The sequence below is a fragment of the Oreochromis aureus genome, linkage group 5 (genome assembly GCF_013358895.1).
Source record: "Oreochromis aureus strain Israel breed Guangdong linkage group 5, ZZ_aureus, whole genome shotgun sequence".
In the NCBI taxonomy this organism is placed as follows: domain Eukaryota; kingdom Metazoa; phylum Chordata; class Actinopteri; order Cichliformes; family Cichlidae; genus Oreochromis; species Oreochromis aureus.
Genome location: NC_052946.1, coordinates 40,334,679 through 40,623,036, shown reverse-complemented (window position 1 = coordinate 40,623,036; position 288,358 = coordinate 40,334,679). Strand labels below are relative to the sequence as shown.

General features: G+C 43.4%; 4 protein-coding genes and 4 long non-coding RNA genes across 8 annotated transcripts; 1 reads left to right on the top strand and 7 right to left on the bottom strand.

Moving 5' to 3' along the window:
• Positions 1-56,462: 56,462 nt before the first annotated feature.
• Positions 56,463-58,501, bottom strand: LOC120440166. The gene is made up of 3 exons (XR_005613034.1): positions 58,448-58,501; positions 56,688-56,817; positions 56,463-56,608 (listed from the first exon to the last, which is right to left on the bottom strand). It is a non-coding gene; the product is annotated as an uncharacterized LOC120440166 (long non-coding RNA).
• Positions 58,502-66,969: 8,468 nt separating this feature from the next.
• pcbp4 (poly(rC) binding protein 4) lies at positions 66,970-245,191 on the top strand. Its single transcript, XM_039611948.1, has 16 exons — positions 66,970-67,052; positions 67,283-67,396; positions 137,300-137,341; positions 165,858-166,188; positions 167,770-167,793; positions 168,921-168,953; positions 180,034-180,150; positions 190,716-190,847; positions 193,038-193,166; positions 198,814-198,888; positions 204,283-204,354; positions 216,825-216,866; positions 216,948-217,026; positions 221,023-221,078; positions 232,058-232,227; positions 237,778-245,191. The coding sequence occupies exons 4-16, from the start codon at positions 166,051-166,053 to the stop codon at positions 238,217-238,219; spliced, it is 1,509 nt and encodes a 502-aa protein (XP_039467882.1). The 5' UTR covers positions 66,970-67,052; positions 67,283-67,396; positions 137,300-137,341; positions 165,858-166,050; the 3' UTR covers positions 238,220-245,191.
• LOC120440151 lies at positions 127,918-129,485 on the bottom strand. The gene is made up of 2 exons (XR_005613018.1): positions 129,327-129,485; positions 127,918-129,012 (listed from the first exon to the last, which is right to left on the bottom strand). It is a non-coding gene; the product is annotated as an uncharacterized LOC120440151 (long non-coding RNA).
• Positions 129,832-130,499, bottom strand: LOC120440149. Its single transcript, XR_005613016.1, has 3 exons — positions 130,366-130,499; positions 130,128-130,261; positions 129,832-129,968 (listed from the first exon to the last, which is right to left on the bottom strand). It is a non-coding gene; the product is annotated as an uncharacterized LOC120440149 (long non-coding RNA).
• Positions 130,501-134,365, bottom strand: LOC120440150. The gene is made up of 3 exons (XR_005613017.1): positions 133,727-134,365; positions 130,693-130,835; positions 130,501-130,575 (listed from the first exon to the last, which is right to left on the bottom strand). It is a non-coding gene; the product is annotated as an uncharacterized LOC120440150 (long non-coding RNA).
• Positions 245,192-266,665: 21,474 nt separating the features above from the next.
• On the bottom strand, positions 266,666-273,137 carry rbm15b (RNA binding motif protein 15B). Its single transcript, XM_031735709.2, has one exon. It carries the CDS (start codon positions 272,371-272,373, stop codon positions 269,830-269,832), a length of 2,544 nt encoding a protein of 847 aa, XP_031591569.1. The 5' UTR covers positions 272,374-273,137; the 3' UTR covers positions 266,666-269,829.
• A 109-nt stretch (positions 273,138-273,246) lies between these two features.
• On the bottom strand, positions 273,247-278,650 carry manf (mesencephalic astrocyte-derived neurotrophic factor). The gene is made up of 4 exons (XM_031735711.2): positions 278,438-278,650; positions 276,666-276,793; positions 275,769-275,910; positions 273,247-275,123 (listed from the first exon to the last, which is right to left on the bottom strand). The coding sequence occupies exons 1-4, from the start codon at positions 278,523-278,525 to the stop codon at positions 274,939-274,941; spliced, it is 543 nt and encodes a 180-aa protein (XP_031591571.1). The 5' UTR covers positions 278,526-278,650; the 3' UTR covers positions 273,247-274,938.
• A 1,592-nt stretch (positions 278,651-280,242) lies between these two features.
• Positions 280,243-285,264, bottom strand: oser1 (oxidative stress responsive serine-rich 1). Its single transcript, XM_031735730.2, has 4 exons — positions 284,881-285,264; positions 283,738-283,847; positions 283,444-283,560; positions 280,243-282,494 (listed from the first exon to the last, which is right to left on the bottom strand). The coding sequence occupies exons 2-4, from the start codon at positions 283,812-283,814 to the stop codon at positions 281,606-281,608; spliced, it is 1,083 nt and encodes a 360-aa protein (XP_031591590.1). The 5' UTR covers positions 283,815-283,847; positions 284,881-285,264; the 3' UTR covers positions 280,243-281,605.
• Positions 285,265-288,358: the final 3,094 nt, after the last annotated feature.

Genomic DNA, 288,358 nt, shown 5'->3' with positions numbered 1-288,358 from the left:
GTTTAATTATTACTAATCTTTGATGTGCGCTCCAGAGAGCGTCCCATCTGGGGTCATTTTCAGGGCGCTTTGATGTTAAATGCGCTATAAGGATCTTTGAAATTCAGAGCAAGCAAAATAATGTTTAATTTTCCAGACTCAAAGATCGAATACTCGTTCGCTGTTGTTCAATCATATTCTCAGAGCTGTCGAGAGTGAATCTCAAGTAGCGGTGATTATTTCCAAAGCTGTCCGCGTCTATTTTCTCGAATACGGACTATTAATAAAATCACAAACGTGTTTGAATGACTCATTCCTAATAGTTTGTTTTTGCAGTCTCATTAAATCTTAAATCTTATTTTAGAGTGCTGTTGATGTGAGCTGTGATGGAGCTTCTTCCAGCATCAGTCTCCTTTTTTATGCATTAATAGCACAAATAAAAGCAGCCTCTGTGGCTCAGCTACAAATCTGTGACCTGTGTTTGGAGGCTTGGATGTCTGGCTGCTCTGAGCTTTTGTGTCCATGATGGTGGGTTAGGGTTGCCATCATACATCTGTTGCCATCATGCTCTAATTAATATTTAAAACCTTTAAAAGCCTCCTGCTTTTGAGAAAACTAAGAGTTTCTTTTTTAATGAGCATAATAATTGAAAATGTGCAAATGATCAGCTGCTCTTCCTAGTTTGGATCAGATGGTTTTGTGACTCATACATAATGAGTGGAGAAGGCTTTTCACCTTTAATCTTTACTTTTCAGATTATTTGATTCTCTTAATTTAAATTCATACTTGCAATTCTTATCCCTCCACATCTGTTGCAGCACACCTGTCAACTACTACTATAAACCTTGGTGAAATATGGGTGAAGCATTTTTTAAAATGACACGCGACGCCCATCCGACTGAAAATTTCAGAAGCAGATTTTTAATCACGGCGCTGCTCTGCACCACCACGCTCCACATCTACTTTGGATCACACACAGTGTCCGGCTCTCAGGACGCTCACAAACAAGCAGCAGCACACACAGCACCACTTAAACTTTCACAGCTCCACTTCTTGTTTACCAAAACCAAATGAATTAATGATGCAACTCAGGAAACAACGTGATGCAACCCGACGTACTCCTGCTGCTGTTCTGCAACATGCTGAGCCAGCCGCCACACTGCAAACAAATCCAGATAAACTTCTTCAGCCGTAAGTGGCGTAATCGTATTTTTCTTCAGATTACACCTCAGCAGCCCCAAGTGGCGTCAGGAAAACACACTTTTTCTAAAGTGCACATTCAAACTGTTTTTTCAGCGACAACTGAAGGACGACGGTCAACAAACTTGAGTTTAAGCTGCCGTCAGCGCTTCAGCGTTCATCTTAGCATCTTGTGTCTGAAGTTTGTTCTTCTACTGACGCGTTTTGAATTCCATGTTAGATTTTTGGAGAAAATGAAAATCTTTTCCTGCCTTAATATAGCAATTTAGTTAATAGTTAATAAATATTCATAGTTAGGGACACATAACTATTCATTACTGGGGTGATGTGTTTCTTTCTTGAATATATTAAAAAGTCGACTTTCTTAAATGAGTGTAGCGGCACTGCACTCTCTCTGTTGGGGTTATTTTCTTGCGAAGGGCAATGAGAGCCCTTCTGGTGGAAGTAAGTGCTTTAAACAGCAGTCTCACCTCTTGCCTGGCCCTCTGCACATCAGACCCACCACAAGACAAATTGCATTTAATGACAGGCTGCAGGAGACGGGAGAGAAAGGGGTTATAAAAGGGAAAGGGCAGAGAATCGGAGGGAGGCGGTAGATGGATGAACAGATGTCAGAGGACAGCAGGTAAAGAAAATACAAAGATGGAGACACGCTGCAGTCATAGGTGCAAAGTGCTTTTTTTTTTTGACCTACCATTTATTAGTGGCAACGCTGCTCTGCAGGCAGAAATGATCATAGATGATCTAAAGATTCTTATATTTCCTCATGGCTGAGACAAAGGAGAAAATAATGCAGTAAAATGATCAAAAGGTTGGATAAGCTTACATGAATACACAACTTAACACTTGTGTTGTGATTTGTATTTCTAGAGCAGAAAAGACCCTCAGCTACAGAAAAGTACAGCTTTTCTTCAGCTTTTTCGCACCGTCAAAGATTTTCTTTAACAGGTTGGTCAACACGTCCGCTGTCCTTTTAAGACTATGGCTGCCACCTACCAGGCTGCAACTAGGCTATAAGCTAAGACCTGCTAACATGGTTTGCACACTACGTTCAGAAACTGTACAGGTGCAAAGCACAGATGCAGATACCTGCAAATTAGCACTAAGTAAAAGTAAAAACACAAAGTTTCACTCGCCAAAGCTGCAGCTCCGACTCTGTTAAATACAACAGAACGAGCAGCAGCAGCCATGTCACTAAAAATGCTCCAGAAGGCTCTGGCAGCACAAACATCCAGAGGTCCAATTCAGGCTGGCTGAGGTGAAGCCAGCAGCCACCTGTGTCACCATCCACCTGTCAGTCAAAGCCACGCCCCTAATTCTGCACTTTAAACCGGTTTCTGCTTTAAAGTTGGACATTTTGAAGTTTAGCGGCGACTTTTGGAGTCATCTGTGTTGGATCGAAGGGATGCCACACATTGGATGATGTCACACATGACTTTTTCATGAGTGTGTGTGTGGCTGTGTAATGCTATAAAAGTCACCTGCACACTTTGTGGCCTTGCTTGGTTTCTAAAGCTAACTGCAGGTGTAATTAAAGCGTCGCAGCTTCATCGTCACAAAGCGCAGCTGCAAATCAGTTTCCACCCTGAGCTCTGAGTGACGCGCTGATAACAGAGACGTTCAATAAACTGTATGAAACAGTGTAAGAGGAGAGAGACAGCGAGAGAGCAGGCACGCTCTTCTATTAACGTCTTGTTAAATTTTAGGAGCGACTGTGACTGAGACGACTTCTATCAACCTGTCTCAGCTGTCGTCTTTATCACCTCGTTTACTGAGCGAGCTGGAAGGACAACGAGTGTGTGTGTGTGAGTGTGTGTGTTTCCTCATATATAACCCGCATCTGTTCCCATGCAATACCTGCAGAATATATTTCCCACAGTAGCACAGGCAGGTGTATTTTGTAGGTGTCGTGTGTATTTCAGCGGCGTCTCATGGTGTTTATTGTGTCTGCGCATGATTCAGGTAACAGGCCTTGTGCCGTAGTTTATAAGGTTTATTTGGAGGTTTATGTGGTGGAGCTGTGCCTGCATATATTTCAGCAGGAAATGAGGTCATTATGGTCCCTGCCGACTCCAGACGCACGCACAAACACATCCCAGAGAGGCATGAGGCTGCATACTTAAACACTGACACCTCTAAACAGATGTCTGTAATTTATATGGATAATCACTAATCCGAAAACAAACAGCACCCACACACACGCTGCACTTGCTCTCCATGACACACACACACAGATAAACCTGTTTTTCTCAGTATCAGTGTCTTTCCCATATATTAGCTCTTTAACCCTGCAGGCTCTTTACAGTCGCTTTTGCTAAAATCACGTGAGACGTGACAACCACGCAGGATGTGCTGAAAAATGACAGAAATAACTTCCACAAGCTAACGAGACTCGGCAGGCAGCAATTTATTCAACAAAAAGGTAACAAACTGATTCGAAGCACATGAAATGCACTAAAGCAAGAAATAAAGGACATGTTCAAACAGGCTAAAATATAAAAATGTGATAAGACGGAAAATTATGTCGCAATGGAAGAAACAATGTGTTCCAAATTAAATGTAAGTAAAGGTCTCTGCAAACAAAAGAGTCTTAGCTCCTGTAATCAAAACTGGCAGCGATCTCCACTGTGGATAAGACCCAGCAAGGCTTTAAAAAATATTCAGCCAAAGGAAAGATGAAGCAGAAACACTGAAAACTGCTCTTACTGGCTCGATGTGTCAGTCTTTGTTCACTCACCGACTATTTCTTTGATTATTTTGCTCCTAAACCAACACAGAGATGATTTTTCTTCTTGTCCTTATAGCTGCTCCTTAGCCTAGCTTCAGAAACTCTTTCACACATCTTCAGCTTTTTCTTTAACAGGTTGGTCTAAACATCCACTGCCCGCTCTCCCAGACACCTCCATACCTCCACAGGTAAAACCACCATTCCAGTCTCCATCCTATCATAGCTGCTCTCACTTCCTCCTCACTAACCCTCTGCACTTCCTGGTTCACTGACTGTCTTCCATCCGCCCTCTTCTCTCATTTCTTCATTCAGGATTACTCTTTCCGTCGTCTCACGCTCCCTCCACCCATGGGGCACTTTTCCATCTCTATCCTTAACCGCACTAACCTGCTGCACATCCTTTCCATCTCTACGTCCTTTCCTCCTTCCTCACCTCACATATGACTTACTAACAGCTCTTTGGCTTTCTGTCAGGTAGTCACACTGTCGTGGAGCACGAGGTTCTACCACGTCCTCACGTCTCATTTGACTTCGTGACTTTTATTCACAGCAAACTTTGATGACGCGAACCTTCAGAACCTCTGTTTGCTCTGTTCCCAGCACCCCAACACTCCTGTCTAATGTCTTCACATCTTCCTTTGAATACTTTCCTGATGGATGGTCAGCGAACCTTCAGAAGGCGCCCACAGAGAAGCTACAGCCAACACAGCTCAAATTAGCTCAGCATCATCGACGTGACGCTGGGCACGCGGGTACCTCCCATCAATTAATTCCTCCTATCAGCACAGCTGTCAGACTATGCAGCTTGTGTTTGAAACCAAGGTTGTGAATGTGGTAAATTACACGATAACATGGTAAAAAGAAATCCGATTAACCAAACGCCTGCATCTTTTCCTCCCGGCCTCTTCACCAACACTTCATCACGCATCAGTCACAATGCTGCTTTGCCCACTTGGCTTTTATTGGCGTCTGTATTTTCAGCCGGCTGAAGTGCTAATGGAAACTTCAACAATGCTCGCTCTTGTTGAAGTGGCCTTTCCAACACAAGGCCTTTGTTGCCCCTGCTTCGGCTGGAATGTTCCCCTTTACCGGAATGGTGGGGGAGCGGGATGAGGACAGACGGGGTGACAGGGAGGGGCTGGAAAGAATCTGCAAAAGGCCGAGGGCAGAAAAGACGGATGGAGGCAGGAGGTAGAGTGAGAATTGGCAATCGTGAGCAAGGGAGTGCCAAGAAAATGCAAGTTTTCATCCTGAGCTGAGTCTACAGTGGTGGGTTTTATTGATTAGTTCCTGTTTTCTGGATTAAAGAGAGCCCATGACTGAATACGAAACAGGAAAGCAAAGAGGTGTGGAGGGCAGAAAGAGACATAAAGCTTCAAGGTGAGGACGAGGACAGAGGAAGACAAAGACTAATGCAGCTGAGGAGAAAGAGCAGAGAGGTCAGCTGGTTATTTCTCCGGTGTGCCTTTAAGACATAAAGTCCAGTATGACTTATGAATGACAGAGGTTAAAGAAGGATGGAGAAAGACCGGAGAAAGAAGGACTGAGATCGATCAGCGGGGTTGATGCGCCCGCTGGACCATTAAACTGGGTGTCAGAGACAGGGTTTCTGCCAGCCAAAGTTCCACCGCATGGAAATTTACAGCAGGCCTCACCCTAAGCATTCCCATAAAACACCGGGGCTCCGCTGCTGTACACAGACCTCTGACTGAAGCAGCAGACCAGAGGTGATGGAGGATTACTGCAAAAAATACTGCAGAGAGCAAAGAATCAGAAATCAACAATTATGCAAATGTCTTTAAATATAAACATAAAGCAGGAACAGTAAGACCTGAGGAGGGTTTAATGCACATTGCTGTTTTAACTGATTTTGTTTGGTCCATGTGTTTCATGTCCCTGTTTACATGATATAAGGTAAAAGTCACCGTGCAGTCATAACGCTGGTTTTTGTGAATGGATTATATGAACTATGGTAAGACTTTTGTTACTGGTTAAATCTGAGATACAGACATGTCTGCACGTTCAGGGTCAGGGAAAGCATTTAGCCCGGTTAGTTTTTTTGGAATTCTAACCAAATGTGCAAACCTAAATTATCGATCATGTTTCATTCATTGGGAATAGAAAAGACAGAACAACACTAGTCAGCACAAACTGGAATGAGAAGCATCTGAGTGAGAAGGTGAGGGTTGCTGCATGTGTCAGTGGTGATGCAGGGCCCCGCTCTACTGGCCCCTTTCCAGTCAAAATGCAGTTATAAGTCAAGGAATCAACATCATGGGGGATCTCTCGTTTCCAGCTCCTGAATTTTTATTCTTGTACTCTACAAAGCAGCTTTGCATGAGTTTAAATCTGTGTGAAATAAGCTCTGCTAGATTAGCTTTTAGCGGATGTTTGGGATGGAACCGAACACCGCCATCAGACGCATCAGCTTTTGGTTCACAGGCATTACTTGGACATCAACCGATGTCAGTAAGGAACTTACTGAAGTCACAGATGGAGTGAAGAGCAGAGACGTTTTATTTCTGGATTACAGGACTTGTTTTTAGCACCAGAGGAGTTGCCCCCTGCTGGCCATTTCTAAGAATGCACACTTTTTAGACCCGGGCCCTTCATCCATCTTTATAGACAGGATATGGAAATATGGCAGGTCTGCTGTGTGTGTGGGGTGGGTGCGTGTTTGGACTCAGCATATTTTGGATAGAAAATCCATCCACAGTAATTAATTTTTAAGTTTGTTGGAGTCACGGTGTAGAAACGATGTGAGAGATTGTTCTCTAACTGAAATAAAAAATCAATGATAAAAACTTTCAGAGTGGGCAGATACCTCTGCAGGTGGAGGGAAAAAAGGTGAACAGACCAGCGCGGTCCCTGCACTGATCCACGCTAACACGTGATTTCTGCCATTTTTTCATCAAATAAGCATCAGTATGAAAACTCTCTCATCCTCCGTGATTGGTTCTGTGCCAGGTGTGATGCTACGATGGACACTGATGGATTAATATGGTCAAAGTTAACAAACAAAGCCTCAGTTTGTTTGTTAACATCCACACTAAATGACACAGGTATGTTAATGAAAGCGAACTGAACCGAATCCCGTTAGAGGGGCGTGACGAGAACACACTCTCTCTTGTGCATATGTGGGATTGTCAGTGACCTTGAAGAGTCACAGGAAAAAAAACACAGTGATGTGAGCAGACAGACGGGTGGAGAGGAGACGGGAGGTGCACTGATGGAAGAGAGAGAAGGAACTTATCAGCCATACATTCACTTCCATTATCACCTGTCAAGAAACACCTTGTCCCTCAGATGAGATGCCTTTCTGCTCCAATACAGGAGAAGCATTGGTGACACCCCCCCCCCACACACACACACACACATAACCAAATTCATAAATGGTGACATCTGTTACATCTCAGTTTGTCTGCAGAAGTGTAGGAGGGTTACTTTAAAAAGTATTTCATTACAGATTACAAAAGGCTGAAACGACCATTTATGACCTCATTTATATTTATTTATATCTGCCCTGAAAATAAAAAACAAACAAAAAACCCAATATGGGCATGACTAACACTTTAACTTCATAATTAATTGATTTAGCAAAATAAAAGCGCCTGCCCGTGCTGTAGATACACCTCTGGTATCAATTTCAACATCCTACGTCACTTTGTACTCGAGTTAGTGCATTCACAAGATTTTCAGAAAACTTGACCTCTGACCTTCACGGCGAGGTCACTAGGATTTCAACTCATCCAGATCTTTAGCAGATACACTTGTGGTGTCACTTTCACACCAGCCAGCCGTCACACAGCTAAAGGAGTGATGATGATACTGCGTAAGCCTTGTATGGCTGCAGGGTCGTAAGAATGTCGACAAATTCATGGTGGGAATTATTATCAGGATTAAAACGTATCACAGCGGCACATAAATATACAGCCAGCCAACGAGGAAATGAAGATGACAGACCACACCCGTGTGTTGGGTCACATGGTATCTGTGGGATATTTGCAAGACATTAATCAATTATATGAGAACTTTTTATTTTATGTGACGACTATACATAATAACATTATGTTATTATTATTAATATTATTATTATTATTATAAGTGTTATCATTATTTAGTTTAAAGATGTCTGCCTGGGTTGTTGCATGCAGATTTGCTGATCTGGTTAAACGTGTCCAGGTTGCAGGGGCGGATCTAGAAGGGTGGCATGGGGTGGCAACCGCCACCCTAAAATGATCCCTTGCCACCCCAGTTTTGCATATGACAGTGTTGTTTATTAAAATAAGATAGCATTAACAGTTTGAGCGTAGTTACAGTCAACAGTGAATATAAATGCTCAAACTGAATATATTGCATAGTGTTTCCCCCCTCCACCATTAACAAATGGTTCAGCCCAAAGCAGGGACCGGCTTTTTTCTTGTTTTCAGTAGCAAGCCATGCTTATGATTGTGCCAGAGCACACTTTGAACAACACCATGGGAATTTCGGATTTTACACAGGTGGTTGGATGTTACACTCTGGAAATGGAAGGAAGGTGAGTGTTATTAACCCTCTGTGGTCCAAGGACACGCTGCACCTCCAAATCACATGACTGATGTAAGCTGACACAGCAACAAGCTGCAGCCACGCTGAGTCTCTGTTTCAGCCCATATTGAAAGTTCGGAGTTCAAAGTTTTTAAATTTTAATTACAGGCCAGTAAATCCAGAGTTATGATAATATATATAAGCTACGCTTTTTACTAAATACTGTCGTCACGTTTTTGTGTGTGTGGGTTTTAGCGCTTTCTAAGGACAGCGAAAACAGTAAAGAAAGAAAAAAAAACCACCTCTTTCCTATCGGTGGAAAAATGCACCATGTGGACTAATTAAAAAAAAAAGTCAACACGTGGGATTTGGTTGTTTAGGAAGAGGGGAGAGTTTTGGGAGTGACGGTAACGGCAGCGAGACAGAGCGAGCGAGTGAGTGAGAGAGAGAGAGAGAGAGAGTTTTTAGATGTGGGAGATTTGTGACATTTAGTGTGGAGTGTATACTTAGTGTGTTGTGTTGTCTTGTGTAGTTGTTCTGTTGTGTAGTCGTTTTGTTTTGTGTGTCAGTGAGGGCACTAATGAATGTCACAAAGGCACATTTGCAACGTAAACACTGTCACTAAGTAGAAAACCAGCGGAGTGATACACCTGCTGTTGTCAGGCCTGCAGGTTTCTCCCTGTGCTGCTCTCCTCTGTCTTTTGGTGGACAAACTTTTTTTTTACTGGCACACATCATTTGTGGGGCATCTTATTGCGACACCTGATTGTTTTCTCATTTTAGTTTTAGTAATATTTTTAAATGGTTGTACAAAATGAAAAAAAAACGGCAGGTGTATTGGCTGCATTTTTAGATAAATAGTTGTATATGTTTACAAAATGTACATTTTATATTTGCATTTCAAGTTATAAAAATTTACTCAACATGTCTGTTTTTTTTTTTTACAGTAAAAAAATACTACTAGGATTTTAAGTTCTTTGTGTGATTTCAGATCAGTAATACTAATGCAGTATGTCAGTGAAAAAAACAACTAAATTCAGTTGAGCTGAAAAGATACCAAACAAGGCAAGGAGGAAAAAATCAAATGAAACAATTTGAGGGTGAAATACAAACGTAAACTCAAAAGGAGTCAAAAATGTCCGGTTGTATTTCAGACCTCAGTGGGTTAATCCAACAAATCATGAAAAATTAGGTTTAAATTTTTGTTCATAACAGTGCAGATTTCTGACATTATGTGTAATTTAAGCTGTAACTATGTGATTGTTTTCTAACAAAAAACTGTGAAACTTAAGTTAGACGTGTTTGTAAATGAACCGCCCCATGTTGTGTAGCTTTCTGGATTTCATACTTATTGGGCTCCATATTTATTTATTATACAGGCTGTACAGTACATAAGATCAAAACTCACATGTTTTATGCAACTAAAGTGTGTAATTATGTGGGCTACAGACCATAATTAAGTTATAGACTATATTTATATGAAAAACGTGTGTACTTACTGCGTTTGAATCATTTTAACCATATGTAACCACCTGCATATGTGTTTGGGGGGAAAAAAAGGCTTTGATTTTGCCACCCCATTTCATTTCTTTGCCACCCTCATGCCACCCTAAGAAAATTTCTCTAGATCCGCCCCTGCCAGGTTGTGCTGGAAGCCCTGTGAGGCCCAACGACAAAAGAAATCCCTGCAGGGTTTACCCAAGCTTCAAAGAAATGAAACTTAGCATGAAAAAGGTTAAAGGAGCGGACTTTAAAACATTTTCCCTGCATTCACGTGCAGCAGACTGAACCCCGGAGTGACTCTGAGTGTAAGAATGATCGCAGAGATGTCATTTTTCTCCCTGACCTTTTCTTTTCTGTGGCATCGTGTTCAGGTGAAAGACGAAAACACAGCTCTAGTAGCACAACGTTTGCAGGCCTCGCACTAGAAAAGTCTCCTCGTCCCCAAAGTGTGTGTTACCCGCTGAGCCCAGGGCTCACCGTTCCGGTCTTTTGCTGTTACGACTGAAGTTTGAGTGAATGTTTTTCTGGAGAAAACATCTAGAAAATAGTATTAAAATAGACTAAAGGGGGTCATGAAGAGCGCACCTATAGAAGAAGCTTTAAAGCGTGATCAGTGGAAACAAGAGGCAGAATCAGACTGAGCAGCATGAAAACCAGCTGCTGCTCTTAGAAAAATAAAGCTTCTTGTAAAATATACTTTCATCAGTAGCTGCTGAATACAGTTCATTTCTCCTCCTCACCAACACCGTGTCAGATCCTCCGAGGTTTCCTCAGACACGAAGGCAGCAGTGTGTGCTGGTGTGTGAATGTGTGTGTGCTGCACTTTATTTACATTCACTTTCATCTGAAATGTGTTTTATGTTGCTGTTTGTGCAGAGCTGCACTTCATGTGCTCGCATTTGCTTTTGGAACTTGTATGTTTGTGAATGCTAATGTTTCTCTCCTTGTGTTGAAGTGCACACAGCTGATGACATGTGTCTGCCTCCTTTTGACCTAAAGTGTGTGTGTGTGTGTGTGTGTGTGTGTGTGTGTGTGTGTGTGTGTGTGTGTGTGTGTGTGTGTGTCAGTCAGGGGTAAGTAGGCCACCTGATACCCTGCTGAATAATTGATGTCCAGTTGGAGAAACACTGATAATGGAGGGTTGAAGAATGAAGAATGACAGAAATCAAACCGTAATCTCTCGCGTCCATCTTGCTCTCTGACGCCGCGGCGCGCTGCACTTTTCAGTCGGGATCTATTATGCGCATTGTAAATAACTCGAGCACACACGGACTAATTGAGTGAGGCAAACTGAACACGGGGGAAGGAAGAACAAAAGAAAACCCAACAAAGACCACGAGAACGATCAGTCTTACCTTCGCCCTCAGGTTTCATTCATATAGCATCGGTTCATAACAGCAGTCTTCTTCGTGTGTTTTAAATCTCTGAAATGAGTGCTGTGGATACTGCAAGTGTTGGTATTGATCCGATGCCCAATAAATACAGGGTCAGTGCTGCCGATACACATACGAATACTTTGAACGTGTCGTGATTTATGAGACGAATCGTCGTCTATCTGCAAACTTTGAACACATTTTAACTCACGTTGGTGGACTACAAACTGAACTCGGAGGATAATAACAAAGCACTGATCACAAAGCCATACTTGGATCGATCTGCTCACCTCTACCTAAAATAACAGTGATAGACCCACAGATGCTACACAGCCCCCGTCTTCTCAGCTGACACTCATACAATAAAATGTGAATGTTTTTGAAAAATGAAGTGATGAAGTGGAAGCCAGTAATAAACAGCAGTACTCTCCCTCTGCCTCCTTTTGTCTGTCAGAGGTTTAAGAGCCCTCCCGGTCACAGGAGGGCTTTTGGGCTCAGGCTAATCCCTGGTGAATCTGCTGATTAGGACCTTCTGCTGGACCTGACCACACACCCGTCTGCTGACCTCTCATTTCTTTGTGTCACCTTTGCTCTTTTCCAGTTTGGTGCTCTCTTTAAGTCGTCGTATATGTTTCGTCTCGGCCTCAGTACGGTTTCGGCGCCCTCGGCCGTTCTTCATCTCCTCTCATCCTCTCTTTTTATCCTGCTCCTGCTCCTCGTCTGCCACGTTTCCTCAGATTCTCATTGTTTGTTCCCTTCATCCAGATAAAGGATTCCTCTGACTCATGTCCTCTTCGCTTTGCAGCACCCTCTCTTCGTGTCCTTGTCTCTCTGGTGCACTTTTTGTTATTTCATCATGTCATCGCAGCCTCATGTAATATCTACATCTTCTGTTCTCCCCGTGTTTTTCATCTCTTACCTTCCCACATCTCTCTTCATCCATCTGTTTTTTTGTTTTTCTTCCCTCTCTCACATTATCATCATGCTCCATTCCCTCTTCTCCCTGCTTTCTCTCCTTTACTCCTAACGAAAAATGACTGCTTCTTTTTCACTGATGATTTCCTCTTTGTATGTTTCTTTCAAAACTGGCTCACTTTCAGCTGTACCCTTGCTTTAAGGCCTTATTTGCCTCTCCCCATGCTCCCCCTCTCTCTTATTCATACATGTAGTGTCAAATTTCCTCTCATTTTTTCATCTTTCATTCGCTGCTCTCTTTCCTCTGTCAGCCTCCGTCTCCTCTATCCATTTTCTTTCAGTTCTTTTTGTTCTCTCTCATGACTTTTCCTCCTTTCCATTTACAGCATCCTGTGAGGCTGCCACTCAGCCCCGAAGAAACCGGCGCGCTCAAACCGAGCACATGAATGTTAACTAGTATTTCCACTTAACGACTTCGGCGTGTGGGATGCGGGGAAGATCAAACCCAGGTAAAGTTGCTTTTACACACAGAACTGGAGTCTTTGCTGACTCAGACAGATGGAGAGGTTGCTTCCAGGCCAATGCTCTCTCCCGTGGAATACAAGCAAGCTGGAAATGAGACTTATATAAGAAGAGGCAGGCTGAGACAATCACAGAATAATTGGGGTGAATCTGTAGATGCTGCCTTTGGTGTTGAAGCACTTTCTGGATTCCCTAACGCAGCTAATTGAGCAGACTTTGACACTTGTGATTGTGTTCCTTATGTTCATATTTCATGCCAAAAATACTCTGGTAATAATGTAACCTGGCATTAGCCTGTGGAAGTCTATATATGGCATCATATTTATATTTTGCTCTTTTAAGACTTTGACTGATGTGGAGAAAAGACTGAATTTCTTGAAACTGAAGAGATCACACACCTCCAGGAGTTTAAATTTGACTGCCGTGTGTGATTAATATTTGCCTAAAATTCTCAGACTTTTACTCGACTGAGCTCAGACTTTATTCAATAAAAGAACTTCAGCTGCTTCATGCACTCAGCACTGATCAGCTCGGCGGGACCAGTGAGCACTGGTCCATCAGGAGAACAGAGACGTGTTCTGATGTGTCCGTCCATCCATCCATCCATCCATCTGTTCATCATCCATCCATCCATCCATCCATCCATCCATCCATCCATCCATCCGTTCATCATCCGTCCATCCATCCATCCATCTGTTCATCATCCATCCATCTTCTTCTGCTCAGGTTTCAGGGTCTCGGACTCAGCAGTGTAAGCAGAGACATCCAGACTTACTTGTCCTAAACCCTTGCAGGGGTGAGTGAGGCCTTCCCGAACCATCTGAGAGATGGAATATTCCCAGTCTGTCCTGAGTGTGCCCTGGTGTTTCCTGGACATGTCCACTTTGGGAATTCTTTTCTATTTTTCAAGCAGTATCAATTTGAATAAAACTATCAATTGTTGGTCTTTTGTTTTGTTATTTCAAAAAGAACAAAGCAGAAAAGAATTTCAAATGGCTTAGTAAAACCAGCCGCTCAGTACAACAGGGTAAAGTGTCCCAGTGTGTGTGATGCTTCGTGATGGTGCAGGTTTGCAAACAAAATGGACCCACAGGGAAGAGGTATCTCTCACAGACTGTTTCCCTGTGCACAGTTAGTGCATCACGGGTCTGTAGCTCACTGGGAAATGAAAGTACTCATCATTGATCCGGTCGGCTGGTAATCGTGATAAAAGTGACCGGTCAGGGTTGCTGCAGTAGACAGGTGAGCGTTGGAGAGACTGATCACATGGCAGCGTAGGGGAGAAGGGCGAACCGGTGATACAACTACTTTTCTTTTAATAAAAACAATACATACTTATTACTGTGCTTTTGTAAAGATGTGACTTCAAAAGCTGAAATTTAAGAGACTAAAATTCTGGTAGTTTTTGTTTGAGTGTCAGTTTCTGCATCCATGTCCAGACTCACAGGATAATCTGAGCCAGTCAGCCAATTCATAGGGCTCATGGCTGGGTTAGATTAGGATGTATGACTTCATCTGACTGCTTATAATCCATGCATCAAGTGTGACTCTCACTCTCACCAGCAGTGTCCGTGGTATGACTGTAAGCATCTCAGAAATGTCTATAGTGGTGTGAAGCATCCTTCCTGCAGCACCTACCTGCAGACAACAGACAAGGACTGAAGAGAAGAAAGAGGGAAGGTGTGCACTGTGATTGGTGTAATCTTAGCCTAAGCTGATCGGCAACTTGTTGATCAGTCAGTTTTTATATTTTGTGTTAAATCAACAGGAGGTGTTAGCTCTCAGTACTGGCAGTCTACTGGCCTCTCATACTGAGTCAAATTCCCAGCTTTATGGTGGCCTTAAGTTCTGAGGTTGTATCTTTGGCACAAGTGAAGCTAACGGTGTTAACCTCGTTGGATTAGTGACCATCACACCTTTACAGTTTCAGTTCAGTGTTTGAATAGCGCTCATAACTCCCAGCACTTTGTTCTCCATTGTGTGCCTTCCTCTTGTTCTGTATACATTTACTCCTGTTTTCTAATATTTAGATTTTATTCCTGCACAGCTGGAGCAGAGCACCCATAGTTTCGTTGTATATGTACCATGACAATAAAAGTCTATTCTATTCTATTCTATTCTATTCTATTCTATTCTATGAACTTTCCTCCATCATGGTCTGAGAAATCTAATTCAGTTTTATCTATAAAGCACCAAATCACAGCAAAAGTCACATCAAGGTGTGTTATATTGTAAGATAAAGATCTTAGAGTAACACAGAGAAAACCCCAATAATCATATGACTTCCAGCAAGTTCTTGGTGACAGTGGGAATAAAAAACTCCCTTTTAACAGGAAGCAAGCAGGCTCAGGGAGGGGCGGCCATCTACTACAACCGGGTGGAGGTGACAGGACAAAAACATGCCAGACAAACAGAGATTAACAGTAACTAATAATTAAATGCAGAGAGGTGTAAACACATAGTGAGGAGAAGAAACACCCAGTGCATCATGGGAAGCCCTCGCCAACCTAGACCTAGACCAGCTGACTGTCTATGTAAGCTGGTGTTGTTCCCATGTGTTAAATCCATGTTGCTAATAACACATGTGATCACTCATCTTCTTCTTCTCTATTTTGATGTCAGATGACGATTGCAGCAGCGTCCACTTCTGCAGATATGATTTATTATCTATATCACCGTGATTCACAGAGTTCTCGAAAAGCAGCTCCGGGCCCACAGTTCAGTTCAGCCACACGTCACAAAGTGAAAGCAAAGGGAGTCTGTTAGTTCATGTCCACTTATCAGGTTTAAAAGAGGAAACTCTGCAGCTTTCTTCTCTTTCATTCTCTGTGTTGTAACTATGATAAACTGCATCTTATCAAATAAATGTACATAAAAATTACTATTTGTGGGAAATTTGTGAGTATTTTCACTTCATGAAACATGTCCTTACAAACTACAGTTTCCCTCAGGAATGATTTATTTTTGTGCTCCTGTCTGTTGAAAAGAGCCGTTTCTCTTTTATTATTTCATTTTATTTGATTCTGGTTTCCCCTGTTCTACAGTATCTGTAGCTTTGGCTGCATTTTCTATCATATCATTGTTATTTTGACAAAATACTTCTAAACTATTTTTGTTTAAAGCTGTGGCAAAAGGCAAAATCATTAACACGGCATTCAGAGTCACTTAAATACAACTTACACAGCAAAGAAAAAAAACAACTTAAAATGATGCATTTAAATCTGAGTTATGGTAAAAATCAAAGGGAACATAAAGATGAGTAATAATTACAGATGCTGCAGAGTTGGAGTCGATCTTTAGGACATTTGGTCCACGTGGTGTAAAAAGTCCAGGCGCTGCTTCCTGCAGCACATCAGACGTGTTTGTTTGTTGTCGTCACAGATCTGGGATTTGTGAATCAGCTGCAGCTGATCTGAGACCTGTGAGCTGAATGATTGTGATTCTGGGACTGTCACAGCGGCGATGTTGGTAAAATAAAAGTGTCAGAGCATGAAACATGAATCCAGTTGTTCCGTTTTCTTAAACTTGGGTTTCATCTTGGGCATCACATCGACAACATCCAACAACAATAAAAACACCACATACTGGATTCCTCAGAAAGTTTAGGCTTAGTCTTATGTGTTCTTTGAATCGTGATCACGCTCAGTATGAGACATTTACTGTGTGTCTTGGCTGAGGAACCAAAGCTGTGACCGTCTGTGAGATTACCTGCAAGAACTACCAGGACAGCCTTTTCCCTTCTGGCGGTGAATGTGGAGAATCTGGTGTTGATCTCGCACCAACAGCCTTACGTTTCATTATGTTTAAAGGCTGCCTGCTCAGCAGAAACATCTGGAGCTGAAAAAAATAAAGCCAACATAGAAGTTTCATCCAATGCAGTTCCTCCACCGTCCAGCAGAGACACCATTCAGACCCCATGTTGCACCTTCAATGCAACAACTCTCACTGGTGACTTTAACTCAGCGGTCCCCAACCCCCGGGCCTCGGACCGGTACCGGGCCGCGAGAGTTGAGGCTCAGGTGTGAAATGTATGGTTTTCAGGGTTTTTATCGGTTTTCAGCGTTATTTTGTTATCGTTTTTATTGTTAACTCGGTTTTCCTGGGTCTTTTCACGTGTGTTATGAATAAATCTTCTTTTTTTTGGTACCGGTACTAGTTTTACTTTGTTGTATTTATCCGCAACACCTTAAAGGCCGGTCCGTGAAAATATTGTCGGGCATAAACCGGTCCGTGGCACAAAAAAGGTTGGGGACCGCTGGCTTAACTGACTCATCTCCACCCGAGTCACTGAACTGGACCTCTCCACTGTGTCGGCGCCCTCCTGAGGGTTCGATATACATTACACACACATGTAGAGCACTAAAGGGATGAGCTCCAGACTTTTTATCTCAAGCCCTTAAAAACGTTTTTGTTATTCTGATTATTCCATGTGGGTTTTTTTTCATTTTTTATGTTTGTGACTTATTGTGTGGATGCCTTCAAAGGCATCCACACTATTGTTTTCCTGTTTCTCTTTATTCTTTATCTTTATTATTCCCCTAGTTGCTCCGTTCTTTGCCGATTAACTACTCCCTCAGTTTTCAGCCGATTTTCACCGTTCAAACTCTAATCTGTTCTGCTATTTCTGCTAACGACTGCTATGACTTTTGGTGTTTATTACTGTTATACTTTTTAAAATATTACACTTTTTTCCTTTAATTTGTCCCATTGAAATGAATGGGAAACTTCCACAATTCTGTGCAATTAACTCAGAGTGAGTGCTGGTCCGTTCTGAATTTTCTCTTCATGTCTAAACAACTTCTTGCTACTCACTCAATTTCCACTCAACCCCCACAAATTATACATCAAAACGTAGGTATTTTTGCTGGCTTTCAGACAATGTCACTATCTTTATTGTGAGGTTTACCGTTTTTTCGCAATTTGCCTCGGAGTGACACAAGGTCTGACAAGTCCCCATTCAAAGTCTATGGGGAGGTTTTGAAATTCAGAGCTGAAATTCTGTAACGGGAGGTATTTTCAAATCGCCATATCTCTTTAACAAAGCAAAGTTAGGACATGAGGCTTGTGCCAATATATCTTCAGACACTGCTGACACTCACAGTGGAAGCAATTTTACAATTATCTTACCGTTGAGCAATGAATTACGTTTGTTTGAGGGTGGAAATCTGTCCTTCTCTCAGACTTCAAACTCTGGAAATGAAGCCGTTTCTTCTCTCGTCATATCTCCGCGACGGAGGTAGAACGAGCTATGAAAATCGCAGTCAAAATACACCAAAGTCCGCTGATTCACCCAGTCCAAGAATTATGCTGCTAGCCCTCCTAGTTTTTGAGTTACACGACGTTTTGTAACTCCAAAAAAGCGGCGTTTTTTTCGCCTCTCACGCAAATCTATTTTCTGACTGCCCAAGTATCTGTCTTTCAGACCGCCGCCCCTTTCCAGGTGGCGCAATCAGTAATGACACGGCTCTGCAGCTCAAAGGTCGTGGGTTCAATCCCACCTTGGTCCACGTTTTTTTTTTTTTCTACAAATTTATACACTATCACAGACCTGTAATTTATATTGCTAATTTATTACAATTCTGCAAAGTTTTATGATTTTAGCAGCTTTTCTAATATGGACCTCAGATTCTTGTTAACGCTCCATGGCAGAAACAAGTACACAGCCTGATGAAGCAGACTGAGGCAGTACCTCTGATTGGTGAATTTGAGCAGAACCAGGTTGTTCTTTCATTTCATTTCTTTATTTATTTCACACATGGTTCAACAGTGTTTCTTTTTCTACATACAGAACCTTCTGCCTCTTTTCAGCAGAAATTCTGCTCATTCACCTCATCTCTTGTGTTGGAGTGCCCTCTTGTGGCGCGTTTTGGGTAGTGCCTTAGTAAACGTGAACACTGCAAAGAAGTGGTATCAGACTGCTTTGTAGTGGAGGAATCTGTTGCTGCCAGTTTCTTTCATCTTTAATCCGTATTCATGTTGTAATGTAGTAGTACCACAATATGGCAGAAACACTATGTTTTGGCACAAATACTTTGATTTAGTATACTTTAGCTTCTTCATCTTCTTCACCCCTTTTCAGCAAAATTTTCATTTTTTTCACCCTTTTCAGCACAAATTCCAGCTTTTTGGCTGTATTCAGAAAAAGACAACTCTTTTGAGCAGAAACTCTGCTGATTCATCTCTTTTCAGCGCAAGTTTCTGCTTCTTTGCCTCTTTTCTGCAGAAATTCTGCTGATTCACCTCTTTTCTGCAAAATTTTCAGCCTTTTCACCTCTTATCAGCACAATTGTCAGCAGCTTCTGCTCATTTCAGCAGAATTGTCCGTCTCTCCACCTCTTCTTTGTAAGAATGACTTTGGCTCAGGTAAATGAATAGCCGCCTTTGAGGAGAAATTCTGCTGATTCATCTCTTTTCAGCGCAACTTATTGCTTCTTTACCTCTTTTCTGCAGAAATTCTGCTGATTCACCTCTTTTCTGCAGAATTTTCAGCCTTTTCACTTCTTCTCAGCAGCTTCTGCTCATTTCAGCAAAATTGTCAGTCTCTCCACCTATTATTTGTCAGAATGAATTTTGGCTCAGTGAAGTGAATAGCCGCCTTGAGACCAGGAGGGCCAGGTTCGAATCCTGCTCAGGGCGGCATTTTTTTTTTTCACCACCATACAACTTTTTGCAACTTTTCATCGTTTTCAGCTTTTCAGCAGACAGCTTCAGCGTTAAGGCATCCACACAGCATTTTCGCAGGAAATGCAAATTTTTCTAGTTTATTTAATCGTTCATTTAATTGCTACTAAGTGTAGCCAATGACAGCAGAGTTGCTGTGAAGGGGATGGAGCTTGTTTCAGACAGGAAGAGGTAAAGAAGCATTATTTTGGACTGTGAATCATGCAAAGCTGCTCTGGTTGAGTCCAAGGATGAAAATAAAGAGCTGGGAGTGAGTGGAATACGTCCACTTCAGGTTTAAAAGACAAATTCAGTAAACACATGTTGTTTCCAAAGTCAGCAAAGTAATCTAAGTACTGCCTGAAATAATGCTAATTATGATTTATTTTCATCGGCGTCTCTATAAAACAAACACACGTTTCTATTTTGTCCCATGTGGATAATTCCTGAATCGAGTCAGCTAAGTGCTCAGACTTTGCTCAAAGACCTCATGCAGGCCTCAAATTACTTCACTACTGACTTCAATGCACTGCTGGCCTTTAAATCCCCGATTATTTTAAACGCCATCAGCTACATACGGCCTAAAACAGTAGGACTCCTTCATATGGAGTATTGGGGAATCTTTGTCACTCTGCATGTTATCACCGGATCACTTCCATCTGTTAACTGACGGCGTTTGGCTGAGAGCGAGCTGTACTCTTATCCTCAGCATCTTTAAACACGCTGGAATTTTCATGTTGGCTTTTAGCTGATTTGTTAACCGTCCGCTTCGCAGTCATGGCAGTGCTGTAATATTTGCTGCCACGTGGAGAGGCTTTGAGCTGTCTGCTCTTTACTGTTAATGGTTTCCAATCTAGCTGTTTAAACTGATTAGGCCGCTGCAGTTATTGGAGTCAGGCTGGATTAGAGGCGCTGGATGTAAATGTCCGCTGATGCTGTTCAAATCAGTTATGTGCTTTGAGGAGTAACGTAATACCTACTTCCACTCTGCAGTTCTCATTAAGAACCCATGAACCCTACTATTACTACAGACAGTGAACTAACCGCAGATGCTCAGCTGCCCTGCTTCTATGCATGCACTGAGGGCTCATGACAAATTCTATTTCTGAGCATTTATTTAGATATTAGAAAAGCAACAGAGCTGCCTCAGCTTGAGTTACTTTAACTGGTCTAAGAAATCTGCATCATCATCCGATGATGATGATGGTTTTAGAGAACAGCAGAGACAACGGAACACTTTAGTGAGCGACAACCTTGATGGCTCAAAAGTGGCGTCCTGGTTTGGAAGCGCCAAAAAGCTGCACTTCCTTTAACGTCCACTTACTTTTAAAACGGGAGGGATGGAGTTTGTCCCAGCTGGACCAGAGACGGGGTACGCCCTGGACAGGTCACCGCCCTCACTCGCATTCATGTATATGGCTAATTTAGAATCACCAGTTAACCTAAGCCCACTCGCTGCATGTCTGTGGACTGTGGGTACCAGAGGAGAACCCCACAGAGAAAGGGTCTGTTTGTTGGCTCCGTGTAGTTTAGCTGTCTACTCTCTGTTTTCACCTGTGACTTTAAAAAACCAAAATGTCACTGTTGTGACTTTAAAATGGCAGAAGCCGATGGAAAATGCGACGGTGGCTCCATCCATCTTTTATATACAGTCTGTGTAAGGGCCGTGAGAGGTCGAGCACATTCGGGCTAAACAAGGTGTCGATTTCTCCGTGAATAAGCATCAGACTCACGCTCGGGGCCGCAGCTTTTCTACGACTCGCATTTTACAAGCTGGATTCACCCAAACACTCGAGTTACATCAGGAAACGCACCGCGCACATCTGAATCCATTCTGCTCTTTTGCCAGGTGTTTTTCTCGTTCCTCGGAGCAATTACAATGAAGCCTGATTGCAGAAAATCTTCCAGCCGTCGCAAACATCCACCATAAATGGTTTTGGCATCAGTCAAAGAGCAAGTGCTTCCTTTTAAGCACCACCGTCCTCCATCAGGGCTCTGAAATAATGCGCAGAGAAATCCATCAGTGAAAGGAAGGAAATCATTCCTCCTAACCTCGGCACCACGAGATGTCGAATTTTAAGCGAGGGGCACGAGGGGACTTGAATAATCTTTCTATCACGTTTAATCACCGTCACTAATTGCTTTCTCAACCTACAAGTATATTCTACAGCAGGAACTCAACAGGTTTGCCTTCTCGGGGGGCTGCTGGGAGTCACTCTGAGAAATGAACTGAATTAGAAGTAGCTGAAGCGATCTGGGAGGAACCTGGCGACGCATAAGCTTTGTCAGCGCCGGATGTGGGATTATTATTTCAACAACAGTTTAAATATCAGACTTCTCAGAATTAGGATTTGTCACATCCATTGAAATCCTGTGACGGGAGCATTAAGATGAAATATATCCAAAGAGTGCGATTTCACGGAGCGGCCTTCTTGGAACTTTTAAAGATGAAACCGTTACGTAAAACTACCCAAGTAGCACATTTTCATCCTAATGTCCAGATTAGAGTTGGGACAAGGAGATTACATTATGTGGAGCGCGGCCCGTTCTCGGCTGTTTGGGGAACATGGGCCAAATCTCCTGCTGTATAATTGCCTGTTACACTCAGAGCGAGGCGAAAGGACAGCTCGACACACGGAGACGAGAGCGGCGCAAAAGAGCCCATTCTGTTCCAAAAATAAAAACAAAATATATTTGAATTATCTTCTTACAAAAATTATTGGCCTTGATTTGCAATCCCTCACAATTTCACACTGCAGTTTGTTCTAAGTATGATTGTCACATAATAAGACTGTTTGGGCAATTACTGCAGCTTTCATAAGGGAATTACTTTTGCACTTCATTAAAATGAAGCAGAGAATATAATTGCGTCTTTTTCCCCTCCCATCCTTCTCCTCAATGCTCCCTTGCTTCCATCTTCCATTTCTTTCTCGGAGAATCCGACTCTCACATATTCTACCCAGATGCATCGGCGCGCACACACACACACGCACTTACAGAAATCTATTTGAAATTGCAAATAGCTAAGAAGAGTAAGCCTCTTGCATCTCCAGGGAGATGAGACTTGGATTCAAGGTTTTCACTTTGAAAAACAATACACTTATTATGGCATTTTGCCTGCGAGGGAAATCGCTTCCTCCTCTCCCCTCGCTCTCTCTTCTCTGATCCCTCCGTTTGGCAAAGATGATTTAAGGTCTTGTTTAACACAGTCAGAAGCATCTTTGCTTTGCAGAGCACATGTTGTGTGTGTGTGTGTGTGTGTGTGCACAGGGGTGTGCACGCGCAAGCTTTATGGCATGCGAGTCTGTGAATGAGCACGTGCACACACTTGTGCACCCACGCACGCACGTGTTTTTTGCATCTCGGTGTTGTGCGGTGTGTACGTACGTATGCTTTGAAGACGCGAGCAAAACGCTCGCTGAGGATGTAACCTTTCAGCCTCTGCTGAGGGAAGCTCTTTCACTTTATTTGCATTACAGTGGAGATGAAAAATAGCGCGCAGACAGGCTGCCGACTCGACATGACTAGTAAACACATTTTAGGTGTAACCTCCTGCAAAAAGCCTGCGCATCACACAAAATCAGCTCTTTTGTTTTTAATCTTTCAGGACCTTTTTGTGCTTTTTTAAAAGTGTGAATCTGTGTCTGCAAAAAAGTAAGTGAAGCAAACTTTGAGCGCTGACTTATTTGGATGTTTTTATCCACTTAAAGCAACAAATTCGGCCTGTGTTTGCCTCCTCTGACCTCCTGCTTTGTCTCCACTAGGGAAGACTGAAAGCTACATGTGATTTATTCAGATATTATTTTCCTTTTGAAATACTCCTGTCACAACAAAGTCAAGGTCGGAGTGAGGTTGCGTGTGCTGTTTTTCTAAAATGAATCTTCCCCTGCGCACAACAGGTCAGCACAAACTGCAAGCTCACTGCAAACCTTGTGCTTGTACATTTGCCCAGTGGATTTGTGTTGCTGTGTTAAAGGCAGAGCTGACTGCGCCCGCCTGTCGACGAGGCTGCAACACTCAGGGAAGAACAGAGACGAGTGATGCTTGTTTATTCCATTTTTACTGAGAATAAATCATCACTTAAGAGCAAGACAAACACTCCGTACTCCACCTCTGGTAACTGTCAGACACTTTGACACAGAAATAGACCTAATGCTCCTTTCTAAGCTTTATGGGAAATATATATCCAAAGCTGTTGCCTCTATTTCGAATGAGTGCAGTGATCTATAAGCACATCTCTGCCTTCACTCCTTTAAAAACAGATTTGGATGTTTTTTAGTTCTTACCATGCATCTTGGACATACACTGTTCGTCAGTAAGACCCTAACAGGAAGTCGGCCATCGTCACATTCTTACTTGACTGGCGTTCCCGGCTGATCAAACTGGGTCCACTGACTGCTTTTAAAATGAGATGTGCTCATTTCCAGCTCCATATTTTTATACTTAGACTTTACTAGAGTAGGTTTGTATGATTCACAGCTCAAAGTAATCCTGATTTATCTTAAACCGAGCCTCGGTGCAGTTCCTCAGTTTATCCTCTGCACTTTATCTCCTCTCCATTTAAGCCAAGGTTCTCCTGATTATTCTGCAACCTCCAAACAGAGTTTAAACAGCAGGTGGGAGGGGCCCTCACAGCTGTTTGAAGTCACATTCTCATTGGCTAAGGCATTCTGACAGACAGCCCATTAGCCAATGAGCATCCTGTTTAGTTGTATTCCACAGACAATCGTCCACTCTGAAACAGGATATGACCCATATCCACAAAGGAGACTTCATCCTTTATTCATTGTTACCCCAAAAGTGACGGAGCCCTTAAACTCAGTGTTTACAGATTTCACAAAGCTATTTTTTAACAGACATCTGTAGGATTTTTGCAGCCACAGCTATCGCCTCATTATTAAAATACTTTATCATGTTCATTATGAGCATCCACCGCTGGATCAGGAAATAAGGAAAGGAAGAATATGTCAACTTTAAGTTCATGATCATGAACAGCTAGCTTCAGTTTGACTCTCATATCTGCTTTACAGCCTGAATTTGCATTTAGTTTCAGGGTTTCTTTTTATAATGCATGTTTCATTAATTGTGTCCCTGCTCTGAGAAGCTGCACTCACAGTCCTTCTATCGCTTTTAGACCGTTTATGTGAAGTCGGAGTACGGCTAAAGGTGCTGAAGGTGGCAGGCTCTGCTGATCTCTATGCAGATGTGCAGTGCAGTTGTGAAGGAGCATGAGCGGGACACCTTTTGCATGCACTGCACAATCTGCTCATGGCCAGACAGAACCTCTGCTAGGTTCTTGGTACCCAGGATGATCCTCGGGTTGGTCTGGGCCAACAGCTGGGTGACAGCATCGGTGTTAGCAATGTTAGCCGCAGCCACGGTTGCATTCTGGAGCTGCAGTAGTCTGCAACATCAATGCAAACTGTCACAGAGCCTTTGGTATAAACCTCTTGTGGTGGGATGTCAGAGGTATAGGACAGTGCACACATCCACATTAATAAAACATTTTCCAGGGTTTCTTTTTTATATTTATTATTTAATTGTGTATAAGTTCCTCCAAAAGTTCCTGAATCCAGGATTTAAAAAGTTGGACATTCACTCAAGATGTTTTATTCCCATATCATTTTGAGTAATTCTGCTAACAACAAAGACAGCAAACCGATCAAATATCTTCTTCTTGGAAATAATTAAAAGTGCAAAGCAATCACGTTCCAGGCGGTAGTCTCAAAAACCAGTTTGGAATATGATATCTGATATTAGCTGATGTTTGTCCAGGACTGGTTTTAGTGAAATCCTGAGGACCTGTCAGTCACAGGATTTGTTTGCCTCTCGTCTGGGAGGCCTCGTGGAAGACCTGATGATCAAACACACTTGATATTTTCACAGCAGAATCTGTCTTCCAGCATTCTTCACCATGTTATTTACTCCTCTTTCTGCCGTTTGGACTCTGTGGGGGAGTTGTTAGATGTTAACCTGTGGGCCTTTATCCTCACTCTGACCCTTTCACACTTTCATTTCAAATGTCTTGTATTGGGACTGGAAGCCACATGAGATTTAACACTCTTTTGTTTCTGTTGGCCAGATCGTTGGTCTGATTACAGTCCAATTTTCCCAGCTGCATGTCAGCGACGGTCGGCTCTGCAGGGCGGCTCGTAAAAGTCAGCAGGTTAATAGCAACAATTAAAAGTTAGCAGTAAAATCTGGCTAGCTGTAACATTCCTGCAGATCAATCCTTCTCTTGAGGATGCTTCGTAGAACACATTGATCAGGGATCGGATGAACACAATAACAGTTCGGTGCACAGTGTCATCATATGTGCTTAAATCTCTGGAGCCACTTTTGTCCCAGTCCCTTACATCGGTGATCCTGTGACTGCCGGGATGAGACCATGTCTGAGGTGATTTCCACAGATTATCCGCTGACGTCGTTCCAGGTGAAGCAAAGATTGCAAACACATCTCAAACATCACCAAAGTTACTTTACAGCACCTGTTGTGTAGGTCCATACAATGCTAAATTATTTCCCTGGAGCAGCAGAGAATGCATTTGAAACCCCCATTTTATTCAACATGGACTTCAACTGGAAGCAAGGTGAGCAGCTCAAACATAGTTGGTCAGCAGAACTCGGACTGCAAGCCAGAAACCAGAAGCTTTCCAGTAACCAACCATCAGCATCCTTATCTTTACCTAAAGATTATTTTATTTTTACAGAGGAGATCAGGATCGAAAAGCTCCACCTCGAGCTTCTGACTGACTCTCTGTCAGTTGTTCACTGCGACTTCAGGGGGCATCATTCCCATCATGCTGTTTCCAGTCAGGACCCTACAGAGCAGCAGGGAAGCCCACACTCTACTTCCTGCTCTCTCACAGTTCCCATTGGTCAGTCAGTGACCTCTATCACTTCTTTAATAAACAAACGACACAAACATTTGATTCTGGCTCTAAACGTTTTATGCTATCAGCCAGTCACTTAGTATTTCTAGTACTGTACGTATACTAGTCTTCAGCTGCCTAGATTACTGTAATTCAGTTTTCAGGTGCACCTCTGAGTCTGGAAGTCTCAAACTAGCCTGTCGCTGCATCTCTGGCTTTCGGTGGATTTTAGGATTCACATTATGAGTGGAGCACATCCTGAACAGGTCAGTAGTCCAACACAGGGCCCACACAGACCACACAATCTAACCTACAGCCATTTAACCATTCATGTGTTTGAACCCAGGAACTCTGACTTCAGTGTGGAGTTTGTGTTCTCCTTCCAGACACAAAGAAAAAGCCCGACCAAGAAGTTCAAACCAGGAGCTGCTGTCCTTGGAGGTAAGCACTGCACCACAATATAATCAGTTACACACACAGTTTTACACGAACAGGTCTATGTCCGTGGGAGCAGCTGGGGGGTTTCGTGTTCGTCATCAGGATGGTTCCCTGGGTACTCCTCTGGGCGGGGCCACCTGCGCTGCACCTAAGCTCCATCAGTCATCAATTATAGCAAGACTATCTAAGCCAGCGCTGCCTGTTACTCATCGCCGGTTCGTTCAGTCACCCACTGTGGTAACTAGGCCTCGTCTAGCTCTGCTCTTCCCTCTGTTTCCTTGTGCACAGGTCTTCGCATCATCTCCCTCTGAAGTCACCACCTGTTGTTCTCTACCTCCAGCCCTCGTTCCACCTCCGTCATCAGCTCCCATGAAGGAAATCATCATGCAGTCGCTTCACCTGCCTGTCCTCCTTCCAGCCCCGACACTCTTGGCACCTCTGGGAACCATTACTCCCCTCGCACTGCTCCTCTTCTGGACTGTCCCATGAAAACCCTCCCTGAAACTCTTCAGTCTGGCCTGCGTGTAAGCCAGATTCACCTTACCCTCCTGCTCTCTTACCTGCCAATTACTGCTTCTCCCATGGTCCCGATCGCAGCCTCTCAGGACAGCCCACCTGATAAACTGTCCCCGTTTGCTCCGGCTCCTGTTCCACTCTGGTTTTCCTCGTTTTGCTCCAATTATTTCTGTAAATAAAGTCTTGCACATGGTTTTCAGTAAGTGAACTGAGTCTGCTTTTGGGTCCAGCTGTCGTACCAACCTCAGCTCCTGACAGTGTAATTATACCAGGGCCTCCCAGCTGTTCCTGATGTTTTTCTAAAACATTAAGCGAACACGCTTGTAGCAGCTAAATTTTGCGTCTCTCCTCAGACATGTGCAGCAACTTTGTTTATAATAGTGTCAGATTCTTTAGTTGTAACGATTGCATGTCCTTTAATTTCAAACACGGTTTCAGGTTTTCTATGTGCGTTCTTGTTTGTGAGACATGTAGTCTTATTTATGATACATGGATTTTTCCTAAATGTGATTCATTGCTAAGTAACTAAAAGTACTATAGAAATAAAACAGTCACGATTACGGAGGATGACTCTGTGAACATCAGCTCTCAAACTGCTGCATTCATGGAGCGTGACGTCATCCGTCTGCAGCCCGTCCGAGGCTCCGAGCGCGTTCACCTGCACATTCAGAGGCAGACAGAGAGGACGGGGTAATTGGGGGCACGTGCTCCTCACTGACCCACGCGCTCATCATCATGACCCTCTCCGCTTTCCACACATATTATTAATGCAAAGTGGATTTTAGATCACCATTACTGCTGTATGATTTACTCTGGTATAATAAATGGGGCAAAGTAGTGTCATGAATTCCCGGGAATCTTTTATAGGTCCTTCAGAACATGTCTCAATGTTGCACAGGGGTAATGACCCAGAATAAATTATTGCTTTTAAATATATGGCTGAATAATTCCTGAAAATGATATACAGTGTTTGGCAGTCGGGCCTGTTGTTAAGGAGTCTGTCCTGTGACTGAAGGTCACGGCTCTACAGCGAGAGCCGCCGTGGGAATGAAACTGTTGCAGCTCACAAAGAACGCTACAGGTCTGAGTCTCTGTCCTCCTCCACAGCTCAGCCTTGGTCAGGTGACCTCGGGCCGTCCCTTAGATATCCTGCTACAGGTTCACACTGCAGGCGGACCTCCCATGATGCACTCTTTCATTCCTCGTGTAGATGTATGGTTTCCATCCATTCTGGTTTTTGTCTCTCATACTTTAGCATCTTCACGTTGCTATAAAAAGCTGCAGGAGTTGTGGACTGTTGTGGACTGCTGCTAATATAAATAAGACTAACTTAATGACATCATTAGCATTAGCTAGGCATGTTTTAATATTTTTCTGAACTACATCTGAAGCAGAATATTAAAAACAGCTGCTTCATTTTGCAGAGGAACTCGGGCAAAGTGTTAGACATGTCTTCCTCCTCCATTATTTACATCTTGTTTTTCATGCATATTGATCCTGATGAGATTATGTAATGATGCTGATTAGCTCTCTGAAAAGCCAACTGAAAAGCGCACCCAGGACACACTGAGAACAGATTGAAATATGATTGGCTAAATCAATGCAGGAGTTGCTCCAAGATGCCAACTAGCCACAGATTTGAACCTCCCCAACGTGACGGATAAATTGTCCAGGTGCTTACAGTAACTTCACATGATGTGCTGTCGCTGTCTCGCAACCAAACCAGAGACATCCACAAACCGATGTGATCGGCCGGATCATCGAGGAGTCACAACGAAAGAAGGAAAACAACGTTTAAGTTTACCTCAGTGCAGCTGTGCAGCTGCATCACCTGGTTATTAATCCACTGAGTTAAATAGTGTCAGGCTGCAATGCAGCTACAGAACAACATGCATGATATTCCGCAGATATCAGAAGAAAATGATTCCTCATCACTGATTTAAGCCCACCAGAAGCCCACCACAGCCAAAGCCCTCAGTAATGATTTCTAATCATGGAGGGTCCTTTGTGAAAGGAAAAACTGAAAAGTGTTTAAAACAGAATTTTTCATAAAGTTCTCATTTGGCTTTATTTTTTTTTCTTCTCCTTGTGTGAGCAGCTGTCACTGAATCACAAATTCATTCATCTATCTTCTCTGAGTGCTGCTGTTACCCTGGCAACCTTTATCCTACCAAACATTACAACCGCACGTGAGCGGTTCTGTCACGTGACCGCAGGCGGCAAATTAACCTTCAGCAAATAATTTATGTTGCTGCAAATATGAAGATGAGCTCAGATATTTGTGGAAGTTTGAGGCAGATTTTCGTCTCTCCTGCAGACCTTGAAGGATGAGTTTGAATTCTTGAACTTTGTTGCTTTCAGGATTTTTCTTCTTCGGGTGAAATAAAACTTTAAACTTCGTCTCCGGGTCATCGGCTGAATGAAGCAAGTCAAAGAAATGTATGAAAGAGCCTCGCAGTGTCTCCTGCTCTCCACAAAGTGCATCCATTTGTTTCCATTTTGTGATATCAGTCAGATTTTCTCTTCTTTGAAAGGAAATTCTTTCTCAGGAAAAATATTAGTTTTCTTTTTGTTCCATCAAATCTGGATTCAGACTTAAAGGGTGCCAGCAGTATTGTTCCAAATCCAAGGTTTAGTATTTCTTGGGTCTGAACATTTAATCACACAAACTTTGCACAACTGAAGATCAGTATTGTGTTTAAATCTGTTTAATTTATTCAAAGAAACTAAATTATTGAGATCCCTACACTGATTAATACCTGACACACATAACGAGCCATTATTTGTTTGATAGTTATACATTATGATTATACGTTTGTCTTTCTGTCCTCATAGCATTAAGCCATTTTCTATTAATCTGTATACACTATCATTATCACTGTTTTTTTCTTCTCTTGGGTTTGCATGATGTCATAGTGAGGAGATAACCCCACCCAGCACAGAAGCCACACCCATCTGCTTTTAGTGAGGAGATGGAGGGGGAGGAGCTAAAATAGCTTATTTTAAAATTATTATTTTGATCTATGAATCATGCAAAACTACACTGGCAGAGTCCATGGAAAAGAAAGTAGCTTGAAATGAGCAGAACAGTGCTCACTGTGTGACACTGGTATTACAATAAAATTGGCATTTCAGTGGCTGCCACAGGATCTGATTTAAATCCATGCATATGCCCAGAAAACACATTGAAGGACTCATAAACCTGATTGTGCCTGAACGACACAACGAAGCTTTGTTTCCCTATTTCTTTCTTTTCACTGCAGCCGAGCTTAGATGCTGCGCTGACAGAACTCAATGACACATCCCCACCTACAGGTCATTAAAGTAAGTACAGCTGACTGAAACACAGCACTGTGTGTGTGTGTGTGTGTGTGTGTGTGTGTGTGTGTGCGTGTGCGTGTGTGCGTGTGCGTGTGTGTGTTGGCAGTGATATACTGGTTGAAGTAAAAGCTTCTGTACTCTGCTTTAGTGGAAAATGGTGAGAATGGTGTTTTGTTTTCATTTAATTTGCTCTCACCAAATTAGCAGCACGGCTTAAAAGTGTTTTCTCAGCACCAGTCAGTGCTCTAAAGAGCTGAGCTGCTTTAGTATTAATGCTACAAAGTACGACTTCTGCTCCTAAAAGACACAGAAACATTTATCAGAACCAACGAACGGACACATTTTCTTCTTTGGACAAATATGTTCTCTATAGATGAAAGAAATTAGCAACAAAGTTTTTAGTGTTACAACAGGAGGAACCTTCACCGCCGTGTTGTTACTATCAGAAGACGGTTTCCAGCCTTGGAGCTGAGCAGCTTTGTCCTTTCAAACAATCGTGATTTGATTCAGAGTCCTGTCGAGGCCATTTTAAACATAACTGTCAGTCAGCGGCCGAATGTTACGGGGTTAATGTGATCATAGTACACGCTGAGTTCACGGCTCATTAATCTCACTGAGTGCTGTGTTCCTTCTGTGTATCAGAGGAGAGCTTCAGACTCTTTGGTGTGATTGTTTCACCTGATGAAGCTGCTGTAAGAATCATTTCTAAATCTAAACTCTGACGTTTGGTTCCATGCAAACCTGCAACAGTGACATGTCCATATGTCACATCTCACTGTTACATGTTACTTGTTACCATTCCTAAAAGTAATGCAGTATCTTACTTAATTACTCACCAGAGAAAGTAATTTATTACATTACTTACATTACTTGTCTCATAATTACAGGTTAACAATATAAACCTGAGGCTACACCAAAACAGATGCCTGATGCACGTGGACACACATGCAACCTTTACTTTGTTGTTTACGTACGAACCCAAAGTAAAGATGAAAACCAGCACAAAGAGACTTCTAAGTGATTCTGCCGTAGAAACATGAGCAGGCTGCAGACTGACTGCTACCTGCTGAAGGTGAAATCTGAAATCTGCATGCAGTTTCTGTATCAGACTGTAAACATGTGGACTCTGGGGACTCGCCCACTGCTGGCGCCTCTGCTGGACATTAGAGGAACTCCAGGTTTTGACTTCATTTGTTTTTAGTTCTGGATGTTGTGCTGAAGTCTTTCTCTGGTTAAATCTGTGATTTAAAAACACTTATTAAAATGAACCTACAGCTCAACTGTTAAAGCAGAACTGAACCCAACTGACTAATTACAGAGAGCCTCACAAAGGCAACAAATTGTCTAATTTTGTACATTCGCACAATTTCTAAATCAGCCAACGTCGTCACTGCTTCGCTCAGCAGTGTACGGAGGACGGCTAACTGTGGTGTGACTCACTGACTGTGACCGTCTGAGCTTCATTCATCCTGATTTTTTCAGTGTTGTGTAGTTTTTGTGGTTGTGTACTTATGTGCAAGTATTTCCACAGTTGGCTCCTTCCAGCTCACAGCATCCCAGATTGATTGTTTTGTAGTATTTTTAATTCATTCAAATAAGTATGGATACAGTAAAAAAACAGCCTCAATCATGTTTATTTTACAGCATTAAGTAGAAGAGAGAACTTTCCCCCAGTGTGATGCAGTTTTTGTGACTAAACTCAGAGCACAAAGAGAAAGGCTGCCATGAATAATAAAGGAACTGAGCGAGTATGCGCTCATCACCGAGGTTATTAAACTTGCACTTTATATTAAAGACGCTTCATTCAAGTTCAACTCACCTGAAGCCCAGCATTAAAGAGGATATTTCATTTTCCACTCTCCCGCCCTCCGTCTCTCTTTCACCTCCACGTCTTTCTCCTCATCTTTCTTTATCTCCCGTCTGTCCCCTCTGTGTCAAGCGCACCTTATTATCTGATCTCTCTCCACTCCAGTGTTGATGCAGTAAAGGCAGAAAATAAAACCCATAAAACCTTTATGGATGAGGTGCCCCCCGCCCCCCGGTAGCTACAGCAGGCCCCTGTATTCCACTGTGGGGTTTCCTGAAAGGGACTTTGGTACCAGTGCTGCTGGGCTGTGGTGGGGAAGCCGCCTGTAAAGATGAGATATCCTATTCTGGGAGAAATGATATGCTGAGTGAGGTATTAGCGAGAAGTGACTCAAATTAAATACGGCTTCTTTTGCCACTCATTTATATTAGTTTTTGATCACCTTTCGAATTGTCAGTGTATATTGAGATAATATGAATAAACCCAGTTTCATCATCCAGACCACCAGCTGTGTCTGAGAGTTTCACTTTACGATCTCTTTCAGTTTCATTTTTTGGCTCGCTGGTTCAGTTTCTCAAAAACAAAAGAAAGTACTTAGAGATGGATTCAAATGTTAAGCGTTCAAATATGTCGAGTGCATGTTGAAGAAGGATGCTGAGACTAAGTGATGCTGAGGGCAGCTTTCCAAAGAATAAAGCAGAAAACAACAAAGCAGATTTTTCACATAAATTATTCTGAATGTTAGTTTTCAGGCTGACTGAAGGGAAACTCAGAAGCTGTTTGCTAGAAGCATTTTACTGACCTTATTGTTTTCACCCACATACGAGGTCACATTACAGCAGCCCGACAACAGAGCTCTAAACTCAGAAACCTTACCTGATTTACATTTGTCTTAGCTCACATTCAGAGTCTTGTGCACCTCTGGACCAGACCACCACCCTGAGCCTGGCTCTGCCGGACGTTTCTTCCTGTTGAAAGGGCGTTTTTCCTTCCCATTGTCTTCTCATGCAGTCTCTTCACCCCCGTCTCCATCAGATGTCTTACCCAGGCACACATTCCCAGTTTGCCTCCCATGACCATTTGGAAAAAGATAAACGCTCCTCTGGTTGTGCTTCATATGTGACGTGCTGCCTTCAGGCTTTGTAGGCTAACTGTGGACTCTTCGGTCATAGCCAGCGACCCAGTAGTGATCCTCCACATGAAATCCAGGTCTGTTAGAATCAGACGGTATCTTTGCACTGCACAAGTTTGACATTCATGATCAAATCCCAGTGATCAATGAGATTCCCAGAGAGAGATGTAAAACTATCTCAGTGCTGAAACCAGCTCAGATCTGCCCGGGGAGTTGACCTTGAAGAGGAGATTGGCCACATTCAAATTAGATATTTAGTTTTTGGAGGGTCCAGTTTCAAATATAACCCTCTCAGGCTCAAATTAAGTTTTAGTTACAGGAAAAATCTGATATTTGGGGAAAATTATCAAAAAAAACACACTCATAAAATATGTATGTGGGGTAATCAGGTTGTTAGTGTTTTAACTGTTGCAAATCTGCAACGCCTGCCTTGAGAGGGTTAAATGTGGCTGTTGTTTCTTAATGGCTCATATGAACATTTTTACCTCTGGAGAAACTCGACAGCTCATTTTCAGTTTTCTGTCTGAATGAACGTAATCAGCAAGTAACAAAAAGCCATTTTTGGACAGTACAAAAGTTCACCTGCATATTTGTTCCTGCTTGTCGTCCCAACACAGCCTGCACCATTCTGTGTTTTTAGAATATCTGCAAACTGTTCAATGGAAACTCTCAGTTCAAATAAATCAGAATTAGATTTTACATTAAAAACAATAAACCAGAAAAAAACAAGAGTGGTCGGTTCTCAGTCCCAGCTGAGGAACGAGCGTCGGAGAGGAAAGCATGGATCTATTCAGCCTTAAATAAATCAGCTGTGAGTGTAACGTGGATCCTCTGCAGCTTCTCAGCTAATTTCACACCTTTATGCTCAGTATGCCGACTAGGTTCCTTTTTTCTGTGTTCCTTTAACTCTGTCATGATCCCGCTCTATGGACCAGCCCTGTCTACTAGAAGTGACATTTATATTGTACCATTAAAAAATGCCTGCCTGGATTATATTCAGAGGCTTTTTACTCGCATTATTTTCTGACTCAGACTGTACGTCATGTCTCCAGACCCAGAGACACGATTAGTGTGGATACAAAGTTTTAGATTTCTTACTTTTGTTACCCCGTCTCTGATCAGATTTCAATTCATTACTAATAAATGCAATTTTTCTAAGGTCACAGCAGATTTTTCTGAACTGGAGGAGAAAAACAGTACAAAGTAAACCCACGAGTGCTTCCAGTTATAAATACAACTAACCAAGAGAAAGAGATTGAATTCCTGAACTTCACTGCAGCATTTGACTTAATAAATTATGATTTGTTAATTGCTAAAGTAAACTGTTACTTGGTCTCAACAGCTTTGTTGGTTTGGATAAAAGCTGCGTGACTGAGTTTCACACACTGACAGATGTTCCACAGATGTTGGTGTCTGTCCTCTGCTGACAGTCACTCTGTGTCTTAAACTAGACTTCAGCTGTAATGTAGGGGAGACCGGGGATAGTTGTAACGTGGGTCAGTTGTAACACTTCCAATTTCTCCAATGAGGGCTAAGTTTCAAATGATGTGACTCATCCTGTGCATGCCCAATTCAGTTCTGCTATCACATGTGAAAAATCAGCACATTTTGTCAAACACAGACAATTTAACACGAAAAAAAGTCATTTGTATGCCAAAAAGTAAGTTTTTCTACTTTATTTCAATTTCCAATAGCATTATCTGCTTTGCAGTTAAACTCATCAAACTTAAATTATGTTATTTGTATGTCTATGGGGATATATTCTGTGTAGGTCTTCAGTGCTAATGTTTTAGCCGTTGGCTATAATGTTAGCTAGTTCATGGCTACAGGAGTCTGAGTCAGTTGTAACAGCAACAGTCTGGGTTAGTTGTAACAATAATGCAGATGTTACAACTTACCACACTATTACTTTAACTTATATTAAACAAGTTGGGGCAACGACATCAGCAGAGAGAGGTTCACTGGTCACCTTTGTATATGCGGTTAATGCCATTGGCAACACAATTCCTCCACTGTTTGTGTTCCCACACATACATTATGCAGACCACTGTGTCAGAGATGGACCAGTAGGAAGTACTGGTAGTGGAAATAAATCAGGATGGGTGCAAGAAACAGATTTCCTCATCTTTCTGAAGCACTTTGCAAACCACACCAAGGTAAGCCATGATAAAAAAAGTAATGGAATTGCGATGCTGGTGCACAACTACATTTTTTCAGCTTCATTGTTATGTTCAAAAGTTGGTGCAAGAGTTGTAGGTAGGTTATAATGCCCACTGAGCCAATGAGGTCAAACTCAAGGAAGACCAACCAAAACTAATCAAATATTCAGTTGCAGAAAATTCCATAATTTGTCTTTTTTGGGGGGTTGGAATATGTTCAAAAGCTAGATTTCTGCATTCTGTCACACACACAGCTACATTAATGGCTCTAAGTGCATCCATGTGTTGAATAAAAAAGATTTCATGTTAATGTTTTATCAGTACCCTTATTTCAATGTGTTACATTTCACCCCAGGATATGTTACAGCTAACCCAGACTATGGGGTTAATTGTAACATTTCACTCTTTGTGTTTGAGACCATACCATGCAATGGGTAATTGTGCTGCAGAGAAAATAGCTGCACTATTTAATAGCAGAGACATGTAAATACTTTGCATTAAATTTTGAATCCATTACCTTAAAAGAGCTCCAATTTACAGACAGAAATGTCAAAAATGTCACAACTATCCCCGGTCTCCCCTACCACGTTTTACTCAGCTAATAAAAGCTAACCGAATAATGTCTTGAAACACGAAATGAATGCTGCCCATAATTGGGTCAGTGGCAATAATATGATTTTGAATATATCAGTATCTATGATGAATGGGAGTAGAGCACAGTTAGATAACAACCTCCAAATGCATGTGTAGGAGCTTAAAACTGGACCAAGTCAATCAGATCAAATTACTGAGAATTACAGTGAACATCAATCTGTTATGGTCTGAGCAATTTGGAAGCATCATTATGATAATGGTGAAAGATACAGCTGTTGGTAGAAAAAGATTTTTGTTACTCTTACTAGCATAGAGCCACTCTAAGGGCAGTTTTGCCAGGTCTGTGGCGCTTGTTCACTTTGCTCATGTATGAAAACACTGACATGTATGTTTATCATATCATGTAATTCTTTCTTTATTCTTCATTATGTCACTGTAAATAGTGAGGTGGCAAAAACAGCTGTTCATAAACAAAAAGTAAATGAAAACAAATCCATTACCAGTGAATGGCTGCAGAATTGAAGCACTTTTAAATCTGTTGATGATTCTTTTTCGATACAGCCCCTATTGGTCTGGTTCTGCTGTGAATAGAAAATATCTTAAAAGGCTTAAGTGCAAATCAAGGTTACCACATTAGTTTTAGTGTGCAGCACAGTGTCACGGTCCTGGGTCTTTGACCCAGTTTTTCAGTTTTGTTTTGGACTTGTTTTCTTTGATGTTATTGAAAGTAGAAGTTAATTATGTTCTATTTCCTGAGTATGTTACTTTCCAGTGCCTCTGAGTTTGTATTTCTGGTTCTTGATTCCTTGTCTGTTCATGTCTATATATCCCCAGTCTCAATGTAAAGCCCACGTGTGCTACTTCCTGTTTTATTTTGATAGTCATCTGTCTTGTGTGTATCCCGTCTTTAAATCTGACGTTTCCGTTTCCAAACTCCCTTTCATGTCCCAAAGTCAAACGAACACTGCGGCATCACTGCGAGTTACAAACTATCTAAATTCTTTCATCTTTAATAAAATGATCAGCGTTGCTGCTTTACCAGGTGTAACAATTAAGTTTAACATCCATGAAAACAGAATTTATTTAGTTAAACAGAGTTAGAAGTTAGCAGGAAGTTAGCTCGCTAGCTTCCACCTAAACATGATATAGCATGTTCTGACTGAGAGATTTCTGAAACAGTTCAAACGTACGGCTCTGCTATCACTTCCAACATAAATGAAGACAGAAAACTAAACAGCAGTGACGTTTGTAGGGTTACTGAAGTTGGGCTAGCTGGTATATAATGATGTGCTACGTGATCGCTAGCGACACAGCTATGTTAGCATAGCATAAACACAGTGAAGCTGGAGGATGAACGCTAACTTTTTTCCACTCGATTAAAGTTAACGTGAGGGTTCCCGATGGTTAGGGACAAATGCAATCGCATGGCAGGATGCTGTAAACGGACCAAACTTCAGTCAGGAGAACAACTGAGATAATCCATCCACAATACGAGGTTAGTCATTAATATACTGCTGCATGGGCTGTGCTGTAGTTACATCGTAAGGGTTTAAACACTGAGCTTTAAAATGAACAGTGATGATTAAAACAGAGAAAGGCCGACAGTGATCACTGACTGTTTTTAGGGGTTTGTTCAGATTAAATAGAACAAGATACAAAGTATTAAAACATGTTAAAAACACAACAGCCTTAATAAATACAGAGTAGTTTGGACCCAGCAGCAGGGTTCATATGTCATCACTTAAAGACCCGATTATGTTCAGTTTGCTTCCCCTGTTTCGTCGGTCTGATTCCATTCAGCTGTGTTTCCCCACTGTGTCCACACTGCCCTAATCTCCTCCTGTATATATATTGTCTCCGTCTATCCTCTGTTATCCCATCCACTCGAGCTGTGTGTTCCTGCATTTCTGTGTCACAGCAGGCAAGATCCGTGTCTGCTGTGCTTTCCTAGTTTTTCCTTTTTTTGTATTTTTGAGTTTACATGGTACAGCAGTGACGCTGCCTCTCTGAGTTCACCTCTTTGCCTCTGAGTCCTGCAGCTGGGTCCTGCTCTGCCTGCCACACAGCCATACTTCCCTCTGTTTAGTTTTTCACTGCACTCTATGCAGGCCTGAACATTATCAAATCAGTTTCTTGGTTTATTTTGTACTTTAATGTTTATTAAATGTTTAACTGTGGGGAAAAATGAAGTAGAAGTTAATGAGAATCTGAACAAACCTTTAAAGAAATCTAATAACACTGCAGTCTTAGTGAGTGTATGAGCATGTTCTACTGTATGGTGAGCTTTTTTAAAAAACAAATGAAATGCACTGTCAGTGAAATATGTTAATTAACCTTTCCTCATTATATTAATTGGAAAATCCAGTCAGCATTCATTTCTTTCAAAACATATTTGCTCTAGCAAATTAGTTCTATATAAAGATAATTATTAGAAGACATGGTTGTCAGGAGATGGTGACATACAGACATGTGATGTACAGTACCATGTCTCAAGCATTAGATGTAGAAGGAAAGGAAAGTGGATAAAACAAGAAAGCAGTACGAGGGGTGGAGCGAAAGAGGCAGAGAGGAGGGTGAGATAAAGGACAAGAAGAAGAAAACTCTGGAGGCAACAGAATAAAGAGGCAAATGGAAACAGGGCGACTAAATAAAGAGAGCGAATGATTTAACATGTCCAGAGGAGATAAATATGGAAAAGTGAAATACATTAAGAGACAAAAACGGCAGTAAAGGTAAAATTAAAAAGTATAAAAGGTCAGAGGAACAACAAAAAGTAAGCTGTGGTAGAGGAACATTTACAGCATGACATTATTGTAATTACTCTGATGTGGATATCACCTTTTACATAAAGACGGCTCGAGCCAGTGACCCATCAGTTCCCTCCAAACAATCATGAGGATTTCAGCAGTTTAACAGGACCACACTAAAGCACAGCACTTCCATCATCCTGCTGCACTCCACCTGCACATCTTCACCTGCAAACAGAGCTCGACAGCAAGTGTCTAAAACCAGAACCTCGGTGACCACGGTTCATCCGGCTCACGATCCATCACAGTAACGTACAGTTTTCTTGTCACTGTCTGGCTACATATATAATAAGAAGAACTAAAGTCCTTTACGAAGTGAACAATCGCATGCAGACAGGGCAGTAATTGGACTGCGTGGCCATTAAAGACAACATAAGAAGGCATCAGCATGTCGCAGATTGATCATACTACTAATGTTAGCATCATGGTTAAAGGCCCAGAGAACACCGTTCTAACATGGGAACCAACCAACAGGATGACCAGTAAGATAATGATCACCATCTAACAGGATACAGCTGGTGTGCAACGTGTGGGAATATTTCATGTAAACCTTTCTTCATCATTTGTAGTAAATATATGTCAGAATCTGACGTTAATAACATGTAAAGAATATCAAAGAAGGAACGAGGAGCTCTGCAGTTAGAGCCCCAGTTACTGTACTAACCAAACACCCAGGCACACGATGGGGTGATACGTCCTTGATGCACTTCTGAGCAAGGCCATTTAATGCTTTCAAAGTGATGAGCAAAATTTTAAAATCAATAAGGAATTTAACGGGCAGCCTGTAGCAGAGTAATATGTTCATATTTCTTGGTGCCGGTTAAAATCTGGGCAGCAGCGCTCTGAGTCAGCCGGAGTCGATGAAGTGAGGTCTGACTGATGCAGCTACGAACGACGCTGCAGCAGCCACAGTGCATTTTACTGCTAGATGCAATGATCCACAGTCAAAGGTGTTTCTTAGGTGAAGTTTTAGAGGCATCTGGACTTGGATCCTTGTTAGTTTTCAGGTGTTTGTTTTGAACAAGGTTCCAGACACATTTAAATTTTGACCCAAAAAGAGGACTGCCAATTTATTTCAGTTTGTCCAAAGAAAATGCCAGATATAAATACAGTCAGGAGGATGTATTAGCTGGTGATGTTTCCACAGCATCCGCTAATCCACATGGAAGGTAAACCAATACTTGAAACTTGTCTAGTCTGAATATTTTTAGCAAATATCGTGCTAAACCACCGAACGCCCGCTGAGATGTTTAAAAAATAATGTGATGTTTAAATGTGCCGCACAGTGCGGAATATTTCCCATTGTGTTCATTCATAGATTCCACTGCTGCTCACTATAAGTCAATACTGTTAAAGCAGACAGGCAGACACCCTAAAATGTAAATGTCAAGCTGTCTGGGGGAAATATTGGCTGAGTTGATGGAGAATATCGCTTCTGCACTGTGTCCACTGGTGCCTGTAAAACATATTTGGATTTGAATTTATTAGAGTGAGAAGTGGAGAATGAGGCAAGATTGAAACAAATAGATTTGTAGATGTTGGCAAAATATTGGACAAATGAGCGATTCAGCCCATGCTGACATTCACAAGAGATGCAGAAATAGAGGTGGGAGCCAAAGATGAGCGAGAGCATAAAAACACGATGCAAGCTCAATAATTCTTTGATTGTGTGAACCCAGTCGTGCCCTACAGCTTGTTTTTTTCCTTCTAGCTGGTCATTATATTAGTGCTGTTGTCTTTACATATTTAGCTTCCTGCACCTCTAGCAGGATATGAAAGGATAAGTAGAAACTAGCGATTCATATTCCACAGAGGCTTTGCACAGAGAAGAGTCTTTTTGCACGGGGCTAACATTACCTGGAGGCGTCTGGCGGTGTGTGAAAATTGCAGAGATCTTCAGTGATTTAAATCCTCTGTGGATCTGGCACGGCAGCAACTGGTGAAGGATAAATTCCAGTGCAGATTGCCTGCTGTACTGAAGATTAAGCTCCCTTTACTGTCAGACTCAGTCTGCACAAGGAAAACTCAGTCATTCCAGCTGCAATTTACCTCGGGGAAGTGATTCTTGTCCTCCATCTATTTACTATAAAGGAAAGTAAATGGGGAAGTGCCAGAATCCTGACGCAACTCTTTGCTTTGCTGCACTTTTTTTAATAGTTCGAATGAAATCAAGATGCTTACGATCTGGGCCGATCTACGGGATTTTACTCGCTTTGAACGCCACGCGAGCGGAAACGTGTTCTACTTTTTCTTCCCATAAGTCGCTGATATGTCAGATTTACAAAGGCGTGAAAAGCAAATGTGTTCACGTTACAGAATTTGTGCACCAAACACCAAATATCTGTGCTCTTTGTTACAATATTGTCTTTCTTGTATAGGAACACGTGGAGATTAATATTTGGAATCAAAAATTTCAAAGTAAAACTGTCGATCGTACACTCCATAAACTCTCATCTTTCCTGCTTCCTGTTACCTCAATCCTGCCCTTTGTGTCCTGTAAGGCTCAGTTTTGAGGTTGCGTATTCTACAACAACACTGCAGCTTTTAGGGCTTTTTAACTAGCAGCAGGAAATGACAAGAATGCACCAGAGCTGCTGTAAGAGAGCTATTCCACTTCCTATTAATTCCATTGTACAGAAACTGGCAGCAATTCATGCAGGGCGCAGCAGGGAGATAGTCCTCAATGAATGAGAGTGAGTGGAGCTAAACAGCTAAAATATTCATTTCTCCCTGCCTCCAAAAAAAACACTTTCTGTTACAAAGGACACTCATGTTCTTTAGTTTTTCTCACAGTGAAGCTGATTTTGACCATAAAACACAAGCGTTTTGTTAGTGCGTGCTGATTGGTCGATTAACAGAACGCCTGCCAAGATGGCTCCAGTTTCCAAACGATAACTCCAACAGACCAGCAGAAGTAGAAGAAGCAGCTGGTTGTGGTGGTGATCAGGCTCGCTTCACCTCTCAAATCCAAAAGGTGGATGCTGTAAAGCGACTCGTGATGCTGTGACATCGCTAATGCTCACAGCTGCAAGAGAAACCTGTAAAACATCTCAAATGTCTCTGCCAGCTCTATCAGCAACACGACAAAACACAGAGATTTGTATTCTTGTTCTACGTGAGCTCGTTCTGGATGAGCTCGAGAGCGCCCCCTGTGGAACAGAGAGTGCCATTTCGTGAGTATTTGAAGGCACCTTCATGCAATGAGGAGGATCAAATCGTTTGCCCTCCTGTGGGGCAGGACTCCCTTGTGCTTTGCCTCCATCGTCCAGTCTGAGTGACAGATTGAAGCACCCAGAGCTGCTGAACAGGAGACAGAGTCCACGGAGAGACAGGAAGTCACTGTGCAGGTATGTTCACGCAGAACATCCGTCCTCCCAACAACAAGAATATTCAAAGTGCTTTAGTGTAATTATGTGTGCTGTACTGATGATGTTATAACGGTTACGTCACAATAGAGAAATGAAGCAGGAGGGCTGAAAGGATTCAAGAACAGCTGCATGCAGCAAACAACAGTTTCTTTACAGTGTGCAACAACTGCGCCGTGACCATGATGATCAAACCTAATCAAGCTAATAAATCGTTGCTAACAGATTCATTTCATCGCCATCAACACGACCCAAAAGATGGAAGCTCTTCCCAGCTTTCTTTCTTCTTCTACTCTTTTATTTAAGGGATTCAAATTTCAGGCCTGGAGTTAATTTCTTCTGTGGAGCAATTAACCATGGAAGACAAGTGAAAAAGAAATTCCAAAATGTGCAGAGAAAACATGCAGAAATTGAGAGCGAGGGGGAAGCAGGTGCAGACAGAGAGCCGACATTAAAATGGGAGAGAGAATTACAGAGCCAGAGGATGTGTGGTGCAGCGATGGGCCAAAAGGAGGTGTCACACAGCCCTGCTGCTGATTAACTATTTACAACTTAAGATTAGCGACGGCATGAATTATTAACGTGGCACTTACTGCTGAGGTGGTAACAGAGGAAGGGAGGAAAAAGAGATGGAAAAGGATGCTCACAGGGAAACGAGGAAGAAGAGAGAGTAAAGCGATTCTTGGAGGGAAGGAAGATGATTGTGGTTTAGTAGGAGTGAAAGCTAAAACAATAAATTCATGGGGAATGGGAGAAGAGAGGACGGGTCCAGTGGACCAGAGGAGAAAGAGAGCGATGGGAAAAGACAGAAGAGAGGGATGGAGGGAGTCTGGGGAGGGTTGACAGAAAGGAAATGATACAGGCTTAGAGCAGGAGAGGAGAGAAAAGCAGGGCAGGGATTGAGGCAAAAGACTCGCGGCTCACGGGAGACTTGGAGAGGACAAGACAGGTTTAGACAGGAATGACGACAGGGGAGTCTGGGTGATAGCAGACAGAATGACTCAAGTGCTAGAAATGCAGGCAGAGAAAAGAGAATAAGAGGGAGAAAGAAAGCAGGGGGAGCAGGAAGTCAATGGGGAATAGCAAAAAACAAGACAGTCCCAGCAGGTGTGGTGAACACGACAGACCCACTAACTGCCTCCGAGAGGTGAAATCCTCAGTTAAACCATCACCCCAGCCTCATTTTAAATGAAAAGGTCACGTAACCTTTTCCTTTCAGTAAGGGAGATCTCCTCTCTCATTATATTCACTTCTTAAAGGAAATGTTTTTAAAATCGAGAATCTTCTCCCGATTTCCTCTGTGCAGGTGAGCGTTACCGTTCACCATGCATGAGTGAACATTAAAAAACCAACCTGTGGTTTAAATCAGCACCTGGATGTTTGTCACGTTCCACTTGTTTAGCTTCTTCAACCTGCTCCACTTTGTGTCTTTTTCCTCCTCACAAAATCCCAGACTATCTCAGTTTTGGTCACTTGTCACTGCAGTCCTGTGGATTTATGCAGTTAATGCGCTAATGGCATGTTGGAAATCAAAGACACTCTAAAACTGGTTAATTATTTGAGTTTTGTGCCCTTTTGTATTATGTTCTAGTTTGTGCAGTATAGAGTTTAACCTTCAGTTAGTTCTGTGTTTGTGTTCTCTGTTTGAGTTTAGGTTCCTCGTCTGGGTCTCCTCCATTTGAAACATCTTCAAGCAACCTGACAGAAGTCCAGACGCTTTTCTTTCCAAGCTCCTTAGACTACGATGACCTGGATGACTGAGAACCTTCACAGACATATCCCCACTATGTTGTTTATAGTGTTGCATCATCAGTGTGTGAGTCTGTCGTGTCCTCTGTGTTTAAGTCTCCCTCACCTTTATTGGTCCCAGTTATGTCTTTGTGTCTCATCTTCCTGTTCTCATGTTCTCCTCCCTGCGTTTCAGTCCACGTCTCCCCAACTTGTCACGTGTCTCTCTTGCTCTCGTGTCCCCTTGACCCCTGTGTCGAGCTCGTGTTGTCACAGTCTGCGTCTCACTGTGTTTCCTGTTTTATTTTGACAGTCTTGTGTTCGGTGTGTTTAGTTTTGCGTTCCCTGTGGTGTCATGTTAATTGGTGTCAGCTGTGTTCCCCGTGGGTTTCCACTTCCCTCGTCACCCTTCTGTGTATTTAAGTCCTCAGTCTCTGGTTGTTCATTGTCAGGTCGTTTGCTTTCCAAATTTGAAGTTCCAGGTATCCATGTTCCTCGTGTCCAGGGCTTTTTCATGTTTAATTCTTGTTTACCCAGTTTAGGTTGTTGTGTGGTTTTGCGTTGGTTCGCCTTGCACTTGTTTTGCATTTTTCCATCAGCTATAATAAACAGCTCACTTTTTATTCAAATCAAGTTACGTTCAACATTTTGTTTTGTCTGCGTTTGCGTCCACTATTCTCACTCCACACGCTCCGCAGATCATGACAGTAGCATTTAAAAATGAGTAATGGTACATGATGGTGCGCCTCTACACTGTCCTTTCACTGAACAGCTCCGTAGGCCTCAGACTGACGTGCCTCATACAAACTGATCTACCTCGCCACATCCACCTGGTCACCAGAGACCTATTTCTGTGTAGAATGAATTATAATTCAAATGATTACATTTGCTGGGTGGATTTCTGTGGCTCTGTTTTCACCCACCCACTTTCATAGATAACAAAGTTCGTTTCTGCAGCAATTCACCAAAAAGTGTCCAGCAGCTGCCTCAGCCTCCTGCTTTGTTTAACCTGGAAGTCCGGGAGCTGCGTTGGTGGCATTAAATAATGCGCAGCATCATAAAACATGATGAGAACAAATGAACCAAACAAACACACAGACTGTGTGGTTTGAAGAGATGAAATGAAAGCTGCTGATGGTGTAGGAGAGAGCGAAGCGGTGTCTGTGAGTGTGGAGAGTGATGAATACTGCCAAACGTGTTTCAGCTGGGTGGTCGAGGACGCGACCATCACAGTCAGTAACACCACTGGATATTATCACACCAAGCAGTTTTCAAACATCCCAGGCAGGTTTGTAGAATCTCAGATATGAAATAAAGTGGTTTGAATATTTCAAAAAATCACGTGACATCAGTGCAAGTTCGGAAATTCAGTTTAATATATCTGCCTGGTCAGCTTCCTCTCCACATGTTAAACCTCATTCAGACGTGGATTACGATGGATTCGGCGTCACTGGCTAACCCTCTGCCTTTACGACGGCGTCAGCCAGCCTTCGGCCGGTTTCCCTGCAGTCTCTGCAGTGCAGCTCCCCCGGTGTGTCAGCTTCCTGAGCACAGCATTTACCAAGTCCCACAGCGTCAGCCTGCCACACACTTAGTGAATCAGCTGGAGAGCCACCGCGAGTACCAGCAGGCATCTGAGCTCTCAGCTTGTCACCGAACTCTAAAGCAGATTTATTTGAAGTCAGCCAGTTTAGCCTCCGTTCTGCCATCTCACAGCCCTCCAATCATTAGATCAGAGTGTGTCTGAAACAGCCTGCCTTTTAAATTGCACTAGTTGGTCTTCATCTCTGGAGCCTTTGTTCATTTAAGCCATCTAATGAAGCTCTTCGTGTTATTTCAAGGCATCTTATATTACTCCAGTCCTTCTTATTTCCTGTAAGCGTTTTGCTCATCTCCTGTTTTATTGTGAAGCTTCGTTCCTCTCCTTGGTTTTACTTCCTTCCTTTTCTCTTTCCCCTCCATCACTGATTGACTTCGCCTGTGTCTTATTATCCCTGGTGTGTATATTTAATCTGCGAGCTCTCCCTCACACTTTCAGTCTAATCTTCCTCCTGGTCCAGTTTTGTGTTTGGTGTTTTGGTTACTCTAGTTTCGACCCCTTTGGTGTGCTGATGCTTTCAGTCCTGTGGTGGGTTCTCTCAAGAACTGCAGCCATGTGCAAATAACTGTTTCCATCAGTATCAGACATTTAACATCGAATTTGTGCAGAACATGCGATGCATGCTCATGAGTGTACCTATTTACATGTGCCTGTGTTTTCTTTTTCGTCTTTGATAAATGATTTTAGGGAGCAGTGTGTGCTGATGCCTGCGCCACTCTTTGAACCCTCCTGTTAAAAGACCGATCTGTGTTCCATACCCTGAGATGAGGACAGCTCTTGAGCATCTTAAAGCCCCTTTAGGCTCCACCTTCAGGCCTTTGAGAGTCTGCTGTGTGGGGGTGTTTGGAGTTCATTAAAGTGGACTATGCCGGGTTAGCTGTGTCACTCGGCTGCCCGGACAGGCTTTGACAGCTGATGCGTTCACACCGATAGAATTTTTGCTTTTGTGTCATTCGGCACATTATCCTGATGGATCCGCTGAGCGTTTCCGTAACGATGAGCTCGCTGGTATCTCTTTATTTATTCATAAAGCCTCGTTTTGCTGAGCAGGCATGCTGTGTTGCGGCACAATCAGTCTTCACAATCATATTGTCTCCTACACTCGAGCAGTAAATGAATGGGACCTCGATGGTTATAGTTCGGGGGGAAGTTTTGAGATTTCTCAAGTGTGTCTGAGATTAAAACTGGAGTCTTTGTAGAAGCGTTCGCTCGACAAAGACAAAAGAATAAAATGGGGTCAGATGGTAATTAAGACAATTAAAAAATAAGAAGTAATAAAAGGAGCATTCAGAGCGGCGGGACATACGTGAAATAATAAAAGCAAGTTTCCTCACAACAGAATACAAAATAACAGAACAAAAGCTTTTAAAGCAGCGTCAGTGCGCGCTTAATGAATTTAAGGTATCGCTCTCTGAATTATTTATTCTGAATAAAGATTTGTCCTCGGATGACCTTTTCTGGTTTAATGAAGGCTAAATAATTAAATAAATGTGAGGTTTTTTACCCTCAGGGCTGCTTTTATCTGACCTAGTGAATATTATTCACTAGATTAAAAACAGGCTTTTCTTCCGGAACAATGCATCCCAGGAAAAAAAAGAAAAAGTCAAGACGCGTCTGACTCCCTGACCTGCTAACGTGTGTGTCTGTGCGTTTACCTGTGTGGGTGTTATGAGTGCGATTCTCAGGGCCGTGAACCTGAAAGATGACCCACTCAGTGTGTGTGTGTGTGCGTGTGTGTGTGTGTGTGTGTGTGTGTGTGTGTGTGACTCACTGAGTGCTTTGAACCTGTATTAAGGTCTCATGATTTTTTTATGTGCTGTAATTCCGCTCGTGGAAGAGATTTCTTTGGAGCTGTGACATCAAACATGAACGTTTGCTTTTAAAATCCTAAAAATCATCAACAACATCGACTCCATGCGATCATATGTCAAACCTGATGATGTTAATTCTACCAAATCTGATTTAAACATTTCTCATAGGAGATTTAGTGCAGAGCCCCAAACCTTTTTGATATTGTACAGTAATATGTAAAAGTTTTGAGCCCCTCAGACTGGCTTTAGATCTTTTAAAGTGCTCTTGAGCAACAGCTCTCCAGCTTTCAAAGTCCTTATTTGGGCATCGGCTGCTTTTTCACATTTTTTCAGTCTGATCCTCATGTCTGACCGTTTTCAGACTACTGATCCATGAATCGTTTTAGCATAAAAAACTCCAGGGATGAACCCCAGTTGTGTGTTGTGTTTGCTCTTGGCAGCCTGTCACATCATTTGTTCCCATTTGTTAGGTGAATTAATAAGGGATGCCGATGACATCACAGTTTGACAGACAGGAAAAGGTTCCTTTTGTGTTTTTCTGCATCAACAAAGCGATGTTAGCTGAAAGCTTCAGGTTAGCTTCAGGTGATGCTGGATTACTTGGCTTGTTACTGTTTCAGACGACCATGTGTCTGTCATCTACATGCTAACATGTCTTGATTTACTTTGGTCCATTTGTGCCTCAGTCTGATATTTATCATGCTGATCCATTTCCTGTTTGAGTTTCGATGATCTGCAGGTGAAGTTATTATTTTTCTGTCTAAACTTAATTCATAACTAGTCCCTTACAGAAGGATAATGCAGGCAACTTTAGTCTTTGCAGTCGTTGTATTGGTTGTCTCAGGGTACTTCATAGATAAAAGGTAGAGAACCTACAGTTTTAGTGAGAGACCCCAAATAAGCAGATGAGCCGACATGAGTGACATTTGTGGACACGGGGAGGAAGAACTCCCTTTTAACAGGAAGAGACCAGCAGGACCAGGATCAGGCCAGCAGCCATCTGCTGTGACCTCTGTGAGAGGAGAGGAAAGAGAAAGAAGAGTCGAACAGTAACAGCGAGGCTGACTGAATCACTCGTCTGTGAATACACAGGGTACAATCACAGCAGAGTGTTTGGTCTGCACAAAGACTTTTTTATGTTACATGCCATTCTGCATCTGGGGTGAGATGATGTTCGGGGTTAATCCTGGCACCTCTAGCACAGAATAGAACCCAGGTGGAAATGATAAATCAATCACTTGACATTCATTGTCCTTCTTGAGTTAGCTGATAATGCAAAGCCTGATTTTGAAGTGCCTTCAGCAATGTTTGAATATAAAACAGACTAAAAAGCATTTTAACTGGGATTGAAATGAGTCTCTGGTTTGATCCCCGGATGTCTGTTACTATTTACTGCATGTCGTTTCCCTGGTTTCAGTCTACTTCTCAGTATTATGCTATAGTTTAATACATAAATATGTAATCACAGTCTTATTTGTTATATAAAAATTCGCTGACATTTAACAAGCGAATAGATGACATTTGACAGTTATGAGTCGCCTGAACTCTGACGCTGTATCGTAAAAGATTCACACTGCTCTGTGCAACACTTCATCGTGTTAAGAAATCCAAAGCTCGACAGACCTGCTGCAGGAGGAGGGATCAAGGTCGGGCGAGCATGTTATGTGCATGAACGCACGCACATCTGAGCACATCTGTAAAAATATCTGTCACTGACGATGCCAGCGCTGGGACAGAAACACAAAGCTGCAGAAACAACATGGAAACTGCAGAAACACTAACCTAGAACCAAGATTACACATCTGCTGCAGAGTCGACTGACTGCACGCACACACATGCAGAAACACACACACTCAGAAACACACATCTTTGTGGGGACATCTAATTGATATAACCCTAACCCTCAGCCTAAACCTAACCCTGACACTAAAACCACATTTTGAGTCTGAAAAATGCCTTTAGACTCATAGGGAAATGGATTTTGTCCCCATAAGAGCTGTTGGTCCCCACAAACATAGTAAACTTCCAATGTTTGGTCCCCACAAAGATATGTAAACATGGACACACACACACAGATCCCAGGGGTTAAAGATCCACAGACATATGCCAATAAATTAGGTGTATTTTCAAATTTCATATCCAAGATGCAATTTAAGAAGTTCTGCTGAGACACAAATGGATTTACAGTCGGCAGCTTGACTCTGGTAACTACAGCGAGCATTTCAACGCGCTGATGTCTCTGCAGTGAGCGCTGAGAGACGGTATCACCTCTGAAATATGGAATTAAATGCAGTATAAAATCCCGATCACTGTTACGCGGTGCTGCTTGTTCCTGCTGACAGTTGCCATCGCACTGGCTGGCTTCTCATTGATAGCACTCACAATAGCGATGATGATGGTGACAATGATTATGATGATGAAGAGCGTTTATATTCATGATGTGGCAGCACTTGTAATAATGATCAGGAAGACAACAAAACCAAACAAACTGTTTGTTTTCATGTCGTTTCCAGCAGAGCGACGATGCTCCGAACCTCCCGAGCCGCTGCGATACGATCAGACAAATGTGTGTCATCTGCAGTAAGAGACACACACACGTGTTGAAAAGGACACTTTGGTTTTAAGATTGAATCTACTGCAAATTGTTCCGTGTAATTCATTTCACGATGATGATTGTAGAGGTGGCGTTGATGGCGAGGACGGTAATCATGATGAGCCGACTGTGACAGTGATTATGATGAAGACGGCAATAGTGGGAACGACGGTGGAACGTAAGAACATGAAAGGGGAGAGCTGCAGAACAGAGTAGTGATAGCTGCTGAACGACGATGAACACAGAGGAATAAAGCAGCTCATTTCTCCTCCACAGTGCGCGTACAAACACTTTTTTAGGCCCGTGGTAGTGAAGAACATTACGCCTGAAACTAATCTGGCATGAAGAAGACTTCAAAGACAAAATACCAAATGCATTGTGGAAGGTTTAGTTTGCTCATCAGCACGAGATACGTAGCAGCCATCAGCACTTTGTGACAGCGTGATGTGGAGTGAGTCTGCTGGACTCCAGGTTACTTTAAAAAGGTTTGTAGAGAGGATTAAGATGAGTCCTCGTCAGAGTTTGTTTGAATGTGAAAGAGTACAACAGATGATGATTTGAGTTGGATTTGAAAACTTTGAATACTTATGGGAAAGTCAGCCAGCCCACACTCATGATACCCACGGCTCTGTCCTGAATAACCAGGCCCCATCTTCTCTTAATGACCTTGTAGTACCATATCACCCTAGTAGAGCACTTCGCTCTCACACTGCAGGCTTACTCTCCTGTTTCTCGTCATCCTCAAATCAATTCAATTCAATTTTATTTATACAACACCAAATCACAACAACAGTCGCCTCAAGGCGCTTTATATTGTAAGGTCGACCCTACAATAATACATACAGAGAAAAACCCAACAATCATATGACCCCCTATGAGCGAGCACTTTGGTGACAGTGGGAAGGAAAAACTCCCTTTTAACAGGAAGAAACCTCCGGCAGAACCAGGCTCAGGGAGGGGCGGGGCCATCTGCTGTGATTGGTTGGGGTGAGAGAAGGAAGACGGGATAAAGACATGCTGTGGAAGAGAGACAGAGATTAATAACAGGTACGATTCAGTGCAGAGAGGTGCTGAGGTGCAGTGCTGAGCCTGGTTCTGCTGGAGGGTCCTTCCTGTTATAAAAGTGAGTTCTTCCCCCCTGCTGTCACCAAATGCTGCTCACAGGGACTGTCTGAATGCTCAGGTCTGACAGAAATATAGAGTTATGGTGCTTGTCTTCAGCTTCAATCAAGTACTATATAATCACTGTACCCTTAATGATGAGTTTTGACACGTCGGCACATCTCATTAAAGATGCGGTTTGATGACCATTAGAATCGTTTCCTGCTTTTTTCAAAGGTAGCTGTATAGGCAGAGATCACCAACACTAACTTGTGATGCACACCCAGTTGCAGGCCTGAAATACAAGGGTTACCCCCAGTAGGCTTCCAAGGGGGAAAGAGTTAAATGATAGGAGAGCAGTATTTCCATAACCACCTGTCCAGACGACCATTAATTATTCCTCCAAAGATCCAAGTGCCTGTAGCAGAAGTAATGATGCAAAAAGATGTACTGTATCTGGAAGTTCATCTAAATCACTGTGATTTGTATCTGAAATCTTCAAAAGTTGCAGCCTTTTTAGTGCCAGATTCCCTCTTTGTATTTCAACAAAGGGCGTCCCTGCTGAGCTGCAGAGATACGACTAATCTGAAAGGCTGAATCCTCAAATTATTCAGTGTTATTAGATTGTGACAAAGAAAAAGGATCGTAGACTTTGTCCCCATCTGTCTGTCTGTCTGTCTGCGCCGAGGCTTATTCTGTTTGGGGTTTGAGGGTGGTGGTCATCAAATCAGCTGAGATCGCCTCATCAGCATCAAAAACTGGATGGTTGGAGGCATCAGATGACAATGGGTGGTCAGCTTTGTTTCCTCAGTTTTTCTTCTAAATATAAACATTATTGAATCATTTATAAACAAAAAATATGTTTTATACATTTAAAAGTTGCTGATATCTGCAGGTCAAAGAGACGCAGTGATTCTACGTTGGTCCTTTTTAATCTGAGACTGGTTTAATCTCAGATTAAACTGGTTCCAGTTTGGTCCACTCCTCTAACTTTTAATTCTTACCTTTAAATAAAGTCATGACTACATTTCACAAACAGTTAGTGCTGAGGCGTAATGTATTTGCAGGATTCTCAGAGAGTCGTTTAACACCTGGACTGAAACAATCCCACCTGGCACGCAATAAAAAAAGATTTGTAATCAGTTTCTCGGGTAGTAAAACTTCCAGATAAACAAAGACGACTGCAGGAAGTGACATTTTTAACAATTTATGGCAGACACAACACAAAATGTTATACAAAATTTGTAAACTATGTTCTCGGCCTGGAGAGTAAAGTAAGTGTTCTTATCAGATGCCTCGTGTGTCTTTCCGTTATGTGTCACTTTAGAGTCTGCATCCGGAGGCTGGACGAGCATCGTTTGAAGGAGATGTTGGTTTGCATCTCGTTAAAACCTTCTGTCTCCAGCTTTAAGCGTGCTGCAGACACGGACAGTTTTTCATTCCTTCTTTGCAGTTCGATGCCTCCGTGTGGACATTTGCAGGCACGCGGATGTTTGCTCTGTGATCACCGATGATGAGGAAATTTCTGTTACTCAGACCCAAAAAGTCTCACAGACATGAAATCAAGGCCTCGCTGTCAGCGATGACATCATGGCTCCGACACCGAAGGACAGCTTGTATTTAAATATGTAAACCAGCAGCTTTGACGCCCATGCATTTACATGCATTTGTAAGTTATTTATGAGGGTTATTTTAATGTAATCTACATCATAGAGGCAGAGGTAAGTTGTATTATTTATTACTTATTAAATGAATAATTTCACTTGCAGCCTTTGGAGCAGTGTGAGGTGAAACACCTTCCTTTCACTGTGATTTTCACACGTCGACCTTCAGACTTCAGTTTGTTTCAGCATTTCTGAGTTTCTTTGGTCATTTTTGGTAATTGCTCCTTTTTTAATCTGTGAAAAAAACGTCTAAAACCTTCTTCACACGTTCCGTCGCCATCTTTTCATCTGTTCATCGCCCATCCGTCTGCCTCCCACTCTTCCCCCTCTGACTGGGGATTTGAGTTTGGCCTTGAGCAGTAATTTAGATTCCCATAGGGCCGTGCGGCATTAGGAGCGTCTTTGAAACAACTCCCCAACCAACCCCCACCCCCTTCCACACATCTTTGAAAGCCGTTATCCTCACACCGAGCGCCGCTATGGAGCCACTGTGGCCTTGATGTGGTGACCAACCTTGACTCTTTGATTTAATACGTCGCTGGTTGATCACAGACAGAAGCACGCAGTCTATTAACGCACCCATGCACGCACGCTCGCCCCCATCCACCGTCCTCGTACACACCTATACGCCAAAGTAACAGCGTACACACACACACAATGACATGCATGCACACACTTCAAAGAGAATTAGGTTCAACAGACTTAACACTTAACAGCTTCAAAGGAGGAGAGGATGATGTTTTGCATGAGACAAACTTTTATTGAACTTCATAGTTTGATGTCTGCTCTTTAATTTCTCCTCCCTCTTGAAGATGTGAGGAGACGGGCTATGAAAGAGGCTCAATTCCACCTATGGATGCTTTCAGCGCTCCCAGGTAATAACAGAATCAACGTTTGCCAAGAAAAGGAAAGTGGTTATAGTTACAACTATATGTTAGGATGCTGTTATATTACGTATTATAAACGATGTATTATATATCTGCCTGCCTCGTTCTTGGTTAAAGTAGGTTTCATCCTGTGACATCACCCTGACTGTACATACAAGAAAAAAGCAAAATGGACATTTTTGGAAAAAGATGGTTTTTGTTTGTTTTTCAATACTTGGGATAATTTAAAGCCCAGGTTTAGATTTAGATTTTAGTTTAGAGACCAAAATTATAACATAAATGTTACAAGCATAGGTTTCAATTCTAGGCCAAGTCTCCTTTTTGTCAGATGAAAAAGGAAAGGAAATGTGAGGGTTAGAATTAGTGACCAAACATTTAACAGCAGGACTGGTTTAAGTTCGAGTTAGGGACGAGCTAAAAGGCCTTTTTTAGACCATGTGACCTTAACTTATCTGCCATTTTGGATCTGTGACAGTGGTGACGATATAGGATCAAGTGCCGAAAGGTTCAGTCACACAGAAATGCTAACATGCCAACATGTTAGCATTTCTGGTTGCTAACATGTTGGACAAAGTTTGAGTAGATGTGACTGACTCGTCTACAAACTGTGAAGAGTGTGACACAAACAGGAAATGGAGACTGTTGTAAGACTGAGGCGCAGCTTTTATTTTGAAGGTGAACCTTCTCTATATCCAGTTTTGTAATAAGCTGGTAATAGCTCAGTAATACGGTGGTAACAAGGATGAATAACATAAAACAAGTTATTACCACTTAGTTTAATAATATGCAAGTAAAAATATGTGTGTTAATAACTCATTTCAATTTACTTCAATTTGTACAGCACCAAATCACAACAACAGTCACTTCAAGGTGCTTTATACTGTAGACCCTACAATAATACGTACAACTCATGTTATTAACATAGAATAAATAAGATTAAACTTGAAATTAAACTTTACAAAGAAGACTGCTGATAGGATTATTTTCAGCTTCATAATAAGGTAATAGTAGCTTAATTGACTAATATCACATGATTATTATGAGGTTATTACCACTAAAGTGTTACCATTTGACAGCTAATGAGTCACCATATTGTCAGCAGTGTTCTGCACTGTTACTGACTGGTTTGTTTTTTATGTTTGTATCCACAATATTCATCCCAGTTTCTAGTTTGTTATTAGTCAGTTACATAAAATACTTAGTCGATACACAAACGTTAAATATTACTTCTGTAATTAAGTGATCATAACTTACTATTTCTATATATTTGCTTTCTTTTTTCCACTGTTTTACTCCACCGTTACAGCTGTGATAAAGCTGCCCTGCTCTCAGAGTCATGTGACATTGACTCAGGTAAAGTAAAGAGCAGGTGAGTCGCAGGCATCTCACTATTTTCTAACCTGGATTGTGAAACGAATGTTTCATGCAGCTCTGGGAGATTTTGTAGATTTCATGATATCTCGTGAAAAGTGCAAAATCTGAATTTAGAAGAAACCTCTTTGTGTTTTCCTTGGAGATGTTTTTTAAATCAATAAGCTATATTGCATCACATTTGTAAGTCAGTTGATTTCTAATGAGAGTCAATTTGGAACAAAGCTGCAAGAAAATCAAATGAGAAGAAAGTGAAGCTGGTCCTGAGCAGACAGGAATAATAACTTTAATGGTAATGAGATTTAGTGTAGGACTCTCTCTCAATAATATATCTTTGTGAAGCACCTGGAAATATGTTGAGAGCAGTTCACAGGAGCATTAAAATGTAACAGGAGAAGTCATTATAACAATTTATTAGAACAAATCCATTATAAATCCCCATCATTCCCAGCAGACGGCCTGAGGGGTTCAGAGGAGAGCGGAGCTGACGCGACAGATGCACGCTGCAGGATCGAGCTGCAGATGTTGGATTTTCACATTAAATTTTGTAATTTGAAGTCAAATTTATTGCAACATTATAAACAGAAGCATAAATAGCAAAGCGACTGAGGTACGCTGCAAGAAGGGCCGGGCCCTCAGACACCGAGATGTTTCTAACAAGCAGCCACTCTCAGGGTGACTCACTTTCCTCGCTCTGCACGCTCTCTGAGTTTCGTGATTTCGTATTGATCGGCCGCAGGAAAAGGAGTCAGCTCCTTGAGGACTTCTTGAATCCAGGGGGGGTTGAACTCTGTCGTCCTGACTAAAGAACGGCCTCCCCGCTCATTGTTGTACCGCTGACATCGCCGGGTCTTTCTAAACGGGAGTTGGTGGGCTTTCTTAGAGGAAGATCTCAAAACGAGAGGCTGACTGTGAATGAGTGAGTGATGAAAGTATTCAACCACCAACATTTAAAGAAAGTCTTTGCAAAAATGATCAGAGTGCATGATGCCAATACACAACAAGGACGTGCAGAACAGTAACACAAGTCATTTTATTAGGATTACATTTTTCCTCTCTTAGCTTAAAACATCCACCAGGTCTCCAGTGATTAATTTAGGGTTAGACTCACATTCTTTATAAGATTTTCCATATGAAAGAGTCAATATGAGACTGAACCTAAAAAAACACCTGTCATGTCCTGATGCATGCTCAGAGGCTTATTCCTCTTAAACTATGACACGTGTCACTCAGTGTTTATCATAATTCTGTTAAAAAGCAGCGTGTGATGCTGAGATGACGTCTGCAGCCATGCGACGGTCACATTTAACACACTGGACACTGCATGAAATTCATTTAGAGGTTCAGGTTATTGGATGTTTGCAGGCAGGACAAGAATTGTCAAGGCACTCCTGCGATTGGACGTGGATGTGAAGACTTCCTGTAGCCCAAGGAGCTGCACAATAAGCATCAGAAACAATTACATGGCTTGTTTTAAATGCAGTGAAAAACTTTCACAATGCTAAAGTTCTGACCTCATACGTCCAGAAACAACTGTTTGGAGTGATTATCCGGCGGTGACACCTTCTGCCAACGGGAAGGGGGAAGAGTTTTGCCTCGAGTGAGTAAATCTTTCCATTTGTGGCCTTTAAGTCAGCGGACATCCTGAAAGAGTTAATCTGTGTCATGTGTTGCTCTGTGCAGAGCTGACAGGATTAGTAGGAAGTAAACACGATGAGAAAGCATGAAAGCAGCTCTTTCCATCAGCTTCTCATCTTTGAAGGGGAAATAAGGAGTTAACGGGGTATGAGGGGAATTCATCTTTTTGAGCAGTCACATTTTGCTGAATTATTTAGATGAAGGCTGATCGTAAATCACCTATAAAATACTTTAATTAATTACACATTTAGATATTATCACTTTTAATCTTTGACGCTAACTTCATGGAGACACTTCATGCTTGTAACGTTACAGCTGAAACAAACGAAGCTATGAGGTCGTCTCTATTATTATTTCTCATTTTTGGTTTTGCTTCACTTGATCGTTTCAGATTTTCAGCACAGGTTTTATTTTTCAGGTCACTTAAACATTGCTTATCAGATGCTGTGTGGTTACTTTTCTATGTTTTTTATTCTATTACAAAACATGCTGTGAGTTGGAGTTACTGATGATTCCTGAGATCATCCTCAAATCTCACTCACTAAATCTGGAGCTCAGACTCTGTTCGTAGGTCTGTGAGCACCGTAACCTCACAGCAGTCGTATTATTGGTCAGATAAATTCATTCAAAATGTTCCGATAGCCTCCAACAGCACAAACACGGCTCAGGGGTCCACTCTCAAAGTGACCATGCCAGTAAGAATGCAAACTTTAAGCCTTAATGAAATTTCAAAAGGTGAATTCTAAAAAGCCAAAATCTAACGTCAGTTCCTCTAACGTGCAGCAGAGGCTCCAGCAGTGAGTCTCTTGTTAACTTTACAGCAGAAATAAACATGTTTACACCTTCTTCCAAAATGTATTTCATTTAAATGAAAATGCATTATTAGGGTGTGTCTGCATTTATTGGCAGGTGTGCTCAGGTGCTCACAGTTGCTAGCTGCCTGCTACACTTTACTGAACTGGACCTTTGGACCGTGTTTTTGCTGTTCGAGCCTTTTTAATGACATTAACTGACCAATAATATGGCTGCTGTGAGGTTACTGTACAAGCAGACGGCCCAGTGAGTCTGTGCTCCAGTTTTACTGAGTAAAATTCTAGGATTTTATTTGTACATACGTCTGTCTGTGGACCCAAACTATCTAAGCAGTGTGCTAATGGAGCTAGCATTAGCTAGCGTCCAAACCTGGTCACTCCTGGTTCTAAAAAGCACCAACATAGCTGCATCCAAAGCAGAAATGTCAAGGCTTCAACATGCTGAGTCCAGAAACCAGTTGGTGACATCACTGTGGCTATATCCATCTTTTATTTACAGTCTGTGATCAAGCTGCAGCACAGGAGGATTTGAATGACTCAGAATCTGGTCGGTCAAAGACAGACCAGCCGTCCACCAGTCAGCTGAAAGTTGCCTTATTCTGGGCACTGACTGATTTATTGGTAGACTTCTAAAAAACTATCCTCACTCTTCTTTGGTGACTAACTCACCTGCTTAAATAAAGATTCAAATGGGACATTTTTCACATTCACTCATAGACTCATCTGGATTTTTTTGCAGCATTTGACTTTTAAAAACGACCCACTAACACCATGCAGGTCAAAGCAAACACACAAAACACCAACAAATACCATAAATTATTTACCGGCTTATTTCGATAAGTGTGTGCTGAGAGCAGCGTCTTTTAATTGCTTCCTGTCGTCGCTGATGCAGCAGAAAGCAAAGCCGAGCACGGCGTGTAAAGAGTGGGATTTTACTGTCCTACATCTGTAAGTCTCACAGAGCGTGGGATCTCTATTTTTATTCATTTGTTGCTCTCAGCCAAGCACCTCATAGTGGATGTGCATACTTAAAGAGTGTCATTCATTCTGGCGAGGGCCACCGCTCCCACTAAGCCTCATTTCCCCCTCGAGCTGGCGAGTGCTTTTCTTTCAAGCGTGATCGACAGTCGCCTCACCGGCTGAAGTAATGCAGAAGTGGACTCTCGAAACAGACTAAGGGAAGAATAAAAACCGATGAATACATTGGAGCAGATTTAATTCCCGCTGCTTTACATCACTCTCTGCTTTCAGCTGTGCTCGGCTGACTGACAGGGAGGTGGTTCGCGCAGGGATTTGATTCACCTGGCTCCTGTAATTTGTGGGTAAATAGTTTAAATCCCTGCGGTGTGACCGCTTTGGGAGCTGAGTGATAAAGTTAGGAAACACATCCAGAGCCTGCTTCATTCAGACAAAGGGGAGCTCCACTTTGAAGTGTTTGGACCTCATCATTATTGACATCGAATCGTCAGCTTCATTAAAGAGGCTTCTCGGGTTTTCTCAGAGACGTGTTTTTGTTCTATTGCTTTTCACTTTGTTGTGCTCTGCTGTCGCTTCGAGTTTGTATTCATCCCTCACATCCTGTTGACATCTTGACATTTTTCTTATTTGTTTTTGTCTGAAGGTGATGTGTTCCTCCGAGGCCCCTACATTTCCTTTGTTTTATCTGCAGACAAATCAATAGCTTGATTTTTTGTGTCTTAACACCGACTTTTGTGACTTTGCCTTTTATAGATTTATCTCGGTTTTGGGAGACTGAACCAAACGCTAACAGGATGCTGTTCTTGGATTTCCATTCTGCAACAGAAAACTGACTTTTAGTGTTAAAGTCCACACAGTGAAACGGTCCATGCTGAGCGGAGCGAGGCGCCCAACTGTCTGCTGAAGCACTGTTTATGTCGCTGTGTGCGACTGTGACGTGCAAAATTATGTCTGTAGTGAAAAGCTCAGCAAATTAAACATTTTATCCAAAATCAGTCTGAAAACAGATAACGTGGTTGGGATGAGGTGTTGCTGGTGTTCTGAAAACAACTTTTTATGAGTTATTGATCCTGAAAGTTTGAATGTGAGATTTGTTTTCCATCTCCTAAAGTCAGAATTTAAAATAAAATGGGGGTTTTTTACCATGGAGTTCGCAAAATTGTGATTTCTTTATCATAAATTTTCACATCTAACCTAAAAATTAAATTTTCACACACACACAAATGTTTTTATATCTTGGTGAGGACATCTAATTGGCTTAAAGCTTGTCCTAGCCCCTTTACCATCAAAAATGAATGCCTAAACCTACCCATACCCTGTCTTTAACCCTGAGCCTCAAAAATGCCTCAGAAATGTGGGGACCAGGATTTTGTCCCCATAAGTGACTGTTGGTCCCCACAAGTATAGTAGCATGCCAAATTTGTGTCCTCTAAACATGCACACACACACACACACACACACACACACACACACACACACACACACACACACACACACACACACACACACACACACACCCCACTCTGGGCCCAGTGTGCTGCTAACAAAGAGGAGGCCTGATCCAATGATGACCTCCAGCTGTGTGGGCCGACCTCGCCCTGGCACTGCCCCCTTAACCCACTGCACCACCCTGTGTCTGCAGCTGGGCTCAAACCACACCCCGCCACATTACCTTTGTTTGGTTCTTTCCTGTTTTATTTTGGTAACCTGTGTCTAGCGTGTTTAGTATCTAGTTTACTTCCCTTCGTTCGACTTTCAGTGATTAGTTTCAGCTGTGTTCGCCTCCTGTTTTCTCTTCCCTCATTATCACGTGCATTTATTGTCATCGTCTCCCCAGCATTCTTTGACGTGTTGTCCTACTGGCTGTCCCTGTTGTTTTTGCCTTATAAACCTTGTTGCCTGTTTTTGGACTGCCACTCAACTTGGCTTTATTTGTGTCCTCAGTCTCTGACCACACCTTGGACAGCCGAATCTGGCTGCTCCAAAGAAGGTAAAAAGGTTGTACATGAGTTTTCTCAGGATTCTGTGCAGTCCTGGGAAAAACTCTTCTTAGCAGAACTGAAAATTCTTAAAATGTTATCTTTTCTTTCCAAACTGTGATCTTTTCCTGAACTTAACCAACACAGCGCCTCAAAACAAAAAAAGTTCTGTGGTTTGTAAAACCACCGACTCATCAGACCTTGGTTTTTATTCTCCCCCACTGGGCAGCATACTGCCCACACATCAGAAACCGATGCTGAGATGGTAACAAAGTGCGCCAACATCTGGATTTGTCACACTGCTTTTGGAGAGCAGTTCTGTTTTAAGCTGATCTCTTTGGTTACAGTCACCAAAGCCTGGAGGAACACAGCTCAGCCGCCTCGGGATCATCATCAATGAGTTCCTTTAAATATCAGCAAACTGTCACTGTGAATGTCCCAAAGTCAGTCAGGAAACTGGTGTTGGAAGCAAACAGACTGGTTCTTGGTTCCCTCCAGTGTCACCCCATTAAAAAAAAGAAAGTCCCCTCAGCAACAGGCCAAAGATCTGAAGCAGACTAAAAATCCATCATGAACTACTTCAAGAAAGTCACCCTGGGGCTTGTGGAGCGACCCTCAGTGGCCCCCGACTATGGGGACAGTTTAGAAATGTTAAAACAAGACGTCTGCTGCAGGGATCCTGTTTTACTGCAAATGACTGAATGTTATATTTCTATACAAGAGACTTTGTTTTAATGTCATTTCCTCTCAACTTTAAAAAACAAACAAACAAACAAACCAACAAGAAACACAAAACAATAAAACAGTCACCCTGAGGTGGAAACATGAAATCATCAGAGAAACAGAATCACACAGCAGAGATATGAAAGGACAAAAAACAAATGACATCAAAGTATGAAAAGAGTGAATTTGATTTTTTTCTTCTTTTAATCAGATTTTGCTATGACAGCATGAAGCCGGCTTTATTTATTCATTTCTCCTTTTTTTAATTTGTGAAATAAAAAAGGTCAAACTTTCCAAATAAAAATATCCCTGAGCTTTAAAACGGGAAGAAAACCTGACAAAGGTGCGTCTGTAAGCTGTGCTCCTCCTCTGATCAGGCCACTGGTATCTTTATTTTAATTTCTCTGTTGTGAATTAATACTCGTACTGTAAGTCCAACACAGTAAAAATGTAACACTATATTTATGTTGCATGACCAAAAAGTCTTCGGACACACAGAAACATCAAACATGAGCAAACCTGAGTTTCTTCTGTGAAGCCCGGACAGAGTCGCCCACGTCACACGCTGATCACGTCTGTTTTAGGTATTGACTGGATTATTTACCCCCCGCCTCACCCCAGCCTCCCCTCCTCTCTGTGCCTGCTGAAAACAGACAGCTGTTCGTTTTTGGTGGTGAAAGAGCGCCCTCTGCCGGCGGAATATGGACATCTCAGCCTTTTTAACTCCACCAGAAACACAAAGTCACGTGTTCTTCTTTTGTTTGTTTGTTTTGTTCTTTCTTTTCATTAAATTGGACCTTTAACCTACTGAATCCTTCCAAGACGTTTGAGATCAGACTCTTCATTTCTTTACATTATTCAGGTATTTGCACATTTTCAACATCAGTCCATCTCTTTTTATTCACATGAAAGAAAACTCCAAAATCAGCCTCGATAGAACAGTTCAGCACGCACCAGAGTATCCTGCTGACAGCCTCTCATGTAGTCTGCATTGCTTTAAAAAAAATTCATCGTCAACTTACAAATAATTATTAAAAAAAAGAAAAGAAACCTCTAAAATGAAAAACAGGAGGTCTGAGCTCATTTTGCTGTCAGACATTTGAGGACCTTTTTATCCTGGTGAATCCACGATCAGCAGCCTGCCAGAGGAGACGTCCCTGACTGAATTAGGCAGATATTCCCATCAGCTGTCACAGAGAAGCTGCTGTTTCATCTTTTTAAGACAGAAGATGTTTGTCATGTTCATAAAACTGAATGGATAATATAAAGTGTCTCTAAACTTCAGTCCTAAGTCAAATAAAAGCTGTGCTTGGTGTCCTGCAGACTGATCCAGAAGCCTGTTGTGAGCGTGTGCAGGTTTTATGGATAGTGTGGCAAGTTTTGGGCAAACGTGATTCTGGGAAGAGGGAGCCTTAGCCCGGAGAAGACAGTGGAAGTTAGCCAGGTTTCCAAACAGGAGAGGATAATGATCAATGGTTTTTAAGGTCAGATTCTTACTTTTACTTGCAGAGAAACAAGGCGAGGAAGGGCTGCTGAGCTGGTAGGCGAGGTCCAGGATGTGGGCAGGTGGAGAGCGGCAAGCAGAGCGAGGAGAAGCCAGCAGAGACCATAGCTGCTGTGGCTGGTTGATGACTTCCAGAGTGGACCACCAAGAGAAGGTCAGTGTTCTTTCGAATAGAAAGACTCCACTCGGGTGTCCCAGTGACAAACTGAGGAACACAAAGAGTATGAGTTAACGAGTGTATTCTCGACTACAATGTTTAAGCGGCCTGATTGTCACCGTGGAGATGGAAACGGTTTGTCAATCCCGAGGTCAATCCAACACTTCTGGACATGAGGTCATTCTTCACTGGCCTGATTTCTTATATGAAATCTGATGTCAAATTTAAGATTTAGAAGAAAATATGGGATGTGTAAAAGTGTGGGGCTTTTTTATAAGCTGGTGAATGGAAATATGTCTCCTTTTAGTCAGAATAAAAACATTTGAAGCTGTTGTGAAGTTGCAGGGAGCTCAGAGTGTGTGCATCCATGCAAACAGGTGTGGGAGACTCCTGCATGGAGCCAAAGCTGGAGATGATCCACAGTTCAGCCCAGAACAGCCCAGAGGTTTTCACGCTGCAGTGCCAGCTTCTCCCTGTAGAGGGCAGTCTTTCCTTTCCAAACAGCTTTTTTTTAACCACCTGTGTTTGGCAGTTTTTTGGGAGTTGAGCTTGTGTAAATACACTTGGCTCCGCATTAGAACAGCTGCCTGTAAAATAAATCTAAATGATCTTTGAAAAACCAACAAAATTATTTTTTTGTTGTGGTTTGCATCATTTTGATTTAGTTCAGCAAGGAAACGTGGCTGGAGCCCACCTGAGGCCACGGGTGGAGAGGTGGAGTACACCCACCTTTGTTTCTGTGTTTTGCTCTTCATATGTGAGCTGCAGATCAAAAGATCAGAATTATTTCTGCACAAAAAGATCAAATCAAAAGTTCATGTTTCAGCAGTGCGGCCCGTCCACCTGTTATCAGCATAGTTATATTAGGAACATGCCTGTGTGTGTGTGTGTGTGTGTGTGTGTGTGTGTGTGTGTGTGTGTGTGTGTGTGTGTGTGTGTGTGTGTGCGTGTGTGTGTGTGTGTGTGTGTGTGTGTGTGTGTGTGTGTGCTATACCTGTTGAGCCACTTATGCCTTGTTAGGCTTGTTCCCTTTGTCACTGCTCCTCACACACAGACATACACACACACACACACACACACACACACACACACACACACACACACACACACACACACACTCGAGGGCTCCTGATATAGCCGCTTCAACACTAGCTGCACACACTCAGTCAGTGCTGACTGGGTGGAGGCAGGGACGGCTACTCTTCACACTCTCTGATGGGTGAGTGAAGCTTCTGTGTGGACCTGATCAGTGCGCACTAACTCTGTGTGCGCTCTTAAGTTCACTCATGTTTTGCTGAGTGTTCCTGTATTTGTGTGATAAACAGGACTTATTCCTCATTTCCTGTCTCATCCGTAAGTATCCTCCGCTCAGGTTTCAGCCTGTTCTTGGCTTTATATGATGTCATAGAGAGAGGATAGCCTTACCATGGTCATCTCAGGCATAGAAGCCTCAAAAGGGGAGGAGCCAAAATAGCTATTTTCAGACAGAAGATGAACTGAGGGCTATATGGCTTGGATAAGATATTAAAGGATTATTTCCCAATATGAATAATGCAAAGCTGCTCTAGAGCCCAAACTTAGAAACATATAGCTGGAAAAAAGCTGAAGAGATCCATCAGTTCAGAAAACAAAAGCTGCTGATGAAACGTTACCTGATCGTGTTATCATTCACGATCAAAATATAAAAGACTTGTTGTGTTATGAAGAGTTAAATAAATGAATCACCGCTCAATCCAAACACTGACACCGAGGGTTTGGTTACTGTGGTTACTGTGAGGCTCAATTGTGACCGACAGGAGATGAATGATAGACGATCTCAGAAAATATGAAATAAGGTCAGATGGAGGAGGGGGGGTCAAGGACAGATGATGACAGGGTAATAAAACTCAGAGACGAAGGATTGATTCCCCGTTCAGCTGCGGGCTCAAACGTATCATTGGATTGTGCAGACTTTGATGACATGCAGTCATTCTGGTGAGAAGTCCTTGAAGAAGACATTTATATGAGACAATTTCCAACATCAGTTATGGGTTCAGGAGGTGGGCGCTCATCTCTCTCGGCTCTGTTTGAAGATTTTATGGTTTGTTGTCACATGACTAAGTGGGTTGGTGGGTGGGTTCCTGTATCTGTGACCGCCATCAGATGCTCTGTGGAGCTCAAGCTGTTTATTCTTCCTCTTAGATCTACTCTGTAATTCAGACATACAGTAATAGGCTATCAGGTACACAGAAGGATGTAAATGACGCGTTACCACGAGTTGCCATTTTAGCTTTCTGAAAGCAGACATCATGAACACAGGAATCATCAGACTGAGAAACAAAGAGACGCCACCAATCATTTGTGACTGCCAGAGAACATCCTCCAGTTTATCCCCATCTCTGACTCTAATGAGCCCATTATTTCATAGAGATGCTTCATAATATTATTTAACAAATTAAACTAGCGACATTGTGGTCCAGTGGTCAGCCCTGTTGTCTCACAGCATGAAGAGTCTGGGTCTGAATTCGCTGGCTGGAATTGGTTTGATCTCCTGGTGGTTTTAATAAAGCTTCTCATTTGCTTTCAGACCCTCAAGTTTGTGTGTAGCCACATGCAGAGCTTCTGGTTATGTGCACGGTTCATCTCTGTCAAGAGCTGCACCCGTTTCTCAAATAGAGATAAGTGGAGGAATTGCACCACTCAGGAAGTTAGCACTGTCATTATAGCAGCTAAGAAACAAAACCTGTCCTGTGCCAGTGGGCCCATGTGACAGTGAGGGGCTGTTAGTGAGCAGCTGCTTTCACCTGTACATTTAGTTTGATCAGCATTTGAATCTTTTTTGTTTTTAAATAAAAATATTCTTTTACTTAATATTCCACTTTGACTGACTCATATTTCACATGGAACACTTTCCTGTTGTTGTAGTTTGGGGGCTCGTCTGGGATTCAGACTCAGATGTTGATTTGACAAAGGATGATTAGAAAAAAAACATTTTAAAACTCATCAGATTTATATTCTGGTCATTTCTTGATTCTGTTCTGGTGCACTGACCTTAATCTGCACATAGCTCCAAACCCACAGCCTTCACACATGACCATCACGTGTGTTACGCAGAGGAGAACATTTTACATGTGCTTTGTAATGCACACTCTCATGCTCCTTTGAATAATAACAGTATCAAGCATGATGCTTCTTCTACTAGTTGGTGTAAATGTGTGCTGTTTGCAGGTCTTTAAAGAAGTCAACAAGTCATCTTGCAATTTGTCTGCATAACTGAAACATCTCCATGCAGTTATTTTGAAGCCCTCGTCTAAATAAAAGGTGCAGGAGCCACAACAATCAATAATGAATTAGACATAAAAACTGCATTAATTAAAAAACAAAGAAAAAAACTTTAAAATTAGGTTTACTTGTTACCTGTGTATCTGAGACTGTCACATCTATGAAGCCAGTGTGCCATGCACCCATGCAGGCACAGGGAGAACACAGGCACCATGGATCATCATGGATGCCAGTCATTTGTTGGAAAAAGTGTTTGCAGTAACTTTACTGTAACTTCAAGCAAAACTATTAACGGCATTTACAAAAAGTTGCTATAACTGGATTTTACAGCATCCATCCATCAGTTCTCTTTCACTTATCCTTATGAGGGCTGCGGGGGGGTGGAGCCTATCCCCGCTACCATAGGGCGAGGTACAGGCTACATCCGGGACAGGTCGACAGTCTGTTGCAAGCAATTATTGTAAATGTATTTTAGAGTTTCTGTATATTTTCTTTGCAGTAAGTTTACAGTAAATTTAACTGACTGTATTTTAATTGTAAATGTAACTAACATTAAATGTCCTGTAAGTTCACTGCTAAGGCCCACCGCATTAGCAGTGGGCCTCTCTACTCCGGTTTAATGACCTGTTACAGACTCTAGATGGCAGCAGCTGGAGGCAGATGGTGAGTGTAGCAGCTTCAGCTTTGAATATGGAAATCAGCCCCACTAATCTCAGCTCCACACATCACAGAGTGGACTTCAGCAGCACAGTGGAGGAAGTCTGTGCGTCATGCGCAAGCCTGAATAAAAACTCTGACCTGCTTTGGTCACTGGGATCATCTTCACGGTTAGCTTCTCATCTCCTTATTTCTATCTGTCAAATATAAAAGGGGGGCAGTGTTTAGTCTTCAGTGACTCGGTTCCATCCTGACTGGGTGGAACTGCTCTGAACACTAACTGCCTGATTTCCTGCAACAATCAATCCCACTGTTTCTAATTGGACGTGGTAGCGCCCCCTCCTCCTCTTCCTCTGCTCTCCGGTTTATTGTCACTGACATTCGGATTATTCCCTCACAGCAGCAGCAGCAGCCTGCTCCTCATCCTCCTCCTCGTCTCCTTCTCCTCCGTCCGACAATGCGGGCACAAACTAAGGATTTATAATTTCTCCTTCGTTTCCTCCTCGTCTGCACGGTAAGAGAAATCTTTCCTTCCTTCCTCATCTTGTTTCGCTTTTAGCGTTTCTTTAAAATGTTTTCGTGCTGCTGAGCCACGCGCACGCCAAACAGCGCCGGGCTCTCGTGCGGACGCAGACCGCGTGAAGTGGGTTACCGGTGGGAGCTCTGGTGTTGTGTTCGGGCTGTTTGACTTTAAGTTGCACAGAACTGAGCGGTGTGTGTGTGTGTGTGTGTGTGTGTGTGTGAGACACTGCTTGTGCGCGCTCGGTGGCTCTTTGGTTCCGAGCCGTTTGTTGGGAACGATCAGCGCAGGATCCGCGCCCCGCGGGACACTCCAAAGACCCCCCCCCCCCCCGTCTTTACTTGACTCACTGCTGGACAGTCCGCGTGCCGCCGTGCACGCCTGCAGAGGTGACGGGGTCGCGCTCATACAGGATTTTTTGCGTGTGATTTGAATTGAGCAGAAATGATTGGCCGCTCTTCACCGGAGTAATCTGAGGTGGGCCCCCCGGAGGCTCCTCTGACCCCACTCTCATATCGACCCCTCTAATAGAAGACACTTACACCAGCACTCACACCCACACCCCCACCATCTCCTCCAGAATTTTGGGTGGCATATGGCTGCTTCTGCTCCAAGGCTCACAGATGTTCAGTTGTTACATCAGCAGCCTTGTTTGGAGACAAGACGCTCAAACCACATTCTACCTTCTGCTTCTGTGTGTGTGTGTGTGTGTGTGTGTGTGTGTGCAGAAGTGTGTGGGTGTTAGTGTCATTATGGGGGCCTGTGGCTCAGTAATTGCTATGGTCTGATCTCGTTGTGTCCTCACTGGAGAGCTATAATCCTCAACTGAAAGTAAGCTCATGCAGAAAGAGTCGGAGTGATCTGGGATGTATTTCAGTGGGAAATATGCAAATATCCATCTCGACAGGAGGCAGCATCTGTGGGCTCGATCTGTGATTATTCACCTTTTGCAGTGTCTGCTCTCCCGTCTTCACAGGAGGGAGACGTGATCATGTTTTTCCCGTCAGCACTTTAGAAGCAGGTCACAGTCAAGGTATAAAGCAATAATATTCATTATATTTCTAAAACTGTGGAACAGATTCCCCAAAACAGTCCAGATGGTTAAAAAATTAATTAAGAAGAGTTACCATTTGAGAAGCTGCAACATTTTCCCCCCTTTTTGGAAAAAAAAAAAAAAAAAATGTTTTGGAAAACGACTTCAGTCATGAATAAATGTTCAGAATCAACAAACCAACAGTCCAAGCAGGTTTAACTGTTTAAGCCTGTTTAGGTTACACAGAAATATTAAAAGTAAATAGAACAAAGCAGAAAAGCTTGGCATAAACTGACCAAGCAGTTTATTAATGTGATGCTGTTGTTCCTGCTCTCGTGACTGGACCCAGTACACGACCTTCACAAACCCTGCAGGATAAACTGGGCCCATTAAACCATCTGAGCGCTGATTAACTCTCAAACACTTGATTAAAAGACAGGATGAAAGCACCTGCTGCCTAACAACGATCAGGCTACAGCGAAGACAACGACGAAGGCGCCTGGGAACACGATGACTTTCACCTTCTTACGGGCTGGTTTTTGTTCACTGGGCCTCGTATGAGACTGTTGAGGTGCTGTGGTACGTTTCATTGGTTGGGAAGCCCTCTGTAGGAACACCAGCTTGCTTGGCTTTAGATCCTACTTCTGAAAAATGTAGATGGTTTAACTTTTTCATGAGAGATCTCCTAATGTTTTATCCACAGCGCTGACGTGTTTTAGGAGCCAACTGTTCGGCTCACCTCTCAGCTGCTGATTTACTGGTCAGTCCGATTCTCTCAGCTACGACCCTGAGTTGTAGGTAGAAACAATAAGAAGCAGGCTGCGTGCTGCTTCACTGAAATTTGAGTGACTGTCTGATGTATTTATGTTGTATTGTTCAAAATCCAAACAAAGTCAAAATATCCAGTAAGACGTAAGCAATGAGATATTACAGGTAAAAAATTAAATAACGATTCATGAAAATGAATACACACTCTCCCTGTTTATGCCACTTAGTGTGGATTCAATTTAATCATTTTCGCATTAAAATATTCCAGAAACCAGTAAAATGAGTAGTTGTTGTCTCACAGTTACAGTTTCAAGCTGCAGAGACTCAATGTTGAAATCGAGTCCTGCACAAATCCCCCTCCCTTAAAAATGTGTATATTCTACAAGCATGTAAAGATATACTTTTCTCTCTGAGACTCTGCCATTTTCATCCAGCAGACGTCTCATCTCTATTCCTCATATTTGGATTCTCTTTTGTTTAGTTTAGTTTTGAGTTTGTTCGTGGATCGTTCAGAGGCCCATCTGCAGCTCCGACATTCCCAAAAACTTTGTGGCTCAATTTTCTAATGTAGGATAATAAAAATACTTTTGGGAACTTTTGGACTCCAAGAAAAAAATGACAAAATGTAAATCCGACTTCAGTTTTCTTTTCTGGAAATTGATGCAAATGAGCACACTGCTCTCATGAATCCTGCATCACCTCTGACCCATCAGACTGTTACAATAACAGACACACAGCAAACGTGGGCGATGACCCTCCAGTAAAAATATTACATGAATATAAATATTATGGAGTATTTTTTCAGGATAAAACGTTGAATATTGTGAGTGATGCTGAGAGCTGACAGCCTGCTGCTGTGGGCTTTACTCCAGGCGTGCTTCGCAGCGGTTTGCAGCCATTTCTTTGCTGTCAGCAGAAGTAACTGTCTATTTTTTGTCTTTACAAATAGCTTTTATTGAACTCTTTAAAAGCCGCTTTATTGTGCGATGTGACAGCAGCGCGGTGAACTCGTGTCAGTCTGCTGGCCTTCACATTTACAGAATATGAGGCCAGTTTGCGGTGAGAACATCCGTCTTCTGCCTGCTTTATCTTCACTGCTGCTTTCTGCTGGATTAGTCGAGGATGTCGAGCGATGCCTTTTCAGTCCGCCGTGCCTGATCGTGGTATCGCACACTCGCAGATGGCCCACAGACGGCTTAAAAAGTTGTCAGATCAGCTCTGATGCGCCGACAAACTAGTGCAGTGCATCGGACGTGACGAAGGACGGCAGCTGGCGTCGCTTTTAGAAATCTGGCTTTGAAATCTCGCGTGATGTGAGTTTGTGTTTTAAATGATACGTGTACAACTTTACCGTTTGCCTCACACTGAATGCATTAAAAATCACGTCTTATGGATACTATAAACACACACAAATGCCCTCTATTAGTCCAGAGATCCTTTGGTTAGAAGTTCATTTTTACGCACAGCACTGTGGGTGGTCAGTCCCACTAGAAAAGTGTCGTATCAGCACTCGGTCATTTCAATAAAAGTCTGAGATCTTTTCTTTTCTTTGGAAAAAACCCCAAAATCTTTTGATTCAAATTAAAAATGTAAGAAAACCACTCAGAGTAAATTATTCCATTTAAATGTTCGTAAATTGTTTTCAGCATCGAGTCTCTAAAGTAACACCAACGAGAGGCTTTTTATAAAAATCTTCATTTGAATATTTAAATATGAGGCATCACTAATGCACCAAACCACAGTATTTATTCATCTACAAAGGACGAATGGACCTTTTTAAAATGCATACAAACTCAACTAAACTCTAACATGAGGCAGTAAAAATGTGAGACGTTTGCATCGAGATTTTAAATGATCTCAGTCAGGCTCCAGGTGATGACATCACCACCCCGAACGGGAAATGCAGTTTTCCGTTGGCTGCTCCTGGCGTGACCGCGGATCAACCATGAAGCCGAGCTCGGGGGAATCTCCTGCAGATCCCGGGATGCACGTTTTGTTTTTGTGGAAACTAACAGTGTCGGGATGTCTGCTTACTGATGATGACCGTGATGGCAGCGTGGTGACTCTGTGTCGAGCATGCTGTCTGTGTCTGAACTCGTGAATATGTTGTTATTAATTTTAAAAAAGTTGTTGTTTTTTTACTTAATTTAAGCAAAATAATCCCAACATGAGCCCAGAGAATGGGAGGACTTTGAGCTCTGGAAAGACGGAGCAGACCTGCTGGTTGTTGGTGGAAGCTTTGCAACTGTGAAATGTTCAAAAACGCTGATGCAGGATCCAACATCAGCCACACAACGATGATTCTCCATGATTTATTTATTATCTTTGGCCCTGAAACTTGGTCCTGTGAGCCTCTCGGCTGTGGACATGTGACCGGGTCAGATCTTTGCAGCTCCGTCCTCCCTGTGGTTTGTGATCAGTCGACGATTACTTGTAAACATACTGAACTCTTTATCAGAATTTTAACTATTTATGAACATGCTGTACATTTATTTATCTGCATCATCACAAAACGACAATAATTCAAAGAAAGGACACAGAAAATAAATAAATGTCGATAAATTAATACTAAATGATTTTCTTTTCATGTTTATCTAGAAGCTTTAAATTTTACAAAACATAAAAACACAGAAAAATGAACATTGTGGACGTTAGCTGTGCGACATAAACACAACCGAAATATGGGCCAGAACATAATTTTACTCTCAGTCTGAACACAATTCAGTTTTATTTATACACAATATCACAACAACATATATTTTATATTGTAAGGTAGACCCTACAGTAATACATACAGAGAAAAACCCAACAATCATATGACCCCCTATGAGCAAGCACTTTGGTGACAGTGGGAAGGAAAAACTCCCTTTTAACAGGAAGAAACCTCCGGCAGAACCAGGCTCGGGGAGGGGCGGGGCCATCTGCCACGATTGGTTGAGGTGAGAGAAGGAAGGCAGGATAAAGACATGCTGTGGAAGAGAGACAGAGGCCGTTTATCAATGCCCAAGTACGCGAGTACGTACTCGCGTTCTCGGTGAGTACGTACCCGCCAAGAACACGAGCACGGACTCGCGATATGTACAATTGGAACACCTGCGTACGTGATGATGTCACAGGTCCGGAGTTTTTACTGCCGTCCCCTCCTAATTTAACTGTGAGTAACATGTTATGAAGCTTAACTTTAATCACAGCCAAACCGGTTTACTCAGGAACAAATAAAACACTGAAATAAACCAAACATTAACATTTAGAAGTGATCTAAGTGACTTATATATCATTTTTAACCTCAGTAGTGAAACCTCTATTAATAAAAATAGTGTACATGTACATACGTGTACATACCTTAATAAAAACAAGCAGGTGAGATGTTAGAACGCTTTTATTTCTATTCTAGTGGACACTCAATACTATAGACAGCTGCTGGAGTTTCTTTAACCTGAGTAGTGAGAAGTCCGCGAGCGGGGGTTGAAACGATGTGGCGGGAGTCCGCTGTTGAGTTTTGGACGAAATGCATTCTGGGATATATAGCTGTACCAAGTCCACACCGATGCATGCTCGATAAAACGGGCGGAGCGAGAACACATCCGGGACTTTTTCGCGTTCTCGGCTTGATGCGTGCCAATTGGAACAGTACTTGGTCTCCGACTGATGACGTATCACGAGTACACGAGAACGCAAGTACGCACAAGTACGCATATTGATAAACGCCCAGAGATTAATAACAAGTATGATTCAGTGCAGAGAGGTCTATTAACACATAGTGAGTGAAGAAGAAACACCCAATGCATCATGGGAATCCCCTAGCAGCCTACACCTATTGCAGCATAACTAAGGGAGGATTCAGGGTCACCTGATCCAGTCCTACCTGTACACTCTGTTAGAACACCGAGCCACCTGCGTGTGTTAGCATTCATCGACGCTGGATGCTAAACCTATTTTTGCGTTCACCTCTATTGTGAGGGAGAGCTTACACGACTTTGCTGGAAACCAGTCAGCTGGATGAAGATGAGTGTAGCTGATAGTTGGAATACTTTAAGAATTTACCACAAAGTCCAACAATCTCTCACATCCCTACATAACGGCGCTGCTGACCCAGCTGCCCTCGATCGGAGTCGACGAGCTCGTCGTCCATCTCTGGTTGGCGGTGTCAGGAGAATCTCAGCTGATGGGTTTTCAGGATTCACACAAAGCGAGTTTTTCACTGAAGCTGGAATATTTTTAACTCTCGCCAGAGCAGCTTTGCCTCTGATCGTGTCACCTCATATGAATTAGTGTCAGCTCATCTCATTTCTTAGACTCGGCGTGTAATGCTGCGCTGCAACGCCGTCAGAGTCCAAGTGTTCAGTCATTTCTGTACGACCGTCAGTTCAGAACTCAGCAGAGAACGAGTGAAAAGCAAAGCTGGAACCGGAGAATGTGGCTTATTGTTTTAAAACGAGACTAATTATGAAGAGCCTCGTAATAACTTGATGATGTTTTAGCGTTGAGGTGTTAAGCTGCAGGTTTTAGCCGAATGTGACAGGAAATCCAGTTTGACAGATTTCGGCTGGCTGTGCTTCCCGTCTGTACAGCGCACTCGAGTTAAAACGGCCTCGCTCTCGGTGCACGGCGTGCTCCCACTCAGTCAGCCAAACACTGCCGGCTGCATATCAAGCAGCCACATCAAACGGCCCAGTGATGCTGCCGCTCCGTCCTCGCTGAGCTTTAAAAGGAGTTTAATCTGGACTCTGCTGTAGATGGGTGAGCATCGCCCATGTGTGCGTCCCAGGGAGCGCGCTCGGAGCGAGAGGGGTGGAGATTTTAGGAAGCATACTTGCATTTCAAAGTAATGGGCTATTTATAGGGCACACAAACAGAGCGGGGGGGGGGTCCACTGCCTGTGGCCTGTTGTTGTTAGCATCGAGGAATGCACCAGTGGCTGCTGTGATAAGGATGGTGTGGAAGGGTTGCAGCCACAGCGTGTTGCGACACACACACAGTTTGTTTTAGTTGCAGTGATTAGACTGTACGGATACAGACATGCACATTTCTGGGAATCATGCTAATTTATGCTGTTGCGATGGAGTTGAAAGATGACGGCGAGCTCTCGGGCCTACAGCTGGCTGATGCAGCGTGTCTGTTTGTGTATTTCTAATCGCAGAGTTGACTTCATGTGTGTGTGTTACCTCGCTGCGTGAGTGGAACCAATCGTAGAGAAGACTCCTCTGTGTGATCATCAAAGGTGCAGATACAGATCGTGCAGGGCAGCCGTCGCCCGAGGCTGATCACGTGACTTCTGGGATGCGTAAACAAATTAGCCCGGCCTGCTTTGTGTGCGAACACATGAACGAATCCGCTGGACGTGCGAGTGCGTAAAATGTCAGGGCCGCTCGCTGTTTTCCATGAAATCCACGGCCCGGGAGAATCCACGTGAAACACTGATCGCTTCATTTATTTTCTGATTAAATCCACAAAAGTCCTGAGGGGGAAACGGAGAAGAGAGCTGTGAGACGACAGGGATCCGTAACAAGAGCGAGGGCAGCAAACGCTCGAGCTGTGTGTACTGTAACGACAACTTAACTTTATTTAAGAAGATAATCAGTGTTCCCTCCACAGCAGACGCATGTCGGTACCGTGTGTTTCAGAGGAGCTGCTGCAGAGTGAATCCAACCTCATGATCTGAATCCAGTCAAAGTGCTTAACATGAGGCGGACTCTGAGGGGACGGTGAGGTTAGCAGGGTTACATCCAGAATAACTGGGTAACTGTGTGGAAAATTAAACAGATCAACCAAAAAAAGCGAAAAATCTTGTTGAGATTCTCAAGAAAAAACATTTTCTGAATCCACTTTTTTTTGGAGGACTTGGAGGTGTGGTCTCTGACTCGTTGTTTGAATAGAGCCATGAATGTGCTGCATACACCCAAGAGGCACCATCACCGCACCGCCCTGCAGCTCACACTCTTTGGTTACTGCGATATGCTGGTCTCTCTCATCCTGCCCCCCCAGACATGAACCGATGGGTAAAAGTAGCAGTGACGAGTGCGCTGTTTGCAGTTTAAGAAGACTCTGCATGGACCGCTCGGCTTGGAAAAGTGTGCTTTTTCTTTTTTAAGCATCTGGTAAATAATAGAAAATGTTGACCCGCCTCGAGGCGTACTCCTTCCATTCCACTGAAAGGTGAAGAGGATAAGATCTCTAACCTTGTTATAACGCGGCACCAAAAGTATATCTGCTGTGTTAGACGTCAGGCTGAAAGATGGAGGGATTTCTTTTATTAACATGTCACCCTGTAGATGTCTTTCACTCCAATATTTTCTTTTTCACTTTGAAAAGACGTGCAGAGCTTTGTGCTCAGACATTTATCTTTAAGTCTCTTAAGACCTGCCGTGGACCACCTGTGCAGTATTAAACAGCAGAAAGACAAAGTTTGAGTCTCTCTGATGGATTTAGTGAAGCATTCAAGAACCAGAGAATCAGATATTTCCTTCAGGATTAAAGTTTGGGTCTCGCTCTAACAGAATGTTGTCGTGTGCATTGACAGCTTGATATAAAACATGAGTTAAGTGTTGTTGTACTGAAACATGTTGTTCTCGTGTGTCACTGTTCACACACAAACCTTTTTATTTACATTTCCTCATTTTATGGATCTTTTGCCTGACAGCAGATTAGTTTTCATGAAGTTGAGGTGACTCGATTGTCACATTTTTCTTATGATGCATAACTGTGCGTTTGAGGCCGTTACCTGCTGCGGGTGTCGTAAATGTACAGAAACAAAGAGCGGAGCTGAACTTGGAGACTTTTGATGAAGTTGCTTGCACTGCAGGGGTTCCTGGAGGAAACGCTTTATCGTTTTTATCTCGACTCCACTTAAAGAAATTCGTCTTTCAGAAGCGTGACGCTGTAGGATCTTGTGGGGTAAACACACTCACATCGATTTGTTTCTTTTTTCCCAACACAAAGCTTCCTTGGACGAGCAAAGCTCCGTGTTTGGGTGCTTTAAACTTTATTTTACCATCCAAGTATTTCCAGGCTTTTATCTGGAATCCAGGACTTCAGCTTTGATGTCGATGCCAAGTCTCCTGTGTAATGATCGTCTGTGCTGCAAACTTTAGTGGCACCCTGGCCTTCTACCTCAGAAAAGCCCCCAAAATTGTGCTGTCTTCTTCAACCTAACCTGTTTTTAAAGGGTGAGCATTGGCTTTGCTGTTCTTTGCTTTCTTTCACACAGGTGCAGGTGGCAGCAGAGGTGCGTGAGGGTTTCAAAGGTAGCTTTATTGCAGCAAGTCAGTTTTATTTATATCATCCTAATATTGCAAATTTGACTGGCTTTACAGCCCCCCCCCCCCCACAGGAGGGTTCGTGTGCCTGGTTGATGGACAGAAATTTGATGACGTTCACGCACAAACTGCATCAAAAAAAGTGTAACGCAGCATATTCTTGAATTCAGATACAAACATTATGAAGTAGAACAAGGAGTCAAAAATAGATCAGATGGCTTCAGACTGAGGTGCTGGGCTCTGCAGCACTAGTCTGACAGCAGCGGGTGTCGGTGTGATAAAACAGCTGCTTTCTTTCTTATTTCTCATCATCACGGGCCAGACACCGTCACTATTCTGACATCTTTACCGGAGCTGCATTGCAGTAAATACAGGTGAACGTTGGAGAAGTAAAGCGGAGATTTGTTGGTTGTTGAAAGCTCTGTCACAGAGTGACTCACAGAAATAAGAGGTGTCATCAAAACGCTCCAGCAGTGGGCCTCTGAAGAGAAAATGCACAGTAAACTCATTAAATTTGGATGATCTCATATTCAAGGTCATCTTCTCGGGCTTGTTCAGACAGTTTGCAGATGGTTCCCTTCTCGTACACTGTGTGCTCTGTGGCTTCAAACTTGCTTAAAGGGCAGCTGTGGACTTCTCCTGCAAAGCCACCCAATTTGTTGTGGAGGATTATGGCTGGTGATGAGTTTCCACACCTGAAGGTTTGTTCACCACCCGTCCTGCTCGCCAGAAGGGCCAGAAGGCTTTGACGTGCTGGAGGAAATCTACCACGTGTGTGTGTGTGTCTCATATATAAATATACTTAAGTCAAGCTTTCCAGCTTTCTTGTGTTTTTACTCTGTCACACCAGGATCCTCCTCCATCACACAGACCCTCTGCATGTCCTCCTTCACTACATCCATGAACCTCCTCTGAGCTCTTCTTCTCCTCCTGCCTGGCAGCTCCATCTTCATCCTCCTTTGTCCATCATATCCACCCTCCCTCCTCTGCACATGTCCAAACCCTCTCAGCCTCTCCTCTCTGTCCCTGTGATGGACTCATTTCTGATCCATGCTGCTCGGTGAACAGCTCCATCCTCTCCAAACCATCACAGCAGGTCTCACCACCATCTTTAAACCTTCTCTTTCACTCTTGTTCCTCTCCTTCTGTCCCAAACCACCCCTGACACTCGTCTCCACCCGCTCCACCCTGCCTGCACTCCCTTCTTCACATATTTTCTTGACTGCGGGTATTTAAACTCATCAATCTTCACTAAATCTACTCCTTGCATGACTCATTCAAACACACATATTCTGTCTTGTATCTACTGACTTTCTTTCCTCTTCTGTACAGCTCACACCTCCACCTGACAGGTTCTCCTCCACCTGCTCCCTACTCTCACTACAGATCACAGTGTGAACTGCGAACACAGACTCCTCCACTGCTGACGTAATCCAGCCCACGTCACACCTCACCACCATCTTTCTGTCCTCATACATGTCAAGTACATTTTAGATTTCTACTAATGTCTGTGGTGAAATCGGTGCAGAGAAGAAGACGATTTTGAGCACGAGTTGATTTAAGTCAGGTGTGGTCTCTCCTGTCTGTCCTGTTGATATTTTGTTTCCACCCAGAAATCTCACAGAAAACGCTTGAAAATGTATTTAGTAATAGGGAAGCAGCTTTTACAGATTTGTGTTTGGTGTTTTCATCTGACTACGCTTCCCTCCACCACACTTCTTCCAGATTTGATTGCTCCACCTTCTCTGGGGTGAAAATTGGGACTTTGCTGTCCAGTTTGAGGTTGTAGTATGCTGCAGGTTTTGGACGAGCTGTGTCATAAAACCCTCCTGATTAGTCAATAATAATAACGCACAAGCCATCCTTGAAAAGCACAGGTAGCAGTTTCTCTATTCTCAGATGCATTTTGGGAAACGTAGGCTGTAGGGTGAGCCCAAACTGGCAGCAAGAACAAAGTGGCAGAACGGCGCACATCACAGTGACAAACATGCACAGTGACACCCAACATGATGCACTTATAACAGCATAATAGCATTATTGTGCAGTAATGTAACACTGGAGCCCAAAGTGTGGAACACGATGTCACACATGGAAACAATCACAGCTCTGCTCCGAGCGCTGTGTCGCGTTGGTGCTACAATACGTCGCATTATTCCAACTTCCAGGCAGATCTGCAGCTAACATCCAGCCCACTGCTGAAGAATGGGCGCCTTGTTCACATCAGCAGAGCGTCAGGACAACAAAATATTTTCCACAGATGCCCTCTTACATAAGCTGTCCCTCTTTTTATTCTTCTTCTGCTTCCTGCTCTTCCTCACAGAAATTGAGGTCAGCGTTAATTGAAATTCAGACACCTATTAATTAGTGAGTAGACTTCTTTCTCCCGCTGTCTCCTTTCCAGTCCAACCCTCGTCTTTGTCTCGCCGTTTCATAACCGCTCCTCTCTGTTCTTTTCCTTTTCTACCTCCTCACTCCTCCTCTAGCTGCTCTCATTCCCTCACTTTCAGGCCTCTCTTGATGATTGCCACTTTCGTTCGGCTCCTCAGATCAAGCCGTTTCGGTTGACGTCTGCGCACGCAGCTTTGAACAGCCGCTCTCTTCGGGGAGTTTCGCGAGTCGCTCTCCTCTGGGATGATGCTGGCTGCGGATTAATCAGCATCCAGTCCAAATCGCTTTCTCAAGCTGCGATCCACTGGTTATTTATGAGACAGCCAGTCGGCTTGTTGTCAAGCAATTTGTTAATTAAAGGAACTCGGGTGGACTGAGAGAGTGTGTGTTGGAGTAATGATTAAAGTCAAGTGACGGGAAATATTGACGGTGGAAGTGATTATTCTGCTGACTGAGCCGGATGACCTGCGACCGTTTTTCATTCCTGTTTAGCTCTCAGGCTTTGTTGAAGTGACTTTAAAGTTAAAGATTCCGGTTTGAATGCTGTGTTAACCCGTTAACAGTCACCGTGCTGCCGTCTGACTGCTCCGTGCAGAAGTTTGGTTTTTGTGTTAGATGTTAAACCATCCTGAACTTCCTGCAGGCTGCTTTATATATTTTTTTTCTTTTTTACTTCTTACTGTTTGACAGTTGTGCTGCCACAAACGATTATTTTGATAGTTGACAGGTCACCGATTATTTTTGCGATTATTCGACTAATCAGATCATGCATCCACGTACAACGTACAGCTTATTGCACCAGCATGCATCTGCTCTTATATAACTATCATTAGCTTACAGCTTTAAGTGTTTAAGGTATGTGCTGAACTAAAAAATAAAGACAAGATGATAGTTTATTAAATTTTAATGAAATTTGCAGATTGTTTCGGTGAAGTTTAATAAACTCCTTGCTATCTAAAATATAACAGGACACCGGAGTATATTCTCGAGCATCTCACACTTCTGATAATCAGTTGCCTGCTTGACGTTTATTCAGCTGTGTAAAAACTATAACTTTAATCTCAGCCAAACTGATTTACTCAGGAACAAATAAAATACTAAAAAAAGCCAAACAATAACATTTTTAAGTTGTCTAAGTGACTTATATATCATGTTTAACCTGAGTAGCGAAAGACGGCGGTGGGTTTGAAAACGATGTGCCGGGAGTCCGGTGTTCTCACCGGCTCTAGTGAGCCTTGAACCCCGGCTAGCTATCGAGCTGGTGGGTAACAGACGTCTCCGAAAACGTCGGAGCGCTTTTGAAAATATGTGATGTCTTGATAAACTGAGCAGATATTTGAGGTTAACACAGCTACATTCTCGCCTGAAAATATGTTAAACGTTTATTTTGTGACCCAGAAAGAATAATAAGAGTGATATTAAAACTAACTAGCTGCCGCCATTGTTGGAAACTGAGCAGGGCCGCGCTATGAATTCTGGGACACAGCTTCTTCTTCGGCGTTTAACGGCAGCTGGCATCCTTGTGCATGCAGTGCTGCCATCTTCTGTTTCAGTCCGTTATTACACTCTTAAATCCTACTACTTATTCCTGCATCTTTTGGGATCTTGCAAAGCTTCAAACGACGCGTCGACTATTAAATTAGTCATCGACGATTTTGATAGTCGACGTAATCGTGATTAATCGACTAATCGTGGCAGCTCTATTTGACAGCTTTTCTTTGACACTGCTCATATAACCAGGAGATGAAAGCAGTTAAAGAGAATGGAGGGGAGCATGTGCACAGGTGTACATCTGAAGGTCACACACACCTTTCACTAAATATTTAATGAATATTTAATAAATACTCCAGCAGTAAGTATTGCACAGTTCTGTCTAATTGCTTGTTTGAACTTCTTTCCTCCATCACACCTGTTGCACATTCAGACATGCTGAGATTTTGGCTTTCAAGGAAATTTCCTGGAAAATGCTGACGCTTCCTCTGGTAGCGTAATTTCAGTCAGCTTAAGGGGAAATCTTTTGATTCCAAAGATGGAATATTTTCAGTTTATTGCCAATCATTATTGTTGAAAAGAGAGAATCAGAGAATGTTTAAACGTTTAATAATGAATCCGTTATTATGAAACAGCTTCTAGCCCATTAATCTAATAAGTGCTTCATTTTTGTGGGACCAGCTGACCTGAGTGAAGCTCGTAGCTTTCAACAGGCTTTCTGTCTCGTATCAGGAGTTTATAATTACTGTCAGTAGTTCCTCTGTAGCAAACACACAGCAGCAATAACTGCTGGTATGAAGAGAACGATTAGAAAACCAAGAGACGTGAAAGTAAAATGCTTTTTTAAATAAAAACTGTAACAAATCCCATCTTTGTTTTAGCTTCAGGCTCCTGCAGATACTGTGCGTGACTGTCTGCAGTTAGTCTCAAATATCTCATGATCGCCCCGTGGAAACATCCCACTTCTTTTTTGTTTTATTGGTTTTTGCTCATATAAAATATGTCCTGAAATTATTCCACCTTCTTTGCCGTAGTGGAGAAACCAGTCATCATTTCTTCCGTCTTCCTTTTAGACTTTTTTTCTTTCTAGTGCAAGCAAACCCATAATAAGAGCTTTCAGAGCATCGGTCGATTTAGTGCTGCTCTTTCCGAGTTCTGTTGGTTGCAATCCTGAGTTCAGTTATGAGTAAACCTCCTGCCCCTGTCATGACAAAGCAGCTTGCGATGGTATCGACCGGATGTACGGTCACTAATGGATGTGAAGACTCTATCATTCTGCCTTGCACAAAAGCAGGGGTTCGCAGAAATGCACTCAGCCTCTGAGAGTGCACGAGGGAGCTTGGCCCGTGAGCTGCAGAGCCTGAAGGAAGGCCACGAGTCTGGTAGAGAGCCTCTTATACTAATGCACTTAGTCTCCAGAGAAAGCTGCGGAGAAGAGAGTGAAATGAGAGTGGAAGGAGGTGGCGGTTAGAAAAACTGTCAGAGAGCTTAAAAGCAGGAGGAGAAGCGTGCTTTTGTGTGGAAACTCAGTGTTCGAGGCAGATAAGGAACAAAAAGACGGCGGCAGGGGGAAACGTGGAAAAGATGCGATCCAGGAGAGACGGGAATGAGCCCGAGAGTAACGGTGGCGGTAAGCCATCAGATAGCAAAGGTTGGAGGTTAATAACTCACTGAGGAGAAGGGTGGAGGGCAGTCTCAGCGGAGCGAAAAGAGCTTACAACGAGCAGGGGATGTAACACGACTGGGTTCAGATGATGATGCAGTTCACCTGTGAGGGTTCAGAATAAAACACTGATGAAACATCCCAGCCTCGTGTGAAACGCTGCAAACTAAAGTGTCACGAGATGCCGGCACCAAGACATCAACAGGTCCTTTCAGCCCTGGATCGTCATTGTTCCAACTAATTGTAGGGAAGCTCAGATTAGATGAGGAAAAATGAAACATTTCAGCTTGCTGAAGGGAAAGAAAATACAGGAAGTGAAGAGATCAGTGTTCATGAATATTTGTGCAGAGAGGACTGAAAAAGCAGAACAGAACGAGCCGGTGTGCTATCTTGGATCTGGCGTGAAGCACTTCTGAGGTCCTCTGTTCTGTTTCTCTGCACCATTTGATATCACACAGCCCCACACTGAGCTCTGTTTTGGCACACATCAGCAACTTTGAGGTTTTGAAGCCCAGTTTTGTATCCTGATTCTTGAGGCGCTTTGTGAAATGGAGCCTCGTTGTGCAGCTCACTTCCTTTCTGCAGAGGACGAGGGCGTAGCGTGTCAGATTAAGCCCGAGCCCCTCTGTCTGCCTCGTAACACAAACCGCTAGCTGTTTTCTCAACACGCCAATAATATAATAGAGCCAAAGTGATCTTTGTTCGTGTATTATACTGTACCCAGGCATGTGAAAGAGAAATTTCCATTTGAGGGATTGTGCGCTTGTCACACAGCGGGAGTGAAGAGGGATTTTTGCCCTGGCTGTTTGTATCCTTCTCTCTTTTGTGCAGGATGATTTTTCTACCTATTTTTGTGCGCAGTCGCCTTTTGTTGTCTTAAAGAACTGCATAAAAATCTCTGCACATTTGGACAAGCGAGTAGATTTCATCTCTTTGTTTGCTAAGCTGCTTTTTGTGCTACGTTGACATGCTGCTGTTCAGGTCTGTGGGAAAGCTTCAAATAAGGTTCCACTTTACTGCGGATGTTACAGCCATGTTCCTGCTTTGTGTTTCCTCAAAGGAAAGAGCTTCACGATCACTGCGTTCTGTGTTTTGTGCTGAGGTTACTTAAACTCTCGGCTCAGAGAGTCTTTCGGCACGTTGCGGTAGAATGGCGAGCCGTCGCCGTTGTTTGCCGAGGTGGATTTACATTTCAATTTAAAGAAATGACACGCTCTCCCCTCTCCTGTTATCTCTGTCAGCAAACATCAAACAGGACTCGGGTTTACTCGAGGTTCTCGAGGCCCTGCTGGTCGGCCTATAAAGGCAGCCGCGCTCTCCTCTCATCCGCATAATCGAGTTGAACACTCGCACGGCTTTCTCATATCTAATGTAGAAGCGAGCAGCCACTCGGATGCTCTCACAGCCCAGGGATCTGGGTCAAACAGCCCCGGCAATAATACTGAAGGGGACGGCTCACTTTTGTTTTTTTCCTTTTTGGAGTTAAAGCAGGAAAACATCACTAATGTCATACTGGGTTTGTTACTGGGTCCAACTTGTAGTCTGCAGACTCTTTCTGCTGTCTAAAAAACCATTTTTTAATATTTTTAAAAGTCTCTGCATCATTTGAATCTTCATCCCTGGGTTAGCAGGCCTGAGATGCTCTGTGGTGGAGGCTGGGGGGGTCTGTGTTGCCAACAGATGGGGTCAAAAGAAAAGAGGCTAACCGCGGCTCCAGCAGCTGCTGCACATGTTCAATTTATGTTCAGGTTAGGCTGAACACTTATGTCAGTGATGTCGGTGGTTGGCTTTGTGACAGGAGCCCTGCTGCCGTTTTTCACCAATCAATAAAAAGAATAGAAAAGGAAAAAGGTGAGGAGCAGAAAATGGCCCCGTCCACCATTCCTGCATTCAGCTTTAAACAGAATGAGAGTCTGAGGACTAAATTTGATCAAATAAATGGAGCCGTGGTGCTGCAGGTGATGGATGCGGAATGTGCTGCCTTGAACTACGCGCAGCAGGCGACGTGCACGGCTCTGAAATCGTGTCTCGTTGCACCTGGAGCATCATCACTATGGAAACAGACAACAATGTGTTGGCTTGAAAACAGGAATCTTAACATTCGAGTCATCCGCGATCCAAGATAGGAAACAGCCTAAAGGTAAAACAAATGGGAAGATTAAACATGGATCAATAAATCATCATTGGAAGAGAAACCTTTAAAAAACCTTTTTAGTGCCGCAGACAACACAAAAAGTGACTTTATTACTTATTTAGACCAATTAATTATTATAAAGTGGCCTGATTTTGCAGTCTAATCATTTTTACAGCATCCGTCCTGCGCTATGTTCCCTTTTAACACAAGTCTGATCTGTCTAAGGATTCTTGTTTGTGTGTGAAGGATGTTTATAGTAGCAGAAGTAATAATACTGAGTGTTCAGAATAAGGGGAATATGGGGGGAGGCTGTAGCCCTGGAGCCTGTGGTAGGTACGCCTGCAGGGTGATTCTGAAAGTAGGTCACTTTCTCCATCACTTACAGAACGATTATTAAACAGATCAATAAATGCTTTTGTGATTCTGGTTGATAAGAGATCAGTTGAGATTACCTGGCATCAGTCACTAGAAAAAAATGAGTTTTCCCCCTACCAAGGAAGACTCTCCAACCAGCTGGCAAGTGGTTGGAGAGCCTTCCTTGCTTCTGCGAGGTGAAACTGGTCATAACTACTGCACCAAAAACTTTTCTGCATTGCTTTGGTTGCATATTCCCGCAGCCACCCGTAGTTTGCATGCAAGATAACGGCTTGTCTGCAACCTACTCGCTGAGTGTTTATGAAACAGTGACAAGTGGGAAGTGGAAAATGAGAGCCTTGGCCTTCAAAGTAAAAGCTGCACCTTTTGAATCATGTTGTTTCCAGCAGTAAGGCCCAGCTGTGTTTCACTGCTGCTCTGTGTTGGCAAGTGTTTGCAGACAAGTTGGTGCTTTCCATGCAACCTGCTAGCAACCAAAGCAATCACAAGGTGGTTTTTGGTGCAGCACCCTCTTTGTGACCAGTTTGACTTTTGGAAGTTGCTGCGTATTCACCAACCAGTTGGGGAATACTCATTTTCCCGTCTCGTGACCAGAGCTGGCAGCAGGTCACCAGCTGGTCTCTGGATGACTGAGGCCTAAGGCCACCTGCAGACGCGCAAGTGGTTTAGAAATGGTTTGAGTTCTTTCTCCGGATCAGGACTCCAGGCTGTTTTCATGCTTGCTTTGTCTCATTAGAGGTTTTATGAAACATAATGATGGATTACAGTATTTCTCTGAGTCTTCCAGCACCTTCTTTGATGCTTGTGCTTCAGACAAGTGTTTGTGACTATGCTGGTAGGTTTTTCCTGCTTGTTGACTCAACAACTCTTCAGTTTTGTAATCTGTCGGTTTGTTGCCCCCCCCCGGACCGAGTGTATGTGTCATGCTTTTTGATTGGAGAAACAAGTTACACCTTTCACCTCAGAGAGAATCAACATTTGGGGGATGAAATCCTAAGAACTGGATACAGAAACCTCACAGGAGAGCAATCGCCTGTTTACATAGAATCCTTTCAGAGAAAGGAGATCGGGCCCTTTAAATCTACGTGTCCTGCACTGATGGTGACTCAACAGCAAGTGGTAATCTCATTGATCTGTCCAATATAACCTTTTGCCGTGAATCCACATCAGGACAAAAAGTCGTTCCTGCTCATGTTTGCATGTTGAAATTCTCATCGACCGACAACATGAGCTCTCTGTTTTCTGTGTCTTGTTGGCTTTGAGTCTCCAGTGCTCTCTTTGTGACGGCCATGCTGATTTCTTTTGGAGGGTGAACCCATAGCTGCATGGCTGTCTCCCATCTGATGGAGTCTGCAGGTTTTATTCTCGAGATGGACTTTGGATCACCGCGCTCCCTCCAGCACCCATGTCTTGTCTTTCCCCTCACATCCCAACCAGTCGTGGTGTATTCCTGCTCCACCCCGAGCCTGGAGGATCCTTCCCGTTTGTCATTTGACTCACATTTCAAGTTCAATAAAGTTCAATAAATGCATAATGTTTAAGTTAACAGGCAATCATGTTAAATGACTGAGATTACATTTATTGATAAAATGATCACAATTTTAGCTTCAGTCGAACGTTTCCTCTGGATTGTTGACAAATTTGCATGTGATCCGTTTCCAGCGAGACATAAATATAGAAAATTGCACAGCGTGCCTTCTGGCCATCAGGCTGCTTTTAATAAAACGGCTGAATCAAATCTGCACCTGTTCCCGCCACCGTGTCATCACGGTGAAGCTCTCTGAAGGCTTTTATTTACCAAGCGTCTGGAAATGGCTCTTTTCAATCAGGTAGAGCCGAGCGTGTGTGTTTGTGTACGTGCCTGTGCATTCATTACTGAGAGTAAGAGTGTGTGTGTGTGTGTGATGTGTCTGACCTATGGTTGACACACAACCTCTGGTCTCGAGTCTCGTTTGTGAACATATGATGATTGAGCTGAGAGGCTGTGGGTGGAGGTTTGGCCTGCTAAGGTGGATGAAGTCTGCAGTTTTGAGCTTTGTTTCAAAGTAAATTGTGAAACGATTGCGGTCTAACACAGACGTTTGTGTCTTTTGTGGTTCTTCTGTGTGATCGACGTGTTTTAGCTGCTGGTTTCACGCTGATAATGTTTTTCACTCCTTTGCCACAGAGCTCCTGTGTTTAGGACAGTAAGGTGGTTTAACAGGATGTTGTGGGTGCAGATAACTTGTGTTTACATGTGGCTTTAATAGGTCCATGCTTCTAACTAAAAGAAGCTGCGTCAGTACATTTACACTCTTTGATGAGAAAACAAAAGAAAACGATTCTTCCACACTCGCTGCTGTTTCTCCTGCCTCGTTACTTTTTCGGCAGCAGTGAATGATTTTAACGTCCTTTTGATTCCACTGCACCTTTTTAGGATACGGACTTTACCTGGTCCTTGGTCAGTACCCTGGATTAATAAGGACATTAACAATCTGGAAATACAATCCCAGAGGGCAGAGATGGAAGACGACGAGCGTTGATAACATGCTCCCAAAATTTCTGTGTGAATTTCTGGATGTCACCGCCCTAAGACAACAGGCTTGGCCCTCCATCCATCTGACTACAACAAGGACAGACTGTTCAAGAAGAGCGCCGATAAGTTCTTGAATGATTATGTCAGAACAGCATAGACGCACAGCAGTCCTGAGGCTGTGCTGATGAAGGTAACAAAGGATATTTTAAGAATTACTGATTCTGGTGAAAGGACTCTTCTTGTCCTGTTTGACTGGAGTGCAGTGATTTGATACAGCATCGTTCCTTATGCTTCCATTGGAACATATTATATAAGGGAAATAACATTTCGTTCCACTATGGTGACGACAAGCTCTCTCTCCAATGAAATTCACTGGATAACCAAACCTGTCCAAACTGAAAAACGGTCTAATTGATATTCAGAAATTAATTTTTCTTTTTGAAACAAAATGTTCATTATTGGTTCAGACAAGTTGCAGCATCCAGTCCTCTTTGGTCCGTTGTCAGTAAAATCAGCGGTCAGAAAGCTCGGTGCTATTTAATTCAAACCTTTTGAGAAACATGAGCTCGCCCAGTCCTGCTACCATCATGAGGTATGATCAGTATTGAATTTTAGAGATGGTCAGATTATCATTCTGGCATTTATTTCCTCTCAGATTATTTTAATGGTCTTTTAACAGCTATAGACTTCATACTGTGCAAAATGCAGCAGCCAGACTAAGAAAGCTGAACATATCAGTGTTAATGACTCTGTGCTGGCTGTCCATTACTTTATTTTAAGACTTGTTCCTTTTAAAGCCCTTCAAGGCTCCTGAATGTACTCAGACTACAGCGCTCATACTAACTGTTGTGCATCAGTGATCCTCGGGCAGAACTCTGCTAACTCACGTCATGCTTAAAGACAAAGTGTTTGATGTCGGGGCTCCTCGGCTGTGGATGACTCGCCCGAGAGAGTCCGGCTCCACTCATGACTGTCTTCTTCTAAATCACTGCTAATTTATTGCAGTAGACTCAGATTGGATGTTATTCTTGTTTGACATTAAACTCGAGTCTTGCATCAGTTATTTAAATCCATGTAGCTTGTTTTTATAATTTCCTCCTTGTTAGTTCTTTTATTCTGTGTTTCTGGGATGTAACGCTGGTTTTGGTAACAAATAGACTTTATTAATATCTTATGATGCAATTGTCTGACCAGTAATATGATGCTGCATGTTTCAGTGTGCTAACAGACCATCCAAGGACTCTGAGCTGTGTCTGGGCAACTAAACTAAGTGCATTTAACTTTAATTCAAATTCCTTAACTTTGGAATAAAGTTCATGTGACCCATCTGCTGTACTCAGAATAAACAAACTAGCTTCAGGCAACAAGTCGCATAATTTTTTAAGCAGGTCGAGCTTATAAAGTTTTGCAGTATTTTTCCATTTATGAAAGAAATGAAGCCGAACATTTAATACATGCCCCACAGATGTGTATGATATGGATACAATATTATAAATTAGACATAATTCATAAGTAAATAAAAATGCATCAGTGCCATCCTGTAAAGTCTCCAACACTAAAATAGACTCAAACTGTCTCATGTATGAATAAATAAAGATGATTTTTAGCCTAATAATGAACCAGTGTGGTTTCAGGAGGCATCAGGCAAAAATGTGAAATCTGTAAATGTGCTGCCTGACTCAGAGATCAGCGCGTCAGCTGCTGCTCACTTGGACGTCTCTCTCTCTCTCTCTCTCTCATATCGTCATGACGAGAAACTACAAAATGGCCGTCAAAGGGTTTCTTGTTAGGATGAGTTTGCACACATGCACACAGGCGTGATGCTGCTTTGATCGGGAACTCATTTGTGGAAATTACCAAACTGTGTGTGTGTGCATGACTTCTCGTCACACACACACACACACACACACACACACACACACACACACACACACACACACACACACACACACACACACAATCGGGACTTTTTTGTATGCAGTGTGTGGATGTGTTGGTGCGTTTGGTGGATGCGTGCACACAGAGCTGCTCTGTATCCCGACGCCTTCGCTGTCACAAGGCCGAGCTTTGTCTGTCTCCCTCTGACTGGACTCTTTTCTCCCCTTTTACTTTCCCCAGTCTTTCACTTTATTTGTTATTAAGCTTTGACAAGCAAATAAATGTGTTTATCACCCAGAGGAACATCGAGTCAATAACTCGTTCCCCAGAATCTTCCCCATTAACATTTAGCTTGAATTTATCATGATTTACAGGAAAGTAAGAGGCTTTCTTCATGCTGTTTTATGACTACACTCACAGTTTAGAAGTTTGAACCCAAACACTTCTTGTGTAATTTAGTTCTGTGGTTGTTCTTTATTTGAATGTGAATCACTCGGTAGGGACTTTATTTCCGGGGAAAACAGCCGTAACTAAACGGTGGCATTTATTCTGGAGGCCGCAGTAAACACAGACTGTGTATAAAAGGTGGACATGGCCACTGTAATGTAATCTGCGGGTCAGCGTCAGGCCTCGAGTGCTGTGTTTTCACTGAAGTTGCATACAGTAGCATCGTGTCAGTCACAAGGCTGGCCCTCTGTGAAGCACGTCCGGCTTTATTCCTTTCGCTGAAGCTAATTAGGCTGTAACTTCCAGTCACTACTTCCTCAGTAGTGACCGAGCCAGTAAACTCATCAGGTGACTGTTAAGTGATGTCACAGATCGATGGAGACAAAGGACTGTGTTCCTACTTGATTAGGTCAGATGTTATTGTTCCATCACTCCAGAATCTTCCAGCTCTGTCTCTCTTCCACAGCATGTCTTTATCCTGTCTTCCTTCTCTCACCCCAACCGATCGCAGCAGATGGCCCCGCCCCTCCCTGAGCCTGGTTCTGCCAGAGGTTTCTTCCTGTTAAAAGGGAGTTTTTCCTTCCCACTGTCGCCAAAGTGCTTGCTCATAGGGGGTCATATGATTGTTGGGTTTTTCTCTGTATGTATTATTGTAGGGTCTACCTTACAGTATCAAATATATGTTTTTGTGATTTGGCGCTGTATAAATGTAGAGGTTAGTAGGAACGTAGCTAGCTAGTTTCCACCTAAAGATGGTGCAGCAGAGGGATCGCCCCCTGCTGGCCATTTCAAAGAGTTCAGTTTTAAGACTTTTCTTCTTCATTGTTTTCACTTCTTAAACCAGTAACCTACAGCCTGCTCTCATATACAGTCTGTGGCTGCAAACCTGCCTCTGAGAATCTGCTCCATGTTTTCATGATTCATCACATCATTTATGTAAATCGGTCAGCTGCACATTCATGCTGCCAATCGTCTGTACTACCACATCCTAGAGTTGCTCTCCTGGGTTCAGACATGCTGACTGCAGAGGCCAGTGTTTGATCCATGGAAAGGGTTTCACTTTAGCTTTGTAACATGCAGCAGGAGACATTAAATGATGATAAAATGTGGTCGTAGAGGGATGCAGGGATGGCCAGCAGCACTGGATTTAGACCAGGGGCTGTTCCCGTCTGTTTTACACCACGTCATCGCCTCAGTCATGAGTTCTCCTTACTGTGGCCTAGAAATCAGCTGGTCTTTATTCCTGTAGAAGACAGGATGCACAGGCGGGAACAGTCTTTCCATGAACCGGAGACATAAAAAAAAAAACAGCTTTTAACAGTTATAACTTTCATATTCATACATTCTGACATTTTTGTACAATTGGAATTCAGCCTAAAAAGCTAATGCATGAACATTGTTATGATCATCTGAGTGATCATAAACTATAAAGTAAGTGTTTTGTTGAATGCCTGTTGCTCCAGCTCCTCTATCCTGGTTCATCCTCCTCTCCCAGCATCTCTGCTGGGAGAGGAGGACACAAGGAGCAGAGCAGAGGAGAGCAGAGGAGAGGAGTCTGTGATTTATTGCTATTACATGAAAACTACCCGCTCACCCTTAATGTGGAAACAAGCTCGACCGTCTGCAGCCTCGACATTGGTCCGAGCTGCTTTTCTGCTCACGGTTGTAAACGGCCATTCTCTGAGTTAATGCAGCCGATCTCTTCAGCTCAAAGCAGTCTGACCTTTGACCTTTTTCATCAGTAGGGCGTTTCAGTGTACAGACCTGCTGCTTACTGGCAGATTTCTGTTTTTCACTGTTTTGTGTAAGATCTGTGGTTAAAAGCAGTATTGATAACCGATCAGTGAAATTTTACATTATTTCTTTTTTATTTCCTATGACAGTAAATTCAACATCTTTGGAGTTTTAACTGAAGATCCGACAGCACTACCTTAACGCCTCGGTTTTGTTAACGTTGGCTCCTGAAAATTATGATTTTTTTTTTTAATTCCACTTTTTTGGACGTTTTCAAACTCAGTTATTTCAAGTAGTCAACAGTGAGAACGTTCTCTCCACGGCTCGGGCACTGAGACGGACACATACACAAACACATTTGTGATTAAATTATAAAGACCCAAACAATATGGATTAAAGCTGGAGCTCGGTCTAATTAGTAATCGGGTTATCCAGCTCTGCATGATGGTGTAACGCTCTATTGTCTTTGCACGTCCACATACGTGTAGTTTTCACATCAAATAATATGTAGAGTGGGATTATGCGTTTAATCCTCCTTCAGATTGAAACTGGAGACACTCAAAGGCTGCAGTGAAGTAAAGTGATGATAATTATGAGTGTGTCTGTCTGACAGTGTCTCTGAAACGCCACATGTGCTTATTATTAGATGAGTGGATGTGCTTTTATTCCAATGATTTCCAGTTTCAGACCGCTGACTCACCGTGGATTTGACGTGCTGATTTTTCACTTTTAGCTTCAGTGGTTTTGCAGCTTGCTGAGTTGTTGTGCCACCCAAAAAAGAAAGTCCGGGGTTCAAAGCTTGGCTACGTCTCATCGCTGTCTTATCAGGTGGAGGTTTTTCGGTGCTTGTGGATGTATTTTGGGCATGAAAGTCCATCAGATATGTGAGAATACTTTCACAGTAACAAGCCATCTTATCATACGTATTCCTTTCACATGCAGCGTGTTTATGAGAGCAAATAACATCCCATTTCCTCCAAGAACACTCCGGCTGGCAGAAGTAAAGAAAGGCGGGAGGCAGACAGCAGGATTGGGTGGTTAAAGGCGTGTCTGCGAGATGAAGGAAATTGAGAGAGAGCTGAAGTTGGAGAGGATGCGAGAGAGACACGGCAAAGAAGGGATGGAAACAGATAAACCAAACAGCAGGGGTATGGGAAGCAAAAGCCTCTGTGATAAATGACAGAATGATTGAATTGGAGAGATAAACAGAGGAGCAGGAAAGCAGAAGAACTGAAAGAGAGTCGGAGATGGAAAAGGATGATAAGACTTGATACGCTTTTGGAAATTATTTAAAGGAAAATTCATTCCCACTGAAATCTAGCAGACACTTAAGAGAGAAATTAGGAGAAAGGGGGAGCCGTAAAAATGAAAAGCACAGAGGAAGACGAAGGAAGGAAGGAAATGTAGCTGGAGGGAGCTGGCACACGGACAGGAGGTGCTTCATTCCTCTTTCTCTGTTTAATCGGCTAATGCGCTCTCTGGATCCTGCTAAGGGGATGATGGGAAGGAGGCAGGAAAAAGGAGGAGAAAGAGAGGGCGGTGTGCTAATTAGAGCTTGACGTCAGCCTTCATAAAGGATGGAGAGGACTGAAGGATGGCCGATAGGTGGGTGGGTAGATGATTGAACTAATGACACGAGGGGTTAATGGATGCAGGGATGGGTGGGTGGAGCAGGAGGCCTCTTCAGCACTGCCTGTGGAGAAAAAAGGTGCAAGACAGATTATTTGGACATGCTTTGTGGCTGGACGGATTTAATGGTGCTCCATGGAGCATATCAATAAATCATCGGCACGTACACTACATTTGGAGACATTAGTGCAGTTGCGATGAATAAAACAATATCTGGGAAGGTTGGAAACATGTTGTCCAGCTTTTAATAATGAAGGAATACGTCTGGATCCTTCTACAAACCAGCAGCGGTTTGGTTTCACCTAACTGGAGAAAATCCAGATGTGACTGTTTGATTAACCTGCTTGGTGCAGCTAAAGCTGTCGTGCTTATTTCCAATCATAGCTTTCAGACATCAATGTGATTGTGCTGGTCTTGTGGGGCCTCGTGCGTCCTCGTGGGGCCTCGTGGGGCCTTCTCAGGGCGTTGTTTGAAACGAGTTGTTTTAGCTCCTTGCCCTTTATGACAACTGTCTTCTGATTGGCTGGGCTATATAAGCAGAGGATTTGAATAGCGGGTGGGTGGAGCTTCTGAAATGACCATAGTAGAGGGACCTGCTTTGACTGACGGCACTCGGGGTCGGAGTTTTGAGCAGTCTGAGCTTTTGGCTCCGTTGATAACCGAGCTCATTATTAGAAACTCTGGCCAATCTTTAGATTCTTGAATCTTATTATAAACATAACATCTTTCTGTTTTTACCAATGAACTTAACTTTAATGTCACTGTTATTATTATTGTTTTTGCACTCATGAATAGAAATATACGATTAGACCCATCCTGTAATAGCTGACACTAATAATTGTAAGATTTTATCAAAACAACAACAAGAAAATAAAGTCAATGTGAAGAAAACAAATATTCCTTGAAAAGTATTTTTATGCAAATATGAATACAATTTATTAAACTGAACTGAAACAATAATAAAAGATTGATTTTGGCTAATAGAAATAAAAAAAGGAAGTGCAGTGCCACCTCACAGTAGGAAGGTCTGGTGTTTGAATCCAGCTGGAAGCTTCCCGTGCATGTTCTGGCCGAGCGCCTGCTTGTTTGCAGTGGTGATGGATGGACTGACAGACACAGTCAGGCAGGAGTCTCTGTGGATGATGATGTTTGCAGACGACACTGTAGTGTAGGAAAGAAACAGGTGGAGGTGCAAGGAGCAAAGAAGTGAAGGTAGATGACCATCCAGCGCCATGGACAGTCACAGAGAGGTGAAGATGAGGGTGCAGGCAGGGTGGGGTGCATGGAGACAAGTATCAGGGGTGATTTGGGACACAAGGATGGGAGGCAGAGTGAAAAGGAAGGAGCACAAAATGGTAGTGAGAGCTGCTGTGATGGTTGGGAGATGGTGGAGCTGAGCTGAAGATGTTCAGATGTTCACTGGGAGTGAGCCGCATGGATCAGAAATGAGTCCATCAGAGGGACAGAGAGGAGAGGCTGAGAGGGTTTGGACATGTGCAGAGGAGGGAGGGTGGATATGATGGACAAAGGAGGATGAAGATGGAGCTGCCAGGCAGGAGGAGAAGAAGAGCTCAGAGGAGGTTCATGGATGCATTGAAGGAGGACATGCAGAGGGTCGGATGTTGGGATAGGAGGAGGTGGAGGCAGATGATCTGCTGTTACCCAAAAATAAATATCATGCAGTAAATGTGTGGAGTTTGTGTCTTTGTCAGTTTGTTCAAATTTGTAAATGTAACAAAAACAAAAACACTTCAGTGCTGCCACTGCTGTTTGTTTCTGTTCGACCTGCAAACAGACTCATGCTCGGTAAAGTTTCACCCACACAGTCCCATTAATGCTCAAAACCTTCAGTGTGGCTGCGTTCTTCTGCTGAGCGCATCTAAAGAAGACTAGTAGAAGGACGATGTGATCAGCGATGGATGGATGTAGAGAGAATTAGAGACGGTCATAAATAGCTTACCGACAGACTGACCGCAGCGTGCACTTCCTGGAACAGATCAATACTAACCTGCCCCGAGCGCTGGACACTAAACACTCTGTGTGTGTGTGTGTGTGTGTGTGTGTGTGTGTGTGTGTGTGTGTGTGTGTGTGTGTGTGTGTGTGTGTGTGTGTGTGTGTGTGTGTGGCTGATTTTAACCCTCCATGCATGGCGGCCTGCAGCTCTCAGCTTCTTTTAAAAAAACAAAACAAAATAAGATTCATCAAATCTTTCTTAATCCACTTTCTCCTCCTCCTCCTCCTCCTCCGTGGTTTCTCTATTTGCTCCAGCTTCAGTCTTTCCGTGTTTCTTTGTCTCTTCCTCCCGTGTTCGTTCTTCTCTCTCTGTCAGACATGTTTTCAGGATCAGGCTGCTTCTTTTGTTCTCCAGAAATTCTTGTAGCTCTATTATTAGATCAGAGAGCATGTTTGTGTTGGGAAATTGATTATGCTGACCTAGTTTTAACACATCCTTATACACCGACAGATGTGAGATTTCACACATAAACACAACAATCCAAACAGTTTTTGTCTTTGTGCATCACATTGTGTGTACGAGGGCACTTTTTGGGAACTTGGTCCCTGAAAATAAAGTGTTACATTTATCCGGCGCGTCCTTCAGGATCATCTCCGTGTGCACTTTGCAACCTCTTCTATGGAGCTGCTATTTTTAGATTGTTTCCCAAATGCACATTAAATGGCACAGAGAGAGAACATCAGCTGACTGGATGTCACGTGATGATTGGTGCTGAAGAATGAAGGGTCTCTGATCGCCTCAGAGCCGTCTGTGACACATCGGTGTGGAGCATGTCGAGATAACACAGACGCTCACTGAAGGATATCATAGAGTAGCAGCTGTGACGTGGTCTGATCTCCATCTCCAATAGATTGATTGATTGATTTATTTTTAATGAACCCACGTCTATACCTTTGTTCCCACCTTTAGCTTTATTTATGGATACCTCAATAAAGTGTCTCACATCCAGCAGTGTTAGAACGACACTGATACATCCACAACATCTTTATCAACACTTTTTCTTTCCATTAAAAAAAACCAACCCTCCTCGTTCTTGGGGTCGTGTCACCTCTGTGTCACTGAGCCCGGTTTATTTAAAAAAAGGTTTCACCCTGTAAATCTGTATGATGTACAAACATTATTCTGGTAACCTCCACAGTTTGGATGCGCTTTTCTAAAAGCATTAAAACTCCAAACATGCAGGCAGAGAAAGAACTGCAGTGGGAGCAAAACTCCCGTGGATTCAAACACAAACCTAAAAATAACCTCAAACGTCTTTTTAGGCCCATTTTTACTTCTCAGTAACTCTGGTCTTTCTTTATTACTCACAGCTTTGCTGCCTGTTACAGCTGAAAAAGAGCAGCCCAGGTGTAGTGGTTGGTGCATCACATGGTGTTTGTTTTTCTTAACAGAAATATTTCATCTTATTGGACAGGAGGCGGGTTCCATCCTGGACAGTAAGACAAATAACATTTATTTATTTTACTTAGAATCTTAAGTATCTGTGGTGTGCAGTGGCAGGACAGCGATCCACAGACACTGGAGCCTCAGTAATCCTGGCAGCCTCAGGCCATCGCTTTAGCCAAAGTGCACAGAGCTGCTAAACGACATGTTAAATACTTTAAAGCCTGAACTATTAATAACTGCCAGAAAATGCAGGTTTTTTTTAAATGGAGTGTTTAGTGAAACTTCTGTCAGATTTTTAAAAACTATTCATTTGCATATGATTTTGAATTTCTACCGATCACATTTGCTACATCCAACATTTTTTTTTAAAATTTATTGTCAATTTTCTTGCTTCAAAATGGGAAAAAAGCTCACAAAAACTGTATCAGATGTGACACACTTGGCATTACAGGCTTAAGTCTGTATGAAGTAATGGTGCACACACAGGCACACTCTCACACTTTAAAGGCCCTCAGTCAAATAAAATGACTTCAAATCAGGTGCACAGGAAGTAATCAGCTGTCTGACTCAAACTGCGTATCGTGTTGAATATCAAGCGCATCTTATAGAAACATGGATCAGGTTATGTGTCGTGTGTTGCCCAAGCATCTAAAAATAGTGGTTGTAATGTAAGAATAGGAATTGTTTGTCAGTTAATTGGAGGAATTTTGTGTTTTCCTTCTCTGTGGTGCCGGTGCTGTAACGAGTAAAGAACGAGGACACGCTGTGCACTCTAACGATGGTGCCAGACGCGGCTTCTAAACGTGACTCCAGTGAAAAACCCACACTGCTACCTCCAACTTCAGCCTATGAAATTCATTTCTAACCTCAAACCAGCAGGAAGCCAGCGCTCCATTAGACTTGATGAGGCGGGGAATGTGGTTGGGAACTGAATGAGCTTAGAGCGGGCGAGCGTGTGTGTGTGTGTGTGTGTGTGTGTGTGAGTTTGTTTGTGTCCAAAACATGGCAACCGTGGCTTTGGCAACTTTCCTGTGTGGCTTTTAAAAAGCAGAATTTCTCTCTGTCATTTTCTTTTAGTCCTCTCTCTCTCTCTCTCTCTCTCTCTCTCTCTCTCTCTCTCTCTCTCTCTCTCTCTCTCTCTCTCTCTCTCTCTGTCTGTGTCTCTCTCTCTCTCGTTATAAAACAGAATCACTGAAACTGTGGTTGTTTTATTCTGAACAACAGCAAAGCTCCAGCAGGATTCATGACTCAGCACAGTGATGATGACACTTTGTCTCATTCTGCAGTTGTTTGGTTGTTTGGGGCTTTTTTTGGGGGGGGGGGGGATTTTTTTCTTTTTCTTTACCCCATCTCTCTCCACCCCATCCTCCCCTCCCCCGTCTCCGGCTCCTCCCCGTCCGTATGCTGCCATCTGACTTGCTGAAATATTTAACAAGGCCTGCTGCTATTTTGGGAACGCCTGCCATTCCCTCTGTAGCTTAAAATCGCAACGTAATTGGTCTGGACTTGAAAACTATATGGACACACACACACACACACACACACACACACACACACACACACACACACACACACACACAAGCATTGCCAAAATGAAAAGATTAATTTTCACGAATTGGGCTTTCTGAATGAATTTGCAACAATTAATTAATTAATGGAGTGAAGCTGATGCTAGTTTGGCTCCTTCATGCTGGACAAGTAAATCCATCTGAACATCTACAGAAAATACTATGAGCTCTGAAGAAGCTCTGGAGTAAGTCTTACATTTTGTGACACCGTAAATATGGGATATTCCTAATATGGTCATGTCAGACACAGAAGCCCCACCCACCTGCTGTTTGAATCTTCTGTTTGAGAGAGGCAGCCAATTAGAAGACAGCTGACCTGGACTGTGGGGCAGTGAGTATGGTCTCCTGGACTCCTTTAAGCAGACAGAAATGAGTAAAAGCCTGGTAACTGTCTTTGTACCTGCATAATTAAGAAGTGCAAAGACAGCACTTCTTAAAATGAAATCCAGGCAACGCTCACACTGTTTCACCTTAAAATTAAGTCAGATTTTACAGTTTGGATGGAAAAGAACTTTCACTGGACCATAAACACAATCATAACGATGCTTCGTCCCACTACATCTACTAGCTGGTGTCACCGTGGGGTCCCTGCCAGCCCCGGCACAAGAAGACAGCGTCTGCCTCTGAAGTGAACTCTGACCTGGTCGTGAGCCAGCGGTTTAAACAACGACAGGACGGCAGAGAAACGAGCCCCATGCTCACATAAAGATAAACAATTTATGTGGAGGTAAAAAAAAAAAAAAAAGTTAAATTATTACAAGTTAAAATCTTCAAATTACACTAAATGTGCAAATGTGATCTAATCCTGATGTGAACTGCGAGGAAAAAATCGAGCCGGATTACAACTGATGAGTCACTGCACTGACGGCAAGTGACTCATCATTTTTGGGTAACGCTGCATCCGCCACATTATGTCATGGAAATAAAACAAACGGTGGATCGTCAGCGTGATCGTTATTAGCATGAGTGTTGTAAGTGGCTGGATAAATCCACGGCTTCAGCATTAGTAAATTAAATGCAGACATAAGATGAACGATGTGACACGATGATAAATGCGAAGCACCGACATAAACGGCATTACTGTCTCTGCATGCATTCAGTCGTATCTGTTACGGCTCTGTGAGTAATGCTTCAGTGTTTAGAACGTGCAACAGAGTCGGCTTCATTCTTACTGCTGGATTATTGGGTTTTGCTGTTAATTATTTTGAACAGATTTAATTGCAGGGAGTTATTCTCCCAGTCAGCTATTTCTCAGTACATTTAATAACCAGAGTATTTAATTTATTGGTAATAAAACTGGGTGTCACTGCTATCTTATAGTGGTTCTGTTTGAAGTAGAAAGTTGAGAGGGTGGTGCAGTCTTAGCCAATGCTGCACAACCCTGGAAACATCCACCCGGGCGTGGCTCGTGAGGGCAGCAGTCTAAGAGATGCCCAGACTTCCATCTCTCCGGCTCATTCCCAAGAGTGCTGTGCAAGCCTGTGGCTGTCGTGGTTCAGGCTACCATGGATGGATGGGTGGACGTGCTTTTGAAACTAGTAGCCAGTATTGTTTTGATTAAAGTCGCACACCTCGTTCTGATTGGCTGATTAGACGTGAGGCAGTTGATTGGTGGATTCTTCTTCAGGTGTTTCAGCTGCTTAGACTTGTTTCCCTCTCAGATAAAAGATGCTCGATACACCAAATTACCCCAGATACTCCATCCTCCGATGCAGGCTGGTGTATCAGTGCACAGAGCAAAGTTCTGTATGAATGTGTGTAATGGCTAAATGTGTCCTGCACTGTAAAAGTGCTCTTTAAATGCTGTTAAAACCATCTATTCCCCATTCAAAGACAAGCTGTGCAGTTTCTGGAGGAACTGATGGTGATCGCTGCCCGTTTGCTGTTGTTGCCATGAAGATGGTGCTCATGGCTCATTTTAACCCAGAATCCTAAACCTAATCAGACACTGACCACAGCACTGACACTGACACGTTCTGACTCGTATTGGAGGGTAAAGCTGTAAACCACTATAACTCATAGAAACAGGAAACCTGCATCACACTTTTTATGTTAACCATCTGCATTTGAGGTCCAAATAGAGTTATTGGTCGTTACCGAGATTTTGGCTGTTTCAAACCGTGACCGCTGAAGTAAAACTGTCAGTATTTCCAACTTTGTAACAGACGGTTTGACTGTCCGTGCAAATAACGTCACCATCTTCTCTTTACAGTCCAGTTTGTGCCGTCTGAAGCCACAGAGACTGGCTGCTGGCCCCTGGAAGCCACCGGTCATCAAGGGAGAAATGTGTGCTTCCCAGCTGGCTGGCGAGTGGCTTCTGGAGGTTGCTGGCACCCCAAGTGCACTCTTTGGTTCAGTGGCTTATGGAAGTTTGAAGGAGGAGAAAAAGAAAAGATACTCATGCACTAGTGCACATCGAATGACTTCTGATAGAGACAGCAGAAAGCATACCTGCAGTCACACCAGCAGCAGCTCTTTCAGGTCTCCCTCCGTTCTTCCATTCATCGATACCTCCTCTTCATCTCCCAGCTGCTTTCATCTTATTCCTCATTCTCCTCATCATCATGATTTGTATTCAGCAGAAGCGTCTCATTCAGGCTGGTATTAGGCTCTCAGCCCGGGCAGGGAGGTGGGCTTGTGTGCTGGGGGGATTCTGGGTGGTTTGATTGCTGCGTACTTATAATAACAAGGATTATGAAAGGCTCATAACTGAGATTTGAAAAACACAGATATATGTGATGTGGCTGCTGAGGCTGTGTGTGTGTTTGATGACGTGACCACATGTTTGCGTGTTTGCTGGGAGTGTGTGTCGTGAGATTGGGAGCATGGTGATTATTTTTTAATGGATCTGCTGTGTGTTTATGCCAGCTCGTGCATTTTGGATATTTGAGCGGTGAAAATGAGAAGAAACAGGAGGCGGCGCCGCGCGCTCAGGTAGAGACGCTGCTACGCTGCAGAAAAGGCCTGAGGTCGCTGCTATATTTGTCCTGTCAAAGCTGCGCTGTGCGTTTGCTCAGTTGGCACAAACTTATCGACTCGTGCTCGATGGATTTCTCATCCCGCTGTAGTTCGGGCCCTTCAAGGTCGCTGTATTTGGCCGGGAAAAGAGAGGCGGTTTAAACGTGAGCATCTTTGTTGCTGTTTAGGATAAATCCATGGTGTTGTGCAGCGTCATCGATGAATCTGCTCATCGGTGACGCCGTCTGTGCTCTCCTGCCAGCAGAGACAAAACCTGAATAAACGGGTAACACAGAGGGGGAAACACAGAGGGGGAAATCGAGCAGCGTCTCTGTGACGGTTTGCTGTAGAATCTTTGATTTAGGGACTGAGAGTCAGCGGATCATGCTCCCTGTCTGTAAGCTGCTTACTCTCTCACTTTTATCCTTTCTTTCTCTCTTTGGTTTTTCCTTCTGTTGTGTGTCATCTTTTCTTTGGCCTCTGCTTTCCCCCTCTCAGTGTTTCTTTGGGTTTTTTCCCCTCCTGGGATTATTTCTGCAGCCCAGTCAAGCCTGATGCAGATCTGTCTCAGTAAATCTTACATATTCCACCCTCCACTTACCTCCCACTCGCACTCTTCTCGCTCTCTCTCTGCTTCAGCGGCTCAAGCAGAAACCTGCAGATATTTACTCACACATCCACACATTAGAATCACAAATCTGTTAGCGGACGGGACGCTTTTATTACGAGCATGTCATCACGTCAATAATGTTCAGAGTAATTTGCCCCTTGGTTGGTTTCATTTTCAGCTTGTGCAACAGAATCGCACAACTCTGCAAATTAATGAAGCGCAGCTAACAGAATTGATGGAACACGAGAAGACGAATAAAAGCTGGAGGTGAAAGGACCCAACGTTTAACCGACGAGTCGTTCAGCATTGAAACTGTGCGTACAGCCTCTGGGCTGTCAGCGCGTCTGCAGACGTTGGTTTGTTTGTTCTGCAGCTTTAATGCAAAGATGTCAGCTGATGTTCACATGTTAGGACTCTGAATGTGAAAGCATGCTGGAGCAGTGTTGTCATGATTGCCTCACAACAATAAATGGCTGAAAGCTGAATGAACACATGAATACAGAGCGTCTTTGGAGCAGATATTTCAGGTATGAATCTGTAACGTCTGCAGGATTTTGGAAACGGCTGCAGTTGTAGACATGGTGTCGATGGTGTCCTATTGAAACAAGCTGCGTAAAGATAAGATAGAGCAGCTTTCCATGATTCACCATCTGGATCCCAGAACAAAAGTATGGAGCTGGAAGTCATTTTATAAAATCTTTGATCTGATCCTCGAGGTTACTTTAAAACGTTTAGAATAAAAACACCTGTGGCAGCTTAATGAAAACGTGTCTGTGTCGATTTCCTGATCATGATCTGAATGAAGCCACGAAGAGTTAAAAAGGACGCACAGAGACAACAGATACACGTCTGAAAAAGTAGGAAATGTAAATCTATTGATGACCTTAGAGGGCAAAGATCAACTGTCCAGATGGTTCCTATGTGCATGTCAGGCTCCCGGACCTGTTTAGGATTCAGTTTAGCTCCATAGGAGGGATGTGAGGGTGTTTGGACACAGGTACGGTGCTAACTATGAGTCTGTGTCATTACAACGAAGATTTGCAAACCCTCCAAAGGTCAGCTGGTCACAGGGCAGCCTGTGAAAACAAAGGAGGGAGGTTTGTAGGTGAAGGAACATAAACTGCTGCAGACATCACATCATCCCTCCCTGGTGTGTGTGTGTGTGTGTGTGTGTGTGTGTGTGTGTGTGTGTGTGTGTGTGTGTGTGTGTGTGGTTTTAGTTTCAGGCTTTGTGAGGACATGTCAGCTGGTCCTCGAAAGGATCTGAGTGTCTGTCCTCACAAAGATACTGTGAGAGAGGGAAGGGTTAAAAACAGTGTGCATGTGTACCTTCATACGTACCTCATACACATTCTGTGTGTGTGTGTGTGTGTGTGTGTGTGTGTGTGTGTGTGTGTGTGTGTGTGTGTGTGTGTGTGTGTGTGTGTGTGTGTGTGTGTGTGTGTGTGTGTGTGTGTGTGTGTGTGTGGTTTTAGTTTCAGGCTTTGTGAGGACATGTCAGCTGGTCCTCGAAAGGATCTGAGTGTCTGTCCTCACAAAGATACTGTGAGAAAGGGAAGGGTTAAAAACAGTGTGCATGTGTACCTTCATACGTACCTCATACACATTCTGTGTGTGTGTGTGTGTGTGTGTGTGCGTGTGTGTGTGTGTGTGTGTGTGTGTGTATCAGAGATATAACCTGAACCGAGAGCACCGTCCCGTTAAAAGCTATCGATCGGGTCGTCCTTCTCCCCTCCCTCGTTCCATCTCAGTCTCTCTCGCTCTCTCTGCTCCCTCTTTAATTCTTTGTCTCTCGCTCCCTCTCCTCTCTCTGGGGTGGTCTCAGGTTCTCTGAATCATTACTGTATGGAGACAGAAGGCTGCAGGGAGGGGGATGGGGCTCATATGACCCAGCAGAAGGGACAGAGTGATGGAGGAAGGAGGCGAGGAGCCGATAGCCGGGTCATGTGATAGTCTAAAAGTAAATGAAGAGCAATTAGGATAAAAAAAAAAAGACAGATTGAAGAGAGAGGTGACTGAAGGTGAAGAGTAAAAACGGCCAAGGTTTGAGCCGGTGATTGGAAATAGGAGGAGAGAAGGATGTACAGAACATACTGAGAAAGAGGAGAATGGTGAGGCGGATGATGGGAGTAATTTAACACTTCAGTTCGATTGGGGGTCAGCAGGGACCCCACAGTTCCCGTTCAGCCAGTCGGCTTCTCATTCTTCACCCTCGTCCTTGACTGGAACAAGTTTTGGTGATATATTTGAAGGCTGGCTCACATTTGTGTTTGTTTGCTGCATCATCCATTCAATTTTAATAATGGGGCACCAAATGTACAGAGCTTGTTTAGGGTTAAAGTTAATATCAGACCATAAAAGTCTGACTTTGAGAAGTAAAACGTGTTTTTTTTGGTTTCAGAGTTTTTATGCTGCTTCTCGGAAAAACTACAAAAAAACACTTTTGTACACATGATCAAGTTTGGGGCTTTATTTTGGAAAAAAAATGTTTTTACAAATGATACTTAACAAACTTTGGGGGCGACTCGATGTCAGCTAGTGTTACAGAAATGTTTCCAAATGTCACGGAGACGGGGCAGTAAATGGGTGTCTTTATTTAGAGCAGCAGCTCCTTCGTGATGTAATTATCTCCTAGTTCTTCCTGTCCATTAGGGGATTTTTTTTCTTTTTGGTGGGGGGGTTGGGGGACTAGAGCTCCAGCTCATAGCTAATTCACTCATTAGTCCGATGCCAACCATCCATTTCCTTCCACTTAGTGGCAACAGGCTTCCAGTCGTCCTGTTCCCCATCAAAGTTTTCCAGCATCTCGCTCCAGCGGCCGCAGCGAGATCTGTAATGTGCTCAGTGAGTTCTGGTGTATCCTGCCGTCTCCCTACAGAGGTCCAAGCTCCTCAGCCTTCCTGTAAGGGAGACCCAGACTCACTGTGGACGACGCTCATTCAGCCACTTGTATCCAGAGTGTCTTTTTTTTACCTCCTGACTCCAGGCCAGGGTTGGGATGTGGATCCGATAGATCCTCCACGTTCCCTTCACTCGTGAATGAGAAACCTGAAATGCTCGAGCTCGTTTGCTCGAGGAAGCATCTCTCTGCCAACCCAGAAGCAGCAATAAAGCGTTTCCTGGCACGCACGGAGCACAGCATTAATCAACAACAATTTATTAATCACGCTTTTGAATGTAGTGAAACCTGTGCTGGTTCCAGCCTCTTAAATCAGAAGATTTCTTTGTTGTAAGACTGCAGATTGTAATTTTTTATTTAACAGGGCATCTGAAGAAGTCACCTTGGGATGTGAAAAACTGGAAATTTAGGCTATTTTTGACATTCTAATGATAAAATGAAGAATAAACCAACTGGCAAAATGTGCCTCCCATTAACCAATAATGATAAAGGAACAAAGCCTCGACTCTACTGTTGGCAGAAGGATTCGGATTTATTTTTTCCTTTAATCACCTCCATTGAATCGTATTCAGGATCCAGAACCCTCTGTGACTTTGTGCATGTTGTTCGTTTTTTTCTGACCAACAACTTTCCAGAAGAGATTTCAATGAGCTGCAACTGAAGATGATGTCGTGCATTTCTCTTCCTTCCTTGGTGAATAAAGAATAATCAGATGTTCGAAAATGCTTTTTCAATTATCAGAATTGTTGCAGAATAATTTTCTGTCAATTGAATAATCAGTTAATCAGCTGCTTGTTAACTGAAAACATGCTGGGGAGGAGTCTGCTAATGACCAGTGTGAACATGGAAGTGAGGAGTTCCTACATGCTAATAGAAACCTGATTATTGTTGGAGGGAAAAAGTACCACCACACACACACACACACACACGATTTCATGTGCTGCAGCAACAGTAGCTGGATCTGCAGCTGTCTAAGTGAAGGACATGTTTAAGTGCTCATTAAACTGTGTTACTCAACCCAGCCATTACACTGCCATCAACATATCACCTCAGTCCGAATTATGAGATTTGACATGTAATTTTCTGTGTGTGTGTGTGTGTGTGTGTGTGTGTGTGTGTGTGTGTGTGTGTGTGTGTGTGTGTGTTTTTCTTTTGCTTTTGATCATGAAATTTAATCTCCGCCGAGGCGACCTGCCGAGCTCGAATCCTCCTCGCTGTCACTCAGCTGAACAGAAAGTGGAAATGGGAGCTTTGTGACGATGAGGACTCACTTCTCAGAACAGCAGAGCTGAGATGATCCTTACATACGGTCTTCAAACCAAACATGAAGTTCAGTGATCCACATGTCCTCTAATTCATGTAGTTTAGCTCTTTGGGTGCAGGCAAAAATGACTCCTAACCGATTAACACTTGATCTAACAACATTACATCTGGTGTGTTGTTTCCATCCATCCTCCACACGTATCCTCATCAGGGTCACGGGGGGTTGGAGCCTCTGCAGGTGGACCCCAGACAGGTCAGCAGTCTGACACCGGGCTGAGTTTGGTTTCATGTAACGCAAACAGAAGAACAAGAATGATCTCAGTCATGTGTATGAGGAGAGCAAAATGCAGTAATGTAACGAGTGCAGTACAGTCCCAATACTGGCTGTGATTTTAATAATCGACATCATGTGGAATCATCACCTTTCTTGGCAAAGACGAGAACAGAAAATCTGAATATCTGTGAAAGAAGAATTTATTGGGAGGAGCATTTACTCCTTTATTTAACTCCAGGAAGTAGCAGACATGTCTTTGTGTTGGAGGCAGGCATTCGTAGTAATAATAATAATAATAATGATGTACACTTTATTGATCCCTGTGGGGAAATTCCTTCTCTGCATTTATCCCATTCACTCAGTGAAGCAGTGGGCAGCCACCAGTGCAGCGCCCGGGGAGCAGTGTGTAGGGACGGTACCTTGCTCAGGGGTACCTCAGGATAGACGTTCAGTGGATTCGAACACCTGACCTTCCGATCATGGGGCCACCTAATAATTTAAAAGTATTACAGGACACAGAAAGCAGTCCATTTTCTATTTTTACTTTGTGGATCCAGACTTGCTCCAGGACGCTCTCACAGCCATCAACTGTTTGATCTTTCAGTTTTATAAAAAGGTCTAAAGTGGATCTGATTTTATGAAGTCAAAGCAAAAAGAACTCCTGAGTGTGAACAGGCATGATTTCTGCTGTTAAAACATATGAATGTACATCATGCTTGACCAGCATGAGTGTCAAGCATGCTGATGCTGGTGGCCGACACCGAGCTTCTCTTTGTTCTGTTCTTCAGAAGCTGCGTTTCAGTCAAGCTGACCAACCAGTGTCAAAGACCCAGCATCATCTGCTGGTTTTTATTGGAGGAAATTTGGTACTAATACTCTCATGTTGCAGTATTTCACACTGTGTTGGACATTAGATGATGGAGACAACCACCCTGCAGCATTTCTGTTTTCAGATGATGAGTTTGACGCTCATCCCACTGTGATCGCGTAGTTTGGGTGGAAACACGAGTGCCTGCAACATGTAGTCCATATGCTATAACTATAAGTATGTACAGGCTATGAACAGGATATAAATATGAAATAAAAAAACTATACAGAAATCTGAGATATACAGCTATACAGAAATGTGAACTATGCAGGTTATAAACAGTTGTAGAATTAAAAATTATCGTATGTACAGAATGATTATTTACACAGAACTATACAGTAGTGCAGTTAAGATAAGTGAGATATGTGGATAATTTCTACAGAGGCCATATAAAGTGCTAGTGGTTGTGAGTGGTGGTTCAGTCCATGTTATTATTGTGTGTTTGAGGGTACAGTTGTCCATTGTGTGTGTGTGTGTGTGTGTGTGTGTAGGTGGTTGTGGGTGTGTGTATGTTCAGTCCATGAGTTTAACGTGGGTCAGATGTCAGGAGGCAGAGTTCAGGAGTTTGACAGCTGTGGGGAAGAAGCTGTTCCGGTACCTGGTGGTCTTAGTCCGGAGGCTCCTGTAGCGCCTCCCAGAGGGCAGGAGGGTGAAGAGTCCATGTGATGGGTGACTGGGGTCTTTGATGATTTTCCCAGCCCTTTTCAGACACCGCTTCCTGTAGATGTCCTTTATGGCAGGAAGTGGTGCTCCGGCGATGCGTTGGGCAGTTTTCACGACCCTCTGTAACGCCTTCCGGTCCGAGGCAGAGCAGTTCCTGTACCAGACTGTTATACAGTTGGTCAGGATGCTCTCGATGGTGCAGCGATAGAAGTTCACCAGGATGTCTGAGGACAGGTGGTTCTTCCTCAGAGTCCTCAAGAAGATGAGGCGCTGGTGAGCCTTCTTGACCAGCTTGGAGCAGTTGGTCGTCCAGATGAGATCCTCGGAGATGTGGACTCCCAGGAACTTGAAGCTGCTCACACGCTCCACAGCCATCCCCTTAATGTGCATGGGTGGATGTGGGTCAGCATTCCTCCTGTAGTCCACGATGAGCTCCTTAGTCTTCTCGGTGTTAAGCAGCAGGTTGTTTCTGTTGCACCACTCAGCCAGACGATCCACCTCCTCCCTGTAGGCGGTCTCATCGTTGTCGCTGATGAGGCCAATCACCGTGGTGTCATCTGCAAACTTAATGATGGTGTTGGAACCATCAGCAGGTCTGCAGTCGTGGGTGAAGAGGGAGTAGAGGAAAGGGCTCATCACACAGCCTTGTGGTACACCGGTGTTCATTGTGATTGTAGATGAGCAGTGGTTATCCAGTCGGACATGTTGAGGGCGGTTGGTCAGGAAGTCCAGTAACCATTTGCAGATGAGGGAACTGATGCCCAGGTCTTTCAGTTTCCTGATGAGCTGTGAGGGGTGGATTGTATTGAATGCTGAACTGAAGTCTATAAACAGCATTCTGGCGTAGGTGTTGTTGTTGTCCAGGTGTGAGAGGACAGAGTGCAGTGCGATGGAGACTGCATCCTCTGTGCTCCTGTTCTGGCGGTATGCGAATTGGTGGGGGTCCAGGGTGGGGGGCAGACAGGATTTGAAGTGTGCTAGGACCAGCTGCTCTAAGCACTTAGTGATGATGGGGGTGAGGGCTACTGGGCGGTAGTCATTGAGGCTAGATGGGTTGGAGTTTTTGGGTATCGGGACGATGGAGGTGGATTTGAAGCAGGCCGGTACCACAGCGTGGGCCAAGGACAGATTGAATATGTCTGTCAGCACTCCTGCAAGCTCCCCCAGAACACGCTCTGAGAACACGCCCGGGGATGCCATCAGGACCTGCAGCCTTGTGGACATTGATCCTGCTCAGCATCGCTCCTACATCGGTGGGGGAGAGAGTCAGAGGTTGGTGGTCTGGCGTCATGTCTGTTTTCGTTGTGGTTGTGGGGTTCCCTCGCTCAAAACGAGCATAAAAGTTGTTGAGCTCGTTGAGGAAGGAGGCATCAGAGGATGTGGGGGAGGGTTTGGTGGTCCTGTAGTCTGTAATGGTCTGGAGTCCTTGCCACATGCGTCGGGGGTTGGAGTTGGAGAAGTGTTCTTCTACCTTCTTTTTGTAATGGTGTTTGGCTTTTTTGATGCCCTTCTTTAGATTAGCCCTGTTGCGGGCCTTCAGGAGGAGACGAACATCCCGGTTCATCCAAGGCTTCTGGTTGGGGTACATGGTGATCCGTTTCTGGGTGGTGACACTGTCTGTGGTTTCGGAGATGTAATCCAGTACAGATGAGGCATACTGGTCCAGGCCTGTGTGGGTGAACATATTCCAGTCTGTGTTTTTAAATCTGTCCTGGAGCACTGCGTCTGTCCCCTCTGGCCACACTTTAATTGTCCTCGCAGCAGGTTTCACACGTTGGATGAGTGGTGAATACTTAGGTGTGAGGAACAGGGAGAGATGGTCCGATTGTCCAATGTGGGGGAGGGGTGTTGCTTTGTAGGCTCCAGCCAAGTTGGAATAAACATGGTCTAAAGTCTTGTCTCCTCTGGTGTGGCAGGAGACATGTTGGTGGAATCTGGGGAGGACTGTCTTTAAGTTGGTGTGGTTGAAGTCGCCAGCAACAATAAAAGCAGCCTCGGGGTGTTTATTCTGGTGTTTGTTAATGGGTGCAGAAAGTTCTTTCATGGCCAACCTAGCATTAGCGTCGGGGGGGGGGGGAAATATACACTGCAGTGAGTATGACAGAAGTGAGTTCTCTGGGGAGATAATAAGGTCTGCATTTGACCATTAAAAACTCCGCATTAGTTTTTTTGTTTTGTTTTTTTTTTAGAAAAAAAAAACAAAAAACTCCGCATTAGGTGAGCAGTGACTCTCAGTAGTAGTGGAGTTCATGCACCAAGCATTGTTAATATAAATGCACAAACCTCCACCTCTGGTCTTGCCGGAGTCATCTGCTAGCCTGTCGGCTCGGTGTGTGTGGCGTCCTGCTAACTCGATAGCATTGTCCGGGCAGCTGTTGTTCAACCATGTTTCGGTGAAAAACATGACATTTGAGTCCATAATCCGTCTGTTGTTAGTGATGGAGAGCCGTATCTCATCCATTTTGTTTGCCAGAGAACGGACATTGGCGAGGAAAATACTGGGTAAAGGCAACCGGTGTGGTGTTAGCTTTAGCTTAGCCCGTAGCCCTCCGCGCCTACCTCGCCTTTGTTTACGTTCTCTTCGCCGTCTGTGTGCACTTCCGCCCGGCCGGGGAGAGTGGGCAGCCTCCGGTGTTCTGGAGATCTCTGAGATGAGTCGGAGATCGGCGATAAGACTGTTGGAGTTATGAGTCCAGATGTCCACACGTCACAAAAAACACGTCATATGAATCTGACAGGCAACACAAAAACAACGGCGAGAGTTTCAACCGCCTTCATGATTTCTGTTTCCCAAGTATAGTTCCCAAGAATATTGTCCCAATCAGAAATGTTTAGTCCTGCAAGCCCCACCCACAAAATTCCTGACTTTTTTTTTGCACTCTTGCTAGACAATTTTGGGGATAAATTAGGCTCTCCTCCATGAGTCTATTCCAAGGTTTCTAGTTTTTTGGGGGAAATTCCTGCAGTGGAACGGGATCTGAAATGTTTTTCTCCAACATTTTGCTATCAGTAACTTCCTCATATGTGCCTGCCATATTTCTTGGCTTGAGAGGGTTTTTTCTGCTAAGTCATTACAGAAATGCATCAGAAGCTTAATGAGCTCACATTTCACCAACCTGAATTCATTCTGTGAGTTACAGCAAAACAACTTACTGGAATGGTGCAGGCTGAACACGTCTTTCAGAGAGTGTGGTTGGCCGTGCTCTCTGAAAGACGTACTATAAATAGACTGAAAGCTCTCGCTAACCTTACAATATTCATCCAGCTATTCATTCATCCACCCTTTCATCCAGCCAGCTATTTTCTGCCTCTTATCTGGTCCCAAGCTAGTCCAAAGATCTGTCCCGGGGTCTCTCCCAGTCGTCCTGGACATACACCTCAATTAAGAAGCATCCTGATCAGATACACAAACCACCTCATCAGGCTTCCTTCCAAAGATAGAGGAGGACAGAGGTTCTCACCCTGTCGCTGAGGCTGAGCCCAGAGACCCGTCAGAGTAAGCTCGCAGTCGTAGGTGAGAGCAGGAATGTCGATTGAGCGGTAAATCGATGGCTTTGCCTTCATGATCTTCTCGCTCTTCACGCCAACAGACCAGGCTGCTCCTTGATTTTCGCATTATTAAGGTCGCAGTCCATAATGCAGCGCTCTCATTGAGGATGATGTTACTCTGGTACTTTGTCCATTAGGATCAATATTGGATGCTGTGGATATCTTTCCTGATCCTCAGATGTGAGACACCCAATCACTCACAGTCTTTTGGCTGAAAAATTTTCTCCCTACAACAGAGAGTGGAAACCTTCAGCAGCCATGATAAAATGTTCACAGCGGTGGATATCTCCTCCTGGTTAAATGAGCCGCTCCTGAACGAGTCTGTGATGTCGATAAATCCTTGGATTTGAGGGCAGAAACTGAGAAAGGAGGAAACGGCTGAACTCGGCTTGACTCCTTGAACTAAAGGCTGGTGAATTTTCATGCATGGCCTTGAGATTCAGACTCCTGATCTAAGTCACGCGGCCGCCATCACCAGCAGCCCCGAGCTTAATTTCATGGCCTGAAAATAAGATTCCATCCGAGTTCATAACAAGACTAGCGTGCATAAATAGAAGATGGGTTTGCATCCTGCTTTGTTGTTTGGTGCTGCGGGCTCATGCGCTTCAGAACATCTGAAAGATAAGGCGAGGAAAAAGAAGAGGAGCGAGAAACAGGGGCACTCTTCACTAAAAACGTTTCTAGAGACGTCTGCAGTTCAGACGCTAAAAGAGGAAGTAAATTAAATATAACACTCTGAATGAGCAGCATGAATGGAAAGGGAGGGGCGAAAGGAAGCGAGGAAGAAGAAAGAGAGGATGTGTGTGACGTCTGTGCTGCCGTATAAAAATAAAATGTGTCCAGTCACTCGGTCGAGGCGCTCGCTGAAAGCCTGCACGGCTGAAGCACGAAAATCTGAGTGCAGACGAAATGACCGTGAACCCGGAGAGAGGAAGGTGACCCGGTGATTTATTCACAGTATACGAGCGCAGCGGACGCCGAAGACCAGAACATAAGGAGGTGAAGTTAACGGTGTGAATGAGAGGGAGTGAAAGCAAAGGGGTGGAGGGGAGATGGAGAAACACAGCGGCGGCTCTGATAATAACTGATACTGTACACACTTTAATTACGTTTTTAATTTAAGCTACTCATTATCACAGTTCATCACTTACAATAAAATGAAAATCAAGTTTCTATTCAAATGTGGCACAAATTTTAACTTCACGTGTCTCCGTCTGCTTGAATTTATCTTCATATATTACAGAACTGTTTTCACAGTTACGCAGTGGTGGAAACATAATTATGCTCAGAGGCAGCGGGGCTTTTTTTTAGATGAAGTGCTGCACTAACCAAGAGCTGACAGAGTTTAAACACATCCATAAAACATTTTAATAATCCTGTAGTCACTGCAAGTCACAAGACTCACAGCCTTATGTTTTTTCTACTTCCTCAACCAACCAAATGTTTCCTTCCAAAAGCAGCACAAGCGATAACGGGATTTTCAGAGAATAACCATATCGCAGACGTACGTCTAGACTCGGCATTTTAAAGCCTCAGCTTTACCGTGTTGACTGCCAGAGGTAACTATATTTAAACTACAGGGTGGATTAACCACAGTTGATGTTGGCAAGCCTGGTTACTAACCTGCATCCTTAAACTGTACGGATGAAACATATCCTTACATGAGAAGTATTTGTGCCAGAGCGTCCATGGCTGGGACAGGATCTACTCCTGGAGAATGAAACGCATGCTTGGTTAGTGCTGCCTTTCTGAGCCCAGAACACTCAATAAACCTTTAAGAAAAAGGTAGGATCCAAAGAATTACAAGAAGAGAATTACAACCACCTGGAGCCAAAACGTCCTCAAGCCATGTTATCCGGTCTTTAAGTCTGACGTCATTAGCCGTTTCTGGGCCCAAACTCTGCTTCAGGTCCCAAAGTCAAATGAACACTGCGGCATCACTGAGAGTTACAAACTGTCTAAATTCTTTCATCTGTAATAAAATGATCAGCGTTGCTGCTTTACCAGGTGTAACAATTAAGTTTAACATCCAGGCATCCATGAAAACAGAATTTATGAAGTTTAATGGAGTTTGAAGTTAGCAGGAAGTTAGCTCGCTAGTTTGTAGTTTGTAGGGTTACTGAAGTTGGGCTAGCTGGTATATAATGATGTGCTATGTGATCGCTAGCTACACAGCTATGTTAGCATAGCATAAACACAGTGAAGCTGGAGGATGAACGCTAACTTTTTTCCACTCGATAAAAGTTAACGTGAGGGTTCCCGATGGTTAGGGACAAATGCAATCGCATGGCAGGATGCTGTAAACGGACCAAACTTCAGCCAGGAGAACAACTGCGATAATCCATCCACAATACCAGGTTAGTCATTAATATACTGCTGCATGGGCTGGGCTGTAGTTACATCGAAAGGTTTTAGAAACTGAGCTTTAAAATGAACAGTGGTAATAAAAACCGAGAGAGGCCGACAGTGATCACTGACTGTTTTTAGGGGCTTGTTCAGATTAAATAGAACAAGATACAAAGTATTAAAACATGTTAAAAACACAACAGCCTTAATAAACACAGAGTAGTTTGGACCCAGAAGCAGGATCGTCATCACTCAAAGACCGGATTGGTCAGACAGCAGATGGCTAGCAGTTGAGTGACCACGCCTCTAACTTCAAGTCAAACATGATCAATGATAACAATAAACCATTCTTACATTATGCATAATGTAAACATGCTCATTTAATGGTTGAATTTGAGCATTTTAACATGGGGGTCTGTGGGGATTGACTCCGTTTTGGAGCTAGCCTGAAGAGGTCAGTGAGTGTAAGTGGCTAAACATACAATTAAAACATTTCATTAGGCTCACTGCACATTGATATCAGACTGCCTGGAAAGTGATCTGAGCATCAACAGCTGTGTGTGTTCTCCATTATGTCTAAAGTGGCAATAGAACCAGTATTTGGCTTTAGAAGACGATGATGACATATGTTCCTGTTGATTATCTTCCATCTCTGTTTCACGGTTGCTTTCATTTGATAAAACATCATCATGAGAGAATTTCTGTTTGCTCTCATGTGTTGTTTATTTGCAGTATTGAATACAAGTTATTGCTCCATTTCTTTTTCTTCCAGAGTGGTTTTGTGGCCTGTGATGTTGGAAAGTTAAAAGATTTTCATTGCCACTTTTCTGCTCACAAAGTTTCCTCGAGAATGAATTTCCACAAACTACCCGGCTCACATAAATGTAAAAACTTTGACTTTTTAATGTGTCCTCTGGCTTTTTTTTTGTGCAAATTCAGAGTTTTTGTCTGAGGGCCATTTGGTTATGTGGAGATAGTACTCTGTGGATTTATCAAAGCTTTTACATTGAAAACAGCTGCCTCCTGGTGCTGGAAATAAAGCTGACAATAGCAGAGAGACTCAACCATATGGTTAATTTGAGTTTCCCAAAGCAGCGAGCTGAAAATGGAGTTAAGCAGAGCCGACGGGGCTGGGATCCTTATTCATAATCAGCAATAACAACGTACGAGCTATTCACACACTGATGATGTAAAAGTATTAGTTCTGTTTGTCAGCGTTTGTGTTGTTGCTAAAGCTTTGTGTGCGCTGACGAGACGTGTTCAAAGCAGTGGACCAAACACAGCCTTTCTAAAGCTTGGATGGATCGTAGACTGTAACTCTAAAACATCAACAACTATCCTCTAAATTGTATTTAAAGTATAGTTGCTTTGATTTGGAGTTTATAGTATTTTGCTGCCATTTTTATTCACAATAAGCTTTCTGTAAATTAAATTTACAGCATTCCTGTAATTCAGCTTCAACAGGGCCGTTAAAATTTCCTCTGCCGTTGGTCAGTTATTCACTGGTTTCAGTTTACAGCCCATATTTTCCCACAGTCATTTTGCCAATTACAGCCAGCTGCTGTATAAATATGTGTGTTGAAATCTGTGTTAGTTGAATTTTAGGGGCACCTTCTTTTTCTCTGTAGAGGATGTGATATTAAGTGTGCAGCTACTGCAGTGTGTGCTGTGCATTAGATGGAGGAGGTGCACAGAGATATCCACAGGCAGGAATGATTTCCTGTGTCGTTCAGTGGTGCATTATGGGTAATCTCTCACTGAGCGTGCTTCTGTGACTGGCCAGCATGTCATGGAGTAGGTGGGAGGTGTTGTCCAGCATCGTCGTCTTGGACAACATCCGCCTCTGCAACACCATCTTAAGGGAGTCCAGCTCCGTCCCCATAGCGTTACTCGCCGTGCAGATCAGTTTGAGTCTGTTGGCATCAGCAACAAGTCACTGGTGTAGTGGGTGAACAGGAAGGGGGAGAGGACGGGCCCTTGTGGTGTCCTGGTGTTGCTGACCACCTTGACAGACACACAGCGACCACAAATATTGTGATCTTCCTGTCAGGTAATCGAGAATCCAGGACACGAGAGAAGCATCCACCTGCATCGCTGTCAGCTTATCACCTCAGGAGGGTCATCCTGATGGTGCTGAATCCACTGGAAAAGTCCAAAACACGACCCCTACAGTGCTGGTTTAGATGGGCGTAGGTACGATGGCGTCCTCCGCTCTGGGCGGGGTTGCTAAGTGAACTGAACAGCGTCCAGATCTGGTTGTTTGTTCTTTGTGTAAAATTATTCTTCCTCTGCTGTGAACATTATAACATATTCGGCTGCAGGACTGACTCCTTAAAGCTGCTGTGAAAACTGTCCTCTGTAAAGTAGCTGCACTGATATGTGATTTTAAAGGATGATGCTGACAGTCAGTGATTTACAATCTGATATATCAGCCAATCATTGATTGTCTTTCAGTGTCTGACGTCCACACACTTGTGTTCAGGCGCTGCTGCTTGATCCTTAGTTCACTTCCAACATCTGTAGGAAGGACTCGTCTCCTTGGCAGGTGCTGACAGGAAGTGTCAGACAGACTTAGAAAAGTGTTGAATATAATTCTCAATTAGGCAGCTTTTCCTTCCACAGATGTCAGAGTGTGCAGCCAGCTTCCCTCTGTTTGAGTCAGGCGGTGCTCGGACTGCTGCTCCCTGTCACTCGTGTCAGTGCTGCAGCCTGTGACCTCGTGCTAGCACCATTAGCATCCAGGTCCTCCTCAGCAGGCAGCACTGCTGAAAGCACATCGAACCTGTAACCTGCTTCATTGTTATATGTAATTTAATGGGTTAATTTACAAATTATTCAATCAATTTTACAATCATCAGTTTAAAAAGAAAATACAAATATGCACATATTAAAGAAATGTCTCTCGTGTGGAAATCTGTGTGCAAGACGTCCTAATAATCAGCGGTATGTTGTGACGCTATTGTGATGTGAACTCTGTATTACCTGAAGGTGTTTACAGGTAACACCCAGATTATCTATATGCATGTTAATATAACAGAGAGCAAACAAACAGGCGCTGATAAGATAAGATGGAAAATTGGATGAGCGGCTGATACAAAGGAAAAGTCAAAGAAGGCAGAAAACATGAGACGAAAGTTTGAACTGATCAAACTGATCCAAGTTTGGAAGAAATGGGTTATTAAAAGTGTTCCTTCATACGAATGATGGAACTGAGTCATTGACACGGTGGTTTGAAAAAAGTGAATGAGCGGGAAAAGCAGGCCGGCTCTCCGAGCTATCGATCTGAGCAAAGTCAATCTGCCGTCTTCTTCTGGCGGCGAAAACATGTCATTACCTCTGATGAGAAACAAGCTGGAAACAAACAGATAACGAAGGAAACAATGATCGGTTATTAGCCACTTAGAGGTGGAGTGGGTAATTACGGAGATTACGTCGCAGTAGCAGGTGAGACGCCGCTCGGAATAACGGTCTGCCGCCGGTGCGTCACATTATCAGACGGGAAAGCACAGAAGCCTAAAAAGACTCATCTTTGCTGCAACAGCAGGATGGCGACTTTATTATTCCTAAAATTTAGATTCAAGGACTCTGCGGTGAGAGTCGCTGCACTCCAGCACCACGACTGAGGGCGTAATTCCCCTCTAATTAAATGGAATTTCAGTGTGTTTCATTTGAAATGATAACAGAATTATTTTATCTACAAACACTTAAAGGTAAGTGCAGCAGAACGTGGGGGTAACGAGGCGTTCGTAGGAACAAAGACATGAAATTTGAAGCAGTGCAGGAAAGGAAACACATTCTGCACAATTTGTTGGTAATTTTGCAGAAAAGCAAACAATCTTGTGCAGTGGACTTATGGCACCAATATTATATACATATGTTATGGTAATATACATATTATATCATAGCTATATATTTTGCCTAACTACTAGGTTTTTGTTTTTTAAGGCTAGTCGAGTAATAGAACATCCATAATAGACACAAACATCATGAATATTAAGTAACAATGTAAAACAAATAGAGATCTAAAAAGGCTCACAGTGTGGTGCAGCGTATTTCTAATGTGAGATGGGAGATCTCTCTGTCGCGGGCTTTTTACGCCCTTATTCTAGTGTGCCTACCTTTAAAAAGGTAAATATAATAAAACTGTAAATATGGATGAAGTACAGATATAATAGATGATGTGGGAAAAGCTTTAAGAACAAAAAGACGATTTAGTGAAAAAATGGATGAAACAAAAACAATGGTAACTAAATAAAATTATACTGTTGTAATTATTGATCTGTTTAATACTGACAACACATTTTAAAGAGAGAAACCAATAATTTAAACTCATCCAGTAATAAATAAACATCTGTAGGAAACCTGCTCTGTCTTTGGGTGGAGCATCGGGCATTGTTAAATGTGCTACTCGGAGCACAGGAAGCAGCGGCGGTTTAAACGGCGCTGCAGTCGGTGTCCTCTCTGAGGGTGATGGCCGGCTGTCTGACGGATGAACGCTCTGCTGTTTCCCGTGGTGCCAAACCACCGTGTGTGACGGCTGCACGCCACACGGACTCGCTGTCCCGTTCGACGCCGTGTCTGTGGGACTTTCACTGGTGCTGTGCGTTGTGTGGAGCCTAACTGTAACCTCAGCCTCTACCAAACACCAACTGGGCCAAATTCAAAAATCTTAGACTCAACGCTGTTTGTTCATTCTGACTGTGTGTTTACTTTCTTATGTTTGATTATTTGTAGGCCTAGTTAATCGTGGATTAAGGAGTTTTTAACCCTGAAACACGGCTGATGCAGCTCTGTTCCCAGCTACAGTTGAGTCATTTTCTTACACAAAGAAAGGGGAAAAATCTGGAAAACACCGCAGCGCTCCGTCTCCTACAGTTCACTACAGCCTCTTTCATCATCAGTAAGCCACAAATTATGTGCTGTGCTTTTATCCTGTTTGGTTGATGCTGCAGTTTGACCACAGAGGAACGTGTCTTCATGTCCGATTTAGGTTCAGCTCAGAATTAGTCTCCATTTGTTTGTCTAATGAGCATTAGAGCAGTCTCCAAGCAAATGTTAGGCTGGTGCCGTCGGCCTGCCTGTTCCTAAGACACACAACAGCTGGATATATCCACACTTTGTTTTTTACCCTCCATATGTGAATGCTGTTAGCTCTGCAGACTGCCAATGAAAGGTGTCAATCTACATGACCCACTTTTAAAAAGGATTAGGAGGAATTCACCACTATGTCACTTTTTTACACAGTGTTTCATAAAATGGTCACAAATATAATATATAATAAATACAAATATATATTTATATACATATATATATAAACACAGAAAATGTTGGTGTCCACAGTGAGGAAGCAAAGCTAAATTTGACAGAAACTCAAGCTGGTCCTCACAAAGATGGAAACAAAGCGTCGCACAGCCTCTCGCTCCGTCTTTGAAAGCTGCCCGAGGGAGGAGGGTCTACTTAGCTGTGTGACTGCTGCTGGGCCTGTACACACACACACACACACACACACACACACACACACACACACACACACACTTTAGCAGACCTGCTGTCTCGGTCATGCAGACAACCCCATGCAGATTCCCATCCGTTTCATCATTGGCCTTCTTAGCACTTATTGATTCTTATAGGGCTCCGTGTGTGTGTGTGTGTGTGTGTGTGTGTGTGTGTGTGTGTGTGTGTGTGTGTGTGTGTGTGTGTGTTTCATTTAAGTACCTTCTATTTAGAAATGTGTTTGTAATTTGTCGCCTTCTCTCTGCTGTAACTGGTTCCTTGGTTCCTTCTTCGTTTCTCTCATTGTCGATCGATATCATCACGGAGTAGTCCAGGGTGCTTCGACCTGCAGCTTCACCGTGGTGACGTCTGTTGATTGCATCGACTAATTGGAGTTTAAAGTCGACCTCGTTGTCGTCTTCCCAGCTTTCCCGGCCGTCTGTGAACCATGTCGGAGTATCTGTGCCGTGGAGCAGTGCAAGCGGAACCTGCTCAGTGATTTTTGCGAGCAGAGCTTCAGTTGGAGTTTCATGTTGAACTGAAGTTTGACAAACTACAGAGAAAAACTACAGAAACTACAGCGATCCAGCAAACTTTTGACGGGGTGGGGGGGCTGACAGCTGTGTCAGTCAGGACCAGACAAGTCACACCTGTCAGGTATCGTCGTCATCACCATGTGAGCTGGGACCTGTACTCAGAGTCGATGAAACCACAAATATGTAATGAAAAAGGAGGGATTTGTATTTTCTGCTTCAAATGTGAGGCCACATGTGAGCCACGTCGGCTCGCTTTGACACACAAGTGTAGCAGCGTGTTAGCATGTTAGTGCAACATGCTAAGCACTGCCAACTGCAGTTCAGCTGATGAAAGCATGAGACGAGATGTGGAGAAATAAGAAGTTGAATTACGAAGAAACAAACACAACTTTTCATGTTGTTTCCACCTGATTCTCCAGCTTTGAAGTCAGGAGAACGACCTCCACCACCTGCTCCACGTCACACCAGAGCATGGCTACATGCATTAATTACTCCTGCAGCACAAAAAATATTTGTGACAGAAGAAAGTTTTAATGAGGAACTTGGTTGTTGGCTTCGACTTTGACTTGAAGGAATGTTTTTGCCTTCAAAGCGTTTCAGCGTCCGCTGTTGTGAACACCTGATGAGTTCATCTGTGACATCAGTCGGTCTGCAGCTCTCCACCTCCTCCTCTGTGCCTGCTCTTTTTTCCCAGCACAGTTTGATCCACCTTTAGGGAGTTGTTGCTAAGTGAACTCCTCTACCCTCCAGTAATTATACAGTCCTGTACAAAGCTTTGAGTAATGAGGCCCTTTAAATTTATATATATATTTTTTTTAACATACAACACTATCAGGGAGGTGTCTGATTGTTCCAAATTTATCCTGCGGCATGTTGGCCGGTCGTAAAGAACTATTTCTAGCGAGTCCTGAAATAGACGATATGATCCCCACAGAGTCCTGATCAGAGTCCAGATCCCGGCATCCCGGAGCCAGTCTGGGATCACGAGAGGTTCTGTCTGCGCTCCGTCTCTGGTGTTTCTGTAATATTCATAAATGAAATCAAATGTTCTTGAACTTATATGATGCACCTTTTATAACCCAAACCCTGATTAGTCGCATCGTCACGTCACAGAGGAGTCGTTACTCATGTTTCAGTCTTATGTCACTTGTGATTGGTTCACACGGTCATGTGAATGTTGAGTGATGAGTGATGATTATAAAACAGCCGCTTCCTAGGTGCTGGGAACTTTCCTCAGAGATTTTGGTCCATGTTGGGATGATAACATCACACAGCTGCTGCATGACGAGAATCTCTCCATCAACCACAGCTCAAAGGTGACATTGTGGTCCTAAAGAGATGGACGTGGTCAGCATCAATACTAGACTGAGTAGGCTGTGGTAGGGCAGGTAGGACGCTCAGCTGGTACTACGGGGCCTCCTCTCACCCTCCTGAAACACTCAGACCAACAGCCAGGCCACATTCAGCCACTTAAATCATCTTCCTTCCTTATTCTGATGGCCAATCTGAACTTCAGCAGGTTTTCTTGACCAGGTCTGATTACAAATTTGTGTTAACGAGCAGACGACCAGGTGCACCTGATGGATGTAGGTGATGCTTTTTTCAGTGACGCTGCTTTATACTTGGTAAACTTTGTGTTCACCTTTGTTTCTTATGAGTTTCTGGATGTTTGCTGGAATTAAACCATCTACGTTTGGAAAAGTCTTCATAAAAGAGAAACCTGCATCGCTCGGCGTGCGTGCACTCTGGCTCGGAGGGAAACGGCAGGCCTGTGTTGTGCAGATAAAGCAGACATTTATAGAAATGCTGCTTGAGTGCAGGACTTGTGCTGTGACTGCGTGTCCTTTTTTGGGTGGGTAGAAGCAGCTCCACTTGTTACTAAGTGCCCTTAAACAATGTGCTTCATTATTTCTGGGCTCCGGCTGTGATGAGTGTTTAATAATAGTAGAACTAAAGAGGTAGATTTTTATTACCAGCCGGCCCTTGTTAGTGATCAGAAAGCTTTCTGTGGATATTATTCTTATCAGACGCAGCCGAACACTCATTTAGTGTGGGCACGTATTTAGCTGACACCCTAATACTTGTCTCATTATGCAGGCGAAGCATTGTTAATTTGTTTTTCTGGAAGCCTCCACGTGTTTTCTCTGTCAGCAGTTTTTTTTACATCCGATTACAAAGATGCTCCTTTTTTCTGCTTCGTTAACCTTGAAAGTGTTGAGTAAATATTACTGTTAGTTAATATTTTTATTTCCTGAGAAAGACAAACAGGGAGTTGAAGGGAGCTGGATTTGGGAGCTTTGCTGTTGTTTGGTTTGTTTGGTGGTTAAATGTGCCGATGACGACCGATGATCACACTCTGACACTCAGTCCACTTCTGTGACCTGGAAAATGCATTTATGTATTTATTCGTCCTGCTTTGGGGACGTTTTCAGGGGTAAACAGGTTTCATGGCACTGCTGGGACTGTGGTGGCATTAAAAAAAAAGAATCTGCAACAAGTTTGTACAAAACCAGCTGCAAAACAAGCTCCCAGAATAAGCTTTCGGATTGAGGTGTCATTGGGACACCTGTGTGCAGAAGGTCCTCACAGTAAATCTGCCTGTTTGTTTCTGGGTCTCTGAAATGAGCCACAAACAAACTGGACGGAGAAATGTCCGAGTCTGACCTTGAAACTTTTTCAGTTTATAAACACAATAAATCTTTATTGTAGATCAGTGCATGAAATATGAATGTTTGTATTGATTCACGCTGTGCAAATATGACCAGTGTTGTGTACAGTAGTTGTGGATTAAAGTGGTGTAGGTAGAATTTATGAGCTTCATATTTGGTCTGTGAAGCTGTAAAATTGGTAAATGTGACTTACGAAGTCACTGATGAGCTCTGAAACAACAGTTTTTTTAATAAACCTTTTAGAAAAATAACGTCTCCCCGTGGACGCCATCACCACCTCGACTGGAGGTCAAGAGCTCTGAGCAGGTTTATGTTAAAGCTCAGTTTCAGCTCAGGTTTAGTTAGTTTCAGTGATGGTGTGAGCTCCTGATAGTAGGGAACAGATCAGGGTTTTAGTGCCTCCATGTCTCAGATTAAACTGAGAAAATCTCATTTATTGTTACTTTTTTCTCTAATATTTTTCAGTAAAGTGTTTTTTTTCACACTTGGTTTTAGCTTAATATAGTTGACTCTAATAACCGTTATTCATAAAAGGCCCTCCTGCTGGTTTCCGGATGAAGGGTGTGTGGTTTTTAGCACAAGTGGGTGGTGGTGAGTTGGTTTCTGTGGTAAAGGGAAACAAAACAAGCAAATGTGCAATTTATGAAAGAAACTTGAAGGGTGGTGGTTTTTACCGGAGAACAGTCAGCGTGAAGTCGCCCAGAAACCCAGTGAGTGCCTCTCTCTGTCCAATCTTTGCTCTCGTGTTACAGGAAAGTGAACACTGAGCTTTTGAGAACTCGCTGCCTAATTAGACTCCCTCCATTTTCCTCTAATCGTGCCTGATTTTTGACACTGAAATATAGACGTGTAGAATCAGCAGCTGTGTGTGTGTGGGGGGGGGGGGTACGGGTCAGGATCCTGACAATGTGTGCGATGTTGGTCGGAGAGATGGACAGGAGGCCTGCCGTCCCCCTGGACCTCATTATAGCTCTGAAGGGAGACGCACACACGCGAACACGCTTAACATCCGACATCTGGAAAAGGGCAGAGGGCGCACGTCGACGCGCTCACGCCGGCACGCTCGGCTACACCAGCACAAGTCTGAAAAAGGGCATAGAGGGCTTTAAAAGAACACACACACACACACACACACACACACACACAATGAGCGGTGGATCATGCACATAGCAGCCATACAGCAGAGTCCTGGAATTCCAGGATACTTTGTTCCTTCAGCCTCTGTCGTCTTTTAGTCTAGTCATCTCTCCCCCTGCAGTTGTCACAGTGTTAAACAGCTGAGTGTCCTCTCTAACATCAGACACGCGCCCCGCCTTAGACCGCCTTTACAGCTCACTCACACACACACACACACACACACACACACACACACACATATATCAATTCCATTCGAGTTATTCCTCCCTGGAGTTTGTGTGTGAATGTCACGGCATGAAAAGCTCTTTGGCTTTGCTTTGGGCTCAAAAGCAATCTGTCTGCATTCGTTAGCAGCTGTTGCTTTGTGGAGGAGAACCTCGAGTTGATAATGGCTAAAAGTTGTGATTGACTTTATTCTGAGTGCACGCTTGACCAGAGTTTTGGAAATTGCAGGTTTTGATTTGTTCTTTCACTGGATGAAAATAAGAGCACTGGAAGCATTTGTGCTTTAAAATCATGTCTCCGGTCTATAAGGACTGAGTGTGAACACAGTCTGTGTGACAGTAAAATGGGAACGTGAAGGAAAGTTTGTAATTACAGTGACTGAGTGTCAATGACGAGCAATAGAAAGCAGCGAACCGGTGATGCAGAGGCTTTGACATGCTTCATAACTCCAACACTTAACAGAGAGGAACAAATCAAACCTGAGAGTTTCAGCTGGTGGAAAAAAATCAAAATCCACTCTAGTTTTTATATTTGTGTGACTGCAGGGTTCAGAATGATGGTAGCTGAGCATGTAAAACATTAGTGAGACTGCCTCATGTCTCACATACACTCAGCTGCCTGCAGTTCAGCTTTTCAGGGTTTTTTGTTCCTTATAAGTAACAAAATAAATGAATTGTCAAAACAGTTTGATTTGTTATGGTCTAAAGGAGTGCGTATAGCGCTATGACTGTACTAGAGATGGCACGATACCACTTTTTTATGTCCGATACCGATATCATAAATTTGGATCTCTGCCGATACCGATATGAATCCGATATAGTGTGTTTTTTAATCAATAAAACTGTTTTTTTAATATGTTGCTGCATTTTGTATAAGTTCATACTCAAATTTAAATAAACAACAACACTAAAGCTATTCTGTTATACCTGTATGTAAAAAATACACTGCAGCCAAAATATTTCATAGTTCAGCAACACTGATCAATCTAATAAACTTAAACCTGCTCCATCCTCCCTATTCTGGTATTTTAAAGAGTACTTAGCAGAAATATTAAGCAACCTAACTAATAGGGTTGCAAACTCCCAGCAAAGAAAAACAGGGAACCCCCACCCCCCCCCCCCCCCACCCTCCACCTCATGATGCTTAATCGATGTAATCAACTTTAATTTGATGCAGTGTGAAAAAAAAAAATGCTCAGAAATAAATTATTTTTCAAGAATAATTAAATAGATTCAACATCTTTCTTCAACAGAATTGCAGACTGCACAGATGGTACCTTCCCAAAGGAAAAAGTACTATAGCTTACTAGGGTATATTAGACTTAACAGTTACTATATACAGTAATGGACTTCTATACATTTTACATCAGATTAAAACTTTGGGTGTAAGATTCAGATAATTATTTATTAAAAGCTCGACATTTTAAATGAGAATAAGAAAGAAAAGTATGTCTTTGTGCCCCTTTTCCCTGTTCATGCCCTATCGGCCCCCTGGCTAAACTTTGCTAGATCCGCCCCTGCACAGTTACCAGCCGTCAGCTACGTGAAAAGGATCCTGGTGTAGAAAGTAATATTAAATACATTCTAACAACAGCTTATCAAGCTTAAACGTGCTGCTGTTGTTCAGCCGCTGGTTTCCTCTTTCTGGTGCAAAGTGGGCCAAAAACAAAGAAGAGAGACGGACTTGCGACAGAAAAGCCGATCAGCTGATCATTGATCAGTTTCATGATTGAAGTAGCAGCAGCAGAGGGAGAGAGAGAGGCAGTCGCTCCATATATCGGTTGTTAAGCTTAACGTGGGAACGCTTTACAAACATTCAGAGATGAACTTAGACACTTGCTTTACTTCTCTCTGGGATAACTTCCTCGGAGATGAAATGCTGGTTTGGTAGCGGCTACAAATACACACAGCCGCTCTATCACGTGATGCACACTGCTCTGACGTGCTACGGTTATGTATGGCAAGCCATTAGTGCCAAAATTCGCCACTTTTCTAACCCGTTTGATTAAGAAACGGCGTAAAAAACGCCGTTTAATTATTCAAAACGCCGAAAAAACGGCGTTCTGTTTCGACAAACGCCGTTTTTCCGACTCTCACATGGCGCCCTGAACGCACCATCCGAGTGACGTAAAAGCGGCGTTCAAAGACAGACGGAAACGCCGTTTTTCCGCCACTCGGCAGAAAACGCCGTTCAAAGATGCATAAAACGGCGTTTTTACGGCGTTCTGTGCCAGCTGTAACGGCGTTTAAAACGGCGTTTTATTGAAATTATGCAGGGCACTCCCCATGGTTCCCTCTTCCAATTACTTTCAACTCATTTCACCCAATCAAAGAAGAGGAAGTGCAGACCACACTAATGCATCACCGATTCACCTTGCTGCTAAGTGATTGCCTATTCAGTACCAGTGCTTGTCACAGTATTGAATTGTATTATAATCCCACTATGCATTTTGATGTTTAAAGCATGATCAAGCAAACAAACGACAGAATACTTTTTAATGAAACCTTAACTGTGTTACCTGTTATGGCAGCTAACAGGTAATGAGCAGAGCTAGCTCTCTATTTGGATACTCGGTGCATGGCTCCTTTGTTTACGTTAGGGATCAGCTGTTAGCGCTGCGCCCTGCAGCTGCGCTACCGGCAGACAGACCCTACGTCCCCAGTGAGGGAAGAGACGGGGGTGATGTCTCCCGAGAAGGACACCTTACACACCATCTCTCCTTCCTGTAATCACTGTAAATGTGAGATCGCTCCCTGATATGATCGAGGAGCTAATGACGCTAACCCGGTCACAGTGGCAGTACCCGACACTGCCCGGTACTCCCTCTGTGAGTAGACTGCCCGGCTTCCAGCTGCTGCGGGCGGACAAGACGAGAGACAGCGGTGAGAGGAAAGGAGGGGGACTGGCAGTGTTTGTTAAAGACAGTTGTGGGACCCCTGGGCACATCGCTGTGAAAGAACAACTCTGCAACAACACAGACATTGAGCTATTAGCCGTTAGCATCCGTGGAGGCAGCCTGTGACTCTCTGTGGTCCGCAGACTGCAAACGCAATCTCCGAGAGCTCTTCTTCTAATATCAGGGGACTTTCATCATGTCTCGCTGGACTCCACACTGCCCACCTTCAACCAGTATGTGACCTGCCCCATCGTAGTCAATAAAACATTGTACTTAATGTATGCCAATGAAAAGTGGCATACAGTTCATCACCTCCTGCCCAGGGAAGATCTGAACGTAACCTAGTGTGCCTTGTCCCTGTGTGCAGCACTTAGTGTGCACGGAGCCACTAATCACCCACGCAGTGCAGAGATGGTCCGCGGAGGGCATATGAATAAATAATGAAAGCAAATAAATGACAGTATGTTTTTTCTGAAACAAACGGAGACCTTAACTTTTATCAAAATCCTTGTGTGTTCAGTTTAAAGTAATACCACTGTATAACAGCCCACAAATTTAATAATGTTAACAGTATCTCAGGAATATTTTGCCCCATCAACATGCATTAAAAATAGATATGCAGTTTTGAATCAGACCTGCATGTTCGTTTCCTGAAAAGTGATGTAAATAAATAATCTCAAGAACATGAAATAATTGTTTCCATGTAAACTGGAGTTGTCCTTGTCAATGTCATCAGAGTACTCTGGATGTCTTACATGAATTTGAAACAGAGAGTGGCACATGACAGCGTTGCACATAACATAACTAGTTTACCTGTATGACATGAAGTAATTAAAAAAAAAATCCCATGTAACTTGGTTATGGCTTCTTTCTGATAATTGTAGATACAAATCGGCTGCAGTGTGCATTATCTTGACAAAAGTATAAGATACTGAACCCGCTGATATGATGTGGTGGAGGAATACAAATACCTGGACACCCACATATATACATTTGCTGGACTGGAAGATCAAAACAGAGGCTGTACACAAGAAGTGGATGGGCAGGCTGTTTTTGAGAGCAAGCTTATGTGTGCACCAAAATGTTAATGACAGGTGTTCTGTCAGGTCAGGTGAGTGCAGTGCACTTTAATGTGTTCTTCTTGGATCAGGAGAGCAAGCTCTGTGACTGGCAAGCTTCAGAAGCTGTGGTGGAGAGGAAGTGAGTGAACAAACTGCCAAGCATCATGGATATTCCTCTCAATCCACCTCACCAGGTACTTCTCTAAAAGTGTGACTCAGGTCTGTTGCCCCAAAGGATACAGGAAATGCACTGATTTCCATAACAGAATCGTGTCTGTTTAAGGCTCCATGATGATAACTTTCCTGTGAGCGTTTGAAGATAACTGACATCATGGCTTTTAGCCTCATTGTTTCTGCAAAGAGATTTCTCCAGTCACTGAATCTTTTGATAAAATATATTTTTATGCCTCTAGAGGATGGAACATTTTAAGTCTTTGCAACTTTACACTTGGGAACATTATTCTGAAATTGTTGCACAATTTGTTAATGGAGTTTTTTGCAGATTGATCGACCTCTGCCCACATTTCCTCCAGAGCAACTCTGCTTCTCTAAGATGCTCTTTTAATATCTAATCATGTAACTGACCTGTTACTTTTAAAATATCCCTGCAGCTGTTTCTTTTTAGTACCACTTTTTCCAGCCTTCTCTTGCCCCATCCCAACTGTTTTGAAACATATTGCTGCCATCAAATTAAAATGGACTTATTTTTAACGACGTAGTCTCGGTGTAAACATTTGACATGTTTTCTATGTTCTACTGTGAACAAACTTTGCCTTTGACATTTGCAAATCACTGCTTGCTCTTTTTTTATTCACATTTTACACTCGAGTCCAGTATTTTCAGAACTATGTTTGTACAAAGCAAAACATAATGTGCTCAATAATGTTAACACTTTTTCTCTGCTGTGAACTGTCACAACATCAAACACACGCTAAACCACTTTATATCTACCACACTATACTGAGCCACTTTATTTTTTAATTATTTACTGTCACTGCTTTATAGTTGTATTTATCAAAATCAACAGCTGTAACTTTTAGATCAAGTTGACTTTATCGAGATTCAGTTTCAGTTGTAAACTTTCCATTTCACAACTTCCATCTTACACACTTTAAAAATCACTCAACATTTTTTATTGTCAGTGTCACACAGCTCGTTCTTGTATCTCCACTACTCAATGGTACATAGTAAACACGTATTATAACTTTTCACATTATATGTATCCAGTCACCTAGATATTTTGAAGTCTTTCCACTTGCTGCTATTATGTTTCAGTCAATAATTGAACTGTCTCAGTGATATGTGGAGTCCAGAAAGTATATTAAGCCAGTGATGAGTTCAATACCATGACTCCCTCTGGTGCCACTTAGTGGATTACATAGTTCTACCAGGAGGCTGCCTCGGACAAAAATCTGTAATGGGCTCAAGTGTCTCTCTGTCCATAAGCCATGATTGTTCCACTGTTGAGTGAAGTCTTTCAAATCTCTGTTGATCCTTGGGAGATAGATGTAATGGAGAGCCCAAAGGTGCATTTCATTGTCAATGTCAATGATGCCTTCCTCCTCCAGGTGGTGAAATAAGTCACAGTAGACATTGGTCATTCCTCGCCACAGATCACCTCAGAGCCTCTCAGTTCTCTGATTATGGGTACTCCTTCCTCTTAGGGCACTTCCACGATCAAAGCCTCTGAAAATGTTCATCATCAGGCAGACAGCATTGTTTTCCCCACCTCTGTCTGTCCGGACCCTCCAGGGTACACCATAGGATACCACGGGTCTGATGAAACTTGATAAAACGGTACTGCTACGGTTGTTGTTTGAGGCATGAAGGAAGACCACAAGACGACTGTATCCATCAATAGCCCCATCAATGACTATCCTCCACCTAAAACCGTGGTCCATAAGAAGAAAAATATTATTTCTGCTTTGTTATTGAAACAATAGAAAACACACTCTTAATTGATTTACATGTGACTATTGCATGTCAAGTTTGAATTTTGCTCTGTATGTTGCTTGCGCTGTCTGTGTTCTCTCCTCTTCCCTTTAAACATAACCAGTTGTGTTAGAGGACTGCCCATCCCAGGGCCTGGCTCTATTGGACGTGTCTTACTGTTTAACAATTATATTTGATGTAATGCTGAATTTCACTTTGGTCAAAATAGGTGTTCAGACAAAAGACAAATCAATGTGCTTGGTTACCTTATCAGCTTGTGATTTCCAGCAATGTGCCACAATGAGTTTGGACCTGCAACCTGATATGTTCTTCGTTCTGGTCTCCATAAAACTGCTCTAAGGGCAGCTGCTCCAGGATTCATCCGTAACATGCTTGCTCAAACCCTCCTTCGCTGTACACGTAGTCCACGTGCTACGCAGGGAGGCTCTGACAGCCTCAGGACCAGTTTGTTCATTGCCAGCGACAATGTCCTGCACATGTTCATCCAAGGCACTGTCAGTCAGTTCCGCATACATTGATGCATCGGTGAAATGATACTGTCTGAAATCAGACAAAAAACACGAGTGATTTATCACTACCATAACAACACACTTCATTACTTGACTAGTGGTGCACATTCAAATATACTAATTTTACAATTTCACAATACCATTTAATTTGAATAAACAGTGAGTGTGTGTCACAAAGAAATGAAAGTCACACTGGTTTGAAAAGTCACTGACCGCAGACGTCTTCAAATTGTACAAGTGAAACACTCAAAATATCAGCCATCTGAGGTGCAGTGAATCCACATGACTTCAGGAATGAAAGCTGTTCCCGAGTGATAAGGTAAAGGGATCTACCTCTACCTCTGTTGAAAACCACTGGTGCCTGGTATCCAAAACAGCCTGAAAATATATAAGCGTTTGGTAAATAGGTAAAGGCACCCCATATATCAGGTAAATATATCAGGTAAATAGGTAAATATTTGGAAAATAGGTTAAGACAGAGTCATAATTTATTTCACACTGTTGGTGAGTCAAGGAATCGACACAATATGTGCTTACCTTGTTGCCCATGCTGAGTAGACAGTTCGACATCCTGAATCAATTCAGCCAAGTCACGCAGAAGTTGATCTGCTGCAGTTACATTGATCAGTCTTCCTCTTGCCCACTGAAGGCTTCTCTGCATTGTCTCCAACCTCAAAGATATCCAAAATTACTTCTTAATTCATGTTATATTCTCAGGCCATATTCCCTTAAACATTTTAAATGTTAAATGTTTTCGATCTTGCTTTGATCATACCTCCTTAACGCTAACTGTAGCACATCTGGCCCAACATCGTCCATCAGCAGCTGCCGTGTACAGTCATTAAGAATGTTCTTGCACCTTGAGATGAAAATCCTCCAGGCCATACTTTGTAATGGTCTGGTTGAGTCTAACTATTTTTCCACAGTGCCTGCTCTACTTGGGGTGCTGGCTGCTCTACTTCATCACTCCACCGAGGATCACCACCTGAGACAAATCAAGCCAGCTGTATTTAAGACCACTGTTCACAACCAGTCTGTGCCATATTATCTGTTAACCTATGTTAGTTATTGGCCTCACGTTGCTCAAAGCTCTAGTACTTACCTCTCTGTTCATGTCTTCTTAGTTACTTCCTGGACAACCTTTCACACTCGCAATAGCCTCACTCCCCTGGACACGGATCTCCATTTGCTCCTCAACAGCTGATAACCTCTCACTCCTTTTTATCCATTCGTGCATTACTCCACCTGCAAACAAGTAAGACTGTTCAGACTGCCTATTTGGATCTTTTCTGAACTTCTTCCAAGACCCTCCTGACTCTGCTCTCCTCTGTTGCAGTACCTGTAGAGGCTACGCCTACACTTGAAGCCACTGAAGTGTTTGGTGGCAGGGGTGAGGCAATGTAACTGTTATGAATTAAACTTGTGACAACTCAAGTAGGGCTGCCACAAACGATTATTTTGATAGTCGACTAGTCACCGATTATTTTTGCGATTAGTCGACTAATCAGATCATGCATCGATTGGACGTAAACGTGCAGCTTGAAAATATGTTAAACGTTTATTTTGTGACCCAGAAAGAATAATAAGAGTAATATTAAAACTAACTAGCTGCCGCCATTGTTGACAACTGCGCTGGGCCGCACTATGAATTCTGGGACACAGCTTCTTCTTCTTGAGGGTTTAACGGCAGCTGGCATCCTTTACATGCACTGCTGCCATCTTCTGTTTCAGTCCGTTATTACACTTTTAAATCCTACTACTTATTCCTGCGTCTTTTGTGATCTTACAAAGCTTCAAACGACGCGTCGACTATTAAATCAGTCGTCGACGATTTTGATAGTCGACGTAATCGTGACTAGTCGACTAATCGTGGCAGCTCTAAACTCAAGCTATACTTGTCTTGTACGGTTAAGATTGTTTTTGTATTCATCAGTTTTATTTGCTTGTCTTTGTCCAATGTCATTGATCATAACAGCACAGAGTTTACAAACTGCTTGTTCTGACCAAAACACCTGGCTTGAGTTACGTTTATCTTAAATACATTTCCATAAACACACCATATGTAAAAACACAAAAGGTGACCCGTAGCAGCACACATAAGGTAACAACACAAAAATGGGTCGCACAGTGCCGCTCCACCATCAACTCTCACACCACTGTTTCACTTGCCGAGCTCCAGCAGCCACAGGTCATGTTACTGTTCCCTCGAGTATGAACTACCGTAGTCCATGTTCACAGCATTTTGCTCCTAGTTGTAGAACTCAAAGTTAACATTCACGCATTCTAGCCTTGTTTTTAATTTTACCTTTTGCATCACATACACATACTTGTCTGTTTTTTTCTATTTTATTACTATATTTCTATTTCTATTGTACAGCACTTTACAAACACACCTGTTAGACCAAAGTGATATATAAATAAATGATGATGATGATGATGTAAAGAACATTTTCTGTTAACTTCACTCTGAGCCTGCGCTCGAATCTGCTCCTGAGTGCACTTCATGTTTCTCGTTGTTTAAGGAAGAGAGTTCAATTTTAGTCTTAGTCATTCACAGTGAGACGATAGTTGTAGGACATAACCTGCTTGCTGGTGTTTTTTCATAGACAAACTTGGACTATATTAGAAATCTATATATTACTGTGATCCTACAAAGACAAGAATTTCAATTATTACTTTCAACAGGTTTATATATTTAAATAAATCAAAAATTCCATGTTAGTCTTATGAAAAATGTGACTGAGCACTTTTGGAAACAATCTGTCATCACTTTAAGTATTGAGACTGTGAACAGTTACAGAATACATCTGAAATAAATGGCAGATTCTAACAGGTTATAGTTCTGTTAATAGAGCTTTTGAATCTATGCTTCATACATATTCCTATCTTTAATAACAGTATGTCAACGATGTCAACCAATATTTTCATATTTCAAACACACACCCAAGTTAAAAATTTGAATCTCCACATCTTCTACTCTGCATATCTGAAAAATCAGTTTTGATAATGTTACAATTCCATTGTCAAATGTTCCCATCTATGTTATTCATCTTTGTTTATTTTAAATGCTGTCATTAGTTTTTATTTTTTTCCAACTTATTAACAAAATGAACATGGTCTACATTGTTTTGTTCACTTGAATAAAACAACATTGAATAAAACAACATTTTTGTATCGTACTCTGGGTTCTTGAAGACCACGCTGTCTTTTAACTTTATTTTCTGCATATACTGTTCTTTACTCTTTGAGGCTGTTCTCCTGCCATTCTGTGTTCCTAGTGCAAAGTCTGCATTTCTGTGTCCTATCTTTAGTTGGTTACTGCTTTATATTGTTGACCTCTAGTCTTTTGTGCACTTGCTTTTGCTTCCGCTGGTCATACTTGTTTGATTCAATTCACCTGTGTCTTGTTTCTCCCAGCTGCGTCCTCTCTCCCTAATCAATATTATTATCTCTCTTCACTGCGGATTTGCCGCACTCATATTTAAGGTCAGTTTTCAGTTCATGGAGTTTGTCTTTCAGTCTGCAGTGTCGGGTTTACTGATAGCTTAACAGTCTCATGTGGCTCTTTGTATACCCCACTGTATTACTAAATCCTGGTATTGTAGATACAACTATACATGCGTTTAAAAGGCACATGCGTGCTTATAAGGATGAACATCAAAAGCTGAAAATTCGGAACATCTGTCACGATCTAATTCAGATGAGTTTACTGAAATTGCAACTTGGTGTTGCACTATGACTTCATGGTTTGACAGTCTGTTAATCCTGCTTACTGGAAAAAGGCTCTTGGGATAATTACTCGGCTGTAGAGATAAATGACTAAGTTTCTCCCATTGAACATATTGTACACTTACGCATTGAACACTTACGCACAACCTCACCGAAAAATCAATGCGCAATTACGTGGCTCTAATATTAGAGCCACGTGATCAATGGTGGCCGAGGCGACGGCAAGGCTAAGGCTAGCTTTGTAACGAAATATAACAAAAGTATGAAACGAAAATGTGTTCTTTGTTGCTGGACTGTAAGATGAAAGTAGACACAATTTCGGGCTCCTACATTTTGTCCGAAAATGTAAATTAATGAGTTTTTACTGTACTGGAAATAAGAATAGAAGAAAATGTATTCATTCTTACCTTATACTAATCGTGGTGAAGACCAGTGCAGTGCAGGAACTGATGCCTTCTCGGGTGAATTCCGCTGAGAGTAAACGTAATGTCCCGCTCTACTGTACAAGACTGGTGAATGGTTACCTGGAGGGATGTACCACTGTGAAAGGGGTGCTACGGAATAGTCCAAGTGATCGCTGCTTTAATTTCCCGGTCAACTATACATAAATTGCACGTCGACATGAAATAAAAAGCATTCTGTCATTTATTTGCTTGATTATGCCCTCCATGAAGCATCTCTGCACTGCGTGGGTGATTAGTGGCTCCGTGCACACTAAGTGCTGCACACAGGGACAAGGCACACTAGGTTACGATCAGATCTTCCCTGGGCAGGGAGGTGATGAACTGTATGCCACTTTTTCATTGGCATACATTAAGTACAATGTTTTATTGACTACGATGGGGCAGGTCACATACTGGTTGAAGGTGGGCAGTGTGGAGTCCAGCGAGACATGATGAAAGTCCCCTGATATTAGAAGAAGAGCTCTTGGAGATTGCGTTTGCAGTCTGCGGACCACAGAGAGTCACAGGCTGCCTCCACGGATGCTAATGGCTAATAGCTCAATGTCTGTGTTGTTGCAGAGTTGTTCTTTGACAGCAATGTGCCCAGGGTCCCCACAACTGTCTTTAACAAACACTGCCAGCCCCCTCCTTTCCTCTCACCGCTGTCTCTCGTCCTGTCCGCCCGCAGCATCTGGAAACCGGCAGCTCCACACTCATGTCCGGAGTTTGCGGTGTTAGCCAGGACTCCGTTAGCATCATAATGCTACACTGCGGTAGCGCAGCGCTAATAGCTGATCCCTCAAGTAAACAAGCGACCCATGCGCCACAAAGTTAAGGTCTTGTTACAGAAAAAGCATTCCGTCGTTTGCTTGTTTCATCATGCTTTAAACACATCAAAATGCATAGTGGGTAACAAGCACTGGTACTGAATAGGCAATCACTTAGCAGCAAGGTGAATCGGTGATGCATTAGTGTGGTCTGCACTTCCTCTTCTTTGATTGGGTGAAATGAGTTGAAAGTAATTGGATGAGGGAACCATGGGGAGTGCCCTGCATAATTTCAATAAAACGCCGTTTTAAACGCCGTTACAGCTGGCACAGAACGCCGTAAAAACGCCGTTTTATGCATCTTTGAACGGCGTTTTCTGCCGAGTGGCGGAAAAACGGCGTTTCCGTCTGTCTTTGAACGCCGCTTTTACGTCACTCGGATGGTGCGTTCAGGGCGCCATGTGAGAGTCGGAAAAACGGCGTTTGTCGAAACAGAACGCCGTTTTTTCGGCGTTTTGAATAATTAAACGGCGTTTTTTACGCCGTTTCTTAATCAAACGGGTTAGAAAAGTGGCGAATTTTGGCACTAATGGCTTGCCATAGTTATGAGCCGAGTTACGCCGTGTCGCAAGTTTTGTGAGGTGTTTTTTTTTATATTTAATGAATCGGATTACATTTTTTATTTCTCGCCGATATCCGATCCAGTAATTTACGTCAGTATCGGACCGATACGGAATATCGGATTGGTCCATCTCTAGACTGTACAAGAGATAAATGAAATGGAATATCTGTGCCCATGGTACTCCAGAGGTGACATTCCTCCTCATTAACAGTGCATGCTTTGAGTTTGCTGCGCGTGACGAAGTGTGAAGCCTGTGACACATCGGGGGTGTGTGTGTGTGTGTGTGCGTTCCTGTTTGTAGCAGAGTGACCGGTGGGTGGAACGGTTATTCCTCTCATGAATCGTCCCTTTGACATTTCCTCAGGGATTTTGTTCCCCTGATCTTTGTACCTTTTTCTTCCGACCCTCTGAGGACTGGATGTCTGTTTATAGGACACAGTCTTACAGTTCAGTGCTGTCTGTCACAAGGACTCAGCCCTGTTAGGACCTGTTCAGACGTTCTTAATGAATTTAACTTTACGTAAAGGTCTTGACTCACATGTGGTTTGACACGGTTTCCAATATTCTGCCCTTTAAAACTCAGCTAAAGACCTGCAGCGAGTCTGCGATGATGCTACCTGGTAATGATGTATTCAAGCCTCTCACTCGGTTTCTCAGTCATAGATTCAAAGACATGAGGTGCAGAATATTTCACCAAAACAGAACACCTGCAGTTATGACAGAAATAGATGCTGGTGCATCGTTACTGTGCCTCAAAAATAACCGAATGAAGTGTAAGGCGTGGTACACTGAACACTGTTTTTGGAGCTGTCCAAGGGTATCTGAGATTGGGATGGGTATAACTAATGAGGTTAGCACAATATTAAAAAACAGCATCTATAAAGATCAGTTTGTGTTCAGGCCGGCACCCAAAAACAGAAATATGCAAAAAGCTTCCTACTGTAACCTGACTCAGGGACATAAAGATGTTTTTAAGGTTCTGCTATTTCTGAGTGGTTATGGTAGTTTCACTTTCACTAATTACTTTTATTATTAATTTCTATAATGATATAATTATAAGTATTAATAATAATAAGTAAAATAAGTATTTTTGCTTAGACCTTTCTTCTGTCTGTTCTTACCTTCAGTTAACAAACAGGCTGTTTGCTCCTAACTCGCTTTTTACTGTGTTTACTTTGTTTTAAGGTAAATGATGTGATGTCAGTGGCTCAGTACATTTTTATTGAGTGAAGACACCTTTTAGGCTGGGTGGGCGGAGCTGTCTGAGCCCCGCCCATAGTGAAAGTCCACCACAGAAGCAGAAATGATGCAAAATGAGCATTATAGACAAAAAAAAGCATTTCCCAGCATGCAATTGAGAGGTGTAGTTTTATAAATGTGCAGTTTCACAAAGAGCTTTTCTTTCATTACTAATGAAGCAACAGTCAGAATAAATGGTTTTTGTAGTGTTGAGAACTGTTAGTTCAAGTTTACTCTAATCTGTCATTTATTTATATTTTTCTTTCTCTCCAAACGTTTTTCCTTCAGGTCAAAAAATATAAAAAACATTTTATATTTACAGTACAAAAATATGTGTGTGTGTGTGTGTGTGTGTGTGTGTGTGTGTGTGTGTGTTTCCACAGCTGTGGCTCACTGGCCTCACAAACTAATTTGTTAATAAACTGCATAAATGAACCTGGATGTGGACGTCTGTGGGGTCGGTGTCTGTAGGAAGAGTTTAATACTCGGAGACGTGCAGCAGCTGTTTTTTCCACTTGAGATAAGATGTAACATTTTCTTTATTCATTCTTTTTTATCTTCATGCCAGAAACTTTAAAAAAAAAAGTAAAATGACGTCAAACTTAAGTACACATCTCTCTTCATCATCTGTAAATTTCTCTTGTAGCACAAATGTTTTCTAACAAGCTTTAGTGGGTTTTGAACATGGATGCAGCAAAACAACCATTTTCTTAAAGAGAAAGTGTTAAAACATCAGAAATAAGAGAAAAGCTGTCAGTGAGCTTCAGAGGCTCGCTGCCCTCCCTCGTTTCCTGTGCTAGTGCTAAGCTAAGCTAACTAGCTGCTAGCTGCTCAGTGTGTTTGTACTGACTTTAAATCTCGTCTCGTTTGAGTGGATTGTAATCAGAGTATCTTTTTCTGTTCCCACAGGTCTCGTTCCAGGAATGCCACGCCCACAGATCTGAGCAGCAGGTCTGTGAGTGAAATGTTTCTATACTTCAGCTGTTAGGATTTATCGGTTTTGTTTCACTGTATAAAAAAGAGATGAAGCATGTTTGAGGCTACATAGAGCGAGACGGTCTACACGAAGAATACTGAGGAAGAATCTAGAAACTTCTGTAACTCTGAGGATGGCAGTTAGATGAGAAAACATGGCAGCAGTTTTGCTGCTCAGGTATTTGTAGATTAAATCCTGTTTCTTGACGACGTCAGCAAATTCGTTAGAGTTGTTGTTGTTTTGCAGTTGTGTGTGTGGAGATTGCGCATCCTGCCAAGTTGCGCTTGTCTGCTTCTGGCTCTCTTGCACAGCGCATCTTTTGTCCCGTCTCCCTCCCCTCACCCTCAGCTGTTCATGTCAGATTGCTGCCCTTACTGAGCCAATTGTTGCAGGAGGTTTCTTCCTGTTAAAAGGGAGTTTTTCCATCCCGCTGTCGCCAAGTGCTTGCTACGTGATGCTACATGAACATGTTGACCCTCTAACAGCGTATATAATTGTAAACTACAGACAATAATTGCGCATGCAGAAGCACCAAATAATGCTGTGGCATATGTCAAATGCCCAGTTTTAAAAAAACAAAATCAAAACAGAAATTTGTTGTTAGCTAGCTGCTGGCTAGCATTTTTAGCGCCTTGAGGCGACTGTTGTTGTGATTTGGAGCTGTATAAATAAAGTTGAATTGAATCTTCTGCTATTAAAAATGGGTTGGTGGTCTCTTCCCTTCCATTACTGAACTAAGTACAGTATGGTGACATATTTATATTCTACACTAGGCTCTAACATAACAGCATTCATTTCCAGTAGCAGGTACGTCACATTAAAAACAGCTCCTTTTTGTTTTGTGTGGTTTCCAACAGGAATCAATATTACGAGCTCCAAAACAGATTTTTGCTTCTTCTTCCAGCAGCCGAGTCAGCTCACGTTAATAAATCCATGTTCACTGCTTGTGGTTTGCATTATTTTCCCTATTTTAGTGACTAAGATGATTAATCACAAGCATTACTCTGAATAATTCCTATATTGAACTCTTTCATCATCTCTCATCTGTTTGTTTCTAGAGTCGTATTTTAAACGTACTCAGGCTGATTCCAATAAAGTAGTTCCAGTTGTTTCTTAAACGTCTGAACTTCATGTCGAGCTGAATTATTGTACTTTTTGCTCCGCTATATTTTTCTGACAGCTTTATTAGTCACTCTGCAGACGTGTACAAATAAACTGCAGTGTATTACATACATAAGATAAATGTGAAGAGTACGTTTAAATTCTGTTAGATAACTGCAACATTAGACATTCTGCATTCAGCCACCCTGCAGAAGAAGCATTTTTACTTTTGCTAGTTGAAGTATATTGTAATATTATTTTTTTTACAATGTGGTAAATTTAACTTTTGCGTACACACATCAGATTTAATGCTCCTTCTGTTTTGCCTGCAGCAGACTTGGAGTAATGTGTGATTTGGTCATGTGAGCATATTTGATGACATCATTATTATTATATCCTCCAAACATGTCATCCATATTTAACTTTTTGTCGTTTTTCTGTCATCTGTAGTGAATTACACCTTCATAAACTTTATGCGCCGCTGTGATCGATTATCATTACCTCCACAAATACAAATAATCCTTTAAAAGTTTCTCTGTGGACACATTTTTGCAGGAAATTCTTCAAACTGAGTGAATTGTGTGTCACTTCAGTTTTCAGCGCCTGCAGCAGCCATGCAGCCATCCTGCTGATCATGAAGGAAACGTTACGTGGAGCCGAATCTGTCTTCACGCTGGTCTCACTGCCCTTTGGCCAGTCATGTAAATAACATCTGTCAGTTTACACACGGCGTGATGTGGCTGTTTCCACACCTGAACAGTTTAATGTAAAACACACTCGGATCTTTTCACCGAGTGTGTTTTAAAACAAATCTAACAGATGATCCTGCTGCTGATCAGAGAACTGGACCAAAGTGGTTCTGTGCAAGCAAGAGGAAAAATCTCAATTATGGATTAATTATCAGCAAAGCTGATCCAGGTTTTAATTTGGGTCTATCTGGAGACTGACTCAGTGCTGGAGCCTCAAGTGGACGTTAGAGGAACTGCAGTTTCTGGTACTCTGTTAGCTTCCTTCACTCCTGGAGGTTCATTCATTTTGTAGCAGATAACCACGTAAAGAATGGAATATATCAACATTGGTCCTGGACTTCTGTTGCTGATTATGTCACTAATACCGTCCAATCGGTGAGCTTGTTTAACTTGAAGGTGCTCCGATTCAGCATGTGTTTAACATGTCAGCGTCACAGGAAGCCCCAGGTGAACTCGGTGGATGTGTGCTCCCACTCACGGGTGGAGGTGATTTCTAACTGAGCTCATCTGTAACAACATCAGGAAACATCTGGGCCTCGTCTCTGTTTCCTTTTCTTTCCTGAGCCAAATTTTCTGGGTCTGTCTGACTCCTCCTCCTCGTCTATCTCCATCTTCTTTGTTCTTCTCTCTCCTCTTCGTTCCCCACCATCCATCCCTCTGCTTTTATCAGTGCCGCTGCCGTTTTTGAGTTGACGGTCCTCGCTCTCTGTCCCTCTGCCACTTTTATCTCTCTCTGCTCGTTGCCTCCCTGTCCCTCTCTCCATCTTTGGTTTAAATCAACGTGACTGCTTGTTTTCTCTTCTCTCTCGTTCGTCCTCTCTGCCGAGATGCCAATTAGTGTGTAAAATACAAAATCTGAAAAAGCCCTGTGTGTCTGCATATATAGAAAACGTGGAAGCAGAAATCAGATGGATTTGGGTCATCGGTGCTTTCACAGCCTCAGAAATTCTTCAAATTTCCATCCTGGTTTTATTTTTAATGCCAAAATGTTACCAGATTTGACATTCCCCATTAAATAGTGACTTTTACACAACCACTGGTGATCTTTCACAGACGTACTTATGTATTATAAACTGATGTGAATGGATTGAATTAGACTTGGATTAAACACTTTCAGAAGTTGGACAGATTTCCAATTACCCCAAAAAGTCCAATAAATGAAATAATAAGTCTTTGCTCCACTTAAACTTCTGTACACTGAAAGCTGGAGTTCGTCCTGGGGACATGTGGGATGGGATTAGCCTTTGAGAGGCCAGTGCAGCGTGTGACTTTGACTTCCAGCTTTGCATTTGATAACCCATGCATGGTAAATGAGACTCTTTTTCCCCGGCTGCTGTGTTAAACATATTCCTGACATTTTATTCGTCCGGTCCCTTCGCTCCACGGCTTTAATTTTCAGACATCACCTGGAGCGTCAGCGAGGAGGTGTGAGGTCGCTGGGTCAAGTGAAGGATCAGTTGTGCAATATGAGCTCATTTCCTGCTGACTTTGCCACTGTGTGACCTGTGTGTGTGTGTGTGTGTGTGTGTGTTTGCCTCTCTCAGATCCTCCAGGTGAATTTCCATCCACTTGTTTTATGCATTTTTGATTTTGTGGCTAAAAAAGGAAAACATACTGAGTGGAAACACAATCCATCTGGAAAAATCTGAAAATCTTGCAGATGCTTGAGGCTTGGCTAAACTGGAAAATCCATCTGGGTTCATCTACAACACGACAAAGTTCAGTAAGAACAAATTTCCATTAATGATGACATAAATGAATCATCTGTGTTCGGCTGACTCTAAAGCCTCGGCCTCACAGTTACGCAGTAGGAGCTCAATTCCTTCTGTGTGTGTGTGTGTGTGTGTGTGTGTGTGTGTGTGTGTGTGTGTGTGTCTCAGATGGTCTTGTGTCTTTGTTCCTTTGAAATCCTCTAAATAAATGATATAATGATGAAATAAATGATCACACACAGGGGCTTTGGTGCTGGTGGTGAGACGTTGACGTCAGATGATGAACAGTGACAGAGCTGCAGCATTAACACGTGAAATCGGTAGAAATATCATGTTTCCATTACGTTTTAGCTTTTTTTTAATGGTTTGAGTTTCAAACTGAGTTATTTTTATGTCCTCTTTGACACATGAACAGTTTTGGAAGACTCAGGTTAGAATAGTTTCTTCAATTTTCCCTCGTCACATGAAACACAGCAGGAAATGGTCCACTTCAGTCACATTCTCACTGCTGGAAATGCTCGGTGTGGTCGGGGCGAGGCTGCCGCCTGAACAGAGCGTGAGGCAGACAGTCTGGGGCGTAGCGAGTGGGCATTATGTGTGCTATTACCTGTGCTATTCTCGCGCTGGAGCAAATGAGTGCAGTCAGACTCGCTCTGTCAGGTAATTGTGTTCTTACATCACCTCTGAAAGTGATGTCCCCAAGTTCAGCGCTGCAGTGATTGTGTGGAAACATGTACTGTGCATAAAGGATAGATGTAGCCACAACAGCCAGCGGTTTTTTTGGTGCTTTGATGTTTGGCGTGACACATGAGACTGAGGACCGCCCTGTTTTAGCCCCCTTTTCTCTCCAGCAGGGGTCAAAATTTACAAAATGAACTTGATGTTGTGTTCAGTAAGACTTGAAATGAGTGATCAAGTCTCTGAGCTGATCAGGAAGGTGTCTAATGACTGAGCGAGCATGAAGCTCTTTTCTCAGATCAAACCAGAGGCCAGCCAGTTGAGTCGCCTCCTGGTGGCCATTAGAAAGAATGCAGGTTTACGTTTTACAGCGGGGTCTTCAACTGTAATGAGCTGTGGGCCACCGCTGATACTGTCGTCTCATTGGACGGCCACAAACAAACAAACAAGAAAACACCAACAATTTCTGAAATTGTTTTGTTTGTTTTTTAAAATTTTAAATATTGTATAACAAGACAAAACTGCAAATGTAAACACACATTTTTACCTCCCTCTTAACTAACTGAAGCCTTTCATTGAACTGCCAAATAACCACACTGGTCCTTTCTGTCTGTTGGTCTTTAACAAAATCAAACTGCAGACATAAGTGTCCACATTAGTGTGTGACTCTGTCACTGAGCTAACAGCTGGTCCCTCAGCATGTTTGTGCTCTCTGTTCATGTTTCCTTCATATTAAATCGTTTTTGGCTTTTTAAAGAACTTATTGTAACGTTGCACTCAACAACAAACAAATCCTCAGAACAAAAAATCACTTCAAGGCCAAACTGCATTATATTTCTTCACGTCAGTGTAAGGGGTTGACATGGGCTGTAAGTGGCCCCCGGGCCGTGAGTTTGAGACCCCTGCTTTAGAGACACTTTTCTTAGTTGACAGGCGGCACTCGTTGTTGCACCGATGGTTTAAATTTGTATGGAAACTTTTTCTTTTCTTCAGCTTTTATAAACTTGTAAATGTAGCCATTCTTCAGCATGGACACACGTTTTATACTGTTCTCTAGGAAACTTTATTCTAACTTTATTCTCTCTCCTGAGTAAGCGCTGCTTATAGGTGTCCCAGTCTTTACCTTTCAGTATAAAACACCTTGTGGTGACTGTTGTTGTGAATTGAGGTTATATTAATAAACCTGAACTGGATGTTTCTGGTAGTTGTAGGTATGGCAGTGCAGCTGGAGTCTGTCTTTGTGGAGGTTGAATATCTCATCCAGTACAACAACTGGATGAATTTTTATGGGATTTTAAAAGCACAGTCTCCAGAGGCTGAATCCTACTGGTTCTACTGGCACGAGACGGCTGCTGGTTGGATCACACAGATATTCACAGCTCCCAGACAAATGCTCGGTGTGACATTGCCGTCATTTTTCCACTCGTACTGAGCGGCTGACAGTTTGTTATTCAAATGCCTCAAAATGTTGGATGGATTTTTCTTCCAGACATTTGTGGTCTCCAGAGGTTTACTGTCAGATATTGTCTTTAAAAGACGGGGTTTGTACGGTAATGTGCTTCTTCTTTGTTTGTGTGAATACACTGGAGACTTTGAGGAGTAAAAATATTACCCACAGCCTACTGTACACTCTCATAGGTTAATACAATATTTTTTATTTTCAGTTAAGGCACAACTGAGTCTCACTCTGTTGCTTGAGTTGGCGTAACTCATCTGTGCACAACCGTTTACATCAAGTGCCGCTCGCGAGCAACCCGAGGAGGCAGCTCGTACGCTGTACGCTGAGCTTCTGAAGGTTTAAGGGTTAAATGATTAATGTGGCCATGTTGGTTCTTTCAGCTGTGTTACGTAAAGACTTTGATTGGCGTGGATGTGTGATGTTTTCTAGAGACTCTCGTGATGTTTGTCCAGCGTTCATCTTTAGGGCAGCTCTTCAAATGTTGAATACAGCAGTAACGGTTTGGTAACGATTCTCAAATTGTACTAATAGTAATAACTCATTAATAATTGTAACATGAAGGTTTGGTTTGGTGAATAATTCCACAGACATTTCCATATTGTTGCTGCAGGCTTGCGTGTCAATGTCATTGCATTGTTTCGGTGGAAATCCGAGTGGACGGCGGTACCTGGGCGAGGTGCTCCGACCTGTACTTGTGCCATTCTTGCAGCAGCACGTCGCCCCCCAGCTGTTTCAGCAGAACAATGCCTGCCTCCACTCTGCCAGAGGAGAGCAGGCTTTTCTCAATCAGGAGCATATCCACACACCTCCTTGGCCAGCATTTAGTCCCAGTATGCCACTTATTGAATGGGATGTTCTGGGTTGACGTATTCATCAGAGGCAGCAACAACAGCCACCACTGCACAGCTGCACAGCTGCAGGAATGGAGAACAATTCCTCAACAATAGATCCGGACACTTGTGCAGTGTATGGCACATTGATGATTGTTTCATGATCAGATGAGGCCTCATGTTAAATATCTTGTACAGTATGGATACAAATTGTGTTTGTTTGTAGTTTTACTGTCCTTTCTGCACATGTTATGCTTCTGGCAGCGCTTTCTGACCAAACTGTGCGGTTCAAGGAAAGAAATGTCCGGGTCAGAAAAAGAGCAGGACGGTGATGTTGAATCAGAGCAGGTGGACGGAGAGGAGCTGATGTGCAAGCAGTTTCCCTGACGAGTAGCCTCACACACCGCTCTCTCTCTGGGTTCCGGGCACTGACGAAAAACAGAGCAGAGGTAGAGGAGAGAGAGTGGTTGGAGCACGACTCTAAGGGCGGCCGAGTCCAGCCGCACACAAAGAAGCAGCATGCATGTACTCACACACCCAGTGAGGTAATCGCAGTTTTAACAGACTGGCTCCGTGGCGGAGGTGCTATCGAGTGCGCTGCTACATTCCTACTACATCAAGTGGAACCACTCAGTCGCCAGAGGAAGTCACGCTGAGACAAATCAGTCCACATCTAATCTCCGGTCCTGCCAGCGGTTGTGTTGTTCCTCCAAATCTTCACTATGAGTCACGTCCTGAGTGTTTTCAGCCCGCTGTAAGGAGTGTGCTGATGCCGTGGAGATATTTTTATTCGCTCCCTGTTGAGCTGCCATCTCTGCGCTGCCTGTGGTTGTAACTTTTACTGGCCGTCAGTTGGCCTGTGAAGCTTCCCCTCCACGACGACCGATGACGATTCAACAAATATGAGAAACGAGCGATGAGGGCGTGTGGAACAGCTGGCCTTTTCAGCTGCTGGCACAATTAGGACACGACACACAGACAGCATTAAGAACATTTTTATTCTGCTTTTTCATGTCCTGTTGTGTCTGTTATTTCCAGCCATTCATATCTAAGAAAGAAGAAAGAGTAGAATGCACTAATTAATTAAAAACAAATTTCCCACCTGTGGGACTAATAAAGGCCATCTTATCTTATCTTATGTGACTGAGACGTCAAGAATCAGAAGCTGTTGCCCTTACACCACAACACAGGAGTTCAGTCCAGCCTTCATATTAAAGTGGTGCAAGAAGTCTCTGATTCTGATTAGGATGAAGGGGATCTTTCCAGCTCCTGTTTTCTTTCTGCAGTCTTTGCTGCGTTATGGCTCACATGCATGTCTGAAACTCCAGGTGTCAGTGACACAAAGGCTGCCCTGTGCTGCATAAATGGGATGTTAGCCGCTGCTAGCATCAGCAGTAACACTAACAGCAGTAGTTTGCATGTGTACATATTTAGCATGTGCTAAAATGCAGAGAGAAGTTGAGTGAACGTCACATGTTTCTGTACAACGATGCTTCTTATTGTTTGGCTCGCACTATTTTCTCCTGCAACCTGCTGCACAAACAACGGTGGCCTGGCTCTTTTCTCTTGGCGTGCAGCAACATTTCTGAGCGGAGCCTCATTTCAGATCCTTATGTTTAATCTTGCACTTCACTGGAGCAGCTTTGAGTGTTTAAATTCAACTAACTTGAATTTTATTTATATAAAAATCACAACAACAGTCGCCTCAAGGTGCTTTATATTGTAAGGTAGACCCTACAGTAATACATACAGAGAAAAACCCAACAATCATATGACCCCCTATGAGCAAGCACTTTGGCGACAGTGGGAAGGAAAAACTCCCTTTTAACAGGAAGAAACCTCCAGCAGAACCAGGCCCAGGGAGGGGCGGGGCCATCTGCTGTGATTGGTTGGGGTGAGAGAAGGAAGACAGGATAAAGACATGCTGTGGACGAGAGACAGAGATTAATAACAGATATGATTCGATGCAGAGAGGTCTATTAACACATAGTGAGTGAGAAAGGTGACTGGAAAGGAAAAACTCAATGCATCATGGGAATCCCCGGCAGCCTACGTCTATTGCAGCATAACTAAGGGAGGATTCAGGGTCACCTGGTCCAGCCCTAACTATATGCTTTAGCAAAAAGGAAAGTTTGAAGCCTAATCTTGAAAGTAGAGATAGTGTCTGTCTCCTGAATCCAAACTGGAAGCTGGTTCCACAGAAGAGGGGCCTGAAAACTGAAGGCTCTGCCTCCCATTCTACTTTTAAATACTGTAGGAACAGTTTAAAGCCTCACAGGGATTATTTGTACATGCACTTTACATACCCGTATCAAATCAATTTTCAATGTGCCTTTGCTGTGTTGGAGTGTTTGACGTCACTGAGCTTAAGTCATTTGTTCATTCAGAAAACTCCTTTGTCCACCTCGCGTGGAGTCACTGTAACATTACCTCCTCGAGGCCTTTAGAGTCGGCTGCTCTTGAATGCATCTTTTTACTCAGTAAGTCATGAAAAATCATAAAAGTAGCTGCAATGAAGCAAATGCACGAACAGCCTTCAGAGCCAGCACAACCCAAACTCTGGCTACAAACAACAAGTGAGCATAAAACGGCAAGAGAAATTAAATAAAGATTTTAATTGTGATTAATGGGCGTGGAGCCAATGGGGTTAATGGATCCTGTTATCAGTGGTTGTGTCAGGATCTCAGCTGGATAATAATGACTGCTCTGGTTTTGCGGAGCATCTAATTCAATAAAGAGTCCATTACTTCCTGCCTGTTAGCCCCAGGAAGCCCGTGCTCCCTGGCTCCGCGGCTCTCCTCCGTCACGTCAGCGACTGTCTTTGGATGTTTGTCTGTCACTCATTTCTAAGGATTAAATTGCTTTAAGGGTGTGAGTGTTAATTAAGAAACCATACTGCCTAAGCATAAACGCTTGCTAAGATACAGCGTGAAAGAATTAGCTTTTTAAACTCAGTATAGCTTGAATACAGCATCCACTGTTCACCTCAAGCCGTCCACTTACTAGAAGGATCGTAGCGCAGGTCTGTTCCTCTGCTGCTCCTACACACATTAATCAATCGAATAAAACTTCCTATATAAACTGCCAAAGATACTGGGATGGCTTTTAGGAATAATTTGTTTTAGGTCAATCAAATCCTCACAAAATCTTTAGTAGCTGATCTCAAGGCAAGTGTCGCGTTATGTCCATGTTGTTGTTTGTAAATGCATTTTGCTAAATTATTGTTCTGCAGCAGCACTGATGTGTATTATCATAAAATAAGTGTTCATCAAACAGTGACACGACTGAATAGAATAGAATAATCCTTTAATTGTCCCACAAGGGGAAATTTGGGTGTAACAGCAGCAAGAAAGACACATATACAAACAAACAGTACACAGAACAGAAACATACACAACTTTTACATATTTACATCAAGACTGGTAACTGATTACTTTCTCTTATAAGGTGAATATGTAGCTTTCAAAGAAGAAGAAGAAAAAACGTCCCTTTTTGCCGTCTTACAGCGATTTAATGAAGATCAAAAGAATAAATAATCAGATCAATATACAAGTCTGCACATGTGGTTTTTTCTATTTTTTTAAATCTGTGTGCTGTCAAGTAGTGAGCATATCTTTATAACATCATCTCAGTCTCACAAGCCCCACCCACCTGCTTTGCTGAGGCAGCCAATCAGAAGGAAGCTGGCTTGAAGGAGGAGGAGCAGGCGTGGTTTGTTTCAGACAGATGATGATGTAAGACTCTGGATTATTCAAAGCTGCTCTCATGAAATCCACAAAGCAGAACCTGAAGCTGGAAACGAGCAGAATTCGTGTTTTTCTTGTTTTTTGGTCTGAACTGAACTAAAAGCTTTTAGGAAACTTTCCTGTTTCGTGACTTGCGTGCTGATTTCCTCGTTTTTACTCTCGAATGCTCTATAGATGATCACTGACTCATATACGTACAGCTGGGTGTGGAGGTGAGCCACTGGCAGGTGGAGTCAGCCAGCTGGAGGAACTTTAAAGCCTTTGCATTTTGATGCGCTGCACCACCGCCCACCCCGCGCTCTCGGGGCTTAGCTGTCTTTCCACTGTTGATTAGTAGACTTGGATCCAGCTACGTGTTCTGCACAGGCTGGTCTGTCATCGTCATGTGTGGTGGCTAACGTTGGTCCAATTACTCTCTTTGTCTCTGTTTCTTTTAGGGTTTAGCTATAAATGCCAAATCTCTCTAAACTCAGTTTGAAAATTCCTGAAATGCAGATTCATGTTTCTCAGGTGGACGTGTGCACAAGTTTCACAAACCTATCTGCTGCCAAGTGGGGAGCTTCATGTTTGCCAGCCAACCTTTAACCCCTTAAAGCCTGAAATATGACATCATTGCCTGAAGACCACGATACGACAGTTCTATCGCAATTGCTACATTTAGCTTTTTTTTTATTGCTTCAAAATTGTTGTGCACCTTATTTAGGTTTTCATCAGACTGATGATGTACTAGTCTGAAAACCTCAGTTTGTATTAAACATGTCACACCAGGCATTAAGGTTTGGTCCCGTCTCTCGCTCTGTGCTGTCGGTCCACGCTCGCACGCTGCTTCGTCTGCTCTGTTGTCGTTTGTCGTTTGCTTTGGGTCTTTCCATTCAAATCTGCCCCGCCCTCCTCTTCTCCTCCCTCTAATACGCTTTACATTTCCCAGCGGCCTCGTAAAAAAGGGGAAATTTAGAGATGATATCCACGCGCACTCAGACATGAGAGAAGTGGCTCTCGAGTTAAGGAGGCAGTTGAGAGCAACTCTCCAGCTGCAAACAGTGAAAAAAGTCTGGGCTTCATTTTCATATAAAGCAAACGAGGCAGAACCAGAGAGCACCGTCTGATGTGTGGGTGTGCTGACACCATTTATGTAGCTGATCTTTCTGACAGCAGTTATGAGGCTTCGACAGTGAACCATGGACCTCTGTGCTGTCAGCGTTTCAGTGTGAGGGTTAGTGATGGGTGGATATTTTAACCCAACCAAAGAAAACAAAGTGAGCAGTTTTGTTACCTGAACTTAATCAAACTGTGAGTCACAGAGCAAAGCAGGAGGACGCTTGTGTGAAGCTGATTTCAGCCACGTGCATCAGCTGCCTCGTTCTTTCTACCCTGAGCTCATGACCAGAGGAAACAGTTGGATGGTGGTAAACGGAAATCTTCATGGTTTGGCTCAGCTCTGTCTTCACCATAACTAAGTGAGCTCAGTACTGCAGATTGTGCACCTCACACTCCATCACCTGCACGAGGTCCCAGGATATCCAAACTCTCCAACGACAGCCATCGATGGGATTGGTTCAGACAAATATTAACATATGGAGTCCAAACCAGTGATTTTAAACCACCGTCGCCATCAACAGAGAAGTTAAAAGAACTCATGTCTCGAGTAAAAGCTGCTACATAGACGAGCAGACGGGAGTCTGGACAGAGAGAGTCATGAGAGCTGTGATTGGTTATAGACTACCTGCAGCATCCACAGGTCTGACACGCACCTCAGCGTCTGATTGTTGTCTTTTTTTCCTCAGTAACAGAAATCAAAGGTGTCATTTGTGATCCTGCTCAGAGCTGCTGTTGAACCCGCCCAAGTGAGCTCGGCTGCACCTTAGTGTTGACTTTCCTAATTGACTGACGATGATTCACTGCAGCCTAAATCAAACCCGACGCTGTAAACATCTTTGCTGGGGCCACCGTGTCCACTCGACCAGCATAAATCTTACTTTTAGGTTGCTGTTTTCACCGCTCGCGTGGGCCATCACTGGGGGTAGCGCCACATGTTTAATTTGGCAGATTTTTACACCAGATGCTCCTCCTGATGAAAGTCCAACTGGATTTGTGTCTCCTCCCAGAATCAAACTGGGGATCTTTTGTGTGTTAGCTGCTGGCATGACTGGCAGTGTTGGGAAGGTTACTTTTAAAATGTATTCCACTACAGAATACTGAATACATGCCCCAAAATGTATTCTGTAACGTATTCCGTTACGTTACTCAATGAGAGTAACGTATTCTGAATACTTTGGATTACTTAATATATTATCATGCTGTTTACAACTACGTGAATGTACTATTGCTGTGATTTATTACTGTTACTGAAGGTCCGCGGCTCCGAACCGTAGTAAAGGGACCTCTGGCTAATACGGTGGGTTCCGTGTCGGGCTGGTAGCCGAAAACTAGCTTTACTTTGTTGTCTGGGTCAACTTTGCTTGCCAGAGACAGAGAGAGGCGTTGAAAGGCTGCTCCAACAGAACTTATTTTTTCCGGAGGAAAACACGAACACAGTGTACAGTTGAGTCTTAATAGCTTACTTACAGCTGGGCTCGTCAGGCACTCTTCTTGGCTGCTGTGGTTATTATTATATTTACATGCTTCCAGCTCCCGTTTTTGCTCCGTGACAGCTCGGACTTCCTTTCTCTCCCTCCCTCGCTCACAGACACATAACGTGTATGGTAGTCCATTCTCCCTGCGGCACGGACTACACTGCCCATGATGCTACATTCTTTAGAGCTATGCCTGTAGCATTCTGCCTTTTAGCTTAGCACAACAACAACAACAAAAAAAGCGCTCTCACCCAGGAAACACGCAGAGAGAGAGTCACCCTGTAACCATGGCAACCGTAACGCTGCCGCCTGGAACAACAGAACATAGCTGTCAAACAAACCCAAACAGTCCTGACCCGCGACAACATGAAACACGGAAGTACCGCCGTGTAATCCATTTATTTCAACAAAGTAACTGTATTCTGAATACCACCTTTTTAAACGGTAACTGTAACGGAATACAGTTACTCATATTTTGTATTCTAAATACGTAACGGCGGTACATGTATTCCGTTACTCCCCAACACTGATGACTGGCATATTTGTTATTTAGTGAAATGAATACCCAAATGATTTTTGATCACAGAGGACTCATCAGTACGAGGGTAAGAGACCTATCGAGGGTTTGTCCGGTCCATAGTGGTGCTGAAGTCCACTGAAAACTAAAGCTCTCACACTGTGGATACATGAGGAAAAGGGATTATGATGACATGACTGTCCCTAAATATTTCTTCAAGCGTCTTCAAAGGGCTTAAAACCTTGAAGAGAATGGTTACGGTGGATTTGAAAGAATGTCTCCCTTTAAAATATCAAATAAACTTTGAATCTTCTGTAGAAATGAAAGTTTGTGTGGAGAGGATCAGCCTGCAGTCATTCAGCAAAAAGAGAAAATATTTATTAGACGATAATAGAATCATGATATTTTGGCTTTGTGACCTTCAAACAGGCTTCTAAGCAGAGGCTTCATGATTTATACATGTCAGCAGAATAAATATTTTTATGTCATAAAATGAGAGAACGCTGCAGCGTCTTCGGTTCTTTGAGCCAAGGTCGGAGACTCTTAGAGGAGATTATAGAGCGACCTGCCACGCAACCTCCAAAACGTCTGCCCCACGCATGGACACACCCGTGTTGCACACACTCAGATATCTGGACCTGCGTCATACACACCTCACTCTCTGTGTGTGTGGGTCTGTGTCGGTGTGTAATATAGATGGCTGGTAGCTCTGAGTCGATAAAAGGCCGCTGTGTTTATGTCTGCACGTGCGATTTGCTGGTTTGGTGACGTTTGAATTTCATTCACTGAAGCCAGATGTTCCTGGACTGTCTGTAGCTGTTATTTATCACATAACTGCATTAAAACTCTCATGTTTCACCTCAGCTTTTTACTGCTGTGATAAATATTTAAACGTGTCACAGTGGAAAGAAACTGTGACTGGATTTTTTTTAATGATGCAAAACATTTATTTTGTTATCAAACTAAATTATTTTGCTCGGTTAATGTTCATTAAAGATGTGTTCGTGTGCTGTAAAGCTGAGTTGCTCCTGACGCGTTGATCAGATTTGTTAGATATTAGAAAGAAATCACCGAAGGTAGAAAAAGTAACAACGAGACATGTTGTATAACGTTGCACAGCTACAGTCCATTTAGCACGTACTCAGCATGACCACATTTCCTGACCTTAAACTGCAGAAGTGATGTGAACTTTTACCTGTGGTGTGAGAGACGAGTGCTTCGTTCACCCTCCGTCCACCCCGACCTCCTCCTACAGTTCATATCGAGGTCAATAATTCAATAATCTAGTCCAATAATCATCCAGCAATTCTATTATATAAAGTGGGCGAACAAATCAGTTGAACAGAGCGGGTGGGCGGAGGATCAAGACGAGACACAGCAGCTGAAACACATTCCTGCTGCTGATAACTGCGATTGTACAAACTCTACGGCCGTTTGAATGGACAGTGTTGGTTTACAGAGCCGCGCGTGACTCAGCCATGAATATTTCTTTGTATTTAAACAGACTCAACACAAAGAGCACACGCACTCATCTGTGAGTTATTCTGCTTTGTTTCCTTTTCGGTACGCTTCGCCATCGTCTCCTCACAATGAGAACTGATTCTGATCAATTCTGAAAAGGAGAAAATGAAGACGTGAGTGTGTGTCACTAATTGAGACCCTGAAGATTTTCTCAAATTAAACCGTTGTGTCGGGAATGATTACGTTTTTGTTTTTGTTTTTTTTTAAAGTAGAAAGTTCATGAATCATGAAATTTGGGGCAAAATAAAAATGCCTTTAGTGCACATATACACAAAAAATCAAATAAACCTGGTATCTTGATGGACGTTGGAGGAGATTCAACTTTCTCTCTTTTCCAAAGTTGTTCTTTCATTAAACAAAGGAAGTGTGGCGGAGACCACAGTGAAGACACACCTGACACCTGTGTGCTGTTGAGAAAGCAGATGAAAATCCAGTAATTAAAGGCAGACTGCAGGTCGGGTTGTTACCGTATTAAAGTCAATACCTCGCGTGCTCCAAAGGTCTGGTGCTTCTTTGTGCTTGCAGCAGGTGATCTGCATATCCTGTTATGGTATTCAAATCTCCTCTGGTTGGCAGAGAGTGACATTTGAATACAGTCTGCCTGCCTTTTCTCATTAAGTGGCCTGAGAGACAGCAAAAATGTCACCACTGAGTCTTTCATCATCCCTCCGCAGAGGTTTGTTTTCTCTCTGTGTCTGTCGTCGCTCACACCCACAGTGCTACTTTGTGAATTAGGAAAGAAGAAGATCGCGTCGTGTTTCTGTGGCTGTGCAGATTAGTTGTATTTTTCTGTTTGTTCCCAATAAGAATTCACTGCAAGGCTTCCACAGCACAGCCTCAGGCATCTTTCTGCTAACTGTTGCTCATTCCACTTTAGCTGTGTTTGGGTTTTTCCTCACTCCTATAAATGTCCTCGTGTCCATTCAGATTTCCCACACAGTGTAAGCATGCATGCACAGCGAGCACGTCTGTACTTAATGCATATGTAGGACAAATGCAGGAAACCTTCATGGTGATGGGGTAAAGTGCGTCACTGCAGCACATTCACTAATTTGTGCACAAACCTCACTGCTTTCACTTAATGCAGCAGTGCATCAACACACTCCTCGACTACAACATTAAAACATTGCATTGTTCTGCTGCGTCCTGGTGCGTGTGTGCTGTGTCACCAAACACAGCCTAGAATCAGTGCCACACCCTGATGGCAGCTGCTTCGCTTCGGTCTGTTGCATCTTCATCTTTAAATCTTTTTGGAACCCAAAGAAACTCCTCTAAAGCTTTAATGCTTACTTTGGTAGCTGCATCGCATGCAACACATATGTGCTAGTTGGAGTTACAGTAAAGACCTCCTGGAAATTCACTCATCAAAACTGTTGGCAGAGTTAAATAAACAGCAAGCCGTAGTTTTTGTTCGCTAATTGCATTAAAGGCATGTTGGGATGCTGAGCTGTAGGGAACAGTAGGGAACAGTAGGGAACAGTGGGCAGTTACAGCTCCTTGCTTGACGCTCCCTCGTTTTTATTTTATTTTAAACAGGGGTCTCAAACTCCTGGCCCGGGGGCCTCTCACAGCCCACGTCACCCCTACTTGCAGCCCTCTTTTACATATTAAGTCACCCATTCTTTCCAAAGAGCAGATATGAGGGTGTCAGCAGCTGTGCAAGGATGCAGTGATAAACCAACCCGACTCTCCTCTGCAACACTGTTCTGCTGCAGATCCCTCGTGTTTCTGTTTGCAGTTGGTCTGCGCTCCTCTTATTCAGTCTTTTTGTGCATCTTCCCAGTGGCCTGTGTTTCTGTCGTACTCCCGGAGCACATGCACAATCGTTGCAGCGATTGCTGTCACTCCCCTCGGCATCATATTCATGGAGTTGCTGTTCACCTTTGTAGAAACTCCTCAGAAACGCGATTCGGGCTGTTTTACTTGCTGTGCAGTTGAGTCAGCAGCATCATTTTCTTTCTCATTCTGTGACCTGCGTTCCTCCTTCGCTCCCTGCAATCATCACGTACATTAACAGACAAATTATGCCATTCCTCACATCGTCTTACAGAAGCCACGCCGCTCTCTTCAGCTCACAATTACAGAGCAGAATAAATGTATGCATCCTCACGGTCGGGTGAGATTTATGTGTAAGCCTCGCAGGCTGCTGCGAGCCTTTGTAATATAAGACTCGTGGCCCAGGAAAAAAAACAAAGCGCGTATCTGTTTAAAGGGAGCAGCGCCGATGTCAGCCGGGCGCCGCGGCTCGTTCACAGTTGGGCAGAGGATTTGGATCAGCTTTCAAGGTCCGAGGGCTGCGCACGTTGCTGAAAGTTGTCTGGAATTGTTTAAACGTCTAATTCAGGAAGAGACTTTTAAAGATGAACAGCCGCTGTTTTATGCAGCTGTGAAACAAATACGCTGATTTCCCCTCATCTCTTAGTATCTGCGAACTCTTCCTTCTTTCAAATTATAATTAGACCCACAGAAGAGATACAGTTTGTGTTTTAGATCTGTGTGTGTGTGTGTGTGTGTGTGTGTGTGTGTGTGTGTGTGTGTGTGTGTTCTCTAAGCCTAGCTGAGTGGCTTTGGCAGCCTGTGTATGCAGGCAGCATGTTTTCTGCTCTATTTGTGTCTGAGTTTGTGTGTTTGCATGAGTGTGCATGTTATTGTAAGCATCTGCACACATTTTGCTTTCGATCTTCTGCATATACTCGTGTGTGTGTTCATGCATCCAAGGATGACGGGTGTGTGTGTGTGTGTGTGTGTGTGTGTGTGTGTGTGTGTGTGTGTGTGTGTGTCTTCTGCTAAACATTAACTAAATATGACAAGGTCACTGCTGTCATTTACCTGTCTCTCTCTCTCTCTCACACACACACACACACACACACACACACACACACACACACACACACACACACACACACACACACACGCACACGCACACACGTAACACAAAGCATTTAAGCACACATTTCATTTATCAGTACTCAGGCAGATACTTCAAAAGCTGACATCTCCTTTTCAGTTCATTGTCTTCAACACACACACACACACACACACACACACACACACACACACACACACACACACACACACACACACACACACACACACACACACACACACACACACAGCATGTAAATGTTAAGCTCACTATGTAAATACTCTTTAGGGTGGATTTGTTTGTGAGACCCAGCCACGAAAACCCCGATTGGACCAAACCAACCTCAGCTTTCATCACTGCCTCCTTTGTTGTGCAGACTGTGCTCACAGATTGTTTTGTAGATGGAAACATTTAGAAAAGACAAATGAAGAGCGATTCTTGGCTGTACAGAGAAAACATGCACATGAGTGTTTTTCTTGTTTAATTTAAACCTTTTAAAAATTACTTTTTGATACAGCAATAAAAAGAAATAAAGGTCAGGAGATGTGAACCTGATATTCAAACCTAAAGTGAACATGATCAAACAAATACACACAAAAACACACAACTCCAACTCAAAGACTATGAGTGTGCAGCGTCGCAGCCTGAAGGCCACGCCTCGGTGCAGCGGAGCGACGAGGAGAACGCTTGATGTCTCTTCAGGAATCACGAGGTGGTTGTTTCGGGATGAGGCTGTCGGCGCTGACGACGGCTGTAACGTTCTGAAGTATCTGAGAGAGAACATTGAGAGCAGAGCACCTGAACTGTGGCGCGTGCCAGCATGTGCCCACTCGCTTTAAGCCCGCACCGACACAGTTGTCATTCCCCGCTCACCCTGCCTGCCAGATTTGGCTCACGTCAACTTCCTCCTCTTCCCTGAAATGAACTTCAAGTTGCTGTGTTTTTATCCAGCACCCACACTCGCTGCAACAGGAGACTCTGGCCTGTAGTAGGAGCAGGGGATCAAACCACACACCTCACCATTACTGATGGAAATAATTTCCTGAACATCCCTGAGCTGTAAAAGCCAGTTTTATTTGCAGCTGTGTGCTGTGACTCTACGTGTCACTTTTACCCTAAAACTTGAGCAAACGTGGCCTCTGCAGTTGTATTTTTAGCAATCAAGCCGCCAACCCTGCCAATAATTTTAACCAAAAGTGAGTCACAGATGCAGAATGCATTAAATAAGGGGGGAATTTGTCTTTCTTGTGGCAGCTGTCTGCAGATTCTATTTTAGGGTTTGTGGTACCATCGCAGCTCGGCTGTAGCCGTGGCATCCTGGCTGTGCTGTTTATTACAGTGTTAGCAGGAGCATCCTAGCATTACCCCGTCCTTGTAATCACAGTGATTATCAACACAAGAGACTTATGGCACAAAATGACCTCTCTCTCTGCTGCTCGCCCACTTCCTCTCCTCCTCAGTTTGAGTGAAGAGCTGAAATTTAAATCTTCTTGGTCAGTCCTCCTCCTGTCTCAAAGCCCCGCCCTTCCCTTTCTCTCTGCCCCCCGTGGGTGGCGGGGGAGAGCTCTCCTCCTCTCCATAGATTCTGTGGTCTGTAAATAGAGACCGGTGTCACCCGCACTCACATATGAAGGCAGTGATGTCAGCCTCTCTCTTATACACACACACACACACACACACACACACACACACACACACACACACACACACACACACACACTGGTAATGATGTCACTAGCCGACCATCCCAACCATGACATCATCTTCTGGTGCCACTCAAACAGTTTTCTGTATAAAGATATAGCAGCTGCCTCGTGTGGGCGCAGTAACATGCAGATTAGTGTGTAAACTGATACAATTAACATTAAATAAAACGACAACTGTAATAATGTTGCTTTTCATTCTTGTAATTTATGTCGGGATTAGTGCTGTTTGTGTACTGTGACTTTGTATACTGGTTATTTACTCGTCTTCTCTCAAATGTGCACATGTTGACCTTCTTTTCTCCTTTTTTACATTATACTTTATCCTCTTGATGAAAGATCGTCCTTGATGACAGAGAGAGAATATTTGTCGCAGAAGCAAAGAAAACAGGAGGCAGCAGAAGTTAGCGTGAGGAAAAAACCATCGCTGCTCAGCAGAAGACGCTCAGATGCTCACACACGTGTTACTGGGGCAGGTTTAGGATACAAGGCCTACGTTAACCCTGCATGATAAGAAGTGTTACTAACCATCACAACAGGATGATATCTGTAACACTGACAGGTTTCATTATCACCATAAACCTGCTGCAGGGTCCTGACTCAGGTTCCTGGTGTTTGACATCCTGAGAACTGCTCAGCATGTTGTTTCTCTTCTTTTTCTTTACGTTACAGAAGCTAGTGGACTAGAAAGTTGGTTTAACTGAACTGGATTAACTGGCTAACCTCAAAATATTGATATCCACTAACATGGGGAAAATTTTTTATATCATCAAGGTAATAAACTCCATCCATCCGTTTGCTTCTGTGCATCCAGTTCAGGGTCGAGGGAGCCTGGAGCCTGTCCGAGCCTTCAAGAGGCAGGGTGTGTGTGTGTGTGTGTGTGTGTGTGTGTGTGTGTGTGTGTGTGTGTGTGTGTGTGTGTGTGTGTGTGTGTGTGTGTGTGTGTGTGTGTGTGTGTGTGTGTGTGTGTGTGTGTTTGAGGAAGCGAGTCCATGACTTCAGCAACAAAACCACACAAAGATACACACTCGCAGGGAGAGGCAGTTTTTCTGTCTCTTCTCTGGTTTTACAAGCAGCTCGTCCTTGACGTTGCAGTTGACCAACGATGTGATTTAAATCAGCCGGCTGCTGCTTTAATCCAATCAGCTTTAAGGAATGAGTTGTGAGCTCAGCGTTTAATCCAATCAGTATTTAGAAATGAGTTGTTGCTGGCCAGAATCAATCAGGCCTGCCCACCTGATAATCAAATTCAATACAGTGATTTAGCTTATGTCCCTGAAACGTATTCAGAGTGTTCTGCCTCCTCGTTTTGTCTCCGATTCCCTCCCCCGCCTCTTTCTCTTCCTCCTCCTCCAGGATTTGTTTGATTGCTTTTCTTCCTGTTTCCTCCTTTTTTGTCACTTTTTCTTTCTTTTGTCTGTGTGTGTGTGTGTGTGTGTGTGTGTGTGTGTGTGTGTGTGTGTGTGTGTGTGTGTGTGTGTGTGTGTGTGTGTGTGTGTGTGTGTGTGTGTGTGTGTGTGTGTGTGTGTGTGTGTGTTCATGCACACGCCGACTTCCTGTTTCTCTCTATTTGTTTCTTTCGGAACAATTTCCTTGTCTTCTGTTGGAGACTGATATGAAAGGCGGCTTTGCCTGATGAGTCCAGTGGGAAAGGCGGTTGGAGGAGAAAAGGAGGGCAGCGTGTTGATGTATCAGGGTATAATTTGAGAGACAAGTCCTGGATTTCATCTGCAGTATTGTTCTGAAACGATAGTGCAGTCACACTCAGCAGAGAGGGAAGAGTCCGCTACATGTGCATAAGATGTTGGACAAATATGATCGCAGTCATGATAAATCTCATTTTTGGCATGTGCAAGGTTTTTGACACTCGTGGTCTTTGTTCCAGTTCTTATTGGAAAAAATTTTTTCTAAAAAGGGGAAAACAGATGATGGTGGTTTTTTTTCCAACATCCAAATTAAATCTGTGCAATCCAAGAAAAATATGACCAGCCTGCCAAACTTAACTGAGAGATAAAGCAACAGTTATTCAAAACAAGCAGAGCTCACATTAATCATCTATGCTGAAGCTTTTCTATTTATGTTGCTAACCGTGTTATCTGTTGGCTGATGTACTTTATATTTTGAAATCTCAGTGTCACCATGTTGGTTTAGCCAGAAATGACCACATTTTGACAACAGAGATCAACTAATGCTAGCTAGCTTCATCTGTGACCTCTATGGCTGCACCATACAAACAGAAAAAATGCTGAAATTTCTTCTTCTTGGATGATTTTAATACAAATAACCTCACAGCAGCCATATTGTTGGCACAGACACGGTCCAGGTTCAGGGTTAGTCAGAGGCCACACCCCTAATTTTACGCTTTAATTGCAGCAGGTGAGTTATAAAGGCTGTAAAGTTAAACACCAGTGTGTGAGGACCGACTCCGTTTTGGAGCCAGCATTAGAAGAACTGCAGTTATTGAAACTTTTGTGTTGGCATCGGGAGATTGTTGCTTGGTTTTGACAAGTTTGTTGAATTTTTCAGTGTTCATGCCAGACTTCTTTTCTACTTTCAGTTCAGTTTTATTTATATAGCTCCGAATAACAACATCAGTCTCCTCGAGGCGTTTTACATTGTAAAGTTCTGCAACAATAGGACAAGACAGAAAAATATTGTTGAAAATTCAGCACTGAACAACATCAACCAGAGAAAGAGACTCCTGCAAAACCACAAGATGAATATGTTTTTCTGCCATTCAGGATTTTATAAAACTGATTATAAACACAGTTAATCAGTAATTTATTTGCATTTAACTGGCTTCTCCACAGGTGTAACATCTCCGATTGGCTGTGGGGAACATTATTATTTTTACCTTTACTACCATGGCATGCCCAAACAAGCCTCTCTCTCTCTATCTTGCTGTCTCTCACTCATGCACACTGCGTCGTGCCAAAACAGCAATAATCCAGGTTTAGATCAGCACCACGGACAGCAGCTGCTGTCAGAGGTTGAGCTTACGCATCTTCTTCAACGAGGATAACACAAGCCCAACATGTTAACAGCGTCTTCCACACGTGACAGAGGGCAAAGGTCAGGAAGTACAATAATGTGCTTCCCTGCAGAACTTTCAGAGACGGGCTTATTTTAATAAAATGACTGAATATATGCTGGCAACTACAACAAAGCTCATAGGGAAAATGTACACTGCATTTAAAATGATGCTTTTGTTCACAAAGTAGAACCTCGATTTAAACATATAATGAAACGTTTATAATCTGTTCAACAGCCAGTGTATAGATGCCATGTAATGAACAGGGGCTACTGCACCCGTCCTGCCTTCGGTCTCTCTCTGGCTCTGGCTGTCCTGTTGGAAGTCAGGCCTTTGAGTTACTTCCCCAGTGAATAACAATTCATTAATGAGATACATTTTTTATATCTGGGAGAATTTGAATAATGTGCAGTGTGAAGTAGAAATCAAACTGATGCATTACATCTCTGTTGATCCATCGGCTGAGAGAAGAAATGCAGTTTCTTTATCTGCAAACTTTTTGAGTATCACATTTTTAATGCAGATCAAGTCAAAAAGACCTGAGACGGTTTTCCTTCATCCTTTAAAGTCATCCCATAAATGCTAAAGCTGGAAAACTGGCTTTTAATTCCAAGTGGATCAATCAGCAGCCGACCATTAGAGTAACTAATCCCTTTAAAATGTAATCATTTTGAATCTGTTGTTAATGTGCTTTCTGTTTGAATGGGCTTTATGACTCTGCCTTCTTATGTTATGTGTGTTTTCATATTTTCAGTGGGTTGTTATGACTTACAGCTCTGTTTAAGTAATATCAACAAAGCGGGTTTATCAGGATACAAATGGATTTATTTTTTAAACATAGCCGTTAATCTCAAATATAAATAAAAGTATAAACACATTTTCAGCACACTTGAACATGTTTCACACAGCAAATAACATTTTTTCCCGATATAAGTGAAATTAAAGTGGCAGTAAACATTTTATTATGTATTTCAAGCACCCATCTTTTAGTTTGTCCTTCCAAACAAATCTGTTCGCCCATTTCTGTGTCTGGTTTCTTCGTCTTGAAAAGCATATAAAGACAGATTGTTGCATTTAGGCATCAGTTCCACAATGGGAACAAACAGACTAATCAAAATTATTACTTTCCTCTGTGATTGCAGAGCTCCAGCTCAGCAGTTATCGTAGCTACAACACAAACTGTGTCTCTACAAGGCCAAAGTTCAGCAGCATTGCAGAGCGCGCCGGCTGTGGAGGCTGTGTTTGTATAACGGAGGAAGAAAACGGAGCAAAATCTTCTTCTTCCTCTCACATTACGACAGGATTTACAAAAGGCGTGTACGATGTGTCCGTCTCTGTGTGTGACTGACCATCATCATCGCTCGCCATTGACCATGTGATTTTATCTTTCACATTTATCTGCAAGATCTACTTTCACAGTGTTATTTATTTTGGACAGTTGTTGTATACACATGCTGTTCAGTCCTTTGTTTCCTGTTGTGTATTTCCTGCTCCAGCGACGCATGCTCGTATTAAACAAGTTTCAAATATTGAGGTGGTGTTCGTACAGCAGCTGGAAACTCTGTTTTTAAACGCTCAGATTCACACTTTATACATGTGTGACGTCACAGCGAGTGGATTTTCATAAATGTGATCATTTCCGGTACACAACTCTGGCTGTGAGCAAAGATGCTCCACCCACTTGTAGTTTGTGAGCCACGAGACGTTTGGCATACAGGTGTGGTAGCCTTAAAGGGGAGGAAGCTCATACGATACGCTACCATAAAATGAGTGTATCGGTAAGTTACAAGATGATGTTGACAGTGAGCCAGAGTTCCTCTTATGAAGCTGAAAATGGAGAAAACAGGACCGTTTAAGTACAAGTAGCAGTAGCTCACTTTAAATGTTCTCCACCACAGGTGACAGTCCTGCGTTTAAAGGGTTGCAGGTAAAAGACACATTATTAAATGAATCTACTTAAAGGACCAAAATGTGTTTCCTGTGTTTTATACTCAAATATGCTGTTTTTGGATTGTTACTGCTGCATTAACGTTGTCGTTACATCTTTATTGATTATATATTTTGTGATTTGTTGAGAACAAAATGATGTAACAACATTTGATCGAAACCAAAACCAACAAGCTGTTGTGGGCAGAGTTTAAAGTCACTGAGAAAAACAAAGTTAATGGTTTCTGGTTGTTATGCCTGCATGTATTTATTTACTATTCTTGCTCACACCAGCCAGCCGTTTCAGTCGCTCACTTCATTGACAGTAGTTTAAATTGGTACATGCTCACTTGCTTTGCTGGCAGATATTTTGCTCACTGGAGTTCATTCCATGTTGCTAGTTCCCAATTAACTTTGCTGCTAGCACCTTCCTGTTTGCAGCTTGGAGAATCTGTTTGTGTGTCGGTGTGGACCATCACCGCCACTTTGCCATCTTAGCGATAAGTCCAGTGCTTGTTTCTGGGAGCTGCTGCAGTACAGGCTGGTGCCAATGAATACAAATACAAACAGAAGAGCAGAGAAGGAATTATACTGACACTAAATACAGTTAAAGATTGCAAAAAACCTGTATGAAGGCGTAACACCCTTGTGCTGTCTAACATCCCTAATGAATGCATCTACACAGTATCGCTCAGTACTATATTTAAGGAAATCTGTGTATTTGGTGTCCCGTAGTTTCATGGAGTTAAAGTACTGCATATAATCTGCCCAGGTATTCTTCAGTGTAGGCCTAAAACTACAGTATGCTTCTGTAAAGTTATGAAATGAGCATTAGGTACAGAAATGTAAATCCAGGTGGTTTTATGTCAAAAGAGGAGCCCAGAAATTAAATATGAACAATTTTCCTTCTGGACATCTGGTTAAACCCAGAGATGAGTCCCTAAAAGGTTACTGTGTGACCATCGTCCCCACAATGTCAGCAAAACAAGTAAAATCATACACACACTCTCTCAGTTCTGAGCTCATGCATGGCTGATTCATGGCTTATTCCCCCGAGTCCATTTCTACAAGGACAGGACCGTGTGTGTGTGTGTGTGTGTGTGTGTGTGTGTGTGTGTGTGTGTGTGTGTGTGTGTGTGTGTGTGTGTGTGTGTGTGTGTGTGTGTGGACAAACATGACTCAGAGGGGGATGGGTAGGCCTGGTTTTAACCCGGTACTGAAACATCTGAAAGAACTTTAATAATTCATATGTTCTGTGTTCTTCATCTCTCTCCCTCTTTCTCTCACACACACACACACACACACACACACACACACACACACACACACACACACACACAGTTCACAGGAAAAAAAAAACCTAAATCCACCCTCTCAAATGCATGCACTCAAGCAGCTGCACACTCCAGTCCACACGCGTGCCCAGCCTATCCAAGACGCCGCACAACAATACGCACAGTTTCCACACAGAGGTTTTAATGGATGCGCAGATAAGCAAACACTCAACCTGTGCCGCCAATAACTGAATTCATGTGTAAACGATGTTTTGACAGCCACTCTTCTCGCTCCCCGGGAGGTCGTGTAAGCCGTCTCCTGCCATTTCTCCCCTCCCCCCACCTCCTGCTGCCACTCGCTATTACTTTAACTCTGCTTTGTCTCTCAGCACCTCTGTCCTCAGATTTGTTTCTCAAGTGTGTGTGTGTGTGTGTGTGTGTGTGAATGAGTGTTGCATTGTCATGAGATGCTGCCTGCTTTGCATGCCAGACAGCCTGCATTACATTTGTGACCTACTTTGGTTCAGAGTGTGTATTTTTTATGAGAGTGGGAGATGCAGACGTGCAAATGGGGACGTGAGGCTGGCTGCTTGCATTGAAACACATTTAAAACTGCACAACGAGCCATCAGCGCACACACATGCACACAAACATATGCCGATCATTTATACACACCTTTTTATTCGTCTGCATACCTCGGGTTACCCACAGTGCTGGTTGGCATAGTGACAGATGCCTGTGTGTGTGTGTGTGTGTGTGTGTGTGTGAGCTCTCCAGACACAAACGGGAAAATCTGCTAAAAAAACAAAAAGACATGCTTACTCAAAAATGATCAAAGTAGAGCGTGTACATGTAATCGTGTATGCAGCACGCATAGTTGCACATCTGTATACAACAAGGGGAATGCAGGAGTGGCGGAGGTCTTCTCCCTTTCTCTGTTTTCCTTTCAGTTTTGTGTTAAAAGGAAACGCTTAAGTATCATCACGCTTGAGTGGCACTTCCACGGCCAGAAGCTTATTTAATTCAGCCCCCTAAGCTTTTTTAAACAGAGTTCCCAATTAATTTTTAAATTACAGCACAGACTTGTTGACTAGCTTCTGACACTTGAGAAATTATGTTAATTCCCACACTTCGCACGGCAGCGGAGCCGGCTCGCTCCCGCCGTGCTGCTGAGGATGTGGAATCAGTGAAACGCCTTGTTGGCCTCGTGGCTGTAGGGCCACAGAGACTGCGTTCATTCAGAGCCACACTCGGCGCACTCACTCAGCATGAGTGGAAATGGGTGCGTAACAGTGTTTGTTGGAAGATTTAAAGTCGCTGCCCTCACACTCTGACCTTTAACTGCAACTCTAAAGGAAAAATACATAAAAATGTATTTTTACAGCAACCTTTATTATCACAGTTACTAATATAAATAGTTAAATTATTCTGTAAAAGTACTGGTTAGCATAACGAGGTAAATAAACGGAAGTTTTAAGGTGGTAAATGTTGTTTATCTGCAAATAAGGTCAAAGTTAAAATTTAGATTATTGGATAAAACAGATGTTGACAGAGTTATCTCACTTCAGGAGATTACAAAGACAGAAATTCACGTTTAAATATTCAGTTTGGTCTCAGCGACCCTTCTGTTCTGTAGGAATATAACCAGAACCCTCGAGTTTTGCTCATTGACACTTGATATGTTGGAAATCTGTCTGCATTTATGAATTAGACAGCAGTTGTTCACAAATGTTCGACAGTCTCTCTGAGAGTGACTATAGTCAGTCCAACAAAGAAGAAAGAAGAACCTGTGCAGTCGCCTTGCAGTGAAAAGTCATGAGTGTGCAACACCCTCGAGTCGTGACAAGCTGCAGAATGTGAAAGAACTTTTTGTAGAGGCAGGGAGGTCTGTCCTGTTTTTACCCATGTGACTGAGCCATGAGGGTATTCTGAGTAAAGCGGTAGTTTAGTAAAGCCGAGCGTGTGCAGCGTTGGACGGGTTGTTTTTGACTGAGCCCAGTTGGTGTAAGTTTGCTCGGCTAACGGTATCTCAGGATGGAGGCCTATTGTTCATAGTATTTTAATTTATGTAATAAAATATGGATGTTTGTTTGTCCTTGCATTGATATAGTATTGCTGTGCACTAACTCAGGCAATCCTATGCTGTGTCAGTAGTAGATGTGGACACCAGCATGTAGGAGGGCGTGCAGAGGGTTGGGCACAGAGGAGGATCAGATGGATAATCTGTTGTGGGGACCAAAGAAGGTGATGTGGAGCACCCAGCACCTGAGTCAAATTAAGCACAGAGAAGAGAAATGACCCAATTTATCACCCTATTTTAGGGTTTTCCTATATCTGTGGAAATTGCTTTGAAATCAGGATTTGGGGTTAAAAGTGCCTGAAATGACAAAGAAGTTCAGTTTGAAGCCTCTCGGGGAAATCCTGTTTAACACAGTACTGCATGGTCTTAGGCTCCCTTTGTTGTTGTGTGTTTTTCTCAGAATTTCTGAATCTGTAGCTGCTGAGTCACATCTATCAACACCCATTACAGCAGCTCTTACATGCTGAAATGACTCGTTTCCTGTTGCGCTCTGTTTAGTAAGACGCTCTGGATACAGTCATCAGAAGTGAGAGAATAATAAAAAGTCAATAAAGGCTGTTGCTCAGCAAATACTGATTATAAGAGGCTTAAAAAAAAGAGCAGAATGATCCCAACATGCTGGTTTTAGTCTCATCGGGTCTAAATACAGACATTAACTTTGAGGGGGATGTGAAGTAGAAACAGTCACATACTCAGACGTCACTCTCTTGTCTTTCTTCCCACAGAGAAGAGAAGCCGGAGTAAGGATAGATCCCACCCCTGACGCCAGCTCCGCCCGTACAGCCCCTCCGTCCGAACCCGACCTCCCCTTCCCCCTCTCGCAGCTCCAGGGCTCTCTGAGGGTTCCTTTCCGGGTTCTCCAAAGGGTTCTCTGTGGTGTTCTGTAGAGCTCCATACGCCTCGGGGCCTCAGACCTTCATGCGTCTCCCAGCAGCAGAGTCCACCCACACCTCCACCCACCACACCACCACCTCCTCTACCATGAGCTGTGAACAGGAGTTTGGAGACGGCGCTATGGGAGTCACGCTCACACTGCGCCTCCTCATGCATGGAAAGGTGAGCAAGACTGTTATTCATGTTAATTAGACAGAAATAAAGGACAACGCAGGTTATTGTGCCGCTAGCAGCCAGAGAAAAGACCATGACATCAATAAATACTGAAAAATAATTACATTATAATAACATCGTATCTCAGATGGAAATGATTCAGAAACTTTAAAAGGTTCCCAAATTTAACTTATAGAGAAAAAACTACCAACATAGTGAACAGAATATTATTTTCTGGGGAACCAGGATCAGGTGAGGACATGGCCAGCACAGACTGAAGCCTGTAAAGGGGTTACCCACACACTCATAGAACTGATGTTACATTTAGTAACATTTACTTTCTTGCGGTTCGATCCGGCCCTGCGTTAAAGGGTCCGAGTCTCTGCTCCCAGAGGGTGCATCACCAGAAACCAGACACACACCGAGCTCTGCCTACACCTGAGTCCCTGCCCTGCTTGGTCTTGTAATGCAACTGAGTATTCCTAATAGTCAGCTACAGTCACCAGCCTCACCCATTAATGACTGCGTCCCCTCCACCATCAGTGTACTTGGTGAATCCGTGAACTTCTACTTTAGCAGTAGGATAATAGGCCCCAAAGATCTGTCACTTTTATGGGCTAGAACGAGCTGCTAGAAAGATGTAATAATCACACACAACATATTTTACTGTTAAATGAAGAATTCATCCATCCATTCGCTTCCACTCATCCTGTTCAGGGGCGCTGGAGTCTATCCCAGCTGTCATAGGGCGAGAGGCGGGGTACAACCTGGACAGGTCGCCAGTCTGTCACAGGGACAGACAAACCAATCGCTCTCACATTCACACCTATGGACAATTTAGATTAATCAATTAATCTATCCTCACTAACTGCATGTCTTTGGACTGTGGGAGGAAGCCGGAGTACCCGGAGGGAACCCAGGCAAACACGGGGAGAACATGCAAACTCCGCACAGAAAGACCCCGGCCTGATGGTGGAATCGAACTCAGGACCTTCTCGCTTCTTCTCCCGGCCATCGAGAATCCGAACAGGAAGTAGTAAGCCTCTCCGAAGTCACCAAGTTTCCCTGAAGTTCACTGTTCAACACGGCAGAATGAACAAAGGTTTTATAAATCTAATCATCAGATCACAGCCGTTACTCAGTCGTCCTGGACTCCATGTTTTAGAATCCAAGCACGGAAACCTGAGAGCATTGCTGTCTTCCAGACGTCCCATGTTCCCCAGGAAGAACAGTCCATTATTACCCAAACTTCATTTTTTATACTCTTTAAAATGACACTTCGACACTTGCTGAGAACACTGTTGCTTTCAGTGGCTCTGGGTGTCCCAAACTTCGCCTGTACACGGTTACCCCGCTGACCTCCTGTTATTAGAGCTCGCATTATGTAAACTATATGAAGTTGGTGACACAAAAGAAAAAAATGCTTTCTGTTTTATGAATATGAAAATGCCAACATGATTAAATGTTGGTGCATAAACATATCTCAGCGCTATGCATGCATGTTCAAAACATGAATTTTGATTGGCTGAATGAGTCTGTTTTTAAATTTGAGGATAATGATTTTCTTGTTTGTGTTTTTTTTCTCTGCAGGAAGTAGGAAGCATCATCGGAAAGGTGAGTTCTTGACGTTCGCTTCTATGCTCGTCGTGTTACCCAGTATGAAAAAATTTGCTCTGCCAGAAAGTAAAAATCACTCAATCTGTGAAAAAGTCATTAAAACGAACTTTTAACTGAAATTAAAAAACGAAAACCAACATCAGAGCCATCATCAGGCTTTAGTTTTCTGAAATTTGCACGCCTCTCGTGATAACATTTGGCGTAATCCTTCTACACGATATGAAGTTGCCGTGAAATGTGCATTAACAGTGTGTAACATTTCCAGTCGGGCCGTGTCATTCGAGTCTGTACTTACTGAAAAGGCGCTGCTCTCAAGGGAAGCGAGTCAGTTTAAGCGTGGACGTGTTAAATAAAGCCCAGTAGGATTTTTGTCCAAATATATCACAGCTGAGCGAGGCGCGATAATGACCGCTGGCCCCCACGGCACATTCGCTAACCCACAATTGGGGCTGATATCCTTCACCCCCCACCCACCCAGTCACTTCCAGTATGCAGCCTATTAGCTGTGACATAAAGATGGCATTAAATTACATGATGGTTCTAGTTGGGTCGTGCCAGTCTGTAGTCCCCCTGCAGGAGCTGCTCTCCGGGGCTTCTGCTAGCATTAAACAAGCCTGCCAGGCTGACGCCGGCTGAAGAACTGCTATCTGGTTTGGGCAGGCTCGGCCGATGAGGACGCGTGTCAGCAGAGATAAATGTTACGCAGCTCAGATATAAATATGATCCGTGTTAGCCCCCTTTGTTTGTCACGCCGACGTTTTTCCTGAGCGAATTAGCAAACGTGTGTCACATTCACAGCATCGCACTGTCATACCTGTTAGCCGCCTAGCACACTGAGGAGCTCCACCAGTGAAGCTGCTCGGGGGCATCCCGCTGGCTGCTGATTAGTAGGCAGCGAGCGTCGCTGATTCGTTTTCCTCACCTGGATTTTCCAGTCACTCTTTCAGTAAAAGTAGCTTATTCCTCACATGTAACTGCATCAACGATTTAAAAAGACTGGAAAATGATCTTGTATGTATTTGATCGTGTTTGTGTTCTAAACTTGCTCAGATACTTGTCTAATAAATCTTTATTAAGGACTCGGTACACTCAGAGATGACTGTCATTCCTGTGTCTTTCCACAGAAAGGAGAAACGGTGAAGAGAATACGAGAAGAGGTAAGACTGACCTCATCTCCCATCACACATGTTCATTCTTCTGTCATCCTCCTCTGTCTCCCATTAACCCATGACTGCCCTCTGAATGCAGCTCCTGCTAACTGCAGCGTGACTGTAAAGCACTGTGACACTGTGTGTCTTTAACTGAATCAGGAGCCATGATTATATATCCTGTTAGGGCTCCTTTCTGCTCAGACTTAACTGTAAATACAATAAAAAGTGGCTTTCATCTTCACTGCAGCTGTGAGCAAGAATCCACCTGAAATATCTGAAGGTGTGTTTAGTATTTTTGGCGGCCTCCTGTGATGTTGCAGTTTGCACATTTAGCTGCTCTTTGCTGTCAGAAGTCTTTAAAGTAATAGCGAGTGTACAGGGGAGGCGTTCCCCTGGAATCGGACCTCTCTGGCGTCCTGTCCGTTCGAGGAAACATCGAGTGTGACAAAGACACAAACGTGAGGTAAGAGGGGAACCGTAGAGACGAGACGAGGACGCTGGATTGTGCCAATCGTAATCTGTCGGCAGCATCTGCAAATCAGAAGCTAACATCAGTGGTTCAAACTTCAGGACCAACAGTTTTGTGGTGCAATGCTGATGCAAGACTTTGTTCAGTTGAAGTGTGTGAAACCAGTCAATGTCTCACTGTGTTTTCAATTCAATTGTATTTATATAACTGCAAATCAAAACAACAGTTGCCTCAAGACGCTTTATATTGTAAGGGAAAGATGCTACAATAGCTTCTTCAGCAGCTAAGCATTGTGGGAAACCCTGACTGGACGGTGCTCCGGTCTGGCGGTGGAATGTTGCTGTTCCCATTCCCAACACATGAAATGATGCTTTATTCTCAAAGCTGCTGGCGTGTCTCGGTTATACACGCGGTGTCCTTTGGTGGGGGTGCGGGACACTACGGTGGGATTACTGTTGTGAAGAAGTGCATTCACCAAATCTAACACAGTTGTTTGTAGTGACTAAACCGAAGCTGGACGAAAGCGAAACCAAGCGCAAAACAAAAAGGTCCAAACGTCCTGTGAACCGTGGCGTTCTGACAGCAGCGCTCCTCCAGCCTCTGAACTCTGACAGACTGTAGGTCTGTGAAGTAACACCATTATCTCTCTGATGTTGGTGCACTGAGGCACAAACAGCATTACCTGACACCCTCGGATGGGAACGTTCACACTGAACCTTTAAGTTGACAGGATGACTAACAGTGAGAAGAACTGAACTTATATATCATATAAAGACAAAACCTGAATCCCAGCAGCGCCCAGCGTGAGAGCCGGTCTAATCATTTGCTGCCTCTTCATGCTGTCTGCTTTCTCTTCCCTCTCCTGGCTTCATTTGCAATCAGGCCACTTACAGCAGCTGTATGAATACTTAAACACACGGATCTATAAGTTCAAATGCTCCACATTCATCTCACTGAAAACAGAACACGGCCATATCAGTGGCTTAATGTATTCCACAGCAGACAGTTTTTTATATAAGTGAACAAAGATGCCAAGATCCTCAGAGGAGAGATGCTGTGAAGATTATCCTTGAGCAAACAAGACTCGGAGAGATGTACCTGTGTGAGTGTGTATTCATAGCTTTGTGGGGACCAAAAATTGAAGTTTACTATACTTATGGGGACCAAAATCCCAGGTCCCCACAAGTTTGAAGGCACTTTGGAGACTATAAATGAGATTTTAGTGTCAGGGTTACAGGTTATGGTTAGAGAAAGCATTATGTCAATTAGATGTCCCCATAAGATATGAATACCCAACGTGTGTGTGTGTGTGTGTGTGTGTGTGTGTGTGTGTGTGTGTGTGTGTGTGTGTGTGTGTGTGCTTTAAAAAGGCTGCCTCATATATTACACTGTAGAAACAAAGATGAGTTTTTATGTCACCGAATCCTCACTGTCATGTTGAACAGCTCTCCCGAGTCCCTGCAAAATAAAAGCTTCTCTGTGGGTTCAGCAGCAGCAGCGAGCAGACTGAAATATGTGAGGAATTATCACACTGAGATTTTCTTTAACTACAGAATGAGCTTCAAATTAGGTCACACAACACCTTGCGGTGTTTTTCAACAATATGTTTCTGGAGTTTAATGAGTCTAAATGAACTCAGTTAGTCCCCTGCTTGTCTGGAAAAATGTAAAATATTAACCCACAAATATGTTCTGGAGGGAGAAATGATTTTAGAAATGTGTGTGTTAGGAGAAATGGTTTGAAGATGACTGCACATGAATCAAGACTCCAGCGAGAAACGGGGGAGGGAGCAGGAGAGAGGGGGAGGGGGCAGAGTTTTCATTTATGTGTCGGGGGAATTTTAAGGTAACTTGTGAAATGTCACAAAAATAAAATGTGAATTTACGGGAAAAAGAGCTGATGAAAATTCTTTTATACAAAACAAGCAGCTATGCATATGATAATATTTAATACTTGTAGAACTCTATATAACCCGAGCTCTCGCGCCTTTGCTTGTTTAGTTTGTGCTGGAGTGCAGTCTGCATCCTGGCTTTTTTGGAGAGCGCCTCCCAGAGGAGCTAAAGTAGGCGGCCAGGAAGTGGGAGGTCTGGGCAGTTCTAACTCTGGGCATCCTGGACATGGATGGATGGATGGATGGTTTTTGTGTAATCTGTCGTTATCCTTAATATAACAGCGACATTCTTGACCAAAATTCTGAATTATTTCATTAAATTTCTCTGAGATAAAGAAATGAACAGCTGTTCCTTTATAGATATGACAACAGGAAAATTATAGGCTTCATTCTGGGGAAAAGGATGAATGTTTTGTGGCAAACACAAGGTATTTTGGGTGGTGTTTGGTCTAATAATGAGTAAGAGCAGGAAAAAGTGATGGATCTCATGCTCTGTCCATGGTGCTGAACCCCAACATGCCCCAGAATGGGTACTCAGCTTTTTAATTAATTAAAGATATATTTTCTTTTTTAGATGCAGCATGGTGCAAAAACCAGAGAGCAGATTAGAAATACAACGCGCATCAGCCTGAAGCACATTAGTGCCATTTACCATGTTAACTCTGTACAAAGGTCACACTCGCTCGAGTTGTTTCCGCCCATTGGAGCAGTGTTCAGACAACACTAATGTGAGTTTGACTGACTGATCAGCCGCTTGTTCAGCTGAAACAACCTGCAGCCAAATATGGCTGAAATGTGGCTGTGCCTGGAGTTTCTGGCAGAACAATGCTGACTAATGATTCTTGTGGGAAACGTGGCATCAGAGGAAAAGGAGGAGAGCGAACAGAGCCTCGCTCGGACTGAAGAGAGTCGGGAGTCTCTGAAGGGGCCAGCGCGTGTCGTTATAAAACACTGGAAACTGGATCCAAAAGTGGGCACACTATAAGAAGATCAATGCATCACACTGTGCTCATTGACAGAAACGCAGCTCCTTCACTTTTTTAATTTAATGGAAAAGACCAGGTCCAATATGTCCATATATATTTAGTATATTGTTGACATGATGGTGCAGCGGTTAGAAGGTTCGGGATTCAAATCGTCTTTTTTCCAAAGACCTGCAAGTTAGATTCATTATATTCATATGCGTGCAAAGGTTAATAAAGACTAAAAGACTAGAAATGCACCATCTATGAATCATTACTAATGAAAATACAGATGTTCAGGACTGCAAACATGCATCACCTGTTAAAGGTGTAACAGCAGTAACATGGAGAGCCCTGCCCTAGAGAAACCTTTCAAATTAAAAGTACTCAAAGTGAAAATAAAACAGCATTTAAGCAACAAATGAAAGTTCAAATTCAAATGGAAAACTTTAAAAAAGACCAAAATTCCAGATGACCCCTAATTTGACCTTTTGCAGAAAGATTGAGGGAGCAGACAGAAAAGTGATGCAGATGAGAAGAAAAGAACTCTGATTGTTGTTCTGGAGCATTTCTGTCTGAAGGTGGAACTCACAGAGCAAGAAGAGGAAGCATGAATATTTATATCGATATTTGCCTCTCAAGGACAAACCACACAGAGTTAGGCTGGATTCATAAGCTCTGTTTTCCTCTCATTACTCTTTCTTTATTCCCTGACCGACTGCCTCACTCTCAGTCACTGTATATGATCACAAACACACCCAGCCTGTTGTTCATTTGTGCTAATGAACTGTGTATGAAATCGAGTGTATCAAGGCTACATTTTTACACAACGCCCGGTTTGTGAAGAGCTTTCTGGCACAGATGGAGTGGACTCTGGGTGCAAGAAGTCCCTTTTCATCATGTCAGTGAAAGCATTAATGTCAGGCTGCTGCTCTTCATCATGGCTTCACACACAAACATACACATACCTAGACATGCATGCAAACGCGCTAGCACACACGGCCTGCCCTTTCTTTATCACATACAGATGCTCACATGCTGCGAGCATGACTCCCTAATAAAGCAGAACAGAGCAGACTAATCCAGTTGAATGACATGGCTGTCCATCCTTCCTCTGCTCCAAATGAAGAGTAATGAAGACAGCTGTCCCACGCTGAAACAGCAAGACGACGCACTGCTGCACTTATTATGACTGGAGGGAGAGGAATAAGGGGTGAGGAGGAGGAGATGGAGAGGGGAGAGGAAGATGGGTGGAAGGGTGAAAGAAAATAGAAAGATCTGGAATATAATGACAGCCCAGATTCCCACAAGTGGGAGAACGTGCACCTCCAAAGGCGTGTGTGATTTAGCTTCAGTGGAGATGCTAAAGCGTGTCCAGATTGAAAACATCGCTGCATGCTTTCTTCTGTTTCTGCCAGTGCAATATTTTATTCCTGTTTTGTCGTGACTGCAGGTGCACTCCTGTAAAGTGCGTCTCCCTGAATGTGCTCGTATATGTTAGTTCTGTTGTAAACCAGGCACGTGCACTGAGAGGTCTGAGGTGCATTAATTTAGTAAAGAATTCAAATCAGTTTGAGATTCATGGACACCTTTGTGCCACACTGCTGCCCTTTTTAAGCTGCAGAATTCCCCTCATCTCCCTCGGATATGTGAGCTGCTCTTTCAACCCCTCCACCAGCCCCAGCATCCACCAGTAAGCTCATCACTCCCCAGTTTCTCTGTGACATGAACGTGAAGAAAAAGTTGTCAGTTCACGAGTTGACTCGTATTCGTCCTGGTCTCTGGCCAGGAGATGTTGGGAAAGCACTAGAAAAAAAAACAAACAGGAACTTTTCCATCATATCTCATAGCATCTCTTTTCATTTCAGTTGATTTTTTTTAACTTTCAATTTTGTTAATCAGTTAATCGGACCTTTCAGAGTATCATCACTGTGTTTGGATCAGGCTCACGGTACCACCAGCTGACCACTTCCTGACGACCTGCGATTCTGTTTGAGTTATAAACCAGCAGCAGCTCATCGGTTTCTGTTTTTCAGTTCTTACATTCAGAGGAAGCTGGTGTAAAGATTTAAGGAACATGTGTTCAGCTCTCCTGGTTCCTGTGACAAGAACAGCTGTTCTGATGAAAGTTAGGGATGAAGATAAACCAAAAACGGGCCTGTGAGAAAATGAAGAAGAAGCTTTCACTGTGGTAATTTGTTTGGTTTCTGGTGTTACGTTTGCTCATTTCACTTCATGACCATGGCATTTGTTACACTGTTATATTAAACTGCTAAACCCTAACCCTGAGCTATCAGCAATTTTAGTTCTTCTAATTTGGCAGGGGACAAAAAATAATCAACCTAACGAACACACACTGGGAAATATTTTTATTAAGAAAAATGCTTTACTTTCCTCAATATAAAGAGTTGGGGTTAAACTCTAATATCAGCGAGGTCATTGGTAGTTCATCCACTGTTTAGGGTTACACCAGCATCCACCAGTTTTTCTTTATGTAATTTTTTTGTCTGGAACACCAAAATGAAAAATCTTCTAACAGGAAACCTGTGATGCCAAAATGCACCAATGTAGCATGTGGCTAAAATAATACCTTAAGACTGGGCAGGTACGCTGGTGATGCTGATGGTTGTTGATATTATTTGGATTCTGGTGAAGATGAGAAATACCAACATCCTGTCTGCCCATTAAATGTGGAGCTGCAGCTGGGATTAGCTGTAAGCTTGAGTGGTAACAGCCATAATGTCTCACTCAGGGAAACTTGAAAAGCTCAGGTCCTCAGAACAGCTCAGCTACATTTTGATACAAAGCGGAAACAAAGGAGGGAATAAGGAAAAGATAGAGAGGCCAAAGGGAGGTTAGAGAGGGTAACTGATAGGATCGGGGTTAGGCAGGAGGATACCGATGTGATGGATGGAGAAGACTTCAACTCCTTGAGGTAGATGGGGAGGAGGAGGTATCGATAAATTCCAGATGCTGATTAGATGAAAGCATAAAAGAAAGGGAGAAGGATGAAAGAGGGGATAATGGGTGGAGGGATGAACGATAAGGGGGCAATCTTGGAGGAGGGGGAGAAGGGGCATGGTTGTAGGTAGAGGATAAAAAGCAAAGGATAGAAGGATGGATGTGGGTGAGAGACATAAACAGAGTGAGGAGAGGGAGACGGTGGCTAATGTATTTTTACTGAGATAATAAAGAGTGTGAGAGTGGGAGAGAATTATTCCATCATTGCTTTATTACCACTAGCTGTGCACGTGCACACTCGCACTCACAGAAGCACACACTCGCACCCAGAGAATATTTGTTCTATTTTCATAACAATGAGAGGAGCCTGCAGTCTGCCGAGGATAACGGGGGGGGGGGGGATCTAACTGATAAACAACACACTAAATGAAATGCACACTCACACACTTTCACCCAAAGCAGCAGCACGTGAGCCGGAGCAAACGGCGCTTCATCACAGACGCGGGCACCGCGGAGGGCGGCTTGACGTGAACTTCTTTTCTCAGTTCATGAACGCGTCATGCAAATCGGTGCAAGACAGCAAAGCAACTACAGAAAGGGACTGTGGTGTGGAAGACGACGGCGTGTAAGAGTCTCATGTTTCTGACATCTGCACCTTCAAGATGGCAGCTGTCAGTCTTGTGCTGCTGCTTCTCATCGTTACTGAAGATAGCTGCTGTCAGAATCGATGAGTAGACGAGTCTCAGCTTCATTTCTTCCACGATCTTCACACAGACTGTGCCAACTGGGGCCGCCATGCTGAGAGTGTCTGAATGCACCAAAATGACTGTTTCACTGCAGCGTTGAACCTCTGATGCTCCTGTACAAAGCGAGGTGTGATCCAAAGGTCCTGAGAAAACAAACAACAAGTCCCAGATGTTAAAGGAGGAGATGCATGGTCGACCCTGGACAGAAGGACAGTCCGTCTCAGGACTAACACAGACAGACACACCTGTGGTCCTCTTCAGTGTAGAATCAATAATTAACCTAACCTTCAGTCTTCAGGCTGTGGGAGGACGTACCCCAGCTCCACACAGAGGCCCACTGGGCCTGTGGATGTGAGGTGACAGCACTAACCGCTGTACCACCGATTATGTTTATATATTTGTTACAATAACGCAACACTGGTGGGTCAGAACAGTTGCCACTTGTTTCAAAGTTTTCATGGTTACCGTGGTGATAGGTCTCCTCTTAAGAGTCTAATGGTGTTTTCACACCTGCGCTGTTTAGTGCGTTTAAATCAAAGTCTGGCCTTTTTTCCTCCTCGGTACGGCTCACGTGTGACGTGTCCACAGACTCTTTTGTTTCCGTGCTTCTCATTCATTGTGTACGTAGCCAGTCATTCAGAGCATTCTGATATCACCATGTTGTGTTTTTAATGATGAGTCGAGTCCCTCGATCCTCGTTTGCATAAAGTCGAGCTCTGAGCTACTTTATGCAAATCAGGGGCTGCTGTGACACGACTCCTCTGAAAACTCCTGAAAATCTTTAGAATCTTTGTTGAGCTAAAGTGAAGCCAGTCTCGTGGTTTATTTCTCTCCTCATATGTGCAGGAACCATGTGAGCCCTCAGACGGGCGTTTGTCCAGCCAGGTGCAGCTCAGTGTTTGCACGACTGTGGAAGGAGAGAAGTGATCTCTGCTCACCGTTCCATTAGCACACACTATAAAAACATTTACAGTCATTTTTAAAACTCTGCTATGACCTGAACGCAGCATTGGCATAGATCAGTTCAAACAAATATAATGTTTCTGTTAGCACGCTAACATTTGGGATACGCCCCACAAGTTTACACTTAACGTTAGTGCTGAGATTACTGACGTTTCAGGTATTTATGCTTAAACTAAAAGATCTGTGAAGCCACCGGCTATCATTGTTCCATGCTCAGTGTGTACCTGCACACAGCCCTCTCATACACGTCACACATGGAAGCTCTTTAAGGACTAATAATAGGTCAGTCATGTATCCTATTATATAGAATATAGTGGCTGCACATGCGTCGACATGCTGTAGATGTACTCGGCACAGTCCCAACACGTGGCAGGTGTTTTTCTTGCGAAACACGCAGAAAAAAATGTTGACGCTTGCACAGCTGATGTACGCTGAGATGGTTCGTGGCAAGCTGACGTCAAACACACACAGCTGAGCGTCCGTCAGTCTGTCTGTATCCGTCTGTGTGTTCAGTGATGGAGAGATCAGCTGTGAGTGGAACAGACACAGCTGATTCCTGCACTTTGTGTATCTCTGTGAGGACTCTTGTCGACACACAGCACAGTAACCCCCACACCTCGTAGGAAGAGTTCTTGAATGGTGAAAAAAAAAAGTTATTAAGTTTAGTGCACATTTTATTATGTTTCACTGAAACACATTTATATGAATGTCGTGTGTTCGTTACACGTACCTCATATCTTTACACCAGTGATGACCAATGAGGGGCCCAGTGTTCCCAGGGGGTGCTGTTGCAGTACCAGATTAGTTGGTGAAAGAATCGCCCAACTAATCTGACAGAAAAGAAATGACAATTTAATTAAAGAATCAAGTGGACGTGAACGTGTTTGAGCAGAAAGTTAATTAAAAATGTAATTGATTAACAGTGAGAAACAGTCGGCCAGAATGGAAAGATTAAAATAGAAAAGTAATGGTCAAAATGTGAATAAAGGCTGGATGAAAGGATGTAGGTCATAGTTAGCACAGTGTCACATGCACTCTTTGACTTTCAGCTCCAGCATGTTGTAGTAGTTAGGCTGAAGTAGGAGGAGCTGTCAGGACAGGCTCCTGACCCAGAATACAAACATGAGTCACATGTGGGAAAGACACACACACACACACACACACACACACACACACACACACACACACACACACACACACACACAGACTCTTACCTGGGTATTTTTTTTAAGTTGGTTGAAGGATAATCAGATGGGAAATCAAGCTGCTGTCGAGCATTCAGAAAAACATAATTTACACAAATTAAAGAATTAAATTAAAATGTAAAAATATTTAAATGAGTGTTTTAATTAAAGTGCACCTTTTCAGTATCCTGTTCTAATGGTGGATGTTCATATTAAACATGACCAAAAGTCCAAATAATGAGGTCAGTGTATGTACAGGCTGCTGAACATTTAGTTTCACATCCCTGATTCCAGATTTCTTCCTGCTGCTAACAGTTGATATTCTGGCACAGTTGGTGTGGACTAATTTGGTCCTCTGTAAATGGTGAACATGTGATTCGAGAAGAGGGAGGAACATAGGCTGACAGAAACAAGGTGCAGACAGGTGAGCTCATGCAGAAGGTGCAATCTGAAAGAGTTAATGGGAGGCACGGGAAAAGGCTTTTAGTGAGATGTAAAGAACAGAGGAAATGATTTGTACTGATTGGCAGAGAAATCGCACTGGAAAGGATGTGCAGCAGGTTAGAGTGGAGATGGAGACGGGTGAAGAGGAAGATGGACGGATGGGGAGCAGCTTGTGAATCAGGAAGTGCAGAAGATTAGTAAGGAGGAAGTGAGGTTGGCTATGAAGAGGATGAAGAGTAGAATAGGAGGTGGTCCAGATGAAGAACAAGCCTGCAGAGCTGCAACTACAGAGGGATAAAGCTGATGAGCCGCACCATGAAAATATGCGAAAGAACTCTTGAAGGTAGCTTAAGAAAAGAAGCCGAGGTGGAAGAGATGAAGATGTTAAGATTTTCATGTCATGTCATCGATCTTTATATTGACCTAGAAGTTAAGAGCACAGAGGAAACCAGATGAAGTTTTCTAATCCTGAAGAACATTAAAAATTTACTCTGGTTTCAGGGCGCTGGAGTCGATTCCACTTTCCCCCACAAACCCAGCACCGGGCTCTGATTCTAATCGTCTCTGTTTATCTATACTCCCCCCAACTCACACTTCAATTTCCTCCTGACACCTGCCCTCGCCATCCATCCCCGTACGGTTATTACTGCACCTTCTCTATATCTTCAGCTTCTCCTCTTATTTCTCCTCAAATATTTGCACCGCCTTGTCTCTCTCTTCTCTTTTTGATCCTTTCCCTCACTTTCCTGTCCTCCTCTTCCACCTCCTGCCCCTCCTCTTCTACCTTTAATAAATTTCTACCCACACTCTCTCCTCTCCTCTCCATTTCCTGTTCTTGAATCTCACCTGCCTCCTACCTCTTCCTCATCAAATCATCTTAATCTCCCTCTCCCTGATCTCCTTCACCCCTTTTCATTTCCTCCTCTGCTCTCCTTCTACCCACCCTTTCCTAAAAATCTTCAATTTACTGTACGCTGGTCTTCTCATGTGCTTGCCTCCCTCCCTCCCTCGCTCCTCCTCCTGTCCTCCCTCTTCCAGCCTTCTTGTAATCCCTCTCTTCTCCTGCATCACAGGTGACTCTCCCATAGGGAACGAGGAGCAGTGGCAAAAATGGTTCTCCTCCTCTTCTCTGTCTTGGCCCACATATCCCATCCCCCCACTAATGTGTTTTCTCTCTCCTCTGTTCTGTCCCACCCTCTTTCCATTAACCTCCATCTCTTTCTCCTCCCCCATCACGACTCACCTCCTCTCTGCTGCCCAATTGCCTCCCCTCATTCCTGACTTTTTTCCTCAATTCCCCTCCCTCTCATAATCCTCTCATTCTCTTTCTCCCATTCCTTACCTCCCCTTTCCCCTTCTTTTTGGCCCCTCCTCCCACCCACCCCCAAAAATAAATTTTCCCGCAAACCCTCCCTCCCCCCTCCCTCCCCCCTCCCTTCCCCCTTCACCTCTGTCTGGACCCACAGAGCAGCGCAAGGATCAACATCTCAGAGGGTTCCTGTCCAGAGAGGATCATCACCATCACAGGGCCGACAGACTGTGTGTTCAGGGCCTTCACCATGATCACGTTCAAACTGGAGGAGGTAGATACTGGACACACACACACACACACACACACACACACTAGTTAGTAAGTTGAGTGTTTTCAGGAGAATCTGACATGGTTACAGGGGATTGCTCTTGATTCGTGCTTTTGTCCTTCTTCACTGACCGATGGTTTAAAAAAACATGGATTTCCATCTTGCACAAACTTTAAGCTTCAATTCTTATCGTATCATTTAAACTTTGCTGCTAATCGTCACCAAATGAAACATTCACATTTATTGATGTACAGCAGGAGATAACTGTTGGTGCTAAGATGTTAGGCAGGCGTCGCCATGGCAGCATCCTCCTCTCTCTGTGCACCACACATAAAAAAAACAAGAAGGTTTATTTAGGTCAGTCTTTCCTGTGAGTTTCTTGTGCTTTTAATGTGTAAAAAGAGTTTAAAGCCTTCAGCTATGATGTCATCTCAAAGGCATCTTTCTATTGTGTTAAAGCGATATCAGCTGAAAGGGTTCAGAAAGGATAGAGCTGCTGCTGTGAAACCGGACGGTGCAGGGAGTCAGTGCAGCATCGGGCGTATCAGCTGTGATGCCACCCACTCGTTTTCCCGCCTCGATATGTTTTGGCGATTAGAAGACCGTATTTGGATGGAAAGGCGGCGTGCTAACATGCTAACATTTGCTGGCTTGTTAGCAAGGTGACTCCATAGCACACGTGACACACCTGGCACGTCTCAGAGTTATCATAAAGGAGTAACTATCCATGGAGGATTATTTGTTGTTAAAGTTGGATATTTTAACAGAAGAGTCCATGAAGGTTCATTCACTCCACCCTGCCTTCATTTCCTGGCCCCAAAGGAGGCCAATCCTACCCAACATGAGTCTGTTTGATTTTACAAAAAGAACCTTTAAAGCTAATTTATGAATGTCCGTGCATTAACATAATATGTCATTTCTGCCACTGCTGGGTTCAGTCAATCAGTCCAGTAGCAAAAGCCATACTTTGATGTTGGTGTGAAGTACTGTACTGTAGGTACTGTGAGTCGTCTTTAGTACCGCTGCTAATGAGTTACAAAGAAAAGAAAGTTAAGGTAACCTTGTATTGAAATTCTCTGTTTCATTTAACTCTAACATGATCTGTTAGCTGTGTTACAGCAACCAAGGGAGGTAAAAGAAGATGTGATAGCAGTGACACATTAAACAGAATAAAAGATGTTTCTGTGGGTGAAGTCAGGAAACATAAAACATATATAACATTTTTAAACATCTGTGTATTTATCTGCTTTAGTTGAGGTCTGCAAAATGCAATCCACAAATATTTTGGCCTTTAAAAGAGACAAGATGATGATGATGATTATCAACGAAGAAGAACTAGCGCAGACACGTATGTTATTTGATCATGCTGTTTTTGGATCTTCATTATATCACTGCTTATAGTCAGATAGCAGAAACAGCTGTTGATAAACATCAAAGAAATGAAGAATAAAAACGTTCAGCTCAGTTTTATTCCGACAAATCGCAACAACAGCTGATTGAAGGTGCTTCGTATTGTGAGGTAGAGACCCTGCAGACGAGGCGATATCTGCCAGATGCCTCTCGGTCTGACAGCTGTATTGTATTATAGAGGGTGATAGCATTATCCATGATGGATAACAGTGATGTCCAATCACGGAGCCAGGCTTCCCGGTCAGTGTGTTAAACCCCAGAGGATGCAGGGTGATGTGGTGGGTCTCAAACTATTACTCTGCAGCATAAACCGTATTTTCTTTTGTTTGTCAGTCTGATTTCTGTGGGTTTGAACATTATTAAGGACAGAAGTTATGACTAATCATTGGTCAAACAACCTGAAGGAAAAAAATCCTAATTGTAAAAGGCATTAAAAACAGGGTTTGGCTGATTTTAAGAACAGTCATCTTTTATCAGCCACAAGATCAAATCTTTTCTTAACTGAAGATCAGAGTTTAAGGTAGTGGAAACACTCCAGGCTAAATCTCGTGCTGTGTTCAGATTTTGTTTAAGCCAGGTGGCCAAATCAGTGAAGTGTCTGTAATTACGCTCCATTTTCAAAGTTGTGGATGAAATCAGGAGAAAAGGAAAACGTCTTATTGATGTAGATGTAGAGTGAACTCTACCAAACCTTCTAAACAAGCAGCGCCCAGCTGTCGGGTTATTGGTTACAAGCTCACGCTGTGCAATCAAACACAGAACAAGTGGAGACCAAAACACTGAATTCAGGGAAAAATATTTCAGCCACAAATGTAGAAACATGAACCCTGAAACATACGCATACAGTATAAGACGAAGGAAATGAGTTCACGGCAGAGTGGTTTTGGCTGCAGAGAAATGAAATGTCTGAGAGACATGTCGCAAGCTGAGAAATTAAATCCAGGCAGATGGTATTTAAATCTTAGCAATCCTAATAGAAGATAACAAGATGGGATGAAAATGGGGGGCAGAGAATGGACGGAGATTTAGAGAGTGGTGGACGGGTCGCTGAAGGGATTTTAAAAAGCTGTGAAATGAGGAAGGAGTGAGAGAGAGAGAGAGAGAGGGCAGAGAAGGGTTTAAAAAAGAATTGGAAGAGATAAAGAGATGAGGAAAGAGGGGGTCCTATGAAGAATTAATGAAGCTGGAAAGCAGAGAATATAAGAAAGTGTCCCCGAGGGATTAAATAAAGGCTGTAATCAGGGAGATCATGCACAGCATTAGTCTTAGGACCTGCACAGGTTCAGGTGTGTGTCTTGCGGAGGAGTTCGAACCTAAGTGGAGATAACTCGTGAGAGACGTGAAAAGCCTGGGACGTGGTTTTTACCTAACACGGCATCCCGCTGCCTCCTGTATCATTCCGAGGGGATGAGTGTTACCCGTGGCGTGCAGCATCTCTGCTGTGGGAACAATATGATGCTGGAGTTCTGCCTGGGCTTCATACTGAGACCAAAAACCAGTCCATGCTTCATCATCCAGGCCTGAGCAGGCGGGAAGTGGTGAGGCCTGACCTCAGGATAGAGGACGTCCTAGTTATTTCTTCTGCAGTGCAAAGTTACCTGGATCTTTGGGAAGAATTCCTTCAATTCAAAAATATATTTTGACACAGCTGGAAGATGAGCCTGGTATCAAACGGTAGGTGACATGAGACCATAAGCTGTCATTTGTTCTGAGCAGCTGCCCATCCCTCACGGTGATGCAACCCTTGAAAGTTTACCCAAAATGCACTTCAGATTTTTATTCCAGAAAGCAGATCAAACCTGCAGTGCTTTGTTCCTGTTCCCTTACAACATTATATGATATATCCCATGATACTAATGTGCTGAGATGTTTATAGACAAAAATCTGACAGAAAAATGTTGATCTCTTGCCCATGTCTACACACACAAAAGTTTCTAACAGCATTTGGTTCAGTGGGCTCATTGTGTAACCATTTCATCCTGAAAGATGGTCTGTATTTCACAGCCTGATATCACAAGATTGCATTGAACCACCTCAGGCAGATTTCTGTGCACCTCAAACTTCTAACATGCCGTTTTCTGTCACAGTACGCAGAACAGAGAGAAATTAAAGAAATGTGAACGTAAAAGAAAATTAGAATGGCTGATGGACATGTGTGTAGTTAAACTAGGCTATTAAATGTGAGATGCCATTTAAGGAGGAGAGAAAAATGTTAAAAATAGAAATGAAGAAAGTTATGGACGTGCAGATAAATTAACAGGGCATTAGAAAGAAGAGCAAAGAGGATTTTAAAAAGTAAAAAACAAATAGAAAATTAAAACCATGGAGGAGGAGAGTCCATAGAGCAGGGAAGGGGGTGAAGAGGCGGGGCAGAGCTGAGAGATGGTACTGAGGCAGAGAGGGGCTGGAGCAGGAAACTGTGCCCAGAAATGGAGATGGAACTGGAAAACAAGTCAGTGACGAAGGCGAGACACCTCTGGTAACCCGGTGGGATGGTGGAGGAGGTAGGACAGAGGACCAGTGGGCAAGGAGGCAGAGCCTACCTGGTAGCCTAGGAGGGGGGAAGGCAACAGTGGAGACGGAGGCTTCGCAGGTGGTCACCGATAGTGAAGGAGATGGGACCCCTCGGGAAGCTTAGTTGATGGCAGCCAGTGGTCTGGTCCAGATGTTGGAGCTGGGGCCTATCCCAAGCAGTATGTTTAGGCTGCATGGGGCTCGGGGGCTTTGGATTAGGCAGTGCTAGCTCAGGCAAGAACAGGATCTCAGGGTTGTGAAGTGCAGGGAAGCTGACCTCAGGTTCGGTGAGAAGCACCTCTAAAGGAACAGGCGGTATCCCTCAAGTCCCTGGTGAGGGCCCCGGTGGCCTGAGTCATCCCTGGGTGGAGAGACAGGCTGGGTCTTTGCGACCTTCATCCTAAAGACAGGAATGAAGGTTTCAGCCAAAGAGAACTAATGTGGAGCTGGCTAGGGTACCGAACATTGATGTCTCCATCAAGCCTGGCTGCAGAGGCGGTGATGAACAGCATCTCCAGGGACCATGCTTCCTCTTAGGAATGGGTGATGATTTGGAGGATATCGTATACATTGCAGCAGTCGAATGGCTCCAAACTTACCAGGCCCACGGTGATGACAGGGAAAGGAAGAGCCTGAGGATGTGGCGCCCAGGAGGCATGGGACCCCAGGACCACAACTTCCAGTGCCGCATATGGCCAGGTGAGTTTGCCTGAAGATGGGCTCATGGCTTCAGTTCAACAGTCCTCTTTAGAAAGGAGAGAGCCATCTGCCAACATTCAAAAGTCTTACTGAGCGCTGAGTCCATTGCTGGTTGTATCATTCTGACAAGAGTCACAGGAGCCAGAACCCATATGCAGGGCACTGAGGGGTCCTGGCTCCTGTGACGATAAAGTCCAGAACATCCAACCCAGAGGCAAACAACGAACACAGAGAAACCGGAACTTGGAACTAAAGGCTCAATGTTAAAGAAAAATACTAAAGAAAATCCAAGGAGTTAACATATAAACATCAATCAAGAGGAATACTTAAACAAGTCCCAAAACTCAAAAACCCTCGGTCCAAGATCCAGTTGTTGAGGATGGAGAGAGGACAAATATAATTCAAAGAGAGAACTATTAGAACTTGTTTATGGATGTGAAACCTTCTACTGCAATTTATTTTAAAATGTGACTAAAAATGTAGCGTAGAAATTCAGCTTCATGAAACACATCAGGGAGCCAGCAGGATTTAAAAAACCATCTCCTTCACTCAGTCTCTCTCAGATCGCTTTACATTGAGCATCAGGGCAAACAGGAAGAACAACAAACATTCATCTCCAAAGAAAAACCTCCTGGTTAAACCGTTGGTGCCTTACCCCATTTCTGCTTCATGAACCACTTTCTGCATGCAGAGCTGGCTGTCAATTACTGGGACGAGAGCGCGCACAGAAGGAGGAAAAGAGGCGGCGAAGGCTTCTGTAAGAGATTTTTGATGATATAAATAAATATGTGTTCCTGCAGAGGAGGGATTGGAGTGATTTCATTCAGACCACGTTCATCTGATGGGCAGCCCAGACAAGACGGTGCTCTGTTATTTACATTTCACATGCAACGAGGCTCCGAGTGCAGCTCGGCCTTAATTAATTGAACCAATCGTATTAGGACCAGGTGATTTGGACTGCTATTTATTACCTGAGTTAATTAAAGTCGGAGAGGGAGAGTCATACAGAACGAGGGGACAGAGGGAGATTTGGTAAAGGGTGGAGGAGCAATACAGAGAGAAAAGGAGGATTTAAGCTGCCATACGCAGAGATAGTATGTAATGAGAAAAGGGGGAGAAATTTGGGAAGAGCTGCTGAAGGGGAAAAGAGGAGATGCAATTAAAAAGTGAGTGAATGAGTGAAGCCTTTCTGAGTAATGGATAAAGAAGAACAGCAGTTTAGGAGGTGGAATAGTTGTAAAGTTCAGGGCTGGATGGGTGAGCTGGAAACACACCTGAGACTGTCCTGGGCTTTCATTCAAAGAGCATCTGATGGTCTTTACAATGCTGGTTCTTCAGCTGCGGTCAGATTCAATACAAACGACAGATAATTACTTCCTGACATTAGAACAAACATAATGTTGTCATGAACTGACGTAAAAGCTTTTCTAACCAGTTAAAAGTATTTAGTCTTGTTTCCTGAGCGCTGCTTCTTCTCATTAATAAAAGACAAAGATGGCAGCTCACCTACCAACTGTACAAAACACAACAGAGTCACCGCCTCCAACTGTGTGAAGCCACCAACTGTGCCCAGTGATTATCAGAGTCTGACTTCACCAGGGGGCAGCAGGCAGAGGCTGACGTGGGCAGGCAAGTGTAGTAGGAGCTGCTCAGATCTGTTCAGGCCATTAAAGAAAACGGAGCGAAACAGCACAGAAATCTGCCACCGCCACACGGTCTGGTTCAGGAGGTAGATCAGGTCATCTCCTAATCAGAAGATTGGTGGTTTGATCTCTGGCTGCACCAGAGTGCACGCCACATATCCTTAAGCAAGATGCTAACCCCAAGTTGCTCTCTGATGCATCCATCAGGGTATAAATGTGCGTGAGTCCTAGATAGAAAAAGCATCGGAAAAAGTGCTTGTATGAAAAAATAATAAGCAAATAAATACATTGAAATTGTATGAATGCGTGTGCATGGGTGAATAAGGTAAGCTTTATAAAGTTCTTTGTGTGCTCAGGTAGGAAAGAACATTTACCATCTTCTAAAGCAGACAGTCCCTGGGTGTGATTCAGGCGTTTGCAGAAACCTTTTGTTTGTTGTCCACAGGTGGCTGTGAGTCACAAACTCGCCTTTTCTTGAATAAATACCTGCAGCTTTGCGTGCAGGGAAAAAAGCGCCATTAGCACCTTTCCACAGTGGATCGGTCAGGATGTGACAGTAAAGAAAGTGTGGTGGTCTGCAGGTCCTCCGGGCCAGCTGTGACAGGTGGATTCCACACTTATAGGACAGACTTGTTTGTAGTGAACGCTGCTCTATCTGGATAAATCCTGCCCTCACACCTGAGCTGTCAGATTTATCCAGAGAACAGCTGCCTCCGTGTCTTAGACCCCCCACCCCCCACACTGGCCATCACTTTCTAACAGAATTGGCCCGTATGTCAGAACATATGGACTTTTCTTTAGCAGACCCCCTTTCTGGAGAAACATGCGTGTAAACCTAGCCTTACTCGCTCCTTTACTAATTTACACGGCTTTTAGCAGCTTCTGTTTGATTTGAACTGAATTGTCTGCGTCTGGCTCAAGAGTTTTGCACAGTGCTGTGTTTTAGATGATTGTTCAGACATGTGGTCTGCTGCCTTGACAGAATTCAGCTATTTCAGAAGAAGCCTGCCAGAGTCGCCCCAGGCTGCTTCTTAATTTCCACCTGAAAGAACATCATCAGATTTTGTCAGAAGCAGCAGCAGAAGTGTAAGAGCAGAGTGGAGACCCCGGGGCCCGATGAATTCACTCTAAGGCTGGGTGAATATGGAAATACAATAACTCTGGGTAAGATGGAATAACAAGTTAAAGCAACAAGTCAGTGATATTACTGGACCTGTTCCAAAAACCTCAGCTGCATCTGATGCAAGAGAGGAGCTGAAGAGTGCAGCATCGATTTCAGTCATAGTTGTACCAGGCAGCGTTATCGGTGCATGTGCTACATGCAGGTTTCACAGATGGAGATGACTTATGTTATTCTAACAGATACTGTCTGGTTCTGGAGTGGGAACTGTCAAGATTTCCACCCCACACGAGCCAGCTCTACATGTTTTACCTTCATTTATTTAAAGGAGAGCTATTCTGAGGCACCACCCAGATGCACTTTAACTTTTTTAATGTGATAACATTCTGATTTCACAACTGAAATCTCAGCAGACGACTGGAAATCAGTGTGTGCTGAAGCTTACACTCACATCCACATCAGGCTGGTCAAACTGTGTAAAGCCTGCCAAGTGCAATCATTATAATAACAATACACCAGATATATACAAAAAGCACAGAGCCTAAAGCTGCACTGCTTCACTGTGATTGGCAGAAAGATTAAATTATTTCTGGGAAGTCTTCAAATGCACACATGAGAGCTTTTGGAAAGATGAAGCAAACGCGAACGAACCACATTCATCGGACGCTGGATAAAACAAATCATCTGAAAGCTTAGAAAGATTAGTCAAGCTTATAAACACGTCTATTAAAAGACAAATAGAAATGTTTTGCTCATTTTGAGTAAAAAAGTCTTCAAATCAGCAGTCAGATCAAATCATGACCTTTACAAAATGCACAAAATACATGTCAGTGAATAACTTCCAGCAGCTTGTTTTAGAACGACTGTATTCATAGCTTTACATTTGGTTATTTAATGAAATACTGTTGCATATGTTTCTACGATGTATTTCGAGGTTGGAGACCTTGGGAAGGAATCCTATTAGCTTCTCTAGTGGAAACCATCAGTGATTCAGCTGAACTTTAATTTGTTAGCTACAGAATTTCCAGCCTGTGTTTGACAATCTGGGTTACAAGAAGTAATTTTTCCAATGATAATGTAGTAATTCTTTTACAAAATGTGGTTACTGTGTTGAAAAGAAAGCCCACTTTTAAACGTCTGCTGGCTTTTGATGAAATGAAACCAAACCAATCAGAGCGTATGGAACGTGTTCTGCTATTATCCCGATGTGAATGCCGCCTATTCATCAAACTTCACAGACCTTGACTGGGAGTAGAGAGCGCTGTGTGTGTGTGTGTGTGTGTGTGTGTGTGTGTGTGTGTGTGTGTGTGTGTGTGTGTGGAAGGCAGATGAATAAACAGAGAAAGTCAAGGTCAGAGAGGGGAGTCGGTGACAGAGAGGGGGAGACAGAGACGTTTGACCAGGGCAAATATAGTCTGTGTTCTGCATCGGAATTAAAGGAATGACAGACAAGTGTGGAAGTTGTCTTTCCAATCAGCGCTAACCTTTCACAGACTGTAGCACTGAGCTCACAGACATTAAATGCAAATTTTTATTGTGAGCATTTAAAAATGGCCAGTAATATACTTTTTTCTTTAGTTACATAAATTAGATTAGTTTGGTTTGCTGGTCTGTGCTGCAAAAGAAGCAAATAATACACTTACATGGAGACAGACTGTGCAAAAAGAGGTTTGGCACCACCTGGTTGTTTGTACCGGAGCCAGTTTGAAGAGAATAGTTGCAACTCTTAGAGGCAGGGCTTCAACATTAGTAGTGCACAGGGTTCCTTTACAAGCCTGAGACCACAGCTAACCACAGGCTAACATCAGCAAGCTGACCTACACGGTACAAGCAGGAAGGTTATCATATAACCAAGTGCAGCGACTAAATTCATGATTAATTTAGCCATGATATGGGGTCATCTGAAACAGGAATGACTAGGGCATTTATCACATAATCCATCCATCCACTCATCATGGTCTGAGTCACAGGGGAAGCAGTTTAGGAGACGCCCAGATGCCTGTAGGTGTAGCAGCTCGACTCTGAGTCCCTCCTGATGAAAATCACAGTTTTTTTTCTTTCCAGAGCTGCCAACGTTTGTCTCAGATCTTGGTTGCATTGGACTTGAATATTGTTCTGAAGCTGCTTTAGCCTCAGGTTTTGGTAATCGTCATTTCTGGAGCTGTCCTAACGTCACAGTCAGGAGTCTTCTGTTTGCAAATGGCCTCTTACATAAAAACAACTTAGCTCTAAAATTCAGTTTTAAGACACAATTGTAAAAATGTGTCCTATGCAGAAGTGCATCTCACTTACTGTGGCACTACAGCTGTGACAAAGCAATCCTTCAGATTGCCTTTAATGTACTTCAATAATCATGGCATATAATTTTAATTTCCATCTGTTCATTTTCTAAATAACTAAATAGATTTTTGGAAATGAAGTAGTGGTGGGGTGGAGGTGGGTTGCAAAGAGGCTTGCAAGAATCAGGTTGAAGCCACTGAGGGATCAGCTGATGTGGGTTTATCCACAGAGCTGCAGAGCCGGTCTGCAGTAACACTGTCTCATTTATTCAACACTACACTTTTCAGGACCGATTATTTTTATGTGTCAAGCTTCTTTTTTTAGTGTCAATGACACGAAACGTGTTTAGTGGGTTTTTTTTCATCCCTTTTAAAGCTCGTTTTCTGTTGTTTTTAGTTGTTGACTGACTTGAATCCTAAAACTGGGAAGAAACAGAAAATGTATTTTTGGGATTATCAGATGTCATGAAAAGCTGAGTGAAACTGGAGCTCCAGCTCTAATCTAACTGCCATAACAGCCTCTTCTGTTCCAAAGCTTAACTCCTGAAATCCAGCTCTTTAGAAATAAATCAATACGAGGACTGAGACGTGGTTAGGAAGGATAAAAAGGTTCATCTCTGATCATTTTTGTTTGCTTACATGTTTTGGCATGCATATCCAGTGGGCTGCATTCATTCTACGCTCAAAAGCAAACATTAGAAATACTGTTTGTTTAATAAGAACTCTAATTTGTTTTCCTACAGCTCAGATTTTAAAGGGCTCACGCTGACAGACGGTGGAAGGCAGCGCCGCTCAGCAGCTGCATGCTGTTCTCCAGGCACACTGATGCATGAATCCATCGAACGGAAACACCTCGAACCCTTTAACGACTAAATCCATCCGTTTCTTTTCTCTTTCTCTCAGGACCTGATGGCCTTGGTAGCCAACGGCACTGTGACCAGCAAGCCTCCCGTCACTTTACGGCTGGTCATCCCAGCGAGCCAGTGCGGTTCCCTCATCGGCAAAGGCGGGTCTAAGATCAAGGAGATCAGAGAGGTGAGCCGCTTGACAAGATGAAGTCTCTGTGGTAAAATCGGGCAAGAAATATTTACGCGTTACCATAGCGACCAGAGAGCATTAAGGGGCAGAAAGGAGGATGTTACTTTCAATTGTGTTGACGCATTTTAGGAGGACGCCGCTAATAAAGTTACACAATTACACAGTGAATTCGCGTTTATTATTATATTTTGTCGTATTTATCTGTGACACCTTAAAGGCCGGTCCGTGAAAATATTGTCTGACATTAAACGGGTCCGTGGGGCAAGGTTGGGGACCGCTGGTATAACAATCATCTGTTTCTGGCTGTGTGATGTAAAGTTTATCGTAACAACAGCCAAATTGCTAACAACTATTGGAAGTTATGTTACTAAGGTAATAGGCTCCACATCCTCCAACCTGAGAGGGACGACCTGAGGATGGAGGATTTCGTTGTTACTCAGCTGTCACTCATTCATGAATTAAATCTTTGAGAGAATTCATTAAGAGCACAGGCGATGGTGGAAGTCCAATTTCCAAAGGGGGAAAAAGCTTTTTAAAATTACATTTTGGGTAAAAGTCAGAGAACTTAGCTTTTTTTTTTTCTTTTTTTACTCAGATTTGACGATATAGATGCAGGTGTTTTTGTCACAGTTAACATTTAATTATTGTTACATAATGGAGCTAAACAGCTTAAATAATGACTCCTGCTTCTGAACCAAAAAAATACATACTTTATTTTAGATTTTTAAAAATCCAAAAACTGTCCCAAAACTGTGGGAGCATAAGTACTGGGCCACCTACACATGAGGCCTACAGGAGCTGCTGGCCATGAAAACCCACTGTGAAGCTCCCAGCCTGCAGTTTCTGTGCTGATGTTCATGCCAGAGAAGGTTTGAACTCTGCAAGTCAACATAAGCGTGTCCTGTAGTGAGATGAAGGGCTTGGTTGGTGCCTCACGTCAGCTCCGCTGTCATTTACATGAACTGTGAAACGTCTGACGACACGGAACAGAGCCATGAACCTTTTGTGGCTGTAGCTCAGGAGGTGGAGCAGGTCAGCTACAGTCAGGAGGTTGGTGGTTCTGTCCCTGTTTGCTGCAGTCTGCATGGCTAATATCCTTTGGCAAGATACTCCTGAAATTCAGATAAATTATCTCTAATAAAATGGTGAATGGGTGAAAGTTGCTCGTCTCACAGAACAGCATTTTATTCTAATCAAAGCTTGTGAAGAAACAAAAAAAACGAAACTACATCTGTTGTTCCACCTCTTCTACTGGAAAGATGATAATGATGAAAGAAGCTGTTGAGTCTTGTCCTGTTTAATTTAGGATATAAACCCAGAACCGGTGTGGAACTGACTCGTTGTCTCTAATAGCCTGTTTAAGATTTAACCAGCAGAAAGTTAATGTTACACGCACATCGACAGTGCTGCATTTTACTGAGCAGACCCTGTTTCAGGTTGTCTGACAGAGCAGACCCTGTTTGTAAAAGGCTTTAATGGGCAGCTCTGTTTACAACCTGGCCGCAGTGGAGAGAATGCAAATGAATGTTATTTTAGTAAACCGTGACTGACTTCTGTACAAGTTTGACTGAAAGGTCATAAACATCAATCCAGCAGACAGGAAGACTCACACATGAGCTCCCATATTTAGATACTAACTTTGACCCCGACTGGATGCTTGTCAGGCTGAAACCTTGTGGAATAAATCAAAAGTGTTCGTGGAGAAAAGCAGGTCACCCAAGTTTCCTTTTTGATATGTAAAATACAAGGACCAGGCAATAATGTGAACACATACACAGTGTGAAACAAGACCTTGAAAACTTAACAAAGGCAGATTGCTTCAGCGTGAATGTTGGGTCGCACATCTGACAGCATCCTCCGCAGCATGAGCCAGCTAATTAAGGTCTGACGAGTGAAAATGATAATTGAATAAATTCCACAAGCGCTGAAACTTTTATTCATTTTGCTCTGGGTTTCTTACTAAATATCCCGAAACTACCACTTTGAATGTTCTTTGCTTAACTTTGAGCGTGTGAACTTCATGTCTATTAATACAGAATCTGACACGTGACCTTCTGAGTTGTCAAAAAACACTTTTCGCTGCCTCATGTGCAGCTTTTAGCATCTCACAGCATTCTCTCTGCTCAGCTTGACGCTTATATTTTTAGGTACAGAATCACTGCTGTGTGTGTTTCTTTGTGTGTACAGACAACAGGTGCGCAGGTTCAAGTGGCAGGTGACCTCCTCCCCAACTCCACAGAGAGAGAAGTGACGATATCAGGGAGCCAGGACGCCATCATCCAGTGTGTTAAACTCATCTGCACTGTAATCCTAGAGGTATGTGAGTGAGGCTAAACAGGAAAACTACAGAGTGAAATTAACGAGAAAGTACTGTAGAAAATGTTCAGATGCCTGGTTTCCACAAAGCTGTGAAGTCTGGGGCTGAAAGCCGGAGCCTGTGTGGAAATAGCTGCAGTTCCCCTAAAGGCCACTTGGGGGAGGCTCCAGCAGTGAGTCAGTCCCCATAGACTCCCATGTTAAAACTTTACAGCAGAAATAAACATGTTTACAGCCTGGTACAAAAACCATTTTGGTCTCTATGGATATTTCCCCCCTTCATTACATCATTAGGGGCGTGGCCTCTCTGACTAAGAGGTGAATGGCAACACAGGCGTTCATAGCTGCTAGCTGTCTGCTATGCTTCACCTCAACTAACTGGAGTCAATGAACGTGTTTGTGGAGCCTTTTAGAGGATTTTAATTGTAATTATCTGACCCATGATATGGCTGCTGTGGGGCTAGTTGTATTCACACATCATCCAAAAAGTCTGACCTCCTTCTAGGATTTTATATTTTTACATGGTGTCTGTGTTTGTGTGAGGAAAGCATGCAGTCTATTGATGTTGCTTGCTAACCTGATGACTTAGCAGACCCTAAAAAACCCTTTATCTGCAGAGGAATGAAACGCAAGGTGTGAAAAAAGCAAGGCGTTAAAGGTGTTTGAGGCAGTGATGAACCTTCTGGCTCCATTAAAAACGATATGTTAGCTAAAATGCTAACATTGAGTGTCTCCATCTACAGTCTGTGGCTGATGCTGGTTAGAAAGCAGCAGCGTTTTCCAGCTGATGACGCTCTGCAGGTTCATCACTGCCTCAAACACCTTTAACAGCATTCCTGTTTTCACACGTTGCAGCTGCTTTGGTGCACATCTCTCCTCAGTGTAAGTTTTTGTTTTTTGGATGTGTGCATTGTCTGGTGGGTAGTTGCTATGACAACAGCCTTGTGTGCCTTCATCCTTGTCTAAGCTAACTTTTACACCTTAATAATTAGTCAAAAAGTCTGATATCATCTTACGTGATTAGTTCAAGGCTTTCTCTTCGTATCGGTATTTCAGAGATTTGTCATTTTGTGACACGAGCATCATCGCCATCCTTCCCCGATCCATTATTACGATCACACTCGTGACAAACAAGACACAAAGCTTTTTTTCTTCATCTGATGCAACCTGATGCTAATTTTGAAATGGCAGAGCTGCAGGAGTGATTGTTTTAAAAATTCATGCTGCGGCTCTGTAATGATGCACACCCGTCTGCGCTTTATTACTACTACATTACATTTTTTGTGAGATTTCGTGCACCTTTCCAATAATCTTCAAAATGGAAACAGTAAAATTTATAATTCATGATTGTATTATAATTAATCAGAGACTGCAGTCATTAAGGAGAGCATGTCTCGGGGATTACAAGCAGAAACAGAGAAATCAAAGGCTTCAGGAGCTCATTGGTATTCCAAGCACCTTAATCTGCGATGAGAAAGGAGGAGCGGAAAAGAAATAAAAATGCTGACCTTAGTTAAACTTCATTCACTTTCAAGTGCTGGTACTTACTGTCAATGTGAAGTTCCATGCCTCCATTCACACTTTGTTTGATCTCAGTCAGAAATCTTTTGATGTACTTTGGTCCTCTGATGGACTGTTGTCTCCCTGCCATCCACCCAGTGCATGCTTGGAAGTGATACATCCAAACAGCACGTTGGGATAAATGAATGAGAAATCAATTTTTCTGTGAAGTCCTGATGTCGGACGCAGAGTAGAGGTTTCTGCCACAGCTTCACTTTATTCCACGGTGAATTCAGAGGGAACAAAATCTCAGAACTCAACAAAAATGCCAAAGTAGACGGAAAAAGTTGATTCTGTTCATCTGGACGTAGCATTTTCAGTCTCAGCTAGCTGCGGGTTTTCCCAACCTTATATAAAATACCTGAACTGCTCAGACACCCAGCTCTCAGCCAAAGCACCCATGTCCCCAACTTTAAGCCTTAATACATTTAAAAATTAAAAAAGACAAAGACAAACAATCCCACGTACAGTTGTTATGTTATAAAGTGTAAATATGTTTGTTTGTTTGTTTGTTTGTTTCTGGGTAAATTTTGGATGTTTTAGCACGAGAGTCAGTTAGGATTGCCTCAAGTGGACATTAGAGGAACTGCAGTCCATGAAGACAAAATATAGATATCACTTAAACTGTAGAGTAATAGTGGGGTACTGAGGTAGGAAAAATATCCTCATATATTAAATTATCTGAAAAGGAAGCACGTAGAAGCAAGTAGTACAGTCGTCTCAGTAAGCTAATTGGCTAGTTAGCTGCTAACATTAGCGTAAACAGCGAGCTACTTACTCATATTGATAGCTGTAAATGTTACGTTACAGTACTGCTAAAAAAATACGTTAGTCTTCAATGGACTTTGTCACCAACAACTTGCACACATCGGCACACATTTTGGGGGCCTTTCGGTTTGTTGCTACCATCTGCAAATTTCATTAAAAGTTTAATAAACTATCATCTTGATATTAAGGTATGTGCTAACTAAAAATAAACACTTCAAGCTGTAAGCTAATGATAGTTATATAAGATCAGATGCATGCTGGTGCAATAAGCTAGTTGTACGTCCAATGGATGCATGATCTGATTAGTCGACGAATCGCAAAAATAATCGGTGACTTGTCGACTATCAAAATAATCGTTGTCGTTTGGCAGCCCTAGTTGATAGAAGAGTTGGATATTGGACATTACTTTGGAAATTTGATTTCCACAGATTCCCTTCTTGTTTCTTAATGCCCTACTATTACCATAAAAACTGTAAGAGAAAGCGTTTCTAAAATACACACATAAATGGAAAATATAAAGGCTGAAGTAAATATGGATTATCAACACGCAGTGCCCGTGATGTGAGAAATCCCAGTCTCTGGGGTCCACCGGTCACTCCACCTACCTCTGTGCAAACTGTGAATGAGTGTGAGGGGGAATCCTGTTCTGCAAAGCCAAATGTTTTGCAGAATGTGTGAAAACTTGTTTCATTTGATTACGTATTCATTTTTAAATTGAGCGCTGACAGGTCATCATTAAGAATCTCATCAGCTAAAACAATTAGCCTAGACTCTCTGGGTGTATCCTACAACCAGGACTTAATGAGCTGCAGTGGATCGCAGCATGATGAATATGACATTAGTAGAGCGCCTGTGTAATAAAAGCGCTCAGCATGCAGCAGGAAAAGCCGTGATTCCCTCATTTCAACCGCATCAGCAATTCAGACAAACACAACAATCCAGCAGCACAGCAAGTTTAAATAAGAGCCGCTTGGCTTTTATGATGTTGTGCAGCAATAATGAAATAAACTCATGTTGCTGCTTAATGTCCCTTTGATGTCTCCCTGTTGCACCAAACACACAATAAGATAAAAATGGATGAAACATTAGCAGACACTTGATGATCAGTCACTCAGAGAATGTACTGTACATAAAGGCTTAATATCCCAAATTAAATAAAAAGCATGGTTGTTTCCCAGCCTCTGAAGTATTGAACCCCCTTCTGCTTCTATAAAAAATGATAGTTTTCATCAGCAAAACTTATCACATATTAAATGATGAGCTTTATGCATGTAAAGATCTCTCTCTTGTGGTCTTTTGAACTAAATCCTTCCAAGTTGGAAAAACATAAAAGCATATCTGTAATGTTAGAGGTTCTGCTGTTCTCCTGCAGCCAGAACTGCCATCCACTATGTTTTTGGGTGACCACGCTTGGTGCAACTATCAGCAATCAATCAATTTAGTGCACCCTTGGAGGCTCGATTCTGCCTTGATCTTGGCCATTAATACTCCATAGAGGGTACTGCTCCTTGTGGCTGTTCTTCTTGTAGCCAAACATCTCAGTGATCACTGCTGCCATGGTATAGATCAGCTGGTTGGTTTCGGTGAGGGTCGCAGTAGGGATTGTCCAGATGTCACATCTTCTAGTAGACTTTCAGAGGATGCTTCACGTGGTCTTCGTAATTGGCCAGGAGGATCCAGGGTAGAGCCATTATCCATTATCTCAGGTCAGCCGCTCTTGCACTCAAGGCCTTCAACGCACCAGTTGTTCTTGGGGTTTGGTGCCTAGTCTCAGAGGGTGGGGCTGATGATATCTCCCACCTCAAAAGTCAAGGAAACCACAGGACACATCCAAAAATGTTTCATTACACCGCTGGTAAAATGCTGCCTTGGTGGTTAAAATTTAAACAGGGTAGTGACAAAAAGTACCTTTAACCCATATTGCAAGCTCACCCCTAAACTATCCAAGTAGTTTTTAGTGTTAAACCCAATCTATTAAACACAAGCGCCTAAATGGGAAGTCAAATTTGTAAGTTATTATTCCAACACCAGCCTTCCAATATTTCAACACTGATTTCATACTGAAGATATAAAGGAGACCACCATCTCTTAGCAGCTGGTTTTGCTCTTGTGCATAACAGTGAGACGCACATGGTGTCTGAAAAAGAACACATCAGCTCAGCACTACAACTAACTTTCTATTGATGTTGCTTTTTCACAGATACCAGCCAGTGTTGGGAGCAACGGAATACATGTACCGGCGTTACGTATTTAAAATACAAAATATGAGTAACTGTATTCTGTTACAGTTACCATTTAAAAAGGTGGTATTCAGAATACAGTTACTTTGTTGAAATAAATGGATTACACAGCGGTCACTTCCTGTTTCCTATGTTAGGCTGTGCCTTCTCTATTTTTGGTAATTCCACGCCGGTGGAAACACAAACAAAACATGCATTAAGAAGCTCTAAAGCCTGGGTCTCAATCTCGCGGCCCATGTCACCTCTACTTGCGCCCTGAATAGTGATGTGAAGAAATATTTTTTAAAATTATTATTCAAAAAATGATTTAATATGAAGGCAATAGGCAGAGTGTTACAGACATAGCCCTAAAGAATGTAGCCTCATGGGCAGTGTAGTCCGTGCTGCAGGGAGAATGGACTGTCATACCCGTTATGTGTCTGTGAGCGAGGGAGGGAGAAAAAGTAGAGTAGGAAAGTACGAGTTGTCACGGAGCAAAAACGGGAGCTGGAAGCATGTAAATATAATAATAACCACAGCAGCCAAGAAGAGTGCCTGACGAGCCCAGCTGTAAGTAAGCTATTAAGACTCAACTGTACACTGTGTTCGTGTTTTCCTCCGAAACAATAAGTTCCGTTGGAGCAGCCTTTCAACGCCTCTCTCTGTCTCTCGCTAGCAAAGTTGACCCAGACAACAAAGTAAAGCTAGTTTTCAGCTACGAGCCCGACACGAACCCGACGTATTAGCCAGAGGTCCCTTTACTACGGTTCGGAGCCGCGGACCTGTTTTATATACGCACGGAATCGTTTTCTATACGAGATCGCTGCAAAAAGTGAAGCTTTACCTAATGTCCACCTACTGTTACTCATTTATATTAAGATTTAAACATCTAGTTGGTATTGGTATGGCGAGTAACCTTCAGTAATAGTAATAAAACACACAGCAATAGTAAAAGTATATAAAGTATATACATACATATATATATATGTATGTGTATAAAGTAATCCAAAGTATTCATGCCACCACCACCACCTTAAGATTCTTCGTATGTTTGCGCCTCCAGTCTTCCTCACCTCTGACTGTCTTTTCTTTATCTGTAGTCTCCACCAAAAGGAGCGACTATTCCATACCGACCCAGCCCGACTCCGGGAACTGTACTGCTGGCAGGAAACCAGGTAAGCTGTTGGAGAATGATGATAATTAACATCCTGCTGGAAAACACGTACCACTGTAAAGGTCCTTCAGACGAACCGTAACAGGGAGCAAAACATAAAATATGCAAGACGGCAGGAAAATGATAGATGGAGCAGACAGAACAAAATAATGCAGGTATCCAGTGATGAAAGTAGTATGAGAGTGGCAGAATAAAGGAAATGATTAATGAAGGCAGAACAAACAGATTTATAGACAGAGGGAGGAAAATCAGGTAACAGAAGGAAACATGAAAGGAGGAGAGGCAGAGATGCTGGTGAAAGAGGGCGGACGGATTAATGGGTCATATAGACGCGCAGATGAAGGGGATTTAGGGAGGTATGAAGAAATGATGGATGTATGGGAGTACTGAGGAAGAGATGGAGGAGTGGACGGATGAGTGAGTCGATACATAATTTATTATTCAAGAATATGCTTTGGTTTGCAATTTCAGTGTCAAAGAGAATACCCACATGGTCGCTTACCCTCTTCTTTTTTTCCCATGCACAGACACAGTCATGTTTCCATCTTTTCAGAGGAGATCAAACTGCCTTACATTAATTTCCTGGATGTAGACTAAACTTAATCTAAAACAGCAATTTCCTTCATATGGCTCCACAGGCAACTTTTGGTCCTCGCAGAAAAGTGAGGTCCCCACAAGTCATTAAACAGATTTATGTCCCCACAACATCAGTAATGCAAGTATGGATGTGTACACACACACACTTCTTAAAAGTCCACTTGCTAAGTTGTAGGGTGTAGGCGGCTCTTGTCACACCAGTTCAATATGATAAAATTATGATTTCTTATGACGACTCCTCACAATTCTTAAGTGTTCATGACAGAAAACATTTGTCACTGCTGGGGAGGAAACCTTGGTTTGTCTGTGTTTCTGTGGAGAATTTGTTGGATTGGAAAGTTTTCACCAAATTCTACTAGATATAATTTTTATTTCCAGAACAGATTGTTATCTCTTCCAGGGAAGTCATGTGATCATCCATTTGATAGCATCCTTGAAAGGCTGGGGACGGATTTGAACAAATATGGGGATTGGTTGAACTTAGGAGTGATTCACTTTTAGATACAATCTGATTCTATAACCAGGAATTTTTGGAAAATGTTTTATGTTCCAAAATAGGGCAAAACTTTGCATCATGTAAGATCAGATGGACATCTATCAGGTCATTGGTGACCCATCTAGGGCTATGATTAAGACATTGTTTGTAGCTGAACTTTTCCTTGTTTGGAACACCTCGTAATGGAAAGACACTGGTGTCAAGTATATTTGAGTTTAACTTAAAACTATCTTGTAGTTTCTATAAATTTGCCTTAGACATGTTTGGGCTGGTGACCTGGTGAATACTACAAGATCAGTGGTCTCAAAATTAACTTACATTTTCCTTCAAAGGTCTTAATATGTTTTAAATATACATAAAACACTTTGTGACATCTTTTATTCGGGTAAGAAAAAACGGTCACACAAATAGAATGCAATCTGCAATCGATGTAGAAAACCTGAAAAATGAAATTAGATGTTTGTCTGCAGACGGTGCATACTCTTCTGACAGGGCTCAAAGGTAATCAGTGGGAAGCCACCTCGTAGTTAAAACAAAACAATGGATTTGCTGTCTTAAAGATAATTTAAAGTAAAGACATAATAAGAAACGATGCTTTTTGCCTTCTTACCACTTATTCTGCCAAGATGCTCTTCAGGCTGCAGGGATTGATTGTCAGTATAATCACATCAAGTCCCATTTCTGACGATTACACTGTCTATTGGGGATCTTCAGATTAAACCAATAACTCATTTTAATAGATCACCATGTGGAACTGATTTAGGTAATTGAATCATGGTGTTAGAGGATTATAGTCAAGGTTGGAAAGGAAAATCTAGATTAGGTTTACAGCCTAATAATGTTTCTCCAAGTGTTATTGAACAAATACAGTATATATTTGACATGTTTGCAGTTGCAGAGTTTACAAATGAAACTTAAAATCTACTAAAATATATGCTCAGTGATGCTGAGCGCCCTAAACCCGACCTAAACGTTCCTGCATTTACAGAAAGTATTAATCAACAGAGAAAAACATGTTCTGGGTAGAACTGGCTCAACATTTAGCCCAAGGCTGCTCCAGTGTAAACACAGGTAGAGGATTTTATATCTTTCTAAGTTTCTTAGTCCTGAGGAAAGTCCCTGCAGTGAAAAGACAGCTAGAAGCACGAGAAGCTGCTGTTAAGACTCTTTGTGTCTCTGCTAGCTTAAGACTGGGAGTCTCTTGGCCCTTTGACAGTCACTAGAAATGCATTTATGGCCCTTTGTGAGTCACTGTGTTATGGCTGTGCTATAAAAGGCTCTCTGTGTGTTTCTTTAACCGTAACCCCAGAGATTCCCAGCGTACTGCAGTCACATCCTTCCTGTTTAACTCGTTGACCTTGTAAATAAGTTGTTCTTGTTAAGCTTGGATTACATCACTGTTATTGACTCTTATCAGCAAGGCACAAACTGGAAATGTGGTCGTCCAGATTTCTAAAGAAACTACAGAAACACGTGCAGCATGTTTCCATCTGTACTCTTCCTCAGAGAATTGAACTGAATGAAAGCTGAATGATCCAAATATTCTGACCTCGTTTGCCCCCAATTAGCACTTTCTGCTCAAGCATAACAAAACCAAAGTAGAAAAATCCTGCATCTTTAACGATTTCTCCCTGTAGGTTTTTCAAAGTACCTTGAATTCTGAAAAGTTTTCCGAGACGAAAACTCTGATGCAATCACATGGTTGCAGAAATCTTGCTGTGTGCGCTCAGGCTCGACGGTGCATCGGAGCTTAGCCGCGCGCAGGTTGTCATTTGGTCAGTCCGAGACGTGCATGATTTTTTTTTTCCCTAAGAGAGTGGCATATCTGAAATCTGTCTGTACTTGGTCACACATCACTGGACTGCAGCACAGATTGTTTGGAGATTGACTTGGACGTCTCTCTGCATAGTTGTCTGGGGCATTTGGTTATTTGTGGATGAACTCTGAGGCGCTGCTGCAGTCAGCGGTGGGAGAGTTTGTGCACAGCTCGTATTTCATCAACTCGAAACCCTAAAATCTCATGTAATGTAAAATCAATGCTGAAGAAGATTCAATAAAACAAGGTCATTTATAACTTTAGCGCATCACAGTTTTCCACCAGCACTTTAGTTTAAGTTACAGAGACAGAAATCGTCCATTGTGTTTGCTTGTTATTCTGCAGATCTGCATATTTGAACAAAAGCTCAAGCTGAAGCTTTTTGGGGATTTAATGAGAACTTCAGCAGCTGCAACAAGGCAATAATGAATTATGCAATTTAGGTCATACAACCACCAAGAATAGATCTCACGTCCAGACCGGGTCTAAAGAAACTCTTTCATGTCCTCAGTTTAAAGTTTGGGGAAAGCTAGTTTACCATAAACCAAGATCAGTGAGATTACTACTGTGCCTATGCTTCTTACACTGATTTCCACTGAGTCACGTGGCAGGTTGCTGCTTACCAAACTGTAGACAAAATTATGACAGGATCTTAGATTAGCTTGTCGGACCTCTAGTCACAGCATTACGTTTATTCAATTTTATTTTTTATGTCATTTTTATACCTGTAAAGACAAAAATGATGGAAGCCCAACAAGATCCTTTGGTAACAGTAGAGAGGAAAAACATCCCTTTTAATAAGAAACGAATAAAAATAAAATTGAGACAGGGATGGTTCATTTACCAGATGATTAAATTAGATGGAAAAAATCAAGATTAGTAGTAAAAATATGTTAAAAGTAAGAAAACATTCAAGAATAATGGAATCAAATCATTTTACAAATACTTCATTAATCACAGCCTTCAATAACCAAAACATGTTTTAATGCTCTTTAAATGTGTGGAACTGTGAGTAACTTCAGACACAAAATCTCAGACTGCAGCATTTTGGGGGTTTTTGTACACATGCGTGTGCAAGACACGTTAACGCTTCAGTACATGCCACTTTAGTCTACGTGAAATTAGCACTGCAGAACCATCTGCTTCACTTTCCACCTCATTTACAACAGAAAGAGGCCGGGGCACTGTATAAGATCCAAGAACCAATCGTTAGCTGGCGTGAAATATTAATATTTTAAACAAATGGCGGAAAAATAGCAGAGGAGTAACATTTAAACGTCTAGTTGGCCAATCGCATATGTCACTAAAGGTAAACCGCACCAAGCGTGACGTCGCTGTTCCGTTTCATGCGTTCCTTCTCTGGTTTTCACCTTCGCCACCTTGAGCCGGCCGCTTGTGTGATTTGGGGCTATAAAAATAAGACTGATGCAAATTGAATTTCAGCCATGTTGTTTCTGCACTCAAACTGCTTGTCTGTGATTTTGGCATTCACACAAAGACGTCTTTGTACTTCATTTATGCCTCTTGCACCTTGAGTTTACCTGTGTGTGGACATGGCAAACAGACTTTCTTTACTAATAACTAAAACAAGTCATTTCAGTGCATCTCCAGGGCAGTTTGGCCTTTGGACAATGTCTCAGTGCTCGACAGCATCGGCACACCTTTGGCGTCACGCTGTGTTCAAGCTGCTGCGTGGCAGATTTCCTTTAGAGAATTATAAAGCATTTATTCTGCTCCCCTTCATCTTCTCATCTAGCAGTAAATGGGAAACTAAATGAACTCTTGATAGTTTATTACTGTAGAGCAGGATTTCTGCTTCTCATTGCAGAATCACATGGAAAACCTGTTTTTGTTATTTGTTCTATGCGTCTGGTCTTTCCTGTCTTTACCTTTGCTTTTCAAAATGTCTGACAAATAAATACACAATGAATCTGAGCTCTTGCAGTAGCAAAGGAAACACTCATGTAATCAGCTGAGTAACACTGCTTACATGATGCTAAAGCAACTTACAGCCGATTCAGTGACGTAAAAAAAATCTTCTAGTTGTTTTTAAGGACACTCATAAAATTAAAGGCCACATTTTCTTATTAAATTAACACAATTCTTGCTGCTTTTACAGTTAGTGAGACATTGTTGGTAAAATGCTTTCATAAGTATCAGAATAATTGTTTCTTTATATGGTAAAAGCTGGGATCAGTTTCAGTTCTTGTTCCTGTTCCCTTACGTAGTCTTACTAACTCAAGTTTAACAGTCTCATGAGGCGACTGTGCATTAGTGCAGTGGGGGAGATTTGAACCAGCTTGACATTAGTTAGTGTGTAACAGTGTCCACACTGCATGCCTCACACAGGTTTAGCTGTACGTCGAACAGTTGTGGCAATGAAGGATCCCGAGCCGCTCTGCAGTGACCAGGTTGTTCATGTTTGATCAGTTCTGAGCTCTAACCGTGGCCTTGACTCTGCTTGTGTCTCTCTGTGCCGGCTGAAGGTGTTCGAGGCTTCAGACTTTGGCTCTCACCCCCTGTTCTCAGTGGCACAGGGAGGAGTGGACCTGCAGCAAGTGAGTATGGCCGCCTGGGGGCAAGGGTTGAGGGTCAAAGGTCACTGCATCACTGCCTTTGTTTCCATCTACCAACGAGCTGCTTTGACTGGAAGCTGGGTTGGAAACATTTAGAGCTGCAATCAGTTAATTCAGCTGCCCGAGACTGAAATGTGTTCACTACGATGTAATGAGAAGAGAGCCTTGCAAACATTTGTAAAAGTTTAATGATTTAATTTTAGTTCAAGTACAAATATATACACTGCTCAAAAAATTAGAGAACACACTGAAAACACATCTATCAGCACTGATATGGACTCAGGGTTAGGAATGAAAGGATGGAAATGATCAACCTGCAGAGCTCTGAAAATCAAAGTGATTATGCATCAGGCTAATCACTGCAGCAACTCAAAACGGTACTCAGTAGTTTGTCCACGTGCTTGTCTTGTATGCTTGTCTGAAAATGGCGGCGCACTCTCCTAATACGATGAACGGTGTCCTGGGAGATGTCCTCCTAGTTCAGGACAGTCTGAGGGGCAACCTGGTGACGTCCAAGAGGTGTCCTATTAGATTTAGATCAGGTGAGCCTGGGGGCCATCCTCCTTCATCCTCCAGGAACTGCCTGCATACTCTCACCACATGTCATACACCAGGAGGAACCCAGGACCCACTGCACCAGTGCAGCCTCTGGCAACGAGTCCAAGGATTTCATCCCCATACCTGATGGCAGTCAGGGTGCTGTTGCCTGGCCTGTACAGGTCTGTGCGTCCATCCATGACCATCACTGATCCACCACCAAACACTCATGCTGAACGATGTTACAGACAGCATAACGTTCTCCTGGAGAGCGTTCACGTGTGCTCAGGGTGAACCTGCTCTCTTTTCTGAGAAGCACAGGGCATCTGCTGTGGACCTGCCACTGCTGGCACTACGGCAAATGCCAACTGGGCTCCAGCGCCCCGGGCTGTGAGCACAGGGTCTACTGATGGCCCTCAAGACACAAGACAAGTCTGATTGTTTGGTCAGAGACGTTCACACCGGTGGCCTGCTGGAGTTCATTTTCTTGCGCTCATCCTGTTTCTGCAAGGTTGAACCACTGCAGCCAAGTCCCACAATCTTTGGGCCATTTTGGGAGAACTCCTACTGAAAATACATACAGTGGTTTGAGGGAGGTGGCTGCCCTTCCCTGAGCCTGCTTCTTTTGGAGCACCCAGTGCACCCAGTGCCGCTCATAAGAGATGATCTGTCATTGGGGTTCTCTCAGTAATATTGTAGGATCAAGACCTTACAAATATAAAGCCCCTTGAGTTGGGCTGTAATTACTAGTAGAAAGTAGTAGGAGTAGAAACATCTGAGTAAACTAAAAGATTTGACAAAGTTTCAAACGTGATGTGTTTGGCAAAAGTTCATAGAACAATACAAAAGTTCTTGAAAAACTCTTTCAAGTGTTTTTGTTTGCAAAGTCCTCAGTTTGCTGTTTTATATAATTCTATTCACATAACTAGAATTTTTCTCAGGATAATTATGTCGTTTTTCAGCTGCACTCAATTTGCAGATCAAACCCCTTCTTCCCATTCGGTCCTCATTCCCCACACAATGCGAAAGCTTGCCTCCTATTTATTCAGATTTTTGCTAACACGGGACTTAAATGGTTCATCGCCAACACACGCCAGCGCTTTGTTTCAGTTTTTGCTCTAAATCAATGGATCTTTTTGTTTCGGTCAGTCGTGTGGGGTAAACAACCGCCTCCCTCGGGCCGGGGAGCGAGCCAAAGGACCTGAATTCAATCATGCTGCTGCTGCGCTGCAGCCGACACTGGCATCGTAAAAACAGATGGTCAGTGCGGTCAAGGATGCCAGATTAACACCTCTGCACAGAGGAGCTCAGTAAACATGAATCTTCTTTTTCACATTAAAAGCAAACAAAATGCAGGCGCAAAATAGCCAAGGCTGAACGAAGATGAATGCCGTGGAGAAAAAGTATAAAACAGGCACAGAAAAACACTGAAAACGAGGAGGAGAGGTGACGAATCGAGACAGGAAAAAATAAGTGCAGGGAAGGAGAGCGAGTGGGAAAGATAGAGAGACGAGCGGGGATGCCGAGCAGCTCGTTTTCCTCCTGGTGAGTTTAATGGCCGTTAAAAGCAGAGAGAGGTCAGCCTACTCGCTCTCAGTGCTTTCACCTCCCAGGAAGCGCATCCGTTAAGGAGTTTTACATTTTTCCCCAACTCATTCTTTGCTCTGAAACACAAATGAAGCAGGAGTAGATTCTGTGAAACGGCCGTACAGCCGTCGGCTATAATTGCGAGGATGGATCGGGGAACGCACGGGTCATTTTTTTATGTGCTTGTACTCTAGAGGGCTGCCATCGGGTTCACAGTCCTCAAACAGGCTTAAAAGTGGCTTAATGAATCCAAAACGTACAGCAGGTGGGATGCTATCAAAAGCACAAACACTCAATACAGCCTCATTATTTTAATGCTCAATAACAGCTGTGCTGCTTTGCAGCAGCTGAACCAGAGCTCCACATTGTGTTGCCGTGCTGGATATGTTGAGTACCACAAACTTCCTTGAGACTCTAATGGAGTCTCAGATATGTTAATTAAAAACATTTCTTCATGAAGTTACTCGTAAACTCGATGCAAACATCACTGTGTTCCCTCAGAGAGCGTCTTCTGATGCAGATTAGCTCTAATTAAATGTAGTTTCTAGGAGACAGACACACACCTGCAGTCTGGCACGTTAAAGCGACAGCAGCTCATGAAGCTCACCTGCAACAAAACTGCAATTTTAATCGCATTTACAGGAAAATATCTTTGTTTCTAGCAAAATACCTTAAACTCTAAATGACGACACGCGGGTATCGATAATAACCATTATAAAAGAAATAATGCAGCGCCATCAGGGATGGTGATTCTGGTCGATGTTACTTTGATGCTGGTTGTTGCAGAGCTGCTCACGACGTGTCCTTCAGCATTTAGGTTTGGAGATTATGAGCGATGCCTCGTGACCTGCGGTCATCGTCTGAACAAGCAGAGGCCTTTACATCGAAGCGGGTTTCAGGACTTTAGGGTTAACCCTGCGTGGACATCACCATGGTAACTTATGCTGCCCAGCTAGCCTGCTCTGGAGCGGGCTGCGTTTGAGATCAGAGATGAGCGGGGGTGAAATCATTGTCTGCTGACCAGTCAGTTTCCTTTTAAAGACCTGTGAGCACCGACAGTTTCTTAAGAAGGCTTTGTCTGTCCTTCTTATCAGTAAGAAAGCTCAAGAAATATGGTTTTATAGATTTAATATATCCGTCCATCCGTTCTCTTCCGCTCATCCATATTGGAGTCGCGTCGGGACCGGAGCCTATCTCAGAGTTAATATAGTTTGGGGGTTTTCTTTGTTTTCCCTTTTGGCTGCAAGTAATTTTGAAACAGTTGTATTTCCTGCTGTGGACCTGATGTCATATTTGCAGTCGTCCAAGGATAGATTTGAATTCTAGTTTTATATTTATCCTTGGTTAAAAACACAGATGTGAATATTAATTTGATGGAGTAAATGACTGTTCTAACGACAGCGCGGTGTGAAGGGTCAGGACCTTCTCTCCTTCCTGGCTTCAGACAGGCTAAACTTTGTAACTGTAACAGACCTTTCCCCGCCTCACAGACCAGCGTGCACACACACACACACACACACACACACACACACACTCTGCTGCAGTATGTTGTTTAACCTCTTTGTATTTCATATATCGTGCAGCTTTTGTAAAACCAGTCGCTCTGCTGGCTGTAGACCAGTTACACCATCACTGTCATGTGACAGAGTCTGTTTTATTCACCGTTTTTAATAACCATATTTGTTTGACCGCTGAGCCTCGTTGTTGCTGGATGTGTTGAACCTGCCTCGTGACCCAGGAGTTCACGTTATTCTTGACTCTATGTTTCGCTAACAGCACCTGCACCATGCAGGAAGTGAGCAGATAGCAGATTTTGGCCATTAATCTCTCCTAAGCTGTTTTAGGACAGCGTGATGAATAGTCTGTGAGCTGCAGTACATCAGCCTGTAGGTCAGGTCAGGTTTATGCACTTATGTTAAATCTACTTTAATATGTTTGGGTTTGTTTTTTTCTTGTGAGGAGAAACGAAAAAACTAAATCTGCCTTTGAGAAATGTGACTGTAACTGAAATTATGTGACTTACTGATCTGAACATAATTTCTGAGCTCTTATCGTCTTGAAGTGTATCCAGATTTTCTCACATATCTCACACGTACTCGTGCATAAATCAAACCTACAATCTGATGAAATTTTGCGCCTCTTCTACGAGGTTTTTTTCCCCGGTGAGCGCTGGTGCATAAATAGCTTCGTGTCAAGGGCACGTCCGGGTGTTCAGACTAGACGTAACGGTCTGAGGTCAGTTTGTTGCGGCTCGTGTGTCACCGTCATTAGCCGAACGTCCTTCAGCCAGACGCTGAACCCGCCATCGCTGCTTCGTGTTGGTTTAAAAGCGGCCTCAGGCCACGTTGCTTCTGCATTTAAATATCTTTCATCCGGCAGAGCCTCTCTGAGTGATCATCTGAGGGTGTGTGACTGCAGCCGCTCATGGCTTCATAAAAGATGCACACATCCCCTCTCAGCGTTTTTAAAGTGTGTTTTTCCCGTCGTCACCTTTGTCTTTGAAACCCGGATCCACAGTCGGTAACGTCTGCCCGACAAAGCTGAAAACCTCGTAGAGAAAAGCAGAGACAAACACACTGTAACCTCAGAAAAGCAATTTAGTGGAATGAACTTCTCTTTTCTTGTTTGTTTAAGCTGAATGGAGTGAATACGAGCTCGGCTGCTTCAGTGTAAAATGTTATTCTGACTGGAGGTAAATTGAAATGATTACCAGAATAAATGAGCTATTGAGAGTTAATTTTTATATTCTCGGGCTTCTCAACATCCAGTATTTCAGATTTTAGTCAGAAGAAACTGCTCGCGGTGTGAAAGTGCTACATAAGATAAGATAAGATAAGATAATTCTTTATTGTCATTGCACAGTCATACATAGTACAGTAGTACAATGAAATTGGAAAAACTGTCCTACGTCGGCACTACATATAACACAACACGACACGATATGACACATCACAACATAACACAAACAACACAACACAGTATATTAACTTAGAAATAAAAAGAAGAATAAGTGTTATGTGTATTGCACACTGTTATTATTGCACATTAATTATTATTGCACCTTGTTATAAATATAAATATTATTATTGTTATTGTTTTAAACATTGTTACCTCCCCTAAAAAGTCCAGGCAGGTAGCCAATCAGGTCAGCTATTTGCATTGATTAGGGCTATTGCCCTGTTGTAAAAGCTGTCCTTGAGTCTGTTTGTTCGGGACCTCAGCAGCCTGAACCTCCTGCCAGACGGCAGCAGCTTAAACACCGGTGTCCTGGGTGTGTACAGTCTCGTGGGATGCTGCGTGCCCTCTTGAGACAGCGAGTGCTGTACAGGTCCTTCAGGGAGGGAAGAGGATGTCCAATGATTTTTGGGCCATATTGATGACCCTCTGGAGTGCCTTTCTGTGTGCTGTGGTGCAGCTGGAGAACCATACACCGATGCAATATGTCAGCACACTTTCAATGGAGCAGCGGTAGAAGACGGTCAGCAGCTCCTTCTTCAGGTCCATTTTTCTGAGGATTCTCAGAAAGTGGAGACGCTGTTGGGCCTTCTTTAAGACCGCAGAGGTGTTAGAGCTCCATTGGAGGTCTGTGTCTATGTGCACACCCAGAAACTTGAAACTGGAGACCCTTTCCACGCACTCCCGTTGATGCTGACAAGCTGCAGCTCGGACTTCCTCCTTCTGAAGTCAACTACCAGTTCTTTTGTCTTGGTGGTATTGAGGTCCAGGTTGTTATCTACACACCAATCTGACAGCCTCTGAACTTCAGCTCTGTGCGCTGTCTCATCTCCCCTGAGATGAGCCCCCACCACGGTGGTATCATCTGCAAACTTGATGACTGCGTTGTCTGGGTGGGTACTAACACAGTCATGTGTGTACAGAGTGTACAGTAGGGGACTCAGTACACAGCCTTGTGGAGAGCCGGTGTTGAGGCTGAGGGCTGAGGAAAGATGAGGCCCCACTCTAACTCTCTGTACACGGTCTGACAGGAAGTCTCTGATCCAGCGGCAGGTGGTAGAAGGAAGTCCGATTTCCAGCAGTTTAACTATTAGTCTGTCCGGGAGTATCGTATTGAAAGCAGAGCTAAAGTCAACAAAGAGCAGCCTGGCTGCTCTTTGGTAAATGGTGAATGATCTCCTTGTTTCTTTATCGGGAAAAGGATTCAAGCCAAAATCAATCGTAATTAAGTCGACACATTTAGAATAAAGTCCCTGGGATCAGCACGAAGCATGAAATCACTCAGCAGGTCGTGTCGTGTGTTAGAATTGACCATTTTTGTTCTTTGTGTGTCTTATTCACACTATAAGAAATGTTTAAATCTGATATTAAAGTGGATTTATTCAGCTCGTTCATTCTTGGACGCCCAAGTTTGTGAATGAAATAACTTGAGAAGAAAGTCACCTGGATTTTAAAGTTGATAAACCATAAGTGCGTCAGGAGGCCGAGACAACAACAGCTCAGCCCACCTGTGGTTCAGACCTTGAGCTTGTGAGGGGCAACCAATCAGAAGAAAGTTTGCATTAAGGGGGAGGAGCTAAAAGAGCTTACCTGAATCACAGAGATTGGCCGAGTGAAACTGGTCACAGTGAGGATGCTGCACCAAAACCCTCCGTGTGATTGTTTTTGATCACCAGTAATTTGAATGACAGACACTAACTCGCTTTGCTAACTAACGACCGAGTGGCAGCGCGTCACGGAGAGGACGTGGAGAAGGTTTGCCGTTAAAGTAAAAGCTCGGGCCTCAGCCTGAAACCAACACATTTCAAAAGGAGCAACTTTTACTTTGAAGATAAACCGTCTCTGTTTCCAGTTGGCGTCACGCTCTTCGTTTGCTTAGTGAGTAGGTGGCAAGTGTTTGCAGATGAGTCTGCATCTTCCATATAAACTAGAGGTAACCATGGCAACCTGTTAATGACCCAAGCAATCACAAGGAGGGTTTTGACACCGTGTAACCAGTTTCACCTAGCAACAGCTAGCAACATCGCACAGACGCTCACCAACTGTGCAGCCAGCGGTTGCCAGGTGTTACCAGCTGCATGTCTGTCGTACTGAAAGGAAAACTACCTGTAAATGTTTTAAAACAGTGTCTTTGACATGTTGTTGTGTTGGAGCTTCACCACAGCTCTCGTTTATCGTCCCGGCTGTGTGCTTGTACTAAAACTGTAGTAAGTAAACGGATGATTATAAAGAAGCAGAACCCAAAACAGAGAATCTTTGTGAGCCACTGATCTGGAGACAGATCCACGCTGGCAGCAACACACACAGGTTAAACGGGATAAAAGCTTTACATGGACCAAGTTAGCCAAACTAAGCTCGCTGACTTCGCTGCAGATCAGCTGTTTGTCCTCAGAGACACGGAGACAGAGTGGCTCACAGACAGGATGACAAATAGGACTCTACGGGTTAAAAGACAGAAACAACACAAGTGTGCAAAGTAGAACAGAAGAGCACTTTACTCCATCACACTGGCAGGCCTGCACGCCAACTATAGCTAAGTGGTGTGTGTGTGTAAATGCATATTGTTTGTCAGGCTCACAGCCTTGGGAGCGTCAGTTCAAACAACACTAGCTAGCAGAGGCTTCATGGGACGGATGGGAGGAGAGACGGAGGGATGAGGTGGGGGTGGGGTGAGACGAGGAGACTCGGGGAGGAGAAATGAAGAGAAATGTAGAAAAACCTCGTCTTTGGTAACAAATCGATAAAAAGATGTTTAACCGCGGAGGCACAGTCGCTCTGCTTTGGTGTGTTTTTGACCTTAGCCAATCAGGAGTGACATCAGTGTCAGTTTTCCTGTAAAGAATATTATCAGAATGTTGTTACGTATATATACGTGATTGATGACCGATCAGATCTTTTACACTTCTCTCATGACACTTATATAGGTCCACTGATCAGCAGCTTCCCGATTGGCTCGTATGAATGACCGGACAGTCTCAGTCGCAGCTCCGAAACGCTTAAATTGTCTCCGTCCTCACGTTATTTCAGAGTTTTCTGCAGGCTCAGGATGTCAAAGTAAAGTTACAAAGTTTTATTCGCAGCATGGCCACACCGTAAAGAGTTGAACGGTAACTGTGGACTCGTCCTGCCGAGGTTGGTGTCAGACAGGAAACACCTCAGCACTCAAAAGCATGAATTGATTTTTTTTTTAATCAGAGGAAGTGATCATTACTGGTTAAAATGTGGCCACAAATCCTTCAGAAGAACCAGGAAGCTGCTGGTATTCATCACGTGACTGTAGGGAAGAGATGGCAGGAGAGTGCGAAGAAGCAGAAAAGGATGTGAAGGAATGTTTGAAATGAAGAGGTTTTAGAGAAAAGAGCTGTGATGGAGGGAGGGTTAAAGCAGAGTTCAGTGTCAGCGTGAGGAGATTAACCCCTTTAATTCATTATTAAGGCTGCAGAGAGAGGAAGAGGAGGGAGTGACTGAGAGACGAAGAGGATTCGTATACTGCGTTTGTGATGAGTCGCATCATGATTGCGTCTCTCGCTCTGGTGACAAACTCATCTGCAGTTGTCATGGAGTCATTTCTGGGATTTAACGTTAATCTTTATTTCGAGATTGCAGCTGTGAGGATTTCTCCAGCGGGAAATTAGCTGTGATAACGTGTTTGACATATGGCATTAAGCATGTTTCAGTGAGAGTAAACGACAAGTTTTTAGAGAGGAAATTAGTACGAAGCTTTTAACTAAATGGAGGTAACGTAGGCTGTTTGGAAAAGAGGTGCTTAAAGCAGTGAAATCTGGATTTCCGAGTGCCGTGTGTTCATCGTGGAGCCTGAAGTCGATGTTACCATAATGGCTAAAATGTGCCATCGTCAAATTTTAGCTTAAGTGTCAAAGAGAAGAAGACAGTTCAGCGTTTCTGTGCAGGTCCTCAATCATCCAGGTCAATAGTCTCAGGAGCTTGGAAAGAAAACCACGTCACCTCTGAGATGTTTCACCTCTCATCCGAAAAATGTCGGTCTTAGCACTGAGAAAGTCCAACCGCTTTTCTTTCCCAGCTCCTTAGAAGACACTTTAGTCGAGTTTCCCATCGTGATGATGTGCGTTGGATCCTCAGTGCTCGGTGGCACTGGAAACCAGCAAACACTGTGAAAGACATTGGCTGAGGAGCCGGAGTCATCCCCCACTGAAAAATAAAAACTGTGTCTGATTGTAGCGTCATTGCCTTATAATTGAGGGGACTGTTCCTGCACCTCAACAGCACTGAAGCACCGAACGCTTCATCGGTAAAAATAAGTTACTAAGTGGCGTGATTGCACAGGGAGGAGTCTTCCGGAGGCAGCAGTGTATCCTGTCACCGTGGAAATGAGCTCCGTCCCAATTCCTTCAAACGATCCATCAGATTTAGACGAGTACCGTGTGTCTACTCCAGTGTGACCTTTCCCTTTCTTGGCTGCCTTTACTGGAGATGACAGGTGTCACTGCTCTGCTTCTGAGTGATCGGCTGTCAGAGGAGCTTTTTTTCCTCAGAGGTTGAACTTCACGCTCTGAAACAGCCTGAAGCGAAGCAGGATTATTATGTGAAAGAGATGCTGACAGCTTTGAAAGATGTGACCACAGTGCTACTCTTAATTTGCTTCCACACAGTCTGAGGCTCCGGCTGTTTGTGCGGGGGAGACTAGCATCAGTTTTAATTTGTGTATTTGAAGTGCAGTGAGCATATTTGCATTTGTGGAATAAGTACTAATACACTTCCATACAATGAGTCTTTACTAAAAACAAAGGGCTATAGCATTACAACACAAGACTTACAGTTGCCCTAATGTTGGGCGATATGTCAAATTTTTCCAGCCAACATTCATCGGTCCAATAAATGACGATAGGTGATGTATCCATGCAGGTGACTTTTTGATGGGCGGAGCAATGTAATCATGCACGGACTGATTTGCCTATTGAAATCCAAGCATGGAGGAACTAGTTGCCAAAAAACCCCAAAGTCGTCAGTTTGGGATTTCTTTGGCGTTAAACCGGATGAAAGAGGCAAAGCTGCCGCTGTGCAGACGTACAGCTCCAGCAAAGGACTCAAACACGACTAACATGCATGAGCGTTTAAGTGTTCGCCATCCAGCTGAGTATGCTCGGCTATCACCAGCTTTCCATCAACAAGCTCTGGAAAAGCTTTTCACCAGCAGAATATCCAAAGTGCTTTTGCTAAAACAGTTAAATATGAAAAGGACAGCTCCAGGTGGACACAGTGCTCGCTGGCTGTCTCTAAATATCTGTCAAAGGAAGTGATGTCGTTTCATACTGTGGAAAAGGAGCCATTCGTCGAGGTGCTGAACGCTTTTGTCGAGCGGCACATGCTTCCAGGATGGAAATATTTAATCGTATATTACAGCACGATTAGTTTTCTCCATTGACGACTTCTCTTAGCAAACTTACTCATGGGTGAAAGAAACATTGGCGATGGTCGATAAATTCATCCAATCGCCCAACCTTAATCCACACACCTATAACACGTCCATTTTAAATGTACTTTAGTGTCCGATGTTGTATTTTTAAAGTATTCCTACTCTGACGAATGAGCTGCTTGCACGGAGTCACGTGACTCAGTCCATCTGCACATCCGTAGCCTCAACTCACCTAAACTTCAGACAGCAGCAGAAAAATGATGCCCATCCCAAGTTAAGCTTTTATTCCTAAAAACTGTTTCTGATTGGAGAAACTGAGCGTGTTACCGTGGTTACAGCAGTTATTCTGGTTTACAGTGAGGTTCATGGACGAGGCTCTGTGTGCGTCCACGGAGCGCTCCAGAAGAGCATCAGCAGCTGACTGAGAAGCTTCTTAAATATCGACGCCGACATCAGACGGTCGGTCCTGACATGAGGAGCAAAGTTGCATCAGTCTGACATTCTTTGCAATCGTCTCCTGCTCGGAGAATCCCAGAAGTGCAGGAGCAGACTCCTGCTGCTGCGTCTCTCATTCATGATGCATTAAACTGCACATAAATATTTATATGGTGCTTTCTGTGTTGGACCCCGCATGGACCATTTGCATTTGGTAGACTTTCAGGTTCACAACGGTGTATAAATATCAAGCAGAGACGTCACAGCATCCAAGCAGAGCTCACAAGGGTCCATTACTCTTATAGAATAAGAGTCTTTGGAGCTCGATTCTGCAGAAAGTTTGTCCTCCACATCCCTGAGTGCTGCCAAAAGGAGTCAAAAGTTCAGCAGCACAGTCTGAGATCTCTTATATAAGGTTGGTCAACCTCAGGGGGAGACACGAATGCACCGAGCATCTCTGCAGAGTGTCTCGAATGTGTCCACACCAACTTTGTCCCCCTGCTCATGCACACGCACACACACACACACACACACACACAGCCTCCCCTGCAGCCGTCTCATGCTTCGCATGTGGACGCGCTGCTCTTCTTTGAAGTTCAGTGAGGGATTTGGGAAGCCGTCTGCAAACTCCTCGAGTCATGATGTTGGAGAGATAAAACACGGACAGGACGGATGATCGAGGGAAACTCGTTTTCATAGTCGTGTTTTCAGTAACTCTGAGCGTCACGAAGCGTTAATCCTGACAGCGCTTCCCTCTGTACTCGCTGAAGACGGAGGAAAAGACCTTTAACTGACAGGCTTTTCGGGGTCTTTGAATTGGTTTATGGGCTTTGTATCCAAAGCTCCGGAGAGATTGGAAAATGTCAACGTTTTTCATCAACTACTTTTTATTATGAGCAATCGCTTCCCTGTATCTATATTAAAAATCTTCAAGGATTTAAAAATAAAAGGTGACACAGGTGCAGGTGAGAGTGAGGGTTTGGTTTCAGGCACAGAAAATACAGAAACTCATGCGACAAAGAAATTTATAATCACAGCAAAAGTATCAACTTTGACAACGAATGGCGATCTGAAAGCTGGATCAAATGCAGAAGGTATGGAGCAGCTTGTGCTGCTCATCTGGGTCCGGGTCGGGGAACCAGCTTCGTCAGCAGAGAAGTCCAAACCTTCCCGTCCTTGACCATCAACTCCAGCTCATCGGGAGAGATACCGAGGTGATCCCAAGCCGGCCAAAATACTTCTTCTTCTTCTTACAACTTTTTAGGAAACTCATAAATGATGCAGAATATGTTTCAACACAGTTGCTGCAGAACTCTCTCAGACTTCATCTGCAGCTTTCAGTAATCAGAGGGAAGATGTCTGATCGCTCTAAATGACCTTAACGCAGCCGCACTAAACTTTTCCACATTTTGAAGCCTCTTCTGTCTTTTCTTGTCTGTCTGTTGGACTTTTGATCAAACTGAACCTCCTGAGGAACTCCAGGCTGGATGGATACTGAAGTGCTAACGTGAACCTTGACGTCTTCTGTATTTTTCTGTTTCAGACGTATGCAGTACAGAGCCACTACGGCATTCCTCATTCAGAGGTAAACAGCTGCTTTATTCACTCTGCTCATCTTTGATATGATCGCTTGTTTCTGTCTGATTTCCGTCTCTGTTCCTGTCAGTTAGCAAAGCTGCACCAGTTGTCGATGCAGCAGCAAGGCCTGGCCCCCATCAGCCAGTCAGCTACACAAGTACTGCCTGGTATGTGTGCACACACACACACACACACACACACACACACACTCTCTCTAGCCAAACAAACGTCCTTAAAGTGCTTTGTTTTCATTTATCGCTGAGGCCACATACGTCACACATTTCCCTCAGAGTGCTGCCTCTCCTCCAGTCTGAGGAGAAACTTTCGATTGAGGTCAGTAAGCGGCATCGAAGCCGAGTCGCTGTCACTGAGCTTTATAAGCCACTCGCACTCGAGACGCTTCGTCCAAACCTGCACACAAACAGAGTCGGGGAGGACAGTGTAGGAGGAGGAATGAAGCTGAGCCCCACTGACACGATGCGTTTCCTCCTCCTCATCCTGACCCGAACCTCATTTTAACCGTAACAAAGGGAGGATTTAAAAAGTTGCTTTATTCTGCATTTCAGTCTTTTATTGACAGCGAGAGACGCTAAGAATCTAAAATAAAGTCTGCCTCCATCTCTCAAAAAACTGGATTCCTAAACATACACACACACACACACGTTGGTTATTCATATCTTGTGGGGACATGTAATTGACATAATGCTTTCCCTACCCCCTAACCCTTACCCTAAACCTAACCATAACACAGTTGTAACCCTGACACTAAAACCACATTCTGAGTCTCTATCAAACTTGGGGGGACAGGCATTTTGGTCCCCAAAGGGATTGTAAAATTCCATTTTTGGTCCCCACAAAGATATGAATACACACTCACACACACACAAACTTTTCCACATTCCAGGAATCATTAACTTCTGATATAAGAACTTTTCTCTCACACACTGATGGAGCTGCTTTAGCAGTTGAGGCAGATGTTCTCTGGGTAAATCTGAAAGCTGGATTTATTACAAAGAAGTATGACCTGTGTAAACCTGCTCTCTGTGTAAGATAAACATATACCTGTAGTAAATATTTAGCATCAGAGCGATCTGCTCGTTAACATCTCTTTTTTTCCCCGCATGTCTGAATCTGCAGGTATTTGTTAAAGTCAAAACAAAGAGCGACTCACAGTCTCGGTGTCCGGCTCAGATTAATAGTTCAATACGCCGTATAATAAATCAGACTCCACAGAGCGGTTTGTGATCTGTGAAATAAAAGACAGCCACAGAGGCTTTTGTGCTCACTGTAGTTTCATTATTGACTGATCTCCTCAGTGAAACCTGAAACACTGCAAACCGCTGTGCTTCCTGGAAAAAGTCCATTTAACAGGAACTGCCTTTAATCTTAACGCGCCTGCATGTGTCCTGTGTTTCCAGACGATTCCCCACCTCCCTCTGACTCGATAACGTCTGCTCTCTGAGGCTGAGCGCTAAAGACTCAGGAGGAGGAGTCAGAGTGTGATAATGGTTCCCTCTGTCATTCCAAAGGAAATTAAGAGCCCACCTCACTGACGCAGTCACACAAAGCTTACAATAAAACCATAACACTGCTGCAAACCTGAGCCTAAAACCTCAAACAGCCACTCGAGATTCTGGGCCCTCTGAGAGATTTGACTGCATGCAGCACATGTTGGTGACGTGCACGAGGAAAAGCGTGAGCGCGCGAGAGATGAGCTGTCAGCAGACGCATACGTGTTCAGTCTGCACACATTCGACTTTGAATCAAAGGACTAAAAACAGACTTCAAAGTCTGCAGCCTCTTTAAAAAAAACTGATTTATTCAGAAACCTTATTTTCATTTTGGAAAAGTCATTACGTCGAGTTTCATCATTCTCTTTATCAAAAACACCAGAGATGTTTGTAAAAATGTGTGAATGTTATCAAACATCCTCCGAGTTTAGCTTTTAAAATGCACAATGCTCTCTCTCCTGTCTGCGTCTCTTTTTGTGGGAGAACTTTTCAAGTACATAATTAGATAATGAATGTTACACGAGCTTCATTCTGCAGCGCGGCTCCGAATTAGAATCTGTGCCTGGTGGCTTTGATTTGGAGCATCCAGCTGAGCTTACACGCCGACTGCAGAGCAGCTCTCTGTACTCGAACCTGGCCTGCAGATTTCTGGCTGCATCGGTGAGGCTCCACGCCGCTCTGGAGAACGGCTCCGCTCATCGACTAAAAGGTGGAAATCAAAGGTGTGACTGAGGAAACAGCTGATTCTGTTGGCCTCGTTTATAATAAGACCGCAGAGATGGCATCGTTAAAACAATTCAATTCAGGAAATTGAATAATTTGTCACAGATGCAGTTTTTGTAGCAAAGGAGAGAACTCCTCGTTTCACCTCCACCTCTTCAGAGGAGCCAATCAGGTTCTGACATTCCTCAAGGAAGGAAAGCAGCAACTATATAAGAGGACAAAGGACCAGAGGACAGAAGTGAAAGACAGAAAAGAGGTAGGAGAAAAAGGACAAAAGGACCGAGAAGAGGAATAGAATAGCCAGTTTTTTGTCAATATACATGTACAACGAAGTTATGGAAGACGAAGAAAAAGAAAAGGAGAAAATGGAAAGAAGGAAATGAGAGAAAAAACAGAAGAACCAGAAAGAGAAGAGAGATGAAAAACATGTGTGAGGCATAGGGAAGAAGGAAAATGAAAGAGATTTAAGAATGAGAACTAAGGCAAGGAGGGAGGAAGAGAAGGAAAGGATGAGAAAGGACGAAGAAAAAGGGAAGAAGGAAAAGCAAAAGCAGCAAAAAGAACCATCGACGAGAGAGTCGTCACGGCGGGGCGGCTGATTATTTCAACACAGTCCTGGTAGAAGACTCATCATCGGACGGGTCTCTCTCTCACACACACACACACACACACACACACACACACACACACACACACAGCTGCCAGTGCTAAACAATGATCTACTAGAGACACTTTAGTTTCAGAGCGACCTGACCTTCCTGCAGCAAACAACGTAAACGAGCGACAGATCCGGGTAAAGCTCAGTTTTTTTGGCTCCTCATTAGCCGAGATGGATAGAATCATCCAGGCACAAATATATCGATGCTGCAAACCGTGATCAGCGAGTCGTGATCGCAGGGACGATAAACGGGAGAGCAGAAAGTTTCATCCCTGACAGAAACTTTCCTTCTGGTCTGAAAGTAAAGTCATGAAAGCAGCAGGAAGAAAAGAGAGGTGGGAATCAAACTCATAAGCAAACCTCCTAAAAACTGAAAGAAACTCTTGTTAAGGCGCTTTTCCACTACAGGCAGGCAGAAATATCAAAGTGAGGGACAATCGGACACATCAGAGGAGTAAGAATCAAAATCCAGGTGCAGAAAGAAAATCTGACGAATGTGTCCTTGTTAGCTGTTTGTGTGTCTGTGTGTGTTCGTGTCTTATGATTTAGACGCTCTTATTATTTATTCCTCCGATTAATATCCAGAAAAAGTGTCGGGACACCAGGGAGCGGAAAACTGTAATATTTCCAGAGCAGAAATGCAGAGCCAGGCCTGGCAGAGGGGCTCACCGGTGAGCGCCTGATGGTTGGATTCAACCCGATCACACTGAATCAAGTGACGGGGTGTAGGGTGGGGGTGCTGAGCATGAAGGTGAAGCTTTCCTGTGGCCACGAGCTGTGGGTGGGGATCGAAACAAAGAGATCAAGGATGCGAGCAGGAGAAACGGGAGCCTGGGTTACAGACGGGGTGATGTCATCTGTCATTTAGGACAAATCCCAACATTCGCCTCAGTCTGCTTCATATCTGTGAGTAATGCTGACCACCCGTCCTGACTCGCTCTGGTCTCCAGCTGTAGTCACCAAATCAGAAACAGTGTTATTAAAGCACAAACAGAGATTCCTTCCTTTTTTATTAATGGGGTAAAATTAAAAAAGTGATTTATTGAAACGTTTTTCCTTCTTTGTTCCAGCTTTGCCCGTCTTTCAGTGTTCCTCCCACTTTTCTCTTATCAAAGTCAAACGAAGTCTTTGTGCATCCCCGTTTGTGGAGGACGGTAATGAAAAAGAAGCCGTTGGGGGTTTGTTGTGTTTTGATCCCTGATGATTTGCTGCAGTGCAGAATGTTTTCTAATCATTCAAAATGAATTATCTCTGTCTTCTCTCTCTCCCAGGAGGGGTGGAGGCTAATTCCCAAACCACATCTCAGGAGCTGCTCATTCCCAACGATGTGAGTAAGAGAGAGCGCGCTCAGCTCCAGAGGAAGCGTGTTTGCTGTCCTAAGTTTGTGAGTGAAAGTGTAGCATGACTCCGGCCGCTAATCTCCTTCTACCTACACGAAAACACACGCCTACGGGTCAGCTCGTGCTCACTCCTACACAAGCTTCCTCCTCCTCTTCAGCGTTTCTCCTCCTCTCAGCCCTCAGCCCACTCCGGCTTTCTGTGGTTTTGAACTGCTGATGTTATCGAGAGCTCCTCCTCCTCCTCCTCCTCCTCCTCCTTTATTGAGCTAGAAAAGCAGCTTTACAGTGTGTAACGATGTTAGCGCAAACATAATGCTGAAGTCGGTCTGTGTGTTTCATTCCCCGTTTGTCTCCGTCTGTCTCTCCGAACATTCAAACTCCACGCCAACCTCCAGCTGCGGAGATGAAGCTTCTTCTGAAAAATGAAATCAATGCTGCTCGTCTGCCTCTTCATACCTTTTTATTTCTGTGGCTTTGTCAGATGTAAACACGCAGCTCCAAACTTTGCAGAGATTTGAGTCTGAAACTGTGCGGTTGCAGTTCTTGGTTGCTGTGAAGTGTTGCAGATAACACAGAGTGTAAATGAATGGTTTTAGTGGTTTTACTGGGCAGATGTGTGGGACACGCTGGCTTCAATCACACCTCAGCTTTAAGAAAGCTAACGAGTTGATATTTTCCCATCATTTAGAAAACGTGTGTTCAGTTCAAGGTTTGGTTTATTTCAATTTGTACGTCTGTATTTTTCATACTGGGCTCCACAGACACGTTTTTTAACTTCTAGTCTTTTATGTAATTAAAGTGCTTTCAGTTGTTTTGAACTACACTGAGAGAAACATGAATCATTTTAACAGTTCACCTTGTAATTATGACATAAAATATGTACAACAGAGCAGGAAGTTTACAAAGAACTGGTTTGAAGGTTTAACAGAGGAACAATTCAAATGTTCAAACTCACTTTAAGAACTGAAGATGACCTGGTGAGGAAGCACGACTGATGGCCATAAAACTGTTTACATTTTAATGTTGTTATTAAAACGGTTCAGATTCTATATCATGTTTTGTCAGTGAAATGAACACCTGGACCTGAAAGGGTGTTGCAGTATATTATCAGCTGTGTGCTCCCATAAACCCCCCCGCCCCCGCCGCTGCTGGCCCCGCCCCCGCCCGGTTCCTCTCTGTGAGCAGCCCTGCAGAGCTCCCAGTGGCTTTTTTTTCAGACACTTAACAGCTCAGTGTCGTGCTCAAGGACGTGTGACGTTTGATGGACGTGTCGACTGTTTCGAGGTCAAAGCGGTAACCTTTTGTTCATATGACAGCTTCTGGCCACCCAGCCTTACCCTCTCCCCCCTCAGCCTCCCCCCCTCCCCCTCAGCCTCCGTCTCAGACAGTAATTCGGCCAGCCTGAGCTCAGCTGTTTGATGCTTCGCCCTCTCTTTGGTTTGGCTGTGTTTACACACCACGATCCAGCTCCAGCCACAGCTCTCATTAAGCTGTTTACATGCTTCTGTAATGGGACTCCACGCCCGATCATCAGGCTTACAGCTACACGTAGTTTGTGTGAGTGTTCAAACTCAAATGATAAAAGGAAAATTATTATTCGTGTAAACAACATAACGTGACTCAGACTGAGCTGTGGAGCTCGCTCTGTGGTTTACCAGGTCAGGATTAAGTTACTCAAACACACTGAATGTTTATCAACAATGGTTTAAGCACCTCGATGAAATGTCCGTCCGTCTGTCTCAGTAATGAGCTCATTAGAATTTGGTGCTCAAAGGTCAGAGTCTGTGACCTCGGACATTAATGCTGCTCATCTAGTCCGATCACGACAGTTTTCTGACTGCTATTTGCATCCCTTATATTTGGTGGCACGGGTCTGTTTCTGCGACCTCACTGCCTTTTCCATGCACATCGAGATGGGTTGCAAAGAGGCTTGCAGATAGAGAGTACCTGTAGGGAGGCTGAAGCCTCGATTGTACTCTGTTGTGGAAACTGGAGAACCAACGGCTGACTAGTTATTCCTGTTAAATCCTTTGAAGTCTGCTGCCTGAGATGAAGTTGGTGCCTCGTAATGGACGTTTTCTGAAAAGTGAAGCCAGGCTGTATATTAACTTTTTAAAATATATCAATATGTTTTTGAATAAGACAAAGGATTGCATTGTTTTTAATCGATATTGAGGTTTTACAGACCATGTGACATTGTTACCGTGATTGTCCAAAATCATGGACAATGTATTCTGAAGAGACTGAATGAATGGAAGTGATGGACGTGTCTACAGACACTTTCCTGCTCCTCTGCGAGTTGTAGTGAAACTGTGAAAAATGCAACACAAATAGGAAATGGGGACATGTTGGTTTTATTTTGAAATGTCTTTATTTCCATTTTTTAACTAGTAGTTTTTGGACTTAAATCTGAGGACACACAAGTGGTTTTGTTCTTCTGTGACCTACGTTCCCCAGGATTGAGCCACTGCCCTTCTGATTGGTAGATGACCTGCTTTACCTCCTGAGCTGCATCCACTGTCTGTTGGCAACCAAACCAAACACTTGGAGGTTTTTGGTGCAGCTCTGTCTTTGCAATCAATTTCATACAGCGAGAACCGCCACCAATCATTTTTCCATTGCAACCAGTGGTTGCGTCTCCGTGTGTCTCCGTGCGTCTCCGTGTGCGTGATGTGACCTGAGAACCTGCAGTCGTGTGTAGGGATGGGTACCGGTGTCCGGTGCCATGATGGCACCGGTTCTGACATAAACGGTAGTAACCAGACCGAAAAGCAGCGCACATTTCGGTGCTTTATTTTTCTTGAGATGTCATACACTTTGGATTCTAGCCAATCATTTTACCTTTACAAGCGTAGTAGGCGGGGCCAGGTACGTACGTTCTTTTAGAGCAGAGATACAGATTAAAAATGCCCAAGGCGAAGCGGTCAAAGTCTGGCTGTACTTCACAGCAAAAGATGCAAACTCAGCAGCCTGCAACAAGTGCTTTAAGCCTCACGCCCCCGGTACCGCGAGCAAAAAGGAGGAGATCACGTTTAATCGGTTATAACACGGGGTGAGAAATACAAGTCCAGACATGTGTGGTATCCACAGAAACCTCTGAATCTCAGCTAAAATGTCATATAAACCATTTCTACAACCACCAAACTCACCGAAAACAAGCCGCGATTAAACGAGCAGTTATGTGAATGCGCACAAGTCCGCTAAACAAACAAGGTGAACCAGAAATTCTCCAGACTTCATGTAACCATCTAAAGATAGGCTGGTTATCTTCCAGAGCTATCACCAATTCCAAACACCAAGTTTCACCACACTCTGACCAAAATTCACTGAATGAGCGGCAAAAGAAGACCACAAAAACACACAGCGGCGCAAATGCGCTAAGACAGAAATTGGCTTACCGTCCAGATTTCCTCCGTTATTTTCGCCGGTAGCCATGTGATTATCAGCAGTTACCATGACTACCTAGCGGCATCAGAGTCATTTTCCGTCAACAACCTCCATTTTAGACCCACCTACAGACACGTGACTGGACAGACGTCACATGCAGTAAATTTGGGCCCACGTGGGTTTTGGCATTACAACGTCTGATTGGTTGACGTAACGTGAACGTGGCATCGTTACTGTGACTCTATTGGCTCAAACAATTAAAAAGAGGTGTCAATCATGCAAATTGACCAAAAGAAACCAAAGTTACAGCCCCTCAGAGTTTAAAGGGCCAGAGGCCAATGAAGCGCTTCATGGCAGAAAAGGCCCATTACCATGTAAATGTGTGGTTAATTCTTCAAAAACGCATTTTTAAAAAAGCATTTTTAGGCATGTTAATAAAATTAATTAATGACTGCTCTTAAATACCTAAAAAAATCAACTGGCATGGTGTCCAATTGTGTGCAAGAATTGGACATTTTTGTACAACGCCTGGATATTCATGTATTGACGGCGCTGTAATTTTTCACTGTTTCACTTTAAAAACATAAATCTTTGCACAGATGATGCTTATATGTTGTTACGGTTCTTATCATTTTGCAGAAAAAGAGAGCGCTAAAAATAAAAACATGAGAGGTTTTTGGACGAAGTTTGTGTTCTCCATTCTTTAAGCACCGGTTCGAGCACCGTTTAAGCACCGGCACCGTTTCAAAAGTACCGATTTGGCACCGGTATCGGATAAAACCTAAACGATACCCATCCCTAGTCGTGTGCTCTGGTGTTGTTACGTGAGCGTTTTGTTCATTCATCGTTAAAAGATGCTGCATTTTTTTTTAAGAATCTCAAGCTTCTTTGCAGCAACATCCACATTCCAAACATCACCTGCTGTCACTGCTACAACTTTGTTTTCATTGGTGAGACATAAATACACTTGATAGCCTTTATTCAAAGTCTTTACATGTGAACTTTCATTCATATGGTGCCAAATCATAGCGGCCACTCCAAGGCCCATGAACTTAAAGTGCAACTTTGGTGATGGAGGTTCTATTTTGTTGTATTTATCCGCGACACTTTAAAGGCCGGTCTGTAAAAATATTGTTGGACACAAACTGGTCTGTGGCCCAAAAAAGGTTGGGGAGCGCTGTTTTAGGTCACATGTTCATGCCCTGAGCTGTTGTCAGATGATGTCAGAGAGCATTACAGCATACACAGTGTGAGGCAGATGGTTTTAATGTAATGGCTGATCACTGCATATCCACCAGTGATACCAGACCTCTACAAACTGTCACAGGGGAGCGGGCTAACTCCGTTTTCCCTTGTCCACGTCACAGGATTAAGGCTGCTGACCAGCAGCAGCATCAAGCTGACTGTGTGTGCTCAGCATGAACGTTTCAAAAAGCACCAAACGCAGGTTTAGATGTGGTTCACTGACTATCTGCACGTACGCGGTGCTGAATAGGAGAATGTGAGCGGGAGGAGCGCGAGCACAGCCAGTGTGTTTTTCCCATTAACACAGTGAGAGTATATATATTCCCTCTTTCTGCCTCACTTGACTCTTCCTCCACTTTGCCTCTGTCTTGCCATCCATCAGCGAGTGTTAGTCAGTCATTCAGTCTGTCACACATCGGCTGCTTAGAGCTGCCGTCAAAACTCTGGGTTAAATACAGCTCGCAGTGTGTCAGCAGCTCTGTCTGCGCGCACACACACACACACACACACACACGCACGCACGCACGCACACACACACACACTTTAATATGAGGACAACAAAGTCAAGTAAACCCTTTACATCCACTGGATGTCAGGGATGATTAATAGGAAACATGTTCTGGGTCTTCAGACTGCTTCAGTTTAAACGTCTGACTTTATGTGAGCAGCTGGATCACTTTAAATAACTGCAGTTTTTTTAAAAGTCATAATAACTGATTCTCCAGTTTACATTTCCCTGTACGAATCATTCATATTCATAGTGTGCATACTGAGACAGCAACGTCCACATGGCCGGACGGACGTTTCTGGACTGTCACTAACACGTCAGCTTTTTGGAGCCATGAGTGACCTGATATCTGCCAATCAGTGTTCAGCAACATCCAAATGAAATCCTTGAATTTGACTCCCTGAAACTGGAGCACAGACTTCTGAGATGGTCTCTTAGTACCATCAACTCCACAGCAGCCATATTATCGATCAGATAATTGGATTAAAAATGCTCCAGAGGTCCAGTTCAGGGACTCCAGTAACTGAGGGAGGCTAGCAGCTACAGCCGCCTGTGTCTGCTCTAAAGTTCAGGGTTCTAACGCAGCAGTCTCTGGGCACTGACTCACTGCTGGAGCTTCAAGTGGACGTTAGAGGAACTGCAGCTTTTGGCACTAGTGCCTTGGCTCAGTTTCGCAGCTCTAGAGGTTGCCCCTTGGGCGGTGACTGAGAGGTCGAGCAAACTACAGTATAGACCGGCAGATAGACCTGTCGGGAGAGCGAAGTGCCAACTTATTTTTGTCCTCGTCACAGCGTCTGAAAAAGGCTGATATGTAGCTGCTATCAGCCTGCTGTGATCTGTTTATCAAGAGCAGTTCTTACATTTCTCCCGAAAGGAGGGAAGATCTTTAATATCTGCTTGTGAATACAAAGATGTGCCCGTGGATGGGATTTAAATTAGCGAAGGAGCAGCAGGTTCATTCAAAGCAATAATTATTAGTGCAGAGGGTTAAAGATGAGACGTTTCTGCACCTGGATAATAGTCTGTGATGAGGGCAGGCATTATTAAAGAAATAACAGTATTTTTATCCATGTCTCATTACCTAACAGGAGACTTTTGATTCCTCCTGAGGAATTCACACAGTCGTGTTCAGTCACACTGGCCTCTCTGTGGATTCAGCTCAAGAAAAGAAAAACAGGAGCATGAGGTCATTTCTTTCCCGGAAACTCTCCATCTCCATTCTGACAAGATAATCAACACCTCCGCAGGTGCCGTCACCTTCCAGGTTTAAATGAAGTCGCAGTTTCGAGGCCTCTCAGAGCCTCCATTCATGCCTTTGTGTGCCGTTAGCGTGTGCGGACTCGTGCAGAGAAACGCATCAGACGTGCAGCCCCGCTCTTACGTGTGCGCTGACGACTGACCGGAGAGAAATAGACGCACAAAAGCGCACAGCAGAGAGCAGCTTAAGACCCGGCACATGCAAGTGTGTGATATGTTTGTGAGTCACCGAGCAGGGCCAAGCGGAGCAGCTTAATGACATCCTATAGCTCACAGTTAGAGATTTAACAACAGCCCTCTCCCCCCTCTCTTCTTCAGTAAACCTCTCCAAATTACAGGGGCAGCAGGGAATCGCCCAAAAATAGCCCTCGCCCTGTCCTCGTCCTCCCCTGCGCTTCGGCTTCAAGCTGATTTTACCCACCAGCTCTTACATAAAGCTGCTCGCTGGGGAACGCGGCATCCTGTGAAAACCACACATTTCCAGAGCAACCAACCTTGGAGACAGAGCAAAAAACAAACCTCGTCTCCCCAGTCGGCCCCGGGCTCATCCTTCCTGTCACGTCATTTTTATTTACATTGAAGACCAGATATGAGCAATATTTTAAGCACTCAGTTCGTGAGTTAGGTGTTATCAGTGATTCGGGCACCGTACCTGACAGGAGGCTTTCCACTTCCCAGTCGTTCGACGTCTACATTTAGTCCAGAGTTTGGCATGAAAGAAGGAAATCCCAAGACCTTCTCATTCCTGAAAATAGCAGCAGGTCTTTAGCCACCAGTATACCCACTGTGTTGATCGCATCGTCACTGCCACATTCATTTACGTTTACCGTTATGGCGCAGGTAGTATTCGCCTGAACGACAGGTGTCGTCACTCAGACAACACTTCCATGTCAGTGCAGATATAAGAGGAGGAGACGTCAAAGCCACATGCAAAGAAATTGCTTTGTTTCAATTTGAGGCGTGCGTGACAGGCAGAACCACGGCTTGCATGCCATGCAGCTCATGCAGCTCATGAGCTGCATGACAGGTAAAATGGGAGACTCAAGGTGTTCAGTCCTTGGTGCGATTGGCTCGTGCAGAAGCTAACACAGTAATCACACTCAGCCAAAAACACCCTGACAGACTGTATTGGAGCAGGTGGTGACGAACTCCAGAGCGGTTCATTCATGGTGTGAACGTGATCCAACCCAACTACCAGGTGTGTGCTGCAGGTTTGAGCTAAACGCCTTCCTGTAGCCAGGAGTCAGTACGGGCTGTCGGCGAGCTGAAACATTCATGTAAATTCTCCATGTTATCCATAATGCCAGAACTCAGCACCTCCTTGTATTTACTTTTGGCACAGAAGACATGACCAAAGAGCCTCGCAGGATGAAGGCCAAGTAATAACAAATTTCTTCAAGAAAACATGTAAATTACACAAACCAAACAGAAAACATCAGGTGTATTATCCACTGTGAAAAGCCGTCTCCAAGTCTGAGGAGGAGGTTTATGTAAGAAACACGGGGCCCGGGCGTCTCCGTCACCTTCAGACGAGCAGATCATCACGAGTTTCTGGTGTGAAGAGTTAGACTTTAATCTAGACCGAGTGTTTCCCTGAAGCTAAGGCCCAAATCTACGAGCAGTGAAAGCTACAAAGAACAAAATCCAGTGATTTTAGTTCTTACTAAGTCATCACATCACTAAAAGCTGTCACAGAACATGTGTGTAAAAGTGTGAGCCTGGCTCCACTCGAGGTTGTCAAAAGGGAGTTTTTCCTTCACACTGTCGCCAAGTGCTTGTTCATAACCATAGTCTGACGGTTGGGGTTTTCTCTGCATTACTGTAGGGTCTTTACCTCACAGTGTAAAGCACCATGGGCCAACTATTGTTGTGATTTGGTGCCATATAATAAAAACTGAATTAAACTAAACTCAAGGGAAGCAGGCTGATAACAACTCTCAGGTTAGCCAACAAAATAAGAAACCCTGAGCTACTCTGTTTAGAGAAAAGGTGCTTCAGTCTAACCAATAAGAAACCTTTTGCAGTTTTTCAAAATAAAAGTGAAATTTTTCTGCATGTCTTCATGCTGACTGATGACCCCTGATGTACGGACATATTTAATCAGTATTCACTGAGTCTGTGCACAGCCGTCTTCATCCACAGGTAGTCACGCACCTGTATGACTTTAAACTGTGTTAATACTTGTTTGGCACCCAGAGATGGAGACATTCAAAGGTTAATGTGTGTGCACACCTTTTTCTTTTTTCCCTGGATATCTGCCAGGCTGCTGCTTGTGACTCACAGGAGGACGGTAATTATTCAATGAGCACGTTTGTGAGGTCAAACAGCGGCTAAGAGGGATCTCACGCAAATGGCTGTAACCCGGTTGTCATTGGCCAGCACTTTCTCTGTCAGTGTCTCTAATGCGTGCACACACACACACACACACACACACACACACACACACACTTAAATGATCAAAGATCTTTCTGAGAATCGCTCTCTACATTGCAGAGCAGATCTACTCACTCTTTCGTGCACAGAGGAACAGAAAGAGGCCGTTACAGGGAGGCAATAAAGCAACGAATGAGATGAAGGCAAAAAGTGACTAAAGGGAAGCTCGGGGTCGTTAGTGGATTAAAGTGAGAAGCCTGGGCAGAGAGGAGCGATGAGTCATGCTTTAAAAAGAGGAAGAGGATGGTGGTGGCTCAGCAGAGAGAGGAGCTTCTGTCCACATGTCAAACAGAAGGCTGCTTTAATCCGAGGTGTTAGAGATGCTCCTGATGGTTCATCAGTGCTTCAAGCAATAACCCAAACTTTAAATTAAATAGAAATGCATCCCATATAAATTCTGCCCATTTTCAGTGAGTTGACTGATAAAAGTGATGCTTTTAAAGAATAATCGTTTCCAGTCGAGCCAGTAGCAACAACTGAGCTTGTTTTTCACACAGCATTTCTCCATTTTATAGATTGACCAGAATCGCGTTTTACGGCTTTAGATAGCTTTAGAGATGCGCTGTGGAACGGGAGGAAGACGACAGGAAACGCTAATTCGCTTCGGTCAGGACTTCAGAAGAAACTTAAATAACAAGTCATTAACCTGAAATGATACATATACATAATCTGGTAGTATATGAGCAAACAATTCACTGCAGATGATAAAGTTATTCAATAACACATCTTCTGCTATGATCAATTTCAGGCCAATCAGCTGTGCCGAGGGTTAATTGGTTGTTCATTCTTTACCAGTTTCCATAGTGGGCATAATATTGGTGTTATGTTTTTAATTGGATGACACCAACACCCTGCACACTCACATTAGTCTTCATTTTCTATCTTGCATAACTTTTATATCCTGTAAATACGCCTGACCTCCTCTTTTCCTCATTTTTAGAGCTGAAAGAGAAAATATCAGCATCGGCTGGAGCAGAAAGAACAAATCTTTCAAACGTTTTCTCTAAAAATATTCAGCACCAGGCTTTGGTTTTGTTTTTTCATCTGTTCCTTAAAAGGCAGCAGGTGATCTAGGATCGTCACAGGTCCGGGGAGCTTCTGTTTAATGGCTCAGAGGAACTTTATAGATACTTTACACGAGAGTTGATGAAGGTAGTGATGCTTACAAGTGAAAAGCAAAGGGTGGCACAGAATTCACAGTTATAATGTGAAATGTGAGTCCTCTTTACTTACTGAGAGTAGCGCTCGTTGTTCATCTGTTCTGAGCGCGCTGCACTTGAACCGTGCTGGCTGTGTTTCCTCCTCTGGAATGAACACAAACATTTTATAACTGGAAACCACAGTCTGTTCCAGCCCTGACCTCTCAGTCCTCGTATTATAGGATAAACATGTCTTGTAATTACGAAATCTTTCAGGTACCTCGGAACTTTTTTTGCCTTCTTAACTGCAAAAATGCGTCGGACAGGACAGTTTCATTTCTTATAAATTTAGCTCCAGATGCATAGTTGGCACCGTGCAGACGTACTGCCACCTGACAAGTCTGCCTTCTTAAAAAAAATAATGAGACAGATTTACTGTCCAAACTGACACAGAGGTGAGCCCAGTAACTACCTGTCTGTGGCTGCTGTGGCACCTACTGTGTGACAAACCCCCGCTGAGACCAGGATAGCTCACACCGGGACCCTCGCCGAGCTCACGGCAGGCAGATGAGTCAGAGTTCACCACCTGGTGCTGTCCCATATTGTTAGACAGCAGCAGATAACAAGATGGACGGACGGACACGCAGAGAGGCCAGAAAATAAACTGAAGGCAGAGAACGAAGGCTGGAGGTTCATGTGGGGAAGTTAGAAGGTCTGAGAGCCGTGAGTTTTTTAACCCGTCACACCAGATGTAAAAGCAGACTGAGGGTCTGAGAGCAAGTGCAGGGAAACATAAAAAACAGACCTCAAACTGGTAAGTAAGCTGAGCTTCCAGTTCACATACTGTCAACAAGTAGAGAAAATCATCACATTAAGGCTCAAAGACAACCAAGTGCTTTGAAAGTCTTTGCATTTGCCACTGTCAGAGTTCACTGAAGCCACAGTCCACCTGTAAAAGCCTCTAATCCTCATCCTCTCCGTGTCTCCCTCCTCACAGCTGATTGGCTCAATCATCGGCCGCCAGGGCACCAAGATAAACGAGATCCGGCAGGTATCGGGGGCTCAGATCAAGATCGGCAGTCAGATCGACAGCACCAGCGACCGCCACGTCACCATCAGCGGCACGCCGATCGCCATCAACCTGGCTCAGTATTTAATCACTTCATGGTAAGCATCCGGAGGACGAGGCGGGTATGAGAAGCAGCGAGTGCTGCAGGAGAGCACGAGGCTGTAGAAGTCTGACAAACGCCTCACGTTAGACAGCTGCTTCTTCACTTTGATTCACTGCTTTTATTAACAGTGACTGTGGGTACAAGAGTCAGGCTGTTGTCACGCCACAGAGAGAGGCCTGTCATTACCCACAAAAAATTAAAGTTTAGAAATGGCGAAAGGCGAGCAGCACTCTCACAGGAAGTGCAGCAGTTGAGCAAATGTAAATGAGTTTGATCCTCCCGCCAGTTAGAGCAGCGTCGCAGTGTTCTCTCCTCTACCGTGCATGCACCGTCAGGTACATCTGCAGGATGCATCACACGACAATTACTGCCTGATAAAAAAGAAATGGAGCTCTATATCGAATGCAGCGGACACATCGGTCTCGCCTTCTCCTCGCCATTTAATCAGCAATATAAGCGACATGTGGTACGCACCGCCAGCTCGCTTTAATACAAGTAACCACCAGCATGAATATGCAAATTGGTCATTGGACTCTGGATGAAATTGATATTTGACTTACCACTCAGCCTGCCACCGACAGCGGGGAGAATAGGCAAGTGACACACACAGAAATACTGACAGCTCACACACACACACACACACACACACACACACACACACACACGGGTCAGCCTCGGTCAGTCTGAAATGTCAGGTCAGAGAAGGTGAGAGCAGTCGCTGGAGAATCCCCGACAAATTTGCTCTTTTCTATTATTTCTTTAATCGGTTACACACAGACACGGCGATCTGCCCGAGCTCATTCAATCTCCGTCCTCCCTCGGCGGGTCGCTCGCAGGTTGACGGGAAAAAGATGGGACTCAGACTCCGGCTTCTCTGTGGAGCTCTTCTTCCAACGCGACCTGCACCAAATTATGAGCCATCGTCTCCCACCTGAGTGGTTCCTGCATTTCTTTTTTGGAGTTCTTTTCTTCTGTAGAAGAATTCTGAAGCTTTATGGTAAAGTTACTAAAACCTGAGCACTGGAAGTATTCCAGTCTGTGGGAGAAACGCGTCTTTGTGCTTTCACGGGAAAGGTCGGGGAGGATGTGGAGCTTCTTGAACAGTTAACCAGGTCACGATCACGTTCACCGTCACCTCCTGCATTTATTTAAATTGCTGCATCACATGGAAAAGTTGTAGATTGCACTGCGCGGCGCGGTCACGGTGCTCCACCCTACATGTTTGTTTTGTGCTGAACTGAGGATGATCGCTCTGATGTGAACGGGACTCGCCATAGATCATTCACGCCTTGGAGCGCGCTCCCTCTGGACCTCTTATGCAATCAGGAAACCCGTCGAACATGAACACAACGAGACACAACAAGTGTTTCCGTCCCTATATTCAATCAGCTGATGCGCTCAAGATGGCTGCCACCAAATAATGAAGCCTTTTTCAAATATTACCAAACGCAGAGATACAAACTTTGATGGTTACATTATATCTGAATATTGTCTTTATGATCAGTAAAACCCTGGCAGCTTACACTACTCACTGTACGTATTCAACTCCTCGATGTTGTGGCCATCAGTCTGCGGGGGATTAAAGACCTCCAAAGCACAATACTCCTGCTGGAGGGAGAACACAATATTTCATATCCTCCAAGGTTCCTTGGATATGAAATGGATTCTTTAAAAAAACCAAAGTGGTTAAACTGACAGATATTGTGGAACATCCCATAAACTAAAAGACAGCACACATGAACTCACATATAGCCAGAAATTCCAAATATGAGAGTCTGTGATGACTGGATTCATGTGTGTTTATACAGATGGCCACAGCATCCCAGAAACATCAACCAGGGTTTTCTGGAAAATGTCTGACTGTGTGAATCCAGCAATATACATAGATGTATATCTATATATACCGTATTTTCCGCACTATAAGGCGCATTTAAAATCCTTTAATTTTCTCAAAAATCGACAGTGCGCCTTATGTATGAATTCTGGTTGTGCTTACTGACCTCGAACCGATTTTATGTGGTACACGGCGCTCAGAAATCTGTCAAAAAATGTTTTCGGACGACTTTGGTAAGTTATGAAGCCGCACCGCTTGATGGATTGTTGGAGCATTACGGCTACTGTAGTCAGGAGCCTCGCGGAGTCATCTGGGTCCTAAACTCAGTCAACTTCAGGTCCCAAAGTCAAACGAAAACTGCAGCATCACTGAGAGTTACAAACCGTCTAAATTCTTTCATCTTTAATAAAATGATCAGCGTTGCTGCTTTACCAGGTGTAACAATTAAGTTTAACATCCAGGCATCCATGAAAACAGGATTTATTAAATTTAACGGAGTTAGAAGTTAGCAGGAAGTTAGCTCGCTAGCTTCCAGCTAAACATGATATAGCATGTTCTGACTGAGAGATTTCTGAAACAGTTCAAACGTACAGCTCTGCTATCACTTCCAACATAAATGAAGACAGAAAACTAAACAGCAGTGACGTTTGTAGGGTTACTGAAGTTGGGCTAGCTGCTATATAATGATGTGCTAGCAACACAGCTATGTTAGCATAGCATAAACAGTGAAGCTGGAGGATGAACGCTAACTTTTTTCCACTCGATAAAAGTTAACGTGAGGGTTCCCGATGGTTAGGGACAAATGCAATCGCATGGCAGGATGCTGTAAACGGACCAAACTTCAGTCAGGAGAACAACTGAGATAATCCATCCACAATACGAGGTTAGTCATTAATATACTGCAACAACATGGGAATAAAGGAGCTGCCAGAGAATTCAGCATTAATGAATCAATGGTACGGAAGTGGAGGAAGCAAGAAGAATGAGTTGAGTAAAGTTTGACTTATCTGACTGTTTTGTTTCGCTTAATGTGCCTTATGGTCCGAAAAATACGGTATATAGATATGTGAGCGTGTCAGGTACGATCAGAGCTCTGCAGTAAAAAGGTGTGACAGGGGTGCATCTCTCAAATGATCCACCCTCTGATTGTTTCACTTAGACATTAGTGAAGTCACATTGAAACAATACTGCCAACACAGCTTGATATTCAATTCAATTCAATTCAATTTTATTTATATAGCGCCAAATCACAACAAAAGTCGCCTCAAGGCGCTTCATAAGCGGACACGATAACTGCCTGAGCCTGACGGGCCGAGGGATCAACTTTAAGCTTTTTATAACGCTGTCAGGTTCTAATCTGACCCACCCCATGAGCAAGAACCTTTACAGATTGAACTTGTAATTGTACAATATCTGTTGATGTAACCACTTCTGCAGTGAAATATGTTTAAACAAGAATCAGTTTCATATGTGGGCGACGTTAGAGAATATGAAATCGCTGCTTTGTTCTGCCTCCTGTGAGGCCTAGCACTACTTTTTAGGTTTCCACTGCACGACTACACTTCAAGGAAAGCCAGATACAAGCCTGTGTTTAAATAACAGAGACACAACAACACACAGAATGAAAAATTCATCCAAGTAAATACAAAGACAGAATGTGTCTGTGAGCACGGACAGATTAATGTTTCTGCCATAAGACCGGGCTGTCTTTTTTTGGTCCGGTCTTACCGAAATGAACAAGATGATGCCAAACACAGTCTGAACTCCTGCAGCTGAATCTGCAGTAGAAGAGGTGCTAATGTAATGTAATAGGTGTCTGCCTATTAAAAACAGCTGGAGCGTCCTAAAGCGGCAGAGGAGGACTCTGAGTGTTAAGTAGCTGAATGTTGTCTCATATCAAGCAACAACAGGAAACTACAGCCGCTGCTCTCCTGAGGACGCTCAGTGTTGTTAAACGAGGAGGTGATGATGCAACTCGGAGGCAAACATGTTCCTGTCAAACTTTTCTGAATCGAGTTCAAAATGAGCAGTTCTCAGTTTAACAACGACATGTTGCCTTAACTGTAGGGTTTAAATGGGGGGCATCACCTATTGATGGAGCTGTGCATTAAAGGAAGTCTTTCAGAGGATAAAGTCTTAGTGACCTGGGAGTTTTCCTCCTGGTGACATGAACCACTGCTGACTTTCAAACAGGGAGCGTAACATAAGCCTTCAAAAGCAAACTCTTCACAGCATTCTTCGTTTAATGGTACCGATTCCACTTCATTACTTCGTTTATTCGTTTAACTGAAAGAGTCACCCATACCCCTTCAAGAAACTTTACAGCAGGGGTCTCAAACTCCAATCCTTGAGGGCCGGTGTCCTGCAACTTTTCCATGTGCCCCTGGTGCAACACACCTTAATACAATTAGTAGGTCATTAGCAAGAGGATAGAACCTGACTGCATGCTGAAGTGGCAATCCGTAACCCTGCTCAAGTAAATTTAAGTAAATTTAAGTGTTTGGAAAAATGTAGTCCTAAAAGTATTTTTATTGCACCATGTTCATTCACTCATGAGCTGCTGTAACATGAATCAAATGGCTGAATTGCCACCTCAGCATGCAGTCAAGTTCTATAGAGTTTTGCTAATGACCTACGAATTGTATTCAGGTGTGTTGCAACAGGGACACATGGAAAAGTTGCAGGACACCGGCCCTTGAAGACTGGAGTTTGAGACCCCTGCTTTACAGTGAGCAGACGTTTTGGCATTTGTTGGTCTCGGGCACTCAGGTGTGTGCTGTTTGGTGTTCCTGTGCACTCGGGAATGTTTAACAGTACTTTTCTAATGCCGGGAACACTCCAGCTTCATGTTTGACCTGCTGTCTGATAGTTACACGAACTTAAACACATTTACATTTAATAACCAGAGAAATAAATGTGTTAAAAGCAGAAAAGCTACAGTTTGAATCAAATGTGTGCAAATACATGTGATAACATTCAAATACAAAGACAGGAACAGTTGCTGTGCAGCGTTTTAAGCCAGTAGATTTTTTTAAGCCAGTATATTTTGGTGTAAGAAAAAGAAAGTCCCGCCTTCAAATGATGCTTGTTAGTGGCTCAAACAGCTGATTGGCTTATGTTTTTGATTTTACAGTTTCAGTTGGTTGCACTGATTTAGGAAATATGAAGAGGACGCGGGGCTGCGAGCCCGCCCACCTCTGACTGTTTTATGGTGACTGATGCTAAAATGTGCAGAACATTTCTTTTAGTTAGAAAACATGAGGTGAGAAGGTCCCGCAGAGATGAGCACAGACCTGCACAAAGGATTTCTTTCCTGTTGTTGAAGCAGCATCCTCTCTGACGGAGCGTCCATGCTAATTCCTCTGATGGTTTTGTTCCCTCCTCCCTAAGCCCCCTCCCAAGCCATCACCCCAACTTATACAGCACACCCCCCATCTGTACAGCGAACTCCCCTACAATAATCTGTTGCAACCTCCAGCCAAACACGCCCGTCTTATGATTTGAGTTTTGTCAGATTTCCGTTGGTTCATTTTTACAGATCCTGTTTGGTTTTTTTCTTTTCCGTTTTTACTCTGATTTTTTTTAACATGTCTTTTATTTAACCCTCTAACCCTTCTCCATCCAAAATTCCCTCTCCCTGACCCCCTCCCCTCCTCCACCCTCCTTCCCCCCCCTTCCCTCCCCTCCCCTCCCCTCCACCTCCCCCTCCAGTTTAGAGACCGCCAAATCCACCGCCCAGTCCTCCTCCATGCCGTCTCCCGTTGATCTGACCATGAGCTTCACCCAGCCCGCCCCCCCTGCCTCCGCCTCGTCCTCCTCCTCCTCCCCCCTGGCAGCGATGGGCGCCGCACTGCCCCACGCTCCAATCCTGGGCGCTCCCTACGCCCTCCCCCTCTCCAGCCTCCTGGGAGTGAAATCCATCCCCTACCTGGCACTCTCCACCCCTCCCGCCTCAGCAGCGGCAGCGGCGGCGGCGGCCGCAGCGGCCATCGGGGCTCCAGTGCTACCGGCCTCAGTGCAGACAGCAGCGGCGACGGCAGCCGTTCCGGTTCCGGCTCATGCGGCAGCAGCCCTGGCGTCCTACACGGCCAAGATCTCGTCCTCAGCCAATGGAATGAAGAAGCCGGAGAGACAGAAGTTTGCGCCGTACTAAACAAAGAGGTAGCTCCTGGCCGGGTTTAGACGTTAAGGGCCGTTTTTGTTTTTTCTTTCAGCACATTACTCATTCACTTGTTTGCCTCTCCACCTCTTCTTCTTCTTCTTCTTCTTCTTTTTCTGACTGCCTAAAAGAATCAAAGTGGGATCGTTGGAACATGAATGATGTTGAATCATCCATCAAAGGTGTGCACGGCAGCAAACAGGGTTTTCTCTTTGGCCGTGGGGTTAGTGACGTCAAAAGTTTAAAGTTTGCAGTTCAGCTAACCGTGACTCTGCGCTGCGGTCGTAACCAAACCCTAAACCAGGGGCACAGCAGGTTCGTGTCTTGGACAAGTTTTTGTTCCAGCACGTCTTCACATTGCGAGCAGTTCAGAGTGTTTAGTCTGTGCCAGGTCTTTTATTTTGGACCCAGCTCTTTACCGGCCGTCTTGTGTCCGACTTCCTGCCCTCCTCATATGCTTTCTGCAGCTTGATGTGGCTTCTGTCAAGAAATAAAAAGACCTGGTGCTATTCTGAGTGATGTGGAGCAGAGACCTGCTTCTCGGACAATTGTGAAACACTCCACGGTGGATTTACTGGGATTGCAGTCATTGTCCTGAGTGAGGAGTAGTGAGGAGTAGCTCTGGTTGCTACCCTGGTATTGGAACATTGTGCAACCAGGTTGGGTGTATTCCCAGGGTAAACCGATTTGACAAAAACCACGACTGAGGGTCTTACTTACCATCATAAAAAGATCAGGAGGACGACGTCTCTCAGCAGATTTCACCCAGTTTCCCTCAGCACTGATGACTTGCATGTCAGACAGCATGTTTTTGCAATTAGACCAAAACCAACTGCCAAACATGACGTATGTGTAAGTTTGCAAACAGTGTCATGTTACCAAGGTGACAATGCACCAACAACATCACTTTTAAAAATATAACTGAGCACTAATGCAAAGGCTAACTCAACTACACCTCGAACTAATAGGAAAAATCCCCAAAACAGAGCCGCATGCTCTCTGTAAATTCAAGTTTCTTATTGAATCATAAACGTCAAATAATAAACTCAGAACCTGCCGAGGGACTCTGACAGACTACAGCGGCTCCAGTCACGGCTTTCAGAAATCAAATAAAGGAGGATTTCTGATTTTCATGCAGAAATCCGTCTCAGCTCCACAGAGTGGGAAATAAATTACAGAAAAACAAATACAGGATGACGAATAACACTCTTCACCTTGCTTCTTTAACCTTTTTATATATGCGTCTATCCAACAGCTTTTTCTTTCTTTGAGTAGCACTTTTAAAAACAAAGTTTCAGAACCTTTGAACACCTCAAAGCGAGGGGTGTAGGACCAGAATGAAAAACACCAAAAGCAAAATAGGACAATCCTGTACAGCAGCTCTCTAAGGCTGATGGCTCACCACGTACAAACGACTCAGGGTCAATGGCTCCTCAATACTTCACCTGTCACTCAAACACAGACACAGCTGGAAAAAGTTCAGGAAAATAATTTTGCTAGACACTTACACACTCAGACAAACCTATGGATGCTTTAATGTCTCTGTCCCAGCCCGGATCCTGGACAAGCCCCCAAACGTTAGTTTTCCCAGTGGATGGAGGCAAGTAAACTCAGTTTTTTGGTGTTATTTTAATAGAAAACCAAGCAAAGATGATAGAAAAGTGCAAACTTTAAATTCATCCACTGATTGTTTGTGGGCACCACTGCAGAAGCAGAACTTTTACTTCAAATACTTTAGATGTGATAATACTTGTGTAATTTTACTTTGCATGGATTTTGAAAGCGAGACTCTTACTTGGCTCATCGTTATTCCACATCCGACCACATAAAAACAGCTTTAAGGATGCTCCAGTCTGCTCCTTGATGTGGAAGTGTTCTTCATGCTGTTAAATAATCTGAGACATTAAAAGAAATTCATCTATTTGTCTGATTTTTAAATTAAAAGTCAGGATCAGCAGGTCTGAGTCATCATTTTCCAACAATCCCACTTCTAAAAGTCCATCCCAACTTTTTGCAGCTCGGCCCTTTTCCGAGTTCAGAGAGTTGGTGGGCGTTTGCAGCCGCTGATATTTAAGGTCATTTGGGCCACAAAGCCTGTAAAAGCCATAGAGACTATTCTGCTTTCCCCTCCTCGTCTGTGTCCTGCTCTTTTTGTCCCCCGCTCTTTGTCCTATTGTATACTCGCATATTTATTAACTATTGTGGAATATTCCCTCAGAGTTTATAATCACTGGTCACTAACACTGAGCTGAAAACTCTGCTTTTGTATACAATGATGTCGACTTGTAAATGACTATTTTGCGTTTGCTTCCTGTCTGGTTTTTCCTTCAGTATTTGTTGTATAGAGTTTTTTTTAAGACATACAACAGATTTAAAAAGGTTTTTTTGTTTTTTGCATCTGTTCTCTTTCAAAATGTGTTGTTTAAATTATTTTTTAACTTATTGAGAGGAGTATTACAGTTTTAGAAGAGTTCATTTCCCAACATGGCTGCAGGTGAAGACTGTAAAACTGTATTTTAGTTTCTGTACGTTCTGTGTTTTAGTGTGAACAAAACTGATTATTTTCTTTTTGGGGGATAAAAAAATATCACTGTACCATTATTGCTAATAACCGGGTGTTTTTGTTAGAAGAGTAGTGTTTTCACTTGTGAGCTCAAACTGGCCATTTTATCACTCTCTCTCTCTCTCTCTCTCTCTCACTCTCTCTCTCACACACACACACACACACACACACACACACACACACACTTTCTAACTGGGATATGTGTTTGTAAATGTCTGCCCTGCTTCTCAACTTTCAGCATCCACAGAACTAGAATAAAAGCACTGGTTTTTAAAATTGGAAATCTTTGAACGTGTACAGTGAGGAGCTTTGGAAAAGCCAGTTTCTGATAGCCAGACGTTTGAAGTAATTACTGGGTGAGTACCACAGATCGATAATCCTGGCAGCTCTAAGCAGATATATCGGGGACACGCTCTGATAAGGAGGCCAAAATCCAGCTCGGCTCCAGGAGTCGATCCATCCGTCAGAAAGTACCGAGTCAACATTTTGTCACATGCAGTTGAGTTTTAAGTGGACCTGTTGTGTGCTTTTGCTCATCTCCTGTTCCTGTGATGGATGCTTCTAGTAAATATGACCAGAGTCTCTAATGATGAGCTCAGTATGAGTAGAAGTGTATCTAATCCCTGTGGGCCAAAAGCTCACGCTCAGAGTGCTCTGAACACTCTTGGCTCTCTGTGATGTCATCAAGAGGTGATGTCCCTAATGTAGTCATCTAGCAGTAACCTGTCTGTGATTATTAGAAGAAAGATGGCTTGAAGGGGGAGGAGAAGTGCATCGTGATTTTAAACTCCAGTAGACAACAGAGCACCGTGAACAGACTGAGCTCCCGTTTTTTGCTTTGTGTTTTTATTCTTGGACTCTGCTAGACTAGCTTTGCATGATTCATAGTTCAAAATAATCCTGGTTTACTTCATACTTAGTGCATCACCTCAGCTCATCAACTGTCTGTGTTAGCTCCTCTCCCATTGGTTGCCCCTCTGAAACAGAATGTGTGAACAGACCATGTAAGGACACATCCCTCTATGACATCACAGAGAGCCGAAACAGAGTTCATGGCAGTCTGCAGCCGAGCTGTGGGCTCACAGAGATTACTGTCCATACACTGACCTCATTAATAGAAACTGATCGTGTTTGAATGAACGCCCGCCTCTGGAACAGAAGTATATGAGAGAGAAAGAAGATTTTACCAAATCTGAATTCTGAATCTGGATCAAGAAGTTGGAACAGATTCCTTCGTGTATTACAGTGTTACCCCTGAGAACAGCTTCCTGTTGTAACCAAAACATCATCAGAGCCGAGTCAGAGTAAAGATGCTATGCTGGCTGTGAGGTTCTCTACAACGAGCAGGCGTGTTATAGACAAACTTCTGATTAAAGCAGAAGTCGCGTTAGTTTTAAGTTAGTTTTAAGTCTGCAGACGCGTTTCCAGGAAGCTAATCAGTACCAATGACCAAAAATATAAAAGTGTAAGGTCATCATCCACAAACATTTAGATGATCAGAGGCTGTTTATCAGAGATGGACGTAGCCACCTGAAGCTGAATGTTTTCACCAAGTCGGTGTTTTTAAACCGGATAGTTTAACATTGGTCTGGACACCAGTTTAAAATGAGCATCATGTGTTAAATCCCATTTCAGACTAATGTTCAGGCCATCGACTCGTTGGGGAAGTCTGAAGTCACAACAACATGAGAGCAGTCGCCCCCTGCTGGACGTTAGAGGGTGCAGGCTTACGGTGCATCTTTTATGCTAGTCTGTGGCAGCGGCTGATGAGATCTGTTAGAAATGTGTGAGTGTGCTTTTTGTAGTTCTGTGGCAGAGCTTGTGCAATTTTTAAAAAGTTTATTTAATTTTAATTTATTTTGTTCAGATTAAACTGACGCCCAGAGTGTCAGAGACTAATGCTGCATGTTTGATTGGCCTCACTAACACGCACACAAACATGTAAATACACGCAAATATGACCATGAAATTAGTGTAACACACACACACACACACACACACACATACACACACACACACACAGGCCTCGGTCTTTGCACTGGCAGTGTGAACTCAAAGCAATACTAAACAGAGCCGTATGAGTAGCTACACATTGCAGAGCAACAGCAGCGGCTAATCTGGGTGTGTGTACTTTCCAGCTGTAACAAATACATTAACGTTCAACTCGATGGGGTGTTGGCGCTTCTCTGTTCCTTCTGTTTGTTTCTAAAAAGACTGACGACGATGATGATGCTGTGGTATATTTAACAAGCTCACTTATTTTTATAAATAATGTTGATGAACTGAACTGTGGACACCCGTCTCCTCACATCCATCCTCTCTATACTCACTTTTCTTTTTTCTTTAACTTTTGTCGTTCTTGCTTTTCATCGTCCACGTGTCTTTCATCCATTTGCATGAGTCTGACTTGAATTGATGTCTATGCAAACTCATCTCTGTGCGGTTCAGCTCTGAACCCCGCGTGGGTTCACACGGACGCCGTGCTGGTGGCGTGCAGCTGAAGTGAAAGGGCTACAGTGGACCACGGCTCTGACTGGCAACGCACCCGCCCTGAAGAGTAACTGACAGACTCTGGTACTCTGAATGATGTCTGGAGGGGTTCTTTACATTTGGGGCACCAAGCAGAAGTAGACGAGGGATGTGCAACCATCAGTGGAAATTGCAGCTGGTCCAGGGGCCATTTTTTCTGGGAAAAACAGGAAATATTCCTCAATGCACCGTAAACAAGGCGGAATCACAAAGTTCTGAGAACATGAAATTCGTGAACCGCCCTCGTTTTGAATTTGAGATCTTTAAGATCATCTTCTCGGGCCTGTGCAGGCAGCTGCAGACCTCAAACTTCAGCTTCACTTTGAAACTGAAGTGAATTTCACGTCGAGGATCATCGCTGGTGATGAACGCAGGCTCTGCGGCTTTGAGCGAGCACTTTCAGGTTAAACCAGGAGGATGATTTTTTCCCTTTTGTTCCCTTCAGAATTCACTCTGAATTAGTTCCCCAGAGTGAGACCATCCACGCAGGCGTCTGCTGCAGAGGGAACACAAACAGGTGCTCTGCTGCCATTTTGGCTTTTGCTCACGTCCTGGATCTCTCACCAAATTCGGCTTGTTCCGACATGTGTGAGGAGATCCAGCAGAGACCCGGTGAAAGGGGACAGAGAAGATGACTCGCCCAATCTAAATCATGTAGCACTTTTCATTTTCACGGACCTGTTCTCAGAACTTTCTGATCACCACACTGAAAGTGTAGAGAGTCCCCGTCATAGTTAGCCCATAATATCTCCTGCATGCTTGTTTACTCCACTGGTTTTGACATTTTTAATAATTTAGTACAGTCACTTTGGTTCCTGTCAGTACAAATGTGTACAAATATTAAGGAAAATCCCTTGAAGAATGCACTGATATGAGCACATGCACAGTCCCTGTCTGTGTCCAAATCTGCTCTAAAGTAAGAATTTTAACCACTTTCATTTAAAGATGCACAAACTTTCATTTTTTTAAATTGGATCCTCATATTTCCTCATCAACCAAAAATTATTCCATTTGCATGAATATGAATCAGCTTTTGGCCCATAACAAAAAAATATATAAAAACACCCTCCAGACATCATTTTAAGACACATTAAAAGAGACTGAGCTGAAGAATAATTTGTGCCAGATTAATTTTTCCTTTAACAAAATTTTTGCAGTAATAATTAAAAACATGTTTTGGAAGAACATTAGGAGCAGACGTGTTGAGTCCTGGAATCTTAAACACAAAGATCAGAATCCACAGCAGCTCCTTAAATTAACTTTTGCACTTAAAAAAAAAAAAGAGAGATTTATTTTCAGGAACACCAACGCAGATTTTAGCCGAGCATCCATCCTTTTAGGGAGACTTAATTCCACCTCTGCTCTGAAGTGAACATTAACAACACATTCTTTATGAAAATATATTTTTCACTCTTATTAAAATTCAAAGTCTGTAACGTTTTCTGGAGAGAAAAATCACACGTCGTCAAGTCGCCTGGGAAACAAAAACAGAGTCACGTTATTGCTCTTCGGGGTGAATGCGTTGGACATTCAGACCATGGAGGCGGACGTTCCTGCGACATTCTCCGAGACTTTGACGAACACGGAGATGAAGCTCGCTTCGTAAAGACGCTCTCATTGGAGGCTGTACGACAAACATACACACACGGCGACACGCTCGCTCACCCTGAACCCACGGCTGAACGGTTATGAATATTGTATTGCACTCGAACATGAAAAATCCATTATGACGACATATTCTTCCATCTTTTTGGTTTTCATTTCTGCTTCCTGTAAAGACGGGGACGTTTTGCTCTTTGTATATCAGCCTGATGTGTTTGTGACTGTTTTCTTTCCATTCATGCCATGTTCTAATAAATTAAACCCACACTGAAGATGAAACTGTCGACTGCTTTCTGCTTGAAAACTGATGATTCTCTGTGCATGACTTTAGTTTTAAAGTGCACACCTGCAGGGCAGACGTGTACACGGTGCATTTATGCACATCTGCAGGTGTGTAATTATCTAAAAAGCAGTCACAGATGAGTATCAGAATATAAACTGCATAGTGAGGTTGACCTCTGACTTTCACCTTCAAGGCAACTCCTCCTTCCAGCAAACATCTGATAAAGCTGCATCGAATCTGAGAAGGGAAAAAACCTTCACACAAAAACAAATATGAAGACAAAACTTCAGTGAACCTTGAATATGAAAGACGCCATCTGCCGACACTGCGGGCGAATGTTGGATAACTAATGATTGTATGCGATGGGTAAATGGACTCATTCTTATATGTACAACATGCCACATTCACCCAATCACACCCAGTCACACAAGCACCAAGTTTCTTAGTGCTTCCTAACTACCATTCACACATATTCACACTCGGAGAGCAATTTAGGGTTAGTATGTTGCCCAAGGATACTTGGCATGCAGACTGGAGGAACCAGGGATAGAACCACTAACCTTCTGATCAGTAGATGAGCTGCTCTACCTGAGCTACAGCCACCCGGGGCAGGTGGGCACAGATCCCACCTCAAAATTCCTCTCAAGTCCTAAAAAATCCACATACAGACAAAATGATATTTTAAAAAAAATGATATTTTCACAGTCAGTGGAGTTAGCTGAGATGAAGACATTAATGCTGCATTTGGGTTTAAATATATTTGTTTCACATCCTGAAAGAGTAGAGCTGTGAAAGAAAACAGGACTAGCCATTCATGTCCACGAATGACTGCACAATAAGTCATTCATGAGTGCAAAGCTCAGATTTACAGGGAATCACTGACTTACATCAGTTTACTGCTGCATCATATGAACTACATGGCTGATGTACAGTACTGTGCAAAGGTTTTAGGCAGGTGTGAAAGAAAGCTTTCAGAAATATAAATGATTGTTTACTGGCCCCAAATGTATTCTGCAGCAGGACAACGGCCCCAAACATACAGCCAAAGTCATTGAAGTACTGGAAGTGATGGTACGGCCCCCACAGAGCCCTGATCTCAGCATCATCGAGTGTGTCTGCAATTACATGAAGAGACAGAAGGATGTGAGGAAGCCGACATCCACAGAAGATCTGTGGTTAGTTCTCCAAGATGTTTGGAACAACGTACCTTCCGAGTTCCTTCAAAAACTGTGTTCAAGTGGACCTAGAAGAAGGCAAAGGGTGGTCACACCAAATATTGATGTGTTTTAGATTTCTCTTCTGTTCATTCGCTGCATTTTGTTGATAGATGAAAATAAATGATTAACACTTATTTTTGAAAGCATTCTTTTGTTTACAGCATTTTTTTTCACACCTGCCTAAAACGTTTGCACAGCCCTGTAGCTGTTTGTTTCATCATGTGTAGTTCATCCCATCCAAAGTCTTCAGATTTAAAAACAATCCAGGAGAAAGGTTTCCTTGGGAAGAGGACCTGCACAAAGTTTCAGCTCCCTGCTGTCATTAGATTTCTCAAAATATATAAATAAACGTTGCCAAGCAAAGGATGACAGCAGGACTGCTTTAGATCGTTTTCTAGCGTCATGTTTTTTTTTTTTTTTTTGATGAGCCATTTTGAAATGATATTATCTACAAATCTCAAGATGTTTTGAGGGCCCCCCACTGAGGTGAATTTCCCCACAGTCCCAGCAGGGGGCTGATACTTCATACAAAAGGCTCAGAATATTTAAAACAGTCCAGATCAGCTGAGTGCTTTCACACATATTCAAGCCTGAACATGGAAAACACTTCAGTGGGAATGACACCGTGTACCACATCTGGCTGGTGACAGAAAGAGCTTCTGTAGGCTAATAAAACAGGTCCTCATATTTCACTGATGTTTTTTCTTCTTTCTAAATGTCAAGAATTGAGATGAAAAGTCAAACATACCATAATTATGCCATTAGGTTAGCGCCCCCTAGTGTGCCAGCCCAGGTAACTACATCAAATGTAAATCTGATTGGCTGTTTTTTTTTGTTTTTTTTTTTTTTTAATACAAATCCTAAAAATTCCACAATCTGCAAATTTCTGGAAAATGTGCGTTCAATGACACTTAGGAGCCGTGGAGCTTTTCAGGTTTAGAAAGCAACCTGAAAATCTGTGTACCTGCTGTAGCTCAGGTGGCAGAGCAGATCAGCCACTAACCAGAAGGTTGGTGGTTCGATCCCAGGGTGCTCTAGTCTGCATGCCAAATATCCTTGGGCAAGATACTAACCCCATGTTGCTCTCCGATGCATCTATTGGAGTATGAATGTTAGATACTTAAGCTTAGAAGTGCTTGTGTGAATGAATTAGTTGCATAAAGCGCTCTGAGTGCTCAGACAGAGTAGAAAAGCGATGTATAAGAACCAGTCCGTTTAACAGCAACATGAAAAATCTCCAAGTTTTTTTTTTTTTTTGAAGTGTTAATAAAATGAATGAGTCAGGAGCTTCAGACTGATCTAAGTGCTTAATTGATCTCAGGCACAGACCTGAGGCTGTGTGCACAGAAGCCCCGCCCACTTATGCTCCTGTTACTTTATTTGATCATATTGTTTAATTATCTTTGTATTACTTTTTATTGGCTTGTTGCATATAGATTATCAGCACATCTTACAGTTCAAACCTTCTGTTTGTGACAGACAACCAATCAAAAGAAAACTGCCTTATAGGGGGAGGAGCTAAAACAGCTCATTTCAGACTGAAAGATAACTGGAAAGGCTCAGGATAAGATGAAGGATTATTCTGAAGAGTAAATGAACCTGCAAATGAGCAGAAAGGGTCGTCTTTGAAATGTTCAATTTTTATTTTCTGCTTTTATTTAAACTGTTTCCTTCCCCGAGCGTCGCAGCTGCTGCGAATCCCAAAGTTGTAAAATGACATAAATAGAAACACCACTCCAATCACTGCATCCAGCGAGGGTTTTTTTTAAGTAATTACTGATCATTTTATGAGGCAGCGACCCAAAACATGAACAGAAGCAGATTCTCTGTAGGTGGTGAAACAACAGCCACTTCAGAGAGATTACAGTGTTACAGCGGCAGAGCTCGGAGAAATGAGAGGCTCTGCAGGAAATAAGAACCGGAAGGTCGGTCAGTAACAAAGAGTCCGAGTCATTGAACTGCGACCACAGTGAACTCTGTCTGGGAGCACGATGGATCTGATACTGAACTTCATTCCACTCCCAGCGTGCCCGTCGTTGTGCCACGCCACACTGTCACTCTGATGAGCAAATGGAAAGCAGCTGTGCAACCTGCCTCAAACGAGTGGTTTCAAAATGCAAATGGGGCGTTTAATGGGCAAGTAGCACACAAAAGAAAACACAAATGAGGAGAGACAGAACGAGGAGGCTTTCATAACACCCGCACGATGCACACAGTGTGACATCTTTACTTCCAAATAAGTTGTTGCTATTTTCTGTGGCTGCTAACCATGAAGAGCCACAACCTACAGTTCTTCTAACGTCCACAGGAGGGCGCCTCCAGCACTGAGTCTGTCACCACAGACAGTCATGTTAAACTTCACAGCAGAAACAAACCACTTTACAGCCTGCTGTAAAACACAGGTGTGTGTGTTTCTTGGATGTTTTAATTTAACTCAGTTCATCTAAATTTGTTCACGTCTGCCTCTGAAAAACAAACATGGCGAAAGTGTAAATGCAACCATTCAGACTTACGAAGAGCAAAGTAGTGCGTGACTGCATAGCACCTGTTCCCACCGGTTACACTTAAATTAGTTTAAACAATCCTGCAAACTCATTTTGAGACTGTTAATCACATTCAGCCCAAAGTTGCTGCACACCTGCAAGCTGCTTTGCAACCCAGCTCCTCACTGTCATATTCGTCGTCATCGCCTGCTGTGCCCTGTGAGGCTGTCCTGCTGCTGCTGCCCTCCAGAGTCAAACCAACAAATAGAAATCAGAATCAAAAATACTTTATTAATCTCTAATTAAATTATAGGTTACAGCAGGCAGCACGCTAATGGCGCATGCGCATTTACAAAGGAACCCTCTGACCAAACTTTACACAAACATCACATTGGGAAGGCATGTCAGAGAGGTAAGCTGATAGGAAAAAAACACAACGAAAAATGACTAGAAATGGAAATATTAATGTTTTGAACAGGAGTCTTTATTGAAATGAACATCACATAAACCTCAGCACACAATTCCATGTACGATTGCGCTACTGCGCCTATACACATTCAACAGTCACATTAATTTGTGTCTTTTCACACACACACACACACACACACGGCGGGCTGTGAGCCAACACTCCATAAACACTGAGAGCTGCCTGCCTCAGATGAAAGTGGGTCTTAGAATAAGAGCTTAGAGCTCAACAGCTGGTCAAATATGACACACTCACAGCCAGCAGTTCTGCACATGTGCACATGTATATATTGTCATACTGTTTCTCTGAGGATTTGTACATCTCGAACTGCATGTTTGTGTGTGTGTGTGTGTGTGTGTGTGTACACATGCTTAGACATGTTTGTGAGGACAGAAATGGGCATGCCACTACACTTGTGGGGACCAAATGCCCATCCTCACGAGTTTGAAGACATTTTTGAGACTCAAAAGATGGTTTTAGTGTCAGGGTTACAGTTAGGTTATGGTAAGGGTTAGGGTTAAGGGTTACACATTCATTTTTGATGGTTAGGGTTAAGGGTCCTCACTAAGACATGAAAACGAGTGTGTGTGTGTGTGTGTGTGTGTGTGTGTGTGTGTGTGATGAGGCAGACTGTGTGTGAGCTTTTCATTTTGCAGACTAGATCACCATCATGTTTGTGCCCACCACACACACACACACACACACACACACACACACACACACACACACACACACATATACACACACACACACACACACACACACTTGAGAAACACTCTTCTTTGTCTCTCTCACCAACCAAACAGATAAGGACGAGCGAGTCGGGGACAGCAGTAATTACACAGAGATCAGTGCTAGCCGGTGTTTTAAACAACAATTAAAGCAGCCTGTTCACACGAGGACCCTTAACTGACACAAAGCACCTCGACCGCTGGAGATAATTATACAGATGTCACGTCTGCGCACACACCAGCAGCAGCGGGGGAGGGACAACGATGGGCTCAAGTGGAAATCAGCTGCTAGGCTTTAATTTTCTTTGAGTATTTACACATTTACAAATGTGTTCTTTACTTCTCCTGCACACAGCTGATGTACCTGCATTCACCACACCCTGATACAGATAACAGCACTGGTACTCTTACGACACTTTTCCACTCTAATTGAGCTCTCAGAGCACTCAATATAATCTGATTTTTTAACAATTAGTTTCAGTATACGTGTATCTTTTTATCGCTTAAGTGCTTATAAGTTAATTAGCAGAAAAGCTGATTGTACGTCGTTTATAACCATCTGATTTTTTCCACCGGCTGCTGGAAGTTCTGAGTGCTTTACTGCAGTTAAACAGCAAAAAAAATCTTATTTATACAGAAAATAATCCATCAGATTTAATCTGATTCCTCGGGCTGCGATGGGGAGACTGCAGTGACATCGGGATGGTTTTTTTTATTTTGGCTGGATGAATGTGAATGTGGGAAATTAATTTTAATGATTATTGGGAGAGAGACAAGACATGAGCACCAACATGAAGGTTTTCATGCATTCCTGAACTTTCTGGAAATCTGGAGGAGACCCACCTGTGTCCTCAAAGCTCAGGACTATAACTGAGGAACCCAAACAAAACGCTGTGTAGCTAGACAGAAGAAGTCGAAATAAACAACCAGATCCCAGAAATGCCACCAAATATCATTTCTGCTGAAGTGCATGCAAACTGCTTATTAAGTCTGACATCATTAACCATTTGATCCAGATTCAGTGTGGCCGCTCTCACAGTTTTTACAATAAATTTTAACTTCCAGGCGTTCATGAAAAAGAGGATTTACAAGGTTTCGCAGGACATTAGCTAGCTAGCTTCCATCTAAAGATGATAGACTCTGTTCTGACTTACTACGAAGCAAAAGCCTTAATCCCGAGCTTCACTTTTACACTGAAATGCCAAAGAATGGTCATCCCTGGCTTAAACACCACCTGAATCATAACTGATGGATTCATGTACAGGACACAAATTCTGCTTTTCCTCACTTCCTGTCTCTCAGCTCCCGCTCCAATCATGGATGCTCACATGAAACATGATTAAAGTTTCACATAATGAGGTTGACGTGTGTGCAAGTAATCCCCGAGAGAGAAAAACATAAAACATCTGTTCTAAACACTATTTTTGGATCGTATGATGTCATAGAGAGAATTGCAGACACGCATCAAGGGGAGGGGTGGCCAAATCGCAAGAAGCTCATTTCAAGCAAGATGACCTGAGACGCTGCACCAAGACCCCGTGTGAGGATTATTCTAAACTGTGAATCATGCAAAGTTACTCTAGGAGAGCCCGAGAACAAAAAGCACGTCCAATCATCTGCTCACAGCACAACTGACAGCCTCAACTCAAACAGAGCTGTTAAACAGCACAGCCACTCAGAAAATTACTGCCAGCGACATTTATAAGTCAATATGGATCAATAAGAAGAGACTGAGCGCTGCCGTCGGTTCCAAACCAACATGGTACCCTGTCCACAGGCTGCAAAATAAGAAAGCTTATCTGGAGCTCTGCTCAGAAGACAAAGGACACGGTAACACACACACACCTGAGCAGGGCTTGGCTTGACTGGTGGTGCTTTGTTCATCCATACGGCCCTTCTGCCTGTAAAAGCAATCCAATCAACTCTGGAGGCCCAGAGACAAAACACACACACACACACACACACACACACACACACACACACACACACACACACACACACACACACACACACACACACACACACACAGTCCCAAAGGGGCAGATGCTCCAAAGGTCTGACTATGCAATCACAAGACCTTATCCATCAAAAATGACAGCAGGAGGTGGTGGTGGAGGAGGAAGGGAGATATGAGGAGAGGATATGATATATAGGGTTAGTAATAAAAGTGGGGAGGGAAGGGTGGGAATGCTGGTGTGGGTGAGGGCAGCCACGGCCTCCTGCTGATTTCCCTCACACGGATGCTGCACTGGAAAAACTCTTTATCTTTAAAATGTTGCCGCTCTGTCGGGAGACGCAGTGGCTGCTCATATACAGCACGCCCAGCAGGGGAGATTACTTATGTGTGTGACATTTGCTTTGGTATACAGATGCCAAGTTATAAAGAAGAGGATGAACACATACGGGAAGGAGAAAAGAGACGGACAAACACAAACTCTTATAAATATCATGTGAAATCCAGGATCATCAGTCACTGCTAAAGGGCGCAGAAAGAAGCTGAACAAGGAGAAAAACTCGTCAAACAAAGAGGAACCGAAAAATAAAAACTGTGCTTTTAAGTTGTTCGCTTCACCGCTTTGACTGAAGTCTGGATCTCTGAAGGCCTTGGTGGTCCAACAATGTCCACCAAGCAACATCAAGTTAACACTTTTAGCTTTTCTCGACAAAATCACAGTCTGAACAGAATTAGAATGAATCCTCTACATGTTTATTCTTCGGGGCGATCGTGGCTCAAGAGTTGGCCGTTTGTCTTGCAATCGGAAGGTTGCCGGTTCGAGCCCCGGCTTGGACAGTCTCGGTCGTTGTGTCTACTGGTGGTGGTCAGAGGGCCCGGTGGCGCCAGTGCCCGGCAGCCTCGCCTCTGTCAGTGCGCCCCAGGGTGGCTGTGGCTACAATGTAGCTGCCATCACCAGTGTGTGAATGTGTGGATGACTGGTTGTGTAAAGCGCATTGGGGTCCTTAGGGACTAGTAAAGCGCTATACAAATACAGGCCATTTACCATTTGTCAGTCTACTGAAACTGTTTTGAGACAAAAGAAAGAAAGAAAACAGACTATGGTGGTCTCCAGAGGATGAATCCTGAACCCTCAGCTTGTATTCTGGTGCTACAGGTAGTCTAATTATCCCAGCAACAAACAATGATACTGCCTGGAGGATGAACCCCACTCACAGGGTGACCTGCTTTCAGTTACAATAGGTCATCATCAGAATGAAGAAAACCAACATTATTTCCATCAGTTCCATCTGTAACCATCACAGCAGAAGCTCTGCGGCAGAGGAAAGGTGTGCAACACTAAAGGTGAGGTCAGGAGTTCAAACAGGTGCCATCAGATCACAAAGACACATCCAACCGTGGAGCATCACAGGGACAGATACTGCAGATGTGCCATTAGTTGGAGAGTAAACGGATGCTAAGAAAAGATTTGCAGGAGGAGCAGAGGAGAGGTGCTGCTGGATTAAGGGAGGATGGATGTTTGGCCTCAAGCCAGCAGTTCTTCCTCTAAGCTGCCATCTGCCGGCACAGTGCCTCGGCCTCAGGCTAGAGGGTATTACTTACCAAAGGATCTGACCTCAAACACACTCTTCCAGCCAAATAAATTACCCAAAAAGCTCCACGCTTTGCAATTAGATCTCAAATCCACATTAAAACACACTTCAGCCCTCAGAGGAAGAGGTCTGTTCACCTTGATGGAGGATCCACCAACCCACAGCAGTGCATGATCGCACCAACAGCCACCGTATCCTGAAGCCTGACAGCTGAGCAGGTAAAATGCAGAAAACACAATTTCTAAGTTCCTCATTTTGTCCCAATCAGAGACATGTGAGGCGCCTGGAGCACTTCCACCAAAGCAGCATCAGGATCAGCTCATCTCCAGCATGAAAAGAGGTAAACTTACATAAAACAGGAAGTTTATTACTTACTTATGCATTTGTCCATCTGCTGCTCCTGTAACCTCCATTTACAGGCACGCAGTTTAGGAACACCTGAGTCAAGTAACCTCTTGATTTAATCACCTCTGCCTGGTTAGCATTAGCGCTGCGCCCCCCTGTGGTGGGAGGTTTACCAACCAAGGCAGCTGTGAGTTTTTTTTATTTCTCTCATTCGTGCCTCCTCCTCTCCTCCCTCCTCCTACCTGTGCTCAGGAGAACAGATATGACCAGGATGTGAGACACGTGACTGTTGAGCTTGTTCTCATGTATTCCCCGTTTCGATCCCGGAGAAGCTTTTATGTTCCTAATCCTTTTACACGTTCAGAGGCGATGCCTTCACATGCCGTCTGTTTAGCACTCATGTATTTTCACCTAAATTTAAAAATAACTTTTTAAAAAAGGAATTTAAAAAACCTCTCAGACTCCCCATCCACCTGCTTCACCCAGTTAGAGAAGCTTCCCAGTCTTTGCTCTTAAGCTGCACTGATGATGCATGATCTTCGGCTCCTGTCAGCGTCACATTATCGGACTGTTGGCTGTATTTGCCAAAGTTTACTGAAACACAGGATCATCTGCTTTCCTTCCACTCAGCGCGTCCTGTTAGCGTGCTCTGCCCTCGTGTGGCCTGAAAGATGACAACATGCAGGAAACCCCCATCCATAAGCAGCAGTTAAAGCGATGGAGCTGCAGGCAGTTTTACATCAGACAAAATGTGGAACAGATTAAAAATAAATGAAGACGAAGCCATCGTCACAAATGAACCTCAAACATAAATTGCTACTGCGTAAAAATACAAGAGATGAAAATGAACACAGTGCTAACTTTATTTATCAGGCCCTTTATTAATACAATAATCCACTGCATCCGCCCTGTGAAAAGATTTCCTCTGCACATCATCGGCCTCGCACAGAGGTAATGAGAGTACGGGTGCAATGACTCTTTCAGATCCCGCAAAAGATTCTCGGAGCTCTAATGTGCAGCGGGAAATTGTATTCATGGGGGAAAATGGTCTGGAAAAGCTCAAACGTTTATTACGTCTCATATAACGACTCGTAATGGATGGCAGTGCGGTTCTGCAAGCCTGTGAGCCTCACTGTGTTTTTCCCTGTACTCTCAGTGAAATGATGTTAGGAGAGGAGCGCTCCACTGTTTACAGATGTCTGGAGCATTAATGGTGCATCATTAGAGCAGAGACGAATCCGGTGATATCATTTCAGAAGCTTTTAAGCTTCTTCTGCATGTGTAAGAGGAAGAAGACACATTTCTACTCTTCCTCGTGTGTCATCGTCTTCCAAGCTAAGCTGTGGATAAAAAACACGAGGAGCCTTTTATCAATGAAAGGCCAAGTTATCGCCGATGATGACCGGCACCCTAATCCTACACAGAATCGATGATTGAGACTTTTCAAGCTCACTCTCCCAAGTCGTGGCAGTCAAGTCAAAAATGAAAAAAACCATCAAAAGGAGCCTCAGAGGTGAGGCGTGAGGAGACCCTGGAGAGGTTACAGCCCTCGCCATGTTTGGGAACACCTCTGTGTTCCATCAGGAGAGCAGCAGGAGGCGGCCAGGTAATTGTTTCACAGGTTCAACACTCGTACTGAAGCCTGGATGAACACAACCTTTTCACATTTAAGGAGCCCGACAAATATGGAGGCAGTAACCCAAATCCAGCAAACACAGCCTGTGCAGAACATCCACGTGTCCTTCACAAGGGCTCAGGAGGTAGAGAAGGTCGTCTACCAATCAGAAGGTTGGTGGACTGACCTCCACCTCCTCCTGTCCATGTGTTCAAGTATTGATACTGAACCTCGAGTTGGCCGAGTGTGAGTCTTAGATAAAAGCACTGTGTGAATGGGATTTAAAGGAGAAGGTGTCAGAAGGTGATAAATACGTTCCAGGCCATTTGATAAAGCACCTCTCATCTCAGACCGACGGCATCTACATCACGTCAGTCTCAGAGGAAGGAACATCTCACCGAGAACCAGGAGCTCCATCTTAGGATGCTCTGGTCCAGGTCTGTCACGGTCCTGGGTCATTGATCCAGTGCTCTGACTAATCATTATGGTGTTTCTAGAGTGACTCATATTTCCTGGTTTAGTTTTTCTTGTTGTTCATCCCTGGTGGTTCTTGTTGTCATGTCCCGTCCACTCTAGTCTTCGTCTCTATGTTGTGTCTTTAGCACGCTCCTCTGTGTTTCCCCCTCCTATTGTTAAGCTTGCATGTCTTTAGCTGTATCCCAATTCAGGGTCTGCAGCCTTAAAGTACGCAGCCTTAACGGTCCTCAAGGGCCGCGTACTCAAAGACCACTAAGGCCGGAAGTGTGAGGCTTGTAGGCTTGTGAAATGGGACGGTCCAGCCTCCGTCGCACTGCCCAGGTTGCCTAGCAACCATGATACCAACCGCTGGAAACGTTTCCTACAGCTTTGTTTGACAGAAATGAAGGAGAACATATTTTGTTCATTTGTTTCTACATGAGCTCTGTGATTTGATAAGTATCTGAGGCTGAGACCACAGGACTGTAAAAACATGATTGTTGAAGTCTGTTGAAGTCATGAAGTCTGGCATATGTGGGGCCACGAAGTCTACACAGACCCATCCTTAAAATTCAGGGAAATGAAGGCCGCATTTCGAGCAGCCTTTGAATTGGGACAGCCTTTGTCGCGTCGCTGTGACGTAATCGGCCTTAAAATGCGGCCTTTAAGGCTGCAGACCCTGAATTGGGATACAGCCTTTGTCTGGGTCTCACGGTGGGCCTCACTTCCTGTTTTATTTTGAAGCTACCTGGTCTCAGGTGTGTTATGTTCAGTTTTGCTTCCCCTGTTCCGTCAGTCAGATTTGTTTCTGCTGTGTTTTCACCTGTTTCCCATCCTCTGTGTATTTAAGTCTCCAGTTTATCTCTGTTCCTCATCACATTGTCAGTCTTCATGTCGTCCCGCCATGTCATGGTTCAATTTAAACGGACTAAACGGATTAGCAGCCAATCACAAGCTTGGCCTCTGAGTCAGAAACAGGAAGTACAAACACAAAACCATAAAAGGAGCAAATCAAAAATCAAAGGCGGGTCTTATAAGGTCAGAAAAGCCACAGTCATTAACCACATTTAAGCAGCATTCATCAACAGCTTCATTCATCTCCTTCCAGGCTGCTCAGAAACCTCCTCTGTTGTTCTGACTGAACACCATGCTGTGAGCAGGTGGTCACCAGCTCCTTCCTCTTCCTCCCAACAACCGCCTCCTCTTCCTCCTCTTCCCTGCCCTCCACTTCCCTTGCCCTCACGTCTCCACAGCCTGTCAGCTCCAGCTTTGATCACCACGCTCAGTCCTTCTCCTAGCTTTTCTTGCACTCCTCCTCCTCCTTCATCCTCCGAGCTCCTCCTCTCAGACAGCTGTGATATTTAACCACCTTTCATCACCGGCTCGGCCTGTTGTTTTGTGGGTATGCCACACTGTGAGCGATCAGTCTCCCTCTCCCACTCCTTATTTTCCTCCTTCTCGCCAGCATCTTGCTCCCTTCTTCCTTCCCTCCTCAGATGCTTTCCCAACTCGACCCATTAATCTCCATCTTTATTCCTTTGAAGTCTGTTCTCCTTCCTTCTTTCCTCCAACTCATCTTTCTGCAAACTAAATGTTTCTTTGTCCTCAAACCTCGTTTCCAAGTTTCCATGAAAGGAGATCTGGGAAAGCTTGGAGTCGATGTTTTTCTCCCCGGAGCCCCTTAAAAACACCGCTGCAGCACATCCATGGATGGAGCCTGGTTGGTGCACTGTGTGGCCTCTCTGCTTAAGGATTTATCAGTCCAGCATCGACTACGCTGAGTGACACTTTTGTCCTTCTGTGGTGTTCCAATGATTTGTGTTATCTTTGATTTAAGAGAAACACCCAAAGCTCCATAAAAACTTGTCGGTGGTCATTCTCGGCCTCTCCAGGTTTCTCTCAGCACTCTGTAAAACTGTAAAAGGCGTGAAGCTCGGGATTTTTTACAGCGACAGATCGAAAACCACACAGCAGCAGTTTAATGGCCGACCTCGTGTCGTGGATCATGTCAGACGTTCTCTTGAATGACGTTTGGTTCTTTCTTGGCGCCTTCTTCCTGCTGCATGATGGCATTTATCTACACTGTGTCCAGTTAGAAGACGGTGTATACATTACCCTCTTTTTCACGGATGCCTGCATGTTAAGAGCTAATCATCCAACGCCACAGTGAGGTGTCCATTTGTTCGTCCACAGAATTCAGTCTAACTTACAGTCATCATCCAGCGGGTGTTTGCCTGAACTGTGCTCAACGCACGTTTGTCATTTTACAGTAACCTGTGAACTGTGATGAGATGTTACTGATATTCTGTTTGTTCATGCTAGCGATCAGTGGACTCTGTCTGCAAGCTAACATTAGCCAGTGTTGCTCACTGACGCTGGGAGCAGAAATTAAGCTTCCATGCAAGTGTGAGCGTCACTTTTTTTAATGGGAAACCTGATCCGAGTCCTTTAGGTAGAAGTCTGTTAGAGGCAGACTGTGCTTTTTTTAGATGGTGGTAATAAAAACATGACATTATGAATGAATACATTTAGCCTGTGTAATAGCGCACTAAATCTGTGTTCTGTTGCTTGTTTGTCTTGTTGAGCTTCATGATATATCCTGATTTATAAGTGAGCAATAAAAACCTCATCACTGCTGTGCAGGACAGGAATCTGTGTTCATTTTGGTTCATTTTAGCCAGTTGGATCCATTAAAATCAGCCTGAATTATGTTCCTTGTTCCTCTATGACGATCGCGTCTCTCTTCATCTTCATCTCGACTCTGGGTAGTTTTCCTTCATCCTGCTTACATCCTCTCCAGCGTCTTCCTCCTTCTACTTTTCCCTGGCACAGGCTTGCTGTTTTTCTCCTTCTGCTCTCGCACTTTGATCAGCAGACATCCACCCTCCTCTTCCTCCTCCCACTCCTCATGTCTGCCTTTTTAAGTCTCATCTTTCTACCTTATAGCACAGTGTTTTTTTCATGCACTCTATATCCTGCTCTATTCCCGACTTCCCTGCTCTTCTTATTCTTCTTAAACCTGTTCAGCTGTCTTTTCTTCTCCTCATATCAAAATGTTCTTAGTTTCCATCGTCTCGTAACTAGCACCGCCTCCTCCATCACCCTCTGCTCGGCACCACAGACAGCTGTGATATTTAGAGAGCATTCATCAGCATCAGCAGTGAGCTCATCCCTCTTCAGGGCTTGTTAGAACTCTCTTGTGCTGCTCCGTGTGTGCACCGCGCTGTCGAGCACGTCGTCTCTCTGCTCGCAGCAACGTTTCAGATGAAACATGAAGTCTGAAAATGTCTCCTACTGTCCACTTCTACTTCACTTGGGTCATTCATAGATTTACATCACTTTGTTTACAGCTGGATAAGATGCCCAGATACGGAAGCTGTTTGATTCTCCTTCGAATGCAAGCAGCTGTATTCTCCTAAAACTCTCACAGATATGTTCTGTCACGTTCAGTTTGATTTCCAGCGGCCACAATCCAGATATGAGACCAATACCTCTGTGACTGCACAGACGAGTTCAACAGAAGCTTTAGGGGCATTTTAACCCTCTGAAAGTAACTTTTTTGGGAGAAATGTGAAGGTATGTGGTTTGTTATTATTATTTAATAAAAAACTAAATTACACGTTCTGAATGAGGAGGGTCAGAGTTAGGTTGTCAGTGATGTGCGTGGTTCAGAATTGTTTACAACATAAGGCACTTTGAAGTAACTGTTGTTGTTAATTGGTGCTATATCGTTAAATTGAATTAAACTGAACAGACCCTACAGTATTAAAGATAAAACTCCAACATATACAAAACCGCCTATGAGCAAGTACTTTGGGAACAGTGGGAGGAAAAAACTCCCTTTTAACAGGAAGAAGCCTCCAGCAGAGCCAGGCTCAGGGAGGGGCGGCTGTGTTGGAGCGAGGAGAGGAAGACAGGACAAAGATACGCTGTGGAGGAGAGCCAGAGATTAATAATAACTAACGATTAAATGCAGAGAGGTGAGTAAACACAGTGAGTGAAAGACAAACACCCAGTGCATCATGGGAATCCCTCAGCAGTCTACACCTATCGCAGCATAACTAAGGGAGGATTCAGGGTCACCTGATCCAGTTAGACGGAGCTTCACTGTGTCTTTGTGGATCAGAGAAAGCAGATGATTGTCTGCAGAGAGAGGAACTGTGGTACTGCGTGAGGAAGTCAGGAGTGGCAGAGAAGTGTGTGAGTGTGGTGCAGGTGTATGAGGACAGACAGACAGGGTGAGGTGTGGAGCGGGTGGAGACGAGTGTCGGGTGATTTGTGACAGAAGGAGAGCAGCAAGAGTGAAAGGAAGGTTTAAAGATGGTGGTGAGAGCTGCTGTGATGGCTGAGAGTTGGAGGAGGCCGAGCTGAAGATGTTCAGATGTTCACTGAGCTGCATGGATCAGAAATGAGTCCATCAGAGGGACAGAGAGGAGAGGCTGAGAGGGTTTGGACATGTGCAGAGGAGGGAGGGTGGATATGATGGACAAAGGAGGATGAAGATGGAGCTGCCAGGCAGGAGGAGAAGAATGGGTGTAGTGAAGGAGGACATTGTCAGTTGGTGTGACAGAGGAGGATGCTGGGATAGGAGGAGATGGAGACAGATGATCTCCTGTGACGAGCTCTAAAAGGAGGAGCTAAAAAAATAAAAATAATAATAATAAACAGAGAACAGTTTCTCAGCTGAAAGCATATTCTTACAGGGAAGCATCTCTGTGTTTCACTCCGATTTCTGCTGTTTTACTGCAGATAGTCGATGTTTCCAACACAGAGGTCATCTGGCATTTCTTACTCGTTCCCTGAATAGATTTCATCGAATCTCCAGAGACTCCACATTAACATTTCATCAGGCCTCCGTTTCCCGCCTGTATCGTAAAACCCTCAGCAGAAGCAGCTGATGGTGGTGCTGTCAGAGAGACCGAGCAGGATTGATAACGAGAGGAAACCAGGGAGATATTTTTTGAGTTTAGTCCACTGATTCCACAGCAGCCGCGTCTGCTGCACAGACGAGATGATGATGCATAAGTTAGTGAACACGAGCTAACCCTCACCTCGCACAAAAACAAACACAACAAATAGTCAAAAATCTGTGTAACAAGTACACAAAGGTTGGCTTTTCCCAGTTCATGTCCCCTGCTTTCAGTCCACTGTTGGTTTTTCCATTTCCTGCTGATCTTCTGTAAAAAATGAAATATGTGCACCCATCCCAAACAACAGTGATATAAAAATATTTGAATATTTTAGTGTGAAAGATACTAAAGAAATATCAACACTGAAGTGCAGGGGTGGATGAACTGTAACATATGAGCCGTGGACGGGAAAGAAAGATGTGACAGTTTGTTGCTTTCTGAGACTATTTCATGTTTCAGGTAGCAGGAAACACAGAAAACAGCTGGAATATCTAAGCGCACACACCAAAGGAGAGGAAGCACAGGACTGATTACACAGGTGTGAGCAGCGAGGGCGGGGCAGATCATCACACGGGAGGGACAACAACAGCCACCCTGGAGGAGGTCAGCGACAGACTGCTGGACAGCGACTCCCTCGACCTCCATAACACACTGGACAATCTGAAGAGCAGTTTCAGCAACAGGTTCCTTCAACCTGGCTGTCAGGAACGTTACAGGACGTCGTTCCTTCTGCTGCTGTCACAAGCGTCAGATCCACACATGTGGAACAGGATTAATCACACCTCAGTGCATCCTGTCACTTTGTGCACCACAACACATACTTTTATATTTATATGTATATTTATATCTCTATATTTATCTATTTATCTTAATATGTATCTATCATAACTCTGTTTCTACACTCATTTTATATGAATGCTTGTTGTTTGTTGTATATTTGCTGCCATGACAACATTTCCCTCTGGGATTAATAAAGTTTCTCTGATTCTGAACAGGATGTAAAACTCATCAGAAAAATAACCTTCAAAATAAAACCGAAAATAAAAGATGTTACACGGAGACACAAACCAGAAGAACACATGAGGAAAAAGTGTTTAGACCAAACAGGGAGGGAACAGGGAAAAAACCACAGAAGAAGAAACGATCAGCTCAAAACAGACAGCAAAACCAAAACACCAGGAAAGTACTGTGCAGAGATGCTTCACATGAGAAAGTGCAGTGAGATTACTCGTGGGCAGTGATGGCGATAACGGCGTTAAAAGTAACGGCCTTACTAACGCCGTTACCTTTTTTCAGTAACTAGTAATCTAATTAATTACTCTTTCTATCGTTAACTAACAAGAAAATGCAGTGCGGGCGCATTACTATTTTTCAACACACAGACGATTGAAGCTGTCTTCAGCTTACCAGGAGCTAGGGGGGCGAAAGAAAGTGCTGCTGATTGGCTGAGGAAGAATAAAGTAGTCACGGTAAACCAGTCACATGACCAATTTAAGATGACATAGAAACAAAATGCAATATACCTGTTTTTAAATGGTGTTGATACAAAACCAGAGTTAAAAAATATAAGCGATGTTTTTTCCTGAATACTATCGTCACGTTTACTGTCTAAGGACAGCGCTAGCAAGCACTCAGCTCACGATCCAAAAAAACAAACAAAAACACCCCTTTCCTATTGGTGGAAAAATTTACCTTTTTTCTACCCGGATTTTATGTTTTTCGTCTGATTTTAGATCAATTGTGTTGATACAGTATGTCAAAATGGAAAAGTAACTGTAAATTCAGACACGTGAGGTTGTGCTGAAAAGAATGATACAAACAAGGCAAAGTAAACAGTTTTTAACCTCCTAAGACCCGAACTCTTCCACGACATGCATTTTTAATTTCTCTTTGATATTTGGGCATATTGGGGCCTGATGAATGTAAAAACAAAGAATTTCCCGATTTTTTTTTTTTTTACCTTATTTTTGTTTTTAAGAAAAATAAGAGCCACAAATGAGGATATTCATTTAAAATTTTGATAGAACAGTAGCAGTATAATGTCCTCGTAAGTGGATATCAGGCCCATGTAGAGCAAAATTGAGTATTTTGGTCAAAATAGCCAAAAATGTGATGTCCACATATGTGGACGGCAGGTCCTAGGAGGTTAATGGTGAAATGTGGAAGTAAAATCACAAGTAGTCAAAACGGCCAATTATACCCTGGACCCCAGAAGGTTAAACACTTTTTTTTAAAGTAATGCAATAGTTACTTTTCCTAGTAATTAGTTACTTTTATAATACTGTAACTCAATTACTTTTTTGAAGAAGTACCTAGTAACTATAACTAATAACTTTTTCAAAGTAACTTGCCCAACACTGCTTGTGGGTGGCTGAAGTAATAGATTTTCTGTGACTGCACTTTATTTTTTGTGCAACTACAGAAAATCAGGAGACGATGATATAAGCTGAGCCTTTCTGTTCTTCATGTGGTGATGACACGTGTCGGGGGTCGTCCACTCAGAGTCCCCAAACACAAACATGATAGCTGCCCTCATGGTTTGGACGCAAAATGGAACAAAAAGGTGAAAGTGCCAACAACATGATGGGCTGTAGGACCCAGAAAGTCTCTCTCTAAACTAATGAGATATGAAAACCAAGCTGACAGAACAAATCTGACTTCCAGGACTTCCAGCACAAAAGGCGAGACAATAAATCCCCGCAAAGACGCAGGGATCTGGGCATGCAGGGAGGCTGGAAGCCAGTGAGACCATTCCCATCCTCCTTTATGTCGGGACAGGAGAGACATCGATGACTCCACCTGGCACACCTGAGAACGAGAGGGTGGAGCAGAAAAGTAGTAAGAAGGAAAGAGGAAACACGGGGAGGATTCCTCGGGGTTGGTTTCTGGGATCAAACCTGAGCCCGAGCTCATTTTTCTGGCTCGTATTAACGAACACTGGCATGGTGTCTAACACCAGCAGCCTGCAGGCTGCGTCTCGCAGCAAAATCCCGTCTTAAGTGGATGAGGCCGGCTAATTCAGCCAAACTGGCGCTGCTGATCTGGTCGCCTGGCCGGACATCTTCAGTTTATTTTGGCAGCAAACAGCGACCCAAACATCACCACATTTGTCTCCTTTCACTGTTTTACCCGTTAATATCAAACTAAATGCATGAAAATAATCACACTGATTTATAATAAACAGGAAAATCAGGAACAACGTGTCCTGACAGCTTTCATGTTTTTACTGCAGGGTAACAGGATCTGTTCCCTGAATATTCACTGACATCCACCCCGATGCTTCGAGCTAACGCAGCATGAACATTTCTAGTTTTCCATCATTACTGGGAATGTTTAAGGCGTGTTTGCACCAGCAGCAGCCTCCTGCCTGCCCCACGTGTTCAGAGTCCGGGCTCGGATGTCGGGGAAAGATCAGAGTGTCTGAGTCCAGCCCGCCGGAGTCATCACCTCGGCCTTTTCCGTGCTTGTGCTGCCTCCTTGTGTTCAGATATTGTTCTTCTTTAATTCAGGACGGTGAATCAGTGACCTGTGAAAACCTGTTTGACTAAGTGAGAATCAAATTCCTCGGTCAGTAAATACACGTAGCACAAAAGGAAGCTAAACTCGAGCCTCAGGTGTTCTCTCTTTTCTCCCTAATGTCTTTATAGTCTTGTTTCAGCAGCTGCTTTGTGATGATTTGAGCTTCGGTGCAGATGCATCCGCTCACTTTTCTCTCATTGGGGAGAATTTTAGGTGATTTATTAGAATTTATTATAATCTCTGGCTGCCGTACAAACATGTGGGTGTTTGAAAAATTCATACTGGGAAGACGAGCAAAAACAGCATCGCAGATTTCAGTTGTACTAACAGAAACTCAACTTTCTGATAAATGTCTTAAAAGTTTCGGACGGGCCTTCCTGAGCAGGAACCCTGCATCATGGCGTGGCATGTTACCGCTCGTCTTCTCGGTGATTGTAGTCAAACCTGCCTTTGAATCATTAACAAGCTCCTGCCACGTAGTTTTGGGCTGATACGCCACCTTTCTCATGGCCAACCTTGAATGTAGCTCCAGGCCGAGGACGATCGATGGGTGTTCACATTTCTCCATTTCTGAATAATCACAAAACAGTTGCCACCTTCTCATCAGGCTTCTCGCTGACGGACTTGTTCTCCATCCCAGTCTCGTCCCTGACGTCCTTTCACAGCTCGGTGGTTTTGCTCACGGTGGCAGAGAGCTTGGAAGGAACCGACTCTGTGGACAGCTGTGCTTTATGCAGATAATGAGTTAAGACCAGGAGCCTGTCACCAGGTCATGGAGGAACAATTCTGACTGGTTTTAAAGGATCAAATACTTATTTCACTCAGTCGTATAGAAATCAGTTTATAACACTTATGTAACGTCTCAATGAAAATAAAACTCCCATAAAATTGAGAGAATGCTCATTTCTAAAATTACAAATTGACCAGATGATCAAATGATTATTTTGCCCACTGTATAAGATTCAAAAACCATATCTGTACCCTTTTTTTTTGGCACAAATAGGATTCCATACCCGGCTGATTATACTACAGAGGTGCACTGACAAACCAACAGCTGGGTTACATATGTTAATACTCTAAAAGGGACTAAAAAGAAAAATAAAATCATAACGTTAAAGACTTTATTTCTTTTAATATTAATATTAATAACACCTCACTGAGTCCTGAAATGTGATTTTTGCAATTTCCTGTTTTTTTTATTAATACTGTAAAAAAAATCTGAAGATAATTTGATAATAGGAATAATTATTAAAATGAAAGTTTTAAAATAAACTTACGGTGATTTAGGACTCAAACATAAATGAAACGGGTAATGGTGGCTCTAATATGCTGACATGCATTTGATTTATTTAAGGCTGTCACATTAATGAGTCACACCTGAACATCAAATTTCAATATCACATCAATAATGTGTTTAACGTGTCCGTTTGTTCACTTTTGGCCTTATTTTCAGTTAATTTTCAAAAATGGCGACACACAATGAACAAAGTATTACTGCTAATTTGATCATAATAATGATAATTATGATCATGCATTATATTTTAACCATGATAATTATAAAGTACAATTCTTTGTAAATGTGCTGGACGTACTGCATCACACTCATGTATTCTGGGAGGTGTGGAAAATATTTACAGTGGACTTGGACATCGTAGCGTCCAAATTACCAGGAGGCACAGAGCGACAAACCCACCTTCAAATCTGCTGCTATAACTTTAAAGATATTAATAAAAGTTTCCAGAGGTCATTCAGGCCGTTTTCTTTACTGTGAAAAAGGTTGTGAAACATAAACCAGTATTGGATATTTTTTATCATGATCACAGTCTTTAAAAGTAAAAAACTAAGTTAACTGATAACAGCTAAAATAAACTATGCTTTCTGTCAGAGAACAAAACTTTATTTGCAAAATACAAAACTATCAGAACAACGTAGGCACGTTTCCTGTTAGCAAAACTACATACAAACTGTCGAGCGTCTCAAGTTTAAAACAATTACTCTAAAAATCAAAGCTAGTTCATCACCTTGACCTTGGATGACCTCTAGAAACTTTTATTAATATCTTTAAAATGATAGCAGCACAAATGTATGACATCAATTTTGTTTGATTTGAAGAAGGGGGGAGGGGCATCTTCACTCACATCACAACCTTTGAGGGAAACTCAAACAAGTGAAATCTGATCAATTCTTTTCATTGATTAATTTATATTTGTTTATTCATATGTTACAATTTCCAAGCTGTTTTTTTAAGGAACCGTTCAAATAATATTCAAAGGTGTATCCTCGAGAGTTTGAAATGTTCCCACCATAATTTTTTAATTAATGCTTGGAAAGACTAAAAGTACAGAAGCCCATGAATGTCAAGAAAAGACAAACTAAAACAGAAAATAAAAGCTGTCAATTCATTTTCTTCCAACTCAGCACTGCATGGGCTGGAGGCTAACCATCATTATTAAATATATACAAATTTATCAATTTTATATTATTTATAAGATATTTTATCTTTTAGTTTAGAAAGTCAGGCTTGTGACTTAATTAAAATTTAGTTTTATGTCAAAATTTAAAAAAAACAAAAACAAAAGAACACAGTTATTGCCATGATTTTCTTGCTGTGACATAAAAAAAAATCATGAATAAAAGTCAAAGAAGTGGAACACTGAAAAAATAAAAAAAATAAAAAAAAATTTTTTTCAAAATGAGAGAAAATACCAGCATTAAAAACAAAACACTGAATCTATTATTTAAAAATAAAACTCATGTGTTGGGTCAAAAGACAGAGTTAATTTCAGTTTTTAAAATTTTTATTATGGCTTTGGACATGACTGAAAATGAGTAAACGATAAAAAAAAAAAAAAAAAAAAAAAATCACGGCTAATCTTAGTCCTGATTTTTTTGCGTTTTTTACTGGCATTAACAGGCTTCCTTATATTTGTGAACTTTTCTTCATCAAACACGTTTAAAGCATAAACACGGACCGAGTCGCTCTCACACCATCGAGCTGTATAAGAAACTCAGTTCAGCTCAACTCAAAGCTTCTTTACTTTTACATTAAACTAAAACAGTTTATTTTAATTACTGTTATTTATGGTCTTTATTATTTTTCTACCGCATTTTTACCTCTCACATAATTTAGTGTCAAACTGTTTTACTCATTACATCCGAATGGTCTTAAAATCAGCCCGTGAATCATTGGTTAAAAGGTTTTATTTGACTAAAACTGACCAGAAAAATGACAATTTAAGGGAGAAAACATAAAAACAAAGAAGCAGGTGTGGATAACAGATGGACCGATGTATTAAAATCCAATAAAAGGTATAAATGTGTACAATATAAAACCAGTAATATGATCAAACATCAGCAGCTTCCTGGAGAAGCTGGCGTTTCTTTTTGTTTTGTTGACTGACAAAACCAAACTTTTTTTCCTGCATGCAACATCGAACACACTCGTACAGCTTCCAAACAAAACACCTGGAATGATTTTAAATTGATAAAAACACTAACTAACATGAACTTTACAGCGGTGGGGACGGAGGGTTGGGAATCCACCGGCCTCACTTAACCAAAAAAAAAAAAACAAAAGTCCCAGAAGACGCCAACAGGGGGAGACAAAGCGTCGCTTCCCCTCAGTTTACAGTACTCTGAATAAAACCACCCGGTGCTGCTCGGCTCAGACATTCGGGGCAGCTCGGCACAGTCCAGAGAGCGCACAAAGACTCCTGTCGGGGTTTAGTGTTGTGTGTAACAGCTTAGAGTAGGAAAAGTGCTGCTCTGAGCAAGAAGTGCGTGTACTCGTATCGTGAGAAATGACAGTTTAGTTTGAGGGTACTTCCTGCTCTCAGTGGCCTACTTGTGCAGATGTGCTCAACAGCTGGCGGTGACTAGACGATGTGAAAACTGAGCAGCTCAAAGAAGAGCACGAAGCAGAAAAACCCTCAGTAATTATTAAAATAAATCCTCATCATTAACAAACAATAAAAACACTATGAGGTAAAAAGTCCAACTTATGAAGTAGAATAACCAAATGTGTTTCCTGACGTCACATTTATGAATTTCAAAGCTTTTTTTCAATTGTTTTTATCAAACTTCTGATATTAAAAGTTAAAAACAAGAGTAAAATAAAGTTTTGATAAAAATAAAATGTTTTAATTTAATTAGATGAGGCCTCAGTTTAGTCATTCAGATGTAAAAGCCTGGAGAGAAACGTAAGATTTTACATTTTACTACTATATGTATTTTACTCACTGAGATAAAATCCATACATTTCAAATTTTTAGACTTGACTCAACATCAACTTGTTCCGTTATCATGACTCCATATAATCATCAAACTCGGAACAGCTCGCCCACGAAGAGGAAACTGTTCCCGTTTTGTTTTTGTTCTTCTTGTTTTTGATATTTTATTTCTGAGGTTTTGCTCTTCTTAAAGCACGCATTTAAAAAGGTGCAGCTTTTACTTTGAAGGAGACCTGCGTCTGTTTCCTGTGTGCATTGTATTTTCTCATCATTTATGTGGTACTGACGCGATCAGACGATGAGGACGGGGTCAGCCGACACCTGAACTCCTGAAGGGGACGTGACCTTTATCACATTCAAGATACAAAAACACATGAAGTCAAAAATTTATTTTTAATCTTAAATATAAAAGTGATGTATGGATTTTATCTGGCACGAGTTTTTAAAACCATTACTTTCCAAATCTAATTATTTTTTTTTTAAACATCCTACTTTATGTTCTGTACCTCACTTATGACACAAACCATAATAATTTATTAAAATAATGATCACTTTTAAAGATAATTTTTATGCTGTGGTTTTACAGCAAAGTTTGACTTTTTAAACTTTATGACTTTAATATTAAACTGTGGTTTTATGTAATCAACAAGCCAAACATCCAATTTCTGTATTAATTCTGACTGTTTTTAGTCGTGACCTTTAAGATCGTTTTGGTTCACTGCTTCATAATTATGTCTTATTAGAAGAGAATATTTATTGTAATATTTTTCCTGCTTTATTCAGTCTGGCAGTGCAGCCAGCTGATAAGGTGACGGCGGTGGCGTGTTTATAATCGCACGGACACGTGTAAGACGATGAAAACAAACAGGCATTTCTCACGACACGACTTCCACAATAAAGTCTACTTCCTGTCGGGACCAAGCGCTGCCTGCATGCAGCGTTTTAGCCTCATTTAAGTGTTTTATAATAATTTTAAAACGTATTTTCCACGAGCCCCCGAGGGCGCTGCAGACGTAGTGTAGCTCGCCGTGTTTCATTCATAACATACTGAGTAAAACAATAATAATGCTTTTCTGTCTAAAAACAACATGGAAGTACTCCTCTGCAGGTTCAGTTAGTGTCATTGACGATCACAATAACCATGTGCTCCTCGTCCAGGTTACCCACAGTCCTCTTGGCAGCCTGCAGGTACTGCTGCGAGAACTCGCCAGGTGGAAAGGCGTACAGCATGGCCCCCGGCGCGCCCTCCTTGGCAGCGGGGAGGCTCACGACTCCAGCAGCTTCTTTGTTCCGCAGGTATGTCACCAGGTGACGGAGCAAGCGCACCTGCAGGCCCGGCTCGGGGGCGGGGGCCTGGCGGTCGACGGGGCCCTGGAGGGCCAGCAGGATGGCGAAGTTGTCCGGGCGGCCTAGTTTGATGCGACGCGACACCTCATCGAGCCGGGTCTGGTCCATGCGAAGCCGCTGGGCGATCTTCAGCTGGCTGGGCTGGTTCTGGCTCTGCAGCTTCAGGCTGTCCTTCATCACGGCGCTGAAGAACGCCGCCCCGCCCTCCAGCAGGTACAGGTCAGTGGGGAAACTACTGTTCTTCAAGGCGAAGAAGCCGTGCCACGTCTTGGAGAGCGCGGTCTGGGCGAACTCGGACAGCGTGCTCGGGGAGGAGGTGGTGTTGGTGTGGATGGCAGCGGGGGAGCCGGTGGTGATGACCTCGCTGTTTCGATGGTGGTGGTTGTTGTTGTTGTTGTTAACATGGTCGCTGGAGGACCTCTTGCTGTGGTGGCGGCCAGATGGGGGATCTTCTTCACTGGCAGCGGTGGCTGTGGTGGAGTGCCGTACCCCTCCGCCGCTGTCAGGGGAGTGGTCTCGTGGCTCTGTGGTGGAGTCCGGCGCTCTGACCCGGGCTCGGTCTGGGCTCGCATCAGGAGAGATGGCGCCTAGTGGACCGCGAACCCTGGACCTCACCCTCTCCTTCTCCCGCTCCTCTGTCTGCTTCTCAGCGGACACGCTCCTGCTCCGGCTCCTTCTCCGGCTCCTCCTCTCCTCCCGCTCCTTCAGCCAGCGCTCCCTGCTCCGGCTGCGGCTCCTGGCTCCTCGCCCACTCCTCCCAAACGCTTCCACGCCTCCCGCCCTCCTCTCCAGGCTTCGTGTGGGGCTGGTGGGGTAGTCTCTCTCCAGCAGGGCCCTCTCCCGCTCCCGGATGGAGAGGAGGCTGTGAGCGGGCGGTGAGAGGCGGTCCCTGGCCCCCCTCAGCTCCCGCTCCAGGCTGCGATGGCGGCTGTATGCCTCCCCGAGCAGGTCGTAGTGAGAGGGCAGCGCCACGGGAGGCTGGTAGCCAGGAGGAAACGGACGAGAGGGGCTCTCCTCGACTTTGGCGAAGTCCACTCTGAGGCGGCGCTCGGGGCCGCCCAGAGGAAAGCCCCTCATCTGCGTGCAGGCGGCCTGAGCGGCGTCCAGACTCTCGTACTGAATGTAAGCAAAGCTGTCCCCCTTCACATAGTCTATGTTCCTAATGCTTCCGAAGCGGTCAAACTCCCGAGCCAGGGCGGCCAGAGAGTTCCCGGGCCCGAGCCCGCCCACCCACAGCCGGGTGGTGGGGTTGGCTTTGCCATAGCCAATTTTTATGGGGTTGCCTCCGATCAGGCGCCCTTGCATGGCTACTTTGGCCCGGTGGGCCATGTCCAGATTTTGAAACTTCACAAAAGCGTAAGCCCCGCCCTGCCCACGTGAAGGACGCTTAATCACCACATCCTCTATGATGCCATACTTGTCAAAGCCCCTCCTGAGTTCGGCCTCTGTGACGTTACCGTCCAAGTTTCCAATAAACAGGTTGCTGGTGGCCCTCTGGTCGTCCTCAGGTTTTAAATCCTCCACCACGGGCATGGGGGGGAAGCCGTAGGGCCGACCCCGCTCATCCAGCATGCCGTAATAATCCAGCAGCCTCTCCCTCTCCCGGCTCAGGCCCAGCTGCTCCAGGGCATAGTGGCGGGCCCGGAGGTCCCTGATGTTGCTCACGCCGGGCCCGGGAGGGGACAGGGAGCGCTGTCGGTACGGGTAGGGCGCGTGCACAGGTAAATACCCGACGTCGGGCGGCGTGGCGCTCCGCCTCCTCACGTACATGGGTTCGATTTTGAGCTGCCGATCTCCCAGCACTAACCTGGAGGACTTGGCGTGCCGGGCCTCCTTGGCGTCCTCCGGGTGGCGGAAATTGACGTAGGCGATCCGGCCCAGCTCGGGGGTGTGCGACAGCTTCACGCTGACGTCCCCGAACTTCTTAAACTCATGGAATAGCGCATCCTCCACGTCCTCGTCTGACACCTGCGAGCCCAGGTTGCTAATGAGGAGCGTCTTGTACTCCAGCGTTCCCGGGCGGGAGGCGGGAACCTCGGCCGCGGCGGTGCGGAGGGGCGGCCGGCCGAGGAGGCTGAGCTCGTGCCGGTGGTGGAGCTCCAGGGCGGTAGCCCGCTCCTCCCGGAGCCGCGGCTTCTCCCGCTCGCGGCTGCGGCTCCGGCGATGGTATCCCCGGCTGTCTGCCAGCAGCAGGGCCAGCGGCGGTGGCGGCGGGGGCACCTCCTCTCTCCGCGCACTCTCCCGCTCCCGTATCCGTTTGGCGGCGGCCCTGGACGGGCTCGCCTCTCTCCCGGCCTGCCGCTTCATCAAAGGATGATGGAGCTCAAACTTTTCGGAGCCTGCGATGGGAATCCGGGCCCGGGCAGCGAAGTCCAGGCCTGTTAGCGACGCTGAGGCTGCAGACGGCAGCTACGGCAAACACACACTTCTTCCCGGGCCGCTGGGTGACCGCACACACGCCAAGAAACGAGCACAAAGTCGGTTAAAAACATATCAGCGTCGGAGGTTCTGCACCAGCGCCGCCATCTTGGACAATAGGAATGTGCGCTTTCCCTCTGGAGGGCGGAGACGTGATGACGCAACCGCGGCGAACGTCATGACGTTGGACGCGTTATTATGGAATACAAAGTCGGGGGTTATTTTATCCAACTGTAAACTGCATTTTTGTATATATTTATTTGATTTTATGTTGAATTTTCTCTTCTTCTCCATCACAACATTCATGAGTATCACTAAAAATGGCGATTCTTTGTGGCCAATACTTTATATCATTCACACACCTTTATTTCTCTGCTTCATTGCTTCTTGGGATGCGTACAAAGTCTTTGTTCTGTAATTTTCAGTTTGAAATAAAGTATGTTTTGGGTGGAGAAGTCAGGGGTAATTTTCCAGCCCAAATATCCAGGAGTAATACGGGGATAAATGGGAGTAGTAGTTCATACTTTATAAAAGAAATGCTTTCATGTTTTTTAAATAAGTCAGTGGAAAGTGTTTGATCATCCTCAGGAGAGAAGAACAAACTCTCTCATATTGTTTTTCTGCTTGTGACTGTGGTTTTTCGCCAGCTTCCTTCCAAAGACATGCATTAGGTTTTTTTCAGAAGCAGCGGTGTGGAGTGTGAGACGTAGACACAGTGTTACACAGATGTGAGTGCATCACAGAGAGCAGGGCCCGGTCATGGAGTTTTTCATATTTTAATGAAAAAGTAGAATAGTACAGTTGTAACAAATGACACGGCCTTACATGAAAAGTCACTGTGAGACAACAGCATATTTTAAGTTTTCATTTTTCATATGACAACTCTTCTGAAGCATCACACACACAGCTTTTAACACCACCTTTAGCTACAGGCCATCCGTTTATGTCAAACAATAAAATAAGTTTCATCCAGCGTCCATCGAGACGCCGCCACAGTCCAGTTCCACCACATGTGAGAGAAGACATGGGAAATGGTTGTTTCCCAACGTTTGTGGACCACAAACACATGAAGCGTTTGAGTGACATCAAAAATGACTTTTTGACATTTGAGTGACTCCAGCACTGTTTGGGAGGAGCTCGGGTGGATTTAAACATCTAACGTGGATGTAAAAAAGCCAGAAACTGTATTTATTTATTAGAAATTGAAGAGAAAAAAAACCCTCAAATATTATCCTAAATAAAATGTTTCCTGCTTTGCTGACAGTCACCCACACTTGTCATCGGTGGTTTGAAGTTTTGTGCTAATCTTTCTCCAAGAGCTGTGAAGTCCAGCACCGCACTCGACCTGAGGCCACTCGTAAATCCTAACAAACCCGAGCGGCAAGCACAAATGATCCAAACAGTGGAAGTGGGAACGTTCCGGGGTTTTTCTGTACTTAAAACCAGAGAGGATGGTAGAGGACGGTGGATGACGGAGGGGCCTGAACCGTTATTTTAACCTGAGGGAGGCGGAGCTTTCTCACTGGACGAGACGTTCACAGGTGAGACGGGACGATCGTGCAGAGACCTTCAATCTAACGAGGACAGAAAGACTAACTGCAGCTTTACTGAAACAGATCACGGCAGGGTGGAGCTGAACGAACACTCAGTATGTCAGGATCACCCACAAGTCTCAGCGACATCCACCCGTCCGGCAGTCACCGTGGAAACAGCGGAGCTCATGTCAGAGGGGATCTGTGGGAGCAGCTTCTCTGACCACAAACTTTAAACATCTCCTCCTCAGGAAAACTTCCAGGTGACATCTCCCCGTGTTCTCCTCCTCTCCTCCACATGAGCCTAGTTCTGGTATCTTTTCTGATTCGTGTGAGTATTTTTCCCCCAATTTAAAGGCTGTGCGCACCTGTTTGGGAACCAATACGATGGACAGCGATCAGGAGATCCAAACCCAATCATCTTATTTTAGCCTGGATTTATTATTTTTTAACATTTAGACAAATGAATAGTAGTTGAATTCTCCGTCAGCAGCTCCTGTTTTAATCTTCACATGAATGTACAGATAACACGGAGGAACAAAGGCGAACCGTGTCTCCCCTCGTTACAGATTTCTCCATGTTTGGCTCCTCGGTCACTCCCAGCTCCTCTTACTGTTTGGATTTCCCTCATCGCGGCTCAGAGTCGCACACACTTAGAATTTATAAACGTCCGAGTCAATGTGGTGAAAAAAAAACTGGAGGAAACAGTCTTATTTAGGCAGTCACTGTGAAATGTATTAACTACTGCTGCTGGCTCTCCCTCACTTAGAAGTACAGATCAGGACTACGCTAACATCTATACTTCTGATACTGCCTCTTCAAATATTAAAAAAAACAAAACAAACATGCCCAACAAAACTCCCGGTCCGCCTTCCTCTCTGCGCTGGATTGCAGTCTGATCAGAGTCCATATATTTATGTTTTTACAGGTCTGTCCGTGCTTTGGCGGCAGCCGGCGCGTACTTGGGCATCAGCTCTGTGATTTTGCGGATGAAGTCGGACTTTTCAGCGCAGCCCTTGCACGATTCGCCCCACTCCTCCAGGATCTTCTTCAGGTCCTTCACTTTAAGCTTTTTCAGGTCCACTGAGGTCAGGTCCAACTGTTTATCTGCAAGGAAAGAAAAAAATCAATAAGACTAAAATAATAATCAGAACACGGCTGATTCATGTGGACAATATGATGACAGAGTCCACGTGTCGTGTACGAGCAGCTGCGCCGTCTTTGTGAGCGACAGTTTATTCACATCAGCAGTTTTAAAATCGTCTCAGAGACACTCACCGCTCTTATTTTGAAGGGTCAGTAGGCTATTATTATTGTTTATTATTATCATTGTTGACTTCCTGAACTGTGGGGCTCAACCTTCAAACAATTAAATATTTTTAGTAATAAAAAGGAGCATTAATAATAATAATAATAATAATAATAAATTTAATGACCTGTTTTTTTAAATATACTGTAAATCATGTTCAGACTGGACAAATGTTTTTTTTCCCCAGATGCACAAAAACCTGAGTTTGGGATGAAATTACGGAACAATGCTTTTTGTTTTTTCCGTATTGGATGGATGGCACAGCCTCCTCAGTGTGACGCCCTCTTTGTGATACGTGATGAATGAACTGAGTTTTAGGCTGAAACACTTTGTGTTTGCAGAGCAGCAGCATCTCAAAGCTCCGTCACTCGCACTGAGCTGCACCGACACACGACCCCACGCCGTCTGTTAGGCGAGAAGATCCGCACTCTTTCCCTCCTCACCGTATTTCAGCTCGCAGATCTGGCCGTCCTTCTTCTTGAGCTTCTCGCAGATCTTCTCCACGGGGACGTGGTAGCTGAGCGGTTTGGAAACCTCATTGATCATCTTGGTTGCCGCGTCACTCGTTGCACCGATGTAGTAACACTGAACACATAACAGGGAGGAGAAATCAAAAAGTTAAAGACGAATGAAACACGAGCGGCTTCACTCGGTCACTCTGCTGGATTCTGGCCTGCGTCATGTGCTAAAATAGAAAACGTCTGCTTCAAACGGTTCATCATAAGAGTCCATTTACAAAAACCAAACACAGGAAGGTCTCTGTCCCAGGGAGCCCCGCTGCACCCCCTAGTGGTGGCAAGCTTACCAAACAACATGACTGAACTCAAATATTACTAAAAACATTTTCATATAATCTTAGATCACATTAATTTACATTGTCTGGCTGTTTAAACAGAAGAAAACTCGACTAGTCTGAAAGTAAGAAAACACCCAAACCAGCAAAAATGATTCAGCTCACAGACACTTTCCACAGTGTCTGTGAGCTGGGAGGGGGGGGCATTTAATCACACACATTCCTGTAGCTCATGCCGCACAACCTCAGAGGACCATCTGCCTCCATCTCACCCCATCCCACACCAACCCTCGGCACATCCTCCTTCACTACATCTATGAATCTTCTTTGAGGGCTCTGCCTTTAACATATCCACCATCCCTCCTCTGCACACGTCCAAACCATCTCAGCCTCAACTCTCTAACATTTCATTTCCAGTCCTCTCCTGTGCCTCACTCTCATTCACACACACCTATTCTGACTTGTTGAATCTCCAGCTCAGGTTCATTTTAAATGATCCAACCACCTCCAGCTTCCAGAAACATGTAAGAGTCTGTGTTTTACTCACAAAGCGATTTTCTTTGCCTTTGGCGTCTTTGCAGCTCGCCGTGAGCGCCTTCTCGATGTCTGCGCTGTTAAACTTTACATCACTGTCCTTCAGCGACTGATAAAACTTCCCCAGGAAAGTCACGCACACTGAAACAGGAAAACATAAGAGTCAACTCAACGAGCGGTTAAATCTTTGTGTATGAAAGAAAAACACAAACCAGTCACAACAAAGTCACTCATCTTATTAAATATGAAGTACTGTACAAAGACATTTAAAAGGTTTCCTTTATTTAAAAAATAATTAGGATGTTTAAAATGTGACGACTTGTTATTCAGTTCTTTTTTGTCCTGACACTTTATCTGATAAAAACTTATACAGATTTATATTTTTCAAAAACAGTCTGACATCATACAGAAATGACAATTTCCAGATTACAAAACCTTTAACAACAAATTCTCCAAAACAAAAAGTAAATAAAAAAATAAAAAAATGTTGTTGGGAATCAGACGTGCAGAGCTGTCTGTTCTGGCACCAACCTGAAAGAATAACTGAAAGCAGCAGAGAGATGTACGATAGAAACAACTTATTCCATATCAGGAATAAAGGAGAACAACTACATGCAAATACTGACACTCGCAGCCCTTCTGAAAAGTCTCTGGGGGCTTTATTTGGAATTTACTGTGAGACTGAAAGTTAAATTCAACAGTCAGTGAGAAATAAAACCTGCATGTCTAGAATATCCAGTCAGAGCTGATTAAAACACGAATAAGGTTTAAACAAGCTTATTTTTCTCAAACCTCAGGATGATTCCCACTGGTGGGTCAAAAAGTGATTTCCAGTATTTAAACTGTTGTAAATGACTTGTTGGCCTACAACCTCTGAACCATATGTCAAACACATCTCTCCTGATAGAAACAGAGATAGCATGCTATTTTAAGCCAGAAGGAAAATTTCTATCACAGATAGAAGCTGCCATCCATTTCCGTCAAAGCGACTCTAATATATTCTTTATTTATAAATGTAAAACTCTCATTGACATTAAAAAGAGAGATCAGGCCAAGAGGGCAGCAGAAGGTACAACAAATGTAACATAACAGTTATATTGAGATAGTTTAAGTGGCCAAGAAGGACTGGCTCGATTATAAAGTGGAACAGTATGTACAATAGTTATAAAGTCATAATGATACCTGCAAAACACATCATTTTATTTCATATCTAACCTATTGGTACATCCTGTTGATGCTGACTACTTATAAATATGAGCAAAGATATTAGACTTAAAAAACTGACTTTGTGGCACAAACTGGGATTCTGATAGGCCCCTGACTTTAAGGCTCTTTGGTTTTTACACTTCATTTAAATGTTCTCAAACACAAACACGTGGTCACTTTTTATTGTGATTTCTAACCTGGCTACAACAGCCAATCAACCATGTCACAGGTGAAACTTCAGACTTTTACATCCTGATGTTTGATTCTGTGTCAGCCTGCAGATATTCCGTCTGTGGCTCGCGCTCACAGGATGCTGCCAGGTGTGTCTGCAGGTGAGTTTTGGTTTACTGGAAGTGATGAAGCTCGTTATTCTGGTAACACGGGAACATTAGCTTTGGATGCTTCCCCCCCACCCTCCCTATTTTTGGAATAGTGACACCCCAGCAAACACCACCTCCGCTCCCTTCGTCACTGCAACCCTGGCAGGTGGAGTTTAGACCGCTTCGGGTGGAGGTCTTTTAAAAGTTGTTGAACCTGGTCGCTTTAGCTAAGCTAACTGAAGCTAGCACACGGACCTACCTTCACAGTCTCCTTCCTTCAAGGCTTCGGAGGGACCCGGCACGAGAGCGAGGGCGAGGGCCACCGACAACCCGCTCAAACACAACATTTCTGCGAGGATAAACACTCAGAATGCCGCCCGGTTAACCGCTGTTGGACAGGGAGACTCCGCACTCATGGACCGCAGCCTCTTGAGCACAGACGCCGGTAAAGTGAACGATCCGTGTGGTCTTCCCGGCGCCACGTCACAGTACGCCAGCACCTCATTGGTCGAGAAGTCCGACTCGTTCCGGAGTCCTCCACGCATTCGTCTCTGATTGGACGGAGACAGAGCATTCCGGGGACAGCGTCCAGTTGGCGCCGGCTGATTGGTCCACACCCTCACCGTGCTCCCATAATGTATGTCAGCGGAAGGCGACTAGTGGCCCGTTATGGAGGACAAACAGTGCCACATTTACGAATAAATACACAACTGGCTTTATAAAAACTACATTGTTAATGTAAAGGGACAATCACAATGCCTTTATCTTACTTTAGGAAATTAATTAATTAATTTCAAAACAGGCTGACAAAAAAAAACTGGTGAAATATAGGGATACATTTTGATTTCATCATTTTTATTACGAAAGTTTGTATTTAGGATTTTAATTGTTAGTCTTGACATTTATTCAAGTATTTATTAATTTATTTATATGATTTTTCATCCTCAATGGCTCTGATGTATCTGTAATATTAAATCCCAGTTTACATCTTCTATTTGATGATTAAAAATATGATGAAACTCTTCTGTTGAGCAGAATCGGGTAAGCATTCTTTCTTATTCCAGACCAGAAAGTAATCTCTCCTACAACAAAATACTCGCCCAAGCGACCAAAGGAGTTTTAGCCAGAGGCAAAATCGTAGTACAAAAGCTGGGGTTTATATTGCAGGTAGGTCAGAGAAAAATGAAAAATGAACAGATTCATCAACAGTTTACTGCGTTTACTGTCAGAGGGCTGTCTTATGAGAGCCTCCTGTCATAAAAATGGCTTTTTACCTGGCTATATCACCATGGTAACACAGTAATGCATCACCTGGTCTGGAGCAAGTTATGTTCAGTTTCATCTTAAAATCAGCTGGAAATGCCACATTTTCACTGATTTGTTTTGGGTTTTTTGTTATTTCCAGCATGTTTTCAGTGTGATTCTCTCCTGGTGGAATATTTTAACAGCAGCTCAAACTGTGCCTCGCACTGTCACTGGAGATTACATGTATTATTTTGATGAAGCAGGAAATATAGAATGTTTTTATAGTTTACTCACAGACTGTCTGTTCAATCAGATAAATTTCTCTTTAATCTGTGACAAACAGAAGCATTTTTCACGTTTGCTTCTTTAGATTGTGGGACTTTTAAATGGATCCAGCTTAAACTCTAATGTGCGGCTGGACTGAAATTGTCTTAGTGTGCCAAAACACACATTTAGCATTTTTCTGGAACAATAATCTTGTCATATTGCTGCAGTGTTGCATTTATTGTTACTTTTATTATGTTCTTTATAGATTTTAGAAGCCATTTTATCATGATATAACTTATGACTCAAGCAGATGACACTCATGGGGATCAATTTGTGCACAAGACACGGGAAACGCCCCTTTTTTTGTGAGCGTGCCCAGAGCCTAAACCAGAGAGCATGGCTTAAGAGACAGTTATTGATAACCGCCATCTGTTATCTGTGACTGGGGCTTCAGGGTTTGTGTTGAATTTCTTTTATGACTTCCTGTAAACTCCGTGCTAGCTAGAAAAATCTCTGATTAGCTTCATTGACACGAGTGAAGACGACCAATTCTCCATTTTTTACTTCTTTATTGAGTGAAATTAAATCCAGACGGGCGACTCCTGAGGTCACCACAAACACCAAAAACAGAATCACACTTAGCATGACAAGTTTGCGTGTTCCTGTCTTCTGCAAGACCCAGCACCAAGAGCTTTGGCAACTTCATTTGTAAACTGAAAACAAACAAAGAAAGAAAAGTGATCCACAAACAAAGAGAGAGAAAGGCGAAACTAAAGCGAAACAGCTGGCTGTGACGTGTTTCTGTCAGATTTAGTAAAAATCACGGAAAGACAAACAGGAACATTAAACGTGGGTTAGTCTATTCTGTGGCCATCAGCCACAACATTAAAACCGCCCGCCTGACACGGTCAGCACACCTGCCGACAGTCAGGCTCCAAAATACGACAGCTTCTGGTTATCAGTTACTGGATACGAAACATCTTTAAACAAATCTGAGTGAGTGTGGTATCAAAACACGTTTGGATTCAAATATAATCCACTTCAACACGTTTGGAGTGCAGTCGAAGGCTCTGGCCTCATTTCTGGATTACAAATTTTTTTCTACATTTGTAGGTATGTGTCCTTTCACTCACCCAAAGAAAAAAGGAAGACAAAAAAAAGTTGAATTTTTACAACTTGATGATTTTTCTAACATTCAAAAGTCACGCCCTTCCCTACTGCAGGCCCAGCGAGCAGCTGTGCACGTGCACCTCTGGTTGTGGGTTTACAGGCTGACACTGTGTCACTGACCCCCTAATCCAAACTTATACTGAATCTATAACAATTATTCAGATTAACGTTTAAACTTCATGCAGATTTATGAGAATTTCATGAGAAAAACAGCAACCTGTCTCTGTGCGTTAGCCCTGTGACAGACCTGCCTCTGGCCCTATGTCAACTGGAAAAGGCTCCGCCCCCCCGGCTCCACCTGCAGAAATGTGGTTTAAAATTAACGCTAGCAGAGCGCTAGCAGGATGTGCTTGGATCAGCTTTGAAACGGCAGTCTGTGGCCCCCGGGGGTGGTTCCTATGGGCTCAGGGGCCTTTGTGAATTGGGCTCCCACTGACCCTCGATCAGGCCAGGAGCTCTTTGTCGTGTTTTGTGTTGCTGCTGTAACAGAGTGTGGAAATATAACAGACGTGGATTAACAGAACGTCACAACTTAACATGTGGATCTCACCTATGAGTGGTTCTAATGTTGTGGCCAACCTTTGTCCATTTAAATGAAACTTTTATTCCTAACTCTTCCTTCTACAAGCGCCTAACTTTCCTCCAAGGCCAACTTTTCTCTCATTAACAGAAAAAAAATACCCTTGTTACCGTCTTATCATTTTCCTTATCTGACATAATAATAGTGGTAATAATAAATCTGACTCTAAGTGTACATCATCTCGGCCATGTGCGACATCTTTTTGGGGATGTATAAATAATACTCCATGTAGCCAGAAAGGTCCTCTATTGTTATGTCATCCACGTAGGCGCGCGCCTGCTCCGAGCAGGAGCGAGGGGAGCCTGACGACAGTGTTGGAGACGCAGCCGCTGCAGCGGCGTTACAGCTGAGAGTTCTGGATGCTTCCTCGCTGCTCGGCAGGCTCCTCTCACACTCCGATATGACGTTGCGGAGCCCCGTGAAGGAGTAGACTTCCACGCCGGGCCAGCCTTGATGATGGCACTGACACTCGACCCCCTGCTTGCCATCCTCTTGAGACTCTGAGCTGCGTTTCTGGGCACAGGAACAGGCGGCGTGGGGACCCTCGGCAGACCTGCCACTGTGGAGTTCAGACAGAGCTCGGAAGTCAGCTGCCTCTGCCAGTCTGGATCTCTGGGATGTTTCCGCTCTGGCTTCGCTGCTCTCCGGGCTGCTGTCCTCACTCGACTTTCCTCCTGCCAGCCCGGAGGTAGCGGTGATGATAGTGGGGATCTCTTGTGAGGACTGTGGGGAAGCCACGCTTCTAATATGCGTCTCATAAGCAGCACAGGATCCAAAAACCAGGGTGGGGCCATGCCCGGGCGAGCCTGAAGAGGAGTGCTCTTTTGGGACCGGGATGGCCACGGGCGAGGCGGCTAGTCCATCTGCTGCAGGACGAGGTGGGGCAGGCTCAGGCGCGGCCAGGCGCTGGTGCTTCGGGCAGCCACTAGGGGGTAACAGTGCAGAGGCTCCGGAGGTGCTGCAGTAGGTGAACTTTGGCGGGTGGAGGATGGGCGACTTGGACCTGCGACGGCGCTGTGTTCTGGATGCTCCTCTGGAATTTTTCCTCATGCAGCTAAAAGGACGCGAGAGAAAATCAAATATCACAAATAAGAACTCCAAAATAAACACTCAATGAGAAAAGAGACGTCACCTGAAAGATCAATTACCACAAAAATGCAGGTGAAATAATCCTAAGACACAACACAAAGTCTCACTTTAAAAAAAACCCTCGCTCTTATTTTCCAGTCCAGATGTTTGCTGACCTCTGAGCTACAATTCCTCCCAACCCCTGATGTCAGACAGACTTTTATCTCCGTCAGCCTGGATCACAGCTAGCATCTGCAGTCCTGGTTCTGTTCTGGGGATCTGCTCTGAGATCAAGGGCCACTGTAACCAGAACCCGCAGCAGGCGGAGCGCCGGTGACACAGTGCCGAGCTCACAGATGCTGCACATCAGAAGAAGGCCCACCGGCTGGAGAGGCAGCTGGTTACTGCTCTGTTAGTCAGTTTCATTTAATCATTTACTCTTTGCTGTAAAAAAACAAAAAGTCACCAGTGTTGGAATATCACCGGCAGGAATGAATGCTTCTCCACAGACTACAACATCTTAACACTTAGACTTCACAACCTTCACAGGTTGTTTTTAGAACAAATGAAACATGTGGGTTAGATCTCCTCATCACGTGTTCACGTATTTATTAAACGATCAAACAATGCCTGACTTAAACTTTATGACTCAGCTCAGAGTTAAAATAACCAGTTTAGCCTGTTTTTTTCCCCTAATGACGCTGTAATAAAAACCATTACACACCACTGGATTAGAAACGTTAAAGCATCCACCAGTTAAGAAAGGTCGAACCAGAGAGCGTCTGAGTCCTGAGGCTGATTTTAGGATGGAAGTGATGGAATGAAACGCGCCTCCTCTTCTTTTCTGACTCAGTGGAAAAAAGCTCACAATGATGGACACAAGTATCCACACTGTCTGTTCCTGTGATCGAGCGTCTCCCAGCAGATCAGCCTACCTGTGCCAGTTGTCTTTCGGGCAGCCGAGTTTGGGCTTCGCTCCGCTTGAGTCGAGAGAAGCTCGCGATGTTGCTCTGGAAGTCACCGCCTCCAAAACACTCACAGCTCCGGGTAAACTGGAAGGAGAGGGGAAAAGACATTAAAGCAGAGTTACCGCCACGTGATTCGCTAAATAGACAAGGAGTCAAACAGGTGAACCTAATAAAGTGACCTGTGGGGGTTTTAATAAAAATTTATTTTTAAAATAAATTAAATACAGGAGTTTGAAGGTTGATTTTTTTGCCTGTGTTTACCTCTCAGCATCAACCCTCAGCTTCTTAAACGCCATCTGCAGTGTCTCCTCCTCACAGTCCTTCCCTCCTGCCTCCATGGTGGGAGGAGGCCGCTCTGACCAGCCACCCAGCTACAAAGCAGAAACACACAACAGTGAAGCCACACGGGTTAACTGCGCATCACGGTTTCCTTCACAGAGATTCCAACTTTAATTAAAAGTCACATCTGTTATCAAGCGGCGCCGAGAGTATGCTGCTTTGTGGGAGCAGCTGTTCAAAGAGTCAGTATAATGAAAACACTGGACGAGTAACTAATACCAAAGAATTAACTAGAACTATTCTTTAATCAAATCACATTATATATACTCACCCATCATCAGAGAAGATGAGAGAGATAAATAATTTCAGCTCCTTAAAGAGGCATTTCTGTGTTTTTTGAGTTAACCTTTTTTATTAATTTACAAGCTTGCAAATTAATTATCAGACAGACATAAGTGGTCATAAGAAGGTATTTTCTGCCATTTTTTAACAACTACTATGTAAATAATGAAAAAAATTAAAAATAAAGGCCATATTCGCAGATCCAAGGAGTTAAAATCAATTCTAAAATAAATAATAATAAATCAACAAACACTGCACTTTTGGTTGAGATGTTATTGATCGATCAGCTGGTCTACATCTAATCCAATCACATCGGCAGACGTGACAAACGTGACAGCAAACTCGGAAAAGAACACGACAGCAGGGGTTCCGTTTCTGAAGGAAATATAACTGCTATCCACTATTTACTGAGACATTACAACTAATAGATCAGAGATCACTCCACAATGACACGCAGTGTTTTGTGAATGAGTTTAGCAGGCCTCTAGCTAAAGACGAGCGGAGCTGCTGCTAGTAAAAACACATTACTTGAGATAAACCGAATAAATGAAATGAAACGTGACACTAAGAGATTAATGCACGTCTGTACGAGCTGTCGCAATAAAATTAGACTTAGTTAAACCCCGAAACGCCCGAATCTCAGCAAGTAAACAGCGTGTTTTCAAACCCTTTGCGCTAATGCTAGCAGGCTGCTTGGCTAACTAGCTAGCTCGGCACTGGAGGTCATATTCACTGCTGTTAAAATGCTTGTAACACCTCTAAAATACAGGAGGGCATACTTACGGTTCAGGATATCCCAGTCACAGTGAAGAGAGAGAGGTGCCCAGGGCATAGAGGGGCTTTTCCTCTGAACGGGCCCTCAGATGTTGGTTAGCCAGGTAGGCTATCAAGAGCTACACTAAGCTAAGCTAAGCTAGCTTCAGGGTCTGAACGTTTTTGAGCGACTCTTTCTCTGGGACAACGAGATCTATTCCTTCGGGGGGGGAAGTGCGCACGGACAATTACATGGAATCGATCACGGATGGACACGAGCCGTGATTAACTAACGGAGATAACGGCGCAGACGTTTGGACTCAGTTCGAGACGTTTCTCTGTCCTCGGCTTGTTTACAGTCGAACCGTCGCAGTGACTCTGCAACAACGCACCCGCTGACGTCACGCTCCCGACAGCGAGTTGACGTCACTCTTCAAAAATAAAACTATTTTATTTATAGAAAAAGTGTTCACCCCCATTTCTTTATATTTTGCTTCCAGGGAGCCAGACTGTATTTAAAAAGTGTATTTCTTCACAGCGCTCCAGCTTTATGAAGGGCAGTCAAAGCTCTTGTTTAGACATTGGCTGCTTTTCACCTGCAAAGACAGCTCAATTTAGGACACAGTGTGGTGGATATTTTCAGTGTTATAGTAACAGTTTTCACTATGCAGATTATGTGTAAAGTGAACGGAGTTTCGGTAACAACAGGCCTGCAGATGTGCAGCTGTACTCTCTGAATGCATCAATGAAAGCGACCACTGAGCGGCAGCCTCTGCTTTGGTTTCGCCGCCTGAACCGCAGCTCCGTGTTTGCTCTCCGGGGCTGCACAGTTGACTTTCTGCATGACCTGGAATTATTCAGCTGGGTGTGTCATCTTCTATTCAGCGCCCCGGGATGAAAGGATCGCGAACTAAAGCAATCAAACCTGTTCTGGACCAAAGGAAACAAAAGGGGGGAAAAACACAGCTGTTTTCAGGGCAGCCTGTTTGCAGTGATTTCTCAATCTGTGGATTTCTCTCTCGTATCGTCACTTACAGTGTGCAATAACACAGGCTGATAGATGGTTTTTATCAGGAATTCACTGTCAGAGGGATAAATAATATCCTTAGCATATGAATAACTTGGAAAAACCGAGGCTGTTATGATCAACATGGTAAAAAAGGAACAAAGTGCATTGACTCAAGCAGGATCACCTTTCTAAAAACCAGCCTGTGGGAACACAAACTTCTGTCTGGAAATGAGACTAATTTGTGGTGCGAGTTGGACTCTGAGGTTTGGGGAACAAAGATCGAGGCTGAAAGCTGCTGTGACCACAAACCAACAAAGTTTGTAAACAACATGAACCAAAGGCTGAAAACACTGCGACTGCCAAACATGCAGCTCTTCACCGGACATTCAGAGCTACTGTACAGCCTCCATTCTCTCAGATTACACCGAGAAATAAAACATCTTATAGACCTGGTTTCATCCAGCTCCCAAGCAGCCTGTACAAACTAGAAATGAAGCCTCTAACATGCATTCCTATAAAGGCCAGCAGGGGGCGACTCGTGTAAAATCAGCTTGTATGGGAATGTTTGGGAAAATAAACCTATTTCTAACTTGACTTATCAGGTTAGTAAAGACTTTCCAGATGTGAGGTTATGGTTTTAAGTTCCAGTTTTGGGTTTAAATCAATACAATGTGAGACCAGTTTTGTAAACAAGTATGGTTTGGGAAGCGTGCTGTTACCATACTATAGTTTTGAAAATATAAACAGCACATTTATGCTGTTAATGTATATCTTTGTGTAAATTATCTATGATTTGTTTTTAAATGTTAAAATCTCTGGTGCACCGTGTTCAGCATCTCAGTCAAGTGTGATAAGAAATTAGATTAATTAGATTAATTTGTTGTTCTAAATTGCGCGTTGTTGTGTGTCTCTCTGTGTGTTAGCCTGGCGACCTGTCCAGGGTGTATCCTGCCTCTCAGCAGCAGGAACAGACTCCAGCCCCCCTGCGACCCTGAATGGGATAAGTGAAATAAAATGCAGAGATGAATGAGACAATTCTTGTATATAAACCTACTCTAGTAAGAACGTGACACAATGTTTTCATGATTTTCACAACTTCAAATTTTGAATTCTGTTTCTGGTTGTCTGACTGGTTGTCAGGGAGACCCTGCAGATTATTACTGAATGTAAATGTTGGCTGAGTGAGTGTGCAGTGTCCTCTGTTCATCAGTCACATTTCACTGTCTATTGGTCCTTCAGCTAGCCAGCCACACAATTTCAGTAGCATTAACCTGAGCAAGCATGCTACTGTTAGCTACCTAGCCGCAACTTGGCTACACTGCATGAGTCTGGTGATGGTTAGCTCGTAGCACTAACTCAATTCAGTTTTATTTATATAGCGCCAAATCACAACAACAGTCCCCTCAGGGTGCTTTATAAGGTAAAGACCCCAAATAATACAGAGAAAACGTTTGAAACTGTTCCAACATCTCCCTCTGCATCCGGTCTTTAAGTGATGACGAATGATTCCTGCATCCGGGTCCAAACTACTCTGTGTTTATTAAGGCTGTTGTGTTTTTAACATGTTTTATAGTTTTGTATCTTGTTCTATTTAATCTGAACAAGACCCAAAAACAGTCAGTGATCACTGTCGGCCTCTCTTGGTTTTTATTACCACTGTTCTTTTTAAAGCTCAGTGTTTAACCCCTTACGATGTAACTACAGCCCAGCCCATGCAGCAGTATATTAATGACTAACCTGGTATTGTGGATGGATTATCTCAGTTGTTCTCCTGACTGAAGTTTGGTCCGTTTACAGCATCCTGCCATGCGATTGCATTTGCCCCTAACCATCAGGAACCCTCACGTTAACTTTTATCAAGTGGAAAAAAGTTAGCGTTCATCCTCCAGCTTCACTGTGTTTATGCTATGCTAACATAGCTGTGTAGCTAGCGATCACGTAGCACATCATTATATAGCAGCTAGCCCAACTTCAGTAACCCTACAAACGTCACTGCTGTTTAGTTTTCTGTCTTCATTTATGTTGGAAGTGATAGCAGAGCTGTACGTTTGAATGTTTCAGAAATCTCTCAGTCAGAACATGCTATATCATGTTTAGGTGGAAGCTAGCGCTAACTTCTTGCTAACTCATAACTCCGTTAAATTTCATAAATTCTGTTTTCATAGATGTCTGGATGTTAAACTTAATTGTTACACCTGGTAAAGCAGCAACGCTGATCATTTTATTAAAGATGAAATAATTTAGACAGTTTGTAACTCTCAGTGATGCCGCAGTGATTGTTTGACTTTGGGACCTGAAGCGGAGTTTGGAGCCGGAAACAGCTAATGACGTCAGACTTAAAGGCCAGATCAGTGTTGCCAACTCCTCAGTAAGGAAAATCGCTATTGGCTGTCCTAAAAGTTACTAGAAGTCGCTAAATGATGTCATCGCCTAATTTGCATAATTGGTCATGCTAATGTAATTGTAACCTACGTAGTTGAAGAGAGAAATAACAACGTG

Bases quoted from the DNA above. Each gene is read 5' to 3' on its own strand.
- oser1 (XM_031735730.2), bottom strand. From the start codon at position 283,814: ATGGAGGCAGGAGGGAAGGACTGTGAGGAGGAGACACTGCAGATGGCG. The intron at 283,561-283,737 runs GTAAACACAGGC...CTCTCCTTCCAG, and splicing joins CTGAGGGTTGATGCTGAGAG to TTTACCCGGAGCTGTGAGTG. The intron at 282,495-283,443 runs GTAGGCTGATCT...GCGTCCTTTTAG, and splicing joins CCGAAAGACAACTGGCACAG to CTGCATGAGGAAAAATTCCA.
- rbm15b (XM_031735709.2), bottom strand. From the start codon at position 272,373: ATGAAGCGGCAGGCCGGGAGAGAGGCGAGCCCGTCCAGGGCCGCCGCC.
- pcbp4 (XM_039611948.1), top strand. From the start codon at position 166,051: ATGCGTCTCCCAGCAGCAGAGTCCACCCACACCTCCACCCACCACACC. The intron at 166,189-167,769 runs GTGAGCAAGACT...TTTTCTCTGCAG, and splicing joins GCCTCCTCATGCATGGAAAG to GAAGTAGGAAGCATCATCGG. The intron at 180,151-190,715 runs GTAGATACTGGA...TCTTTCTCTCAG, and splicing joins TCACGTTCAAACTGGAGGAG to GACCTGATGGCCTTGGTAGC.
- manf (XM_031735711.2), bottom strand. From the start codon at position 278,525: ATGTTGTGTTTGAGCGGGTTGTCGGTGGCCCTCGCCCTCGCTCTCGTG. The intron at 275,911-276,665 runs GTGAGTAAAACA...TTATGTGTTCAG, and splicing joins AAGGCAAAGAAAATCGCTTT to TGTTACTACATCGGTGCAAC. The intron at 275,124-275,768 runs GTGAGGAGGGAA...CTTTCCTTGCAG, and splicing joins GATCTGCGAGCTGAAATACG to ATAAACAGTTGGACCTGACC.